General features: G+C 43.4%; 6 protein-coding genes and 1 long non-coding RNA gene across 39 annotated transcripts in view; 3 read left to right on the forward strand and 4 right to left on the reverse strand.

The window, feature by feature from the left end:
* ptprfa (protein tyrosine phosphatase receptor type Fa) overlaps window positions 1-22,214 on the reverse strand; it is a 358,380-nt gene extending 336,166 nt beyond the window's left edge. For 4 of the 15 annotated variants that reach the window (XM_076874473.1, XM_076874472.1, XM_076874470.1 and 1 more), the window contains exon 1: window positions 21,852-22,208. The gene's annotated coding sequence lies outside the window, so the exon portion shown is untranslated. Of the gene's footprint in view, window positions 1-21,851 lie in introns of all 15 variants that reach the window. The other 11 variants (XM_076874479.1, XM_076874477.1, XM_076874484.1 and 8 more) reach the window with 9 other exon arrangements.
* Window positions 22,215-36,111: 13,897 nt separating this feature from the next.
* LOC143412546 (uncharacterized) lies at window positions 36,112-37,002 on the reverse strand. Its single transcript, XR_013093060.1, has 3 exons — window positions 36,806-37,002; window positions 36,379-36,661; window positions 36,112-36,251 (listed from the first exon to the last, which is right to left on the reverse strand). It is a non-coding gene; the product is annotated as an uncharacterized LOC143412546 (long non-coding RNA).
* Window positions 37,003-104,855: 67,853 nt separating this feature from the next.
* hyi (hydroxypyruvate isomerase) lies at window positions 104,856-116,155 on the forward strand. Its single transcript, XM_004561555.2, has 8 exons — window positions 104,856-105,153; window positions 106,819-106,930; window positions 112,165-112,279; window positions 113,707-113,785; window positions 114,638-114,687; window positions 114,754-114,823; window positions 115,740-115,874; window positions 115,956-116,155. The coding sequence occupies exons 1-8, from the start codon at window positions 104,955-104,957 to the stop codon at window positions 116,012-116,014; spliced, it is 819 nt and encodes a 272-aa protein (XP_004561612.2). The 5' UTR covers window positions 104,856-104,954; the 3' UTR covers window positions 116,015-116,155.
* A 3,322-nt stretch (window positions 116,156-119,477) lies between these two features.
* On the reverse strand, window positions 119,478-235,835 carry szt2 (SZT2 subunit of KICSTOR complex). 12 transcript variants are annotated; one of them, XM_076874489.1, is made up of 74 exons: window positions 235,645-235,835; window positions 233,651-233,776; window positions 233,258-233,431; window positions 225,220-225,390; window positions 224,815-224,937; window positions 222,890-223,052; window positions 221,672-221,778; window positions 221,286-221,496; window positions 220,052-220,222; window positions 219,731-219,962; window positions 219,494-219,623; window positions 219,030-219,175; window positions 218,498-218,650; window positions 218,303-218,417; window positions 217,856-218,061; window positions 217,469-217,705; window positions 217,118-217,196; window positions 216,953-217,041; window positions 216,321-216,486; window positions 216,080-216,197; window positions 215,723-215,836; window positions 215,337-215,540; window positions 215,079-215,176; window positions 214,554-214,692; window positions 214,180-214,488; window positions 213,890-214,097; window positions 213,485-213,532; window positions 210,750-210,880; window positions 210,272-210,536; window positions 209,039-209,216; window positions 208,837-208,929; window positions 208,553-208,628; window positions 206,434-206,724; window positions 206,131-206,266; window positions 204,750-204,930; window positions 204,357-204,542; window positions 203,891-204,124; window positions 203,427-203,664; window positions 203,003-203,077; window positions 202,682-202,820; window positions 201,719-201,854; window positions 201,347-201,467; window positions 201,025-201,177; window positions 200,355-200,457; window positions 198,767-198,881; window positions 196,984-197,071; window positions 187,036-187,154; window positions 186,648-186,812; window positions 183,566-183,650; window positions 175,302-175,475; window positions 168,086-168,277; window positions 166,148-166,347; window positions 165,816-165,982; window positions 164,480-164,577; window positions 164,250-164,382; window positions 162,903-163,033; window positions 160,515-160,562; window positions 158,883-159,004; window positions 158,240-158,425; window positions 152,316-152,571; window positions 152,163-152,242; window positions 151,121-151,246; window positions 148,445-148,647; window positions 143,240-143,336; window positions 141,213-141,293; window positions 139,866-139,940; window positions 131,532-131,597; window positions 125,183-125,396; window positions 123,789-123,966; window positions 123,579-123,701; window positions 122,858-123,374; window positions 122,288-122,398; window positions 121,681-121,749; window positions 119,478-121,599 (listed from the first exon to the last, which is right to left on the reverse strand). In XM_076874489.1, exons 1-74 carry the CDS (start codon window positions 235,666-235,668, stop codon window positions 121,456-121,458), a joined length of 11,160 nt encoding a protein of 3,719 aa, XP_076730604.1. In that variant the 5' UTR covers window positions 235,669-235,835; the 3' UTR covers window positions 119,478-121,455. The 12 variants fall into 12 exon arrangements, with proteins under 12 accessions (XP_076730604.1, XP_076730602.1, XP_012777359.2 ...); XM_076874487.1 differs by having other exon boundaries at window positions 216,321-216,492; XM_012921905.3 differs by having other exon boundaries at window positions 218,303-218,420.
* A 2,013-nt stretch (window positions 235,836-237,848) lies between these two features.
* On the forward strand, window positions 237,849-242,491 carry ddx10 (DEAD (Asp-Glu-Ala-Asp) box polypeptide 10). The gene is made up of 2 exons (XM_004561565.3): window positions 237,849-239,304; window positions 240,237-242,491. The coding sequence occupies exons 1-2, from the start codon at window positions 237,955-237,957 to the stop codon at window positions 241,440-241,442; spliced, it is 2,556 nt and encodes an 851-aa protein (XP_004561622.2). The 5' UTR covers window positions 237,849-237,954; the 3' UTR covers window positions 241,443-242,491.
* Window positions 242,492-246,072: 3,581 nt separating this feature from the next.
* taf4b (TAF4B RNA polymerase II, TATA box binding protein (TBP)-associated factor) lies at window positions 246,073-261,080 on the forward strand. 6 transcript variants are annotated; one of them, XM_076874493.1, is made up of 16 exons: window positions 246,076-246,330; window positions 247,028-247,477; window positions 247,664-247,785; window positions 247,879-247,983; window positions 248,408-248,530; window positions 248,929-249,051; window positions 249,263-249,352; window positions 249,537-249,686; window positions 256,560-256,683; window positions 256,989-257,073; window positions 257,418-257,578; window positions 257,678-257,808; window positions 258,103-258,228; window positions 258,385-258,441; window positions 259,735-259,842; window positions 260,689-261,080. In XM_076874493.1, the coding sequence occupies exons 2-16, from the start codon at window positions 247,057-247,059 to the stop codon at window positions 260,812-260,814; spliced, it is 2,052 nt and encodes a 683-aa protein (XP_076730608.1). In that variant the 5' UTR covers window positions 246,076-246,330; window positions 247,028-247,056; the 3' UTR covers window positions 260,815-261,080. The 6 variants fall into 6 exon arrangements, 5 of the variants coding, with proteins under 5 accessions (XP_076730608.1, XP_076730611.1, XP_076730607.1 ...); XM_076874496.1 differs by having other exon boundaries at window positions 247,049-247,477; XM_076874492.1 differs by having other exon boundaries at window positions 246,076-246,307.
* Window positions 261,081-265,862: 4,782 nt separating this feature from the next.
* On the reverse strand, window positions 265,863-277,147 carry LOC101468115 (uncharacterized). Of its 3 annotated transcripts, none has more exons than XM_004561568.4 (5): window positions 275,433-277,147; window positions 272,019-272,215; window positions 271,253-271,397; window positions 270,086-270,391; window positions 265,863-267,571 (listed from the first exon to the last, which is right to left on the reverse strand). In XM_004561568.4, the coding sequence occupies exons 1-5, from the start codon at window positions 277,041-277,043 to the stop codon at window positions 267,416-267,418; spliced, it is 2,415 nt and encodes an 804-aa protein (XP_004561625.3). In that variant the 5' UTR covers window positions 277,044-277,147; the 3' UTR covers window positions 265,863-267,415. The 3 variants fall into 3 exon arrangements, with proteins under 3 accessions (XP_004561625.3, XP_004561624.3, XP_076730613.1); XM_004561567.4 differs by having other exon boundaries at window positions 272,019-272,233; XM_076874498.1 differs by lacking the exon at window positions 265,863-267,571 and having other exon boundaries at window positions 270,264-270,391; window positions 271,237-271,397; window positions 272,019-272,233.
* Window positions 277,148-288,358: the final 11,211 nt, after the last annotated feature.

Raw genomic sequence — 288,358 nt, forward strand, 5'->3', positions numbered from 1 at the left:
TTATATACATCTTTTCCATATGGGAGTGCTTCACTAATGAATGAGTGCCATTGCAGTGACTACATCCACCCTTACAATACAATCTATGGTTAAACAGTTTCCTTCTGTAACTCGCTCTGGGAATCTTTAGGTCCTTGAAGCAAAAGAAGAACTTTTACGGAATAATAAAATAAATTCATGTGAAAAATGGCAGCAAAGTGGCAGTGAAAATAAGTGAGAGTGAACTCTGCTGGGAGTTTCTTTTGTACTGCGATGGCTTCAGGGTGTCTGTTGTGGGGAAGCTGTCAGTTTTGCAGGAACATGGTTTTTGGCAGCAGCAGAGAGACATTTGGGCCCATTTCTGTGCAAAACTTTCAGAGCTCGATGGTTTTCTATCAGTCACGAACAGGCCCGCTACAACTGTCAGCTTCTTAAGACAATCCAACAACTGTGAGCTGCCACAGTCCTGCTTATCAGCTGCTCTACCTGCTGTCTGTACAACAGCTCTGCTTATCAGGCAGAATCACACACAAGTCAAACTTCACACTGTTTGTGTGTTTTTTAGCATGAAAAATAATGTCTGATACAGACAAGGCGACATAACTCAATGCAGGAGGTGTGGTAGAAAATAAAGGTTCACACATTAGATATTAAATGTGGGAAATAACGTGATGATAGTCAGAGTTAAGGAAATCCACAAATTATATTCAGAATAGCTCTTAGTTTAAACTAATTATTATTAGTTACTATCAGCACTTCTCTTCTTCTTCTCACGCTATGCGTTTCTTTCAAGGTGGAGCTGAGCCTTGAGTTGGAAACGACAAATATCCCATCAACCAGTGGTGAGTGCTAAAAAAGGGAAACTAAGAGCTGTTGTTATTGGCTATGATTAAACTCTGGCTCTCTTCCACAGTGTGTCTTTTGTCTTGTCTCCCTCCCCGAACCCCATCCAGTCATGGCAGATGGATGTCTCTCCCTGAGCCTGGTTCTGTAAGAGGCTTGTTCCTGTTAAAAAGGGAGCTCTTCCTTGCCACTGTTGCCAAGTGCTTGGTCACAGGAGGTCATGTGACAGCTGGGGTTTTCTCCTATATTTGTGTGGACTTTAGCTCATAATAAAAAGCACCTCGAGGCAACTGTTGTTGTGATTTGGTGCAATGTAAAAAAAATGAATTGAATGTTATGTTCAACATTTGTGGCTGATTTATAAAAGAAGTGTGTGCTCGTGTTGTAGATATTGAATGAATAGAATGAGTATGTGTATGTGGCGCCACAGCTCACCTGTTTGAGCAATCCTTGTAGCATGGGCTGGAGTGCTCCTGCAGCGTCACAGGTTTGAGTCCCGAGCTGTTTGCTGTGCATCTCCCCCTGCACGTTACTGCCTGCTGCACACTGTCCTGTTTAATCAAAAGGCCAGCTGCACTGTCGCATCTCTAATGTCGTTTGTTTTGTCTGCTTTTTGTGTTTAACAAGCATTAGCACAGCGGTGCACTGAGACAGGAACAATGCTTTTAGGCTGCATTGACTGTGACAACCTTTTGTTCCTCTTTGTTATCACACATTTTAAATGTCAACTGCTGTCCTTGACCAGATTTTTATTTACTCCAATCATAACAAAATCATTTTATCTGCAGCAGCTCAGAAGCTCAGTAATGACTGATGGTCAACTAAGTATTCATGAGGCTTGATCTTTAATCAACTACTCATGATTAAATGGCTATTTCATGCACTCGACTCCAATACAAGCCAAATGAAAGTGATCAAAGAGAACAGGATGAGACTGAAAGCTGGTTTGGGTTACTGCAATGACAAACTGATGTATGGAAAACAAACAAATGTAGAAAAGACTCGATTCTGCTGCACTGCTACAGGCTCGGCTGCTGGGGGACTCCCCATAATGAACTTCTCCTTTCTCACCTCTCGCACCATATTGGTTTATATGTATCACAATTAAATGTCATTAGCTTCTGTATACTCTCTCCCACAGTTTGTTGTTTATAGTCATTCTATGCTCAACGTTTCTATCTTCTCTCTCCATCTCTCCATCCAGTTGATGGAGATCGCTCTGCTTTCTTCTGCTGGAGGTCTCCTGTTACAAACTGAGCTCTTTCTCCTCATCTCCTCCTCATGCTCCTCACAACAGTCTTTACACATAGTACACAGTGTTTACAGTATAAGACAGGACTTCTTGTGAAATGGTGCTAAGCAGGTTTTACACAAACAAAATGTGACATTAACCTTTTGGCCGTTTTGGATGTGTGACGATCATAATGACAATGTGGGACCTAGAGAATAAATCCCATCCTGAGCAACGTCACATGACAAGACTCAGTACAAATACAAGAACATGGAAAGGTGACGAGCACTGTACTCATCAGTAACGGAGGTTTGGGCTCGGTGCCTCATGCAGCGGTAAATGCTTCTACTCTCTGATGCCCTGAACAGGATTTGTAAAACTAATCAAACAATTAATTTTCCTGTCTGTCTAGAAAACACTTCACTCCATCCAGCTCACCAAACCGCAGGGATCCTGGAAACCTGTGCAGAAATGCGGTCCTGTCCGGCAGGCTGTAGAGCAGCAGATAAACGTCGGGCTGATTACCGTCTGTGCTCCCTAATGAGTAATAAAGGAGAAAGAGAGGCTGAATTCAGACCCTGTCACCTCCCTTTATCCGGCCTGCTGTTTGTGATTCACACTGAGGTTAATCACTTTCATTAATCTACTGCCTCTCCATGGGGGAGCTGGAACGCACGCCATCAGACCTAACAGCTCCTGCAATAGAGAATATACAGGAAACACAGCGTCCCCTCATGTGACACACTGAATTATGCAACAAGTATTCAGCAGTCAAGAAAAGCTTTGATTGTACAACAGGCACCTGCTGATTGGTGAGGTGATTTTAGAGGTTTTAGTCAGTTAGCTGAGCCCTGCTTCATGCACATGCTTCAGTGTCGTTAAAAGTGTTTTACATTGTTACACTGACTCAGCACTAAGAGAAAGTACTTTTGTTGCCTAAATCTAGCAAATATTTATTAAAGTAACAATAAATGTGTCTGTACTGCAGAGTGTTTTTCTTTCAACATTTAAAATAAGATTGAGAAAAGTAAAACATAAATAAGTCTTAGACCAGCGGGCCCCGACCACAGTCCGGTTTATGCCCAACAATGTTTTCACTGATTGGCCTTTAAGGTGTCACAGATCAATACAACAAAATAAAAGAGTTAACGATAAAAAATGAAGATAAAAATCTAGAAAAACCCTGAAAATCATAAACTTCACACCCAAGCCTCAACTCTGGCAGCCCGATACCAAACAACTCCGGTCCGTGGCCCGGGGGGCGGGGGCCGCTCTCTTAGACCTCGATCAATGATACCCAAAGTGTGGGCTGGAACACTCTGCTGGTGCACAATAACTCATTTACACAAAAAGAAGATTTAATTAAAAATTTACAAGCTAGTTTAAAGTTGTGAAGAAATCAGAGTTGTGATGAACGGCCGGTCAAACTGCAGAAAATCTGAATATTGTGAAAGTGGCCACAGCAATCATTCGTTTGGGAATAGATGCAGGAGACCGACAGAGATTAAGAGGCTGCATAACTGGATGAGCATTTCAGTTAAAGCATGCTTGAATTGTATTTGGTGGACAGAAACTTCACTGCATGGAAGACTGTTGTGCTGTGGCATCGCTCAGAGCTCAGCCCTGGGGCTCGGCTCTTATTTCTGTTGGCATTGGGACAAATAACAGCATGTCGCTTATTTCCAGATGACATCCAGCTTTATTTTTTCTTAATGGTCCTGAGTTATGATGAACCATTGTGTTGCTGATGGACAATGGCTTTGGTTTTTTAACAGTTTAGTTCTAAGAAGAGCATTTCTGAATCCTGCTCCGGAAAAAGTTTCCAATCAGAACGCGTCTGTGCCCGCTGCTGCACGGGTTTTATCTTTGATCGCAGCGTGTGACACTCGTGTGAAGCAGCTCTCCAGCAGCTCCTGTTACTCACTATCATGACACCATTGTTACTGAACCTGTTGGAAAAATTCCTAACTGTACTGATGTTGATAGAACACAAATGCAGCACTTTCATAATAGCAGCACCAGCCGTGCTTCACTTAGCAGCATATGAAAAATTGCACCACTCGTTGTTTGTCTAGCAGATATAGCCTGGTGCTGGTTCAGAGATCTTCATGGCTGGAGGGGTTAACATAACTTGGTTTTGATAAAAGCTTTGAGCACCTCTACTCTTGAAAAACGTTTTGTTTTGGGGGTTTTATGGTTTGTTTTGATGCTTTTTACAGGATTGGAGATTAATATTTATTTTGATGCTGTGCTGGACAAAAAGCTGAGATAAGAGAGCAAAATGACCATTCATCCTTGTCCACGGGGTATTAAAACACACTTTTCCCTGGCAGCTCACAAACAACATCTCCTGTGTCGTAAATTCACGGCTCTTTTTGTTCTATATCTTTTCGAATTTATAGCTGAAATAAACTTGAACTGTGGCTATGAAAATGCTTATATCCCCGCTGGTAACACGGCAAACTGTTTGTTACATCGCCAGCCATAAATCAGGCAGCTGTGAGGCTGTCCTGACCCAAGTCCTTTCACATCCATTTACCACTGATAATGCCTGCTGTTCCAGTGGGCCTCCAGGGGACACAGCCAGATCCCTTCATGAATAAGCAGACCTGCTCCATCCTCCAGCTGAAGCCCTCAGCTGGGTGTCAGGAAAGAGTGCGGCGTACGAGCAAAGTGCTGACATGAAAAATGAGGGACAAAGTCTGGTTTTCATGCAGTAGAAACTGGGCCTGAGACTTAAATCATTAAAAACAAAACGCTATACACTCGCTCATCTTCTATTAAAGGAGTTTTGCTCATTGATGTCTGGAAAAACAGTTTTGTTGCCATTTATCTCGAGCTTATCACACTTCCATCGCCGAAACACGCATAAGGCGTCCGCTGGCGTAGCTGCAGATACTGAAAGCTAAAGGATAATGTTTCATTGCCTATAAGTGTAATTACTGTGACCTCCTTCTTTACTGAAGAATTAAAAACTACTAATATTACAGCTGGGGGTTAAAATTCACCCAGTCCCACAACTTTACCCCACGTGAGCCCCAACTGATCTTATTAGGCCACAACTACAAACACTTGAGTTTAAAAACTATTTTAGATGATTTTTATTTCATATTTAGTCACTTACTGCAAGGTAAGATCTGTGTGTACGGCCCACATGCAGGAGAGCATGATGGCATAAAGTGGCACGTGTTTCAAAATCGACCTCAGCCGTGCTTTTATTCACAACTTAGCTGTGTGGCCCGAGAACACCCAAAGACCTCCATATGTGAAGATGATTGTCTCTCACTATGTTGTTTCCAGAACACGGTGAGTCATAGCCAAAGGACACCTTGTGTGCATTATTGCGATGCCAGTGGCTTTGGCAAAAAGTCACTTTTTGATGCCTTACAAATGAAATCAGGCTTTTTGTCAGGGTAGATGGTTTGGCCACATCGATAGGGGGTCCCCCTCCTCTCCGGTCCTCTCACATCCACCCCTGCACTCTCTTCTCTGCACAGAGAGAGAGTTACACAGCCGAAGTCTAATCTAGTCTAGTTGTCGTTGGACGTTTGGAGAAACTGGTTGGCCGTGGAGGAGCGATGTAAAGTGATTGTAATAAATGAGAATAAATGTGTTCGCTACAATACTGAAGAATCTCTTTGCATTTGTTATGTGACAGTTAAGACTCTGAGTCAGACGTGAAATCCAAACAAACAGTTCTCTCGCTGCTCTTTCTGTGGCTTTAATAAAGCACAGACCAGTCAAACCCTTTTAATGCCTGCATCAAATGAAACACACTTTCTGGACATCAAAGAAATTCGTCATCTTAAGACGCGCTCAGTAAGTTGCAGTGTTTCTTGTTTGAAGTTATTCGAGTGATTACCAGATGAATTTCAGGCAGCGTTTCTCCAGAAACGAATACAACTGTGAAGTGAAACCTATTGGATTATATTTCCAGAAAGCAAACTGCACGCGTGCGGCTTCTTTTTTAGCATTGGGTGAACATCTTTATTAAACACACACAGTCACTACAGTCCCAATCTAGAAGCAATATCAGCACCTCCTTCATAACTGCCCACTTCAGCGCCCATCTCTGTGTGCCGTTAGGAGGAAGCACCGTAAAAACCCCATAAAAGACACTCTATACACTTGCCTTTTATAGCATTCATACTGCTGCCACTGGCTCTGCACTACATAGCCATAAATATCAATCCTTATTACATAACCAGTCACTGAGGATGGATTGTGTCCCAGTGAGTGACTGGGTAATGCTTTCCATGAAATATTGTTCATGAGGCAAAATGAAGCATCTAATGCAGCTAATAAGACCACTGCTCAAGCACTGAAGTCATTATAGTGCAGCATGATATACTACAAGTTGCAGTGCAGTGTATTTCATGTTTTTTGACTCCCCTTAAGAGGAACCGTCACGACTTCAACTTCTGGGCTTTATATTTATGTATACATATTAGCGATGGTCTGTACTAGCTGCACACACTGTTAAAAACACATTAATCATTCTCAGTCTTTAAAAAGTGTTTAATACAAATTAAGGCCAAGAACACAGTTACGTTGGAGTACCACCATTGATTAAAAACGGAGGTACTCCCAAACTTTCATCACAGGAAGGGATATTAGTCTGACAGCTTTCCCATCCATAAAAAGAGGAGAGAGACGTGAAAAAGTGATTGTGGATGAAGACAAAACCTCTAGCTGTGTTATTAGACTTCTCTCCCATTCATTTGATGTATTTAGTGCATTAAAAGAGCTCTGAAATGCTGCTGGTTATCAGCTAACACTGAATCCTGGGCCTACGAGGACTTTAAAAGCCCTCAGACAACAAGTGAAAGTCACGTGAAAGATGGAAATATCAGCCGCTCCCCTGCTGGGCAGCACACCAGCTGTTTGTAAAGCAAACCAGTGGCCATGACCCTGATCACAGAAGAAGCTGACAAGCTGCAGTTCAGCCACAGAGCGGTAATTATAGACCATGTTTATTCTGTGAAAACCGACTTGGATTAAAAAAAGTAGTAGAGAGGACTAAACACGACTGCTGCTTAAACCTGTGTCATTAAATTGATAGTTTGACGAGCTTGATGATGAAAGCAGAGGTCTTTAAGACAAAGTATTTATTAATCTCAATAAACTGTGCAGTTACAGCTGTGCAGCAGGTAATGTCTTATTGTAGTTTGGCCCACATTATAAAAAGAGCTGCAATTGCCTTCATTTAGCTCCTCCTACTTCCAGTTAATGTTAAGTTACTTACAGCACTTTGTCTTTTTTGCTAAAAATAATATTTGGCATATTGAACACAAGCTTCAGCTACATGACATCAACATAAAATCACTTCCCCAGCCTATTTCCTTTGTCTTCATCATAACCAGCAGTCATAAGCCATTCGATGTAATTATCAGTATAAGAAAAACATCTTAATCATGTGTTATTCATAGATTTTGCTTCTGACTCCTTTGAGCCATTTATAGATGGAACAACTGTGTCTTACACCATTAACTTCACTGAAAACGCTTCGTGAATATTCCTCTGGGGAACAAACAAATGGCCTGTGGGTGTCCAAAAGAGAACCTTTAGGTCTGTCTGCGAGTGTCTCGTGCTGTAAAGACAACGTTTCAGTCGAATATTTGAAAAGAGCATCCAAATCAGTCAGAGCGTAAATGGCTTTCCTCAAACCATGTAAGGGAATCAATTTCAACTGACAGCAACCAGAGAAAAACTGTGTGAAGGTTTGTTCTTACCACTGTTTCCTTATTTGACACTTTGCAGATATTTAATTTATATTTCATTTTATTTGTAAAGCTATCAATGCAGAGTCATTTTCATTTAATTAAAAATGTGCTCAAATCTAAGGCTTAAGGTCTGAAACAATATCATATATATGAAAATTGGATTTAATTTAGGAATGCAAAGGGAATGTTAAACTCCCTAAAAACACTTCTTATGTTACACTCTCTGACAGCTGGCTGCATCATAAGGACCTGCCTGGCTTCCACATTTGATTTGGAATCACAAGCAACTACCAAAACAATAAAAACCGAAAGTAAAAAATGTTGGGAGAATCCACTTTTTAATCATTTTTCATTTAGTTGCCATGAAATGTCCGAGTTAATGCTGAAAGACAAATCACTTGGAAGAAAAATCCCTATAAGCTTCACAAATTGCTCTTTTGCACAATATTATTACTAGATATATTATATATTATTATTTTTTTTGCACTAACTTGTCTTGTAGCACCTTGGTTCCTGGAGGAACGTTGTTTCGCCTCACTGTGTATTTTTAAACTGTATATGGTTGAAGTGACAATAAAGTTGAACTTGAACTTGAACAAATCCCATGTCAGATAAACCCAAGTCATTTATTATTAACGGAATATTAACTAGAAACAGAAAAATCTCACTTTTATTGTGCAATAAAAATTTAATTCCGATATCAAGGCCTCACGGTGTTACAGCAAAAATAGGAACAATGTAAATAATTCATGGTCCATTCATGTAAATTAATCTCCCTCTTGTGTTTTTACTGGGCAAAGCTTTGACTCTCTGCTAGCTGCTGGTGGCCATGTTTGCTTGTCAGAAGCATTTGTTTTCCTGCAGAGCTCGAGCTCAGAGCTTCAGCAGCAGGTCTGCGTGGCGGCTGGACTCGAGCCGGGGTTTGGAACGACTCGAGGATGCAACCACATGGCCTGGTGCAAATAACTGGCAGGCTGTTGTGACATTCATTACAAAATACTGTGTCTGCTATGTGGGACTGTGCCCAGACAAAATAAGAAACGAAATAATAACAACAGTCGTACTCATTTTAATGGAAAGCACAACTGCTCATTTTCATATTAGATATCATATCATATATAAACAACTGACGGTCCACAGTGTACGGCCCTGTTTTGTAGTACTTAGAGGCTGTTGGGGACATTTATTCACCTTCAGGTGTCTGCTGGTCACAGCCAGAAAACAGATTGAAGAGGTGTACTGCATCTCCGGGACATTTTTGGGAACTCCGATAAGCTCCGATAAAGACGATAAGCTGAGGAAAACTTCCAGAAAGTGAAAAGTGCTTAAAATATGAGTCAGTTTTACTTAGTTTAACCTTTTGCTGTTGTAAATGATTGCATCCTGCTTCACATTAAATAGACAGTTATTTACCTGTTACCATGGTGAAGATTAGTACTGAAGCTCCTGTTAGCTTTAAATCCTTTATTAGCTTCTTTCACGATCCTCCAGATAATTCATTTACTTCAGAACCAGCTGGATGTTTTTGTAAAATATGCAGTAAAATTAACTATTAAAAAGAAAGAAAAGTAAATTCTTTCAAACTCTTACCTGCCCGGTCGACCTTCTTTCTCTCTATGCTGAAAGTTGTTGTGTCTTTTGTGTGTATGTCACACAGTTGGCATTTTGTAAGGTGGATAGCTCTACCCTGAGATTTCGCCCCCTCTCTGGTCACTACAATGTCACGAACAATGACCCCAAATACACCAAAGCAGTAAAAGCGTTCAATATTTGACGTGGTTCATTTCTCAAGCAAAGAAATTGTCTGCAGGATCCTGAAGGAAACTGTACTAAAAGGATTAAAGAGTAACAATGGAGCTTCAGAGAGTCTCGAGTCATACCTCATTTCTTTGTATTAATTATTCATGGAAATGGAAAACAGTATATAAGTATACTTCTAATGAGCTTAGGCCCAGGCATGACTGATAGTGTCCCACCGTGGTGGTCGTGGTGGCTCCTGCACTGACAGTGTGTTTGGGTCATTGTCATTTTGAAAAACTCAGATATTTGACAGTGGTTTTCTGCATTCATCTCCAACACCACGAGCTGCTCTCCCATTGTGTTTTACACATGGCTGTAGACTTTCATTCTTCTAAGCAAGAGCAAGAGATGCACACCTGAAGCCATACTAATCTGGACTGACTTAACACGGCCCAACAGGTATTGAGGAAACAGGTCAAACTGATGAGACGGGGGCCACTGGAACCAGACATGGACAAGAATCAATGATATGGGATTGATCCAATGCTACGATGCCAGTTGAGCCATTGAGAGGGAGCAACACAGAAGATGCCAGATTCAGGGGTTAAACCAAAGTATGATAGGAACTATTTAGGAATTATTATACACAGACCCTCGTTTTCATTTTTACTTGCCACTACTTTCATCATATTTTCTATAAGAACACACTAAATGTAGCCTTAACTACATTTGTGCAATATAGTAGAGTTTTTCCACTGAGTTTAACCAATCACCCAAACTCACAAGCAGCCAATGATTTGATATAAATCAAAATATTTTCAAATTTGAAATGAGTTTGGATTTAAAACAGTTCAGCTGCCTCGTGATTATTGAAGGCATGAAGGTATTATCCTCCAAATGCAACTGTGGGGTAAATAATTACTCTAAAGACTGTGTTACTTTGATCCAGTGATAGCCTTGAGCTGATGATGAGTTTTACATTCAGACAGCATCTAGGGGCACATCCAGGTCACAGTTCCAACACTAGAACCTATTCATCCATAACATCCAGCAGTTTGGAGGAGAGTAGAAGGGCTTCACTAAGGAGAAAGGCACTGAGGTGATGGTTTTAATGCTTGTATCTACAGTGGGGCAAAAAAGTATTTAGTCAGCCACCGATTGTGCAAGTTCCCCCACCTAAAATGATGACAGAGGTCAGTAATTTGCACCAGAGGTACACTTCAACTGTGAGAGACAGAATGTGAAAAAAAAATCCATGAATCCACATGGTAGGATTTGTAGAGAATTTATTCGTAAATTAGGGTGGAAAATAAGTATTTGGTCACCTCAAACAAGGAAAATCTCTGGCTCTCACAGACCTGTAACGTCTTCTGTAAGAAGCTTTTCTGTCCCCCACTTGTTACCTGTATGAATGGCACCTGTTTGAACTCATCATCTGTATAAAAGACACCTGTCCACAGCCTCAAACAGTCAGACTCCAAACTCCGCCATGGCCAAGACCAAAGAGCTTTCGAAGGACACCAGGAAAAGTATTGTAGACCTGCACCAGACTGGCAAGAGTGAATCTACAATAGGCAAGCAGCTTGGTGTGAAAAAATCAACTGTGGGAGCAATCATCAGAAAATGGAAGACATACAAGACCACTGATAATCTCCCTCGATCTGGGGCTCCACGCAAGATCTCATCCCGTGGGGTCAAAATGATCATGAGAACGGTGAGCAAAGATCCCAGAACCACACGGGGGGACCTGGTGAATGACCTGCAGAGAGCTGGGACCAAAGTAACAAAGGTCACCATCAGTAACACACTACAACGGCAGGGAATCAAATCCCGCAGTGCCAGACGTGTTCCGCTGCTGAAGCCAGTGCATGTCCAGGCCCGTCTGAAGTTTGCCAGAGAGCACATGGATGATACAGCAGAGGATTGGGAGAATGTCATGTGGTCAGATGAAACCAAAGTAGAACTTTTTGGTATAAACTCAACTCGTCGTGTTTGGAGGAAGAAGAATACTGAGTTGCATCCCAAGAACACCATACCTACTGTGAAGCATGGGGGTGGAAACATCATGCTATGGGGCTGTTTTTCTGCCAAGGGGACAGGACGACTGATCCGTGTTAAGGACAGAATGAATGGGGCCATGTATCGTGAGATTTTGAGCCAAAACCTCCTTCCATCAGTGAGAACTTTGAAGATGAAACGAGGCTGGGTCTTCCAACATGACAATGATCCAAAACACACCGCCCGGGCAACAAAGGAGTGGCTCTGTAAGAAGCATTTGAAAGTCCTGGAGTGGCCTAGCCAGTCTCCAGACCTCAACCCCATAGAAAATCTGTGGCGGGAGTTGAAAGTCCGTGTTGCTCGGCGACAGCCCCAAAACATCACTGCTCTCGAGAAGATCTGCATGGAGGAATGGGCCAAAATACCAGCTACTGTGTGTGCAAACCTGGTGAAGACCTATAGTAAACGTTTGACCTCTGTTATTGCCAACAAAGGTTATGTTACAAAGTATTGAGTTGTATTTTTGTTATTGACCAAATACTTATTTTCCACCCTGATTTACCAATAAATTCTTTACAAATCCTACCATGTGGATTCATGGATTTTTTTTTCACATTCTGTCTCTCACAGTTGAAGTGTACCTCTGGTGCAAATTACTGACCTCTGTCATCATTTTAGGAGGGGGAACTTGCACAATCGGTGGCTGACTAAATACTTTTTTACCCCACTGTACTCTAAATTTCACATTATATTCCTTTCCATAATTTCAAATATCTTCCAAGAATATGTGGCATTATCCCGCAGCTCAGCTATCAGCCTCTGAAGCTTTATTAATTGATGCACTGCAGTAAAGAGCAGCTTATCATTCTGACAGCAGCACGGGCATGTGATGGAGCCATAACCGACAGACAGAGCAGATACAGCACAACTTGAAGACCAGCATGTGCACAGGAGGAGGACAGAGGGGTACCCATGGCAGGTCATAGCAGAGCTTTTTCAGATGAAGTGCCATTACTACTGCCCGTGCACACTGAAAGAGTGATAATTATTGGAGTGATAAATCTCCTGATGATTAAATGGTTAGCTATTGGTAATTTGTTTACCCAATTTTTAAGGATGGGCCTAGACACCCGACAGAAGAAGTCTTATCCTTCTTATTCTTTGGGTCACTACCCTACACTCTTCTGGCAACAAGTAATCTCCAACCCTGGAGTGGGTGCTCCACCCTTTGGCATCTGATTTAGAAGTGCTAATCCTCATAGATGCCTGCCACACAGGCACAGGCTGGAAGTCAGGCTGCATGATGAAAAAAGAAGCACCACAACGTCTGCAAAAAGCAAAGAAGTAATCCTGAGCACACTGAAGCTGCATCCCTCCAGCAAAGCTGAGAAACCTGAAAACTACAGGAGCACTAAAACTCCCCTGGAGGCGCATGGTGGCCCAGCACCTTACTAAATCATTTTCACATTTGTGACCCATCCGTAATTTCTGTGCATGAGTTTTTGCGTTAATGATACAAGTACCACCTGATGTCACCAGGATGTATGGCAGGTGATCTGAGTGTGCGTTTAAGTCACATGGCTCTCGATTTGTGAACACTCTCTCTGCGGGTTGTTCCTTCGATGACGAATACAGCGTCTGCAGCGTGCACAAAACCCACACAAGCCAAATACCCGTAGCAGAGGTCATTTTTGATACCAGAAAATATCCTGTGTCACAGTGGGCAAATCACAGGGCTGTCAGTGCTGATAGGATCTTGCTCCCAGTCTGAGCTGAAATAAAACAACAACAACTGCAGCCACTCTTTAGCTGAACAGAAAATAATAGAGTCTGAATGAAAAACCTGGCTATTGTACTGCAGTTCTATTGTGGGAATGAAAGGAGACAAACTGGACTGTGCAGTAGATGGGTCAATCAGCACAGGAACAATGCCACAGCACACAGGAGACAAGCTGAACTCGCATCCAATCATGTCCACAGGAAGCCAAACAGCCTGTTGCTATCTTATCAGTTTTCTTCTCTGCAGAGACGCAGCGTGTTTACCACAAAATGACTACTTTCAGGACTCTCAGCACGTTAAAACTGAACCCAGACACAAGACCTTAAAATTAGTTCGCAGATTAAGTTTTTAGAGCTGTGGCACCTCTAACTGTTTTTAATATTGAATATTCTGCCGTTTTCACATTAAAATTAGCACCAACAATAACATTGTGTTTTACATTAAACACACGTTTCCTTTGAAATTAAAGGTAATAAATAAAAAAGAGCTTTTCCCTGTACAGTACCTCACTAGAAGGACACTGCCAATGCCCTACTTTGCAGTTTTAGAGAAAATCATCGTGATCCACACCGAGATGTGGGTGGGTTTTTTGCCTCCCCACCACAGCTGATGAATTTCAGCTTGGTTGTTCTTGTGCTGACAAACAGGCAAACAAACTGCATTCATCACATTTCTCTGCCTCAGCTGTAGTTTGGCAGAAAACACCCATAAACAACTGGTGTATACTACAGACAGATGAGATGGGATGATAGCAGGGAGCAGCCGTCTGTGTTGTTACAAAGCTTATGATTAAGAAACATGTTTATCTTTGAAGGTGCTGCAGCAGGAAACGCAACCTGCTGTAATCTGATCTCATTCTTAAAGCAACTGTGACTCCAGACAAATAAAAACAGAGCCAAGCATCTGTTCTCTTTCATGTTCACAGGAGGAAAGAAGGAAAAACCGGTGTTTCTGCTGAGGGAAGGATGTACAGGAATCTTTTGGGTTCGGGCCCAGATAGTGGTCCCAGGAGTGAAAACGTCTTTCATGATTTCACACAGCAGGTTTTAAGACCCACACGAGGCACTGTTTTAAGACAGTACAATCTCCTGCTTTGGTCTATGACACAGTATGGTAATGAGGCAGCAGAGTGGGAGATGTGTTCTTGGAGATTTTTCAAGAAACTGTCAACAAGGAGAGCAAGTAAGATTCTCCATCTGCTTGGCCTGTTTGTCATCTCAGATTTAATCAAATTGCCTTAATTTTGTTTGGTTTTTTAATTAAAAATAAAAACAATTAAGTTAAAAAGAGTGATGTATTTGTACATTTTAAACATTTAGGTTTATGGGACTGATGCTGAGAAGCAGAGGCATCAATCCATACCAGGCAGCAGACTGTAGGAGACTCTCTGGGTCAGTTTCAGGTCAATGAGAGCTGCAGGTGGAGGCAGGATGTGCTCAGACTAGCTTAGCATAGTAAGTGGGCAATGGCTCAATCCCAAGTTGAAAAACACTCTTACAGTAAAAGTAAACCCAGATTTCACTGATGAACACGTGTTGGGGTGGTTCTTGCATTATTATAGTAATACTGGTTCACCAACATTGCAACTGACCAATGATGTCACAGCTTTGCAAAGTGAGGATAAAAGAAAAAAAAAGCCCTTTTTTAAAAAACTCTCCTAGAACAAAGTGTAAATATTGCATTTATTTTCTTGATTAATTTAATCAATATAATATCAAGTCAGTTTTTCTGTTAGCCAAATGTAGGTTTTAATAGCAATAGCTAACTTCTTGGCTAATCTTGGCTAACTGAATACTAAGACAACGTCATTGGTTCATTTATGACGATAAAGGAACAACACCAACAAGGGGCTATCAGATCGTGCAATACGACAAGTTTTCAGAAAATATATCTTTCCTCCAAGAAGTGCAAGACCAGTCAGCAGCCAATGAGAAAGAGAGGTCAGAAGAGACTGAGATCCATTACTTTGGACCCAGGACACATTAGCCTGTAGTATCTACAAAATAAACAATTTAAGTTGCAGCAATGAACATTTTCTCATTATACTTTGATTTAATTGTGTCATATGAAATGAAAAAAAGCCCTTCAGCTAAATAACTGCATGGTTGTGCCCAACCAATGTCACTGTCACCTACCATAGATAGGGATGTTTCCAGTGTTTCTACCAAGTTCATGGAAGTGACAATTTTATATGCACTTATTCACAAGGCCACTAGAGGGCACTGAACTTGGGCACCTATATCGGCAGACAGTTTAAAAAGACTTTGTGTGTGTGTGTGTGTGTGTGTGTGTGTGTGTGTGTGTGTGTGTGTGTGTGTGTGTGTGTGTGTGTGTGTGTGTGTGTGTGTGTGTGTAAATGTTTTGTATTTTGGAGAAAGATAATTGTTTTTTGATGATTGATTTTTTAATTATCAAACTTTAATCTCTAACAATTAATTAGTTAATAGATTATTTCATCTGGTAGGTTTCATGATAGCAGCTGTCATGTTGAATATCACAGATAGATAGATGAATAGAATTTGTTTAAAAAGTGTTTAAAATTCATTAAAAATAGAGTTTTAAAGTCACTGTAAAGAACTATTTGAGCACGGCCCTGGTTAGTCCTCTTGTCTCTCTAACCTGGATAAAATAGCTGTGTATACAGAACGCCAAAACATAGCAGCCCTTTCCACCCATATGTTTTCATGCTTGTTCATCCCTGAAATTACACACAATTTATCAATGTGCAGAGGATGGCTGAGTGTGAGCAGAAATGGAGGCGAGCCAGCCTACATTCAGCTGTAATACCAGCAGCTTCGGATGGAGCTGTGATCAAGACAAAGAATCCCAGCTTCTTGCTCAGATATGTGAAGTTATTTAATCCCATCTAATAAAAACACCTGGTTTTCAATCAATCTTATTTTCAAAAAGTGTGATTTGACATTATTTATTTTACATAAGTAAATTAATGTTCCATTGAAGGCTTTTTATGTCACTTTTCAACTGTATATATATTTTTTTTTTCATGTAGAGTTCTACTAAACCATGTCATGAATTAGCATTAAGAGTTATTTAGGCCTAATCTTTAATGGTCTTAGTAATTATGACTGAAGAGGAAGTGACATGACACAGTTAGAGAGCCACAAAGCCATTAACATAGGCCATGCTGCTGCCTTTTCTATTATAAACTCTGCTTCTAACATCCTTTGCCACCAGTAGAAGATCTCATTCAGAAAAAAGCTTTGAGTTGGATTTAAAGGTCGAAGACAAAAAAACATGTTTTAATTGAAAATGTTGCCTCTTTCATACATATTTGAACAAGCACTCGACCGTCTGTGAAACAGTACCTACAGCTAAAGCTATTATGATCCAATAAATGACACAGTTAAAAAAACGCTTATAACGACTTTGAACTCCTATCAGGTACCAGTCATTAGAAATTCATCAGGGAGTTAATTTACAGTGGGGCAAAAAAGTATTTAGTCAGCCACCGACTGTGCAAGTTCCCCCACTTAAAATGATGACAGAGGTCAGTAATTTGCACCAGAGGTACACTTCAACTGTGAGAGACAGAATGTGAAAAAAAAATCCATGAATTCACATGGTAGGATTTGTAAAGAATTTATTCGTAAATTAGGGTGGAAAATAAGTATTTGGTCACCTCAAACAAGGAAAATCTCTGGCTCTCACAGACCTGTAACGTCTTCTGTAAGACGCTTTTCTGTCCCCCACTCATTACCTGTATGAATGGCACATGTTTGAACTCATCATCTGTATAAAAGACACCTGTCCACAGCCTCAAACAGTCAGACTCCAAACTCCGCCATGGCCAAGACCAAAGAGCTTTCGAAGGACACCAGGAAAAGTATTGTAGACCTGCACCAGACTGGGAAGAGTGAATCTACAATAGGCAAGCAGCTTGGTGTGAAAAAATCAACTGTGGGAGCAATCATCAGAAAATGGAAGACATACAAGACCACTGATAATCTCCCTCGATCTGGGGCTCCACGCAAGATCTCATCCCGTGGGGTCAAAATGATCATGAGAACGGTGAGCAAAGATCCCAGAACCACACGGGGGGACCTGGTGAATGACCTGCAGAGAGCTGGGACCAAAGTAACAAAGGTCACCATCAGTAACACACTACAACGGCAGGGAATCAAATCCCGCAGTGCCAGACGTGTTCCGCTGCTGAAGCCAGTGCATGTCCAGGCCCGTCTGAAGTTTGCCAGAGAGCACATGGATGATACAGCAGAGGATTGGGAGAATGTCATGTGGTCAGATGAAACCAAAGTAGAACTTTTTGGTATAAACTCAACTCGTCGTGTTTGGAGGAAGAAGAATACTGAGTTGCATCCCAAGAACACCATACCTACTGTGAAGCATGGGGGTGGAAACATCATGCTATGGGGCTGTTTTTCTGCCAAGGGGACAGGACGACTGATCCGTGTTAAGGACAGAATGAATGGGGCCATGTATCGTGAGATTTTGAGCCAGAACCTCCTTCCATCAGTGAGAACTTTGAAGATGAAGCGAGGCTGGGTCTTCCAACATGACAATGATCCAAAACACACCGCCCGGGCAACAAAGGAGTGGCTCCGTAAGAAGCATTTGAAAGTCCTGGAGTGGCCTAGCCAGTCTCCAGACCTCAACCCCATAGAAAATCTGTGGCGGGAGTTGAAAGTCCGTGTTGCTCGGCGACAGCCCCAAAACATCACTGCTCTCGAGAAGATCTGCATGGAGGAATGGGCCAAAATACCAGCTACTGTGTGTGCAAACCTGGTAAAGACCTATAGTAAACGTTTGACCTCTGTTATTGCCAACAAAGGTTATGTTACAAAGTATTGAGTTGTATTTTTGTTATTGACCAAATACTTATTTTCCACCCTGATTTACCAATAAATTCTTTACAAATCCTACCATGTGGATTCATGGATTTTTTTTTCACATTCTGTCTCTCACAGTTGAAGTGTACCTCTGGTGCAAATTACTGACCTCTGTCATCATTTTAGGTGGGGGAACTTGCACAATCGGTGCCTGACTAAATACTTTTTTGCCCCACTGTATTTAAACAGTTGACCACTTGGCTATCTTTGGCACTCCAAAGGGCTCTCCTAAAATTGTAAAATAAATTCACTGAAAGAAATAATCTTCAAGTACATCTGAAGCAGCTCTCACTTTGTTCCACAAGGTTCTGCCCGTGACCAGATAAACTGATGCAAAAAGAAATCACCAAGATCTCGAAAATGTCTTCACATCCTTTGTAGGCGACTCTGAAGCTGCCAAAGAAGATACATCTACTATGAGAAAAGCACTGCATACATTTGACTTTCATGGAATTTCAGGGAAAAATCCTTTGAGGTCCAAAGAGAACAGAGGTGCTTCCAAAACTCATGAACATACAAAGACCAGGCCTTTCAGAATAATGTGCTCTGGACAGAGGAATCAAAGAGTTTCCTGACCTGACAGCAGGCATGTTTGATGAAGGCCACAGCAAAGTTTGATAGACTTCAGGGTTTTTCTTTGTAATTTAGATTTGTTTTAGCTCGTTTCCAGAGTGGGCAGTTTTCCAGAGCTTAGATTTAATTATTTTAAAATGTTCAGCTTTAGTTTCGTCTTTGAATAGTTTTCGCTGTTAGTTTTGATTTGCTCGTCAGGGGAAGCTTCCTCAGACTGGCTGTCTTGACAAATTAGACCAAATTTACAAAAACTAAATCTAAAGCAATGTAATGTCTATTTATTATTTTATTTCAGGGAGTTTTATAAATGTAACATTTCAGTTAGTTTTCAGGTTTTTTTCATATTTTTCTTTTGTTTTGTTTTCTTGTTTAATCACCTAAAAAGTTTTGTTAGTTTTAGTTAACTACAAGAAAAACTTTTTAGCAACTCTGTTAAGTACACCAGAGTGAAGCCTCAAACTGAAAAGCATCAAGACTGCCCAAAAGTTTCAACAAGATGACGTCAGCTGTTCAGAAATGATTCACTTAAGTAATCATTTTTATTAAAGGGAGATGATGCTGCAGTTAGTTTTTCCACAGCAGAATATCACATTCGACATTTTTGGTGAATAACTTAATGAAAAAGATGTGTATGATTCAAATATGACATACTTGTCTGTGTGTGTGTGTGTGTGTGTGTGTGTGTGTATGTGTGTGTGTGTGTGTGTGTGTGTGTGTGTGTGTGTGTGTGTGTGTGTGCTGCATCCAGCTGGATTTATGTTGGTTTATTTGTAACGTTGCTCATGTGGTTGATGGAACAGCTAATTCTGGTTCCAGACCTGAACTTAATCGGCTGAAGCCCTTCTTGGTTTGTGCCAAGCTATAAACACAAAGAAGTGTGACGCTGTTTCTGCCTTCGTTGCCAGACAAAGTGCAATGTGCAAACTTTTAGCCTTTTAAACCCAGTTTTTGAGGTCCAGGTGGTTTAAGTGAGTAATTATTAGCAATTCTGAAGAGTGCAAACTGAAAACCTGCAGTGCTGTGAATAGCTTTCATATGACCTTTTTTGAGGGAACAGCCATGTGACAGTTGACAGCAAGGTCCTGGAATCATTCAAAGCTACAGCTTCTGAGAAGTAGCCGCAAAAAAAAGAAGAAAAATCCATTCACCTCTTTCACAAATGGCGATAGAAAAGTTCACATGTGAAAATGTGACTGATAGAATGGAGGGAATGTTTTAATTGGTGTCTGATGCAGAAACAGCTTTAGATGGTTATTATTTGTCAGGATATGTCAGGAGAAAAACCTGCATGACATTTACTCATGTAGAGTCTAATTTCTTGTTTTGCGAAACAACATTTAAACTTTTGGGCAATGTCACTTTTCATGTAATGCATCTGTACAAGAGCACAGAGCTGCGTGTTAGCCTGAAAATGATGCTCGGTGTTTTCTAAACCAATTTTCTACACTGTAATCATTTCTAATCTGATGTTCTTCGGCCCCCTTGTGCCACCTAATTTAAGAAATCCTATAAATGCCACCGGCGTGTGCGTGTGTATATGCATGTGTGTGTAGCAGTGAAGCATTCAGCATTCAGGGCCAAGCCTCCTGCTGCTTTCACTAGGGTGAGAGGAGCAACACACAAACACGCAGACCCACAGTGCTGGCTTTCAGCTGATGCATTTATGAGCAACACACATACAAAGAATACACTCCCTCCACGTCTTCTCTCTCTGCATCTTGCTTCTGTGACTCCACCTGCTATCCAGCATCCCCGTCCTCACCCCTTTTCCCTCCATCTGTTGCACTCCTTCACTCCACCCGCCTCGCTCGGTCTCTGTTTTCCATCCAGCCTAATTAGAGCTTCGTCAAATCCAGGTGAGCTGACAGCCAATTATCACTCTGTCACACCGAGTCATGCACTCCCATCCCTCTTCTTTTGCCCTTTTTTAGCCTTGCGGGAATTTGATTTTTTGCATCAGTAGCATGAACAGGACAGTTCGCTATTCTTGTTTTAGGAAACTGCCAGAAGAATGAAGGCTGAGTATGAAGCCGTGCGAGGATAAGCAAGCGGACACGCGGGCTGCCACACAGACGCCACAACAGAGCCGAGACTGAATTTACGTGTAGAGTAGAATACAGAAAGACTTGTGCACGAACTAGGCCTGTATTATTTTCAGAAAGCCCACTCACGTAATGCTTTGGCACATTTAACCGTTTCACACTAAAATGTTCCGTTAACAAGTCCGCAGGTCGCTCTAGTCTCACACGTGCATTTATCATAATCGTGCAAAACGCATTAAACTGTACATTTTAATTAATGTCACCAAGACAAAGTCTAAACAGAAAGACTTGTGAGTCTGCAATTAATGAAACTAATAAGGTAACTTAATAATGACCGATTAATGAGGGTGCTGCACATTGCTGCAGAAATGACATCTTACACAAAAGGACAGGGAGCAGTGCCCTGACTTGCAAAGATTTTCAGTGCGCAGAACAACTGTGCCATTATATGCCTGTACGGAGAGATGCTCCCATCAAACTGCATTAAAAAAACCCTGATTCCAAAAATAACAGCGCACCATAGGGGAAAAACTACTGTGACAGTCTTCGTGACAGCGCAAATATTCCCATAAATGTGGGCAACACTTTCACAACTGTAGCAGCAATATGATCATCTAGCAGAAAAGCATAATATACAAATCATATATAATGCGTATATAATTTACAAATAAATGGTAAAAAAAAAAAAAGATGACTGTAATTCAGTATTCATACTGTACCTGCATATGACATATGATAGCTACATTTATATAATTCTCACATTTACATTAAATGATTCAATTGAGATTTTGGAGGCAGGCTTTGTTGTTTCATTTAAAGATGATTTCTATATGCTTCTTATAGATTTAAAAAACATAGTTTGGGTGTTGTTGTGCTCCCTCTGTGCAGACTGCATTGTTAGGTGTGAGTGAGAGTTGACGGACTTGTGTGAATACAAAATTCGTTCTCGCCTTCAGTGTGTCCATTCTGCAGGACGCTCCTCTCTAACAGCTGTCACCACACGGCGCTGCATTTCTTCCATTTGTGACACTTTCCACGAAAAAGCCGTTTTAAAAGGGAAAAGACCTTTAAACTCACCATATTCTAGGGTTTCCTAGACGTTTGCATTTCGGAGAAGATGTTGAAGAAATGAATGCACGGGGGTCCCGAGATTACAGACAGTTAGCGAAGAGTCTTGGAATTCCTCCAGTCCCACAACACTTGGTCTAATTCCCCGAGGTGGATAAGAAAAAGGTCCGTAAATGCACCGTGAGGAGCGTCAGGTAAATCCTCCGCTCAGCTGCCGCCGTGCGTGGAGCTTCCCCCGCCTCAGCGTTGGTTAGTGTTCCCGGTAAGCCAGCGGTCTGCTCCCTGACCGTCCGCGGTAGCCGCGCTCTGAAAGAGCAGCATCCCTAACACTTTGTCCACACACACACCCTCGGGAGGCGTCGGCTGTGTTCGGCTGTTTCCGGTAACATTATAGGCTCTTGGGTGGAGGCTGTCAAAGACGTCCTAGTTTATTTACACACTGACAGGCTCCTCTTGAATCGTATTAATCATCCCGCTCATAATGACATTTATTTCTATAGAAATTTCGTTTACACACACTTTAAAACACAAAACCAGGCTGTGTCTTTGGTTCGATTCCCGCACTGAAAACGCTGCCCCCTGACAGCTCCCCCGTCGGAGCCCATGAGCGATAAGCTACCTGCTCCAGAGGAGGTCCCGGCAGTAATTAACACCACACCATCGACCTGCTGCAGCCTGTGACAGTGCAGAGGTGCCATCTATAGAGAAAAGGATTTCCTACAGTTCTGGCACTGAAAGCGATAATGAGACATTTCACCGAGGAAACACAGCGGGACGAAAAACTGTGGTACAAACATTTATTTTGAATATTTTTACTTATTTTGTACAACTTACCTTTTTAACTTTGGCCAATTACCAGTGATACCCAAATTTAATCATGCCAAATATTTATTTTATGCAATTTATTTATTTATTATGCAAATATATTTTAAACTTCTCGGTGGCTTCGCCTCATCTAACTCTATACTTGCCTACATGTGCTATTCTACCTGCTTTTAAACCATTTAAAATTACAATTCATAGTTTTATATGTGAATTTTATAATGTTAAATTAGTATTAAACAAATGGCTGACTAAGTATTTTAGGCTTTAGTTTACTTCAGCCATATTCCATATAAAATCATACAAAAATAAAAATAGCTTCAAATACAGTCATGACTACTGCATATGTGGTCTGCACAATACTGCTTATAGTTTAGCTGCATCTTGCTGATCATTTTTGCTAACATAAGCTGATAACTTAGTACTATAACGTCTTCGCTACACACCCAGCAAACATGGTTGAAACCCTGACATCGTCTCTCTGGTCATAAATGGCTGCAGTTCAATAGCAGAGCACCGCAGACAGGCTGATGTTGCAAAGAAGGAATTCAATGCATTTGTGCTTTTTGTTTGTTTGTTTGTCTTTTTTAACTAAAATGGTCAGCACGTGGTTGCGCTGTGAGCATACATCAAGAATGAAAAGGGCAAAATAATAATACTGAAACTCTTGTTTTGCTTTGATTACGTTATGTTTTATTATGTTCTGAAATGACATTTAATTTAATGTAGTTACTTATCTAAGCTGGAAAGTTGTTTGTTTGTTTGTTTGTTTGTTTGTTTGTTTGTTTGTTTGTTTGTTTGTTTGTTTGTTTGTTTGTTTCACTCTTTGCTTCCAGCCCTGTGTACATGAGCTGCATGCTAAAAGACCTTTTGTTAAAAGAGTTGGCGTAATAAGCATATATGCTTCAGCCAATACCTTTTAATTAGCCTTGTCTCGTGCTTTCATGCTTTGTGGTAGATCTTTATGCTGTATTCACTCAGATATTTGAATACTACTCAATAAATCAATAAATAAAATATATAAGTAAAATGTCTTTACGCCACTAACAGTTTGTTACATTTCAAGTGTAATTCATTTGTGACATGGTGAACTTAAAGCATCATCTTTTGCTCCAATGTTGTGTGATTGTTGGGATTTCCTTTTACCTTAAAATATAAAGCACCTTGAGGTGACTGTTGTGAAATGGAAATATATAAATAAAATTAAACTGAACACGTCTGATTCTGATTCAGTTTATCCACAACATAAACTTAGGAATGCTGCTTTTTAACTTATGAAGCTAATTAGCTCAACGGGACAAGAGGTGGATGTAAAAGAGGTCTGGCATCAGAGTCGAGGCTTAAAGCTTTTTATTTTTTGTGTGTTTCATCTTAATCAATAAAAAGTTGGTAGAAAATATTTCTTGAACACAAACTTTAGCTTGCTAGAAAATCTAACAAGGACGTAGGTGGGAGAGATAACAAAGCAGCATCAGAAACGTTGCTGCTCTGGTTCAGCTCTCATTTTTTCTGCTCGCTGGTTAATTCTTTGCCCCAAAACCATCAAGACAAATGCTAATGTTTAGTCCAAAACAAATGGTGGTGGTCCACATTTTTTTAAACCACAGATTAAGATTTTATATGACAAAGGGCAGTGACTGTGGTGGAAACCTGGCTGCCTTATTTTTTTATTTTGTTCTAGCTGAAGGATTTTGAATCTTACAGTGAAGAAGGGAATTAGAGCTGCCTGGATCAGTATAGCTGGTTATTGTCAGCATGACTGTGGTATGAGTATATTATAGGTTCTGAATATACAACATGACGAATAGATAAAGTGACAATGTAACAGAGCCTCTGGAGCAACGAGGTTCTCCACAGATCAGCACAGAAGAAGAGAATCCAGTATCAGTGTAGCCGTAGCTAATTTAGAGAATTATCATCAACTGTGATTGGCCAGTTTCATACAAGGTGAAGAAAGACTACCTAAGATCCCGCCTCTTTCTAATTCTACACACTAGTCTCTGTAACAGTGAATATAAAACATTCAGTGTTGAGAAATCACAGCACACGCAGGAAGGAGGTGAAAGTCCTGCAAACATACAGTTGAAAATCTATCTAACCTGGGTCACACCTGGTGAAGGACCAGCAGCTTTCAGGTCCTTTGGGTCCACATGTGGTCTTACCACATCAGCATCATGACAATAGCTCTTCCTTTGTTGGGACCTGACTGGCAGGTGTCATACTCTACAGGTAAAACTGGAATTAGTGTTAATAGTGTTGCAGGCTGGACCTCTTGCATGTCATTCTTTTCTTTCACTATATTTCTTCGTCTAATGAAGGCAAATGTGGATTGAGTGTTTCATGGCTCTGCAGTGTTGTAAATGGACACGACGAGGACTGTGGCAGAAAGATGAGGATCCCTGAGAAACCCGACCTCTTTACATCTTTTATCAAAGAGTGAAACTATTGTAATTTAAACGAATCCAGAGAAAATAAAATAGCACAGTCGTGCTGATCTTCATGTCACAAAAATCCAGTTTATTTTGTACTTTGTAAAAAATGTGGGGTGTTAGCCTATTTCCCCCCACTTCTGCAATGTGCATGCCAGACAAAGTTTGAGAAGCTTTGTGTAAGATCACACTTTCATGTATGAGCACATCAGCGATGTGATAGTTAAAACAACAGGATCAAAGTGCTGCACTTCTCTCTAACTCTACATGCGCCGGTTTTGTTACCTTTCAAACATGTAGCCTTTATGCTCAGTGTCACAACTTCATATGATTTCTCTTCACTCTTGAAAGTTTATACTTTTTTTAACCACAAACCAAAAAGTCCTCCCAAAAACAGACTGATGTGTGACTTTAAGAGCTAATTCTAGGAGTTAGCGCCAGTAATTGTGTTGATTTGGGAGCAGTGAAGGGTAAAAGGGGACAGATTTTGATAGATAGCCTTGTGAAAGGAAGAAGTTTTGTCCAATCAGCCAACTTCATACCAAATCCATGTTACCAGGAGCTTATGTGTCAACCACAAAGCTGAACAGGGATTGAACCACAGTGTGAGTCAGCAGTGCGAAACACTGGCAGCACATCTTCAAGGAAAATCCTGCACAAACTGACACTTTACTGGAAGAAGTCTGATTGATCTGAAGCTAAAGTTTGTATTTTCAAGAGTTTTGTAGTCGGAAGCAGGATCGGCTGAGCGTGGGGTGGATGGGGACGGCTTTTAAATTAAGGGGAAATCTGCAGTTTAAAAAAATTTATATATTTAAATTGTGTGAATACAACGGGTAAATTCAGCAAATTGCAAATATAAACATGTGTAATGAGCTAGAGTTACACATGAATGTTCATTCTCCAGTCAGTTTAAATCAGTGTGAATCACATCAGTTTTGCAAAAGTGAAAAGTTGCATCAATCAACTCAGCGCTACAGGAGCCTTTTTGTCCATCAAGAGAAAGACTCCTCACAGCGGCGACTGAACACATTCAAGCTCATCTTACATTTGATGTTTTCTACGTTCTGCTGTGAACACAGAATTGTAAAATTTGGGGTTTTGAAATTTGGAAATTATTCCATTCTGCATCCAAATCTTTTGAAATTGTCAATGAATGACAGGACAACACGAGATAAAGATTTTTTAAATGCATTTATTTATGAAGAAGCTTTTTCCTGTGTTTCCTGTTGTGCCACATGTATTGTAGTCTTACGTTACTCAATCTTGTGTTGTAAATGGTAATAACAATAATAATTGCTTTGAAAGCATTTCAACAATATGGACATTTAAACACGCTCTGTCTCTTTCAAAGCACAGCATCACAAAGACAGAAAAGAGGAATCTGAAACGTACACACACCGGAGTGTTAATCACAAGCCACATGATTTATTGACATGAACAACAAGTGTCAGTTAAGGCCTTTAATTTTTACATTTGCATTATCAATAATGGAAACTCTCCTCCCTTGTAACCAAACCTGCCGTTGTCAGCGAGTCTTGTTGCATCTTGTTAATTCTCAGAAATAATTGAAAGAATCAGCTGTCACGCACATTTTCAGCTGAGCTACAGACAGTCAGAGGCACGTGGCACCTACCTTAGAGAGCAACGACTTTGTGTAATATTCATTGCTCTACATTTTTATTATGGTTCTGATCCACAGCACAAAAGATTGACATTGCTGCAGTAACATCACCAAGTGGTTGTTGAGGTAATGTTAGCATTCTCTGAGCATTGTCAGGACCAAATGAGCGGTGGATAAGCCTCTGCAACTACACACTCATTGACTAACAAGTTGTGATGAGCCTGCTGGCTGGTAAAAACAAAAGGTTTTTGAGGCACTTCCAGGTCGGCTTCAGATACAAAAGACGTGTCCGTCATTTCTATTCTCTTTGGAAGACAGATTTAGAAATAAAATAACGATTTGTGGCAACAGGTATGTGCAAAAGCAGAGATAGTAAAAGAGATGGATATACTGTAGCTTCTGGGTCTGAAAAGTGACGGTGATGCATAAGTATCTCAAATCTGCATTCTTTATAATATCCACCAGGGGGTGATTTGTTTGGTTACAGACTTCTGGTCCTATAGATATCCTACAAAGGGAAAAAAGCTTTTGACTTGACCTCTGTGGACACTTTGATGAGTTTATGGGCTAAGTCACTCATACTGAATAACCATTAAGACCATTTTGAAGATTGTGTTCATACTAAGTGGTTATCTAATGAAACTTACACACCAGAGTATCCGAACTTTGCTCATCCAATCCTATGTCAGAGCAGCAATGCTCATTTCAATGCTTCAAACATTACTTGAGGAACCAGTGCACGACATCACAGGAGCCACGCCCATATGTAATAATAAGTGGGGCCAAAAAAGGGCAATGTGATGCCCCGCCCACTTCCTTGTAGTCAGTTCGATCCAGTTTTGGAGAGCAATGGGCTCAAACACTAATGCAGCTCAGTTGGGCCTGGGTAAGAGCTGGCCTGTGGCTTCACTCTAGCTGAGGTCAAAGTCAGTATTCATTTCCTCTCATGTCTTTTTCACATCAAATTTTCTTGACCCTGATGGAAAATGTCAGGAGGTCAAGAAAAGCTGTAAAAGCCAATTCAAAAGGAGTCTGAAGAACCGCACTGCTCAGAGAAGGTGACTGCATTTACACTATACTGCTTAATCATGTGTGGATGGATGATGACACCAGTCTGTCATAAATGACTTCAATACGTTATCCCAGCCTTCTTACTGTGAGGATGAAAGCTGCACAAACATGGAAACCACTGTACGATTCATTCATTTCCATGGTTGCAATTTAAAAACGAAGAATATATTAAGTCAGAGCGTTTAAATGAAATGTTGTCGGCACATAGCATCTACTTTAACTACTGCATACAATCTTGAGTTTCAGTTTTCAGTGTGTCTGTAGTCAAATGAATTAATGATAATCCAAACGAGAAAGGCAACGTCCAAAAGGAGCCTCTGCTGTAAACAATGCGATCATCTACTTTTACTTTGTGATGGAGCCAGTCGTCTTTGTTTAAAACGCACCTGTTTGAACACCGTGTTGCAAAGTGGGTCTCAGAAGGAAGCAACAAGCAGATTTTAATGAGTTCACCTGTGGGTTTATAAACTGGAAACGGCACCTGTGATTGTATATTGATCTGCTTCAGTTGTCAGTGAGGCTCATTGTGAACAGTCTGATAACGTGTCACTGTGAACTGCTGGATTGTTTGTTATCTTCTAATGTTTAACAAATGATGCTCTGGTTCATCGTAACAGCGCTGAAGAATTTGTCTATTTAACCACATCCATCCACTCTTTTTACAGCACTGACTCATCCACTCGCTGCATTACTGAAACCGTTTCATTGCTACTCCTTGTTTGTTTTCATAAATGTTACTGAAGTAATTGTCTTGTGTGGACTATTTGTTACTTTCGCTGAATCAGTCGATGAAAATCCAAATCACAGTGGCAGTGAGAGTTGGATTATTGGCTGTAGACAGAAAGTTATACTGGAATAAAAACGTCCCTCTCTCTCACCACACTCGGTCCAGCGGTGAATGCTGAAAACAGGACTGATGACAGAGTCTGCAGTATCCTCCTGTAACAAAGCCTTTGTACAGCAAATTGGACTTGGTGGTTGATATTCCCACTGTGCCCTGACTGAGGCAGAGGACTCATCGATCCTCAGCAGTAACCTCACATTTCCCTGTGGCTACAGACAGAGGGGCTTAAAGTTTAAATCTCTCTTAAACAGGGAACCTCATCCCATACTTCACACGGGAGGAGTCTAGCACATTGAGTGAGAGTTCATCGGGTTATTTAGTTCTTTTCTTGTCTCTAGTACCAACAGCATGATGCTATTGATGGATATTCAACTCCAGTGATGCGATCAAGGACATTTACAGTTTACACCTTGTCAATATGTCATCTAGACTAATTACCTTTTGAGCTGTTTTCAATTCAAAGCAGACGGTATAAGTGATGGTGGATTATAGATTGCTGACCTCATCTCCAATAACTCTACTTGACATCTACTATTGAAGGAACCAGCCAGTGATGAATCCAGTCTCACTCCCGACTACTTACGCATGGACACATGGCCGGCTCCCCCTGGCGTGACATTTAGACATAAATAAAAATGTGAATGGCAAAATTTGAACCCTAATCATGACTGATAAACCTAACAAAGCAGTTTTGGTGCTCAAACCCAATGCAAGAGACAAAGTGTGCAGATTGGACACAAACACAGTCTCCTGATTAACAGTGCTGTAGTCACGGCACCCTTGTGCCTCCTTATTTTTATTTTGTTGCTCTTTCATGCAGAAGCACTAATTGTCAGTGTCCAGTATTCCTCCCATAGTGCATCAAATCAAAGGATGCCTCAGAGAAGTCAGCAGCTTCAGCAAAATGCCAAAAATTACAATGCTATTATTTTTTAAGTATATTCTTGTTGTTTTCATAGCTCACAGTCCATATACAGACACAGTCTTTACCAAGGTTGTTATCGTTAACGAAAACTAACGAAATAACGAAAACTAGAAGCGAAAAACATTTTCATTAACGGAAATAAAAATAAAAACAAAAAAAGGAAAACTAACTAAAACTGTAATGAGTGTTCACAAAACTAACTAAAATTAACTGAATTTATAGCAAAAATGTGTTTAGTTTCATTGATGTGTGCGTGTCCTACAATAGTCGAGGGTGAAGATGAAGTTTAGTTTCCAGATTTTTTCTTGCTGTGTCTCATCATGCCAGCAGGTGGCAGCACGTTAGTCGAGTCGTCTGTGTTGCTCCGTCCACGCGCAGAATCATGTCAGGAAAAGTCGGGAGAAAGCGCCAGAGTCCAATTTGGGATTACTTTGAATATGACTGTGCTTTGGATAAAGCAAGTGTCTTGTAGTGGAAAGAGACAAATTATGAGGGACATTTCTAAAGGGAAAAAATCCCACAAACCTCAAAGTGCACTTGAAAAGCTCACACAAGAAGGCTAACCTAGCTTACCTTGAGAAGGTAAGGGAGCGCACTCAAACCTCATCCCCAGAAACAGAAGCTAACCCCAGGCAAGGCAGCGTGATGCATCCCGAGACAACAGGACTGGGACATCTACACAACTGTGTGAGTCAGTTGCCTTCAAAAAGTTTATCAATTCACTTGAACCAAAATTAGGAACACCCGGTGCTGCAAGAGTTACAGTTTTTTACAGCCACTAGGACACATTTCTCAATACTTAGGTCACTTTTGCAAAACTCTTCACACAATCCTCCTAACTGACCGTCAGCTTGGCAAAGCAGTTCATTTCACATTCAAAATGCACTACAACTACCAAAACACTTCATTCAGGTCTCAAATAAACTCATTCTTCCAGAACACTAGCAAAGGTTGACAGCCGACAAACACACTTTGTCACCCACAAAACAATGACCTGAAAACACTAACAACATGTTACACAGTGTTTTCTTGTGTAAAACAAGGACACATCTCTGTTTATAATTTCAATATATGTTACTGGAATGAATCAGACATCATGCAGAATTCGTTAATATTTGTTTCTGTATTTTTATTTTTCTGCACTAAGTAATCCCAAAATACAAGAATTTGTATACACACCATCCACTGATACACATACAATAGTAATGCTAATCTACTCGGTCTTCTCCATTTGGCCACAGGTTCTCATCCACATCACATCTCATGTCATCTAGGGCAACACACCTAGGAAAGAATCTTCTGGCTGCCAGAATTGAAGGAGTTGAAAAATTGAAGGAGTAACACCTGTGCAGATGTTCATCTACAATGAGAATCAGCTGTGGCTGGTTAAACTGCATTTTTAGATTTAAAATATGTTTCAATAAAATATTGCCGTTGGATTTTGCTCTTTTTAAGTTTTGCATTGTGTTATTGTTTTGGCCATAAGTTTAACAGTTTTGAAAACAGTATGTAAGCACATGCAAAATGTCCTGTCCATACAAAGATTTTTGGCAGTTGTTGTGTCTGAGTGAGAAGATAATTCATGAAATTTGAGAGATGTAGTCATTGAATGCATTTTGTGCCAAAACAATGATAACTGGTCCTCAGTTTGGCCCACATAGACTTCTGTTGTGCTCACTGTGTGAGGAGTTTTACAAACGTGACCTAAGTATTGAGAAATGTGTCCTAGCGTCTGTAAAAAACTGTAATAGTCTCATTGGGGCCAAGATATACATTTTATAGTTGCCTGGTATCAATGGTTGTTCACCTGCCTTTATTTATTTATTTATTTATTTATTTATTTATTTATTTATTTAAAGAACCCATAGGTGGGAATGTGAGTTGTCTGTCTCTGCGTGTTAGCCCTGCGACAGACAGGCGACCTGTCCAGGGTGCAGGGTATGGTAGCTGGAATAGCAACATACCCAAGGATGAGCAGAAGAGCATGACTGATATGATGAAACTGGGATTTTGTTACACTTAATTATTGCAAACAACTAAAACTATAACTGAAACTAATCAAAGCTAAACTGAAACTAAGGATTTTCAAAAAACTAAAAACTAAACTAAACTAGCAAACAACTGGTAAAAACTAATTAAAACTGATATAAAATTGAAAATCTGAAGTCAAAACTAAATAAAAATAAAAACTAATGAAAATTGCAAAACTATTAAAACCCTGGTCTTTACACAGGGTGTAGTATACAAACGTGCTGGAGGAATTCAGGCTGCAAATACAATCCATCTACCCCACCTGTCTTTCTCATAAAGAAAGATAAAAGCAGTGTGATAGAAAAAGGAGGGGTGGGTCAAAAAAGACTAACATATTTCCTTCATGTAGTACTTTTTGACTAGTATCTGACCCATAAAGGGTCATGAAATAATATGTATTAATGCAAGACATAATCAATTGTACTGTGACATTGAAGTAGGATATAAGGACTTTATGTCCTTGTTTGCGATAAAGTATTCGAAACCAAAATAATGTCTGCAGTATTTCAGTGGCTTTATTACTTTGTGCTCATAACCACTGAGGCACATTTGCAACAATCAAGCTTACAGTTTTTTCTGAATGCTTAAACCCTAACTGTGATTCCTGTAGCACAATCTCTAAAACTATTCAGACTTATAGCAAAACCACTCACTGAGTTTGCAAAACTAAAAGCACAAAAACTGCTTTGCACTCAGTTTGCAATTTTGTAACACACACTTTGCAAAACTGTAGGCACAATTCACTGCACAACACTCAATTACCAAATTTCCAACACACTCCTAGCAAAAGTATACACATGTATGGCTATCATTAACACTAATCTGCCAACTGTCTGGCACACTTTCACATGTGAAAATTTCTTTAGATAATTAGTTCACTTTGCAATCAGCCTAAGCACTATAATACAGGTAAGCTGTGTGTGCGGAGTACAATGGAGGGAGCAGGAAGAGTGAGAAGTAGAGGAGGCAGAGGAAGAGGACGTGGAGGTGAAGAAGTAGGATGAAGAGGACGACAAGGACAAGGAGGAGCAAGAGGAAGATGAGGAGGGGGGATAGGAAGGGTAGGAAGAGTAAGAAATAGAATTGCTGATGACATCAGAGCTACAATAGTGGACCATGTAATCAACCGTGGAATGACCCTGAGGGAAGCTGGCCAACGGGTCCAGCCTAACTCGAGCCGCTACACTGTAGCAAGCACCATAAGGACATTTTGAGAATCGGTGAGTACAGTCACTTTGCACTAAGATTTGTAGCACTGCCATATGCCAATGAGAAACACAACAATACCATTGATGTAAAAATACTGAAATTGTTACTTTACAGAATTGCTAGACGAGCAGATGCTGGGGCAGAGGAAGCATGTTCACTGCAGACCAAGTAACCCATATAGTCATTATGGCGATTGCAAATAATCCTATACTTGGAAATAAACACTTGTGTTTGTTTTGATGTGTTTGAATAAACACCAGTACTTGAAGTTTGGATCCCTCTATGCTTATGGATCTATGACAGAAGTATGAGCTCACACTGACATAGCCTACCTTGTGCACAGAGAAAGCAAAAGCCAGAAGTGTTTTGTATTCATACCATCAGTGTGCAGTTGGCGCATTGTGTGCTTAGTAGATGATGGCTTGTGTTAACTGTTTGATACGGAAACACCATTTTTACGAAGGTGTGAGGAGTTAATCTAGCTGTGTTTGCTTTTGCAAGAGAACTACAATGTTTTGATTATTGGGTGACAGGTTTTCTTATTTGTGTGAAGAGTTTTGCAAAATTAGCAAATAGTTACAAAAAATGTGCTTAAGCAATCAGAAAAAACTGTAAATGTTCCCCCATCTTTTTCTCTGGTAGCAATTTTATAGGATTTGTGTGTGTGTGTGTGTGTGTGTGTGTGTGTGTGTGTGTGTGTGTGTGTGTGTGTGTGTGTGTGTGTGTGTGTGTTTCAGGCATTAAAATGTTCCTTCAAACACACACTTCACATCTGACCCAGTTATACGGTGACATTTGTTCCACAGAGGAGCTAATGAGCCTGACACTAAGCGGTGTCTCGTTTCTTTTTCAGGGCCGTTTAAGAATGTTCTGGTTTCAAAGTAAGAATATTTAACACTGCTTTATGCATTCAGTACAGCTGTCCTTTTCAGAGGACATGTGACCAAAGACGCTCCTGTCTGTAGCCTTTCTAAATGTCTTTAATTAGACTTTGGTCCACACATGCCTTCAGTGCAAGCTCTGTCCTCAGGACTGTGGTGTCCACTGAGGGCCACCCGTACCTGCTGGTTCATGCTGGATCTCTGACACGCTTATTTCACATGATTAATCACCTGCACCTGTATTAAACGACTGCCTCTTTCACTAACTTATCATTAGGACGTTACATTAGTCAGAGTTGTATCACATTAGACACACTTATGTTCCTTGTATTTGCCCCCACTGCCGTCTGCTCACTCCCACTCCACACCACCTCAGGCTCTGACTGCCTGCAGCCCAGCCTGCAGAACACACTTCCTCTAATTCTGAGTCAGTGAATAAAACTATGAACTAAGCTTCACTTATCTGCAGTTTGCATTTGGCTCCAACAGTTCATTTAAAGTTAATGATGTCAAAATTGTTACAAAAACAAAAGATGAAGATTTGAAAATTACTACTTCATGCAATTTTATGTACAATTTTGATGAATGCATTTTAGAGGCAGTATGGTTTTAACTTGACTACCTTTTTAAGAAGTCTTTTTGCGTGATTAAACTGTGGAGGACCCAGTATGCCAAAGGATAAAGAAAAACAGGTGAAAAATTAGGAACTTTAACCATAACAAGAATTATTCCATGAGTTAGGTTAGTACCAAAACACTAAAGTAAGAGCCCACTAACTACCTGGCAAAGACCGATGGACTGGACACAGGCTAATTACACGAGCTAATAAGGAACTGGTGATCTCTATCAGACACTAACAAGAGACAAAAAGAAGAGAGTAAAAACACATTCAACCATGTTTTCCTAACTTTAACCCAAAATACTGTTTTAAAAACCTTTTTTTCTTTAATTTTCACTTGTAACACCAGTTTTCCAGTTTTTTAATCCTCCCAAAGACGCCAGTTTGAGATTTTATGACTGGCACGTCTCACTTAAACATCCATGCCTCTGTGCCACAGGGCTCTGCTGCATTAAAAACATATCAGTGAGTCTCAGTGTTTTACGGGGTGTTAGGATCCTCATTATCAACAGAAACTACTTTATTTTGACTCAGTCCCACATAAAGTGTCCCACTGTTGGAAAACTCCCCAGAGCAACAAACATGGATTAATCCACGGCTAAAAACAGTCACTGTTTATTATCTCATTCTCTCTCGCTGCTGTGATGTCTGCTGCCGGAGTGAGCAGCTGTTTTAGGAAGTGACTCATTTTGTTTGAGAATTAAAACCTGCAGTTTTTAAGTTTCATTTTGAGAACCATGGGCTAAACTTTGCTCTTACGTGGGTACGAGCAAACTGTCTTAAATCTAAAGTTTAGGATTTGTTTACTCTTACTCTGCACCTCCATAACAATTATGTTCACATACAGCTAAACTTCATTCGTCTATATATTATACTTCCAGAGTTACATTACAGTTTTTCTCGATTGCTAAAACACATTTCTTGAAACTACGCCTCATATCCTCACAACAGTAAACACAAATCCATAACATCTCACTCAATTCCCCAAACATCCTATTTCCAGGTCAAAATGAAGCTCTACACCCAAAACTATTCACTCCTGCTGAAAAACCAAACTTTGCCCTCAGACATCAAACACAAGCCCTCAAAAACACACACACTACAACAGAGTTTTGCACACTGGTACAATTAATTCAAAACAATAGTTCCAAAACAATTAGGTTGCTTATGGTTCTCCCCTTCAAAACCCTTGTCACATGATAAACACAAAAGACGCAACCAATGTATGTACAGTGGCACATTGTCATTCATGTACTATACAGTACAACACACACCAGAAACATTATCCCACCTCAGCATCTTGTCTTTGGTCTGGGTCAGGCCAGAGAATCTCATCCACATCACAGGCTATATTGGCCCCAGCCAGGCAGCGGGGGTAAAATCCTCTTGCATGCCTGATCCACCCCTGTCATGCATCTACTGATATGTCTAGGCAGGCCTCTTCCATGGCCTGAAGGAGGTGAACACGGACATAAGGTTCTCGGTCATACACTTTCCACCGCCATGCCGAAAATAACTCCTCTATCGGGTTTAGAAAGGGAGAGTATGCAGGCAGAAAGATATTAGAAAACCTTGGGTTATTGGTAAACCAGTCACGAACCAGAGCAGCGCGATGGAAGCTGACGTTATCCCACACAACAACGTAGTGAGGCTGCTCTGGCTGTGCTGGTTCCCTGTAGTCCAGCTGGAACATATGTTGTCTTAAACCATCAAGAAAAGCAAGGAGAAGCATAGTGTTATAGGGTCCTAGTACGCCATGGTGGTGGAGTACCCCTCGTTGGCTGATGGCTGTGCACATAGTGACATTCCCCCCACGCTGACCAGGGACATTTACAATAGCCCGATGGCCAATTATGTTCCTCCCCCTTTTCCTTCTTTTGGTCAGGTTAAAACCTGCCTCATCCACAAAGATTATTTCATGGGGAACAGGCCGTCCTTCAATCTCAAAGATTCTCTGCAAAACACATAACACAGTAGAGTCAATCGGTACCCTGAACCACAGTTCAAGAGTGCTGAAATGGCAGCATAAACTGCCATGCTGTGATGGTACACAATACTTTATACAGTATCAAAACTCATACCTGAACATATTCCACACGTTGGTTTTTCACTCTGTCAGAGTTTCGTTCGAAAGGGACTCGGTATGCCTGTTTCATCCGGAATTGATTCTTTCGGAGGATGCGGTCAATTGTGGAGAGGCTGATGGCATTTATGCCTCGAAAAAGATGATCATCCTCAATCACTCTCCTTTGAATCTCTCGCAGGCGGATTACATTATTTGCAATTACCATGTTTACAAGTTCCCTCTCTTGCCCCTCCGACAAAAGCCTTAACCTGCCTCCACCAGGTGGTCGTCTCTGTGTCCTACAAAAATAGAAGCACTCATTACTGTAACTGTCACACATTCATTTTACAGGCAAATAATGGAAACATACTGAAACTCAAGACACATAAGTTCAGTAACTTACAAGTTACTGTACAAAGCAGTCTTACTGCAAGTACACCTACCTGTTTTCCTCCCTGAAGGTTCTGATGATGGAGGCAACAGTGAAGCGACTCAAATTTGGTTGTACTCGTTGCCCAGCCTCCCTCATAGTCATCCCATGGACAAGGACATGGTCAACTAAAGTGGCTCGAATTTCATCCGAGACTGACTGTCTTCGTGCCCTTGCTCTTCCCCTTCCTTGTCGCCGTCGTTCTCCACCTCCACCTCCTTCACCACGTCCTCCTCCTCCTCCACCTCTCCCTCCTCCTCCACCACCTTCCTGTTGTCCTAGACCACCTCCTCCTCCTCTTCCACCACGTCCTCCTCTTTCACCATGTCCTCTTCCTCCACCACGTCCTCCTCCTTCACCACCTTCCTGTTGTCCTAGACCACCTCCTCCTCCTCTTCCACCACGTCCTCCTCCTTCACCACCTTCCTGTTGTCCTAGACCACCTCCTCCTCCTCTTCCACCACGTCCTCCTCTTTCACCATGTCCTCTTCCTCCACCACGTCCTCCTCCTTCACCACGTCCTCTTTCTCCACCACGTCCTCTTCCTTTGCATCTCTTTGGATCCATTGTTTCAAACCTGAATGAGCTGACTTTGGCCCTTTTATCTATCCATCGTAGGTTCTGATTGGTGTGTGCTAAATTTTGACTCCTAGTGTTTCCACCTGGTTAATTGTGTGCTAATTGAGCTCAAGCTATGCTGACTTAAGTTAACATTATTGCATGCTAGTGCTTTCTAAAAGACTACATGGTGTAAGCACTGTAAAATGTAGGGATTTGTGTGTAGAGTTTTGCAGTAACAGTTCACCAAATTTGAGTCATGTGTCAAAGCAGGGAATAGTGTTTATAGTTCAGGGAAATGGGTGAGCTTTTTGACCAATAGCGTTACGGTTTTGAAATTTTAGTTTAGAGGCCTGGTTATAGTGTTTAAGCAATCGAGAAAAACTGTAAAAACATTTTGGTAATAAACAGATATATCCTCTGGAGATCCAGTGCGAGCTGGAGGGACTCACAGCAAGCTCAGCTAAGATGCGGAGCAGGCTCTACCCTCCCCAGCTACAGCACAGGATGGTGGGGCTGAAATCTGTCCAGGTGATAAAGAACGTCCTGGAGAGGCAACTAGTTATTGCTTTGTTACATAACAGCAGCTGTGCCTCAGGATGTAGAGCAGGTCCGTGGCTTGTTCCTGATCTCCTTGTCCAAGGTGCTGAATCCTGGTCTGATGCTTCCATTGCTGTGAGCATAAATCAGTGAGTGCGATACATCCAGTCCATATATTGTCACAAAACTCTCTTTACAACGTTTAAGAGAGTGCTGGGCCTTATATCAGCTTACAATAAAAGAAGCAAAGCGGAAACACTTTGCAAATATTATTATGGTGAATTATCAGAAACCACACATATTGTTTAAGTCAATTGAGACTATTTTAAGCTCTCCCTCTGCTCTTAGTTTTGAGCCTTCACTTGAAATGTGTCAAAGGTTTCTGCACTTCTTTATAAACAAGGTAGCCTCGGCTAGGGCGCAGATTATTTTGCCCACATCTGACCCCTCTGATCTTCCAGTTTGCTCAGCTGTCTTTCAACAGTTTGAGTCGGTTACTCTTGCTCAGCTACAGGAGGTGGTGGTTCATTTAAAGCCTGTAGGCTCACCTTATGATCCTATCCCTCCCCTTTTTCTGAAAGAAGTCTTTTCTACCTTAGGTCCAACTATTTTAACCATTTTAAATAGCAGCCTTACTTCAGGTGTGGTTCCAAAGAATTTCAAAGATGCAATTGTGCAACTACTTCTTAAGAAACCTGGGCTAGATACAAACGCTGTTGAGAATTTTAGACCAATATCTAAGCTGCCCTTTTTATCTAAAGTCTTGGAAAAAATTGTATATGACCAATTGATCTCATACTTGAATGCACAAAATGTTCAGGAGATTTTTCAATCTGGTTTTAAAGCAATGCATAGCACTGAATCAGCACTTTTAAGAATTTTTAATGATATATTTTTATCATATGATTCTGGTGAAAGTGTCATTCTTATTTTACTCGATTTAACTGCTGCATTTGACACTGTAGACCATGAAATTTTAATCTCACGTTTGGAGCAGTGTGTCGGTATAGCAGGTGTGGCTCTGAAATGGTTCAGGTCTTACTTAACAAACCGAACCTTTTCAGTTTGCTTAGGAAACTGTGAGTCCTCCCGAGCTCCGCTGTCTCACGGAGTACCACAGGGTTCCATTCTGGGCCCTATCCTGTTTTCACTTTATTTACTTCCATTGGGCTCAATTTTTAGAAAACACAGACTCTCTTTTCACTGTTATGCAGATGACTGCCAGATTTATGTTCCTCTTAAAAAGAAAGATGGGTCGTCTGTAAATCGTTTACAAACATGTCTGGAGGACGTCAAGTCGTGGTTGGCGCTAAACTTTCTTTGTTTTAATGATTCTAAAACTGAAGTAATGGTGTTCAGACCTGCCTCCACTGCTGTTCCGTGTGTTGATTTGCAATCCCTGAAATCATTCTGTAAACCAGAGATTGTTAATCTGGGTTTTAAAATGGATCCTGAGCTTAAGCTTGAAAGCCAGATCGGGTTGGTTGTAAGGTCTAGTTTCTTTCATCTGAGGCAACTGGCCAAAATTAAGCACTTTCTTACGAGACAGCAATTTGAAACAGTAATCCACGCTTTTGTAACCGTTCGGCTGGATTACTGTAATTCTCTTTATTTTGGGGTGAGTCGATCTTCTGTTTTTCGACTGCAGTTAGTCCAGAACGCTGCTGCACGCCTTTTAACTGGCACTCATAGATACGAGCATATCACCCCAGTTTTATATTCACTTCATTGGCTGCCCGTGCATTTTAGGATCCATTTTAAGATGCTTTTATTTGTTTTTAAATGTTTGTCCAATGCTGCCCCTGTGTACCTCTCTGAGCTTCTTCATCCATACATACCTTCCCGGTCCCTCAGGTCGGCAGACCAGCTCCTCCTGAGTGTGCCCAGGACTAATCGTAAGCTCAGAGGGGATCGGGCGTTTGCTGTGGCAGCACCAAAATTGTGGAATGAGTTGCCTTTACATGTTAGACAGGACCTTCCTTATCTGTTTTTAAATCACGTCTTAAAACATATTTATTTACCTTGGCTTTTAGCACAGCAGGACTTGTTGATGTCTCTTAATACGTTTCTTATTAATTATATTACTTTTAATTTTAAGATATTTTATATGTAATTTAAACTGTTTCCTCTCTGTTTTATATTTGTAGCACTTTGGTCAACATAGTTGGATGTAAAGTGCGTTATAAATAAAGATGCTATGCTATGCTACAAAACGTGTGCGTGTATCAATACATGCACACACTTTATTTGGTAGAACATATGGTTTCATATATTGGTCCATCTTGCCTCTCACCATTTAGCTCCCTGCGTTCACTCTCTCTGACACAGTGTCAAACAAGCTGCTGCTGTGGGGTAATTGGCCTAAGGGAATCATAAAGTGGGCAAAACTCAACTTCACAGAGGAAGTGGAACATGAAATTAAAAACCATTGATAACAGCACAGGAAATGTCGCACTGCTGGGTTTGTTTGGCCTACACTGTACTGAAACGACCTTTCTGAGGGATTTCTGTTCGATGTCTATTTCATGACAAGGAACAATTTGTCATGGATCTATACGCAATGAAAATGAACACTCGAAGCTGAGGTAGCTGTGGATCAGGAAGTAGACCAGGTCAACCCCCAGCTTCTCAAAGTATCCTTGGGTGAGGATCCATCTGAGTGTGAATGTTAGACAAGGTGCTGAGGCACAGAAGAAAAGCGCTGCATGACTGTGTGACTGAGGCTTGTAGGAAAAAGTGCTTTGAAAGCTCAGATGTGCTGTGTAAGCACCAGTACGTTTACTATGTTAATACTAGCTTTTGGGTTGGGTTTACCACAGCACTGAAAGACCCCTCCTGTAGTCCACCAGTGCACAAACATGCACGCTGCTGACCTACATCATCATCATCCTCTGACCCTGCTGTTGGCCCGTTGAACAAACGCTCAACAAATTGGTTTTCTTCACCAAACAGGTGAAGAGAATGAATGAAGTCAGGTATTTTAAACATCTGACCCACGGACTCAATGACTGGACTCACTTACAAACAGTTCATTTTTCTTTTTCTCCTTTAAAAAGATCATTTCATCAAGGGATCATTTCCAGTCACGAGTGCACAATAAACACACCTTTCTGTCTTTGTTTATTATTGAAACTACGCTGGTGGTAACATGACGCCGGATGCCCTTTTACTAACGCCGTGGTCATGACAGTCCGGGTTGCTAACCGAATCACTGTGGCTCATTTGTCTGAGGTGTTTTTGGGCTGACTCTGATAATCAGAGGCTTTATTATGTTTGCATTGAAACAAGTGAAGAAAGAATTTAATTGAAATGGATTTAATTGGGACTCTAATTTGTAAATAGCTAGAACAGCATCAGTGTGGGGCCGTCACTGCAATTGTCTCTGAATGTGCCTCAGCAGAAAAAAAGCAGCTCTTTTTCTAAGAAATTCTATTAATATTAAACTGATCTGTTTGACTAATCACACTCTGGCTTTAAACAGAGCCTGCTTTATGTTCATATTTGCCATTTATTTTGAGAGGAACAATAAGCCAATATTGCATGAAGAATATTGGGTTAGCTCGGTTAACAAGAATGGATGTTTCCAGAGAATATGGGCTTGGACAGAACACTGGACCAGCCATCGCTTATGAAGGAGGCCAGCCTGATTGTTCGCACCTTGGAAGCTGTCTAATCCATTTCCCCAGTCTTCCAGATTGATACTGAACGGCAGAAGAAACTACCGTCACTCTTAGCATTTCCTATTTTGTTTAATTTAGGGCTTCGCACCAAATAGCACATCGTCTTTGTACATGACAAGCACTGGAAAGTTTAGATAATACAAACTGTGGTGGATGTTGGGTAACAGTGTGGAGCGCTGTTTGTATATTTGTGAGAACTGGCTTTTCAAACTTTATTTTGAAATCTGTATTTGTTCTGAATACTAATTTTATAAATTCGATTAAAGAACCCAAACATCGTTTGTGTCCTGGGCTGTTGGATTTCAAAAAACATTTTGCTAGCATGGCAATGTGCTCCAAGAAGTAAAGTGTCCTTCTGACAGTGAAACCCAGGGTTCAACCTTGATAAGCTTGAAAGTCGGCTTCAGACTGCAGGTCCTTGGTCTCCAAACCATTTCTCAGAAGCAGCTGATCATTCTGTGTTGCAAAAAGTTGTGGTGGGTAGAGAGAGTTGAACATCAGACACAGGCAGAACACAGGGCATCTGGCCATATTTTTCAAAACCTGCAGACCAAGCACATTAAACTGTGGTTCAGACAGCTTAGGCAAAGGTGACGGATTTAAGGTAAGCTGTATTAAGTCGTGTTATTTGTCAGAGAATTGCAACCAAAATGTTTGAAGAGGGACCAGCATCACAACGAGGTCGAGTTCAGTGATTCCAATTAGCTGTGGTGAAACCTTAGCAGTAACCGTCCCCCGTGTCTGCATCCACCTGTCAGTCGCTCTCATGGAGATGGATGAGTTAGTGAGAAACCCTCTCCTGCAGAGTAGAGGTGACAACAGTACAGACTTTCTTTACTAGTACAGATACCTGGATTAAAAAATACTCCAGTAAAAGTACGGAAGCAACTTTTTTACTCAAATAAAAGTGAAAAAGTACAGACTCTGAAATGTACTCAAAGTAAAAAAGTAGCTACTTGAAGAAAAATTCTACTGACCCTTTTTGCACAAAGGGAACTGAATCTTGTGCCATATTAATATAATCATAAAATATTAGTGCACGAGAATACAAATACTATTCTAATCTAAACTGTGATTATCACCAGAGGATTTATTATGTAGGACACATACAGCACAAGAGAACTTAGAAAATAACAGTTGTCTGTAGCCTACGTTGTAGAGGGGGACTAATAGAAGCTGGAACTAATCTAAGCATCATTAAATACAAACTCATCTCTGCAACCTAAATCTGACCATGAGCACCACAGCCACTGTGCACCAGTCTAACACAGAGCTTTACTGTGAATTCACCTCATTAATGCAAGCGGACCTGTTTGTCCTGCACAAAACTCCCCATTTTGCAACATTTGAACAACACAGATTCAGTATAGTTGAGTCTGTTTCGCAGGACGTTATGCAACATGAAAATGCATAATTTGGAGCTTTGGAGCCAGCCTCACCCGGCCATTTCACTTTGCTGTCATAAGCCCCAGAGGTTGATGCTTGGTTGGGGGGTGCTTCCCTGAGGACTGATTCCATTCAAGAGAATAAGAGGGCTGCATTTTTTTCCAGTGTGAAGCCTGAATCACTCTGGGCAGGAGTGATTCAATGACAAAGCGTGTGTTCATGAGCATGTGAAGCAAACAATTTCTGAGCTCATAGATCTTTTTCTTCATCTATATTGTATTCCCTTTTATGGGCATGTTACACTTTTCTCTGTCAACACCAACACTTTATCTCATTATTTCCGGTTCAGTCTCATCAGAATCACCTGGTAAAAGCACATTTCTATCTTGATCAAAGTGCTGGCTGTCACTGGTGTTCCCTGAGCCACTCTACTAGAAGCGTAACAAAATCTCACAGGCAGTTTTTCCATTTAAAGATAACACATTCATTGTTTTTGTGCACTGGACAGGACACAAACTCCCAGCTAAATGAGTGAGTCAACAGTGTGTTTTACTGTAGAAGTGACTTCCCGCTAACACGAGCTGACGCTGAACCTTGCAGCAATCAGTGAGTAAGCGGGCTGAGAAAAACAACAGGACATCATTCCCTGACAGTGCGACAGAAGTCAGCAAATGCTCCATTGTGATGTGAGCCCACAGCCCACGGCAACTCTTAGGTGCTAATTTGAAGAGATCAGCCTTGATAATCAGGGGCTGATGTGTCCTGATACTGCCTGCTGCCACACTGCAGAAATACACTGGGACTTAGACACAGCTTTTTCATACTTAGCTTGTCACCCCCTTATTATTATTGGCCGTCACTGCTGTCCACATTTCTGTGCCACTCTGCTACATCTTTAGCTGGCAGTTTAAGATGTAGCAAATTCTAACAATCAGAATTTGCGTAAATGATTAATTTTCTCTTTCTCTCGAGTTTACAGAGGGAACCGTTCCAGCCCGTCCTCTTCTGCTGCAGACAGCACACAACAGTGACCTGGTTAATGTTTAATTACTTTAATGGCTCAGATAAGGTATCTCTTTGCAGACTGTGAAGAAGCACTGCAGAGGGGGGGCTGCTGTCCAGTGGGTACAGTATCACCAGACTTCATTTCACTGCACAACAAGCTTTTTGTGGAACCCGGTCCGACTGCTGCTGAGTTCCAGTCCAAAAACGCTTACCTGCAGGCAGAGTTTCCTACTATTAAGCAAGAGCAGTTGGCAGTGTACCTCTAATTTAAAACTTCCCACTCTTTTCAAGGGCAAAATGTGAATTTCCTTCAGTACTTCTTGGTTGATTTTTACATTGCAGCTTTTTTCTTTTCTTCCTTTCTTTCTTTATTTTGTGGGCATCGCTAAAAACGTTCCACCTGCTCCTGTCATGTTTGGTGCATCATCCAAGCAGCAACCTCTGTAACTCACAAACAAATGAAACACTGCAGTGCTGCAGTTCCTCTAATGTCCTCTTGAACGCAACTCTAAAAGCAAGTCAGTCCTCACAAATTCCAGGTTAAAATGTCCAACTTTGCAGGAAAAATAAATCAGTTTACTGTCCTGTGCACACATGCTTTTGTGTTCAGTTTCTACCTTCAGTAACTGTACAGAGATTTATTTTTATGCAACTCAGCTGATCACCTGATTGTAGCCGTGGTGATATCAGTCACTGGTTACTGAGCATCATTTACAGCTGATAATCTTGCACTTCTCTCTGACGTTTCTATAACATCTGTGATCAGCTGGCCATGACATCACCATGGGCGTAGTTGTATGCTGCTGATATTGTTTGATGTCACGATGTCAGAGTACCGTTTCCAAATTTCAAAACACAGTCCAGTTTTTCCCATCAGTGTTAAATCTTCTGAGAGGCTATTTGGGAACACGCATTATGACCTGCGGTTATTATTACTGCAGCGTCAAGGAATAAAAATACTTCACATTCCGACATCTTGAAACGTCCTCGCAGTCATCTGAGGCATGTCGGCACTGCTGCTAGATGTTTTGTTGCGTGTAATGTACGTGGGATTGAGTCAAAATAAGAGAAATGCACTCAACAGTGAAGCCTGTTGATAAGCACAGAGCTCAGGGGCACAGAGGAACACGACAGATCAGGCTTTGGATTCACACATGATTTGTTAACAGGATACATTTGTTGCTGGTAAGATCAAATTTTCTAAAGACTAAGATGAATCTCATTTTCCAATAAGCAATATAACTTTGAATCTTGGAGTGACATGATTTCCTTGTGCTGTGTGTGTGTGTGTGTGTGTGTGTGTGTGTGTGTGTGTGTGTGTGTGTGTGTGTGTGTGTGTGTGTGTGTGTGTGTGTGTGTGTTGGCACAAAGAGGTTTAAGTTTTCTGCTCAGAGACAAGAGTGCACTGAATGAAAAACTCAAACCTTTTGATGTTTGCTTTGAGTTTGAATCTCTGTCCCTTTTAACAGGAAGAAACCCGGAGGTTTCTTCCTGTTAAAAGGGAGTTTTTCCTTCCCACTGTTGCCAAAGTGCTTGCTCATAGGGGGTCATATGATTGTTGGGTTTTTCTCTGTATCTATGAAGCGCCTTGAGGTGACTTATGTTGTGATTTGGCGCTATATAAATAAAATTGAATTGAATTGGATTGAATTGTCACCAGTCAGGAAGAGCAGTTTGATATAGAAGTAGAGTAATTAATGAAATTCCCCGACAGAATTTCTAACATCTTTGTTTTGAAAGAAGCGACAAAGATTTTGATCAACATGAATTTTTGTCAGCAGCAGTGATCTTCACAGATGCTAAATGTAGGAATGGTTCCATCATTAACATATATTTGGGTCTGGGATGTAATGATGAACAATGATGAAAGTTAATTAAGAAACCAGCTACTGTCTGAGTTCCAAATCGTGCATACTGCGTGCATATTAAGTCAACTTTAGGCCTTAAAGTAACTGCTGGGGAAAAAATAGCAGCAATTAAAGTCAACTTCTTGTTCTACATGAATGAACCTGTGTGCCCCGCATGAAGCAATGTTCAAATAGTGTGCTTGGGCATGCTGCAGGCATTGCAGGCTGCACTGGGACTACTTCACATCCCTATAGTTGATGCATTAAATGCTAATTCATTCTAATTCTGTCCCACTGGAACATGCATTGTGAGGGTAAAGGCAATGTATGGAAATGATGTTTTTTCAAACTGTTACACAGATCCAAACTGCAGCAGTAAACTGGCTTCTGCAAAGACGCAATAAACCTGGTAAGTTCGAATAAACAGGGGATGTGAAACATTATTGGAATCTTAAACAAGCAGCTTGAGTTGTAAAACGAGTGTTTGCATAACCTGAAGGGAGCAGATTTCAACGTTACCTGCTTCAGTCTGTTTCATTCCATGATCTCAGTGGAAATCTGACTTTTGTATGAAAGTGGAGAAAAACAACTTGCTGATCTGATCAAGGGCAGAACACTGTGTAAAAGCACCTCTTTAAGGGCATTTCTGCATCAATCGTTTGTTCGCTCTGTCAGAAACGTGTGTGCTATTTGATTGTACCCTATTTTTAGAAATACATAAACATAGTCAACGAGTCCTGCTACTACCACCTGAGGAATATGGTGAGGAAAAGATCCGTTCTACATTTTAGTGCCATTCGGACCATCATTCATGCTTTTATTCCCTCTGGCATCAATCAGAGGGGGGAGGGGGGAGTAAAGATAATGGTACTATTTTACTCACTAATAATAATAATAATAATAATAATAATAAGGAAAAAAGAGAGAGAACTTTCTGTTTCCTTTGTATTGTTCTCCAGCTCATTCAGCCAGACCAGAAACAACTGGAGGAGTAAAACCCTGAGTCATAGACAGTAATGTACAGATCAATACCAACAGGGGAGAGAGAGGACGTGTATTAGGGCCATCATCATCTCTTCTGAATCCCTTCTTTGGCATTTGTCTGTTTATATCCATTTCTTCCCCATAACCAAAGTCTGTTATCCCACAGATATTTTCCCCTGCAATGTTTTCTAGTGTCTCCTGGGGGATCCCAAGGCAATCCCATACTAGAAGAGCCGCATAATCTCTCCAGAAAATCCTCCCCTGGGGTCTTCTCCCAGTTGGACGTGCCTGGAAGACCTCGCTCAGGGGGCATCCTGATTAGATGGCTAAACCCCTGCAGCTGCCTCCTTTCAACATGAAAGATCAGCACTCAAACCATCTCTAAGGCTTAGGCCCATCCAATGAGGGAAAGTGGTCGCTTGACTGGTAAATCTAAAGCCTCTCCTCACAACAGTCCAGCCCAACACCTTCATGCCTCCTGACACCTCATCATCATGCTCCACCTTCCCATCAACAAAGATCCTATATATATAATCCCAAGATATTTCAATGCTTTGGCTTTGGGCATCAACCCAGAGGGAGCAATCCACCACTGTGGCTTCAGACGTTTGCCTCCCAAGCCATGTCGCACGCAAACTGCTCCTTTGCATGAAATCTAGTCTTTAATGTGGTGCTGAATCCAATGGCCAGCAGACAACTATTCACCGAGCAGCATAAAATGTTTTGTACAACAAAGATTCTGCATTTATTCACTGGGCATCAGAGATATTTCTGTTTAGTGGAAGAGATAGAAAATGAGAGCAAAATACAACATAACTGTGCTCAGGTTTAACTGTGATTGCACTGAACATGATCTTTGGAGTTAAACTTCTCACATTACAGACTTATATTTAAGGAGAGACTGACGCCAGTATTAATCTCAGAAAGCATGCCACTCTGATTTATTTTATTTTACAAGTCTGTGAAAAAGTTTCTCATCAGCAGCCAATTAAATCACTTTGTGCCAATCATATAAGACATGACAGCTCAGTGAAGAATCTAAACATCACAACTACCGACAGACAAGTTTAGACCTACAGCATCATGAGACAGTGAAAGTAATAAACATGAGACATCATATTTATCCCCTTGATGATTTATCATCTTTTTAACTCTAATGGATTTGGAAAACCTCGATTACACTCAGAGATATCACAAATCATCTTTTTTTCTTTTTTGCTGTCATTGAATTTTGTTTGTTTTGTTCCACTTGTTTCTGATGGATTGTCAGTATCTTGATTGGCCTTACATGATTGTGTATGTATGTGCAGTTAACAATGAACCGGGTTAGAAAACTATAAGGAACTCTTTGTGTCAGACCAGTATGCTTGAATGAAGACGTTGGCACACGTCTGTGGATTTGCTGCACTGCACACTAATTTATGCATCTTTGCTTTTAACAAAAACCTCTTCGTGCGATATTGATTGTAATCCTCTCAGGTAGCAGAGCTGGCTCACTATAAACACAGGAAGTTCTTTGTAAATTAGATGCAAATGTGGTGCTAACTCTATCTGAAGCAGACCATATGCCACAACAAATGAACATCATATGGTAGCAGGTGCACTGAGATATTACGTGCAGATTGTCATTATGTTTACAAGAGCTGATGTTAGATGTGAAATGTTTTCCCTGCTTAATATGTAGCGAGACATGACTTATCACGTTTTAGAGTTTCTGTAGTTTGAAACTGACATTTAAATTAAATACTTTTAATCAAGTTTGTTGGATTTTAGCCAACTGGATAATAATAAGGGAATCTCAACAACATGCGCGTAGAGTTGCTGTAATCCTGCAGTTCATTGTTGACATGCACAGTTCACAGACGCACTGGAACGTACTCATAATATTAAAGAGATGAGTCAGTGCACATAGCATATATAATTTGTAAGGATTTGAGTGGTGGTGTTCAGCCATTGCTAGCAAAAAATTAACATGTCAGTGGCTGTATTTACTTACTGTAAAAGATTTGTGTAAAGTTGATGTAAAAGAACTGAAGATGAGCCGATTACACGGCAGTTGTCAGTTTTCCATCAGCAAGACAAAAGTTTTCTTTCCTCCTGGGAAAATAATTCATGAACTGGACTGGTCTCATATACTGTGAAGCTACACATGTACTGTACTCATCCACTGCTATCAATGTAACATTTACAAACACGTTCAGTATTTAAACACATAACTCAGCTTTTACAAGCATATATGTGTTTAATTATGTTAATGTACACAGCATCCTCAGGCTCTGGTTTTCTTCCTCAGATATAGATGATCCAACCAAATGTGACAGTACTAATGATTTAACCATTCCTCTTACACTTAGCACTATTTTTCCAGCTCTGACATCTAACATCAGTTTTTACTATGAAATAATCTAAAATTATAACAGCACAAAATGTGGTCAACTCAAACGATTATGAATATTCACAGCTGTAGCGTGTCACCCTCTTTTATCCACACCAATACATCTGTGTTCAAAGTCTGCTGGAGTGGCTTCTGTCCACACCAGAATGTGGCTGCTTCTCTCTATTATCTCAAGTCCAAAATACTGTGTATGGTGTCTTTTGAGATGCAGTGAGCAGGAATGTTGCATAGCTGTAATTTAACATAAACCTATCGAGAATTCTTCAGGAGTTAGTGAAGGGGTTGACAATCTGAATGTTTCTAGCATTTCCTGAGTTTCCTGGCACTCGGAATTCTCAATATAGTTAATTGTAGTTTTTTGTAGCTTTTATTCAGACATTGTTGTTGCTTATTACCGAGATGAAAAGAATCAACCAAAGGCAGTTTCATCTATACTTTCACCAGATCAAGAGTGCTGACAGTGAAAGGCAGTTTCTGATTTGACGTTTGTGCTGTAGACTATTTCAAGATACAGCACTAAATCAGAGCGGCATATTTTTATCCCCACTAACGATAAAAAGTTATGTAGTACTAACAGGGGCATGTGCCCTGACAGAAGGTACTGGGAAATTAACTAATAATAATGTTTCATGGCTTTTGTTCACAAGAAGCAATCAGGCTACCCTTGTAGTAGATTGTGGGCCAGACTTGCTGTGTTGTGTCAGTGCAAATGTTGGTATTTACAAAGAGCACAGTGACAAGATTGCGTGTAACAGGCAGGAACCTCTCAGTTATTGAAAGCATATATAATCAAGTGTACAAAATGATTTGCTAACATTTGTGCAACACAATCTATAGTTAATGACGCCAATAGTAACACAGAAAAATCTATGTATTATTTTTGAGCTTTTTATTGAAATGAAGTGACTGTAGCTTTGATTAGAAAACAACACAACCTTTGTGGATCACCTGTATACAAACGATTATTAGGGCAACATAAAGAAAAAAACATTTATTGATCATTTCAAGAAGAAAGACAAAATATGCAGATAACAGTTGTTGTTTCAAGACAAACTGCCACTGCTGCTATACCCTCTATATAAAGGGAGATGACTTAATGAAACAGACTGATAAGCCGTGATACAACATACATCCTCTTTATTGCACCAGTCTAACCATCGATAACCTTGCATCTGTCCATTACCAACCATTTCATTTTGCATAAATTCACTCTTCCATGTTTTTCTGTTTTTCAGTTTCACTAGATGCAGCTTTCTGCACCATGTTTCTGTCGTCCTTGTATTTATCACCACACTGTAAATCGTTCCTCGTTACTAAAACTGATTCTAAAGTACAATTTCACTAGCTCAGAGGGTACCGTGGCAGTTTGTCTTGAAACAACAACTGTAATGTCAAAATTTTCTTAAAATACAATTTAGACTTTATTCTCAATATTTTCACTTTATTCTCAAAATGATTAATAATATATATTTTATTTATGCTCAGTCACACCTGTATATATATATATATATATATATTAGGGGTGCAACGATACTCGTATTGATATTGAACCGTTCGATACAGTGCTTTCGGTTCGGTACGTATATGTATCGAACAATACAAAAATTTTATTTATTTTATCAACTTTTCTTCTGATGATGCTGTCTGTGTTGAGTACGGAGCCCCGTAGGGGACATGGGAGAAAAAAAATTAAGACGGCAAAAGTTTTGCGAGATCTCGCAAAAGTTGAATTCCAACAATGGCGGCAGCTACTTAGCTGTAATATTACTCTTTCTGGGTCACAAAATACACTTTTAAGATATTTTGAGGCGTGAATGTAGTTGTGTAAATGTCAGATATCTGCTCGGTTTACAAGACATCACATATTTGCAAAAGTGCTCCGACGTTTTCGGAGATGTATGAAACTTTTAGGCTGCACTGTCGAGTGCAGATCTGAGCGCAGCACAAGCTAGCAAGACAGAAGCTAAGCTCGTTGCAACATGGCAACTGCCTCAACGCTTCCCGAAATTGAACCTCCCCCACCCTCATTCAGATCTGGCCTTTGGAACTATCTTGGTTTTCATGTGACGTATGACCCTGAAGGTAAGCGAGTCATGGACTAAAGTAAAACAGTATGTTGGATGTGCCATGCAATGCTCAATTACATGGGTGGGAGCTAGTGCGTTAGCGCAGTTAGCTTGTTAAGGTGTTGACGCCGTCCAGCCCCACGCACGGGGCGAGAGATTTCCCACGTTATGGCGTTAATGTCATTTCAACAAGATTAAGGCTGACAGCACTAGTGGGAACACAACGAATATGACTGCACATTTACTCCGACATCATCCTCGTGCAAAGACAAGTGGAAGCAGACAAAAACAACAAGCACGCATGCTACAAACTTTACCCGAGTCGTTTAGACAGCCGTTAGCACAGGATTCTCCTTATGGGGACCTGATATGTTTAATATGCTGCTGAGAATATAGCCCAGAAGAAGCGTATAGTATAGCTTTTATTTTGAAAGAGCCATTTCTCTGTAATAAACTCTCTTTTCCAAAGATGAGGGATTCCTCAATCAGATTAATTTTTTTATTACTTTGTTTTTTCAGCAACATTAAATTTAAAAACTGTACTTTTGAGTTAAAATATATATTTATAATTTTAATAAATGACAAATTAAAAAAGCATGAACATTTTTTTGTATCGAAAAAATATTGAACCGTGACACCAAAGTATCGAACCGAACCGTGAATTTTGTGTATCGTTGCACCCCTAATATATACACACACATACATACGTGCAAATCTCCGTTAGCAAGTTAACGCGAATTTTAAAAAACAAATGTTAAAAAAAAAAAAAAAGGAGACAGACAACCATTCATACCTACGGGCAATTTAGAGTCACCAATTAACCAAACCCCATTACCTGCATGTCTTTGGACTGTGGGAGGGAGCTGCAGTCAAAAGACACAAACACAGGGAGACACTCCACACAGAAAGTCCCTGTCCAGATGGTGGAGTCAAACTCAGGACCTTCATGCTGTGAAGCAACAGTGCTAACCACCACACCGCTGTGCTGCCCATCTAAAAGGAACCTGTGTGACAAATGCAATTATTTTTACAAGAACAAGCACGACACAACATTCAGGCTAATATTTAGCAAAATTAGTTAAAGCTTTGCAGGAGCTTTTTAAATCATTCTGTTCTAGATTTGTGGACATTGAATGTGTCTGTTTTTCACACTAGCACTGTAAGGTAATAAATAGCAGATTAATGGTAAAATGTTTTATGCATGTTTGTTATAAGAAATCCAAACACAATAGAAGTGTACACTTCACCTAAAACCAGATTATGCATTTCTCCTCAAGGGGCCGAGCCTCAGGTTTTGTGTTCTCTGTGCTCTCCTCCACAAATATAATAAATTCTTAGTGCATAAGAACTGCAATAATCAGGAGCAGTGCAGTGTTTGTTAAATGCATGGAAAAGCTTATATTTTCCTTAGCTTAGAAAAGAAATATCAATTTATGTGTGTAAAACACAAGCAAATCTAATATATGCGTATGTGTATGTACAGTATGAATGCTATAAAGGCCCAGCGTTGAATGCCTCTCCATCCTCCCCCGGGCAGTTGTACAAATCCTAAAACAAGCCACCAGATGGTCACCCCCAGGATACAGCTACTGAGGGGATGTACACTGGGAAAAGCAGCTAATATTAGACATATTAGAGCATTTCTCAAGGTACTTCCACTGACAGATGGCATGAGAGCATCTTTGACTCACAGCACAATGTGAGTGAAATCTAACCAAGCGCAGCACTATGAAAACTCTAGCACTCTATATTTAAGGCTAAACATAGTCCGAGCCCTCTGAAAGCATTCTAGACGTAAGAGTAATTTTTCTTTCAAGATATTTTGACAGTGGGCCCAGCAGACAGCAGACTGTGCTGGTTGCTGCCAAAGTCTAACTACGAGGTCGGAGACAACGCGTTCTCATCCCAGGGTGACACACAATGCCATTTTGTCAGATGCCGCCTGCGTCTCACCATTACGCACAACGTGTCTTTACACGTGTATATCTTGACGCACTGGCTGCTGTGAGGTAACAGCCTCATTTTAGAGGGCTGAAAAGTCTTTGAAGGGTGGCGTGAGTGTCAGGCTGACCATCCAGAAGATCGTCACATCTAAAAAACAACAATCTAGGGGGGATTGCTCCATAGACCGCCAGGTGTGCTCCACACTACCACGGTCATTGGCACTACCACCAGACAACACGTGCTTTAGCTAAGACGAAACCTTGTTTTCACCCGTTTTCAATGAGACAAGGCAAAACTTCACAAAGGCATCCATCCAAAGAGCAACAGGACTTTTAGCAGCCATAAAAAATGATGTAGCACAGACAGGGGCATGTATGCTGACAGGTGTTGGGAAGTTAAGTAAGAATAATTGTTTTGTGGCTTTTGTTCACAAGAAGTAATCAAGTTACTATTAACAAAAGGGTTGTAATCAGTAACTGTAAGTAAAAACTGAGTATAAATAGGACTGCCCTGTCCTGCCTGAGCCATGGCTGATTTCTGTTGTATGTTCCAGGAGCATCCAAGCGTGACTAGTAGAGCAGCCCACCTTTTTGTTTACTGTTGTCCTGTGCAGACCACCCTGAACAGAAGACAATCTGCTCAGCGTGGAGCGCTAATCTCTGTGGAAATGCAGCTGTTAGCAGCATGCGGCACATATCGCAACCATCACAGCGTCACGGTAATCTCTGTGGGGTCACTGGCAGCAGGAAATCAAGCTTAATTCCCTTGAACTGAGTGTGGGATGCTCAGTTTGAATAGAAATGTGTGTTTCTGCAGAACAGAGGTTCAGTGTGGGAGTTAATTATACTGACTGTGTCCTGAGCTGGGACACTGCTGACCCCAGAGCTAGAACAGAAAAGCCAGGATTATGTGGAAGTTAAACACAAACGTTGGTACAGATATTTTCCTTCATAAAGGAGCCGATGAAGTTTGAGCTTTGACAGTAAAGACTTCTTTTATTAATTAAACAGAAAAATAATTCACTTAGCAGTTTCTGTGTATACTGGTTTCACTACTAACCTGCATTTATATGTGTAGAAAAACTTCAAAAGGAAATCCATCAGCTGATAATGTAGACGGTAGGTAAACATTTCACAAACTGCTCAGTTTGTTCTAATTTGTTATTTATTTATTACCTGTAAATGAATAAATGTCACTGCCTAGTTTTCAGTTGTAGCCTTTTTATAGCAGCTGTATTTGTAGCATGTGCAGTTGTATCCATGGCTCAGCTGTAGTTCAGCGTCCTCGTAATCCCACGTGGCGTTAATGTGAGTCACGGCATGACGCAACAATACAAGGACCCTGAAAATGAAGCAAGTGAATAGAGTTCAGTTATTGTTTGTTTGTTTTTGTTTTTTTACTGTTACATATTTAAATATATCAATATCTTATCATTTACTGCCCTCACTATGCGTCATATGGAGTGTACAGCCAGCACAGGTATGTTGAGCCTAACGTCAAACGTTTCACTGTGACAGGTCGTCCTCTTCCTTTGATCACTTATTCTGAACACGTGCAGTAAAGCTGGTGTGGACCAGATCACGTTCAGGGTTTCCCTGTGATAATGTCTCTGACTAGCATAGGCAGCGCTCGGCTGATTGATTTTGTGTAGAAAAGGAGTGAAATGATGTGTCAGCCACCCCTCATTATGTGAGTGCACACAGAGCTTGAAGCAGAAAGCCCGAGTTAACATAGAAACTTAATAACTATTGTTGTGATACCATTATCTCTGATGGGGTTCCAGGTTCTGTCAAGTCAGGTAAGAGATGCGATGGTGAACTTGTGCAGTGCACTTCCCTGGTCTTCTTGTTAAACGGTGGACAGACAAATAAAGACATTAATGGGTCTGTGATAATGAAATTAGACCCATTTTAAGAGAATAACTCCACACAAATTGGACACCAGTGCATATTTCATACAAACAGCTCATTAGTGATCTGTTCAGTTTGACAGGGCATTTCCTCTCCACAGCAGCACAAACCATGAGGTTAATGAAATTAATAATAATCTTTTAATTTTTTTCATCTTTCACTTTAACATGTTTAATCAGTCAACTTTAATTCAGTCCAATAAAAGTTCAATATCAGTTTTGTTCCTATTGAACCAACTGACAAGAACAGTCAGCTCAGGGTGCTGGACAGCTAACAGATGGACAGGTGAGTTACACGATGCTGCCAAAAGTATTCGCTCATCTGCCTTTCATAACTTTCATAACAACCGATTCTTAATCCAAACGGTTTAGTATAATGTCAGTCCGTCTTGTCAGGGACGGCTTTCCACAGGGTTTAGGAATGTGTTCATGGGAATGTTTGACCCTTTTCTGGAATGAACTCTCAGCACTCTTTCACGAATGTTGGTAGAAGCATTCGTCATAGGTGCTTGATTTATACACCTGCGGTCATGGAAGTGGCTGGAAAATCTGCATTCAATGATTTGGATGGATGAGTGAATACTTTTGGCAATGCAGTGTAAAAAAACATAAATACAAAAGTCCTGATCCTTAGTTTGTGCTCGCAGAGTAAGTCTGCATTTCCAGTTGGATCTTTAGGTCCTTGGCTGTAGCCCTGATGTGCTGCTGCTTTTCATTTTGATTGGAAGTCCCATCAGGATAACAGCCTAATCAGTTATTCGTCTTTCAGCCATAATTTTAACAGATTTATTTCAGTAAACTGCAACTGCCATAACAAGCATGGATTCTACAGACTGATCTACTCTCTGGAACCCAATTATAGTTCAGTCATAACTGTTTGCAGCATCCTTCATGCAGTGGAAGACTTGATGTGGTTTTGATCGTGATTAGCTGCAGTTCACCACCAGCATCCTGTTTGCCCCTTTGTGTCCCTTTGAAGTCTAATTTCTTTGACAACAGCGTCTATAAAAGTCATCAATGCAATGTTTACGCTGAATGACATGTTGAAGCAACACTGTGGGAATCTGCTTCTGACACTACAGTCGGACTGCTGCTAGCGGTCCTTATCCGTTCCCGGTAGTTACCGACCTCCCTGGTCATTACAGACCTTTTTTTCTCTACCTGCCTAATGGTAACTCTGAATATTACCCATAATGCTTTTCTTCCCTTTTTTTCCCTTTTGCTTTGTTTTTGGGGGGGGGGGGGTTGGAGCTGTTCAACCTGTTGCACAACAAACTAGCTTAATGAACTTGAACTTACAATATTTGTTTAGAAAGTGCTTTTCATAGACAAACTAATAAAAATAGGAATGTTCAAGAATTTGTACAGTGTGGAAAGCATCAGTGAGATCAGTGTGGGCCTGAGGGTCTGAGGACAGTCTTCTGTCTCATTACAGATAATATTTTATTTACTGGAAGAGGTAATACTAATACATATAACTGTATGTATTTAATGTATACATTTAAAGAGGCATATGTTTGATTTGAAATAATGTTAATTTCACTTTTGGGGGTTTTGTCTGTTACTCGCTCATGTATTAGTGGGTTTAGTTTTCACAAGCATTTTTAAACAAAGGTGAACCAAACAGGTGAAGAGCTGTGAAGTGTTAAGAGTTTCATACACAGAAGCATAAAAGTTTATTCAATAGTGAAATCAAATAGTGAAGTCCATCATTAAATATAGTAAGTTCCATGATCGGTTCAGTGGTCAGTGCTCCATAATTTTAATAACATTGCACGTTGTTCAGGTTTTTTCTTTTGTCTTTGCATCACCGGATCACATCTGTTGATATTAATTTTCCATCCACACCTCCTCACTGTGATGTTTAAGTTTCTGTGCTCAGAGTTGTTCTAGGCATTGTCAGAAATCATAAACCCTAATAGTTTAAGCTAAGTCAGGAGCTCTCTGAGAACCAGTAAAAATACATTTAGAGCCATAAATATTTGGGCAGTTACACAATTCTTGTACTTTTGCCTCTGTAGACTCCACACTGGACTTTAGATCAAACACTAAAAAGATGCAATACAAGTGCAGACTTTCATCTTTAATTCATGGGCTGTAATAATGCCTTGCATTAGCCGATTATGAACTACAGCCACTTCTTTATGTATTCCCCCAGATGACACTGTCTGTCTGACCTGTGTGTAGCCCAGCAGCAGCAGTGTGAGTTATCTGCAAGAGATTCAGGGCAGATTCATCGAGTGAGGAAAATAGTGAATAACATAGTCAATAAGGGGTAAGATGGATGCACTATTGAGGATCTTTAGCTCCTCATTAGAAACTGTGCATCTCAATTTAATAATATTTTTCATATATGAGAAACAGGTGCTAAAGATCTGCTTTACATGAGTGTCAAAGATCAGGAGTGATAGAAGACCCCTGATGCATACTGACAGCACAGTCCCCCAGAGCAACGGTTCAAAACTCCATTCAGTTTGTGGACAATGTACAAGTCAGTTAGATGCTCAGAAAATTATACCAATAAAACCAAATAAGAAAGAACGAAAGGAAGAAAGAATGCTTACATAAAGCACACAGTGATGTCTTTAAAAAACAAGCATGTCATTTCAATATGATATATGTTAAGATGTCATAATTTGGCATAATTACAATTAACGTGGCACACAGTATAGAGGGACTCTAAATGCACAAAGTCTTTGCAAAACTTTGCCATCTTCCCCTTTTGCAAGGTCATCCAGTTGGCATAACTGGACCCTTCAGCACGCTGCTTCTGGCCCCAAGCTGCATGTTGGACATCGCTGCCAGCATACAGCTTGATGCTGATTAGCATCTGCCCAGTTTTGAAACTTTAAGTGTGGTCGTGCTGATGAACAAGAAGTGTTGGAAGTATAGCTCATTCTGTATAATTTGAATGAACTTCGTGTGTGTTTGTTGTCTCGTGTTATGACGGGCAAATTCATTTGTCTTTCCTGCATTTTGTGGCAAAAATAAATTCATAGCATGAACATAATGAAGACACATAATATTTTAACTATCAATGTGGGTTAGGCTGCTGATAAAAATGTGAGTCAAGGTCACAGGACCTTTTGTATATGAGAGGCAGCAGCAGCAGTGTAATGGGGCTGAGTGTCTCTGCAGTGCTAACCCAGTATCTCCGCTGGTTGGGTCCTCTGGGAATACTGGTTTTCAAAGCTGTGAAATATAAATCTGCCAGAGCCCAAATCTGAACTACGCTTTAGTCTCAGCCACTCACGTCTGAGGCTTTCGGTGCTCTGTCTCTGCACTGCAGATGAAAGGATACCCTACTGATAATAATCTTTTTATAGTTTGAAACAAATTTGATCCTCACAACGGTGTCTCCTTGAAAGTGCATCTCCTGAGTAAATATCAGTTATCAGAGTCAAATCAGTCCTGAAAAATCTGTTATCAAGCACAACTTGCTCAAAATAATGATTCATGCAAAGTCCAACTTACTGGCAGATCACTCAGTGATTATAAACACAAAATAAACCACTGGCTTTCAGCGCTCGGCAGTTAGCAGTAATTGGGTCATCCTTTAAATCATTATTCTTCAGAGTTGGTTGAGTCGCTGCACACTGTTTTTCAAGGACCTCTCTGTATTAGGTTGCATTTATTCCATGTATGTAAAATAAAAAAGTAGCCGTGTGACGCACTGGTTAGTCAGGAACTAGCTTAAAGGTGAGCCTTTTCTCTGCCACCAGCTTTAACTTGACTGAGAAACCAAGCAACCCTAAATACTCATACAGTATCTGTAACATCCCAAGGTCGGCATGCTGTAAAGCAAACACTCTAGTTTACTGTAAATGAAACTAAAATGTATGAACTTGCATCAAATGAGACTTAACACAAGTGACTGAGTCCATAAAGTCATCATGAAAGTCTCCCTCCCAGTTAGTATTACTGTGGTAGTATACAGTATGTATGTTTATGTACATATGTTTCACTTTTCTGCATAAAATGGAAATAATGATATTTCCAGATGTCAGAAAGAAAACCACTTTCAAACTGTAGATGTCCCAGGAACAAAACTGCTTTCTGCTATCAGGCAAAACAATCACCTGTAACCATCGATTCTTCCTGATGCTACTGTGTGTGCTACATGTAGACCAGCGCTGGTCTGGACACCAAATTATCAGGTTATCAAGGAGCGTATCTGAATATGTGCCAGTCTTCAGGCTTTGTTTCAAAACACATTATCATGACTAAGTAGCTTTGAAAGTGCACTCACTTAGCTCTGATTATCAGATGTGCTGGATTAACTGTTTGGATATATGAAGATGAATTTATGGATGAATTTATCTCATTTGCAAAACACTATATATTTACCTGTATGTTGACCCAGTAATTCAGAGGGTTTTTCTTTAAAGAACTGGTGTATTTTTAAGTTCTTTTTCCTTTTCTCAAACTCTTTTCTTTTCCTTCGTCTTTTCTTCCGTTTCTCAAAAGGGGTTTTCTAACTTTGCTCAACAACTTTGTTTGTATTTACCCCAAAGCCATTGCCAGCACTACTGTCAGTGCGATTCAGAGACAGCAATCTGCCTTCCCTAGAACTTTACTTTGGAAAAGTCCTTGAACAGCAGGTAGGAGTATGTCACTGCCTATACACCATAAAGACGCCGGACGTACGGCTTCAAATGAGTGTCTAAAGTCCTGGTGGCTTCATCACATGTGCTACCAAACGGCTTCTCCCAGATTCAGTGGGAGAATCATCCGAGGCGCATGGATATGTGGGCTGCTGTTGGTTTTTAGCTTTTGCAGACACATTTTGTAAAAAGTAATTTCAAACCAAGTTGAGAGGACGGCAAAAGAGTTCAAGGACGGCAATTTGACATCGATACACAGTGAGAAAAATATTTGAAGCCTGTATTTCTCCTTGTACCTGGAACGAGAGACCAAACCCTGTTTACTGTCATTTAACCAAACCAGTAACTCACTCTGTGTTCGACCATTTAAGCCCACTTCAGACTCCCTTTGGTACGTGTTTACAAGATCCATCATTTCCACTTTCTGTTCATCCTCTGGGTCAGCACCGCTCTAATGTACTCTGGTAGCATCAGGTCACACATTCCTGATTGTATAAAGTTAAGTAGGAGCCACTCCAGGTGTGACTGAATACTGGAAACCTTCGACACTAGCTGTTATTGAACCGGATCCATGCTCAGCCACTTCCTTTTCAGCTTCTTTCGAAAACAGATTTTACTGAACTGTCTTCTTCTTAATTTTGTTGATAAGTTTGCAAACCCACTAACATAGCAGGTAAGCTAAGTACAAATAGATACACAGGTATATAAAAACCTAAATAAATAAATACTAATTTATGTGTCACACTGGAGATTTGCTTTGTGATATTATTTCCCACTTTGGCGCCTGGCAGATAGAAAGCACCGTGGAGAAACCATCCAGCTGTCACAAGTCAGGAAGCTGAGAACAAATGGTGCAAATTCATCTTTAGAGAAACGCCTGGTTTACAACCCAAAGATGAGTAGATGTGCGTTTATCTAACATAATCAGCATGAGTATTAACAAGTGCCATTGAGCCCATTAGCTTCCTGTCTGTTGTCGACCTCACTTCCATCTCTTTGTTTTGTAATTAAACTGGAGACATCAGGTTTCTCTCGTGTTGACTGAACTGGATTTCTTCTGACGCACAGAAATAATTTGTCCAATATTAATGCAATCAATACTAAAAGTGCAAAAAAGACTTTTTTAATCAGTGCTCTCCTTTTCTCACCATGACAACCAGATTTTTAAAACATTTTTAAGTGCTTGTAAATGGATGTGCTGAAAATGTCTCACTCCTCAACACTTAACAATATTAAATAATTATAAACTCATCTCAAATCTGCCTTCCACTGGAAAATTACTGCCAGCTTCTAATCCGAACACCACCTCCTGTACTGTGTGGAATCATCTGAGTTCAGATTCCACCAAAACATCCTGATTGATTAGAAGGCGACGTGTTTGCCACAGTTAGTTCAGACTATGTAAGACTGTTGCTTCTGATGATCATATCCCACAAACTGCACGAGTTCATCAAGGCTCGATTCTTAGGCCACTGATTTCCATCCTGTGCACACTGACTCTAGGTCAGGTTGGTAGCACTTTATAATACATCATCCAAGTTACACAGAGAGAAGTTGGTGAAATTATTTTTGTGCTAATGTTGGTTTTTTAAGTACATGTGAAAGTATTTAGACCAGAGAGTAAAGTTGTTGGTTAATAAGTTGCATTTATGAACTGTACAGTTGCTGTTGCACAAACACAGGTATCTGCTGAATTAGTGATAAGTAACATAGTAACATAATGGTAGTGTTTCACTCACCAGATCTGAAGCAAACATGTTTATTTCTGCTACAAAGTGGAGTATTTGGACGTAGGACTTTATATGACTCACTGTTGAGACAAGCCTCGAGTGGGCATTAGAGGAACTGCAGTCTGTGGCATTTAGTTTTGTTTCATTTTTCAGCCCCACAGGTTGATGCTTGAAGAGGAGACATGAAATTAAATTCAGCTGATGTGTCTGAAGCACGACATCTCTGCCCCCAATAACAGAAATGATTGAGATCCATTAAGTGTCCTCTGTAAACAAGGCAGATAACACAAGGTCAGTGAGGGGAACACCTTGCATGGGTGTCAACAAGGAATACAACTTCTGTTAGCGTTAATTTTTACAGATGAAGCAGATGGAAGAGGTGAGGGAGAGGTGAGCGAGAGTTGGCCGGTGGCAGCTCGAGGTTGAGGTTGTGTAAGAGAAAACAAACTACAAAGAAGCAGTGAGAGCAGCAGCAGAGTGCAGACAGGCAGGAGCTTTCATCCTGAGTGCTTTCGGTTTTAAAAAAGCTGATACAATATATACACATGGGGTAAATGGGAGATATTCCCCAACCACGGAGGTAAACCGAATCACTAATTACACCGGCGAATGATGAATTATTAATAAACCAAGTAATTGTTTCGGCAAATAAGGGTTCTCCATGAGGAGAAATATTAACAACAGATAGAGTGAGGCATATCTGCAGTGCATCTATTGCTCAAACAATGGTGCACTACCTTTATAGAGGATATATGATGGATTTAGAAATCTTAGATTGTGAATGAGCCCTTCAAGCTAAAATAATATTCAGTGAACTGTTTGACCATGCTTTAGAGAACTCCCAAAAAGATGCTTATAGGTAGACTTGGTACTCTTTTGCCACCTCATGCTTTCAGGTATTCAAACGCATTGCTTTGGTTAGTTGTGATGGCTGCTCCTGTTAGAAGGGGGCCTTACTGGCTCATAGTGCTCAGAGAATAATTGGATCATTAGCATTCTCTCTCTCGTCTGTGGGTCTTTATAGGCTTTGCATTACAATATAAATCACCTTGAAATGAACGTTGTTGGAAACTGGTGCTATAAAAGTATCATTCTAGGATAGGCACACAGTAAAAGTAAATAAAACTACAATTCTGACTTTTTCACTTAAAAGCACACTGCAAGGATGATGAAACAGGCATACTGCATGTGGCCTCGGGATTAATGAAACAACAGAGGAGCAGCAGATGCTGCCTGCAGCCCTCTCATGGTCTGGAGTGGTTACAGTTCTCTCCATGAAACTCAGCACAGCAGCAGTCTTGAGTTCCCAGGAGAGTGTCACATTAAGCAAATGTTTCTCTGGGTTCACACAGTTAGACGCAGCTCAGTGCTCTGCAAACAGGAAGGCTGAACAAGTCAATCCATTCACAGAGGGAATCCTGAAAAGTGGTACTTTAGTCCTGGTGATAAATAATAAAGGAGCGAGTCTTCAGTATCTAAGACTAACTGTAGTTTAGAGTGTCCAAACACAAGCCGAGCAGGTTTGGTTCCTAATCAGTTTTTCCTGAAGGTACTTTTTACTGTCTTAAGTAACCAATAGTGTGTTTGTGCCCAAAGCTAACTAGATACATTTTAGTGTCTTAACCTAAACAAGTAGTCTCAACCAATCCAAACTGAAAAGAAAATGAATCATATAATTTGTATTTACTCACAGTACTGGTTATTTTCACAGGGCAGCAGTGAGGTGCAGTTTGCAGGTAGGACAAAATACCAGTTGCTGTTCTTTTAATGTAAGCTTATGCTTCCCAGGCAGTGGCTGTAACGGTCGACTGAGCTTTGTCACCTAAGTAAGGGGCAGTGAGAGGAGAGGTGAGCTTGTGCTTCGCTTTTAAAGCTGCAGTAGAAACTTTGTCACTGAAAAATGGAAGAAAATGGGAACAAGGTGTATTGCACTTCAGTTTTTTGCAAACGGGAGCTTTCTGTATAATATTGGTGATGCTGAGCACGTTTCCAAGGCTACCGTCTGTCGGGCAGTCAGGAATGTTACAGTTGCACTGAAACGTCTCCTGTACTCGTCTGTGGTGTTCCCCGGTCATAGACCCACAAGATTTATCAAAGAGGGATGCCACAAAATTGCAGGTATCAGGATGAACGAAACTTAATTCATGATGTGGTGATACTTGAACTACTACTTAAAGTTTACATTTATTCCACAGCATTAATGTACAGGTACATAGTTCCCTGTAGCATTTCAAACTAACAAATTATTTCATTATAGTAATGGATGGTAATTTGTGTTCTCTGCACTGTGAAGATCATATGTGATGCTGCCAACATTATCACAAATGTGGAAGCCAACTGCTCAGCCTCTGTGAGTGGTGGTGGTGGAGGACCCCCACCTGTTTTTCGGGCCTCCGCTTTTTTTCTGTTGGCTATAACGGGTCACATTTGAGCATACAGAGTAAGCAAATATGTACTTGTAATGTGCTCAGATAATTTCAATAAGTGCTTACAGAGGGGAAATTAATGTAGCCTCTAACTGCAATTGATTTACATCGGACAAACAGACCAAGCACTATGGCTCATAATACAATTACACCTTACCTGTTTGGACTATATTTTTATATTTCATTTTTACTTGCTGCCAGGAACGTTTGGGGCCTGTTGGGTTGCACCTGCGCTCACATCACATCACAAAATAAAATGTATAAAATAAAAAATAAAATAAAATATAATAAAATAAAATAACGTGTTAAATGGGTGGAAATCCCTAGATCAATGTTTAAATTAACACTCACGCATTGACTCTGTCGGCTATGTTTTGCCGTGCATGCTCACTTTCTTTTGCAGCTGAGGCTGTGTTACTTTTTTCCGCGGAATTTGCATGTTATGGGCATATGCTGCCATCAGAATTTCGGCCTCAAGCGCTGTAAAATACATTGACCGCGCCTTCTTTCCCTCCGTCTCCATGGTGACTCGCTTAATCTGTGCTCCACTAATCAGGGCTTTATGTATCCTCGTGCGCGCGCTTAACTTGGGGTTAAAGCAACTCCGCGTTGACTGAACTAATTGTTATCAGCCTTTCTGAAACCGAATATTCCGAGTTGGACAGTTCGGGGTTACTCAACCCTGAGTATCGTTTTTCACTCTGAGTTTTCTAAACCGGCTTCCTGAAATAGGGCCCTAGTGTTATTTGTCTCTCAGAAACAGCTCATAACTTCAACTCATCCATGTCACCTAAAAGGTAAACCTGTTTCTCCATCACCTGTTCAGCTCTGATGGTTCAGTAAGGACGTCTCCTGGTTTCATCTTCATGTTTCCCTCTCACCAGATATCCAAACCGACATCATGACCAGCAGCTTTACAGCTGTGGCTCCAGCAAACATCAGCTGATACTAGAAATTAATATTAAATAAATTCTAACAACAGCTGATCAAGCTTAAACGTGCTGCTGTTGTTTAGCGCAACATCCAATGGTTTCCTGTTTCTGGCGCAAAGTGAACAATAAACAAACAAGAGAGAAAAGCCGATCAGCTGATCATTGATCAGTTTCATGATTGAATGAGAGAAGAAGAGGCAGCTGACAGTGTAAAGACAGAATAACTCCAGCTTTGTGTCTTTTTCATTCTAGCTGAAGTCCGGGACAAACTGTTCCTTTTCACCTCAACACGAAACGCGTAATAATTTCTCTGAATACGAGACGATTCCGTCTTTTACGGGACAGCTGGCAACTCTACTAACTAACCTTATGAATAAAGTTCAACATCAGTAACATCATAGCACCCACCCAGCTGTATAGAAACTCCATCATGCTAGCTAGCACACAGTACAGGCTATTGTAACTGACTGTAAAAAGTCAGCACAACGAAAATAAACTCCACTTAAACTTGGTTCATATCTGACCCAGATAGACTGCAGGTCATAACTTCTTTTTTCTTTTTTTCTTTTTTTTGTGTCCCGTTTGGATCTTTAGCATCAGAATTGTTGTCTTAAGGCCAAGAAAGATGCCAAGCGGATTTATTTTACCAAGTGGATCATCATGGCCTTGCCATATTGGTCCATTTGATTGACCTTTATTATAATTATGAATTTATTTTATTTTCAGTTGCTACAAACGGGACAAACATGACTGGGGGATAGGACAGGGAGAAAGAATGAAAGAAAGAGAGGGAGAGAAAGAAAACCAAAGGGGAGAAGAGACGGTGAGAAGGGGGGGAAGAAAGAAAGAAAAACAAACAACAAAAAAAACAAAACACCTGGGTCACCTGTATGGAGAAAAAAAACAGAAGAGAAAGCAAACAACAAAGAGCAACATAATAAAAAAAACGGCACCATCACAATAAACTAGCTAGCAGTAGATAACAGTAGATACTAAATAATAAACGATATTGTGCAGCACGAAAGATAGACAGCACACAATGTGCTTTGAGGCAGCAGCCAAGAAAGCTGTAGTCCGCGTCTGTGAATACCCGTGTGTACACCTGTGTGCATACCTGTGTGGATCAGCATGCTTGCATTCCAAAGGTTTCTCCATGTAACGATCTGCTAGAGGGTGTGGGGGGGCCACAGCCCCATCCTCCAGGGTGTGAAGCAGGTATGGAGGAGATCAAAACTCCAGACATCCAGAGGCCCCCAGAACACAAGAGACCAAGGAAGACCAACAGAGGGGCAGCCGCGCCACTGTCCCAGAAAGAGCTGAGGAGAGTCCCAGATGAGGGCTCACTCAGCAGCCGCGGAGCAGAAGCCAGGGGGAGTTGCAGTGACGCGCCCGTGAGCTCCGCCGGCAGCCAGCTGTGCCTGAGTGACCGAGCCCCAGGCCGAGAGGCCGGGGGCACCCCACCTCCGAAGTGGCCCGAGCGAGCCCCAGGCTCCAGGCCCCGATAAGCGGCCGCCAAGGAGTGAGCCGGTGTGTACCTGGACGCCCATCCCCGGACACAAAGAACCACCAACGCACCGATGTCTGAGGGAGTCCGCCACTGGCAGGGGAAGTGGTGGTGGGGGGAGATAGGCCTCCAAACCTTGGAGGGCCTGAGATGTCCCCAGAGAGGTGGCGCCTGATACCCAACCTGACATATAGACACAGACATACAGGCACACACAGATACAAACATCCATTCCCACCCTCATGCTCTCATATGCACTTACTCCACACTCAACCAACGTGGAGACAGACATAAAGAGACGCTGTACACACAATCACACTCCCCAAGCGTACTCTACAAACCGGGTCTAGGTACCCTTGCCCCTGGAGGGGGGAACTGCACCCAGACCCAGGTGGTGTTTCCCTTTTCCCTGCGGTGGGGAGAAGCAGACCACCCCGACTCCGCAGCAGCAGGGAGGCCCCACACTCCAGACCGCAGTCGGACGGCCAACTCCTCCTCCTAGCCCCCCCGCTCCAGCAGGCCGCAGAGAATGGGAGTGGGAGAAGACTCCAAACCTCCCTCCACCCGCTCATTGTAGTGTTGATGCATGTGTGTTCTAAGGTGCATTTAAAACCCAGGAGGGCTTGGAGCTACCTGCCAGAGAGCAGCAGGTAAGCGCATGGTCCCTCCTGCTAACCCTCAATGTCTACGTGTATTTAAAATTGAGAGGTGGGCAACGATGCCAGGGGTGAGGTGTACACCTTGATGGTACTTTGGATTCCGTGTATCGTGCCCACCCCCAAGATCCTATATGTATGTGTAATGAGAGTGTGAGTAATGTGAATGTCTAAGTTGTGGGATAAAATTGAGGCAGAGGCAGCCAGAAGGGGACAGAGGGGGGGGGGGGGGGGGGGGGGGGGTAGCCTCCTCTGCACCCTGGTGACATACCCCTACTCCAAGACCCTGCATGTGTGGGTGGTTGTGGTGGAGTGGGAAGAGGGAGGCAGCTGGAGATGGGGAGGGAAGGAAGGGAGGGGCAAGTGACCCCTCCCTGGGGCCAGCTCCCCCGCTGACCCCAGTAAGCACCCCCATATTCCGCGACCCGTCAGGGAAAGGGGGCCCAGGCCCATCCAGACCGGGGACCAGTGCAGCAGCGCCCCCGGCCCCACAGAGCCCGGGACAGTCCACCCAACCCCACCACAGAGAAAACTGCACCCACCCCACCATCCACTCATCTTCCAGACTACATGAGACAATAGACGCCCAGGCTGAGATCTTCCTCCACCTCTCCTGTATCTCCCCCTCCTGCAGAGAGAGTTCCTGAGGAGAGGAAAGCTCCTGCAAGATGTGACAATCTCCCCCACCAGTTGAAGAGCACCCCAGGCGGCTCGACGCACCGGCGGCACCCTGCTCCAGGGCTGGGCCCCCATGCACCCACCCGCCCACAACCCCGGCAACACACAAACCAGGACCCAAGGCCCCGAGGCCCGGCCAGGGCCCCAGCCCAGAGACGGAGCGCCCCCAGAACCTCACGCCCATCCCGGACCCACCCAGGGGCAGCCAGGCTACCAGGTCAGTAACCCACGCCCGTCAGCACAGACCCTCCCCTAGCCCCGCTGCACGCAGCCACGAGGAAACAGTCACCCGAGAGCCAAAAGAGTTATTTTTAAACATCTGCCAGCATCTGGACAACCCACCACCTTTCATTGTTTATACCGTCACAAAAACAAACAAACAAGAAAAAAACAAAAAAACATCAGCCCATAAATATGAAGAATCACCATCGGCCCACGATGGCCAGTCCAGCGATGCCAGGCCGCCACCATGTATTGTCACTTCCCCTTAATTAAAGCCGGGCGCGCGGTCCCCGCTGCGGTCTCAGATTGCAAGAGCAGCTGCAAGCCGAAGGTGTTTCGGGGTTAAATATAGGAATGGGTACAGTTTAGGTTTTATCCGATACCAGTACCAAACCGGTACTTTTGAAACGGTGCCGGTGCTTAAAGAATGGAAAAAACTTTGTCCAAAAACCTCTCATGTTCAGCTGTTTTCCACTTTTTCTTTAGTCATTTTCACTTAGTGAAACTTAAAAGAGTGTGTTTAATATATAAAGTCTTACACTCTCTTGCTCCACCACTGAAGCAGTTCATTAGGCATAAAGAAAGCTCAGACAGGACCACTCGAGCTACAATCCGAGGAGACGTGTTTATACCCCACAGACGGACAGCATTTGGGCAGAACGTCCTCTCTGTTAAGGGCGGCCATCGGTGGAACAGTCTTCCTCAGCCCATTAGAGAACGCTCGACATTCAATTTGTTTAAGGCAAAGGTTAAAAACTGGTTATGGACAAATCAAGTGTGTGATCATGTATGAGTTGTATAGTTTTAATGTTTTATTTGGGAACAGAATGGTGTGTGTATGAGTTTGGTGATGGAGTTTTTATTATGAATGAATTATGCATTTTTTATGAATTATTATGTCTATTTTTTTATGTTTAAGGACAACAGATGGAAATTAGCCTTTGGCTATAATCTGGTATGTTTACGTTCATGTAATTTTTTTTTTTTTTTTTACATTTATGTTCATTAACATGCACTGTCCTAAATAAATAATTAAAAAGAAATTTTAGCCTTTTTGTCCAGGGTGAAGGGAGCATCTGCCATCAAACAAGAAGACAGCCGCATGTAGCTATGATGGTGTTTGCTAGTTCACCTTACATGCATTAATGTAATAACGTGGTTAGCCTACTCAACGTAAATTACACACGAACAACATTAAGCTACTCACGCAGAGAAGAACGGCTGCTGCTGCATCATCATCCTCATCATTTCTGCTACACTGGCAGGGCTAGGGGCCAGGACTCTCCTCTTCGGGTTTTTGGGGGATGTTGCTAACTCCGGGTCCGATAACAGGCACCACACCCGCAGTAGATGTGCTCGGTGTGAGGTCTCGCAGCAAGCTATCAAATACGGCGCATTTCTCAGCTTTAAAAAAAAACGCTATGCGTCGCCAGGTGTTTCATCAGATTCGAGGAGTTACCTCCTTTGACAGCATCACAGTATCAGCTTAAAGCACTTGTTGCTGCTGAGTTTGCATCTTTTGCTGTGAAGTACAGCCAGACTTTTGACCACTTCGCCTTGGGCGTTTTTAATCTGTAGCTCTGCTCTAAAAGAACGTACGTACCTGGACCCGCCTACTACGCTCGCAAAGGTAAAATGATTGGCTGGAATCCAAAGTGTATCTCAGGGAAAAAATCACCGAAATAAAGCACCGAAATGTGCGCTGCTTTTCGGTCTGGTTACTACCGTTTATGTCAGAACCGGTACCTTGATACCGGTACCCATCCCTAGTTAAATAGTGGGTTCTCGCGCGCTTGCGCGGTCACGTGAACCACATTATTTTTTGTTTGGGTTTTTCTCCTATTACGAGACACTGTACGTTGTCATAAATCATAAATAAACACATATATGATTATTATGGAAAATATGGCTGGAAATAAGAAAAGTATTGTTTTGTGAAGAAAATCCCCTTGATGGATAAATGCCTAGTGGGAGGGGCAAGGGAGGCTATACCTGGGCCTGGGTGAGATGGTAACGTGGTTACATGTAGGCTGGTTCAGCCGCTTGAGCTTCGGGAATAGGTTATTTTTTATTTTTCTATTTTTTACAAGTTCCTTGTTTATTCTTTTGGTAAATAGTCCTTTGTGCACTTGGGAATAAGGTACACGCCCCAAACCCTACTGACTACGCTTCTGTTTGTTCGGGACAAGTTTACGAGAGGACCCCGTGACAAACTATCACAGCTGTCATCTATCTGATGTGTTGGTGACAGACGGCAGAGTTTAATATGAGGGTGGTCTGCATTTTAGCAGCTCATCAGTTGTGATATTTAGGAGCATTTCTCTTCCTGACAGTGATTCAGAGAATCTGCTCTGTCCTTAATAGAAATATCTGGGTCAGAATAACCTGACAGCAGAAATGCCAACAGCATCATCGTCCATAATGAACAGCAGATGATAATAAGTTACCCCTCCTCCTTATAAAGCTTTTTCATTTTAGCAACATATTCAGTATTTCTCAACTATTTTTGCAATAAATATTTGGGCGATTTTTACAGTAGTAGATTAAAATTCATAATTAACATTTCCACATGTTTCAGAAGCTTACGCTCTCATGAATCTCATGGTAACTTTGGGCTTTTAGCGATTTCTTTGACCTGCTCTGTTTCCTGGGTGGAGAGACTGTACAGCATCACATCACTGACTGATTTTAAAAAAACAAGAATTGGGTTTGAATTTATTTATTTTCTCTCGTTCATGCAGGCTCAAATATAAACATATACCCTCTCTAGCATCTGGTTAAATCTTACTTTAGTCAGACACTCTTGATAGTGTTGATACTGTTATTGTATGTTTTACACATGTTGGTATGGGATGTTGTATTTGTTTTAAATGTTATATACTTATGTGGTATGTGACTTTTGTTGCCATGATGCCAGGTCTCTCTTGGAAATGAGATTTTTAATCTCAGATTTTTACCTGGATAAATAAAGGACTAATAAAATAGTCATTAACAAGCTTCTGGCATAAGTCTTGATATTACTCTTCTTGGGAGAGTTCATTTAAACTGGTTGGTTTCCAGCACAGCGCCGTACTCAGCATTGCAGTATTTTCTAAGTGATGTCTCCCCCATGTTTTTGGTTCATTTCTCTTTCTGAAGTTTCTCACTCTGTTCCTCTCCAGTAGTTACAAGTTTGCCCCTCAACCCTGAAATTTATCACGCTGGAAAGCTTGCAAGTACTCAGAAGCAATCTTTTGTTTTGTAATCATAAACAGCTTCTGTGGCGGGGGCGTGGTTTGCTGACCTGCTGCAGAGGAGGGGTGACACAGTGAGCTCTCTGGGCGGCGGGGAGGCAACAGGTGTACGGGACTGCGTTAATGAGGGAGATGTCTTTTTGTGTTCCCACAGTGAGATGGACCAGATGATGCTGGCAGGGAGACGGGGTGGCTGCGTCCGAGGCGGGTGCCAAAAAGCCGCAGATTATTGTCAAAATAAAAAAGACGCCATGCATAACCCGTGTGTGTGTGGGTCCTGTGTCACAGCTTCCTAATGGCTAAAATCAATAGTGACATTACATATAAGTTAGTATTATATATCAAATTACCTGGTGAAGTAATTTGCCAAGCTCTGTTTCTACAGTACCATTAGCTGGGGCTGCATACGCTGAGGCTGGAGTGGAAAACAGGCAATGAGGCTCACGTACAAGCTCCACATCCTTTGAGTTTGAGCAGAAATCCAACCCAAGTACTTCACAGAAGTCATTCCACAGGCTGTTAGAGGCCACCACGAGAGCTTGGCAAGGCCTCATTTTCTTAGAATAGACTGCAACACACTCTGGCTTTGGGCAACAAAGTGATTTAATACAAAAGAGTGCTATAAAACATTTACAATAATCAAATGAGTGATTCAGCTGATGGTGAAGGTGGATCACCTGACAGGAGCCACGTTGACACGTTGTTCAGCATTACTGAACGATAGGAATGATTGAAATCTGTACACAGCAGTGAAAAACTGCGGTTCTAGTTCATTTTGCTCCATCGACCATGAAGGCCTCCTCCCCGTTGTCCCTGGGCAGAGCTGCACAGAGCCAACTGACAAGCCTTCAGCTGGATGCCCGATCTCATTTCACATGCAACGGAAAAATGGACACAGGCCTTGTTAAGAGTAATTAACTGCACGCGTGCGCCGCTCTGCATGTGGATATTAATGCAAAGTCAAATGTCAGAGGAACACAGCTCTGTGGCTTCAGAACAAACAAGCACTTATTTACTTGTTCTTGAGGAGCGTCGGGCAGTGCCAGTAGATGACATGCCCGACACGGTTCACTGGTTTGAGATTATTCTGTCAACATGGTTCTCGAGCAGCCTTGAGGGTCGCAGCTGACACGTTACTTCTGCTCTTCTCTGCCTGCTCATTAAACAGTTTTATCTATAAAGTCGCTGATGAGCTGTGCTTTATGTGGTTAGTATATTCTGCTTGTCTTCAAAACACAAGCACACAAATGCACTTGTGCTGTGCGTCTACTGTCACATATGTTGAGCTGCATCAACTCTTTTTATGTTAAAGTCAGTGTTTGCATCCAAACATCAGGTTTGGTGGTTAATGATATCAAGACTGGCGGGAAAATCCACATTAGGAATAACAAAACTGAAAATGGAAAACTGCTCTAGTTTTACCTCTAAAATTATTACTCGTCCTTATGAGACGTCAAAAAACCTTCATCAGTTTTTTGAAAGGGTAACATAGCAAAGTAAAACTGAGTCACAAAGGACAGGAGCCGATCCCAAACTGAGCGGAAGTCAAAGAGCTCTTTCAGAAGAAATGCTTGTCCTGAGATTAAAAACCTTGGTATTTTTTAAAGCTGCATTTGGTATCTGCACATCAGCTGCACATGTGAGCAGAGCAGGTAAACATTTCTGAGTCGGTGTCACGGAGATGACATGAGCAGGCAGTGTGCGACTTTAAGCACGAGCCCAAGGGAAGCTCAGAGAGGAGTCCTTGAATGTCATCAGCCTTCAGGTGGAAAGAGTCTCCTGCAAACAACGATACGGGGTGTCTGAAACGAGAGAAGAACTCACCTGGAGTCTGACAGATGATTTCTCTTGAACTTGTAGAAGTTTGATGTGGAAATAAACAAGAAGTGCTTCAACAGTCCTCTCACACTTATTTACCTTTAAAATATTTGGACTTATTACACCTCTGGTTTTGGCAAAAGCATCAGTTCTGATACTTCAACCGTAAGATCATACAAAAAGTTCCTACCATGTGAATAACATGTGCACAAACAACCCGCAGCAGGTCGAATAACACCGTAGAATAATGACATTTTAATGCCTGTTTCATTTAGGTCGGGTTTTTATCTTTTTCAGATCTGGAGATGTGTGAGCGGAGCAGGCAGGAATAAGCAAATAAAAACTGGCAGCAATAATAATGAATGCAGAGAAAATGTGGAAGGTTAAAAAAAGTTTTAAAGCCATTAATTGAAAAAGCATAAGCCAGCCAATGTGCCTGAAGCAAAAGCTGACAACGGTATATTTGGTTAACAGTTAATCAGACTTGAATAAAGCCTTTCAAAAGCAAAGTTCAGAAACATGCACACATAAAGAAGGAAATGTTGAAACTTAAAAAAGAACCTTTATTGGTGATGATAATCAAAGTTCTTCAGTTTTTTCTGTGCGTTTCTATTAAAGGTTCTCTGTCTGAGACCACCCACCCATCCCTCCATCAGTCTTCTTATCTAGCTCAGGGTTGAGGGGATGCTGCAGCCCACCAGCTGTGACGGGACGAGAGGATAGTCTATCTCAGAGCTCAGACTGCATCACTATTGTCATATTTTAATCTGAAATTACAATATGATTGATTGTGAGGTAAATTTATTTGAAGAGACACTTAAAGTTCAAACTGGTTCTTTTCACTTTCCCAGCATGTTTCAGTTTTGTGGGACTTTTCTTCCAGAATATAATTTTTGTTGGGCTTTCCTAAACTCTCCAGTCACCTTGTGTGCTGCCAACACTTTCCACCAATATTTGTTGTTTTAAGTTGTTTTCTTTTGTTTTAACTAAAGTTACCTTTTGGCTCATCATTCCTGGCTGCAATATCCTGCAACCTGCCTTTGGGGTCTCATTTTGACCTTACTATAATGGATTGGTGTGTCCGTCCCCCGTGTTCACAAATAATGAGAATTACACTGAACTGCTAGAGTTATAAATCCACTCAGGAGGGATCTTATAAAGCACTTCAGTGTCCATGATTGGTGGGTAAACTTTATAATCCAATTCTATAAACCGAACCCCGAGCAGAAACACGCAGCTGCTTCCCACAGCTCTAAAGAATAAGACTGTGTTGCACTTTAAACTTCATTGTTTTCTTCTGGATACCAATACTCAAACACTAAAAAAAACCATCTCTAAGAAACAACAGCTTCCAGTGGAAAAGCCCAAGTTTGAAGTAAAGAAGCAATTACCAGACATGACCAGGTTCTCACATGTTATCAGAGTTGAAATGAATTGGAGTCCAGTGCTGAAAAAGCATTAAAAGCTATTACACGTCTGTGGCTCAGGCACACTGTATTCCAGTCATGGCAGCCATCAGTGACCTTTTCACCCAAAATCTGCGAGCTGACAGACTCAACAGTGCAGAGCCTGCAGCTGTAAGTACTCTAAGCTGTTGTACCTCCCTCAAGAACAATAGGAAAGATTGCAGTGTAGTTATCTACTCAGTCAGTAAGGCTGGTACTGGGCAAGTCTGTCAGATACCTCAACACAATCAGGTACAATTCAGGACGTTCAGCTGAAGTTACAAAACAGCTCGTCGTTTCAGACTCATCAAAATTATTTCAAGTAAATAACAAAACAAACACAAAGGAACAGAACAGGAGCAAATCAAAGACAGACAACAAAGACAACCGTGAGCTGATCATTCATTTATAGTATAACAAAATCTGGTTTAGAAGCACATAAGTAAAGTTCTTCATAGATGAGTACAAATGTGTACAGAGACCTGTCATCAGATTGAGTAACGTGGCAGTTTCACCAGTGGATGCTTAGAATAACAGTACCTGTTATATCTTTCAAACAGCTTCCCACGACCGTCCAACTCTTTCACATTATGATTTTTACAGCAGCTTTGTTTTCGAACGCTCCAGCAGAACCTGTTCACCTCGGAAATTATTCAACCATGAATGTGCGCTTGTATATTTGAATGGTCAGTCTGCCCCTGCTGATGTCACATTCTTTTAAAAGCAGATTTCTTGTGATTTTTAATTGTTTCACAGAACAAGATGGCAACAAATACTCAAACTGAGGCTTCAGAATGGGACTAAAAATTAGCTGGTAATGCTAATGGCTATGCCCACCTTTGGTTTACAGTCTTTGTGCAGCTATCTGGCCTCTCATGGAGTAGATTCACATCTCTGGTGCGACAGCAGATAGGAAGAATATTGTTAAATATTCGTTGACATGTCTGTTAAACGTCTGATAAACATGTGCATTGGCACTCTAATTGCTCTTATGTGGCTTAAACATGGCCAACTGTATAGCATTAATGCTAAATAGTAAATGAAAGTATGCTTTTTGTAACGACTTACTGAAAACTGAGCATAACGTTAGTGTGACACTGAGCTCAGTCCCAGACATCAGCTGATTTTGGCTGATACCCTTCTGCACATCCTTCTGGCAAATCTCATCGATCTGATCTCAGCTTCTTCAGCTGCCTGTAGTTTTGCTGCCTCTGCAAGCGGCTTTGCAACTCACCTTCTTTTCAAGCTAGCCCTGCGATTTCTGCCATAATCAGCACTCTCTGCTCTCACCTTTAAGGTCAACAATCCTGTTTTGAGGTAACATAGCTTTTGTTCTGTATGTTTAAAGATTAGGAAAAAAAACTATTGTGACCAGCTGTTTTACAAAAATAATGAGCTGTTGTAAACTACATTTGGGGGGGTGTTTTTACAGATTATCAGTGGTGCCAGTTAGCCACATCAGACTAAGTCTGATATACAATTATATGAGATTTTGAGGCATTTAGTGACTATAAGTTATTTTGAAGAATCTGAAGAATATAATTTTTTCACTGACAAACATCAGATTTTTTTATTTGCAGTATACACAATAACACCACGGCTCAGATAGCTCCATAGCTATATATACTTAAAGCTCTTCTATCCATGAGGTTATGAAATTGTGAATTTTCGTGTGATGCCCCTGATTAGCCATTATGGCACGCACACTTTGCCCTTAATAGTGGTCTAATATCAGGCCTTGAACCGTTAAACCTACTACAGCAGAGCAGAGGAGATAAGACGAGAAGGGTCTGGCTGCAGCCACTGTGGAGCTCCACAGTGGCTGCAGCCAGATGCTCTTGGATAAGACCCCTAATTCCAGATAACGACACGTCTTTCATGTAGCCTGTCAATAAGTTAGTGTTTGAAGAGTATAGTAAGCAGCTATCTTCTAACAGCAGATTGTGATAAGAAGACAATTACAGAGCAAAGATGTTTTGCTTACAGGCTTAGTTCTTCAGTCTGAAAGTTAAAAGACTTTAAATCCTCAAAATAGTTAAGCTGAAAATAATTAATGAAGAAGTTCTCCTGGTCAGTGTATGTTTAGCAGGAAGGGTGCAAGAATTTCATGCAGCAATTATTACAGTATTTCAGGTTTTTTAAGCACGTTGGCGCATGTGACAGGGTGATAACAGCTGACTATTCTAATATCTGCTGTCTGTGGATGGGAGGGAGAAAAAGGACATTTTCAAGTTTAGTGCTGCAGAGATAAGCTGATAATAGCTGCAGGTGTACTGTGTGGCAGACCTTCCCAAAGTGTGGGGCCCCATTGCCCCAGGGGGGGCGCGGTATGAAAAGGGAAAAAAACAAACAAAAAACGCTTGGACACTGCTGGCACGGGCGCCCACACAAACGCAGAGCAGGAGATGAAGCATCGCTGAATATGTTTCCAAACCAACTTCATTCTAAGCCAAAGACTAGAAAATATGGTGAAGCAACTCTTCCCTTTGGTTTCACCTGCACAGGTGCTGAGGTAGGTCTCCCTGCAGGATTGGTCTTTCCTGTGTCTGGAGCAGCGCTGGGCTGTTTAGATCACGGACAAACAGGATCCCACATTCTTGATTTTTAGTTCACAAACACTTGTTGTAATGACTAACTACTCCTGACATGTTGGAGATGTTTGCTCTTTATACAGTAAAGTTACAGCTGGATACAAATAACATCAGGCTGATCCTGCCACGATTTGTCCCCGTCTAAATCAGAATCAGAATCAGAATCAGAATCAGAATACTTTATTGATCCCTGGGGGAAATTATTTTTTGTTACAGTGCTCCATTATAAACCAACATTAAGACAAGACAGACAATACGCTAACTAAGAATAGTACAATATATACATATATATACATACATACATACATAAGTCACTTATAAATAAATAGCTGGAAAAGAAACATGTGTAGTTATACCATCAAATCACAGACTAACAGGATCCCACAGCTGTTTATGTTTTTAAACCCATTTTGAACAGAGAGGCGTTTTTTGAAAAATGTATTGACATCAATGTTGAACATTATTACACAGGAAAAAACAGCTACAGTAAAATAATGACACCGTGACGCCTCTGCCTTTGTAAATGGAGGGACAGTAACTGCGTGTAAAACCTGCAGACAGTCAGATTAACAGTATTTCGTCTCTATCATTCTGCAATTCATCTCATGTAAACAATAGCGTGGCCACAGCGTGACGTGGAAAAAGGCTCATACCTTTGATGTTGTGTGACGAACTCTGTATTCCTCGTAAAATGCAAAAAACAAGTTTTAAAAATCTCCGTTTTCGGTGATTGGAAACGCCGTTTACGTAGACGAAACAGCTGCGCTTTCAAAAATACCCGTGTAGGTGCGGACGCAGCGTAAAAGAGTTAGTAGTTTCTTTTATTACCACCTGTAATTTATTGCAGATTACTTGTATTTGCTTAATTGTTTACTAAATGTTTGAGGTGTGAAATAAACCGCAATGGATGAATATGGGCGTGTGTGGTTGGAGGATGTGTGCGTGCGGGGGGGGGGTCACAGAGGAGAAGAGCCCAAATGTAGGCTGGAAATTAAAGATACATCTGTGCACTGTACAGGAGGTTGTCGAAATGTTTGGAGAAATGCGCCATTATTATTTCTCTTTTGTTTTTGTCAATTTTGAACAGAACATTTTGTGAAATGTGTTTTCACTTTTTGTTAAAGTTCTAATCGATAACCAAAGATAAACAGCTCTGCATAAATGTCAGTGCAAGAAAACAGAATTTATCCCAAACTGTAACCACCATCCCCAAGAAGTGAAATAGAGTTACAGACCGACCGAAGCACACAGACCAAGTTTGCAGCAGGCTGTCCGTCTACAAAGCCACATCATTGTAATAGATTTTTGTAGTTTCCTCTGCCACTGCGTTGCAGTTTGTCACTTTGCTGTTTTCGTTCAGTCAGCGTGATGGTCACTGTAGCTACAATGTTTTCCAGATTTCATGGCTTTAGGCTTATGAGATGCACAGAAGCAGAGTTACTGTTTGCACTGTTTATAGTAAGCAGTGCGTTTCAGCACTGGACAGCTGACAGGCTGACAGATGTTTAAAGCTGAGATTTGGACATAGTGAAGCAGGAGGTAACAGTTAGTGTGATTCCTGTAAAAAGTCATCACAGCAGCTGAGTCCAGCTCTTAAAATGAAACTTGCATTCAGCTAAAAGTTGATAAACCAACAGCGACATGGTACCCGGGATGTCCTTTAGTTTGTCTTCGTTTCTTCCTGTGCCTGTTGTGATGATTTTGTTTACCTTCTGTGTTACTTTGAAGGTTAGTTTTGTCATGTCTCACTTTAAGGTTTTGTTTTTTCTTTGCTTTTCAGTTTTAAACAGATTTTGAAGGATTTCTTAAATAATGTTTTTTTGTTTTTATGAAAGTTGGTTGTTAAGCACTGTAGTTTCAGCTGCCTCTCAGCCACTCTCTAATGTGTGTACGTAGTCCAGTCTTTGTCTTTGTCGGATTGTCTGGTTTGTGGGTCCACCTCTCAGTTAATGGGCTTCTTTTGCTTGTTTTATTCTTTGAATTTTCTGTATATTGTATTCTTTGGTCGCCCAATAACAGTTTGCTTTTCATTGTTTAACTTGCCTATGCTCTGCATTTGGGTCCTCTGATGTTTGACTGTTTTTATATGGCATATACTACAGTTTGAGTTTGACATGAGCCTTGAAACTCAATGTTAGCCACAACTAACTTAGCTAATTATAGGCCAATCTCCAACCTTCCTTTCATATCAAACATCATTGAAAGAGTAGTTGTCAAACAGCTAACAGATCATCTGCAGAGGCTTATTTGAAGAGTTTCAGTCAGGTTTCAGAGCTCATCACAGCACAGAAACAGCTTTAGTGAAGGTTACAAATGATCTTCTTATGGCCTCTGACAGTGGACTCATCTCTGTGCTTGTCCTGCTAGACCTCAGTGCAGCGTTCGATACTGTCGACCATAATATCCTATTAGAGCGATTAGAACATGCTGTAGGTATTACAGGTACTGCACTGCAGTGGTTTGTATCATATCTATCTAATAGACTCCAGTTTGTGCATGTAAATGGAGAGTCCTCTTCACACACTGAGGTTAATTATGGAGTTCCACAGGGTTCAGTGCTAGGACCAATTCTGTTTACATTATACATGCTTCCCTTAGGCAGCATCATTAGAAGACATAACATACATTTACACTGCTATGCAGATGACACCCAGCTCTATCTGTCCATGAAGACAGATAACACACACCAATGAGTTAAACTGCAGGAATGTCTTAAAGACATAAAGACCTGGATGGCCGCTAACTTTCTGCTTCTTAATTCAGATCAAACTGAGGTTATTGTACTCGGCCCTGAAAAGCTTAGAAATATGGTATCTAAGCAGATTCTTACTCTGGATGGCATTACCTTGGCCTCCAGTAACGCGGTGAGGAACCTTGGAGTCATTTTTGACCAGGACATGTCCTTCAACGCACATATTAAACAAATATGTAAGACTGCTTTCTTCCATTTGCGCAACATCTCTAAAGTTAGAAATATCCTGTCTCAGAGTGACGCTGAAAAACTAGTTCATGCATTTATTACTTCCAGGCTGGACGACTGTAATTCATTTTTATCAGGAAGTCCTAAAAACTCCCTGAAAGCCTTCAGCTAATCCAAAATGCTGCAGCAAGAGTCCTGACAGGGACTAGAAAGAGAGAGCAGATTTCTCCTGTAGTGGCTTCCTGTTAAATCCAGAATTCAAAATCCTGCTCCTCACATACAAGGTCTTAAATAATCAGGCCCCATCTTATCTCAATGACCTTGTAGTACCATATCACCCTATTAGAGCACTTGGCTCTCGCTCTGCAGGCCTACTTGTTGTTCCTAGAGTATTTAAAAGTAGAATGGGAGGCAGAGCCTTCAGTTTTCAGGCCCCTCTTCTGTGGAACCAGCTTCCAGTTTGGATTCAGGAGACAGACACTATCTCTACTTTCAAGATTAGGCTTCAAACTTTCCTTTTTGCTAAAGCATATAGTTAGGGCTGGACCAGGTGACCCTGAATCCTCCCTTAGTTATGCTGCAATAGACGTAGGCTGCCGGGGATTCCCATGATGCATTGAGTTTTTCCTTTCCAGTCACCTTTCTCACTCACTATGTGTTAACAGACCTCTCTGCATTGAATCATATCTGTTATTAACCTCTGTCTCTCTTCCACAGCATGTCTTTATCCTGTCTTCCTTCTCTTACCCCAACCAATCACAGCAGATGGCCCCGCCCCTCCCTGAGCCTGGTTCTGCCGGAGGTTTCTTCCTGTTAAAAGGGAGTTTTTCCTTCCCACTGTCGCCAAAGTGCTGCTCATAGGGGGTCATATGACTGTTGGGTTTTTCTCTGTATCTATGAAGCACCTTGAGGCGACTTATGTTGTGATTTGGTGCCATATAAATAAAAATTGAATTGAATTGAACTGTTGTTATGTTATGTTCAGCTTGGGTTCAGGACACTGGAGACATGAGACTGATAGGGCTGGGTCACATGACCTTAAGAAGTCCTTCATTTATGTTGCTATAGCTTCAATTTATCGGGAGAAATAATAAATAAATAAATACAAAAAATTGAGCGTTTATCCTTCCTTCTTTTCACTCCTCTGTAGATTTGAATGCTACTATTGTCAGTAGTAGTACATATATCAATAACCATGATTAATCAGCTTATTTCAGCCAAAGGATAAACTGCAGGCAAAGCCCAGTAAAAGTGAAATAACAGCGACTTTTAACAGTAAATCATGCAAAGCTACTCTAGTATTAGAATAAAAATAATATGGAGCAGGAATGACTAGGATATATCCCCTTCAACTAATCCTATGGCTAATATTATTCAGCCTGCAGCTGGCTGCACTTGTAAATCTGCAGCTTCTAAACTTAGTGCTTGCAAACATAGCTGCCCCTCAGAAGTTGTCCTTCTCGTATAGGTTCTGTTTTAAAGCAGCCATGTCTCTACAGCGCCTTTGTGTGGGAGTACTTAGAGCCTGTCTGCTGTTCAGGGATCAAAGGTTCGTAAGAAACTCAGACACAAAGAGAAATGTAGCTTTGCAGCTCATTCCTCAAAATCACGAAGCTTTAAGAATTGAACTGGAACTGATCTGGAAAAATGTGTGACTCAATTCTTTGCTTAAAATACAGAAAATATTCATCACTGTGCTATCAAGCACAGAGAAGACCTCGTCGCAGTATATCTTGTCTGGGATATTCGAAAAGATTAAAGTGTAAAGCACCACTTATAGTCCCTCGAGGGCGCAGAGAAGATGACACCACTGAGGGCAGCACCTTTATGACAGATACAAAAATCATCAGTACAAAACAGATGAGTTGAAGCTTTGCTTTCCAGTTCATCTGAAAGAGTGTTTGGTTTGATTTCACTCTTGTTTTTTTTTCTTTTGATGTGGTCGTTTTTTTAACCTGAGTTATTTTATTTCCATTTCACCTTCTCTTGTGTGACAGTCCTGGATTGACAGGGTCAGGTCATGAACGCACACCTCTCACTGTTCTCAAACATGTTCTGCACCACCGTCGCATGCTTCGCCGCCACTCCTGACTTCTTAATGCAGTCCCACTCTTTTTTTTTATAATTGAAGTCTTTATTTGTTTTTAACATTTCACAACACGAAAACAAACAAAACAACCAACAAACAACAACAGAAAAAATATATATATATATATATATATATAAAAAATATAATAATAATAAAAAAAATAAAATAAAAAAAAACCCTCAAATCAGTTAACTCAAATCTTTAAGTCATTCCCTTACTGAGTGCCTACACAAACAAACAGTGCAGCAAGCGTACAACATGACTAAAGATAATTGCCCTGACCAAATAAGTTCCAACCATCTCAGCCAAAAACACGTCCCCACGATTCGTCAAAACCCTCCCTATCATCATTAATCCTAGCCAAGAGTTTTTCATACGACACCATTTTCAGCATATTATCTTTCCACCTATTATATTCTGGAGGAGACGGTTCCTTCCATACACTGAGAATAACTCGAGCCGCTGCGATCACCCCCACCTTTATAACCACAAAGTCATATTTTGAAACCCCAGGTAATACTGACCGATCCCCTAATAAGCACAGTCTTGGTGACAGGGGTATCATCAAACCAATCCACCTTCCTATTTTGTCCAATACTTTTTGCCAAAAGGGATAAGCTTTCCCACATTCCCAAATAGCATGTATAAATGTCCCTGGATCTGAACTACATTTCCAGCATACATTACTGGGACTAATTCCCATTCTATAAAGTTTGGATGGAGTGAAGTACCACCTGTGTATTAATTTATACTGAGTAAATTTACCCCTGGCCTCCCTTATATACTTATCAGAGAATGACAAAATTCTGCGCCAGTCTTCTTTAGAAATTGCACAACCCAGATCCCTCTGCCATATAACCCTCAAGTTTTCACATATCTCTTTTTTTGGATTGTTAAACAGTTTGTAGAAAACCGCCGCCCTATGTGCTGTACTGGACAATTCTAAAAACTCCACCACCATATTCGAGCTTTGAGCAAATTTTCCTTTGGTAACACAATCCCTTATTTGTAAATATTTCCAAAAATTATTTTCTCTTATCAAACCGTATTTTCGGGTTATTTCAGCAAATGACATAAACACTCCCCCTGAGTAAAGATCACTTATCCTGCGTATGCCTTTGACAAGCCATTCCTTCCAGAACACAGTTTTCCACCCAATCCTTACAGCAATATTGTTCCATAGCGAGGCCCAGGCCCAAACCCGAACCTTGCGAGGGTCGTCATAAGGAAGCCCCATTCCACCCGATCAAAGGCCTTCTCAGCATCTAGCGAGAAGGCCGCAACCGGGGTTAGATTAGATTCGCTTCTGTGCATGAGATGAAGAAGTCTTCTAATGTTATCACCTGAGGACCTATTTTTAATAAAGCCAACCTGGTCACCATTAATGATATCTGGTAATATTTGATCCAGGCGGGAGGCCAAAACCTTTGTCAAAATTTTGCAATCAACGCCCAAAAGGCTTACAGGCCGGTAATTTGCTGGGTCCGACAGATCCCTATCCTTTTTAGGAATAAGGGAGATCAGTGCTTCATTAAACGTACTCGGCAAGGAACCTATCTCCAATGCCTCAAGGTAAACTTTATGCAGGACTGGGGCTAAAATATCGATATATTTCTTATAATACTCAATCGGGAAGCCATCCAAGCCTGGCGATTTCCCATTCTTCATTAATAAGATCGCAGCCCTGACCTCTTCTTCTGTTATAGGCTCATCCAGTCTCGTTTTCTGTTCCCCAGAGAGAGTAGGTAATTGTAGACCTGAAAAAAATGTCTCCACCTCCCCTTCATCAAGCGCACCAGCAGACGTATACAAATCCTGATAAAATAATTGGAAAACTGAGTTTATTTCCTTCGATGAGGTTATCACTTGGCCGTCCTTCTTAATCATAGATATATTATTCAAATTATCTTGCTGCTTCAGTTGTCTTGCCAATAGTCTTCCACTCTTTTCGCCACCTTCATAAAATTTTGTTTTGAGCCTAAATAAGGCATATTCCGCCTTTTTGTTATAAATGTCATTCAACTGGTATTTTAATTTACATATAGTCTGATATTTATAATTTGAATATTGACTCGCTAAGTCCTTCTCCAACTCCCGTATTTCTTTATCCAAGGTTTCTACCCGTTCTAGATCACTTTTCTTAACTTTTGATGCGTATGCAATCATCTTTCCTCTTATATATGCTTTAGACGCTTCCCAAACTGTGGCTACTTTGTCTGTGGAACCCATATTGATTTCGAAAAAATTTTTGAGATCCTTTGTTAACTCCTCACTAAAACTCTTGTTCTGCAACAACATCGTGTTAAGCCTCCAGCAGCCCCTCTTCGTTCTATCTGTGTTCAAGTCAATTTGCAACTCTACTGTGGCATGATCACTAATAGCAATGGCACCAATCTCACAGTCTACGACTGACTCGACCAGAGACTTTGATATTAAGGCGAAATCTATCCTCGAATATGTTTTATGACAGTTGGAGTAAAACGTGTATTCCCTTGAACTGGGATTGACTAACCTCCAAATGTCCGTTAAGCAAAGATCCTCTGTCAGTAAATGAACAGCCTCTCTGTCCCTGGGTGTAGACGTACCCCTGGGATTACTCTTATCAATTATCCCATCCATCACCTGGTTGAAATCCCCAGCCAATATCACCTGCCCCACATGATCCCCTATTATCTTGTTAATTTTGTGAAAAAAAACTGGCTCTTCCTTATTAGGTGCATAAATATTGCACAAAACTGTTCGAACCCCATTAATTAAGGCCTCCAAGCATATAATGCGTCCTTCGTCATCATTATACTTCTTCAGCAACACGAAGCTTAATTTCTTATTAACAAGGATCAATACACCATTTCGTTTACTCGAATATGAACTATGAAAAACGGAGCCCACCCAGTCTCGTTTAAATTTTTTCGCCTCTTCTTCCCCCGCAATGTGGGATTCCTGAATAAATGCTATATCTGCATTTTTAGATTTTAAGTATGTTAGAACCTTCCTCCTCTTGATTGGGTCCCCACATCCGTTTATGTTCCACGATATTATTTTAGTATACCTGTTCATCGCTTTCTAACAGAAATGGGGTAAGGCACACCTTGTGCGCTTTACAACACAACACAAATACATGCATAGGCACTCAATATTACAAAACCCATCTGGTCTTATCAAACTAGCCGTCAATAAAAACAAACAAAAAAACAAACAAACCTGAACAAAACCAACACCCTTCTTTGCATAGCAACTCTGAACAACGTTGCTAAGCGCCCCCTCCCTCCCCTCCTACCCAAGCCTAACTAACTTTAGCTTGAGACCCCAAACTGCTCGTGGTCCGTGAGACACGCTAATCATCCGACAGCAGCACCACCGCCGCAGCCCCATTGTGCCCATTGTTTGTTTGTTACCTTATTTTAAAATCCACATACACTACTCCGATCTGTTACATCATGTCCCGCATTCCTCTAAGTCGACTCCTGCAGAAATTTCTCGGCCTCTTTTCCGTCTTTGAATGCTTTCTTTTGTCCGTTCCACGTGAAAACGAGCGTTGCAGGATACATCAGCCTATGCTTCACTTGTAGCTCCCGAAGACGCCTCTTCACCGGATTGAATGCCTTCCTCTTCTCCGCCAGCTCCTTTGTAACATCTTCAAAAAAGGAAAGCTTGGAGCCTTGCCAATCGACTCCACGCCTCTCTCTGGCCACCCGAAGCACTTTCTCCCTAGCAGATGAACGTAGAAAGCGGACATGTATCACCCTGGGAGGCTCGGTAGGTTCCGGCATTGGTACCGGGGAACGGTGGGCACGTTCAATTTCAAATTCACTTCCAGAAAGCTCAAATGCTTTGGCCAGTATCTCCATCACATATTTGTCCACGTTCCCGGGTGTCTCCACACCTTCTTTGAGTCCAATGATCCGTACATTATTCCTCCTGCTACGGTTTTCAAGGTCCTCCACTCGCGACCACAACGCGTCCATCCTCTTCTGGAATTTGTCCACTTTTGCCTCGGTAAGCACGCTGGCATCTTCCATGTCTGATATACGTTGTTCCGCCTCCCCTAACCTCACTTTTATATCTTCCACCGAATCTTTCAATTCTTTAGTGGCCTCTTTAATAGTGGTGACATCTTTTGCTACGACCTGAAGAGTAGCGTTCATCTTCTTAATTTCTTCAAAAATGTCTTTTTTGCTCTCGCTCCCTATACCGTCCTCAACTACTGGAGAGGCGGCCTCAGATGCAGATGCACTTTCGGGTGGTTCCGGAGCGAGGCTAATGCTAGCTTGCTTCTTCCTCGTGGTAGCTCCCTTAAAAAAGTTTGCTTTGTTGTTACCTGCCATTTTCCAAAGACAGTAATCCTTGAAAAGCTTCAAAGTCCACAAAGGGCGTCCAATTTACGACTACAGCTGGAGTGTATGTTTCCAGATTCAGAACATTAATCAACAGGCTTTAGGAGCGCCTCTAGTGTGCGGCCATCTTCTTCGGCGGTCCCACGTGACTCCAATGCAGTCCCACTCTTGACACAAACGCATTTCTCTAGATCCATAGAGAAACAGTGCAATTTCTTCTGGCCTCCTCTGTACTGATGCTCACTAATTGTCACCTTTCCCATAGCATAACTGTGACTCATCATATGGTTTTATGCAGCTCTGCACATCACCCTTGTTCTTAAAAACTGGAACCAGTACACTTCTCTTCTCAGAAGAGTGCAGCTGCGCGTCATTTCGCGCCAGTTTGCTGCACAGTCGTTTTCTAAAGCAGAAGCTGTCGGACTCGCTGAAGCAGTGGCTGTTTTATGACATGGACATATTCCCGTCTCTTCACTTTTCTGAAACAAGCAGACACGAACATTACAGTAATATGTAAAAACTATCGGCTGCTGTTAACAGCAGCAGTAATCTACTGAAGCGCCTGACACAGAGCATAGACGAACACTTCTGAGTGATCCTTGTTCATCATCCATAACACCGCGCAACTCCCGCTAAGCAGCAAAACCTGATTTTACTTCAGCAGCACAGAAAGCGTCTGAAGGTGAGCTTAAAAATGACTGCAGGCTACACTGTGGAAGAGATGCTGCCGCTGCGTTCTGCAGAGTCTCCGTCTTTAAAAAAAATGTATTTATTATGTAAAGAGTTTAATTTCTATTGTTTGTCCACTCAAGGTTTAGAGGGATTTTAAGAAGTATTTAGTTAAATTACTTATTGAGTAATTAAGTTACTTTTCAGACACAGTAATTAGATAAGTATTTTAAATACAATATTGATTAAGTAATTAGTAATTAGTAATTAATTACTTTTTTAAAGTAATTTACCCAACACTGCTCGGTAGCATATTTCTATCTCTATCTCAGTCTGCTGCTTATCCAGCTCAATCTCTTTACCGAGCAGTACTTAGAGTCCTTTGACTTTGCCACATTTCTCTTTGCCAAACTCCTACAGTAGCTTACTCGTACTGCTGTCTGCTTTGACAGACACTATCTCTACTTTCAAGATTAGGCTTCAAACTTTCCTTTTTGCTAAAGCGTATAGTTAGGGCTGGACCAGGTGACCCTGAATCCTCCCTTAGTTATGCTGCAATAGGCTGCCGGGGATTCCCATGATGCACTGGGTGTTTCTTCTTCACTCACTATGTATTAACAGACCTCTCTGCACTGAATCATATCTGTTATTAACCTCTGTCTCTCTTCCACAGCATGTCTTTATCCTGTCTTCCTTCTCTCACCCCAACCGGTCGCAGCAGATGGCCCCGCCCCTCCCTGAGCCTGGTTCTGCCGGAGGTTTCTTCCTGTTAAAAGGGAGTTTTTCCTTCCCACTGTTGCCAAAGTGCTGCTCATAGGGGGTCATATGACTGTTGGGTTTTTCTCTGTATGTATTATTGTAGGGTCGACCTTACAATATGAAGCACCTTGAGGCGACTGTTGTTGTGATTTGTCGCTGTATAAATAAAATTGAATTGAATTGAATAACTGATTCAGAGCAGTGAAGGCAGAGCCAGTAGCAGCTTGTCTAGCATGCAAGTCTCCCATTAATCAAAGACAAGATCTTTATTCACAATACATTTGTGCAAACAGTCAGATAAAGCTGCTGGCCTCTCAGGATGTGTCAACGCAATCAGGAGAAGCTCCATATTTCAGTGAAATCAGAGGCTGCTTCCTGATACAAACTGCAGACAGTAGTAGTTTGAAGTGTGGATGCAATAGCAGCCATTAAGAAAAGCTTATGGCTCTTATCACCCTTTGAGGTGAACGGAGATGGATCGCCTTCATTTGATTTTCATTGATGCCTATGTTTAGATTTGATTGGACAAGCAGTGCTTGCCTTGCTTGTCCGCACTGATCACCACTGGGTTACTAATAAAGTTTGTGGCTAACCAGGCTTGCTTGCATTATCTAATATCCCTCTGAGGCAGAAACATTCATGTAGAAACAACAATTTTTATATACAGCATATGATTGCAAGGTCAAGAGTTTAAAGCCTATGCTGCTAGTCTAATTTCATTGAAGCTGGCTTGCTAAATTAAAACTGGCAGTAAGGAGCTGAATATAAACAACTCTGAGGCACTTGCTGAAAGTAGATGCTGTGATATTGAAATGACTGACATTTTAAGCAGGAAAAGCAGGTGGTTCAACCTGGCCATGCTGAAGACTATATGAATGTGAAACAGGGTGGTGTTAAAAGTATATACACATGCTGGCAAACACTGCATGAGTAAAAAGATTGTCAGCTCTTGAAACAAGCCTCTTGAACAGCATCCTGGGAGCTGATGATTGGGCAATTCTGCTTTCAAAGACCTTTACTGTGCAGAAAGCCACCAAATAACCTAACAGAGAAATCTGGACTCTCACGCATAAGAGCTCCTCAATTATTGGCACAAATGATGCCTTTGATCACAACAGGCAACAGTTTGCACTGCAGAGATCATCCAGGTAAAGTTGTGCTTGCTTTAAAATGGCTCCTCTGCTGTGATCCTGCTCGTTCTGAAGACACATCTGACACAAGAGCAGCGGTTTTTCACTGAGTGGTATTTTCTTTTTGGGATTTGTTATTCATATCCTCCTGAGATCCAGGGGAAAAAAGTATTTTGATTTTGATTTTTTTCAGATAAATCAAGTGTTGGGATGGCAAAAAACACATTACAAAAACAAAATTAATTTTAACTAATTTTATTTTAATTTTTTTTTTTTTTTTTTTTTTTTTTTTTTTTTTAAATGACATCAGAAACAGCAGTATGCGACATTACGTGATGGCAGAGCTTCAGTTCATCCTTTGTCATTTTTTTTTTTTTTTTTAATAAATAGGACAGGGGGAATGAATGAGAGAAAGAGGGGGAGAGAAAGAAAGAAAACCAAAGGGGAGAAGAGACGGTGAGAAGGGGGGGGAAGAGAGACAAAAAAAAAAAAAAAAAAAACAAACAAACAGAGGAGACAGCAAACAACAAAGAGCAACATAATAATAGAGAAAACAAAGCACCATCACAATAAACTAGCTAGCCATAGATATCAATATTTACTAAGTAATAAACGATATTGTGCAGCACGCAAGATAGACAGCGCACAGTGTGCTTTGAGGCAGCAGCCAAGAAAGCTTTAGTCCGCGTCTGTGAATACCCGTGTATACACCTGTGTGCATACCTGTGTGGATCAGCATGCTTGCATTCCAAAGGTTTCTCCATGTAATGATCTGCTAGGGAGTGTGGGGGGGCCACAGCCCCGTCCTCCAGGGTGTGAAGCGGGTATGGAGGAGATCAAAACTCCAGACATCCAGAGGCCCCCAGAACACAAGAGACCATGGAAGACCAACAGAGGGGCAGCCGCGCCACTGTTTTATTTTAATTTTACAACATGTGCACTTCAGTGCACAAGGGGAGTTCATTGATCACGAATGTGAAACTAACAAAATTCAAGAGCTATTTAAGAAAATTAAATGCTCCACTGAATTTTTTGTAAGCAGGATATTAAAACTTATTTATATAACAAAATCATAAAAATGTCGATCAGGGGTCAACTTAGAAGTCACTGACACTTCACTAGCTGTAAGCCATTGGTTCAGGAACAAGTGATTGCACTGGGCTTTCTATTTCACAAAAGTCAATTCATTTATGATATCTGAGGAAGTAATGTGATTTTTTTATTTGGAGACACAAAGCAACATTTGGCACTTCCCACATGTGTTTTACTGTTGCACCCAATCATTCTACAAATGAAATGCCTTGGACTGTTAACCATTTCAGGCAAGTGGAGTGAACCATATTTTGTTACACTCTCATCTGATTGGGGCTTCCTTTTCTTGATTTTTGGAGAGAACTCTTCATTACTGGTATTAATCAGGTCTTGATCACATGTTTGTACCTGGTTTCTCAGCCAAGAGGAGCTTGAACTCCAGATACTGTGAGTTCTTTTCGCACATTGAGATCATTGACAACTTTTAACAACGACGTGATCTTGTAGAAACAATCAGGTGTCATGGATTCATCTATAAATGCGACTCTTATTTTTTACTTTACTGGAAAACATTTCTGCATTTTACCCATATTTTATTTTTAACTCAAAATCAAAAATTCCAGATTCTCCTACATGTTGGTTTTGGACCAGATAGGACGACAGATTTCAGGTGGCCCTGTGTCTTTCTCTATTACATCTGCCACTGCATCTTGATAATCTTCGTGTGGCTCCTCCTCGGTTCTCACCCTCTCCTATCTGGCTCACATGACTCATCTTCTGAAGAATCTATGTTTGAATCTCCCTCAATGATTCTGTTAATAATTCTCTCTGCCTTTGTCAAAGAGTTGTCTACTAAAAAGTGAAATAAATATAAGTACAAAGTCCCGACGTGCACCAGAGTACACATTAATAAATTAGTCATTTCCTCTGTGAAACTAAATAAGCTTAATTCTTAAAAAACCCTCAAATTATTTACTAGATGTTTATTTTTGAAAATTACTCAAAATCTGATTTTAAAAAACATTTTAAATGTAAATATCATGCTTACCTTTCTTTCTTCCATAAAATATTCTTGTGGGCACGCCAGCCATTTTGAAAAGGTGGGAAAAAGACAATTGGCAAGGCCACACCCCCACACATGTGATATCATTTTAAAGGTACTGTTGTCCTCTCTAAGAAACATCAGGACTTAGAAGAGTGGCAAGTAGAGTATGAGAGGTACAAGCAAAAACTAAATGTGTACTACAGTGCACAAAAATGAATTACTGGGTCTCAGGAGGATATCCAGCAGAATACTATGTTACGCGTACTATGTTTGTTTGTAATGAAACTGAACACAGAATTGCCAGAACCAAGTGTGCTGCCATAACCTCCTGTCTGAAACGCACAGAGCAGAAATAATCAGATTTAAAGTCTGGTATAAAAATGTTCCTTTGTTGTGTCAATTTTTAACTCACCTGTTTAAATTGTATGAGGGCTTGAATATGCATAATTAAAAGTATGGCATCTTTGAATGGCAGGTGGGTGCTGTCAAAGGGTGCTCTCTGTCAGGCATCACAGGAGCTAAATGGAGTCAACATCAGAAATCATCTTACAGCTCTGTTAAAAGCTCTGTTGTAGCTAATTTCACTCTTCATAACAACTGAAACTGAGTGGAATACATTAACAGTTCAGTCTGAAATCAGTCGAATGTGACTGGCAGATAATCTCCTTCTGAGCTCTTCATGCACTACCCAAAAACTCATCTATCTCTGTACGTCTGGGCTTAAAGCTCGGCGTGTGGGCTACATTAATTCAAGTCTGCAAACTGGTTCTTTCAACCATGCTTCATGTGTTTAAATTAATACACAGTTTGCAGCCTTTCCAAGAATTCTAGCTTTGGTGAGTGAGGTTCTAGCATTTATTAGTCTCTTTCTTAGCATTAATTAGCAGGTGTCTCTGTTTGTGCGTTACACCTGTACAGTCTATGTGTATGACAAGCAAACTGGCATTAGCTGATGACTAAGTAGCTCATAATATTGGTTTGTTATTGCTTTTGGTGGATTTAAGTCCTAAACAAGATCTTGAGTTTCACCTCATGTCACACCGTCCAAATACAGCCTGTCATAAGGTTTAATATAACCTCTATGTTAATGTAGGTTCTTGATATATTTTGGTCTCCAGCGAGACAAGCACACCTCTGTTGCTAACAGAGACTGGCATAGCAAAAGGAAAGCTGACAAGACAAGCAGGAGACACCTATTTTTACCGGCTCTAATATTTAGAATCAAAGAAATAAAAGGAAAAGTCTTTACATAAAATAAGAGACTGGACGTTGACGATTGGATGTCACATGAAATCATCCTTTTCTTGCCAAACTAGTGTAGAAAGAGTTCAGGAAGAGATTGTCTGTGACACATTAGGTTCAGCTGAAGGAACAATGAATTACACTTCAGTTTTCAGACTCTTCTCTAAACTCTTTCAGTGGGGAGCAGTGCTGTCTGCACAGCTGTGATATTACATTATATTATATATTATATTCTAACATTATTGTCATTAATGATCAGACGTTAAGAAACCTAAAGGGAGCGTGTGGAGGCCCCTGGAAACGATTTTGATTTATGGGCTCCAGAAACAGCAGCACAGCCCCCGTCTTTGATTTATAGGCTGAACCAGCTGAGGACTGAGGCCCATGTTTCCAGCTGCTGTATCACACAACACTAACCAGAGCGTTTACTTTGGAACCTACGAGAAATCAATGAATACACGGCGTTTGGTAAATATTGACACACACGTGTTGTTTAAGCAGTATAAGTACTCTACAGCTGCTGTTACAATTACTTTCAACTTTAAAGTCATTAGATGAAGTGCTATAGACAAAACAGCTGTCAGTAATTATTCAGTTAACTGCCTGTAAGCTATACATGGCCGCCGGTCATAAGTTCAGTAATTTTTTGTTTAAAAACGACCGTTTAGAGAGAACAAAAAAGATGTTTGCAGACAACGGTGTTCTCGTTAGGACCTCATCAGATCTGTGATATTCTTTCACATACAGCAGTTTCTGTGCTGGGATGAGAAATAACTCCTCACTGCTGCTAACCTCAGTGTGACAGAACTTGTGTGTTAGCAGAATATTAATCCTCCTGGGTCGTGTGCTGTTAAGCCTCCAGAGGCACTCGCTGCTTCACCACTGTAACCTGCTTCTGTCAGGATATTTATTTCAGTTTGGCTTCAGCTACCCTCCTCTAACAAGTGTTTTACATGAATTTGCTGCTACATGAGGAATAAGGGAAGGTTTGCTGAAGAAAATAAAGACAGCATTTAATGCCACATTTTCTTTATCAAGGCTAAATGCTGCTCTGAAAACATTTGTCATGTTCTTATTTACATCTTGAGCTTCTTCAGAAGATGAGTGCAAAAACCGTATGTATAAATTTAAAAACTACATAGAAAGGGTGTACTAAAAAGCTAAGCCTCAAACTGCGACCTCAGTACGACAAACATCTTGTGTCTTTTAGTTTTTGTTTTTTTTTTGTTTTTGTTTTTTTTAAATGACATCAGAAACAGCAGTATGCGACATTACGTGATGGCAGAGCTTCAGTTCATCCTTTGTCATTTTTTTTTTTTTTTTTTTTTTTTTAATAAATAGGACAGGGGGAATGAATGAGAGAAAGAGGGGGAGAGAAAGAAAGAAAACCAAAGGGGAGAAGAGACGGTGAGAAGGGGGGGGAAGAGAGAGAAAAAAAAAAAAAAACTCCTGGGTCACCTGTATGGAGAAAAAAAGAAACAAACAAACAAACAAACAGAGGAGACAGCAAACAACAAAGAGCAACATAATAATAGAGAAAACAAAGCACCATCACAATAAACTAGCTAGTCATAGATATCAGTATTTACTAAATAATAAACGATATTGTGCAGCACGCAAGATAGACAGCGCACAATGTGCTTTGAGGCAGCAGCCAAGAAAGCTTTAGTCCGCGTCTGTGAATACCCATGTGTGCATACCTGTGTGGATCAGCATGCTTGCATTCCAAAGGTTTCTCCATGTAATGATCTGCTAGGGAGTGTGGGGGGGCCACAGCCCCGTCCTCCAGGGTGTGAAGCGGGTATGGAGGAGATCAAAACTCCAGACATCCAGAGGCCCCCAGAACACAAGAGACCATGGAAGACCAACAGAGGGGCAGCCGCGCCACTGTCCCAGCAAGAGCTGAGGAGAGTCCCAGATGAGGGCTCGCCCAGCAGCCGCGGAGCAGAAGTCAGGGGGAGTTGCAGTGACGCGCCCGTGAGCTCCGCCGGCCCCCAGCTGCGCCTGAGTGACCGAGCCCCAGGCCGAGAGGCCGGGGGCACCCCACCTCCAAAGGGGCCCGAGCGAGCCCCAGGCCCCAGGGTTGCTCTGCTTTCCACTTTGAAAAACACCAGAAGTGTTCAGATTCAAGCCAAATGACAGGTCGCACGTTCCCTCCTTTTAAACAGTCTCAGCTGTTTCAGTGTTTTTGGGATCTTTGTAAAAAATGATGTTCCTCTTCTTTCAAGCTTCATGAAACTACGAGGGGTTTTCCCCATTTCTCCACCATGCAATCCCACGTAAGCACACTCCCACCCGATGCTTTGCACTCAGCACAGTCACTGCAGTAGTGCCAGTCAGGTACCCGTTTAAGTCCAAAGTATCCTTTTGGTTTAATCCAACCGATGGTTCTGCTGCTCCATCACATTTGCTTAATCATGCTCCTTCGTGAGCAGTGGTTGTCTTTAGCATTAAACTCCATCACATAGGTGACAATCATTAAACACCACATCTATAATGTCATGCGCAGGTAGGTCTGTAAGCTTTTGGACAGTGAAACATTTGTTTTTTAATTTAGTTTCTTTACACCACTACAGTCGCTTTTAAAACCAAGTAATGAACACGTGATTGAAGACTTTCAGCTGGAATTTAAGGGCTTTAAGATAAGATAAGATAAGATAACCTTTATTAGTCCCACACGTGGGAAATTTGTTTTGTCACAGCAGGAAGTGGACAGTGCAAAAGTTATGAGGCAAAAATTAGAATACAATAAGAATAAATACAGTACACAGCTGTACAGAATAGAATAAAATAATATACTATATACAGTAGAATAAAATAAAATAAATATACAATAAGATAAAAATAGAATACAAATACAAATACTATATACAACTGAGTAAAAATACAACGATGACAGAAAGGATTATTGCACTTAGTATTATTGCACATGTGTGGATGTGTGTGCTTGATCAGTTAAAGTCTTTATTATGGAGTCTGACAGCAGTGGGGAGGAAAGACCTGCGAAATCTCTCCGTCCCACACCGTGGGTGCCGCAGTCTCCCACTGAAGGAGCTGCTCAGTGCTGTCACAGTCTGCTGCATGGGGTGGGAGATGTTGTCCAACAGGGATGACAGCTTAGCCGCCGTTCTCCTGTCACTCACCACCTCCACTGGGTCCAGAGGGCATCCTAGAACAGAGCTGGCCCTTCGGATCACCCTGTTCAGTCTCTTCCTGTCCCCAGCAGAGATGCTGCCGCCCCAGCAGACCACACCATAAAAGATAGCAGAAGCCACAACAGAGTCATAGAAGGTCTTCAGGAGTGGGCCCTCCACTCCAAACGACCTGAGTCTCCGCAGCAGGTACAGCCTGCTCTGCCCTTTCCTGTAGAGGGCGTCTGAGTTATGAGTCCAGTCCAGTCTGTTGTTCAGATGAACACCAAGGTACCTGTAGCTGTCCACAGCCTCAATGTCCATACCCTGGATGTTCAGTGGTTGCAGTGGAGAATGCTTGTGCCTGCGGAAGTCTACCACCAGCTCCTTGGTTTTACTGGCGTTGATCTGGAGGTAGTTCAGCTGGCACCAGTCCACAAAGTCTTGAGTCAGTCCTCTGTACTCCTTGTCGTCCCCATCAGTGATGAGGCCGACTATTGCAGAGTCATCAGAGAACTTCTGCAGGAAGCACTGGGTGGAATTGTGGGAGAAGTCTGCAGTGTAGATGGTGAAGAGGAACGGAGCCAGAACCGTTCCCTGTGGGGCCCCCGTACTGCAGACGACCCTGTCCGACACACAGCCCTGAGTCCTCACATACTGTGGTCGGTCAGTGAGGTAGTCCAGGATCCAGGTAGTGAGGTGATGGTCCACTCCAGAGTTCACCAGCTTGTCCTTTAGAACCGAGGGAAGAATGGTGTTGAAGGCACTGGAGAAATCAAAGAACATGATTCTCACAGTGCTTCCAGCGGTCTCCAGGTGAGCGAGGGAACGATGTAGGAGGTGAATGACGGCATCATCCGCTCCAATGCCAGGCTGGTAGGCAAACTGAAGTGGGTCCAGTGATGAGCTTATTAGGCGCCGAAGCTGAGCCAGGACCAACCGCTCCAGGGTCTTCATCAGGTGGGATGTCAGAGCCACCGGCCTGTAGCTGTTGAGGTCCTTGCCAAAAGTGATGGATTAACCGAATCACCTGATCCTGGGTCACACTGGGAGCTCCGCTGAACCGCTACCAGCTGCAGCGTCAACACTTGGAACCAACTGTAGCTCTTTTCTCTCCACATTTGTTATGAAATAACAAAAATAAGGTAACAGGCCTCACCTGTCCCACAAGAAAATGTGGGAAGGTCTAAAAATGACTGTAATTACCACACAGTTAAGGTGGAACTTAAGTCGATTGTAATAAAGCAGAAAGTGATGTATAGAAGAAAAATAACAAAAACAATCCCGGTGTCCAAAAAAATAAACAACTGGATCGAACTGTAAACTGTGCCTTCTGTTATTAGCAGTGTAGCGCTCAGATAGACTATCAATAAAAGGTAGACATGGCAATCATGATGTCAGCCATTGATTAGTGAAGCTCAATTCTGAAACCTCGAGCTGAGGATTTTCATCATCACCTTCTGGGTATATTGATGTTGCATGGACACGATGAGCAATGTGCAGATCTGAATATGAAACAGGCAGAAACTTCAAGCTTACAGTGCACCAACATTTCCAGTCACACTAAAAACACAGTCGACTTTACTGCATTTCTTTACCTTCAATGTGAAAGTCATTTACGAAATGGAAATCATGTTATATCCAGTAACTTGAAACTAGCAAGTGACCGAATAAATTCATCAGGGAAGTTTTTACTGAGGTCACAGGTCAAGTGAGCAGCAGGGAAACTTTCTTGTAGGCGTCTATGCAATCATACTTTGTATAACTTCCAGAGAAGTCGTCCCTGCAAAAGAAAGATTGCAGGTATAAGGATTTGCAGACCTCTGGGATCTATCTACAGTGATGTGGAGAAAAATCTAGAGGAATTAAGAGTAAGAATAAAGGTGCAGTTAATCAAACCCATTGACAGGTGTCCTTCACCTGTAGATGAAAAACGCAGCAATGTGACATGTCATCAGTTAATATTCTTACTAAATATTTTTTTGATACCTCATTAAGGATAAGGATACGCTTTATCTGTCAGTTGCAGTTGCCTGCAGCTGAGATGACAGACCCAGTCGACCATACAGACAATATACAGACTTACATTGGGGAGACAGGTCAGGCGAGGCAGCAAAAAAAGGGATAGACAGTGAAATATGTAACATATGGGGGCAAAGTCAGGAGAAAAAAAGGGTTCTGCCCATGATGACTTCCAACCAGTGAGTCATCATGAGGAGAAAACACAAAAACTCCATAGCACATAAAGAAGCACAGATATCATCACACTGTAACGCCATGAAACACAGACAAGCAACATAAGGGCGGGGGTACGCCGATGTACGCCTCCAGCTGAGCGGGTGTCTCCATCGGTTCAGCTTGAGAAAGTGTCCTGTAGCCAAGAGCCCTGTTATCATGGGTCCGAATAAGTAGATGTCTTCAATGTCTTCGATAGACAGTCTCACCAGGACACGCCACTTCTGCCACCTGTCCATCGTGTATCCAGCAAGTGACACTCGGGCTCTCCCGAACCCAGGCTTCTCGTCAAGAATAGAGTGTCAATTGCATTAAGGGACCAGTTGATCAAATCCATAGTTCTTCTTTAGTTTTAGAGAACAAGAGTGAGAAAGAGACTCTCTCAGGGTTAGAGTCAGACAAGACAAGGACATAGAAGCAGCAGCAGGGAAGATAAGGTTCAAGGTTCAAGGTTCTCTATTACTTGTCACATGCATAGTTATACAAGTATAACACACAGTGAAATGTAGCCTGACACGCTCCTCGACATGTGCAAAAATTGGGGGGGGGGGGGGGGGTGTAGAGGAAGAACATATATATATATATATATACACATATAGTATATACACTGGGTGAATGTGCAGTAGTAGCAGCAAGCAGGTGAATTCTGTACATTAATATGAATAGATATCTGACTATTTTACAGGATAGACAATATAAACATATTTAAAATTAAAGGAATTGAAATGTACATTGTGCCTTGGTTTAGTGTCTGGAAGAGTCCTGTCTCAGTCAATTATAGATGATGTGAGCGGGCGGGTGTGTGTGTTTAGGGCACGGATGGCTTGGGGATAGAAGCTCCTCTTGAGTCTCTCTGTCCTTGCCCGGAAGATGCGGAACCTTCTACCAGATTGCAGAAGTTGGAACAGTTTGTTGCCAGGATGGGACGGGTCCTTCAGTATCTGCGCTGCTCTAGTCCGGCATCTCCTGGTGTAGGTGTCCTGAAGCGGGGGGAGAGCAATCCTGCAGCAGCGTTCTGCTGTACGGATCACTCTCTGGAGAGCTTTTTGGTCCTTCACACAGCTGTTCCCAAACCACGATGTCATGTTCTGTGTGAGGATGCTCTCCACAGCGCCTGTATAGAAAATCCTGAGGATCTTTGGAGAGACCCTGAACTTCCTCAGTTGTCGTAGGTGATACAGGCGCTGCCTAGCCTTTTTGGTCTGGACCTGAATGTGTCAGGTCTGAGGAGATGTGGACACCAAGATACTTGAAGGACTGCACCCTCTCCACTGGAGCTCCATTGATGATAATGGGCTTGTAGTCTCTGTGCTGACCCCTTCTGAAGTCCACCACCAGCTCCTTGGTCTTGCTGACGTTCAGCTGGAGGTGGTTGTCCTGGCACCACGATGCCAGATTCTTCACTTCATCCATGTAGGCCGCCTCATCGTTGTTGGAGATGGCACCCAACACCACTGTGTCGTCAGCAAACTTCACAATGGTGTTGGAGCCAGATAAGGGAAGGAGAGGGTGAAAGATGCGTCCGCCTCCTCCAAGAGCCAGAAGATATATAATATATATATTACACCTGCTTTTTTTCTTTTCTTTCACAAATGAACAAGCTGATATTTGACAAGAGACACCCAGACTGGCTAATTGATGTCTGAATCCCCAAGGATCCCCAGAAGGCCCTGTCCCATCCAACTACCAGCCAATAACCTGCCTCAGTACCACATGGAAGCTCCTGTCAGGTATCATAGTGGTATCCTGTAGCCAAGAGCCCTGTTATCATGGGTCCGAATAAGTGGATGTCTTCAATGTCTTCGATAGACAGTCTCGCCAGGACACGCCACTTCTGCCACCCGTCCATCGTGTATCCAGCAAGTGTCCCTCCGGGACACTCGGGCTCTCCCGAACCCAGGCTGCTCGTCAAGAATAGAGTGTCAATTGCATTAAGGGACCAGTTGATCAAATCCATAGTTCTTCTTTAGTTTTAGAGAACAAGAGTGAGAAAGAGACTCTCTCAGGGTTAGAGTCAGACAAGACAAGGACATAGAAGCAGCAGCAGGGAAGATAAGGGAAGGAGAGGGTGAAAGATGTGTCCGCCTCCTCCAAGAGCCAGAAGATATATAATATATATATTACACCTGCTTTTTTTCTTTTCTTTCACAAATGAACAAGCTGATATTTGACAAGAGACACCCAGACTGGCTAACTGATGTCTGGAGAGTCCTGATCCCCAAGGATCCCCAGAAGGCCCTGTCCCATCCAACTACCAGCCAATAACCTGCCTCAGTACCACATGGAAGCTCCTGTCAGGTATCATAGTGGCTAAGATGAACACACACGGCTCAGTGCATAAGCGGGGCGCAGAAAGGAGTTGGCAGGAATACCAGAGGGGTGAAAAATTGGACCAATGAAGAGGCCGCTGGGAAAGCCGCAACCACCCAAGACCTGCAGAGGGTCAGGCTGAGGAGTCAGCTGAATGGATAAAACAAGATCTAGGGAATCCACACCTACGCCCTGCTGCTGATCAAGCACCCTGCTAGGATAGTAAGATGACCAAAGGAGGCTATAGAGGCCACTGACATCAAGACAGGGAAGCTCCTGACCAATCATGGAGAATTTCACCCCAAATAAAGCACCCTGAGACTTCACACTGAGCAAAACCACTGCCCAAGATGAGAAAACAAACATCCAGGAGGACATCAGGAAGATCACAGACGACCATGTGATTCATGAATACCTCAGGCAAGAGGAAGAACCATCATGCAAGGACAGGCCCCCGCATGCTATGTACCACCCGCAGATAGAAGAAGTGGCTGACATCCAGAAATCCTACCAGTGGCTGGAAAAGGTGGACTGAAAGACAGCACAGAGGCACTAATCATGGCAGCACAGGAACAGAGGAAGACGGCCATAGTGATAGATGTAGCTATACCAAGTGTTAGCAACGTGAGAAAGAAGGAATACAAGAAGCTGTACAAGTGCCAAGGGCTCAGAGAAGAGGTGCAGAAGCTGTAGAGAGTGAAGGTAAGTGTGGTCCCAGTGGTAATCGGAGCACTCGGTGCAGTGACCCCCCAGGTTATGGGAGTGGCTCCAGCAGATCCTGCAACAACATCTGAGACCTCTGTCCCGATACTGAAGAACCTCAAGCTCCCGGCACTCTGGTAGAGGGCCTGAGCTTGAAGGATAAAAGAGCGCCCACAGGGTCACCATAGCGTGATCGCTCTGTACTCACTTTTTTTGCTTCTGTTTTTTTATATTGGCTAACATGAGCAGCTGCTTTAATGTTTACAATTTTATAAATTGCTGGTGAACAGTGGGAGCATTTAGCAGCTAACAAGAAAGATATTTCCCTGAGGACCAGGCAGAGACTAAACTAGCTCTGATGAACTAGGACATGTTGATGTTTTAAAAGATTTGATTTGGCATGACTGTGATGGGGGGGAACTATGGATAAAATAAGCAGCTACAGCTCATCAGGAGCTGTGTAACAGTCTGGCAGTCGTTTGGACTCACAATATTTTTTAAGTCAGTTCAAAGCAGCTGCCTCACTTGTGTGGATTGCTGACATTTGAGAGAATATGGAGTATATGGTGTAGACCAGCGTGCTTTCACTCTTTGGTTTCTTTATTTCATGACTTGTTTGGTGTGAGGGGAAAATGATCCCTGGTGACAGCAGTGTTTACTGGAGTTGTCATTTGATGTTGAGTCCTTAAAATCAAAGCAGGTTACCATAGAGAAAAAAATCAGCAGCACAATTTGAACCATATGGGAACAAAATGTTCTAAAATTATAAATATTTAGAAAGTCTTTATTACTATTGATCTAACTAACATGATTTGCTGTGAAAATCTTCGTACTGCATGCATTCATTCATTGCCTTACAATATTTTGGAGGTGACTCATATCTGCATTCATGTTAAATTAAAGGGAGGAGTGTCAGCGCTCTCAGGGATACACCGATGAAGCACGGCCTAGGTGGATGCCAAAGTATAAATAACACATCAGCAGCTAGAGCACCATTATCAGCTGCTGTCAGAGGTGCAATAATATTGGTTTTGCATGCATTAGCCTTAGTCAGCAGGACTGTCTGCTCAGAGATAATGAATGAAGGATACCTGTAAAGGTAAGCGGGAAGCCTAAAACAGGTCAGGCCTCTGATGACAGCCAAATATGGCTGCACTGAACAGCAGGCTCAGCAGATCGAGCACCAAGAGAAGTCCTTTAAAATTATACCAAAGGCTTTGTTTGGTCAGCCCTTCCAAAATGACACAGGGTAGTGTTTTCACTAGGACGGTGTATTCTGTGTCCCAAATAAAAAAAAATTGTCTTATTTTTTGTTTTAAGAATCTATTTTACAAGTTTGGTAAGTTTCAGAAAAGCAGCATTAAGCCAATAAAATCATTTTTCATCTTTATAAATCTTGATATGAATAAATGGACCAGATTTTTGGTTGTAAGAGCGTTTCTGACTTCTGCTTTTCCTCTAATAACACATCACATTTGACTGCATGGAGATAAGGGTCATTCTCAGCTGCAAAAGGGTATGGGGTATTGTTGTCAACCTGCCAGGCGGGGAGGTGGCATGGACACTTTTAAGTTGGGATAAGAATGAGGCGACGCAGGACTGATACTATAGGAGCATCTACTAGGAGCTGAGGGGTATACAGTGGTGTGAAAAAGTGTTTGTTCCCTTTTCTAGTTTTTTGCATTTGTCACACTTACATATTTCAGATCATCAAACAAATTTGAATATTACACAAAGATAACTCAAGTAAACACAAAACGCAGTTTTTGAATCAAGAAATCTCTTGAATGGTGCCTGTCCGACAAAGTGAAGCAGACTAACAGATCTCAGAAAGCAACACATCATACCACGATCTAAAGAAACCCCTGAGGACCAAAGTCACTGACATCTATCGGCCTGGGAAGGGTTACGAAGCCATTTTAAGGCTTTGAGACTCCAATTAATCATGGAGAGAGCCATTATCCACACTGAACAGGGGTGAACCTTCCCAGGAGTGACCAGCCGACCACAATTACTCCAAATTTAGTCCAGAAGGTAACTAATTCAGATGGTCACAAAAGAACCCAGAACAACATTAAAGAACCACAGGCTTTACATGTCTTAGTCACAGTCAGAGTTTATAATTTACCAATAAAAAAGAGACTTGGCAAAAATGGCCTGCATGGCAGAGTTCAATGAGAAAATCACTGCTGACCAAAAAGGACCTCATCTCACATTTGCCAAAAACATCTGGATGATCCCCAAAACCTTTAGGACTGACAAGACAAAAGTTAAATTTTTTGGAAGGTGTGTGGCTCATTACATCTGGCGTAAAATTAACACAACATTTCACAAAAGGAATATCATAACAATAGTCAAATATGGCGGTGGTGTGATGGTCTGCAGCTGTTTTGCTGCCTCAGGACCTGGAAGACTTCCTGTGCTAAACTGAACCATGTTATTCTGCTGACTGTCCGGCAGTTTGTTTGTGACCTCAAGCTGAAGCGCACTTGGATTCTGCAGCAGGACGATGATCCGAAACACACCAAGTCTACCTCTGAATGGCTTAGCAGAAACATGTATGTGCGACTTGTATGTGGAGTGACGTAGTCAAAGCCCTGACCTGAATCTGACTGAGATGCTGGGGCATGGCCTTGGAAATGCAGTCCATGCTTGAAAACACTCCAGTGTTGCTCAATTACAACAATGAGTTAAGCAAAGATGAGTTAGACAAAATTCCTCCATGGTGCTGTAAAGACTCATTGCCAGGGCAACATCACACGATGTTTCAAAGCGGTGACAGGACCGCACAGGTGAAAGAAGACACTAATATTATGTTCAACTTAAAGGACCAGTTCTAGTCAAAACACTATACATAAGGTTAATATCTGTATCCAGTTATTTACAACTGAGATAGCAGACCATGATTGTTTCTGAGCCTTTACAGTCTATTAATATGTTTTTAATGAGAAAGTAAGCTACTGTGAATTCAAGTTAAGATAACCCTGGTTTGTGCCTATCAGTAGGTGACAGGCCACAGATAAGCACCAATTCCTCTAAAAGATACAGATCTGCAGGGTTTGGAAAACCCAGAAGGTTGATATTGTTGCTGGATATCATATCTGGATTGAGAAAAAAACATTCAGCTCAGAGCACAACAAAAACTATATTTGTAACCCCAAGGTCCACCTCTGCTTCAGAATCAAACCACAGCTAGCAGCCTGCTGGAATCCAGGATGGGAAACACAGATGTAAGCTGAGAACTTACTAAAAGAGCCTTTTCACAATGGAAAAATGTCACATATGGATGATGTGAATAGCTGTTGTTAGCTAGAAGCCCATGTAAGAGCACAAACTGGGGATAAACTGAGCTGCCAAACCTCACAATCTGAAGGTTTCCAATGATAAACATGACAGATGTTTTATAACGAACCAAAACTGCTAAATGGAAAGAAAAAAGACTGAAATAAGTCAAACAATAAAGAATCAAATGAACCAGAGCAATAATGTATGATATCAGTTTTTTGTAAGTGTGTGGTAAGTAAATTAATGTACAGTTCAGTAATAGAGTTTTATTTCAAAAACATTGTCCTGAAATACGTTTTTTTGCATTTGTGATTTGTCTTTAAATAAAACAAAAGAACAAACAAACAAGCAAAAAACGAACAAAGAAAAGAAAAGAAAGCAACAAGGAAAACATAAACATTGAGATGCTGGAGTTGAACATATTACATTAACACTGTTTTTAACTCATTATTGTTTTGGAGACAGTGTATTTTAAAACACTTAAAACTTTGGGAAAACAGTATTTTCCTACCTGAGATTACATTTATCCGCATACTTACAATCTTATTTAAAAGTCATTCTTTGCTGTACTTTTTCTTTAGTTTTTTATATTACATTTTTATTATTATTTTTGTATTATTTATACTTTAAGGTATAATTTTACAGTAAAATAAAGTAGAATAAAATGAACAAAGTAAAATAAAATAAGATTAAATAAAATTATAATCGTACTGGATTTAGAAAAACAAGCAAGGACGCACGCTGCCAATCACGTGACGATAACACCGGTCTCCTCTGACGTTCTAAGATTAACGTTTCCGGTTTATTTTTCACAATAAAGGGCTCTAATTATTTCATGAATTTTGTTCGGCCCCGAATGGTTTTATGTGGTGTAAAACAATTGAATATCAATGGTGATTTGTTTTAATTATATTTTAGCTTTACGTCAGAACATTTTCAAGGAACTGTGTTCTATATACATAAAAATTCAAATAATATTTATTTTATTTTGAAAGGTTTGCTTTCCATTTCCGGTCCAGACCGACGGAAATGTAGCTAGCTTAGCGTAGCTCCTCCCTGTCTGTTAGCACGTAGAAAGTTCAGCTGGACGGCTGAACTCGGTCGTTGGCCTCGGAAGTTTAACAGAATGGCTCCACTGAAGTTTTGTGCGAATATTTCGTGGCTGTTCACAGAGCTTCCGGACTTCAGCCAGAGAATATTAGCAGCAGCCGCGGCTGGATTTCAGGCTGTGGAGGCAGCGTGGCTGTACGATTCGGATCTACAGGAGCTTCAGAGAGTCAGAAAGGCCACAGGGGTGGAGGTCGTCCTTATCAACACCCCGCCAGGTAGACACTAGAGGGGGTCGCACCGTTACACGCAGCTGTTCATGTTAACTACCAATGCTGAAGAATGGCGTGGAGAGCAACTTCCTCCCGGGTGGGAGTGCACAACAATAAAAGAAAAAACCCACGACCTTCTTAAAACGATAAATATTAATTGTTTTTCTTTTAATGACAAATATTCTTAAATAAGCCAATTTGAAAATTAAAAATACAAATTAAATCCAATACAAAGCCAGTCAGGCCTGTGTCAGGTAGTGCTACTGCTCCACTACTACTGGCATGTTTTACAAAGCCAAAAATACTACATTTGAGCTATTCTAATGTAACTAATGCAGTTTCAGTACAGGGTGAGTACAGGACGATAGCGCTGCATTGTGTTTGTGTCACAGTTTCAGTCTGTTTGAGGATTGTTCCGCCCCTAGTCTTACCGCATCCATGCATCATCTGCTTATCCAGTTCAGGGTCACAGTTGGGCTGGAGCCTGTCCCACATGTCATTGAGGGGGAGGCAGGGTGGCCTTATAGTTGTGGCTCTCTGGCGAAACGTGTTAATGTTTCCTCTCAGCTGACTGAGAGGTGGTTAATAAAGGGAGAAACTGATCATTTAAAATAAATAAATAAAATCTGATTGAAGTGTAGACTTTAAGCTATAATTCAAGGGGTTAACAAAAGTATTGCATTTATTGTCTTCTTTCGATATGCTGGAGCAGCGGCTCTACTCCACACTATGCCTCCAGTCATCTGAGCTCTCACCCTTTCTCTAAGAATGAACCCAGCCACCATACTGTCATTTCAACTGCATGAGTTTGCGACCTTTTGGTCATTACCCAAATTCCATGAGAGTTGGGACGTAGATGGACTGTCTCAGTCTTTCAACTTGGTGCTCTCGTCACCTTGACAATTCAATACAATACCTGCAATTCTGCTGATGTTGCACCAATCTGCTGGTCCAATAAGATTTCAAAATGCTTGAACTCTCTTGCTTGAGGCAGCGTCTCTTCTCCAACACAGTGGGAGACTTCCACTGTTTTTGTGGCCTCAGACTTGTAGGACTCAGACTCTGACTCCGAGGTGCTGACTCTCCTGCATGTTGTAAGGAGCTAGTTGAGGTGACTTGGGCACTGGTTAAGATGTCTCCCAGGCACCTCCCTTTGGAGGTCTGGGAAATTTTGTGAGGTGCTCTTGTGATATTTAATGGATCGGATTACATTTTTTATTTCTCTCCGATATCCGATCCAGTAATTTAGGTCAGTATCGGACCCACACGTAATATCGGATCGGTCCATCTCTAGTGTAAACATAGTATATTGATTAGAACAAGGATATGTTGGGTAGGAATCTGCCAGCATAGACAAACAGTTTTCCCTATTTTCATGGCTCTGACAGTTTGTGAATAGTTTTGGTTTTGAAGTCCTCATTTCTTCCTCAGGGTTTTATTAAAAGTAACTGTCGTTCAAGATTATTAATCACCCAGAGCAACAAGATCATCAGTTTCACTTACGGAGGCAGAGCAATGAAGACGCATCATAAACACTAACAATGATGTCACCCACTACAGCAGGCATTCAACACACAGAAATTAAGCTTAAGAGTGGTGTGTGTGTGTGTGTGTGTGTGTGTGTGTGTGTGTGTGTGTGTGTGTGTGTGTGTGTGTGTGTGTGTGTTGCAGGAGATATAAAGGCAGGTGATCTCGGTCTTGGAGCAGTTCCTGGAAGAGAAGCAGAGTTCAGAGAGGGACTGGATCTAAGTGTGAAGTATGCCAGAGCTTTGGACTGTAAGAGGTAAATTGAAATCCATTTTTTATCCCCTAACCTCCAACCTGAGAAACAAAGAAATTGCATATATTATTAACAAGCGTGTAGTCATACGAACGCTTGCATTTGTCTTGTGCTGTGTAATAGGGCTGCATTGATTCTTCAAGTAATCAGAATAATTACAAAAGGGAAACCAAGAAGTAATGCAGTCTTATATGAAAGACATTTCATATCCACATACTCGCATACACAGAGGGCCTCCAACACTAAAGAGACGTCCCATACAGGGACGCGGACCCTAACCACGGGTCTCAGCCCGTGAAGCCCTTTCAAAGAAACGCATAGCAAGGGGAGGTGCACTTGCTCTCACCCTGTCTGCTGCTTAATAAGCCTCAATTGTAGAAAAAAAAATGCTTTTATCCAGCAGCTCCTGCAGGAATGTCGAAATGGATAACTGGGATGGTCCTGGCACCATTCCTCAAAGGCTGCCCATTTGTAAGCATATGAGGCTCCTGATTTCTGCTACCATGCTTGGGGGCAGACCCTTAGCTGTCAAATTGAACCTGTCATCATGATGAACTGAGGACATGCGGGGCCGATGTGCTCTCTCTAGAACTGGAGATACCCCTCCCTGCCTGTTTATATAAGAGACCATCCTGACTTGGATATTCTGGCTCCTCAGAATCAGACGAAAATGCTTGAGAGCTGAGAACACTGCTAGTAAGTGATCGATGTGCAGCCTGTGCTGTGGTCCAGATCCCTCTCACTGATGCGCCATCACACAGAGCTCCCCACCCCATCAGAGAAGCAGTGGTGGATACCACGTTGTGAAACAACACTGCCAGTCGGAGAGCCCTGGTGCAGCAGCCAGGGCTCTCTCCAGGGACAGAGAGCTAACATGCAAGCTGTGGTTACCGTCAGCATCCTCCAGCAAAAGCTATGTCGTCACCTCCTCTGTTTAGCAAGTTACGAGAGCCCAGTGGTCCAGATAAGATGCAAACACCCATCTCTCTGAGGGGTGCTAACGCTGCCAGTGTGTTCATGGGGAAATGCATCACCTGCCTGGCCTGGCTCACTCGCTTGCAGGCTGAGCATTTGAATAAGCATTTTTCATTGATTGTAACACAGGACCGTGTACATTAATACAGTTTGTTGGAGACACCTTGGTGGGGCACAGCAATGAAACACAGCAGGAACACTTGATTTGGTCACCTGAAAATTCAATATACCCAAACTTGGAGTTACAACCTGAGAAATTTCGTGTGCAGGGGGTTTGTGCTTCGTAGACGGTGGTAGAAAAGTGCAGTGTTGTCTGGGGCCGACAACCTAAACACAACTTAAGTGGTGCCTCTTGGACAGCAACAGAGAGGGAAAAGCAGCATTTCCCTGCCGCTGGACCCATTCTCCACTCGGTCCCAGAGATAGGAGGGCTGAGGCTTGTTGGGCCCGAGGGTTTGCTGGTGTGGAAGTCGATACGGAGGCTGTGCGCTCGCTGCAAGGTCACCCGCAGCAGCCGTGGGCGCCGCTCTCTCGCAGGTCGGCAGAGGAGTGGCAGGCCTGTGAGAGCTAGAGCTGCTTCTTCCTCAGATCAAATCCAGCCTGCATTGCTTCCAGTGATGGTCCGAATAGCCCAGCAGCAGACACTGGTTCGTCAAATACACAGCCTTGTCCCTGTCTGGGAAATCAAAGAGCGTCAGCCACAGGTACCTCTGTGCCACTCCCATCAACACCATCCCTCTGCCAAGGCAGTGCTGCATAGGGTGCAGCACTCCATACCACTACTGCATAGCGGGGCGCACGAAGGATCTAATCAGTGGCGATTATGACCTTGTTAAGGAGAAGTGCCAGCGGGCTGTCTGCAGGAACCAGCAGCCCGAGCACCACCAGGGACATCGCCTGGTACGTCTGGAGCACTGTGACGAAGCGGCAGTGCCTGAACCCGATAAATCTTGTCCAGCTGCGCGTGCTGAAGCTGCAGTGCGTGAACGGCAGAGTTGTGGGGCAACCGTCACCGTGGTTGTGAGACGGGGGCAGATAAGCAGCCAGGGACAGCTCCAGCTAAGCCAGCCTCCTCAGCACCATCCAGGTCCACAGTGACACAGGTGACAGTATTTTGCTGCATGATGCGGTCAGCTCAGAGACCAAGTCGGGAACATGGGACGCCAGTTTTTGGCCGTCATGGGCTCCGGTGGGAGGATAAGAATTACAACGTGTCCTGAGCTGGCAGAGGAGAGGGTCCGTGCACGGGAAAAAGAGACGCGTCGTTGTGGCCGGCCGACGCAGCAGTAGCGGCGCACTGCGATAGGCTCTCCTGCTCATCCCTCAACAAACCACACGTCCAGCACGTCCTCGTCTCCCTGGGGGGCGCTGGCCACCTGCGTGGTTCCGGCTCATCTCTGGTTAACCCGTCAACATATTCCATGTCGTCAGCTCAGCTAATTGCGGGGACATTGACCACATACTCCTCGTCTTTGGACTCAGAGGTTTGTTCTTCGCAGTGTGTAAACTCTGGCTCCATGTTAGACCATCATCATCTCTGCTGCTGTGGTGTTGTCAGTATTGGCGGGCTTAATAAACTTAATTAACTTAACCTTTTGTTTACTTGCTGCTCCTAAGTTGTATTACCTGTATTGCAGTTCTGTTCTCAGTGGCTCACATTTCCAGAGCCGTGTGTTAAACGAAGCAAAGAATTTGTGTCGAGAATTTTTTACGATGGAATTATTCAAATTACTCGCTGAATGTTTGCAGTCCAACTGTAAATATTGTAAATATAAAAATGGGACACTATCACCCCCCCTGCTCTCTGGGGTCAGCTGTCTCTCTCAGTGAGCTGTACTGAGTGATGCTGGTTGTTCCAGCAGTGAGTCCAGGCTCAGCACCAAAGCAGACTGTTTTACACAAATTGCTGAACTCGCTCCCGGTGGACTTCAGCTTTGTGTACAAGCTTGCCTTTATTTAGCTGGATCCATTTACATGGTTTAAATTGTTGTATCTGTGCGCTTTCTTTATAACACATTGTGAAGCACTTTGTGTGTTTTGTTCTTGAAAAGTGCGGCATAAATAAAATTAACTTACTTACAGTTGCAAGTCAACCAGGCTCAGACGTTTCTCGGGCCATGATAGTAGAGCAGCTAGAAGAAAGGCACTTTAGTAAGAGGCATGGCTGCCAGCAAGAGCCCAAACACTGTCTGCTGAACACCAGGCAACGTTTATGGCCTAGTAATACCACTCTGTAAATGTAAGTGCTCCTTCACTAAGTAAAACATTGTGCTCTCAGCAGCCGAAACACATTTACTTTAAAACACAAAGACTGCTTTCTCCACATGGTGTCCACTCATTCTGCCAAATGTTATACAAAGTATAAGAAAATCAAAGGTCATTTTCATTGTGCTGGCAGTGACACAACCGCAGCATTACTGGTACATGCTGCGGTTGCTTTGGCAGGTTCAGCCAGCAGGTGATTTACTGGTGGATGTGTTGAATTGTTTTTGCATTTTATTGCACAGCCCTCATTTCCTCGAGAGTTGTTGTCATTTGTCGCTCCGTTATGTTATCGTCTGATTAAGTCACGACACACCAGCTGGTACTTAATGAAAGTAAAGCTCAGCAATAGTTGAACTTAATTTCATTTGATATCTCTTCAGCACCGTGCACAGATGTTCTGGACACAGTCAAAGCAGTTGGTTTGTAACTTCCTGTTGATTTTCTGGTTCATCTTCAAAATTTGCATTGAAGATTTTCTGGTTACTGGAAGCTTTCAGTCACAGCTTTGCTGGTTTTTGTGACTTTTTCATAAAATGCATTAACTGCCTGATATCTTTTGGATGTGTTATAATGAAGTTAATCACACTTCTGGCATCTGAGGCTACAGATTTGCCAACATATGCTGTCTTCAGAGGCTGCAGAGATTTAGCGAACAGAAGCAGCTGTGTGCAGCAGACACCAGAGTCCACTGTGGTCGGGACCAAAGTACCACCAGGAAAAGTCAATTCAGTTCATGTAAATAGGCGTGACGTCACAGCAATCAATAACTCCGCCCGTTGGCGTTGTCCCCTGATACAATCGGAGTAATTTACAGGAAATTTCAGCGTAAGGTTCTTGATGACCGCTCTGGGACGGGCTAAGCCTCTTAATGGTGCTGTCTAATGGTGCGAGATTTTAGAGAGGTCCGCCGAGGTTCGCTGATGCTCCGTAGATGTAAAGCAGAAATTTCTACTTCATGTTGCAGTGCTCTGTTCAGTTTCCAAAGTTTTGTTTTTACCAGTTTTAGTGTTTTACGCGTTTGCAACGACAGCGTGTGTTAAATAAACGAGCAGCTGGATGAATGACTGTGGCTCCACCAGTGTGCGTTTCCTTTTTGTCTTATCCAGTTACGGGAGCGTCGCGTTTCCACTAAAGGTTAAGTGAAGACATTGTGTGTTGATCTGGACTTAAAGCGTACATCATCCCCACTGCTTTGTTCATGTAGAGGATGCTGGCTGACCTGTGACATGGCGTTATGGTTCCAGATCCTCACTGGACATCATTGCGTGTTAGACTGACCACAGTTGCAAACAAGGAGACATGTTGCCAAATGCGAGTCATAAAACAGCCCCTTGTGTCCGAGCGCCCGGCTGTTCCCTGGAACGTGCTGGAAACGTCTCTTTTCAACATCTGTCGGCTCATTTTTCTGTTTTGTTTCCGAGCAGCTGGCAACGTAAATTTGAAAAGCTTGTTTGTCTCTTAATTCTTGTAATTGCCGCCGAGTTATCTCATAATTTGAGCCAGTTTGATTAGATGGTTGATAAACCAAACAAACGCACCTTTTGGAGATCTTTGTGTGTCACTTTTGTTCTCAGGTGTGTAAAGCTGCCCTGCAGGTACAGAGTTGAACAAAGCCATGTTGATTTGGCACAGTGTGTGAAAAATACAAATCCATTTAGCTGCTGGTGTTGCTCGTGCAGACTCATTGTCACATTTCAGCAGAACGCAGGCATTGTTAATGACACCTGCTTTAACCAGACAACGTGTCTGCTGTGAAAAAGGTCGATTCAGACCAATTTGGGACAAGCTCAGCTCCCTTAACTCATTCACTGCCAATGGCATCTATAGCCGTCAATTGCAGTGAATGAGTCAATGGGTTTAACTCATTCACTGCCAATGGCTGGCAGTGAATGAGTTAATAAGTCTGGCACAAAAGCAGTCTTTATAAATGTGTTTTAAAAGCTAGAATAGAGTAATAGATGTTCCTGTGTGCCATCTTTTCTACATTTCCTTTCCAGGATTCACCTGATGGCTGGGAGAGTTCCCGTGGACTCTGACAGAGCGACGGTTGCTAAGGAAATGGAGGCGGTCTTTGTGCAGAATCTGAAATATGCCGCTGATATCCTTTCAAAGGTAAGTGACCTTCTCTGTCCAACATACCACTACTGTCACGGCAGTGCAGTCATAAATCTTTCATGAATGCATTCCCCTTTGGGCATGAAAAAGGATTTAATCCCTGCACTCGAGTAAAGGCAGAGTTTCAGAGTGCACGTGATGAGCACAGCAAAGGTAAATATATGTTTAATTGAGTGGGTTGAGCCTACGTGGAGGCGGTTTGGTGTCGTGGCTGAGAAAGAGGATCTCCACGCTAACAACTGGATCTGTTCCAGTGGTTGAAGCTGTCGCATAGAGATGAGCTAACGTGAGAGTCACTCAGTGCTCTGTAGCCGTTTGCTTCTCCACAAACTTCTGCTTGAGAGCCACGCCCACTGCGACATCAGTCAGTGACTTTCCACCTCAGCTGGCGTCCCTGTCACCGCTTCCCAGCCCTCCACTGTGTCTGACACGGCTGCTTTTCAGCGAAATACTCTGAAAACCGCATGTGCATCCACGTGGACGAGCCCCGACACTGACCTGCGACAGCGTTTGAAGCACTTCTGTATCGTTTCTAGCTGCACTGTTGCCAGATATGAACAGAGATGGAGCTGGGTGTAATGGCCTGTGGACAATGATTTTAGGCTATACCACAATAGACAGTTTATATCTTGATATTTCAAATATTTCATGCTCAATTGATCCCTTTAATACATACAGTTGCACTCGTGTGGAGCTTCTAGAAGTCATTGCAAAATAGACCTACAATAAAACATAATTGAATCCATTCCAGGGCTGGCACTGGGACACATTGGCTTTTACCAACTGTTTGCTGAAAGTAAGGCCATGATGTGAGGCTGTATATGTGCTCGTATACTGTAATTTAATAGAGACCAAAGCTGGCACACACTAAAACTCCAGTTTTATTCTTGCTGTTTCTCTGCTGAAATCCTGATTCTAGTAGTTGCAGCATTATCTGGTAAAATCAGCGTAAAAGCCAACAGCTGTGATTGTATTTGTTCCTTTGGGGGGGCGGCTGCTATAGTTTTGTGTAAAATGACTCAAAATGATGTGTTTTTGTTGAATTTTTGTTGAAACCTTTTCCACTCTGCACTTACTGAGCAGAGTAAAAGCAAAGATAGAAGCGCCTCTGACAGGACAGCAGGGTCTGTGCTCGGGGGCGATATTCTCGACTCTTCTGTGGACAGTGTGCAGGCTTTTCCCCAAACGTTTGGATTTCTCGGTAACTATTTTTGTCAACAGTCACTACTTTGGACACCTGTAGTACGTTGTGGTGAGCCAGGTCTGGGATGTTAGCTTGGGCAGCAAAATATGAGACGCCCAGAGTTTGAAACTGGCAACTAGTAACCTGAAGGTTGCTGGTTTGAGTCCCTGTTAGGTACTAAAATGTGTATAATGAATGAAAAATATGATTCAAGTTACACCAATCACACTATCGCTCTTAGGAAGGAATCACTGGACTGATTGAACCGATCAACACCAGGATTACAGACCCCAGGTATTTTCTGGACTCTCCTCATCAGGGTAAGCCCGCCCACTCTAAACACCCTTGAACTGACATCAAGAAACACGTTATGTTTACTTTTGCATATGAATGATCAAAAACCGCTGACCTGACCAAACTATGAGTTCAGCTGGAGCTTCAAGTAAGAGTTGACTGGTTGACTAGAATGATGATAATATCAGGGCTCAGTCCAGGTGTCATACTCGTGACCTTTGACCCTCTGGATATCATGTTAGATGCGAGTGTATTATATGTCCTTCATGCAGACATGCTAACACTATTTTGCTCCTGCTGCTTTGCTGTGTCTGCCTACGTCTTTTCCTGTTACCTTAGTTACCAGTTTCACTACTTTTGTTCTCCAAAGAGTCATAAAAGTCTCAGACATCAAAATGAATAATGGCAGTGGTTGCACGTGCAACCTGTAGACTTTGGTAAAGTTTTAAAGACTTTCATCAGTTTGTTTTTTCCAAATTAACTCGTGAACGTAATGATGCAAAAGCCTGTTTCCAACAGCAGCAATGAAATCTTCCATCATCGCTGAGCTGGACCAACCAAATGCAGTGGTCTGATTGGTCAGATCGGTTTATTCCGAGCCGAAAAATCGAGCTTGGTTAAAAAGTGAAATTACAGCTGCTGCATTAACAATTGGTCCAAAAACTGCACAGTTTTTATGCATCTGGTGTGTGAAGGCCTTCAGACTGTGTCATTAAAATTAGTCAACCGCTAAAGCGGTAAAATCCCAACCTAAATGTGAGCTGGTATGTTTATTCATCAGTGACCCTGAACCATGAACGGCGCGATGTTGTAATGATGACGTTCAGTATGTCGTCTCATTTCCAGCACATGTAAATGCTTCTTTTTTCTGTCTGCAGCATCTGCAATGCTGGAGAAGGTTGGAAAGCCAAATATGAAACTGCAGATGGTGGGTTCTTTCAAAATGTGTCTAAAGTGGAGACAAATAACGTAACAGCTGTCTACACTGTTTCAGGACATCTTTCACTGGCAAATAATGGATGGAAACCTCACACAAAACATTCAAAAGTATATTCCTGTCATTGGTGAGTATGCAAATGTTCATCTGGTATTAAAAACTCAAATCAGTTATAGCAGTCAAGACCTCAAATCGAATCCTTCTGGGTTAATATCTGCAGAGGCTGCCTGTCTTTCCTTCTCTTCTTTATTAATTTCTGCCGTCACTCACACTTCCTGTCTCTTCTATTCTGAAAGTGCTCGAACTCGTGGGGGTGACGGCGTGGTGGCTTGAGTTAGAGCCAGGAAATGGCCATAATGCACAAAAACTGGATGTGCAGAGGGAACTGACTTACCCTGCTGATGATATGAATCTGCTGTGGATGTGCTTTGCCTTTAAACAGCAGCTACAGAGGAAACGAGGTCCATCAGGTCGTTTGCTTCATCAGCATCAGATACTGACTGTAGGCTGCCGTAAATGACATTTTAAAACTTGAACCTTGTTATCGAGCAGCATGCTTTTTTCTTTCTCAGAGGCAGACTAAAGGTATCTGTGTCTTATCACACAAGTGGCATTAAGGATGTTAATTAAAATCACCTTGCAGACCTCATAATCTTGATATGGACACTGACCTCTGTCAGCTGCACTCAGAGAGGCTGTGTCTGCACTGGGCAGAAGTCTTTCTGTCTAGTTTAGTTCTGTGTGCAGCGCGACTGAAGTGTAGAAGTAACAAATGCACGGGCTGATTTTCAGCATCACTCTGACACATCATTGCACAGATGAAAGAGTCCTACGTGTTTCTTTCGTGTCTGTATTGAAGGACAAAAGCACTCCCAGGTCCTCCGTGTTACTGGAGATAATCCTATCCACAGTAGGTATCTGGTCAGGTGCTGACTTCTGCTCTTTATGTTGCCCAACACAAATTTGGGCAGTTTCACACATAAAACCTGGTTTTATGTTTCGTGTGAACACATCACAAGATGATAGGTTGCCACGTTTCTCAGGTCACGTCCAGATTGCTCAGGTTCCCAGCAGAAATGAGCCCGACAGCGCCGGAGAGCTCAGTTACAGCTACCTGTTCGACACACTGGAAAACATCGGCTACCAGGGTTATATCGGGTGTGAGTACAAGCCGCAAGGTGAGTGTTCGTGTGATTTAAGGAATGATTATGAAAAAGACTTAGAAAACAGCCGTAATTAACTCTCTCTTTGCACTGCAGGCTCCACAGACGAGGGTCTCGGCTGGATCAAAGAGTACTGGGCTCACAGAAAGTGCTGAGAGGAGGTGACGGAGCATAAAGCTGCCAGAGCCCGACGGACCTCCACCTGCAGCACGCGGACTTTGCACAGACTCCTGTGTCCTCCTCTCTGAATCTGTTTCCACACTGTAGAAAGAAGTGAATACACGACTTCCTCCTCATCGCTGCTGGGTTTGTGCTTCTTTCTTCATCGGTGCACTCAGTTCATTCACAGCAGTGATTCAGGATGGCAATGTTGTTCTTTAAAAGTTCAAATCATTTTTTCCATAAGTTTCTTCGTAGCATCAGGTGGAAGGAACGTAGGACGGAGCAGGCAGAGCTGCCGAAGGCTCAGAAGTAGAAAATACTGACTGTGAGAGGCAAGCTCGACATCAAAGGTGTTTCTTAAGAAAAAAATCTTAGAGTAGCAGCCTGATGGAGCAAATGATTAAGAATTCGTTTTTGAATGAAATATTTTGACTCCTGGTACGACATTTCAAACAAATAACTGCAACATAATGACATTTAATAATGAACTAATGAATGTTATATTTGAAGTTTTGGCGTCTGAGAAAATGACCTTCAGGGCTGAAAAGTTAAAGTGCTGAAGTGGGTTTTCTTTCCGAGACGTGTAGCCGAGATATTAGAAAAATAAACTTTCCTTCGATGTGAAATAGTATTTTCAGAAATGAATAAACTTTCCAGTTTGCCCCAAACTGCATTAAGGTCCTCTCATATTTACAGCTGATTAAGTGCTTTGCTACTAGAAGAAGTCCAAGTAATGAAGTGTAAACCATTTCCTGAACATTTAGCTGATGAATTTGACAAACTCAGAGTTGGGACAGATTTATATATTAAAACAAATTTCTGGTACTTTCATTAAGTTTATTGCTTAATGTAACAGAACCAGAGCGTTTATGCTGTGATGCGTTGCTCATACCGAGGCTTTGGCTCTAGCCACTTTGCTATTGTTAGCTCCTGTAAAATGTTCAGCTGTGTGAGTCATTTGAAGTGTCTGATCAGGTTTATTGTCCTGGCTACCTTCAGTTTATTTGGGCGAACTTGTTTACATTGAGGAGATCGTAAGAATAAAAGAAGGCAACTGTTTGTCCTGCTGTGAGGTTTAATGTATGAACAGACGCTCAGTCTCTGAGGTTTGCTGATACACTCCACGCTGTAATATAGAAACATACAATCATTCCTGTGGCTTGAGGCTGGTGAGTCCGCGGTGGTCGATCATCTCCGAGATGCAGAATGTGGATCTGACTCCACGGGTTTCATGTTTCGTGGTTTCTTTCAGCTCGGAGTCCTAATTACAAACGACACCAAATCATTTTCCATTCTGTCTTCTGGTTTGCTTCAGCGCGCAGCTCATTAGTGTTCATCGTCCTGACCCTCGTGGCCTGTAGACTTTACACTGAGATGATTGCGTCCACAGCAGCTTTTGTACACTTAAGAAATATTTCCACACACGGAGCCACTGGACTGGTGCACATACTGATGAACACTCAGGTAAATGAATGGTTTAACCGTCCATCTCACATTTCAGATATGTATTGATTATTAACACGTTATGTTAATAATCGATATGCCTCCACATGGACGCATTTCAGCCTCTTCGCGTCGTAACTTACGCGACGTATTTATGGCGATGGCGTCCTGTCGACTGAACGGTGAACCTGCTGCTTTGCTTTTGCACTCAAAGTTGAGAAAATGTTTTTCACGTGTCGAGCAGTCAGGTGATGCTTTGACTGGCTGCTTGTGCAGTTCAGCATCAAAACGAAGGAAGAGTTGATCGTTGCAGTGAGCAGTCACTCAGCTGTGTACATGAGCTGAATCTGTAAGAGGCAGCTACCTCGGCTCGTGCCGAGTGCTAATTGAAGCTCAGCCAGGACCGCGTGAGCGATTTGTGTTGCTATGACAATTGCATCACCAGAGACACCCACCAGTCTTTATTTACTGGCGTTACTACGGTGCTCTTCCTCAGGTGTGAGTGACACGGACGTGACACAATCCACGAGCTTGTTTCTTTTTTTCATCTTTGAGGATTTTCTGGAGACTTTTTTCCTGTTGTTCTGCTGCACGAGTAGATTTGAGAGCTTGGTTGAAGGTTCTTGAAGATGTTCTGCATCTTATCCGAGGCGGTTCCCATAAAGTTATTCTGTTTATCTGGATGTGGCGTTTTCAGTGGGAGAAACGTTTCTCACTCATCCAGGTGGCTTCTGCAGCCCCAGCTGACTGCAGGTTTCCCCTTATAAACAGGACATTTGCATACTGGAACTGTTGCATCAGGATGGGCAGCTGGCGTAAACTGTTGGCCAGAACATGCTGCTCATTGTGCAGAGAGCAAGCATCCTCTTTAAAACTCTTCCACGGTTTTCAGTGGACTGGTTATTTTTTGGTTGGATGCTGGACGGTGAGCACTGAGACCAGGACTGTGCTCATAATTGTGTGTGACATTAATGGGACTGTGACCGAGGTCATTCCCAGGGTGAAACTGTGCACGTGGACTAATACGGAGACATCCTGGGGTAAATACTCAGCTTTTGCACTGACACAGGCTTTGATAAATGAGGTGGGTGCAAGCAGACTTTCCTCAGTGTGACTTCATCTTAAAAATGGAAATGAAGTCAGAGGATCATCAATTTGACGCACTGGAGGAGATCAAATATGTACTGCAGAGTCACGTCCGAGAGAAATTATTTTTTAAATCTGCGTTTTTTCCCCTTCATTGCAGTCTCTAAACAAAAACACTAATAGTGGTGAAAAACAAATCTGTTTGATCCTGTTCTAAAGGTTGCAGAGATGCGCGTGTGAAACCTGAAAGAAGCTTTTTCTATTTCATCCCAGCTGTTGCATTTTAACCCAATGACCTCTGATACACACCCTTAGTGAACACATTTAAAAATAACACAGACATGAAAATGTGACATGGATGGCATGAGTGTCAAAACCACTCTGGATTCATTCAGTGAGACCACAAATCAGTACGTTTTATAGACATGAGCCAGAATTTGAATTGTTTTCACGCCTGACTGACTCATGCTAACGCCTTCATTAAATCTTTTACTTGCAGTGTTCCCAACTAGCTGCGCCTTTTTAAAATTATTCCCACTGACTGAACACCCGAACTATAATAAATGCTCTGACACACTGTAATAACAAACGTTTTGTGCTTTATGCCGATGATTCTGGCGTCTGCAGGATTGAAGATGCTAAAACAGGGGCGTCCGACTCCAGGCCTCGAGGGCCGGTGTCCTGCAGGTTTTAGATCTCACCCTGGGTCAGCACACGTGAATCACATGAGTTCATTAGCAGCTTCTGGAGAACTTCACGGCATGTTGAGGAGGTCATCCAGCCGTTTGAATCAGCTGTGTTGGATCATCTGAGACCTGCGGGACTCCGGCCCTCGAGGCCTGGCGTTGGACAGTCCGGCACTAAAGTTTTGTCCGGAGCTTCTGTCACGACACGAAGCTGCACAGTGAAGAACAGTTCAGCACACTCTTACTCTGTAACTTGTTTATTTAACTTTACATACTGTATAAAGTGTTCTGTATATACACAATATACACGACACAGGTAGTGCAGGTTTTATTTTACAGGGCTGTCAGCTTACAGTTCACATTTTGCATGATGAATAATCCAGTGTTTAACATTCAGTCCTCTTCAGTTGGTGAAGCTCAGACCTGTTTGGTTCCCTCCCAGAACGGGTGCGACTCCTACAGGAGCCACACTGGACACGGAGCCTTCCTGTTGTGATGTAACAGTCCTGTGCCAGGCTGAGGTATGACTACCAGCCACACTGTGTGAGAGTACACACCACCACCCCAACATGCTTTGGAAACACTCGGCGCTGATGACATGTGGCATGTTATTACGCAAATCACCAAAGTTAATATGACCAATTTTCCTGCTTATGAAAGGCAATTTTTGTCACATTTCTCCAAACTGACTCAGGCACTTTCGCTGCATAACACCAGCAGTGTGTTTCCACACATCTCCTGCCAGAGCGACAACGGCGTCACTTCACAGGTTTGGGAATGAAAAAAGGGAGAAAATAATAAACAGAGAAAGGCACTTGAGGGCAACAGACATGGCAGTGGGGTTCAAGTGGAAACAGGTTTGACGCATTTGAACATAAAAGCCTTCCCACTCTGCGCACCGGCATCTGGGCTGTCTCTTCTTGTTTTAACACTGATGTGGCGTGAAGCTAAATACTGTCAGAAGGCACGAGATCCAAACCGACGCTGAGACATTAGTGAAGATGTGGAGCTTCAAATTTGTGCAGAATGCATGTAAGTGCTGCCTTCTGACCACTGACTCAGGCTCAATGATGTCAAACAGCCGCTGCACGCTCACGATGTTTCTGTCCGTACATCGACGGCGTCCTCGCCGTGTCATATCCATCAGAATGTGTTAAAGAGCACCTTCCAGGTCGTCCACCCGTTCTACCTTTGTGCCTTTGAGCACCGAATGCTCCGAGTTGTTTCCAGATTGACAGATGGAGCTGCAGCAGCTTGTGGTGGTGAAGGTATGTCCTTACTCTCAGCTATGACACCAGCTTTGGTTGGTGACCAAAAGCATCCCATCAAAGCAGCAGAGCTCTTGCGTCTGTGATGACGAGGTTCAGGTCGTCTCCTCTTCGGTGATGTTTTCTGGGCACGTCCAACCAGGAGGAGACCCCGTTGCAGACCCGGGACACAGCTGAGCTGTTCGGGAACGTCTCATTATCCTCACTTCCTGGAAGAACTGGAGGCAGCAAGGCATCATCAGTTTGTGGTGCCATGCTTACCAGTACATTTTTAGGGAGGTGGAAATACGTGAAACTGGTTCTGGATTTGGCACGACGTTGGTGGAGGTTAAAGGTTAAAGATATGAGCCCTGAAAAGCTGCAGATCATCTCACCTACTCAGCTCAGACCGCCCCAAGTATTTGGACTGAGTAGGACTCAGTTTGATATATGCTACATATTAAATTATCAAACACTGCAAATGACCTCAAGTTCCTCGAGGAACCAGGAGCCAGTGATGCTGCTTTGGCCAAATCTTCATCCTCAGCCCCTTTTTGAATCTGTTCCAGGATGTGAGATATTTGCTGACATGTCTCACCTGCTACAAAGATCTAAAACATCACTTTTTAAACAGGATTTTGTACGTTGTGATTTAAAGGGACACCATAAGTGCATACAGCCTGCAGTTCTCTTTATCTGGATGTTGATCGCCCGTCTGACTCTTGACAATAGTGGTAAGGAAGGTGCTTTTGCTGTGGCGTGGTCACGGTGCTGTTTGAAGGCTCGTACAGTAACTGCGAGGGAACCCATCGTAGTGTCTGCTCAACTTTATGATCCTCAACATTTAAAACTGTTTCTTGCACATGAGTCCAGTATGTCGCTGCTCCCACTCAGTGAGCTCAGCGTTATGCAGAAAGCTTCTCTTCTCATTTCCATTTGTCTCGTGTTAAAGACACGACTCGGGTCCGGGTGCTATAGCAGTCCGGTCCACAGATTGTAGCACGCGGTGTTAATTACAGACTCCAGGTGATGATACATGGACACCAGCTGAGGAGGGGGGCTGCTGCCGGCCTGCGGCTGCAACGGCAGCGGCTCCCGAAACACGACCTTTAAACTCTGCGGGAGGAAGATGAAATCTGAGAACTTTGCATGACTTTATTATAAGAAAAAATAAGTCAGACGTGTATAAGAACTCACAGTTTTTCCAGCTTGGTTGTCCAGAAATACCAGAACGAAGCAGTCGGTGAACTTTTGGTTCAGAACAGCCTGAAGTACAAAGACACGAGTGGACGTTAGCTGGAACGAGGTGAACGGGTGTGTGCAACACAAACGTCACCGTTTTAAAGTCTGTCTCCACAGATACAGAAGAAATATGTGTTACTGCAGTTCATGTGTTGGAGCTCTCACTCTGAGCTCGATGCTCCATCCTCTCGCCTGTAAGTCACTCGAGGTCTCTTTTACACTCTGACTCGACTGATCTAACAATCGAGTCTGAACGCGAGTGAGACTAATCAGTGTCGCATTACGTGTTGCAGGTGTTTCTAGCTCGAGTCTGCTAAATGGTCCCATTTGTGTCCAGAGAAATGCTACTAGAGACTAACGGAGCTGTGCTTAGAGATGACGTTTGGGGTCGTGTTTCCAATATTTTTTAAAGGGATCTCGATGAACCTGAGCATTAAAGGGAACGCCTTCATTTGGTTGTTGGCTGGTAACGTTTTGCTGCCCGTTTGTGAAGCCACAGCAGAGGGAAACTCATGGATACAGGGGCCTGTGGGTTTGCCACTTTGAACTCTTTTTTTCTCACCAGATACTGGATGCCGTTGTCGTCGAAGTGTCTGCAGCTCTGAGGGAAGCGACTGAGCAGGACCTTGATGAGACTCTGGTACCAGGCTGGACCCATGGTCAGGAAACAGTCCTGCAGCAACACGTTCACACTACAGTTACAACACTGACCATCAGAAACTTTCACTGGGTTTCACCTGCAAAGTCAAATATTCAAGCTGCAGATGTATCATTTAAAAGCTCCTCCTTTAACTAACAAAATCCTGAAGCCTCCTGATGTGTTAGGAACATTTACCTCCCATTCACAGCTCCTGCTAACATGTATGTGCGAGCTGATGTTTGATCTGCAGGTCACCTGCAGCTGGCTGAGGTCACAGCGAGAGCCTGATCACCTCCAAATGTTTCTCATACTGTGGGAGCACCGATGCTTAGCTGTGTGCTGGTGTTGCTTTGCGTTTCAAATGACAGGGTGTCGAGCTGCTGGCGGTTCATTTGTGTCGAGCTGTGGTCTTAGTAATCAAGGTGTTTGGTATTGCTGATGTTTGATGGTCATAACTGAATCTTGATTTTAAGGCTAAAATTAGAGTCTCACCAGCTGCGGGTCGATTTCCCCCACTGATCGGCTCTGCACAGCCTCCAGCAGCTCCTCCAGCTCGCTGAACGACAACTTGGCCAGCTTCAGTTTATCCAGGGCCACATGCTCGCCGTGGAACAGCCTCCTCCACAGGTTGTCCCTGCGGCAGTGACCCATGGCCTGCTCCACGCTGATCTGGATCTGTCTGCGGGCAGACGCCACCTCGTTGTTGAGAAGAGGGAACAGAGGGGAGGCGTAGAGGAGCCCCTGAGCCTCTGGTCCACCGCCTGTCAGAGGGTAAAACTCGTTGCCATCACTTGGAGCCAAGGGTGCTGAAGCTTCAGACGAACCCTCCTCCCAGAGGTCCTGCTCAGAACCACGTGACCCAGAAGCCTCTGCTCGATCCTGGGAGAGCCGTCCCCCCAGCTCTCCGGGATCACGGTGGATTTGAGGAAGCTTCTTAAAGCGGCGCATGTCTGCAGTGAGGCGTGGGAATAGCTCCCGCTGACTGGTCATGATCACGTAGAAGCGTAGCCTATGAAAGGGGACGAGATGAGACTCAGCAAAAGTTTATCCAGTGCCTTCAGTGATGTACTGTTAACACATTTGTTTGGCCCGTGAAACGTCCACCAGTCCTCTTTATGTTGTGTCAGGACATGTCAGATAAAACAAACATGGTGTCAAGCCCAGATATGAGTAACTATCACACAGCCTCTGTGCTGCAGTCTGTAGATCTTACCTGAGCAGATGCCTCTCCCCGTCTGACTGCTCCTCAAACGGAGCAGCGTTGTGACACACCACCAGGGAAACATCGAAGTCATCGTGGTGGGGCAGACCGTCCAGATCCTTGTAGGAGCCCGAACTAAAGCAAGAGGAGCCAACAAAGGTAAAGTTAAGCCGCAGATATGAGGAGAGAAGGTTTATTCTGAGGTCAGAGCTGTTTCTCCACCTGTTCCACAGAGCCACCAGGGCATACTCGTGAAGGTCAGGCATCGCCTTCTTGTTGTCAGTGGCGACCGCAGCCTTCGACATGCGGAGCGGCTTCATGCCATACGTGCTGGCGTGGTCGGTGATGTAGTTGTAGAGCTGGTGAGCCGTTATCATCCCCGTGGAGATGGAGAAGCTCCCTGATTTACACAAGAATGACAGACGCTCAGAAGGACAAACACAGTTGTTCCTGTGCACACACAGAGCCCGAGAAGCTCTGATGGAAAAACAAATATCTGCTCATCGATCCAGAACGGCTCAGAGAGCGCTGCTGGTGACGCCCGAACGGAGGCGGGACACAGAGGGACTGAACTCGTCTTTCAGTGAAACAATTTCAAATATTTACTCTGAATATCATTTCAGTTGGTTTGCACTGACCACCAGAGGGAGCTGGAGAAGACGCTAAACATGAACACAAATTCACCTGAGTAGACTTCCAGTACTCGTGCTAGCAGAGGTTAGCGAATAAACTCTGTGCTAAATCAACCACAGGGGTGGGGGTGGGGGGGTAAGAGGTGAGCTAAAGTTGTTTATTTCAGAACAAAAAAAAAAAAATTCATGAACCATCACTGTGGATGATTCAGATTTACCTGTTTAGCTACAGGAGTTTAACCCAAACTTTGTTTGGAGTTTGGAATTTAATCCAGACCACTTCCTCCCAAAGGTCTCGGTGCACTTATTTTTTTCTGCACGTCTGCATAGTTTAAGCCAAGACAGCAGAGTTTGTTTTTTAAAATGACCACAACTTCCATAAACGTGCTGCGAATAACTTCAGTGAAGTCACAGCACACGGACACATTTTCAGATGCAAGTCTTTGTTAAATGAAGCTGGTGGAAAGACTTCATCTCATGTATCAGGGACCATTAGGTAAAAGGGGGAAGTTGAAAGCCGGAGGCAAAGAATACAAATTAAAGTTATAACCTTGCACTTTTTAAGGTTGGATAAACCTAATCGCACCATAAAAATGGGGAATGCCATTCGCACTTTAGTGAGGACGTGCAGCTATATGGTGGATATAACTGGATCCTTAGTTTGTATTTCCCATCAGAACCAGTGTGTGTTTGTGTGGGCACTGACCCACAGTCCAAATGCTTCTAATCACATGATGATTTTTGGGCCTATTTTTCATTTGTCAGTTTGTTTTTTTCTGGTCTTTGTTTCTGGTGAATTCGAGTTTTGTTCCCTTTAGTAAATGCTCTGTACACCGTTCACTGTGTTGCCATCTTTTGTTTACTTTCACTGGCTGCTCTGGCGGCTGCTGTAAATGTTGAAAAGCTAGAAATCATGGCAGAATCAAAAAAACATTATCATCATCATCACATGGGATTCGATGCAGTCAGCAACACCAGAATCACCTTGAAAGACGTGGTTGCGGCCGAACTTGGGGATGTCCGGGTGATGGGAGATGAAGTCGTCCAGGAAGTCGGTGAGCTGGTAGCCTTGCCGTAGCGTCATGTGGCAGCCGACCAGGTACTGGTGAACCACTCGCAGGTGGAAGTCGTAGCTGAAGGAGTGAACGTGCATGGTGTCCCTGACTTTATCACACTCCTCAGTAAAGAGCATGGAGAGCTGCAACAGAAGGTTGTGAGACGGTCATCACCAGGACAGCGTGACTCACTGACACAGACGGGAAAAGAAGGAGGTACTCTAACTCCAAACTCAGTCAGTCTGAATACCTCTGCAAAACTGATCTGGCAGACAGCGCTAACTCTGAATGTCTATCTGTGCGATCAGCCATGTATGAAACTGTTTTGCATCTGAAGGGGAAGGACCTGCTGTTCCAGCCACTCCAACAGAGACTGCTTTGTACAGCACACCTTAAGGCCCTGCTGCACTGTGACTCCCATCGCTCCTTACTGAGAAGCTTTTGTAAGCAACTTTGATATCAATCAGATTCATAATAATATCCTTTTTAATTAAATCCAACATCAAAAGGGAGCTGACAAAAGCAATAATTGCAAATGCAAATGGCTGCAGTGAGAGGCTGTGCTGTGCAGTTAATTACAGCACAATAAGAGTTTACAAGGAGCTCTAATTGCTACTCCTGCTTTTACTTTGATCTGGACCATTTGCCTGGAACGTGCACAAAAGCAGCTTCATTATATCAAAGAGCCAAGAAAAGACTGCACAGCGTTCTGTAGCTACAGACTTTCATCTCTTCGCCGTCTGGAACCTTTTCCTGCCTCGACACTTGTCCAGAAACTGGCAAAAGGGCAGAAGACTTTCATCAGCACCCTCACCGCAGAGATAAGAATGAGGAAGAATATTCTTTTCCACACAGGAATGAAAAGATGAATATTAACTTTTCTCTCCCCAGCGGTGTTCCTGCAGTCTGGCAGACAAATTAAGTGTGACCTCCTGGCCTGTTATCTATGGAGCCTGGAAGCCAATGGGACTGCGCGGCTCTCCTCAGTTCATAGGTAGTTCCTGTGTGTGTGTGTCCTCCTTGCTATCACGCTAACATTTATTATTTCCTAACCTGTAATCCCAAATGGTTCATGTTCTAGTTAATTAAACACTCCGTGTAACTTTGACAAGAACAAATTGCCAGTTTGAGTCGTGGGGCTGCAGCTCGTCTCCTGTCAGCGGCACTCGGTGGAAGTGAAATTAATGACAGCGGCTGCATTGACGGGAGAAGCTGCAATCAGCGAGGTCATACAAGAAGAAGAAAAAGAAGAGAATACAAAGCAAGCTGATTGAAAGAAAGACAAGCAGAGCGACGAGAGGAAAGCTCTCAGCCTGTGACATCCATCGATGCGTCCCTGTGAGGCTCTGCATTTTCACTCCTGGAAAAAAGACTCACATTTCTGCAGTGGTACTATCACAATGCAGTGATCTGAAACCCAACAGGAGTAACAGCAGTTATCCAGCTGTGATGTGTGTATTACAACTGCAAATATACACTCACAGCCACTTTACCAGGTACACCTTTCCCCCTTCAGCACTGCCGTAGTGCTTTGTGGCACAGATTTGACAAGGTGCTGGCACCATTCCTCGTGGTTCACACTGACATGATAGTGTCACACGCATGCTGTAGATTTGAAGTCTCCTGTTACATCACATCCTAAAGGTGCTGTGTGGGATCAACACTTTGAACCTTTGATTACAGCAGAATCAGGTTCAAGAATCCAGTTTCAGATCATGAGAGTTTCCTGACGTGTCATGCTCTCCAGCTGGAAGACGGGTACATGGAGGAGATTCATCAGAGCAGATAAGCTTCCAAACTGTCCACTATTGGCGAGGCTGTGGAAATCGTAAGCCGTGGTCTCCTGGTTTTACCTGCACGCAGCAGCACTCTGTGTGGTCTTCTGCTGCTGTAGAGCTTCTCACTTGGTGTTTTCAGGGATGCTGTTCTGCATACCTTGGTTTTAATGAGCAATTGACCGAGTTATTGTTGGCTTCCCATCAGCTAACAGGAGCTTGGCCAATCTCCTCTGACCACTGGCATTTACTGGACCATCCTCTGTAAAGCCTACAAGTGTCTGTGTTGAAAAATCGCACATTCATCACTTAAATAACATTTGCTGATGCTCGGATTGAACTTCGGGTCTTCTTGACTATGCCTACATGTCTACATGCATTGAGTTGCTGCCATGTGATTGGCCCATTAGTATTTGCAGTGTTGGTGTCTCTAATAAAGTGGCTGGTGAGTGTCTGATTCTCTGCTTATGTATTTAGTACCTGATTTTCTTAACCGTAACACCCTGAGGATATGTTAGTGTGAGTGTTGCAGTACGTTTGCTTTCTCTGGCTGCTTGGTCAGGTTTAGGCACAGAATAATTACATACATTACTAATAATTCAGAAGACCCTTATGAAGAGAACATCGAGGGAACAGTTTACCCTGCCCGGGATAGGGTTACCGGGGCCCCGCCCTGGAGCCAGGCCTGGGGAGGGTACCCGAGGGCGAGCGTATGGTGGCCGGGCCTTAGTCCATGGGGCCCGGCCGGGCACAGCCCGAAGAGGAGACATGAGCCCATCCTCCCGCAGGCCCACCACCCGCAGGAGGCGCCATAGGGGTCGGGTGCATTGTGTGCCGGGTGGCGGCCAGGAGGGGAGGCCCTGGCGGACTGATCCCCGGCTGCCAAGACTGGCCATAAGGACATGGAATGTCACCTCTCTGGTGGGGAAGGAGCCTGAGTTAGTGCGTGAGGTTGAGAGGTACCGGCTAGATATAGTCGGGCTCACCTCTACGCATGGCTTGGGCTCTGGAACCAGTCTCCTGGAGAGGGGCTGGACTCTGTCTCAGTCTGGAGTTGCCCATGGTGAGAGGCAACAGGCTGGGGTGGGTATTCTAATATCCCCTCGGCTTGCTGCCGGTACGTTGGGGTTTTTCCCGGTGGATGAGAGGGTTTGTTCCCTGCTCCTTAGGGTCGGGGAACGGGCCTGACTGTCATCTGCGCTTATGCGCCGAGTGGCAGTTCAGAGTACCCAGCCTTCTTAGAGTCCCTGGGTGGGGTGCTGGAAGGTGGTCCTGCTGGGAGACTTCAATGCTCACGTGGGTAACGACATCGAGACCTGGAGGGGCGTGATTGGGAGGAATGGCCTCCCTGATCTGACCCCAAGCGGTGTTTTGTTATTGGACTTCTGTGCAAATCACAGTTTGGCCATAACGAACACCTTGTTCGAACATAAGAGTTTGTCCATAAGTGCACGTGGCACCAGGACGCTCTAGGCCATAGGTTGATGATCGATTTTGTAATCGTATCACCAGACCTGCAACCATATGTTCTGGACACTCGGGTAAAGAGAGGGGCTGAGCTGTCAACTGATCACCACCTGGTGGTGAGTTGGATCAAGTGGCGGGGGAGGACGCTGGACAGACCCGGTGCACCTAAACGCATAGTGAGGGTGTGCTGGGAACGTCTAGCAGAGGCCCCAGTCCGCGAGATCTTCAACGCACACCTCCGGCAGAGCTTCAACAGCATTCTGAGGGAGACTGGGGACATTGAGTCCGAATGGACCATGTTCAGCGTCTCCATTGCTGAAGCTGCTGCATTGAGCTGCGGCCGCAAAGTGGTTGGTGCCTGCCGTGGTGGTAATCCCCGAACCAAATGGTGGACACCAGAGGTGAAGGGAGCCACCAGGCTGAAGAAGGAGTCCTACCAGGCTTGGTTAGCCTGTGGGACTCCGGAGGCAGCCGACAGGTATTTACAGGCCAAGCGGAATGCGGCTCGGGCAGTGGCTGAAGCAAAAACTCGGGTGTGGGAGGAGTTCGGAGAGGGCATGGAAAAAGACTTTCGGACTGCCTCGAAGAGATTCTGGCAAACCGTCAGGATGGGAAAGAGGTGCTCTACCTGCACTGTGTATAGTGCTGGCGGAGCGCTGCTGACGTCGACTGAGAAAATTGTCAGGCAGTGGAAGGAATACTTCGAGGACCTCCTTAATCCCACTGACACGTCTTCCGAGGAGGAAGCAGAGTCTGGGGATGAGGGGAATGACCCGCCAATTTCCGGGGGCGAGGTCACTGAGGCAGTTAAACAACTCCTTGGTGGCAGAGCCCCTGGTGTTGATGAGGTCCGCCCCGAGTTCCTGAAGGCTCTGGACGGTGTAGGGCTGTCCTGGTTGACACGCCTCTACAATGTTGCGTGGAGATCAGGGGCAGTACTCCTGGACTGGCAAACTGGGGTGGTGGTCCCCATCTTTAAGAAGGGAGACCGGAGGGTGTGTTCCAAATACAAGGGGATCACACTCCTCAGCCTCCCTGGGAAAGTCTATGCCAGGGTGCTGGAAAGGAGAGTTCGTCCGCTAGTTGAACCTCGGATACAGGGGGAACAATGTGGTTTTCGTCCTGGTCGCGGAACACTGGACCAGCTCTTTATCCTCTCAAGGATACTCAAGGGCGCATGGGAGTTTGCCCAACCAGTCTACATGTGTTTTATGGACTTGGAGAAGGCATTCGACCGTGTCCCTCGGGGTGTCCTGTGGGAGGTGTTGCGGGAGTATGGGGTGTCTGGCCCATTGCTACGGGCCATTCGATCCCTATACAACCGTTGCAAGAGCTTGGTTTGCATTGCCGGCAATAAGTCGGATTTGTTCCTGGTGGGTGATGGGCTTCACCGGTTCTGTTCATAATTTTTATGGACAGGATTTCTAGGCGCAGCCAAGTGGCGGAGGGCTTTCGCTTTGGTGGCCTCAGAATCTCATCTCTGATTTTTGCGGATGATGTGGTTCTGTTGGCTTCATCGGTTCCTGCCCCAAGTGGAGGAGTTCAAGTATCTCGGGTTCTTGTTTGCGAGTGATGGGAGAAGGGAGCCGGAGATCGACAGACGGATTGGGGCTGCAGCTGCAGTAATGCGGACGCTGCACCGGTCCGTCGTGGTGAAGAGGGAGCTGAGTGTAAAAGCTCTCAATTTACCAGTCGATTCCGGCATGTCCCACCGGGAGGAGGCCCCGGGGCAGACCCAGGACACGCTGGAGAGATTATCTCTCGGCTGGCCTGGGAACGCCTTGGTGTTCCCCCGGATAAGCCGGAGGAGGTGGCTGGGGAGAGGGAGGTTTGGGCCTCTCTGCTCAGGCTGCTGCCCCCGCGACCCGGCCTCGGATAAAGCGGATGAAGATGGATGGATGGATACTAATAATTATCAAATACTCAAACTTAAGACAGATCATTTCAAAATCTAAAAAAATCTTTTTCAGCTCACGATAACCTAATAATCACAATCTGGATGACCACACAAGCTTGTAAAGTTTGTGCACTTTCAGTGATTTATTTTCATCCTTTGACCTTTTTCTCCTATAAACTTTTTTTTAATGATTGTTTTAAAATCTAGAATATAATATTTAAACAAACTCCTTGTGGCCGCACCCTCACAGCCTGCACTTTGCAACCTACCATTATACTGTTAATTAATACTCGACTCAAGCTCATTTAGCTTTACATTACAAAGAAAATATATCAAAATAGTCTGAAAATATTAGAAGAAAAATCAATGAAATGAGTCATTGATGGCATGATTCAATTGTAGCTACCATCACGCTGCTAAACATGCAGCATTTAAGCAGAAGTGGCCCAATAACTGAGCCTTGGGGAACAACATATACTTACTCAGACATACAGTTATAAACACCCAGTGGTCACTAACAATTTAAATGAATTAATAGTTCTGTATAAATTCTGTATAATAGAAATTATACAGAATTTTCCAGTATTGTATCTGTAGCAGCGGAGCAGCAGAAGCAGCAGTTTACATTCTGTGTAATTCAAAGACTGAACCTTCACACATGAACACAGACCCTAGCTCCAATCACCACCTGGCTGCTAAAGAAGAGGAAGAAGAGGAAGGGCAAAAGAAAAACATGGTTGCATAAAAAATTAGCTCCAACACCCAAAACACCAAACCAACAACCACAGAGAAGACAGCCTGTTGAAAACAGAAAAGGAAAAGAAAATCATAGAGGTGCTTGGCCCTCACCTGATCCTCAACACAATCAGGTATAAATGCATCATTTTTATTGCATAACTTAAGTCTGAGTCCCTGCCTTAAGCTAAAGATGCGTTTTTACAGTCAAGCTGTAGTTTGCAGCAACAGTAGCTCCCACAGTGCACTTGATTTAACATTAAACCCAATCATTCCCACAGAGACAGGCAGGTAAACTTGAAAGGAAAGAGACCAGGACTGATGAGAGCAAGCATAGAGTGGCGAAGAGGGGTGGAGCCTGATTGTAGTGAGACACCCCTCCCTTGAGAATGGCTGGGACATACCGCACAGTCAGATACTGGTGTGGCATCTGGAAACGGCTTGCAACGAGGTTTGGTGAGGAGGCTGCCCTGATGGAGAGATGACATGAGGTGGGACTAGGCAGACACAGAGACACAGACAGATGGATGGAAAGGAAGACTGAAGATGTGCTAAGAGATCAAATAAAACCATTTCAGACTACAAATATCCACATTACATACACACTCTAGAACTGTGGACTTGGATGTGTTTATTGTTTTTAGTGTGACACTAACCAGCTAAACACTCAGCTAATCTGACTAGCTGATAGTCACAGTAATATGCATCTTGGTTAGTAGGAAACTACTTGTGGATAATACGACTTCAGTAAAGCATCATAAGACTGATATATCCATCGATCAGCCCCAACATTAAAACCACCATCCTGTGGTTAAGCTGCACATCCTTCTGTTGGCCTCAGGATCAGGTTAGTTCCCACAGATGCACCGTCAGACTGGGATAGGCGTGTTAGGAGGCCAGCTCAACGACCTGGGCTTGGACTTATAATAATCACATGATATGTGGTTCTAATGTTGGGCTGATCCATAGCTGTTAGCAAACTTTACGCTTCATTCATTAAGTTGGTGTCACTTCACTAACAAGCTGCCTGCTATTTCTCAGTATTTACCAGAACACTGTCAAAGCAGTAACACATTAAGTTTAATGCACGCTGCTGTAAACCCCAAATACTAATGCAACTAATTTGTGTTTATTTATAAAGACATTTTATACTGACAGCACTAACAAGTGCTAACGAATGAATTACCACAGTCCTCGTCCTGAACACCGTCTGAAACTTTGCATGTGTGCTGGGCAATTAAATTCACTGATGATCAGAGGAACACGAGAAACAATATTTGAACAAATTAAAGTAGAAAAAAATCTGCATCTTAAAATGGAAAAGATCCCACAGTATTTTCACATTTAGGAAAAACACGGGGAAGAGTTCGTTTCTGCATGCAGCCTATTATGATGGCGTATTGAAACACTGTTCCAGACGCATTTTTCACCTCTTAGATCTGAATAAAAAGACTGAAACTATTTACTCTGATATTATTGTCTCAGGCACAGATCAAGCCCACCTTCCAATCAAATCTTTTTGCTTATGAGGGACATCCAATGAGGAGAAAGATGGGAGGTTTTGTCAGACAGATGATGAACTGAGGGGTTGCACTGATATTATTGATATTAACAAGGCTTATTCTGCAAATCATGCAAAGCTACTGTAACAGAGCCAAAGGACAAAGGCTGGAAATAAACGGGTCCCCTTTAATGTGGCCAGCATGAACATTCATTCTTTTTATATCTGTGTGTTTCTCACATGTCAACAAGTCTCCTGTTTAAAGTGTTTCAGCAACATCGTCATTTAAATGTAAATCATATTCTAAACTGTTTAAAATTATCTATTAATTAAGAAGCAATTCATTGCTTTTGTGTATAATGTTTGGGCCAATGTGAAGAGCCACTTCAGAACGTGCTCTCACCTGTAAATACTGACTGCAGTTATGACTCCCTCTCTAACACAGGGAACACATCTCTGGGCTTTACAGAGATAATTCATTTTAAACATAAAACACATTGTTTACGCTTAATTTACTCAATGTCAAGCTTTTTGTTGAGGATTTATGGACATCTTTAATTCACAATAGCTGCAGCGAATGCACCTTTCTTCCTTTCTCAACACTTAAACCCTTTGGCCTCCCCACTGTGCTTAGAGGCACAGGCTCTTTCAACACAGTCAACCTCTCACATCACTTTGTAGACATCCTGACAACACCACCGGGAGGGAAACAAACAGCATGACATCTTTCAAAACATCTTTCTCTGCCTTCGTCACATCAAAGTGCACCGACCCCCTAATCTGAAAATGGATCAGTCACAAGTGGGAGAGATGTTCACCTAATATAGAAGCAGAACAAGGACCGAAGCTGCTGGCACTCGGGATAAGAGCTGAATCTTCAAGGTCGGAAATTCTTCAAAAATCCATAAACAGAAGTGAAAAAGCACCTCTGCTCATGCACAGAACAAACAATCGCAGCTTTGTGCACAAGGGAACACCATGAAGTTGTACTTTGGTACTTCCTGTGAGCCATCCTAAAGTAGAAATGGCATTTATACAAGATAGAGGACATTTCATTTAAGAAGTCTATATAAACAAAGTTTAGCAGAACTAATGGCGATTAGCTTATGTTGTCTTTTTTTATTGAATATTGCTGCGTCTAACTTGGCTTTAAAATTCATGCCTAAGCTACGAGGCAGATTAATGCAGGTCTCATTATTTCCCTTCATGTTTACACGTCCTGTTACTCGATATAAAAACTGATGGTTTGATTCATGACTCCACCCAGAAGTATTCTTGTAGGATTTTCATTTATTTATTTTTTTATCTCTGGTTGGCGCTGCACACCATGCCAGGCACCACCCCAGTGTGCGGTTTAAGCTGCAGCTGCTCTAAAACAGCACTATTGCTCATTAAAATCCTTTTTGACATATTTCTGTAATAGTTAGTCCACCACTATGTGCAAGTTCTTTCATCTAAATGATCATTTTTCACCAAAAAACAGAAAAAAAATAGTGAAGTATATTATGATCTTTATAAGACGCCAAATTACAGATAAATACTTGATTAAATAACCATAAAGAAGTCCAGTGTGCCAGTTGTTATCTGCCTTAAAAAATAACATAATTGTTTGGTTTTAAACTTTGATAAATTTCTAAAATATTTGCATTTTTTGATTTTATCACAGTGTTTGTTATTATGTAATAAATGCATTCGTATGCAGCTAACAGCTCTTTGGAAATCCATTTTTGGAACAAACCCCGCATGTTGCACAGATTCAGCTGCAGTAACAGCTGTACAAGTGTAAGGCAAGTTTATTTACAGCAAGGTGATTCAAAGCGCTTTACAGAGACATTAAAAAACAAAAACAAATAAAAAGCATGAAAAAAATGTAAGTTTTGAAATTTAAGCTTAAAAGTGTGGATTTTGTGTTTTATTCAAATGCAGCTGAGAACAGGTGAGTCTTCAACCTGGATTTAAATAAACTGAGTGTTTCAGCTGATCTGAGGCTTTCTGGGAGTTTGTTCCAGATATAAGGAGCATAAAAGCTGAATGCAGCTTCTCCGTGTCTGGTTCTGACTCTGGGAACTGATAAAAGACCGGATCCAGATGACCTGAGGGATCTGGATGGTTCATACTGGGTCAGGAGGTCACTGATGTATTTTGGTCCTAAACCATTCAGAGCTTTATAGGCCAGCATCAGAACTTTAAAGTCTATCCTCTGACGGACAGGCAGCCAGTGTAAAGACCTCAGAGCTGGACTGATGTGGTCCACTTTTTTGGTCTTAGTGAGGACTCGAGCAGCAGAGTTCTGAATGAGCTGTAGTTGTCTGACTGATTTTTTTAGGTAGACCTGTAAAGATGCTGTTACAGTAATCAAGCCTACTAAAGATGAATGCATGGACTAGTTTTTCCAGGTCCTGTTGAGACATCAGATCTTTTATCCTAATATATTCTTGAGGTGATAGTAAGCTGACTTTGTTATTGTCTTAATGTGTTTTTCTAAGTTTAGGTCTGCATCCATCACTACACCCAAATTTCTCGCCTGGTTTGTGGTTTTTAGATGTATAGATTGAAGTTCTCTGGTGACCTGTAATCGTTTTTCTTTGGCGCCAAAGACTATTACCTCAGTTTTGTTTTTGTTTAGCTGGAGAAAATTGTGGCACAACCAGTCATTGATTTCCTCAATGCATTTACCAAGAGCCTGTACAGGGCCTCGGTCTCCTGGTGACATTGTGATATATATTTGTGTGTCATCTGCACAGCTGTTTATGTGATATGTCAAACAAACAACGCTGATTCATCCTTTGAGTTTAGTAACTTTTGTATGTTTGAATGATTTATAGTGAAGCTGCCAAAAACAACAACTAATGATGAGAGGATCAAAAGGCTGTTTGATCATCCTTTTGTTCCTAAAACTTGGAAAAGGTTCCACCTGAATTATTTCCAAAGTACTTTTGTTGTTACTTTGACTCTGGTTTCTTCAGGCTGTGTTGTAAGCATATTATTTTATGCATCAGACAATAATACATTTGATAAATAATGCATCTTTAGATTAAACCACGTGGAGTATGCTCTAACAGACGAGGTGAAATGAGATGGGAAGTGCAACATGGCTGATAGTAAAATACTGTCAGGGGGCCGAGCTGCAGGCTAAAGCCACACATTGTCAGAAACAGTCCACCAATGTTGAATTTGCTTTAACATATTTGGCGTCCAGATTGATGGCAGCAACTGTCACTCGTGCATGATCGGAGGAGACCTCACAGAGAGGAGAACTTGGACTTATTTCTCCCTTCAGCTAAACATCAGCAACTGTTAGAAACAGCGGGTCTGAAACTGGAGGCAAATTTAAATAAAAATAGAAATAAATAAAAACCAGCTGACTGTTTGCAGAACTAAACAGCTCTGCAAACAGTTGAATTAACGCCCACTTAGATTGAAATGGGCTTTTAAAAAGTTCCACTTCACTTTGTCGCTAAAAGCAGGCAGGCCATGTGTGCCTGTTCTAAAATACTTTTCCTCCTTGCAGTAATACATGTTCGGGATGCACAGCATGAAACAGCACGGAGCGGCAGACCCAATGAAATCTGAAAAGTGACACAGTGTGAAAAACACCCTGGATGGTGAAAGTACTGGAGCAAAGTGATTTTCTTTCCAGATGAACAGTCGCTGCTGGACAGCGTCAGGATTTCATCTTCACAGGCAGTTACTCAAAACATGTGAACTCAAAACAGAAAATATACACACCTATGGATGGAAACAACAAACAGCTGTTAGCTTTTATGTGCAGATCAAGAAAATGCGGATATATTTTTAAAAATCATTTGTGATTGAATCCTGTTTCAGAATTTTACAGCCGCTCTGTCTGTTCATAAATAAAATACATTTAAAACGAAGACAAGACTAAAGCTCGGGACTTGTAAGACACGAATGCTGTTATTAGGTCCGATTCTTTATCGATCGCCTCAATATTTCCAGATTCATGTTTCATTATCTGAGTCTCAACAGAAAGAAAAAAAGCTTCATTGTTGCTGCTTCTCCGACACCAGCTTGATGCCATTTTTATGCAAATATCAGAACATAACATGCCAGCACTGATAAAAGGAGTCGATAAGCTTGGAGGTGCACGAGTCTGCAGAACTGGAACATTTGGAGCAGTTTCTTGTTTCCTCCCTCTGTGGCTGAGAAGTTTAGTTTAGTTTCACGAGCCTAAAGGTGGGTTAGGCGAGTCCAGGAACATGTTTCTCATTTCACTGTGCTCCATGATGCTGTCCCTGCAGCTGAGACTGCCTGTGGTTGTCCTGTGACAGCACAGACAGCAGGATAAACGCAGGACAGCGGCACCATTTTTACTTAACACTACAACACAAATTTGTCCACTCAACTCAATTTAAAGTTGAGAGACTGCTGCTTACACAGGAAATAGTGGGACTTCCACAGAGAGTCTAAAACCACCAAAACAAAAGAACTGGTAGTTGACTTCAGAAGGAGGAAGTCCGAGCTGCAGCCTGTCAGCATCAACGGGGAGTGCGTGGAAAGGGTCTCCAGTTTCAAGTTTCTGGGTGTGCACATAGACACAGACCTCCAATGGAGCTCTAACACCTCTGCGGTCTTAAAGAAGGCCCAACAGCGTCTCCACTTTCTGAGAATCCTCAGAAAAATGGACCTGAAGAAGGAGCTGCTGACCGTCTTCTACCGCTGCTCCATTGAAAGTGTGCTGACATATTGCATCGGTGTGTGGTTCTCCAGCTGCACCACAGCACACAGAAAGGCACTCCAGAGGGTCATCAACATGGCCCAAAAAATCATTGGACATCCTCTTCCCTCCCTGAAGGACCTGTACAGCACTCGCTGTCTCAAGAGGGCACGCAGCATCCTACGGGACTGCACACACCCAGGACACCGGGTGTTTAAGCTGCTGCCGTCTGGCAGGAGGTTCAGGCTGCTGAGGTCCCGAACAAATAGACTCAAGGACAGCTTTTACAACAGGGCAACAGCCCTGATCAATGTAAATAGCTGACCTGACTGGATACCTCCCTGGACTTTTTAGGGGGAGGTAACAATGTTTAAAACGATAACAATAATATTTATATTTATAACAAGGTGCAATAATAATTAATGTGCAATAATAACAGTGTGCAACACACATACACTTATTCTTCTTTTTTATACTAAGTTAATATACTGTGTTGTGTTGTTTGTTACGTTGTGATGTGTCATATCGTGTCGTGTTGTGTTATATGTAGTGCCGACGTAGGACAGTTTTTCCAATTTCATTGTACTACTGTACTATGTATGACTGTGCAATGACAATAAAGAGTTATCTTATCTTATCTTAAAACAACCAGACTGATTGGTCAGAAGTGCTCGACAGGATCACTTCCTGAACTGGCTGATGTCCTTGCTACTGTACTGTGTTTTGAATAAATGCCACTTTCACTGACCTGTTGCTCTTTTTGCTGACATTCTACTTTGGTTCTTGTGTCCACACATCCTCTGGAGGAAGCTTGTGTCGTGCTTTTTCGCAGACTCGCATTATTTTGCTCGTGGCCGTAGGCAAAGGTGTGATGCTGACTGCCATACAAATCTACAGTTCTGCCTTCATACTCTGTCTTTACCACAGGGTACGGTTCTACTCTACTCTACTATGTGAAGGCCTTGAAATACTACATCTCCTTCACAGGTGCAGCAACCTTCTGAGTGGGCTCTACCTGCTTCCAGCTGATGGCTGAATGATGCAGCAGTCCTCCACCCAGCCTGCAGACAGACATTATTGCCTACATGCTGTAGTTGTTTACTGTCACCAAGAGAAACGTGCCCCCTGCAGTCTCCCGTGTGAGCTTCTCCTGCTGTAGGTTTTTTAAATCTTAGGTGTTTTTGTTGTACTGCTGCACTGACACTCATTTTTTGTTCCAGCACATTTCCCATGAAACCAGCATTGAATCTACACACGTCATCATCCACATCAGGCTACATACTGTTGGGTCATTGGAAGCCAGCATGCCTGCATTTGTTACTTACCGCCATGATTAAGCTCTGCATACACAGATACCTACTACTGCCACAAATCCTGTACCATAAAAGGGATTGGAAATTTAGCACTTTCAAGTCTGAGGCCTCAGACTTGAAAGTGCTAAATTTCCAATCCTAGGATCCTCCCACTTAGAGGTCAATGAAACCAAGATAAGCAGGTCATCTGCTAAAAGCTAGCATAGATAGATGCTCTTCAACCTGCAGCTTCTGTCCATGAAAGCTATGAAGAGAAGTGATGTCAGAGAGCAGCTTTGGCTCCAACAACGAGTGTTTGAATAGCTGTAGCCTGTTTGGTCACTGCAGTGTAGTTTCTCATAGATGGTTACGGCCGACACTTTTAAGTTGCGCCACCTTATGATGACAAATTTACCCTAGTTGGACCTGACATGACTAGTACATGTGAATTAACAGTGGAGGTTATTCTGTCTCAGCCAGAGGATTATTTTCAAATCTGTATCTGCTTCTTATTTATTAATAAGTGTGTTTCTGCTCACGGTGGATAAACAGACAAAGGGTGGAAATTACATCGGACGAGAAGTAAAGAAATGGGCGAACACGCTGTAAACCAGACTGAACAGCTACTGTTGACCACGTGGCTCTTAAACTGCATCAGAGCAATAATAATATTCAACTGCAGCACGAACAGAAGAGGCAAAATAACACTAAACTACAGTAAAGCTAGCATAAAAGCTACGTGTGGTTCACCTCTTCCCATCATGCTGTCAGGAACTGGCTGCTTCAAATGATTATTTTATCTTATTTTTTATTTTGCTTTACTGCTAACAGCTGGGAAAATGTAGTCAGAGTGATAAAGTCTACATGTCGACTCACGTGAGGCACTAATGGTGTGAAGGGCTTCAAAAAATGTGGTTTTTAAACAACTCAGACTACAAGGAATTTATTCAGCATTTATATTGAAAGAGTTTAGGTGTTTTAAAAACGGCTTTAATTTCAAGTATATCAGTTCCTACAAAAACTGATTTAAACAAAGATTTAAGGATTTAAATTTGACTGAGCCCATGATCATAAAGAGCCCAGCAGCCCAACACCAGTCAGAACCCCAAACCTACATGATGCACACAGATCGGCACTCCTGCCCTCCCACTGTGATCATTTGTGTTCTGGTTTGTGTTTCCTTTTCGCTCTTTTATGTTCTTGTTGAGGACACGGAGCTCAGTGTTGTGTGTCCACACAGCAGTGCAGATCAGTGTCAAGCATTTACCTGCGAGTTGACGGTCTGGCCCATGGGAATACGGGAACACTCCAGTGCATACTGCTTCACACAAAAGTAACAGCCCTGGTGGAGTGACACAAAGACCACAAGGTTACTCAACACCAGAGTAAAATAATCCGTAAGACTGCACACAGGGAGTCAATGTGCTGTTTTTCAGGAGAGCTGAAGGCTTGTATGTGGAAAAAATCTATCCTCACCATCACAACAAACAATATGTCGAAAGGTCAAAACGTTTCACGTGTAGCTAAGGATGAGCAAACGGCAAAAACAAACACATAGTGCCAGGATATCAGACCACACACACAGCACGGGGCCAAACGCACAGCGCTGCGACGACAACATCACAGCAGTGATTACCCACTCCTCCCACTCTCAGTAATAGGTTTTGGCAAACACTGTGGCTTATTTCACTCGTCTCACACCAGTTGTGTTCTGTCTCGTTGTACGTTAAGTGTGGGACACAGTAAACAAAAAGGTTGCCATAACAACCTGGGAGGAAGACCTTAGCTGAACACGACTGAAGGCCTAAAGAAAGATGCTAGTGTGGGAAACACCAGTTACTCAGTGGGACTCACGATGCAGGCTGATACTGATTCACTCTGAGTGTTTGCAGTGGCAGCGCTGCTGACACTGAGACACTGACCACAGGTACAAATGCTTTACTGGGGATGCTCGAGAGCACTCTGGCAGCACAGCGTTTCACTGTCTGACACACTCCTATGATACAGAAGTACCTGACACCAACTGCCTGCTGTAGACGCACTGCAAACAAAAAGTTCCTCCAAGCATTATTTCCCTTTCACTACTGTAAGAGTTTGGGGCTTTAAGCAGGTCATTACTGTTGAGTGCTACCAGTAGGATGTGGCTGTTGGTCAGTGTGTCGCGCTCTCCTTCGCAGGAATTTGACAGCAAGGTGAAAAGTGACACCAAGCTCAGCGTTTTTATCTGAAGTTGAACACTTTTCGACTTGCTCAGCACCTCTTCTCTTCTCACTGCTGCCTTTTTTAGCATCTTTCAACACTGCAGCAGAACCAACACGACCAGAAACAAAGTGTTAGAAATGCTGGCGTTCAGACCGGATCTCTCCAGGATGAACAGAATAACTGTGAACTTTGGAAACGATCCCCATCAGCGTCACATGGACCTCGTCTGAACAGCCAGTTGGCCGCTGATCGCTGTGACCCATCATCCCTTTAACTATTTAACTTTTAACCATCACATTAGATTTTTAATCATTATCTAAACTAAACTGTTCGCCTGTCTCAAAGAACTGAAAGAATCATACTACTATGATTTTAGCACATACAGTGTATTAGTGAGGACAGCGCTTCTCACCTGAAAAGCCAGTTCCATCAACACGATTCCTCCTGGCAGCGCCCTCTGCAGGTGATATGCGGTGGTCCCAGACGCCGCAGTCTGAAGGTCACAACAGTCACAGTTTGTAACTGTAACATTTTAAATGCGCACCACCTTTATGTGTAGCATAGTACTACTCCAGCACCCTCATCAACACTAATGTTATAATGGTAGATATTCTTTATTGTAACACAATATTGTTTCTAAAGCAACAAACTGTTCCCGCTGTGTGGACTGACTGCTGTGCAGGTTTGGAAAGCAAAGGGAAGGACTGATATCAAAGCGAGGGCTGTCATCTCAGCCTAATGGGATTTAGGTCTTATTTATGCACATATGTGGTGTGGACCTCCATCTGTGCACAGAGGCTTTCATGGTCTCCGAAACACCAGGGCGCATCCAAACAAAGCATTCAGTGGAGGGGGGGCAGCACCAAACGTAGCTATGCTACCGAGCTCCTCGAAGCTGACGAACATGATTATTGTGCTCTTGCTTCCCACAGGTTTGAAGCCATCTGCCCGTCTCTCCGCTGTTTCACAGAAGGCTCATCTAACCTGTAGAGACGTCCGTCAGGTTCATGCTGCCCCAGTGGAGCCAACGTGCTTGCTGCAAGAAGCATGCGATGTCACAGGAGGCACACCTTCACTCCGCATTATGTTTTTGTTTGACAAAAACCCACCGGTGTTGGATTCGATCATTATCCAGTCAGACGTCCCTGCCGTGGATTAGCTCAGACATAAACAAAGCAAATAAACTTTCATGGCCTGATGTTGTGACATCACTCACAAGGAGACACTTAAAGGTCTTAATTTCTAATCTAAAAGCAAAGTTTTGTTTTAGCATCTCTGTAAATCTGCAGACATGGAGGGGGGCGACGAGTCAATAAATATGCAAATGAGTCCAAAGCTCTGTGTTGGACAGCATCACGGCACAGATTTGAAACTCCTGACTGATGCAGTGAGTGAAGGTCAGGTTGATCTTTGTGTGGCTGCAAAGCCAACAAACCGTGCAGGTAACTTTCTAACTGCAGCACGTGAAAGGTCCAGTGCATAAGAGCAATTCAGACCTCAGCTTTGTAAATAAGAGACAGATGATCAGGCCTGTGGCTGATATTGTAAAATCTACCACTGCGAATCTTTTTCATTTCTCTTTTTACGTAGCTGGCTGTGGTTTTCATGTTCAAATAGCAACGACATAGAAGGTGACGTCATTAAAAGCTGGGATTTTCCGCCTGCTGTTGCAGGATCACAAGTGATGAAACTGAATTTTGTGATTTCTCACTGTGGCCTGTTTCAGGATGCAGGTGTGCATGTTAGTCTCACCCAGCAGGTAAACAGGTTTATATTTGCCCAATAAGACGTTACTGTGTCTGATTATGTGCAGCTGCTGGTGCCTAAACAGTGTGATTATTTACAATAAATACACACAATGAAAGGACAACATTTAAACCTGCGTCACATTTTGTTTCCTACTTTAAATCAGGCTGATGTTCCGTTAAATCGAGGAGAGCGTCCATATTTGCCAGGTGCTGAAGTTGTGCCACAGAGGAACTTTTTACACGCCATAACTCATTAAAGTTAGCAGCAATGAAAAGGTTACCACTGCCTGAGTACAAACAAAACAGCTTCTAGACCCCCTGAAGCAGCGCTGCAGTCTTTTTCCATTGTTGCATCATTACACACATGTTTACACCGTCTTTGGGAACTCGCATCTGTTTTTTAAAAATACAGAAAGATCTAAAACTGTCAACTTCTCAGCGTGCATGAGTACATGAGTCTTCCTCGAGTTTGCCTCACCACAGCTCAAACCATGGCTGTGGCAGCTCTTCAGTCAAATCTGATAAAAAAAAGTTTAAATCAGATGTAGAGGAAATACCCGTCTCTGGAGATGCTGGAGACTTTAGTTTTACTGACACATTAGAAATTCACTGGACCCGTTTTCCCACAGCACAGTCTGACTTTATCCCCAAGTTTTGTGAATAAAAGAGCATTTTCAAGGTGAACACTAACCTTAGGGCTGTCCTCGCTCTTCTGCTTCACATAAGAAAAAGACATCCTGCCTTCTGATGACATAGAGTTCAACATGGCAGCACGAGCGCGGGCGATGCTGCAGGACAGGGGGTGGGGGTGGAGTGGGGGACAGGGGTCAGTAAAGATCTGCTTAAACTATAAAAAACCCAACAAAGGCTCATAGAGAGCCAGCAGCAAATATCCAAGCAGGAAGACAATTCAGTGCGAGTCACACACAGACTGAGAAAGTGACAGCAGGCAGGACGCTCAGGCTTCCTGCCTCAGTGGATGGAGGTCAAAGGTCAGAGGAGAATCAAAACATATGCGATTAGATGACTAATAGACAAGTATGACACACGACAGTGCGAGAGAAGACTGGAGGTTAATGATTCCTGATTGTCTTACATTTTACACACTAAAGGGAGAGAAAAAAAACACCCGTTTACTAATTAAACAGTTTATGAAACTTGTTTATTCTTATCTAATAAACATAAATATGGACTTACACATGAAAGCCTTTATTTTAACTGCTGCCATTAGACATGCCCCAGTTTAGATGCAATCACTCACACGACACTTAAACATGTGCCCAACCCTGGACATTACATTTCTTTCATTACCATTTAATACTCGTACAGCTGCTTTTGTTCCATATTTCTTCATATTCTCTTATATATTTTCTATATTGTGTATTTTGTTGTACAGTTATTTTATTTTTAACTTTAATTTTTATATTTTACTTTATTCTTTCCTAGTTAAATTTACCCTTTATTTTCATATTTATTTCCTATCCTATTCATAGTCGTTTATTTTAGGTCACGAGCAGTTGTTGTGGGGGATTCAGAGATTCTTTTATTGCTACCATATAATCTGCCTTATGAAGAATGTATTAATAACATGTTTCACAGTATCATTTATCAGTAATATTTCCTGCAGGGTTTATATTGCATTGAATATGTCTGTCATCACATTGACCTTTCTATTTTTACAGGTTGAGTTCATTTTATACACAATGCATAAATGTGCTTGGTTAGAGTTGATGTTCCATTCTAGAAGGTTTTAAGCTTCACTGGTGAGAGTGTCCAGATGATACATGCTGAGGGGAGATGAGAACATAGCAGGTTAATTGCATGCACGCTTACGATACACATATTAATCTAGTAGCAGGTTTGAGTGAAAGCCTAAGTGTCTTCTGCTTCAGTTTGAGACTGGCTGCTAAAGTACTCTACTTAGTGATTAATGAGGAGGGTCCATTATTAGCTCTCAGAAAAGCTAAGACCTGAAGTTATTACCTTAAAAGGCAAGTAATGTAGAAAGGAGAAGTTATATGTCGGTGTAAGGTTATATGTACGTGATGAACCCTTGTCTGTACGAGTTGAACTTTTGCCCGTCTGTCACCATGTATTTTTGAACTGTATTGACGTAGGTGTGATATTTTGTCCTATAAAACCAGAACCCAGTGTATTCTTGTCAGAGCAAAACAATCCGTATGCTGACGGTTATGGAACGCCAGGACTGCCATAATGAATTAATTAAATACACCATTAAATAATTAATTAAATGTGGCAATAATTAATTAAAATTGGAATTAATTAATTAAATATATAGTTATGACACATTTAATTAATTAATTATGTATTTCACATTTTAATTATTGACACATTTAATTAATTATTGACACATTTAATTAATTATTTATGTATTTCACATTTTAATTAATTGACACATTTAATTAATTAATTATGTATTTCACATTTTAATTATTGACACATTTAATTAATTATTGACACATTTAATTAATTAATTATGTATTTCACATTTTAATTATTGACACATTTAATTAATTATTGACACATTTAATTAATTATTTATGTATTTCACATTTTAATTAATTATTGACACATTTAATTAATTATTTATGTATTTCACATTTTAATTAATTATTGACACATTTCATTAATTATTGACACATGTAATTAATTATTTAATGATATATTTATTTATTTCATTTTGGCAGTCCTGACGCCTGGCTCTCGTCATGAAATAATTTTATCTGTCAGCCTCACCCATCAAACTCAGGGGGCGGGGTTAACGCTGATCGAGTCAAAACCATTGCTTTGGCCTGGTGGCCATTGTTTCTAGCACACAACAACCGGCATGTGGAAGCTAACAGAACTGAGCTTTGAAAAACCCTGTGTGTGTGTCACCAAATACCGTTTTAATATTTTTTTAGCCGAGAATGTAGTGGTTTAATCTTCATGTGTCTGGTCGGTTTGTCAAGATACAGCCTCTTTGCAAAAGTGTTTCGATGATTTCGGAGATGTCTGCCCAGTCTCACGGCAAAGCGTGGGATAGACCCGCTCGCCTCGCAAGCAATCCCACCGACAAAGCGCAGGCCCCGGTACACAGCTGTAGTAACCCCCGCTGACTTCTTTTACTGAGGTTATATTTATCGATGTTTTATTTCCTGATGTTCTTATGTGTCCTACGTGTTTCAGTCTGAATTATAACTAACATTAAAAACATGTTTAAGGAGGAGAGAGAGCAAATAAATCTGTTTAACATCTGATCTTTGGGTTTTTGTTCAGTAATCAGCGTCATCTGTGTATAAACGCATAAAAGAGATAACGTTGGTGTTTCCGTCATGTAGTAACTGCTGGCTTTAACTGTACAAAGGTTGTTCGACACTATGAAACACATACAGACTTCATGATGTTCGGCTAATATTTTTATTGTGAATATTAATCATGCTGACCTCGCTCTGTACACCACGCAGCGAGGTCAGCATATCCACGATATCCTCAGCTCCATGAGTTAACACAAAGTTTCCCAGCTGACTATCTAACTGCCAACTATTCCAGAGACGTGAAAATATACAGCATAAAGAAAAGTGTAAGAGACTCAGCAGCAGATTAGAATAACAGTTATACATTTAATAAATCACCAAATGAATCCAAGAAACGAGCAAACCTGTTCCGACAATTTGAGTTTGTATTCCCTCAGCTGCAGACTCGCTGCTGTTTAAATGTTTGAAAAGGAAGATTAGATATAAAAAACGTCAAACATAGACTCAGTCTGCCTTCACATTTGATATGAGGCCAGCACGTATAGTGGCCTCAGCAGGCTATTACTGAAATACACGTACTATATCATAAACTATGATATAAACAGGGAGGTCCTATTAACATGTTTAGTTTTAAAGGACACCTTCCTGCCTTTAGTCTCATTCATGAGCAGTATTAGTTTTCTTCTAACATCCAGAAGTCTGCACGATGTGTTTCATAGTTTGTAACAAGCCTTTGACAGGTAAACATAACATGACCGAAAAAGCAAAAAAAAAGAGAGAGAGAGTTGACATAAGAAGAGAAAATTCTCTCAATTATGGAGACAGACAAATGGTTCATTTATGTTTGATGTGTGTTTATTCCTCCCTAAATATCGTCGGTGAAGTTCGCCATGCACGTCAGATTTTCCTGCGCATTTTTATACCTCTGCCAACAGAGAGAGAGAAAAAAATCACATTCTAACAGACAGCTGGTGCTTAGAATACAGTTGAATAACTATTAAAAAACAGATGATATTTAGATGATAGTTCAGTCTAACACATGTGCCAGTGAACCATTAAACGTCTGTGAAACTATGCAGTTATGAAACGTAACTTTAACCTCAGCCAAACCGATTTGCTCAGTTGTAAATAAAACAGCGAAGTAAACGTGACCCGACAGACAGAACCTGAGTGAATGAAGTCCAGCGTTTAACCACTGAGAGCTAAAACTCAGCTGAGGTTTGAAAGCTGTGTGCTGGTGATTGGACATCAGCCGCTGATGAAGCTGTTCGTCTATAAAGTGCTCTGTAAGGAAACGAGCTCCAGCAGCTCTGCGCTCGGGGAAAATACTATATTTACTTATCTTGTGCAGAAAAATGCGCTGACATTGCGTTATATCGAGTACCGGCTGCCCAGTTAAACTGTGACTATCACCAGGTAACTAGGCGTGTTTCTTGAATTAGCAGCAGGTGTTAAACAGCTGACAGATGAGGAGGAGGATGCATGCAGGTAAACTGAGGGTCTGTTGAGCTGATCGCTGGTTTCGTGAGAAAAATGTCAGCTCGTTCTTTATGTTACAGAAGCACAGAGACACAAGACCAGGCGGAAAGAGACGATCGTTCGGTGAAAATGAGAATCTGCGAATGCAACATGTGGAACACGGAGAGTGGAATATGTAAACAAACCGGTTAATGTACCCCCTCGGTGCACTCTGCATGCTAACTGTTAGCAGAGCTAGTGAAATCTCTGAAAACATCTGAGCACTTTTGCAAGCATGTTCTATGTTGACAACCTGACCAGACATACGGCGCGACATTCGCGGCTAAAACACTGTTAAAAGTGTAGCATGGTGACAGAAAAACTACACCACCACCATTGCTGCCTGTGATTTGATCTGCATTCTGGGATAACTGGCTGCCCCAAGTCTACACAAGCAATCGATTTTCTAGGATCGACCTGTTTTGACTTACTTTGCACGGCAACCAATCAAATGTTAGAGAAGCTGCATGGGCAGCGTTAACCCCGCCCCCTGAGTTTGATGGGTGAGGCTGACAGATAAAATTATTTCATGACGAGAGCCAGGCGTCAGGACTGCCAAAATGAAATAAATAAATATATCATTAAATAATTAATTAAATGTGTCAATAATTAATTAAATGTGTCAATAATTAATTAAAATGTGAAATACATAAATAATTAATTAAATGTGTCAATAATTAATTAATTACATGTGTCATAACTATTTATTTAATTAATTAATTCCAATTTTAATTAATTATTGCCACATTTAATTAATTATTTAATGGTGTATTTAATTAATTCATTATGGCAGTCCTGGCGTTCCATAGACGGTTGGTTGTTCTCCTGTGATAATAAAACTCATCGTTTGATTGCACTTTTCCGGAGCCTCCATCGTTTGTTGTCTGGTCTAAAGCTGATCGATCTCGCAACATTGTCTAAGCACTTCACTGTGTATGTGACAAATACAATTTGAATTTAAATGGGGGCATTAAAGAGAAATCTCTGAGAACAAGCAGCCCGGATTCAACGTAAAGTTCTGATTAACACGTCTGAGCTCATGGAGGGGGACGCACAGGTGCTGAAAGGGTTGAGGGTACATTAGAAGGAAGCAACAGCTGAAAAGCACACATCCAACACACCTGCGAGCTGGAGACTGAGGCCGGACCTGCACCAAAATGAAGCCCATGCTCTGCAGGTATTGGACATACTGCTGAAGGAAGGTGCTGGAAATTTCAAGCAGCCAGGACTCTTCCTTCAGTCGGCCGGGCAGCATGTCAGCTGAGTCTGTGCTGTAGCTGCGGTCCCGACCTGATGCCGTGGAATCACTGGAGCGATGCCTTTTCTGACACACACAATTTCAGAAGAATTTATAGTACAGTGCACATGGCCTGAATACATATCAAAGAAATGAACCATGTTTGAATACAAAATTCTAAAAGATGACTGAAAATCACAACTTTCATTTTGAGCCTGATGAAACAAAGAAGCCATACGTCTGAGGCGTGGAAGAATAATCCAGATCAATGCACCACTAATGGAAAGAGCATTTGAACTTTGATGAAGGCCTGTTTAACTTGAAAAGAGCGACATGTGCAGAGTTAGAGCACACAGGCAGAAAGACAGGGGGCTGCTGTCAGCTCTGACAGGAAGCAGGAGCACCGGGGCTCACATGTGGAAATACACGTCACAAACTGATCCACATCCCAGAATCTGTCTGAAGCCTGTCGACCACAAAGTGCTCCATACATACAACATGTTCCTGTACTGAAAATGACCAAAGTGACTCCGATTGTGAGATTTTTCAGATGAAAGAAGCTGGAATCCTACAAAACTTCCTCCTGAGGTTTGAAAGGAACTTCCAGGGAATAAATTTACAACACTAACATAAAACATGCTGGAGTGCTGTGTAAATCAATACTCCTTTCACAACAGAACACAGAAAACATATCAAATGTTGAGACATTTTACTCTTTCATGAAAAACCATTTCTCGTTTTGCAGCTGAGCTCATGTTGAGGAAGTCAGGTGTCCACAGCCCCCTCCTCATCTGTCAGCATGACAACAACACGAGGCTGGTGGGGTAAACCAGCCGGAGGAGCATTTTGCAGCTAACTGGGTTCCTTTAATACAGGTGAGTAAGATGTAGAGAGGCACAGAAGGTGATCTTCAACTAAGCAAAGCTCATTTAAAATGAACTGAGGCAAAATGGAAAACTGTTTTGTGATCAGATGAAGCAAAATTTGAAATTCTTGTTCCTCTGGACTAACGAGGAGAGGGACCATCTGCTAGTTATCAGTTCAGAAGGTGCTGGAACTGGTGGCTTGCACTTCTGCAAAGGTACCGTCAATGCTGGAAAGCATATGCAGGTTTTAGAGCAACACACGCGCCCAAGCAAACACTTAGTATGCTGAACTGAAGTGTCTGCAGACCTTTCGTCAACTGAACACATTTGGTGGGTAATGAAACAGGATGTACAGCTCAGCAGCCTGAACGCCACATCGAACACTGCACAGATGATACTGTCGTTGTTAAAGACTTAAGCAAATCTAGTCACACACTTTGGGGCCAGACTGAGATACTTTAGGAAACATCAGGCTCTGAAATAAATTCCTCTAAAACCTTCATTGTGTTGTTAAATAACAATAAAAAGGCTTTAAATACTTACAATTAACTAACTTCATCAGTCACTATCTATTCCCTCTTTGACCATAATAGAAAAACTAGTCTTCTGGGAAGGGGTTGATATGTAAACTATATCACTTATTAGCAGACGAGTCCTCTGAGTCTTCTGTAAAAACACTGCAGAGGACTAACACGACGATATTCCCAGGAAGAGTGGAGGAAGGCATCCAAGGCTCATTCAAAAACACATTCAACGCATGTTTTAGGCTACTGCAAAAATAATTGGTTGACATGAAACTACGGAGCACCAGAGCAAAGAATAGCTTCATTTATGCTTTAATGTGGAAATAATTAGCAGTGTGTTCGAATAAATGCATTCTGGGAAGCAGTAGGAGTTTGCATTCAGGATCTCGTCTCAGTGAAAATATCTTCTGGCCCTTAAAGGTTTATATCCAACAAATGACTAACAGGACTAATATGAAAGCATGTTTTCTCCTCAGCTAAAGGGTTACCCGCTCACTCGTTTGGAGTATTTGAGGCCTTTTCATAGAAAGAACAAACTGGATCTCAGTGTTGGAAATACTTGATGATATGAATAGCCTTTTGTGATATGATGCTCTCAGATGTCTTATCTGTGCACAATAAATGGATTAAACGGAGAGTTGCCCATCCTCACTCAGCCCTTTTCTGGTCTTTACAGATGTATAATGCTGTGCGTAGGGAAAGTTAAAAAAAAGGGACCAAAATAAACAACAGCATTTGTTTCCAAAAGTCCAGCAACTGGTGTCCTCAGCTCCAAGTCTATTTATGGACTGTTGTTAAAAGAAGGGGCGATGCTACACTGTTTACACGTCGCCCTGCTCCAGTTTTGTAAACATTTTTCCTGCCGTTGAATTGAAAATGACTCTTCTGGACCAAAATGATCCATTTTCTCAGTCTAAATATTTGATGTGTTTTCTGTGTCGTCGTTAAAGCAAATCCTTTTGTAAAAGAACATCTCAAATCAAGCATGAATGTAAAACAGAGGATTCCTAACCTGGAGTCACTGCGTTTACCATGAAGTAAGAGAGGAACATTAAACACAGGATCAGAAATTGAAGACTGTATTTATATTCGGTCTTCATATGAATAAAATGTCTAAAGTGAAAAATGAATCTGCCAGTAACTTTGCCTTTAGTTGCATGGAAAACAAACCTTTTCTAGAGGCTGAATAATCTGTTCCTCTTGGATCTGCTTGCGGAAGACGGGGTCAAAGAGCAGAGGGGTGGCACAGTAGTGGACCAGTCGGGACGACTGCTTCAGAGTCTCCAAATCTGTCCCCTGCAGAGACAGCCAAGGTAACTCTTACTGAAATGGTAAAAGTATGAAACTGCAAGTGGGATGACATAAAAGACCACAGCAACATCAAAGATGACACCAGGCTGAACGTTTAGCAGCAGATCAGCATTCAAACTACAGCCAACAGGTAATTTAGCTTGTTTATTGCACTGGACATGGGTCCTGGCCCCGACAGACTCAGCTCAGGCTGCAGACCTCCTGCTGGATGTGCTTCAGTAAGAGCACCATGTGGGCGACTGCTGAAATATCAAATTTGTAAATTTAATGCCACCGTGTAACCTCTCGAGATGTCACGGTGTCAGATAGAAACCTTTTTAATTAGCTCGGATATTCCCCACTTTGAAACAAGGCGATGCAAAATGATTTCCCCGAGGAGTGAGCTGTAACTGAAGCCCCTCAAAGACATGAAGCAGTGAGACGCTGTTCCCCCGGGTTAGTCGAGTGCAATTAGCTCCATCTGAGATTATGCTGCTTGCACAGTGGAAGAATTTACTGGTCAAATACAATTTGCTGTTTATGTTTTAAATATCCATCATCATTATGAACTTAAAGGTGCATTTTGTGATTCCCCTTTATGAACGTTAACTAAAACTATCACCACCAGGGGGCAGGCTTTTCAGAAAGTATAACGACACGTGTGCTGCTTTTCTTTTAACTTTCTTTTGTTTTGCATTCCTCACACTCCACAGGCTCCATTATAAGAACAGCTGTCTTTAAGGCTACATTTACTTACGTTGACCCTGCTGAGCCGCTGCTTTCAGGAAGCGTGGGAATTCTTTCAATTGAGCAACTGGTTCAGGAGTTATGGGAATTACAGATGTTTAATAAAAACATTGCAGGTGCCTGTGTGACCCCAGCGACCGGCTCTAAAGGGTTAAACACTGTTGAAAATACTTACTGAAATGGGCATGTTGGACTGTGCTGACCTCTGCTGCCAGGTCACGAACAGGTTCTCTATCTTCATCTGCTTCTCTAATTCTGTAAGAATAAAAACAAAGCCATTAATTTTTCAAACTGACATCATGTTTAATGTACAGGTCAAACTATTCACCTCTCCGCTCAGCAGCTTTGATCTCCAACAGCTGGCTGCCATGTCGAGCCACCACATCTCCGTCCATCAAAGGCCGAATGGTGCAGACGTCCCTCAGAGCTTCATCAAAGGGAAGCAACTCTGAGGGAAAGTGGAGGGGAGCAAGACTTCGACCAGAGTTTCCCAGTCTGCCCTGCTCTTTACTGGGCAGAGGAGGGACTGCGCTACGCAGCAATGCATCAGGCTCCATGGAGGGACCGAGGAATGGGTTGGGATCCTGATCAAGATAGAGAATAAATCAAATACCTCGACAATTAATGACGCCATCACCTCACTTAGCAGCTAAATACCTCCTGAGTAACCTCAGGAAACCACTCTTATTACATAGTTGTCGAGTGAATCGCAGTTTCCTGTCTGGCCAAGCAGGCTTTCACCGGGCTACTGTTAGCAAATGCTAGCTTATATCTGAGCCAAGCACAGCACAGCAGCTTTTAAAGTCACCACTAAAACACTGTCTGAAGCCACAGGTTGGCGTTTCTGTATGAGAAGCTTGTGTTGGAGGGTTTGATGTTTGTGGTGGTGACTGCTGGGTGTCATCGCTCAGACAGTGCTGCTCACAGCAGAAGAGAAGTCTGGGCCCAAGTCCTTCACAAGAAGTCATTTCACAAGCAGCAAGAGGGAACTCAATAATCTGGAAAGGTCTTGTTTTTGTATGGTCCGTTAAAACTCATCTTAAAAGAGTTTAATACGTGAAATCTTAGTCTGTGTTCATCAGGTGATTAATTCTGCCTTAACCTGAGGATGCTCAAGCCTTGGACACCACAGACAGGAAGCACATTTGCATTCTTCTATCACATGACGCAGCGACGTGCTGCAGTCACCGCGCTGCATATTAGTTTTGTCTGTTCTTCTCTTTTTGCTGTTGACAGGAGCTTTTGGGTGAGTTTGCTCAGCGGAGCAGCTCAGGGCCCAGATGCCCCTCGTGTGGCAGTGCTGGCTGCACCATGCCCACAGGCTGGGGGGTCAAACCGTGCACTGGTGCTCCCTCTGCTTCTCATCAGGACCTTGACAGATGAAGTTCTGTTCAGGCAAATTTTCTGCTGCTCTGACTCTGCCTTCTGTCCGCACTCATTAGTAATGCCGTGATGAAGAGCGAGGCCATCGGAGGGAAAGGAAAAGTTTGCTTCTTTCTATTCTTTGCGCTTGTTTTGTTGTTGGCCACAGGGAGAAGACTGAAAGGGCATTTGGTGTCATTCTCGGCTGCAAAACGGGGTCTAATAAGTCCCTTCGTCCGTCTGTTTTGCTCACACTGTGCATGACATTTTGCTGGATTTTACTGAACTTTCATTCAAACTAAAACAGCATTACATGATTTATTTAAACAACACCATGGTCAGCTTGACATGGTGGGGAAGGGTGGCACTCTTTGCTCTCGGTATACTTCTCCATACTGGAAAAGTACTGTATGCTGATTATCCAACCAGTGATCTCCGATCTGAGCCAGAAGAGCCGAACAGTCACCAAAGACCTCGTCCCTTAGTGTGTTCTACAGACGCATCTACTCCAGGAGTTTTCCTCCAATCGAACGATCCCAAAATACTCGCTCCCCACTGTAGCTGGGCCTTTGGCTAGTCTGCGTGGACAGCGCTTTGGCTCAGATTAGGACTCTTCCTCACATCTACCACCACCAGCAGGGGGCCTGTTCACAGAGGTTTTTGTTTTACAGTTTACAGATGTCCCCTAAACGAAACAATTCAAAAGTTCTTGTTCTGAAAAGAAGACATGAAAAACATGGCTGTGCAACATGAGGTGGCAGCTTTTTAAATAATCACTCCTTCAATAATATGAGAGGGTTTCTGAATCCATTCGTCACAAGGTTAGACCAGCGGTCCCCAACCCCCGGGCCGTGGACCGGCACTGGTCGTTTGGTACCGGGCCGCGAGAGTTGAGGCTCGGGTTTTATTTTATGTTGCTGTATTTATCCGCCACACCTTAAAGGCCGGTCTGTGAAAATACCGTCTGACATTAAACCGGTTGGGGACCGCCGGATTAGACCATATTTAAATAAAAGTTTTTGACTGTGCCTCGTTTTTCATGTCTCTTCAAATCCTTTTTCATGTTTATACAGTAGTCTTGCACATCTGTGAGGTTCACATCTGTAAACAAACTAAACTTGATAAACTGCAGTGTCCTCACATCACTGTTTTCTCACTCACTATGTGTTAACAGACCTCTCTGCATTGAATCATATCTGTTATTAACCTCTGTCTCTCTTCCACAGCATGTCTTTATCCTGTCTTCCTTCTCTCACCCCAACCAATCACAGCAGATGGCCCCGCCCCTCCCTGAGCCTGGTTCTGTCTGAGGTTTCTTCCTGTTAAAAGGGAGTTTTTCCTTCCCACTGTCGCCAAAGTGCTGCTCATAGGGGGTCATATGATTGTTGGGTTTTTCTCTCTGTATCTATGAAGCGCCTTGAGGCGACTTATGTTGTGATTTGGCGCTATATAAATAAAATTGAATTGAATCACAGGTTACAAATCAATGTTCCATCTACGCCAATGCTGCACGATGCAAGCTAGTTTTAATCGATTTTTGAAAAGCTCTGTGGCTTGATGGCTTTATCATTTGCATGATGTCTCTTGTATTTTAGCAGCAGTCGCTGATGCCGTCACTCTGCTTTCTCTGCCTACATTTTTCCAGATGTTCCAACACAGAAGCCTTTTTAGTCGCCCAATTCTCAAGCCATCTGTAGTACACTATCACGTATGACACCCCCTTCATCTCACCAGGAAAAACGATTGTAAAATCAATCAGTAGCTGTAGAAGTGGAGCCTTCTTGCACTGCTGTCCTCAGAGCAGCGAAGCTGATGTGACAGCTGATGTGTGAGAGTGGGAGGGAAGATGGGATGTAAAAGATGCTTTGCAAACAGTTATTAAACAGGCGGCACAGCAGACTACAGAAACCTACAACCCAAAGCCCTCTGTGTGAGAGAGGATCATAAATAATCGAGGAGGATGAATGGAAACTGACAGAGGCTAAATTGCACTGAGGTGGTTAAGTCCTCCATTTTGGAAAACAAGGCCGCTGATGTGACAGGGTTATATTTCCAGGATATGATCCGGACAACATAAGAAGACAGCAGATAGAGAAGGGTAATAATCAAGGAGAATAAAAATGCTTAGTCGTGTGGCTGAAAAATCTTGTTTTGGTTTCTGCTGCCAACACCATCAACTGCATATTGATCCAAAACTCCATATTTAATAAAGGGTGTCCAGCAGTTTTTGCTGAGACACGCAAAACAGAAAACAAAGCTGAATCGAGCCACAGCGAGCTTTGATGAAGCTGCAAGTGGCATAAATATGGAAGAGGCTTCAGTGACAGTCTTTGCCTGCCAATATTTACACAGGATGTCAAGCGACTGAACTGAAAACAGTTTGCACACTGCAGCATCTCCCAAATATTGAATATTTTACACGAGATAAGTGTAGTAGGGGCGACTAGTAGCAGACCAAAGTTAAAAAACACCTCTTTTATCTAAAAAGCCAAACTTTACAGTGATCGTACAGAAAATGCTGCAGGAGGACAAACGGAGCAAAGCAGAAATGGTTCTGATGCAAAAGCAAGAAATGCTCATTTAAAAATGACACTCACACTCAGATAAATCCCAAACCTCTCGGGCTAATTACGTACATGCTAAGAGGTGGTTATAGTCCCACGGCTACAACTGTCATAGCCTGACATTAGCATTTTGTGTGCATGTTGCAAAAATGATAAACGATGCTTATTTACTGTAATAAGCCGCGACGATTTCAGCTTTTTGTAAGAGGAACCACAGAGATGCAGCCCTGCAGCTCTCTATACAACTATTGTATCATAGTACAAGATGAAAACACATTACTGTGACACATCGTCACTGAAACTCATAAATAGCACGAGGACCACTAACAGGCTGGATCAAGTAATGACATCACCATCCATGTGGGAGTCACACAAATTCGTCCTCGGGACACAACAGCTGCATGAAGTGTGCTCCGGGAGCTGCTGCCTCCTGTGACAGCGCGAGTGCAGATGCTAGCCTCCCAGGCTGATTCCACCTGAGCTAGCATCCTGTTCTCCTCACCAGCTCCCCACCAGATGCAGCAGAAACAGAAGGTGCAGCCGTGCTTTTTAGAGGCAAGTCTGAGGTCTAAGGGGGAGCCTGAAAATGCTGCCGAGGTTTTTCTGATGTCATTTTTTATATTGCTGTTATAAAAAGAAAGAAGGCTGTGATTATTCTCCCAGAACAATCATTGTGGCAGGACCACGTCTGACATGTTAAGCAGCGTTAATCGTCCTGCTTTTATATGAAAAACACCCCTGTGCAGATCATATTCCACAGTTGCACAATAACTGAGCGGCACAGCCTGTCATTGCAGAACTCAGTTAACACAGCGTGTCATTACAGGAAGCACGCGGTGACTGCCACAGTGCTGATGCCACATAACAACCTCTGCAGTGAGTTTGACACTGGTCATTTGCTGTCACCACATGTGAACACATGATGGCCGATCGTAGTCAGCTGCCTCCTTTCTTTCTCTAATGCAGGACAAGCACAGCACTGACTGTGAGAGCTGCTGGTGACTCAGCAGCTGCTGAAATACCATGAATAAAAAATACGCCCTGGGTTCCAAATCAAATACTCGAATACTACTTTCAGTCCATACTGCAGCTTCTCTCATAAAGTCAGTATTACTGGAGCTGGAACTGATTCCTCTGTCAGAGCACTGTACCTTCAACTTTGACTGCTTTGACTGCCTTGCATACATATATGAATATATATGTATGTGTGCATACATATATTCATATATGTATGTGTGCATACATATATTCATATATGTATGCACACATACATATATGAATATATGTATGTGTGCATACATATATATTCATATATGTATGTGTGCATACATATATATTCATATATGTATGCACACATACATATATGAATATATATGTATGCACACATACATAGAGATCAATGCATTTTTGATACAAATCTGTTGATATGCTTTTTGGCCATTAAGCACTGACTTCATTTGTGTGTGTATGTATGTATGTATGTATATACACACACACACACACACACACACACACACACACACACACAAATGACGTTAGAATAAAGTATGCGATATTGAACCCAAAAGAAAACTCCAGGGCTAAAAAATGAAGTCGGTGCTTAACGGCCAAAAAGCACATCAACAGATTTGTATCAAAAATGCGTTGATCTCTATTTTTAAGAATCGAAAGCTTTGACTGACAGGTGAGGGCAGACTAAGCTGCTAGACACCTGCTGGGGTAACTGGACCGTAAACGACATTTTGCTGGATTTTGTAGGAAGTGTGCAACTGTACAGTTTAACAGTTTGATGCTGCGCTCCAGTCATGCAGTGCAATCTACCCAGCAAAGCATGTTGGGGTGGCACAGACAACAACAGGACTGTTTGGGCACCTGTAAATATCAGAGGAGACTGAAGTATCCTCAGAGACGGACTTTGCTAACGTGTATGTAAACAAAACAGTCACCAAAAAGTATTTTACATTGTTTATACACAGAAAAAAACAATGTAGTAAGCTTTCATTTGTGGGTCTGACTGCCAAGTCTGATTACCTGATTACTTATAAGACGACAACTTGCTCATAACCTAAAACCTAAGACACAGTGAGGCTGTCCTGCTTTTAAAACGGGCATTCAGCAACCAGTTAAGGCCATCTTTGAGGTACAGTTTATGTACTAAATGGTGCTTCAGTGCTTAAACCCTCTGTGTGCTCTCTCTGACTCAGCTCTCACTGAGTACAGACATCACAAAACGTCCCTCACAAATAACTAACAATGAAGTGATCCCATGATGCTTTTCTTCCTGTACTGCTGTTGGCCTGCTTACAATACACCAGAGTGTTTTCACCTGCTTGGAGTCTATTTCATGGATGGGAGCATCGGAAAAGCAGTAGTGATGGAAGAGACCCATCTTCTGATTGAACAGGCAGTGGACGACGTGAGCCCTCGCATTCTGCCACTTCACCAGACGCACCAGCTCGCGATTCAGAGAGGCGCCCAGATCCACGGACCAGTTGTAGCTGTACAGCGTCACCTGAAGAACCAACGGTGAAGTATTACAATCATGTTTTAAAGAGCACACTTGTACTTAGAAACATAATCCCACAGCTTAATTATGAAGCACAATGAGGATATGTGTGCTACCTTTTTGAAAAGATATCAGAGAAATTTGCTTTACAGAGAAATGACAGCATTTGGCTTCAAAAACACGCTAATAAAGGTAAAAAACCCAGAGGATTAAAGATCTTTGGGCTAGTAACCTGGCTACCACGTAGGCTTATATGTCACACATTTTCATTATTGTGGGCAGCTTATACACATGCGCTGTCAGAGCACCATCTTTATTTGCTCAAGCACCCACTGACAAAAATACATCTAAGGACAAGTTCATGTATTTGAAAGCCATTACAAATAGGACCCTTTGGGATCTTGTTCTCTGCCCGGCCTGAGGGATATACAGAGTGTACAGAGGCCTCCGTATCCCAAATCACCTCTTTGTCCAGGATGCTGATAAAGAGGAACCTCTGGCGAGGAGCCATTCCCACCCCAGCCTGGCTCGGACCGACCGAATCGCTCTGCTCCAGAGCATCGAAGCGCTGGAAGCCTTTATGAGCTGGACAGAAAAGACAGAAAGTCAGTGCAACAGCAAAGCAATACGAGTCCAAGCTGCCCAGCAGGCTGTGCTATGTCCTTCAACAAAGAGTCCCAGCTGACTCTGATCACAATCTTTACTGAACTGTCAGATGAACATAACTGAGTTTTAAATACAAACGTACTGGGCAGCTGCTTCGCAGGTTTTTCACTTCCTGGGAGGTTTTGGGGTTTCTGAGGTTTGACTGACGAGAGCGAAAGCTTTACTGTGATGCTGCTTCTGAAATCACAGCGTTCGATGGACCACAAAAACAGTGTTGGCTTGATTATCAGGAGTGAAGAAACGTGGTTATTTTTTAAAACCGATGTAAACCTGTTTGCGAGCGGCGGTCGTGATATCCCCGCAGAAAGGAAGCAGAGAATGATGAAGTAATATCATTACCACAGAAAGGTCAAACAGCATTTCAGCTTCAAGATGATTTAAGGTGCGCTTAAACAAAACGTATTGGTGCTGCAGCTTTATAAAAGCTCATGAGTGCAGCCACACAGCTTGTACGCTATTCTCTCAATGTGTGCGTTTAATTCTCCTCATCAGTGTGAGACACAACGTCACGGGGCTGCTTTTACTTCACTTTGGTTTGTGGCAGGTTTAGTTATTTATTTGTTACCTCAAAGTATAAATTAGTAATATTCAGCCCCAAACTATGAAGCTATGGAGAAACTATTCAAGAAGAGAACTGCTAACATCATGAAGCCATGTAGTGTAATAAGAACCGGACATGGGTTCCAGTGCAGGGGACTAACTGCAGAAATAAGTCTGATTGTAAAGAAGTCAAAAGTAAAAATACATTTATTTTCTAAATTGTGATCGAGCTGTTAGCCAATGAGCATCGAGTATCCCGCGGCTTTCACAGTCGTAGCTCGAGGATGAACAAGAGGACGTCACATGAATAGATCCATGTTTTCTATACAGTCCACATTAAAAACTTTGCTATCACAGCATAACAATTAGTCTGATTAACTGATGTGTTTTAAAGTGGCGAGGCGACATAGTTAGCATTCGTGGTTATCGTTTTATGATGGCTCCGTTCTGTAGCTTTGTTACAGGGTGATCGATACAATTAAAAACACGACTGAAGTTAATGCAACTCCAGTCGTCTTTTATTTATAATGTAAAACAAATTTCATAAATCCAACTAAGTTTGAGACCCATTAAAAATGAATTTAAGACATTTTAATGCCTTAAATTCAGATCATGGATCTTAAAAAACTGCAGGTCTTAAAGAACCAGTAAAAGTTCAGTTTAACTGAAGAGGCGAACACACTAACATCTTTTTATCACACTGACTCTCTAAGACTTTCATGTCAACATGTGAAGTATTCTGCTGTTCTCTGTGAAAGCTCGCTTACATATATTTCAGCTGTTGAGAATATAGAAAAACAAACAAACAAACCAATATATTGACAAAACGCAGCCATAAAGAAAATCCCATTACCATGAAAGTTGTTGGTAAGCTGAGGAGCAAACTTACGTGTGAACCTATTTAGCACTGGGCTGTTTTCCTCATCTGAACTGTCTTCTGTGGGTAAACAGAGGAGGTACAAACAGCAAGGCAGCGTGGACAGTGAAACACAGCTCGACACAAACCGATGTAAGCAAAACAAAAATAAGACAGATGTTAGAGAGCAGCGAGCACGGACAGAGAAACACAGAATCAAAGAGCAGCGGCGGCGGCGGCGGCGGCGAGGACAGAGCACGTTCAAAGCTTCAACAGGAAACACGTGGAGCGTCTCCTCCACACTACTCATGGTGTTAAAACAAGTGTTAGCAACATGCTGCAGACAGGTCTATGCCAGCCTAATATACCGAACAGCTTTACCTCAAGAATATCCTCACTAGACTAGCAGTGTGTGATTAGCTGCTGCGACACAAAAGCAACAGAAATGAGGCCGAACTTTATTTTGCAGCAGTCGAATAAATGAGAAAAAACTAGAAACAGAAGCTCTGCACGAGACAAAAGCAGACTTCACTCACTGGACACCTGAAAGGACTCATATGTTGTGCCATAAGATATAAACTACACTACAGTTAGACATTAATATCTCAAATTAAACTGTATTTATGTTTTATAGCCATCATGTTTGTTGACTTTGTTATATGTAAATTATAGTTTTATTCATGTTGATTCTTTTTAGTTTTTGGTAATTATTTACTATAGTTTATAATGTAGCATTTTATTCAACTATATGATGTTTAATCAACTTTTCAGAGGTTTCTTTTTTGTTTGTGTCATTTTGTTGTGTTTCCATCCTCTGCTGCTTATAGTGGAAATGTTTGACATAATGTTCGGTGCAACCAAACACAGCTTTCATTTACCGAGTCAACCACAAACTCCTCACCCAGCAGGCATCCAGGTCAGATGTCTAAACAACCTCGATATCAAACAGCTGCTGGTCTTTACCCCATGGCCAAGTTACTCACCCCACTCTGAGGGTGAGACAGACACACACCCTTCATTTCCACTACTTGTGTTTTCTATGGTAGCCTCACCCATGAGTAGGACCGTAGACAGACCAGGAAGCTGAGAGCATTGATTCCACACTCGGCTCTTTCTCACCAGGATGGACGGTCTGACTATACGTTAGTCTCCCACTCCACTCATGAACAAGACGTTAACATGAACTTAAATTCCTCCACACTCGGAGCGCACGTTCCTTCCTGTTCCACCGTAGAACCACAACACTGGACTTGGGGCTAATCCTCATTGATGTGCTGAACTCTGAGCGCGCTTGTATTTAACGTCCTTTTATTCCACCTTCTGTTTGGTTTCAGTTTGCTTTGTCTCATCGTCGGCTTCTCAGTCGTCTGTGAAGCTCTTTGAACTGCACTTACTTGCATGAGACGAACTACAGACTGAAATGTGATTGATTACAATAATGAGGAAACAAAAGAACATCACAGGATAATGTGTTTATTGGACTTCTATTTTACTTTATTATGGGGTCATCTGTTGCTCATTAGAAGCAACGAATGACTCGACCAGCAACAACACTTTACATGGACTTGTTTTTATGTGATGCTTTTTCTCTCTCATTGTCTTTATAAGCCTGTTTATTGTTTTCAATTATTCTTGATCATTTCTCATTAAATGCTTTTATTCTGTTGTTGACATTTATTCTGTGTTTTGCATTGTGCAGTCTTGTTGCAGCTCGTTCTCACCGTTACCTTCATCTTGTTTTGTTTGGCCTTGATTCTGCTCATCTGTCAACTGACTGTTTGGTAATTAAGCAGGAGGGAGACAAAGTAATTAACTTTTATTCTAAAAACTCTGGTACTTTGTAGATGATAAAATATAAATCTAACAATGTGTCATTTGAACATATCGCCATCCAATAATATAATGTGGTGGTCGCCGTCACTGGGTTTAAAGCTGGGGTCAGCGGGAGTTTGCATGTTCTCCGTGTGCCTGTGTGGCTCTCCGTGAACAAAGACACGTATGTTAGGTTAACTGGTGTTTCTAAATTGGTTGTAGGTGTGAATGAATGTGTGAACGTCTCTCTATGCAAGTATGGTGGCCTGTCCACAGTGCGCCCCACCTCGCACCTAAAGGTCAGCTGGGGTCGGCTTTGGAAAACTGATGGATGACACCGATGTACTCGTACTTGAACGGCTGTTCAATTCCAAACATGGACTCTTACAGAAAGACTCATCACTTACTACATCTATATCAGGGCTGCACAAATCTATGAACGGCATTCATTTCTAATCAAATATTCTGATTTCCTGATGAATTGGAGAAAAAGGAAACAACCATAACAGGCTGTTTAAAACACACTGGAGCTGAGGTAGTGATGCATAGCCTGTGCAGAGGGTAAGGTAGTAAGGGGCTAATGTGAACGGCTGGTATTGCAGCGGTTACCTTGCTCTGTGCTGTAGTGCCACTGATGGAAGTTGCGGCCGATGAGAATGAAGCTCCTCACAGCGTCCGGTGGTTGGCTGAGGTTCTGGCCAAGAGGGAGCGGCACAAAATGGTCTCCAGATGTGGGGCAGCTGCAAAAAGTATAATACAGGTGCAATATTATAGAGCTGAACGACTTTAATGGCAGTGTGCAGTCAGAGGGCGCCCACCAGGTATGGTATATATCCTGTTAACAGTTTCCAAAAATATGCCTTTCTACTCTCTGAGCTCTCAAAGTGCTTCATGCAACATGTCTTAATGTTTCAGTCCCATTCATAGAAGCACTGCTTTCTATGGCTAAGTGCATTGGATGCATTCCAGTGGATGAAGCTGAGAGAAACCTGGGGTCAGTATCTTGTGCACAGACATTTGGCATGTAGACTGGAGCAGCCAGGCATCGAATCACCAACCTTCTGATTAGTGGATGACCTGCTCGGCCCCCTGAGCTCAGTCTAAGTGTTTCTGAGTGTGACCCGAAGCTGCAGCTGTTTGCTCAAAATCCTCAGTTTAACATTTTTTTCTATTTTTGAAACGTCACCAACGCGACCTGCTCGTCAAACCTTTAGTTTGTGAGGGGCAGCCAATCACAATAAATGCTGCAGTAAAGGGAGAGAAATAAAAGGCCTCATGGCTGACAGAGGATGAACTGGGGGTGGTAACCCAAAAACAGCGCCTAACTTCTATAAGGTAAAACTGTGTGTCTATAGTCGTGTTCATTGATTATATGTCTGAGAAGTCTAAAGGAGAACTGATTTTCGAGTGCGATCACAACAGTGACTCGGTATCTGTGTGGCAACAATCAGGAACGAAGAAGTTGTCTGGCTCCAGAGAGCGCACACTTCTTATTCACAGTGTTTTCTAACGAGCAGGCTGCTAAGAAGTCTGCGAGAACAATTTGTTCGCTTTCAGGGGTCTGCACTGAAAGAGATGACAGCAAGTTGGACTTATAACCAATAAAAGTCATTCAAATTTCAGCTGAAGAGTCAAAATGACTCAAAGCATGAGGAGGCTGAAAGTAGCTGGAATGCCATTTGATGAAGTGCAGACAGCAGTTGGAAGATCAGCTGCAGAGATGAAAGTGAATGAAAGCTGTGGAAATGTCATTTGCATTGGAAGCAACAATCGACATTTGAGCTGAAGCTGAAGAGTCTCAGCTGAGGTGTTTTTGAATGTCAGAGCACAACAACAGCTTTCATGCACCTCGGCAACAAAAAATATCACAACTCAGTGTTACTTTTTATTGCTCTCAACATCAGGAAGGTAAGAGTGATGATCGATTACCAAGAAAAACACGATGTAAAAACTCACCTCGTCTTTCGAAATGTCTTCACTGTTGTGTCGGCGGCCAGCGAACTGACCAAACTGACAATCTCTGCCAAGATGGAAGGCAGCAGGAAGTGTGAGGCCGTTTTAGTGGTACACTGCTGAATGGAGGGGCAACCTGAGAGTAACACAGAGTGTGAGAGCTCGCAGAATATAAACCCCCAACTTCTCAAATAAGTTTTCAGATTCTGGATGAATGTAGAGATAAAACTTACCAAGTTTGGCCATGAAAGTTATCCACGGCTGGCAGATATCTTGGTAAATGGGGTCCAGAGTGCCTGCATCTCCCTCCTCAAACTGAGACAGCTGCCTCCTGCACAGCCACAAACCCCCCACACTTCATTAAACCACATTTCTATGGGACTCACAGCAGAGAGAAAACCTGTTTTGGTGGTTTAAAGGCTTGTTGCCTGCCATCAGTGATGCAGTGGTGGTCAGGCAAGATTTCTGCTTTCTCAGCTCCATATCTAAGACAGAAATGACAATACTACCATACATGGTAAAATATTTAATCTTTAAATATGAAATGGACAGTACTGGCACTGTGACTCCACCCACTCAAGCATCATGCTGTCTTAGCCTTTTCTGAAACCAGGCATCGTGATCGCGCTGGAAGACATCTGACTATGAAACCAAGGACACCGCACACTAACCAGCTAACAGCCTGTCAGTCACAGCAACTTGCTAACCAGTCTTGCAAGTATTAGCTGGTGTCTTTCATCTGTAAATACAGTCACTGGTGAGTCCAAAAGGCAACCACAGCAGCAGCCAATGATCTAACAGGCATCAAAATGCCAATGAAGCTAAATGGTGACGATGCAGCAGCTGTGTGCATCTATGTACAGTCTGAGACTGAAGAGCCACCAGCAAGACTGTGCAGCAGCTTACACCTATCAGCTTTCTCCATACATAGTGCAGACCCACCTGCTAGGACCGGGCGTCCACATATGTGGACTTCACATTTTGGGTTGTCTAGACCACAATTATTCACCACTGTTCTATCGAGATATAGAACGAATGTCCTCATATGTGGATCTCATTTTTCTCAGACACTACATCAGGTAAAAAGATCATTCTTTGCTTTTACATCCAATCAGCCTAAACAGCAAAGAGAAATTAAAAACGCCATGAAGGAGTTCGTGTCTTAGGAGGTTAAATTTGGCACCAAAGACCGTGACCATCTTCTAAACCATACCAGAATGATTTCAGCTCTTCTTGCTTTCCTCTCGATATAAAGTTTTAATGCGCTTTAGACAAGCGGCTCTCAAAGCATTAATGTCCAAGTGTTAACCCAAGGGGCCAATATATGATTGAGGGCCACACAGGAAAAATGCTGCATATATGATGTGTCAGGTAGCTTTCATTAGTAATAATTGGTCTTTTCCTGCGATATCACACTCTTACATGAAGTAGAAGGAGGAACTGCACAGCCCACGCTGTGTCCGTATTCTCTCCAAGGACTGCATAAGGGTTCAACTTTGTATGATTTCTAGCTCCCTGATGCAGTTAGTGTTCAGTATAATAACTCAAAGTGGCTTCAGTGAGTCCCACCTCTGGGTCTGCTCTAGCTCCACAGCCACCGTCTTGTCCTGGCTCCACTGCTGCTTTACATTCTCCGTCTTGTGTCTGCGGCGCGCTGCTCGGCCCTCCTCGCCTTTCTCCTGCACAATGTCGTCTGTCGTCTTGGGGCTCCCGAGCTCGGCCGAGTCTGGCTTACTCTGATGGAGGGAAAGAAACATGCTTACTTTCATACGTGTCTGTGACGACACGTCTGATCTGTCGAAACTAGACGAACAGTCAATAAGCACTGGGAACTGTGCAAAAAAGGAACGATTGTTTTTTAAATGATCACAAAATGCTGACGTAGAAAGCCAGTAACTGACCAGTATGTCCCAGAAGCTGCGGCGAGTGCTTTTGCCAGTAGGCGTGGTGGACTCGGGTGTGCTACTTCCTGTCGTGGGGGCGCCTCCTACAGCTTGGATTAAGCTGATCGGAGATGGACTGGTTTTAAAAACCCTTGAGCCACTGCGCTGCCTGGGGCTGTCCTTCACTTCTCTCGCCTCAGCCAAAGGAATCAGCAGCCCTGAAGAACATTTCACAATCAAACTTCAATTAAAGTCTTAAACGTTTCCCAAGGATGGCTGCAGTGAGATCCTCCATGCTGTTCTGCTTTCTGCCACCGGGTGTCACGAACGCCCGCATCCAAATATCCCACACGCTTCTAGATTATTCGTTTAGTCTGTGAGGCAAATAAGCCTGATAATAGAGTGCTTTCATGACCAATTACATGAGGGTCAAACATAACATGGGAGGGAGCTTTACTACATTCAAACAGGAAAAGGAAATCAGTCTGTCGTACCAACGTGTTAAAACTTTACCTTTCCACAAAGGCCCTGCAGCTTCAGTGTGTGCTGCTGCGTCTCCTCCATGTCATCCTCTGATGTTGGGTTAACCAAAAACAGATTCCATGCTTGTGGGGTATCTGACAAATTCCAAAGTGTGGGGTAATCTGGAGTCCTTTGTGACCCATCGGTCTAAGTCTGCTTGTGCTGATATTATCAGCTCAGAGGACAACTTGCCAATTTTCACCATCACCATCATTAAACCTCTGATCTGTGTCATGATATCAGTGTGGAAGGCCACAAACAGATGAAGCAGCATGAATATTGGATTAATCCGGCCAAACGGGCCATTATGCAGCAGCAGGTAAACCATCTCACTGAATATGTACAAAGGCCAGCAGTACACTCCATGTTGGTAACAAACAGAAAATCTGTCAGCAAACAGAATTCTTCGCCTCGCTCTGAGGACGGCATTGATAATGTAGGCTCAGCTAAATTTGTGGCTTTGTAGTTAAAAGGTTAGCAGGACGTCCCTTTGATACCAGAGAGCAGTCCTGGAGGGACAGCTGCATCCATTTTTGAGACCTACTCAAACACCATTTGGGTTGTGTAATTATCCGCTGAGTTGTACCAGCTCAAGATTCAAGCATTAAACTAAAAAACTGAAAAACAAATGATGGGGGGAAAAAAAACCCATGGCATAGTCGCCTACTACTCCGAAAGAGACTCGCGTTTAGGAACAGGACTGTCTGCGGGTCAAGAAAGCACAAATATAGAGTACACCTACACCTGGCTGTAGCACCGCTGCTTCTCTGTCGCCATCTTACAATGCTGTGATTGCAGCCAGCCCCCAACTCTCTGTGAACGCCACTCATGGCCACTGATCAATGATCATGACAGTTCAATGATAATGAAACTGACCTCACAACCCACTGTTAGTCAGTGGTGCTACTTTCAGTCATTATGTGAATGTACTGACTCTAAGTTTGTGGAAACCTGAAGGATGAGAAGGCGACGTCCAGATGAACAGAATCAACCTTCTGGTTCATCTGCTTGTAGTTTTGTCTTGCAGTGAACGTTTGTTATTTGATTTGCTAAAGACAAAAACATTGTAACAACATGAAACTGCTGCTGACTACAGCTTTCATGTAACACCGTGCACCGCACAGCAACAATGTGTCAAAATCATTTTAGAAAAATAAACCTCTTTGGCTATTTTGGCTACATTTGCATATTTGAGGTAAACAGCGACCGTTTCAGACCCATTATCAAACTTTTAGGACGTAGACAGAGCCAATTATCTCTGCTGCTCCTCGAACATAAGCCATGACATCAGTGTTTTTGTTGACACAGTGTCAGAAGTGTGGTGAATGATATTACACTGTAAAGCATTGTTTTTATTGGACTGCTTGGTACAATCTGATTGCAAATAGGTGCAGACACAACAGACCCAGCATACAGATGCAGTAATGAGCTCACCTTTTGCCTCTTCTTTCTGAGCTTTCGTTGCTGGGCAGAGGACCCTGACACAAAGAGGGTTTGGCAATACTCTCAGCTCCATGACAACATCACACAGTGCGTGGCGCAGTGCCCCCTGCAGTTTGTCACTCAGCTGTAAGGGGCTAATGTTGCCTTGCTCCCAGATGTCGAAGCGGACATACAGCTGTGGTTCTGTTAGAAGCAAAACAGACAAATAAGTGAAAAAAGGGAAAAAAGCAATAAAAAGGAACATTTTGTTGACTCACACCACAACACACACATCCCACAGAGCCAGAAAGATATCTGACATCAATCTGTGATATTTTGTTGAGCATAACATCTCATGGATGGATGGACGGACGGATGGATGGGTGGATGGGTGGGTGCATGGATGGATGGGTGGATGGGTGGGTGGGTGGGTGCATGGATGGATGGATGGATGGATGGATGGATGGGTGGGTGGATGGGTGGGTGGGTGCATGGATGGGTGGACGGACGGACGGACGGACGGGTGGGTGCATGGATGGGTGCATGGATGGGTGGATGGGTGGGTGGGTGGGTGCATGGATGGATGGATGGATGGATGGATGGGTGGGTGGATGGGTGGGTGGGTGCATGGATGGGTGGACGGACGGACGGACGGACGGGTGGGTGCATGGATGGATGGATGGGTGGGTGGATGGGTGCATGGATGGACGGGTGCATGGATGCATGGATGGATGGATGGACGGACAGACGGACGGATGGGTGGGTGCATGGGTGCATGGATGGATGGACGGGTGGATGGGTGGGTGCATGGGTGCATGGATGGGTGGACGGACGGACGGGTGGGTGCATGGATGGATGGATGGATGGATGGGTGGGTGCATGGATGGATGGATGGATGGATGGGTGGGTGCATGGATGGATGGATGGATGGATGGGTGGGTGCATGGATGGATGGATGGATGGATGGATGGGTGGGTGGGTGGGTGGGTGAGTGCATGGATGGATGGGTGGGTGCATGGATGGATGGATGGATGGATGGATGGATGGGTGGGTGGGTGGGTGGATGGATGGATGGGTGGACGGACGGACGGGTGGGTGCATGGATGGATGGATGGATGGATGGGTGGGTGCATGGATGGATGGATGGATGGATGGATGGATGGGTGGGTGGGTGGGTGAGTGCATGGATGGACGGGTGCATGGACGGACGGACGGACGGACGGACGGACGGATGGGTGGGTGGGTGCATGGATGGACGGGTGCATGGATGGATGGATGGACGGACGGATGGATGGATGGATGGGTGGGTGCATGGATGGATGGATGGGTGGATGCATGGATGGATGGACGGACGGACGGATGGATGGATGGATGGGTGCATGGATGGATGGATGGATGGGTGGGTGCATGGATGGATGGATGGATGGATGGGTGGGTGCATGGATGGGCGGGTGCATGGATGCATGGACGGACGGACGGGTGGATGGATGGGTGCATGGATGGACGGGTGCATGGACGGACGGGTGCATGGACGGACGGATGGATGGACGGACGGATGGATGGGTGCATGGATGCATGGACGGACGGACGGACGGACGGACGGGTGGATGGATGGGTGCATGGATGGACGGGTGCATGGATGGACGGGTGCATGGATGGACGGGTGCATGGACGGACGGGTGGATGGATGGGTGGCAAAATGAAACTGAGATATCATTATTTTCCCTTTAAGGGCCACAGCCTCATGGCAGCATTTAATGCTGTCATCAGCGGACGTTGTGTTACAAGTATGTAAAACAACTGATAATGAGGCTGCTCTTAATGCCTGTGCTGTGTGTCCTTTAGCTTAACCCCTGTATCAAAGGTGTCTGTATCCACTGTGATATCACCCACTGGTTTGCAAAGCCTAAGACTGAGCCCTTTCATTGGCTTGGCCTCATGTCACCCATGCATGAAAAGCACAGGGCAGGTCTGACTGTGACACTGAGGGATCATCAACCACAGGACAGGCCCGCCATAAAGCATACTTTTCTTTCTAAAGGTTAATCAGGTCCAATATATTTAATATAAACATTTTTAATAGATCCTAAAATAATCAGAAAGTATTTACTGAGGTCATCGAGTTAGCCAGCAATAAGGTTGTTTTCCTATTCATTTCTAATCATGTGCAGTCGGACTTTTTATCCCCCAGTTCTGCATTGGCTTCAACTGTAGTTGAAGCCAATGCAGAACTGGCTTCAGTAAAATTCAGTAGCTGTAGGATGTAAATGGTGAATGGACCGGTTCTTATACGGCACTCTCTACTCTATTGAAGCCCTCAAAGCACTCTATACATCATTCACCCATTCACATTCATTTATTCAAGCACTGTCCGTCTAACATTCACACACATTCATACTCTGATATCAAAGAGCATTTTGGGATTATTGTTAGTAAACTGTAAATTTATTACATCCAGGGATCGAACCATCAACCTTTCAATGAGTGGATGAGCTGCTCTGCTGCAGAGAAGTCATAACAACAAACATCTTTGTTGTTAAGTGACATCAAATGTTACGGCCAATGAAAAGGAAGCACTGCAGACACCAGCTGTCCCATCGTTCATGCTTTTTGATATGTGATCACCTGTGATGTGGACAAACATCCAAAACTATGAGTTTTCCTCCAGCACACAGTTTCAGGGTCTCATAATGATACCAAAATAACAAAAGAAAACCTTTTTAGTCACTATCCAGGGCCCTATTTCAGGAAGCCGGTTTAGTGCAAAGACCTGACTGTAGGAAGTGTCAGACATGGCGTGTCCCTTCCTTGAAGAGCCAGTAGATGTTGAAGCCCAAATTCTCCGCAGAGCTCTCCGCCGGGAGAGAGTGATTAGAGCGCGTTTGGACATTTTATCATTTCCTGATGATTTCCTGTGTGAACGTTACCGTTTTTCAGCACAATCTATAATTTATTTGAATAACATCCTCAGGCCTAATATTGCTCATGTGACACATCGCGGACATGCTCTCAGTTCTGTACATATTATTTGTATTGCACTTTGGTTTTTTGCAAATGGGAGCTTTCTGTTTTTACTGTCTTAAGTAACCAATAGTGTGTTTGTGCCCAAAGCTAACTAGATACATTTTAGTGTCTTAACCTAAACAAGTAGTCTCAACCAATCCAAACTGAAAAGAAAATGAATCATATAATTTGTATTTACTCACAGTACTGGTTATTTTCACAGGGCAGCAGTGAGGTGCAGTTTGCAGGTAGGACAAAATACCAGTTGCTGTTCTTTTAATGTAAGCTTATGCTTCCCAGGCAGTGGCTGTAACGGTCGACTGAGCTTTGTCACCTAAGTAAGGGGCAGTGAGAGGAGAGGTGAGCTTGTGCTTCACTTTTAAAGCTGCAGTAGAAACTTTGTCACTGAAAAATGGAAGAAAATGGGAACAAGGTGTATTGCACTTCAGTTTTTTGCAAACGGGAGCTTTCTGTATAATATTGGTGATGCTGAGCACGTTTCCAAGGCTACCGTCTGTCGGGCAGTCAGGAATGTTACAGTTGCACTGAAACGTCTCCTGTACTCGTCTGTGGTGTTCCCCGGTCATAGACCCACAAGATTTATCAAAGAGGGATGCCACAAAATTGCAGGTATCAGGATGAACGAAACTTAATTCATGATGTGGTGATACTTGAACTACTACTTAAATTTTACATTTATTCTCACGGTTCCCAGGCGTGATTGGCTGTATAGATGGCACTCACATTCCAATCATTGCTCCTTCAGTAAATGAAGGAGACTATGTGAACAGGAAGTCTTTCCACAGCATTAATGTACAGGTACATAGTTCCCTGTAGCATTTCAAACTAACAGATTATTTCAATATAGTAATGGATGCTAATTTGTGTTCTCTGCACTGTGAAGATCATATGTGATGCTGCCAACATTATCACAAATGTGGAAGCCAACTGCTCAGCCTCTGTGAGTGGTGGTGGTGGAGGACCCCCACCTGTTTTTTCTGTTGGCTATAACGGGTCACATTTGAGCATACAGAGTAAGCAAATATGTACTTGTAATGTGCTCAGATAATTTCAATAAGTGCTTACAGAGGGGAAATTAATGTAGCCTCTAACTGTAATTGATTTACATGGGACAAACAGACCAAGCACTATGGCTCATAATACAATTACACCTTACCTGTTTGGACTATATTTTTATATTTCATTTTTACTTGCTGCCAGGAACGTTTGGGGCCTGTTGGGTTGCACCTGCGCTCACATCACATCACAAAATCAAATGTATGAAATAACAAATAAAATAAAATATAATAAAATAAGGTGTTAAATGGGTGGAAATCCCTCGATCAATGTTTAAATTAACACTCACGCATTGACTCTGTCGGCCATGTTTTGCCATGCATGCTCCCTTTCTTTTGCAGCTGAGGCTGTGTTACTTTTTTTCCGCAAAATTTGCATGTTATCGCCCACCCCAGTGACATCACGCTCCAAAGCCCTATACTGCCATCAGAATTTCGGCCTCAAGCGCTGTAAGATACATTGACCGCGCCTTCTTTCCCTCCGTCTCCATGGTGACTCGCTTAATCTGTGCTCCACTAATCAGGGCTTTATGTATCCTCGTGCGTGCGCTTAACTTGGGGTTAATGCAACTCCACGTTGATTGAACTAATTGTTATCAGCCTTTCTGAAACCGAATATTCCGAGTTGGACAGTTCGGGGTTACTCAACCCTGAGTATCGTTTTTCACTCTGAGTTTTCTAAACCGGCTTCCTGAAATAGGGCCCAGATATCTAAATACTTCATTTACATGCACAAGCTACTTATATGGAGAGACTTCAGTTTGAAATGGTAACACCTGCATCTCATGCATGAGGTGTTTACTGGAGTGACAAAACTGTAAAGCCTGTTTAGATGTTTTGCGTAGACACCAAGCCCCTCGTCTCTCAGTAATTTCCACGAGGCTTCTGTCATTTTAAATCTTAGGGGTTCCTACACAGAAAGGGTTGCTCCTTATAATCCAGGTAGAGATAAAAGTACCAACACTTAAGCTTTCAGAAGTAATCAGCACACGTTTCTTAGAGATGTGGTCTTAATATCAGGTCAGCTGTGGCACCATGTCGGACTCAGATAAGGGTCATTAATCATCTGCACCATGGTGTCATTTCTCTCACAAGGATCATGATTAAACTGTCTGTGATATATCGATGTTAAAACCAGCTCATGGTAGCGCACAGTTTAAATTACATTGCATTAACGATTAGCTAACACATCCCTCTCTGTCACTTCTACACATCTATTCAACCTAATTGCAGAAGGTGATGAAGAATAAAAAGCACCTGCTCAGAGGGACGATGGCCCGTTATGTTCAGATGCTTGTTAGGGACACATCATGTGAACTCTGTGGCCTCTGTTCACTGCTTCACACACACTTCATATTTCAGCAGAATTCACTGAACATGTCATGAAACTATATAGAAACCATGTAATGTGAAGGTTATACTACACAGTTAAACCTATTTTTAATGCCTAAAACAGCTTGGTTATTATTTCCCCCATATTTCACCAATCCCAGCAGCAGAGTGTGACTAACACTTTATATAACAACAAGCCCCAAATATGAGATTTCGTTTTGATTTATGGCCGTGTGCTGCAGTGTCACACTGACAAATTTAGCTTCCGTAAGTGGCTCCGTAATAGACTCGTATTCATTAACCGGCAGATTTACTTGTTCCGATTTAGGGGCATTTCATATTTGGACACTAAATTTAACGGCTGGACTGTTAACCCCAGCACAGTTTGATGTTTATGTTTGCAATTAATCCATTTTAAAATGAGTGGCGTTTACATGCCTCCTGGGACGTGCTGTAACCTTGTTGCATAAACAAATCCAGCAGTGAAACGATTCTCCAGAGGGTGAAGAATAATGTGAAAACCAATGAGCCCAGTCTCTGCTGGAAACATTAGTTTGGCATTGTAAAAGTGGGCTGCACTGATTTTCACATGCTAAATTCAAGTCGTGCTTAATCTACGCAGACTATGAAAACATCTGGAGACCAGGTCATTACCTCAGTTTGGGCTTGGACATCTGGATCTCAGTGATACCTAATATTAAAATATGCTCTGGAGCAGATGAAGAGAAAGATCACCCAGAGCCACATCTTCTGTCTCAAGCTGCATCAACATAAACTCAGCACACCTTTAAGAGAGTTGTGCATTGCTACAAACCTCTCATCACCTCCTTTAATAATGTCAGACTGAAAGAGGCTCTAGTCTACATCCTGCACATCAAAGTGGCTCCCTGTCAATATCAAGCTTCACCTGAGATACAAATTTGTTTACAGTCTGCAGCTCTGCTGATATTTTATTGAAAACCCAGCAGCCAATCAAAGCTCAGATAACACAGACGCTTATTGAACTGTAGAAATACAAAGGCCTGTGATCTCGAGTCACTGTGTGTGGACAGCTTCTGCAAAGACACAGTTCAGGTTCACCAGAAAGGCAGCTTCACAATATGGAGATTTTTAGAACTGCAGCAAATGAAAAATAAAAGTGCAGCTATGACAGTGACAGCTGCATCAGCTGTTTACAGGCTGCATCAGCTGTTTACAGGCTGCATCAGCTGTTTACAGGCTGCATCAGCTGTTTACAGGCTGCATCAGCTGTTTACAGGCTGCATCAGCTGTTTACAGGCTGCATCAGCTGTTTACAGGCTGCAAATCTGCAGCTTGTGAGTCGTCACGTACATGCGCGGCTGCAGGTTACATTCAACAGATACTTTACATCACTGAAAGTTTCAAAAAGGAGCAAAGTAACTGAATATTTATACATTTCTTTTCCCTCTCTCCTCGGGGCATTTCACTCGGTGGTCAATTTAAGCTTTTATAGGAGCAATAAAATTCATTTCTGAGGAACACAAGCAGGCATTTTTTCATTTTCATTGTAAATCAGTTCGTCTTCCTCAGAGGCCAAACCAGCACTGTTGTGTTGATGAATTCTTGTTTCCAGCATCTCTTCAATAAAGCTTATTTATGGACCCACCGAGCACCAAACACCACTCACAGCCGTTTCCTGCTGCACGAATCTTGTCGACCTGTCATCAACATTGCTGCTAATATTTTTATTAAAATGGCAAATTCTTTCCTTCTGATAAACACGTGTTTCCTTTGTTCTGCTGTGACTAAAATATCGATACAACATTTACAAATGACTGCGATTTCTTTTTGATTACCTGAGCCGCTAATGATGGACTCCACTTTGACGACAGCGGTCAGCTCATTAAAGCGATCCGGGTGCAGGGGGACGGAGCAGTTCTCGGACTTCTGCAGGGCGGCACCGCCCTGAGCTGGAACTTGAAGGGGCCGACCGTGGGCATCGACAAAGGAGAGGGCGATGCAGGCGATACCTGAAAGAGCAGGGAACGTGTTCAAACGACCAACTTCAAATCACCAAAGTCTGGGTCGCTCATTAGTTTTCAATTCATAGTCTCCTCATTTCATGTTTATTTGAAATTTCCCAGCAACTTTGAGGTTTTCAGGCCTCATTATTGATCATCTCATACTTCCTGACGCATCACAGTTGTGCACAAGCTTCATCAGAAGTATAGCTGCCACCACATGTCTGAGGATGTTATACTAGTTATCAAAGAAAGCTCCTGAGCTAACACACAGCTACATAACCACCACGTATGTACACTTTATAAATTCATCAAAGTGCTGGGAGTGAGCTGAACCCATACAAGCTGACACTCCCTGAGAAATACTGTGAAGCTTAAGGAAGGATGAGTGAGGGCATCCGCGGCTGCGTTCTTTCTACCACGGTGTTTAGTAAATGAAAACTTACGCAATCACATGTAGCAGTAATTATTCCAAGGCAGTAAGAAGAAACCAAACTCACATGTGTTGTTAGATCAAGCAGGTTATTCAAGTATTGGCCCGTTTTTGTCTGTGAGCGTGTTTCCGTGTTAGTGGCCTATGTTGGGTCAACACGAGGGTCAAAGTCAACAAAGACGACAACAAAGCTCACGCTACTAAACTAAGACGGCAACAACTGAAACCCTCGCGCAGCAGTACAGGTACCAGCCGAGCCGTCACTGCGAATCTCCAACTAAGCTCCTTTAAACTGCAAGCTACTCTGCAGCCCTACCTCCACCCTCCACCTCCGCCTTATTTAATATCATGTCTGCTGCCACCTGTGCCCGCTCTGTTCTGTACTGGGAGATACTGGACCCTGCTCAGAGAAATAGGCAAGTCCCCATGGGCGAGATGACTCTTATTTTTTAAACAATTTAAATTGCTAATTTTACTGCTTATCAAAGTGAATCTGCATCTCATATTTGACTATTCATTGCAATGTGCATGCAGCCGAGCATGCTGCATTAGCCAGTTACTGATATAAGCTTCCTGTAACTGGCTCTTCATGATGGTGAGCGAACGATCAAGCTGGGAAATGAGGCCTGTGTGTCTAATGGGCAGCCACAGAGTGACTTCAGGGTCCATTCTCAGGGCACATGGCCGTCCTCTGCACAGTCTATCAACACTGACACTGGTTGGTGAGCTTGACACAACAAATAAAAACGAAATCATAAAATGCTCCCCAGGACGAGACAAAAGTAAAATCCCATAAACCCATATTTCCTTCACAGCAGAACACAGAAAACATTTACATATTTACACTGAATTTGTTTTCTTCTGATTTAACAGCAGAAGTTCACCAGTGTGCAAAAAAACTGCAAAATGTTGTGCAACAAATTTAGAATAATGTTTTTCAAAAGAATAAAAATGGGCCGTATCATGCAATAATGAAGCTCAATGTGAACACGAGGCAGAAAAATGATCCAAAAGACAGACTGAGGCCAAGTGGAAAAATGCTGTGAGGTCAAACAAATCCAAATTTGAAATTCTTTATGCGCAACATGCACACTGGATCCTCTGGCCTGCAGAGGAGAAAGACCACTGGGCGTGTTTTCAGCGCTCAGATGAAAGCCTGCTGCTGGTGCGACGGGAGTGCATCAGTGCCCAGGGATCAGGCGCCATTAAAGGGCACAGTTAGAGACCGTGCTTAGAGCAGCGTACGCTGCCTTACATATGACACTTCTTCAGGGAAGGACTTGCACATTTCAACATGATAATGTTAAACCCCACACTGCATCTATTATATAGTAGCATAGCTTCATAATACAAAAGTCTGAACTGGCCCGCAGTGAAATTAAGTGAAAGGGACGACAGAAACACAGGACTGTCGAGCATCTAGAATCCTCCATCAGACATTCCTCCCACAAAAATCCAGCAACCAGCGTCCTCAGACATTTACGGGAACTATACATGTGTTTAACTAAAGCGGTCCTGACTGACTAACAGTTCTATAAAAGCTGGGAAGCTTAATGAGCATGACCCTGTTACAACTTTTTCATTTCTCAACATTTTAAAATGGTTTTTTTGTTCTGTTGTGGAAAAAAATGGTTTATGAAATTTGCAAATAGTTTCATTTCTGTTTACATTTTACACAGTGTCATACTTAAAGTGTATGTTCTTATATTTCAGGTCCATTTCATTGTGGTTGTGTTGAACTCTTACTAATGTCCGTAAGCAGAAGAGACCCTGGGAACACCGCATTTCATGCACCCTGCAAGTCCATGCCAAATCTTAAGCCAACTAAAAGATGGATGCAGCTAACAATAATAATAATAACAACAACAACAACAACAACGATGTATATGCTGATGGAAGCCTAACAAAGGCCGAACACAGTGTTAGGGCACTACAAAGAAAATAAATAAAAGGCCACGAGCAGCAGCAGCAGCGCAGGCTTCAGTCGACACAACCAGCAGGAGTGAAACGGGCAGGTACCTTTAAACTGAGAAGGTGGGAAGAGATGCTGAACCAGCTCCAACATGGTACCTGGGTCAACATTAAAAGGACCCAGAGAACAGAGAGTATTAGGGATGCAAAACCAATAACATTTTATTTTTATCCAATTTAACACCAGGAAACTCCAAGAGGGGGTGGCAGTTGTTGGGCACCACACTAGTAAAGCCGACCCACTGGCGGGATTTTGCTTGCAGTAATATTTGCAAGCAAAACATGATTAGCCAGCTAGCTGCAACTTCACTGTCTGCTGATGTTTCGGTGATAAACTCATTTATACATAGCCAGATCAGCCCAGGGAGTCATCCAGCCTTATTCTCAGTATCTGGCTTCATGAGACAGTTTTCTGTGTTTGTAGGCACACTAGCATTAGCCAACATTAGCTTAAAGAAAGAGGGTTGTGAGTCAGATTTGATCCACCAAACCAAAACAGCCTGCCATGTTGTTTAATGCCCAACCCAGCAGCCAGCTGTCTAACCATAGCTTGCTTATGTCATTACCAATAAAACTCGTTGCTTTGTTGTGTTTGTGTGTTGGAGTTTGTGCTGGTTACTGCATTTCTAAGCTACCATTAACTATCGTTGCTTAGTCCTGATGCTGGGAGCAAAACAGTCTCCTGGGTGCTTAAAAAGAGGGGAGCTACATGTTTTTAGGTTCGTGGATATGCTTCTCATCCAAGAGGCTTCTGCAGTTCTCAAACTGTTACCAAGCCACAGGTATAGATCCCCTGGTGGGGCTGACCCCTTGTACGGGGGCCGGATGTTCGTACACCTACTGTTAATAATATACACATGAGCCACGGTGTGATAGAAGGTGAGCATCACTGGGGCCAAAGTGTGAAGACATCGCCCCATTTCCACCCTCATGTGAGCTGTCGAGGTCAACTCAGGCCAGGAGTGAGCGTGGGGTTTAAAGAGGATCTGGAGGCTGCATTGTAGGTGCCTCATAGCTGACAGTTGAACTGAATAAGCCTCTTGGATGAGAGGCAGAAGCTTTTCACAAACCTACTGAAGTCCAGCTGCCGTCTATTTAAGCATTTAAGAGGACTGAGAACCGACAAAGACACGAGCAAAGGAGAGGCACTCAGGCAAGACACTCGGGAGTGGGAATTGTGTGGATTTGAGAAAATCCAAGAGCTTCTCTCGGAGGCAACCAACAGAGTCATTTGTGGGTATAGTTTAGTTTTTAAAGTATTGACACGAGCACCTGTTTAAACTGCAGTTTAAATATATATATAAGTTTTATCTAATGTATGTTTAAAGCCCTGCTGAGTGTGACCTCTCACAGACATTTGAACTTTAACTTCATTTACATTTCATTACAGGTAAACTCAGTGTGTTGAACACATATGAAAAAGCATAAAAAGCTGTGCAGTTGACAGCTCCGTGTCAGCTGAGCCCTACACGCCTTACTAGATACATACAGTGCTTCATCTGATACTTTTAGGGAGCAGTGGCAGGTTGGATGTTACTGATGATGTTTGGCAAGAGTGCATTAAGAATACATATTGTAGTTCTGTAAATGCTAGACATAGTCTGAGCCAATTTAAGGTATTTTTTTCTCCCACTAAAGTGGAAAAAATATACAAGAACGTTTCAGCCCTCTGTCTTAAGTGTTCAAGTGGTCGAGGAACTTTACCTCACCGTTTCTTTCAATGCCAAAAACTAACTTTTTTGGAATCATCTGTTTGATTTTCTGACCAAAGCCTTTGGCAGGGAGGTCCCATGTTCCCCTTTGCAGCATTGTTCGGGGTGTCTGACCCGGGATGGGCAAGGGACAAGACAGAGACGCAGGTTGTGTCAATGACCACACTTGTGGCAAGAAAGCTGGAAGTCTGATAAACCTCCCACCTTCGAAATGTGGTTAAGAGAATTTGGAAATGTACTCCACCTGGAGAAAATCAGGTTTACCTTGTCTAACCGAGAGAGAGTGTTTTATAAGATTTGGCAACCAGTCATTAGCCTGATGGATAAATTTAAGTGAAATGTGCTCTGTCTTAACATTTATGTGTGCTGCATTACCACCTCGTTGACTTGCCGTCCACCTTCTATTGTGTTCTTTGGAAGGTGATTGTTGTATACGGCTCAATTATAAAATCAATAAAAATATATTGAAAAAAGAAGAAGCTGTGCAGGCTTTCACTGCACTGAGAGGTGAAATAAAACAAAGCAACAGCACCTGTGAAGTCTAAGCCTGTGTGAAGAAAAAGGTTTTCAGTTTGTTTGTAACTGAGCAGGTTAGCAGGCAGCTTGTTTCCAAGAACAGGACTCAGCACGCGAGTTTTACTGCTGCGTCAAATCTACGCCGTAAATTACACCCCAACCAAAACCCTACTTAACCCTACGCTGCAACCTCCCACGTAACCTGACGTGCACTTCCTGAGAAATGTAACCACAAATCGGTCGATGCAAACCAAAATGACCTGACTGGAAGTTAGAAAAAGGTCTTTATAAGATGCTTGCTGACATAATTTACATGTTAACAGGACTTCTTAATAAGGTATTATTGTTGATTTAGAATATGAAGGCAGAGTTAGTTGTTAAACACAATAAATAAATAATAAAGTATCATCACTATTAAGCATAAGAATCTATTTAGAGTCTTAATGGGTCTATAACATGTAATAAACCCTTGTGTGATATCTGATGCCACATTTGCATATTATTAACAGCTAGTGTGTGTTAATAAGCGCTTTATAAGGATGTTATCTATTAACAAGTGTTGATAAGGCCCGTGACATTTAAGTGCAAATAAAATCTGAAGCTACAACAGAAGCTGTTACCTCACAGCTAGTTTGGAAGCCGATCCTAATTTAGTCAGCTGGGATTCAGACGATAAACGACTGAGCAGCAAAGAGTCATCAGAGAACATTTCATTAATTAGCAGTCAGGCAACACAGGTGAGAGTCAGGGTATCTCTCACTTTGCAACTTTTCGAGCTGTCTGACACTCGGGAGTTATTTCACACAGTGAGTGGGGGCTTGGATATCATCATATAACTTGAGGACCTCGTTCCACAGCTGCTAAGACTAATGAGATTCAGTCAGAGCTTTCCTGCATAGCAATTAAAAAGTAGTTAGACGGCAAGTGGAGCGAATGTAGGAGCGAGGGACAAACTCTTCACATCAGCCTTGATGTTTAGATTCGACAGGCGCGCAGAGGTCAGTTTGAAAGAGACTCGAGGAGGCCATCTCCAGAGCTCCGCTGCTCTGCAGCTGGAAGCAGCGCTGTGTCTGTTCACTGGAAAGTTACTTGGTACCAAAACAAAACAAATAAATCTTGGCTTTTTTATTTTTAAAGAAGCTGATATGCCAGGAGAAGTTGTTGCTGATCTTGGTTTGATACTGATCCAATATTTGGTGCAAAACTCTACAAAACCAAAAACCACACCTGATGTAAATTTGGCCACTTTCCCCTTCCAGGCCGTCTCCTTGGCCACCTCTTCATTTGATGTGCTTTTGCTTTTTAATACTTGCAACCAAAGGTCTGATTATATACAATATCTTTGTTATTGGTTAATACAGGAAGTGTACTTTGGGCGGCACAATGATTCTACAAATGAAAATGAAGCAGTGTAATTAACAGCCAAACGTTGAGTTGTATTGACAATGGCAGGGAACGTGTCACAGAAACAGTAATTATACATAAGCGCTTCAATTCAGTAAACTCATCATTTACATTGATAATTAGCTGCCCTTTGGTTGGAGAGTTATACATTCGCTTTCTCGCAGTGAACTAGCTAACCTTTCAGTTACAAAGCAGCAGCACTCCCCTTTAACTGGCTTCAAATGCCAGTAGATGACATTAGCATATTGATAAACAAGAAAGTATTGCAATGTGAAATGGAACTGATCAGTTCTGCAGGAGAAAGCATGACAGCAAAGTGGAAAAACTTTGCAGAACTTCAGCTCGATTTGAATGAAGGAGCACAGCTAAATGAGGCACCGTTGACATGAAGCAAACCAATTTCTACACAAGTGTGAAATTACATGCATGAGTGCATAAAGCACACTGTACAAGCTGCTAGCTCAAGGTTTGTGCAGCTCACAACAATCCACATAACGAGCAGGACAGCTGAGAAGCTTTCCTGCAACAGGCAGGTCACCGCTGGTTAAAGAGCAAGTTAGGCTCCCAGCTTAATGCACGTGCACGCACACACACACACACAGACACACACAAACACAAGTTTCAGGTGCATGTTAAGGAGGGGGGAAAGAGAGCCGCCTCAGGAAAACAAATGTGCTGATTCTCATCACAGAAATTAAGAGTGTGCAGCAAAGGGAGGACGAGTGTGATGGTCTCTGTTATGCCAGACAGGGAAATGTCTCCTGAATTTAATGTGGGAGTTATAAATAGGACAAAAAACAGAGAATGTCAGCGAATTTGACGATATCACACTGACTCCACATCTGCAGCTTAACAAAGGAAACGGAGCCAAGAGCTGAGGTTACAGCAAAGTTTCCAAGTCATTATTTGTTCACAGTAAACAAGGAGAACTTGTCAGTGCTGTAAAGCAGTTTATGAAAATGGATCCGTGTTTAAAGAGGCCATTTTCTGCTTCCTCTCACATATATGTGGTCACGGCAGTGGATGCCCACTTAAGGCCTAAGGTTTCGAATAATGAGGACAGAGGACTGAAAGGTCACCCTGTGAGCCGAAGCTCAGGCTTCACATTGTTTTCAACACTTTTTAGTTTCATACTGCTTTTTCTACTCTGAGCGTCCACAAGTGCAAACATGCAACGTGCAGGCATCTGAGGTAGGAAGCTGTGTACACGCCCACCTGCAGTTCAAAGCTTCTTGTTTTGAGGGACAGCCAATCAGAAGAAAAGGTGGCCTGCACCTTCAGTTAGACACAAAACCTTTTTTACTTCAGTGGACGAAACCAACTCTAACCTTAGTGTCACAGGTTCCACCAAACCCCGTACGAGGACAGAGACGTGTCACGTAATGCCAAAGGTGACGCACTGCACTGAAGATCTGCTTAAAAACTGAGAAACGTATCAGCCCACAGCTGGGTTCAGCTTTCAGCTGGGAGAAGCTACGTGTCTGAACACTAATGGGGCCATAATGTTGTCTGATCAGAGAATAAAGGTTTTTAAACCTTATTTTGAGGCAAAGCTGCAACATTTCTTGTCTCTGTGACAAATGAAACTGAGTCTATGCTTCTCCTCTTTTTTGTTCAGGCGCTCAGTCTCACATCACCTGACATCCTTTTGGTGTTGCCGAGATGGCTGCCAGGTACTGAGACTTAGTCCTGGCTACCAGGAATGAACATCAGCAGTGCTCAGTAAGTATACAGACTCCAGGTACTTACAGGTTTCCAGCAGGTGCAACCAGCACCACAGCAGCAATAACCTACATGTAGACTCCTGCATCACTATCAGAGAGACAGGCTGTGGCAAACAGCCTCAATAAGAGACACCGCCGGCTCTGGTCATGTGTCAAAGCTGGATTTTCCTGAACACAGTAGTGCAGCCCACCTGGATAAGGTTAGGCTATCGGTATTCACAGGTGACAGGTTTGAGGTTACTGTGCTGTTGACTGTCTTTGTAGGATTACCTTTCCCTCAAACACAGAGTAACTGAGGCCTGGTGGCACTGACATGCTGGGCTGGGAGAATGTGATTACCTTTGCCTCCCGTCCCCTGGCCTCCGGGCTTATTGTAGAGGTAGATATCACCGTCAGCCGTGTCACTGCTCAAATGAAAGTAGTGCTGCAGACAGAACAGGAGAGCAAATCAGTCCCTGGAAGCTCAAACCACACAAGTCAGCATTTATTTCATACACCACAATGAGACTTGTCAAAATGATTTTAGTGTCTGCCTCAGTTGTGCAGAGCCTCCCATATCTAGGATTTATTCATTTTTAATCCCGATCACTTTAAACAGTGCTGTTTGTAGTGCACTCGCATGTCGGCCTGTCATCTATCAATGCAGGCAGGCCTTCCTCAGTTTGCAGGGAGCACGGACCTATTTTTTACAAGTCAACAAATCTTTCAAAGTATTCGGAGGACACAAAAAAGTCTGTTTACTCAGGTGTTTAATCAAGCAGCAGTAGTTTCTTGGATTATGTTAAACTGTCAGAAACGATCTCATGGTGAGTGATTAGAGAGCTGCTGAATGAGTAACCACACAATCTGCTGACTTTTCTCTTTTCTTAAGAACAAAACAAATCCTGTAAATTAAACACACAGTGTGGAGATAAGACCTGAACAGGTACACACTACAGGAAGCTGGGTTACACCGATCAGATGCTCAGGTAACCAGTAACAGTGCCTGCTTCTTATTCTTACTGGGAGGCAGCTGGTGTCCTGCAGTGGACCAGTGGACACTTGTTTATCGCTCGTGTATCTTTATGTGTTGTGAGCCTGTTTAGCTGCTTCCTTGGACACGTGTCTCTTATGAAATACATTTTTGATCTCAGTGAGATTTACCAGTAAAATAAAGGCTAATCTATTCAAACAGAACGATCTTAGTAGACATGCTAGGACATATTTACATTACCCTTTTATTTATTTTATCAAAGCGGGTTTCTTTCACTAGAATGTCTGGTGGTCCCTTTCTATTCTTCATGTCTGTGGTTCACGTCACAGCCTCCTCGAGGCCCACAGGGATAAACTGCAGAGCTTTTCAGGCAACTTCCAGAATTTCAAACCTGACTTTAGTCTACATACGTAGAAAACAGGAAATACTTTGTATCAACAGGTAACTTCACATCTGAGCAGACAAGTATCACATGTGGAGTTCCCCAAGGTTCCATCTTGGGACCCCTTCTGTTTAACATCTACATGCTCCCACTGGCACAGATTATAAAGAACAACAAAATAAACTATCACAGCTATGCAGATGACACACAAATATATATCACAATGTCACCAGGAGACCGAGGCCCTGTACAGGCTCTTGGTAAATGCATTGAGGAAATCAATGACTGGTTGTGCCACAATTTTCTCCAGCTAAACAAAAACAAAACTGAGGTAACAGTCTTTGGCGCCAAAGAAAAACGATTACAGGTCACCAGAGAACTTCAATCTATACATCTAAAAACCACAAACCAGGCGAGAAATTTGGGTGTAGTGATGGATGCAGACCTAAACTTCAAGAATATATCAAGGATAAAAGATCTGATGTCTCAACAGGACCTGGAAAAACTAGTCCATGCATTCATCTTTAGTAGGCTTGATTACTGTAACAGCATCTTTACAGGTCTACCTAAAAAATCAGTCAGACAACTACAGCTCATTCAGAACTCTGCTGCTCGAGTCCTCACTAAGACCAAAAAAGTGGACCACATCAGTCCAGCTCTGAGGTCTTTACACTGGCTGCCTGTCCGTCAGAGGATAGACTTTAAAGTTCTGATGCTGGCCTATAAAGCTCTGAATGGTTTAGGACCAAAATACATCAATGACCTCCTGACCCAGTATGAACCATCCAGATCCCTCAGGTCATCTGGATCCGGTCTTTTATCAGTTCCCAGAGTCAGAACCAGACACGGAGAAGCTGCATTCAGCTTTTATGCTCCTTATATCTGGAACAAACTCCCAGAAAGCCTCAGATCAGCTGAAACACTCAGTTTATTTAAATCCAGGTTGAAGACTCACCTGTTCTCAGCTGCATTTGAATAAAGCACCAAATCCACACTTTTAAGCTTAAATTTCAAAACTTACATTTAACTACTGATTTTATCTACTGTTCTGATTTTATCTGTTTTGATTTTATATACTGTTGTTTGTTTGTTTGTTAATTAGTTAGTTAGTTTATTTGCTTGTTTTATTCAATTTTAAATCATGCTTTTTATTTGTTCTTGTTTCTAATGTCTCTGTAAAGCACTTTGAATCACCTTGTTGTTGAATTGTGCTGTACAAATAAACTTGCCTTGCCTTGCCTTTAGTTCCTGACAGTTTCTTCAAGTTTTCTGTGTTGCCTCCAAATTCCTGTGAACTGTCTTTAACCTGCACATCCACAGCAATGTGTTGGGGTCCCTTTTAATTATCTGAGAACTAACACTGTTTGCTGTGGGAGGTAACTGGACTAATGGCCCATACAAGAGCATTCAAGTAGTTTATTCATCTGTAACTTGATACCAAATATTAACATAATAATCTATTTTACACACAGTCTATAATTATTAGTAAAGAAAACACTGTAATAAGTCCCAATGTTCAATAAGCCTAAAGAACCAATAAACAGAGATACAAACAAGCAGACCGAGTGAACGATAAAGTAACAACAAGCTTTCTGATCCGACTGCTTTTTTCACGCCATCAGACTTTATTGTAACAATGTCACAGTGTTGCCTGAACTCAGCCTTTCATTTGGGGTGTAAACAGTTATTGAAAGTGACAGAACTGCCAAGAGCCAGAACTACAAAGACGATCACTTGCACAGCCGACACTTTGACGTGTCAGAGGACTCGCGTTTTAATGAAGGCTCAACTCCACTTAAAGGGTGTTCTGTTTTTGTGCATACTGGTGCACCGTCACAGCTCACATAGAAATGTAATGACAGGCAGCCATCATTAAAGGTCTTTTGTAATTACTCTCCACCACAGGCTGGCGTTTTATCACAGAGTGTCACTGTGGTTGGAAACCTTTGGAAACAAACGAGATTTCTTTCTGCTCACCTGACTAACACCATGCTGATTCCAGGTATTATTAAAGATTTATAGACTAATATTAAAGTGAACGCATGAGGGGAAATGTTAGGTTGTACCTTGAAGTGATGTGCTGTGTTCATGTCCGTGTACTTGGGCACGTGCAGGAAGATGAGGAGGTTCTGTTTGAGGTAGTGAGCCACAGCGGACAGCCAGGGCAGACAGTACTGGGGGAGGCTGAAGGTCATCACCTCAGTGGCTGGAGATCCTGACGGCTGGATGAACTGACCAGACAACATTTGGTGAAGGCTTTTATCTGAAGCAATTTTCAGTAGTCTGAGTGCAAACAAGTGCTTTCTGCATTCCCCAGGGTGGATACAACCCAGACGCAGGACAGAGTTTACTCATTTCACTGTACAAGTCGCTGCACACAGAACTACAGAAGAACACCACACACACAGAAACACAAAAGCAACGTTCCCCTAAAAAGTGAAAATCATAATGTACCTCCACATCAGCTGGCGTCAGCTTGCAGTTCCTGACAAGCATGACAGTGATGATGTCCAAGGTGGTTTCATCCAGGCGCTTACGCAGCACCTTCACCAGCTCGTCTGTGATCTCTGGACCTGAACAAACGGTGATAAAAGAGCCCTGTGTCACCCTCACCTCTTCTGCCAGTGCATTAGAAACGGGACAGAAAGTTAGCGATTAAAGTCTTCAGAGGATCGAGTGCATGAGGCAAACTGCTCCCCTGTGACAAAGTCAAATAATCCAAAGGTTCTGCCTACAAAGGGACCGTCCAAGTGGTTTAAGACTGTCCTTGTTTGTGAAGTTCAGAAACTTTCAAGCTGTGCGAGATGTTTAGAAAGTCTCCAGCTATGTGATATTGATCTCTAATAACATGCCAACGTCACGTCTATAGCCCGATGTTTTTGTGTTCACCATCCTGTGATGGAAGCACATGACTGCACCACCCTGCAGACACTGGTTCTGCCACAGGATGGTTGTCTCACTAATATTGTATGAACCTAGAAACCCAGTATAAAGTAAGGATACAGCACCTTGCTTGGATCTGGCTGTATAGAAACAAATGAGAAAAGAAAGAAGAAATCGAAAACAAGGGGAAAAAATATCAGTCTTTGCTTAAAGATGCTAAGATGGGCCCGTTGCTGATGTGAGTGAGACGCCTTGGATCGATGGGGAGTGGACTGCCTGTGGTGCCAAGGGCAAAACCAAAGTATGGGGAAGCAGCTTTCACATATAATGCAGCATAAAAAACATGATAGTTTCAGGAACGTCTCGAAAACGAATTTTCAAATCCAGACGGAAACATTTTTATTCTTGTTTGCTTCTGCTGAGCATTTCAAGGGAACCTCGTCTTTGTTTCTCAAAGACATATTTATACTTTCCAAGGTGAATGTTGATATTGAACATGGCCTTGGTTTCAAATAACAAGGTCAGGTTATCCACAATCAATCCCTGTGGTTGCTCTAAACACAGAGGCATTTTTTCTACTTCCGGCTCTGTATGATGTCACAGAGAGGGGACATTCCTAATATGGTCATCTCTGGCGCACAGCTTAAACATACGTTAACCTCAATATTGGAAACTATTACCATGATACTACTGTGGCACTCTATATAAGAAAAAACATGTAAAGGAGTAATGTTGGGTCTGCTTTAATAAAGCAGCTCTTCTGCTGACAAAAGAAAACTAATCACACAAACACATGGAGGAGACTTTAATACAGCCATCCAGTGATACTGCAGAATAAAGATCATTTCAGACTATGATGAGTGGAAGAAGCAGAGGAGGATTTTAATGAGTTATGCTTTGAGAAACCATGAAGTGAGGCCAGCGTGTCTGCCTGAGACAGATTCCCAGTGCAACAGCCCCATCAACATGTCCGCAGGAGGAACAGCACCGGGCAGCAGAAACTCTTCACACCCAAACGTCTCGACTTTCTATTTTTAACATGAGTTAGCTGAAGGAAGACGTGTTTAAAGCACACACACACACTTAGTGGGATTATTCACAGTGTGATGAAACTAAGGTGCACACAGTAGTTGGGTTTGTGTTGTGTGCAGGGCTGAAAAACATTTCTCTCTAAATTGAGTCCAATTTGGGAGTCACACCCCTCGACTACAAAACCCTTGTTCCCCAAAAGATGTGTAAACAAGGTAGGTGACAACTGCCTTCTCTGTCAGCGCCCCAAGTCACACTCAGTGAGAGAAGAGGAGCAGTGAAGGGTGTTAGCAAAACTGTCTGCAGGTTTCCACCCCTCACCACTGTGTGTGCAGCGGAGCAGCATCAGCCACCGGCTTGTTGCACTGAGGGGCGCCACACAGTGCAACAAGCCTTCATTTATGTTTCCTGGTAAATGGACCTGAGCACTCAAAGCCCTTCATAATGCTACGCAGCACTAAAAAGCCTCCTCAGAAACTGAGAACTGCTTTGTGCAAAATCTGCGCCTGACAATGGTCACAGATAACAGCGCATTACATCTTAGGCTGCAGGAAACATGAACATCTATAAAAAACATTTGACCCAACTATCCTTAAGAAATCAAAGTTCATATGTGGAAATGTTGCCACATGTATGTCACAGCCCATTATTAACACCAGGATAACCTAACTAACTGCTGCAGGTTAAGTTGTTGCTGCATTGCTGCCATTAATTGAAACAATGCATCAATGCAGTCACCATGTTTTTCAGTAGCTTACTAATGCATGGACATCTACGGAGTTTGAGGGCTCTACACCACTCAAAACACTAGAAGCTGCCCTCCAGCAGACATGCCATTCACAAGATTGGCAGAACCCTCAAAGTCACTAAGATCTGAACACCAATGGCATCAATTTGAAGCTCCTACGTTGCCTCGTTCCCAGTTATTCACAAACTTAGATGTTCATGCTGCTGACCCCCCCCCCACCCCCACCCCCCACAGTGGGGTGACAACAATATCCCATCAGCTGAGGTACGGAAGAGGATTAGGGCCACTGGAAACAATAATAATCTGAGATTAAAGTCAGAATTCTGACTTCAGGAAAAGGAGAAAAAAAAAAAGACGTGCCCACTTTTTTTTTCCAGTGGCCCTAATCCTCTTCCGTACTGAGGGGTAAAAATATGAATTTTCAAGTTATATTTATGACCAATGTTCCCACTAAGCTGCGCACGTGCGCAATTGTGCACTGCTGGCTCGGTCTCTGCGCACAGAAAATCTGCATTGCGCACAAAAAAAACAAACAAAAAAAACAAATCTAACCTGAATTGAAATTAAAATGAAAACTTTAACGATTCAGTTTTGCAGTGTGAGTCAGTGACTGGCTGCTCCCGTATGGGATCAGAACGATGCCACCTTATCCCAAAGTCCAGCCAATGATGCGATTCACATTCGTATATACGCAGCTAATCAACGTGGCTGACAGGCTGTGACAGCGTCCTTATGTGCCGGTGTTTTAGCAAAGCGGCTGATGTGGAGTGAAGCCACGTTAATGACAACGTGTCCAACCATTGGAGATGTGAGCAGGACAGACGAACAACTGACGGACAAAGTGTGGACTTTATACCAGTTTTTAAATTGTGTTGATCGGCCACGTAAAACCAGAGTTATGATAAAATATCTGCAATGTTTGTTTTTCTTCCTGAATACTGTCGTTGTTTATATTTACTGCAGGAGAAACGGTAAAAACGGCGTTTTATAAGGAAAACGCTCGAAAGCCTGTGAGCAAAGACAAAAACACCCCCAGCCTTTCCTATTGGTGGAAAAATTACCATGTGGACCAATCAAAAAACGATATGGCAACATGACCTTTAGTTGTTTAGGGAGGGGGAAGTTTTAGGAGTGACGGCGTGTTTGAGATGTGAGAGATTTGTGACGTTTAGCACAAATCTTGTGTAGTCAGTGTGTAGTCAGTGTGTAGTCAGTGTGTAGTGAGAGTGTAGTGAGAGTGTAGTCAGTGTGTAGTCAGTGTGTAGTGAGAGTGTAGTCAGTGTGTAGTCAGTGTGTAGTCAGTGTGTAGTGAGAGTGTAGTGAGAGTGTAGTTAGTGTGTAGTCAGTGTGTAGTCAGTGTGTAGTGAGAGTGTAGTCAGTGTGTAGTCAGTGTGTAGTGAGAGTGTAGTCAGTGTGTAGTCAGTGTGTAGTCAGTGTGTAGTGAGAGTGTAGTTAGTGTGTAGTGAGAGTGTAGTCAGTGTGTAGTGAGAGTGTAGTCAGTGTGTAGTCAGTGTGTAGTGAGAGTGTAGTCAGTGTGTAGTGAGAGTGTAGTCAGTGTGTAGTCAGCGTGTAGTGAGAGTGTAGTCAGTGTGTAGTCAGTGTGTAGTCAGTGTGTAGTGAGAGTGTAGTCAGTGTGTAGTGAGAGTGTAGTTAGTGTGTAGTGAGAGTGTAGTCAGTGTGTAGTGAGAGTGTAGTTAGTGTGTAGTGAGAGTGTAGTCAGTGTGTAGTCAGTGTGTAGTCAGTGTGTAGTGAGAGTGTAGTGAGAGTGTAGTTAGTGTGTAGTCAGTGTGTAGTCAGTGTGTAGTGAGAGTGTAGTCAGTGTGTAGTCAGTGTGTAGTGAGAGTGTAGTTAGTGTGTAGTCAGTGTGTAGTCAGTGTGTAGTGAGAGTGTAGTTAGTGTGTAGTGAGAGTGTAGTCAGTGTGTAGTGAGAGTGTAGTCAGTGTGTAGTCAGCGTGTAGTGAGAGTGTAGTCAGTGTGTAGTCAGTGTGTAGTCAGTGTGTAGTGAGAGTGTAGTTAGTGTGTAGTGAGAGTGTAGTCAGTGTGTAGTGAGAGTGTAGTCAGTGTGTAGTCAGTGTGTAGTGAGAGTGTAGTCAGTGTGTAGTTAGTGTGTAGTCAGTGTGTAGTCAGTGTGTAGTGAGAGTGTAGTTAGTGTGTAGTCAGTGTGTAGTGAGAGTGTAGTTAGTGTGTAGTCAGTGTGTAGTCAGCGTGTAGTGAGAGTGTAGTCAGTGTGTAGTCAGTGTGTAGTCAGTGTGTAGTGAGAGTGTAGTCAGTGTGTAGTGAGAGTGTAGTTAGTGTGTAGTGAGAGTGTAGTTAGTGTGTAGTGAGAGTGTAGTCAGTGTGTAGTCAGTGTGTAGTGAGAGTGTAGTCAGTGTGTAGTGAGAGTGTAGTGAGCGTGTAGTCAGTGTGTAGTGAGAGTGTAGTCAGTGTGTAGTGAGAGTGTAGTCAGTGTGTAGTTAGTGTGTAGTGAGCGTGTAGTCAGTGTGTAGTGAGAGTGTAGTCAGTGTGTAGTGAGAGTGTAGTCAGTGTGTAGTGAGAGTGTAGTCAGCGTGTAGTCAGTGTGTAGTGAGAGTGTAGTCAGTGTGTAGTGAGAGTGTAGTCAGTGTGTAGTGAGAGTGTAGTCAGCGTGTAGTCAGTGTGTAGTGAGAGTGTAGTCAGTGTGTAGTGAGAGTGTAGTCAGCGTGTAGTGAGAGTGTAGTCAGCGTGTAGTCAGTGTGTAGTGAGAGTGTAGTCAGTGTGTAGTCAGCGTGTAGTGAGTGTAGTCAGCGTGTAGTCAGCGTGTAGTCAGCGTGTAGTGAGAGTGTAGTCAGTGTGTAGTCAGTGTGTAGTGAGAGTGTAGTCAGTGTGTAGTCAGTGTGTAGTGAGAGTGTAGTCAGTGTGTAGTGAGAGTGTAGTCAGTGTGTAGTGAGAGTGTAGTCAGCGTGTAGTCAGTGTGTAGTGAGAGTGTAGTCAGTGTGTAGTGAGAGTGTAGTCAGCGTGTAGTGAGAGTGTAGTCAGCGTGTAGTCAGTGTGTAGTGAGAGTGTAGTCAGTGTGTAGTCAGCGTGTAGTGAGTGTAGTCAGCGTGTAGTCAGCGTGTAGTCAGCGTGTAGTGAGAGTGTAGTCAGTGTGTAGTCAGTGTGTAGTGAGAGTGTAGTCAGTGTGTAGTCAGTGTGTAGTGAGAGTGTAGTCAGTGTGTAGTGAGAGTGTAGTCAGCGTGTAGTCAGTGTGTAGTGAGAGTGTAGTCAGTGTGTAGTGAGAGTGTAGTCAGTGTGTAGTGAGAGTGTAGTCAGCGTGTAGTCAGTGTGTAGTGAGAGTGTAGTCAGTGTGTAGTCAGCGTGTAGTCAGCGTGTAGTCAGCGTGTAGTCAGCGTGTAGTGAGAGTGTAGTCAGTGTGTAGTCAGCGTGTAGTGAGAGTGTAGTCAGTGTGTAGTCAGCGTGTAGTGAGAGTGTAGTCAGTGTGTAGTGAGAGTGTAGTCAGTGTGTAGTCAGCGTGTAGTGAGTGTAGTCAGCGTGTAGTCAGCGTGTAGTCAGCGTGTAGTTAGAGTGTAGTCAGTGTGTAGTGAGTGTAGTCAGTGTGTAGTGAGTGTAGTCAGTGTGTAGTGAGAGTGTAGTGAGCGTGTAGTCAGTGTGTAGTGAGAGTGTAGTCAGTGTGTAGTCAGTGTGTAGTCAGTGTGTAGTCAGTGTGTAGTGAGAGTGTAGTGAGAGTGTAGTGAGAGTGTAGTTAGTGTGTAGTCAGTGTGTAGTCAGTGTGTAGTGAGAGTGTAGTCAGTGTGTAGTCAGTGTGTAGTGAGAGTGTAGTTAGTGTGTAGTCAGTGTGTAGTCAGTGTGTAGTGAGAGTGTAGTTAGTGTGTAGTGAGAGTGTAGTCAGTGTGTAGTGAGAGTGTAGTCAGTGTGTAGTCAGCGTGTAGTGAGAGTGTAGTCAGTGTGTAGTCAGTGTGTAGTCAGTGTGTAGTGAGAGTGTAGTTAGTGTGTAGTGAGAGTGTAGTCAGTGTGTAGTCAGTGTGTAGTGAGAGTGTAGTCAGTGTGTAGTTAGTGTGTAGTGAGAGTGTAGTCAGTGTGTAGTGAGAGTGTAGTTAGTGTGTAGTCAGTGTGTAGTCAGTGTGTAGTGAGAGTGTAGTTAGTGTGTAGTCAGTGTGTAGTCAGCGTGTAGTGAGAGTGTAGTCAGTGTGTAGTCAGTGTGTAGTCAGTGTGTAGTGAGAGTGTAGTCAGTGTGTAGTGAGAGTGTAGTGAGAGTGTAGTCAGTGTGTAGTCAGTGTGTAGTCAGTGTGTAGTGAGAGTGTAGTCAGTGTGTAGTGAGAGTGTAGTTAGTGTGTAGTGAGAGTGTAGTCAGTGTGTAGTGAGAGTGTAGTCAGTGTGTAGTGAGAGTGTAGTTAGTGTGTAGTGAGAGTGTAGTCAGTGTGTAGTCAGTGTGTAGTGAGAGTGTAGTCAGTGTGTAGTGAGAGTGTAGTCAGCGTGTAGTGAGAGTGTAGTCAGTGTGTAGTCAGTGTGTAGTCAGTGTGTAGTGAGAGTGTAGTCAGTGTGTAGTGAGAGTGTAGTTAGTGTGTAGTGAGAGTGTAGTCAGTGTGTAGTGAGAGTGTAGTGAGCGTGTAGTCAGTGTGTAGTGAGAGTGTAGTCAGTGTGTAGTGAGAGTGTAGTCAGTGTGTAGTGAGAGTGTAGTGAGCGTGTAGTCAGTGTGTAGTGAGAGTGTAGTCAGTGTGTAGTGAGAGTGTAGTCAGTGTGTAGTCAGTGTGTAGTGAGAGTGTAGTCAGTGTGTAGTGAGAGTGTAGTGAGCGTGTAGTCAGTGTGTAGTGAGAGTGTAGTCAGTGTGTAGTGAGAGTGTAGTCAGTGTGTAGTTAGTGTGTAGTGAGCGTGTAGTCAGTGTGTAGTGAGAGTGTAGTCAGTGTGTAGTGAGAGTGTAGTCAGTGTGTAGTGAGAGTGTAGTCAGCGTGTAGTCAGTGTGTAGTGAGAGTGTAGTCAGTGTGTAGTGAGAGTGTAGTCAGTGTGTAGTGAGAGTGTAGTCAGCGTGTAGTCAGTGTGTAGTGAGAGTGTAGTCAGTGTGTAGTGAGAGTGTAGTCAGTGTGTAGTCAGCGTGTAGTGAGTGTAGTCAGCGTGTAGTCAGCGTGTAGTCAGCGTGTAGTGAGAGTGTAGTCAGTGTGTAGTCAGTGTGTAGTGAGAGTGTAGTCAGTGTGTAGTCAGCGTGTAGTGAGTGTAGTCAGCGTGTAGTCAGCGTGTAGTCAGCGTGTAGTTAGCGTGTAGTTAGAGTGTAGTCAGTGTGTAGTGAGTGTAGTCAGTGTGTAGTGAGAGTGTAGTGAGCGTGTAGTCAGTGTGTAGTGAGAGTGTAGTCAGTGTGTAGTCAGTGTGTAGTGAGTGTAGTCAGTGTGTAGTGAGTGTGTAGTCAGTGTGTAGTGAGTGTAGTCAGTGTGTAGTCAGCGTGTAGTCAGTGTGTAGTCAGCGTGTAGTCAGCGTGTAGTCAGCGTGTAGTTAGCGTGTAGTGAGTGTGTAGTGAGTGTAGTCAGCGTGTAGTCAGCGTGTAGTGAGAGTGTAGTCAGTGTGTAGTCAGCGTGTAGTGAGTGTAGTCAGCGTGTAGTCAGCGTGTAGTCAGCGTGTAGTCAGCGTGTAGTCAGCGTGTAGTCAGCGTGTAGTTAGCGTGTAGTTAGCGTGTAGTTAGTGTGTAGTCAGTGTGTAGTTAGTGTGTAGTCAGTGTGTAGTTAGTGTGTAGTGTAGTCAGTAGTGTTGTGTGTGTCAGAACAATGAGGCGCCTGCTGAGTGTTACAGGTGTTACAGCAGTGACACATCTGCTGCTGTCAGGCCTGCAGGTATCAGGCTGATGTTCTCCTTCATCTCATAGTGGACAGAAATTATTTTTGGAGCGGCACAAATAATCTGTGTGGCATCAGATTTGATGCAGAACAGCTGATTGTTCTGTAAATAGTTTGAAATGTTTGTTTAAAAAAGCCTTGGCTGCATTTTTAGGTAAACAGCTGCAAAAACACTTGTTTGCATAACTCAGTTACTTTTTTGAAGAAGTAACTATATAATTAACTGCCCAACATTGGTCATTATTTACTGTATTTTACAGACAGAGTTACAGACTCTCTAACAGACCACAGACTCACAATACAAGTCAGAGCTTTATAAATATATAAGAAGTTAAAGTTATTTTTCCTTCCAATAGTGTTAACATGCTGCACAGGTCATCAACAAGATCTTCTTTAAATTTCATTGTAAGTGGGCTGAAGCAGTTAATTAAAAGTAGTCTAACATAAACGCTGTAATTTGATTATTTTAATAACCATGTAACTTGGATGCTGGCGTGACCACAGTGCTCACGTCTGCTGTTGCTCACAGTGGTCCAAGTGTCGGCTCAGGGAGTTTGTGTGTTCGCTCAGACACGTGAAACATTAGAGGGAACATTGTTTATGACACAGGGTATGTGGTGTACCCTTATGTTATCTTATGTTTACAACATAGTTGCATAAAATATATATATTTAGAAATACCATTACAAATGCATCCTTACGTTCTGCTTAAAGATGAGGTTCGAGCTGAACCCACATGACAAAGAGTCCTTTGGGCCTTTTGGCAAGATACTAAACCCCAAATTGCTCCTGATGCAACCGTCAGAGTGTGATGGGTGTGTGCACGCATCAGGTAAAAAGCACCTAAAGTGGACAAAATAAAGCACCGAGTGTTTGTGTGTGTGTGTCTTGTTGTAAGGAAGTGCTTTCAGTTCTCAGCAAAGACGAAAAGTATAGAAAAGAGAAAATAGAAATACCGTCCGTTTACCATTTCACGAGTCTGGATGCAGCATCTGTGTCTATAGTGTGAGAAGCAGCGATCTGCAGGTCAGGCTTTAAGTCACCAATTTGTAATTTAATTGGTGTAAAAGCTGAATTGGCTTTGACATCAGCTGCTTTGATTCTGTGGTTTGCTTTTCCCCTCATACTTTTCAAGTAATGGTTATTTAAATATTGTCCCACTAAAACCAGTGCAGGAGTTGTGTTCACCATCAGGAGGTGATTGTGTTTCAGTGCTTTAGTCTTTAAGACAAACATGAAGATGAGCAGATTAAGCTGCTGCCTTTTAATGACATTATTCTACAGGAGGTGATATTGTGCTGGGCTTGCTTCTTCACAAATATTACAATGAAATGTTTGACAATGAACCACAAAGGCTGCAGCAAAGGACCCTATTACTACTGCAGGCAGCCTTTGAACCATATGCATTCTCCATCACATGGATGATTTCTGCTTTTTTTATGCATTAAAAACCTTCGGTGAAAACTACTTTAGATTTGCATCGAGCATATTCTCTGTCCGGTGGACATCTGATCATTTTAGACCAATCTAGCACATGAGCGCTTTTATTTCTCACCTGGAAAATATGAAAATCTCAGCTACTCATAGTGACATCACTCCCAAATTGGCTTCATTATCGTGGCCAAATCAGAAAATCAAAGAAAAACAGAATTTGTTTGGCTTGCTAGCGAGGTAGAGCAATTTGTACATTACGATCAATACAGCACAATACTTTTCCTTACTATAAAACAGCACATTAGTGGATAGAGCCTGTGATGTGAAGAACTGTACAGATTAAAAGTTTCACAGTTTTACTGATGTTTACGTTCATTGCCGCCTTTTTACTTTATTAACTCGTGTTGGTGGAGCTGCTCCAACTTTCTGAGCTGAGAGGGCGTTTCCGCCTGGGAAAATAATTCTGACTTCATTTGGAACGCACTATTACAACTTGGAAATGATTCTCAAGCCCTGATGTTTCCCAGTTCTCACCTGCACTTCCCACTCCATGCACCAGCAGCAGGATGTGCTTATCTACTTGTCCAACTGGCCGAGAGCCCTCCAAAGAAGACCTGGAGCCCTGAAAGACACATCAAAGATTTGGCAACAGTACTCTGATTTCAAACCTCAATGCAGATTACACCGGTATCCTTTAATTTGTGTGTGACAGAGCATCTCTGTGGGAGGTATATGTACATGGACTTGGCATCAAATGTGCTCATGCCTCCTGCCAATGTACCAAAACCCTCCCCCGTGCTTAATCTGGTAAACAGTGTGCATGTTCATATTATGATAGACATCTGTTTGCTCTCTCTGCTTGTGCTGACAAATATTCAGTCCTTCATACTTCGCTTCACGTTGTCCTTTCTGCCCGTTCCATGGGCACAGGATCCTCTGGAAATATGCTGAGAGGAAGATGAGATTTACTTCTGCTGCTTAATGTAAGTGCTTTCCAAAACTGTCCATCAGCCGTTCCGTGAGTGAATCTGAGGGAACGCAGCTGAAAGCGTCTTGCTTTCCTGCCTTATCGACTGCACCCAGTGACTGACAGGCTCGGGTATAATCTCCCTTTCAGAACATCAGATAAGGTGCACAGAACCACCGGACCTGGAATTACAGTCACTGAACTAAAACTTGCCTGAATTCTCTGACCTTTGACTACAGGAAACTTCCAGAAGACTTAAAATCCCTGTTTTATTAATCCAATTAAGCAGCAAACCTTCATGTGCACACTGTGGTTTATTATCGGGAGGAAGTCCTTGAAGCATTTCACAGAAGAGTGGGAAATTAAAGGAAGATACTGGTCTCCACCAGAGCTACCCTTCAGCCTCCCAGTAGATACAACTATGGTATCAATTTCAAAAGCCTATCTCACCTTCTTCTCAACTGCATTTTGATGAAACTCGAACCCTGACCACTGAGATTCAAACTCATCCGAGATTTTCAGTAGATGCACCTATGGTCCAGCTTTAGTGGTCTGACAAGTGAAACTTTTACTCTAAGAGCAGATCTTAGTCCGAGAGTAGACTTAATCCATGTCTGGGAAACTAAGCCTGTGGCCCTCAGAGAGAACAAATTCCAGCGAGATCATCTTAATGGCATAATTGCTGTTTTAACATAAGTCCACCAACCAACAGAAACACATGATAAAATGACACGTTGATAAGATTAAAGGAATAGTGCTGCAGATAAACTGTGAAAAAAGGGGTTCAAATCAAGCTGAACAGTCTCATACGTTTGATCCGTCCCAGCCTGGCACATACTCTGCCTCTCTCCTTCTGCAGCTCAGGTTCATGCCTGTGGGCAGGTTTGGCACACCTGTGCTTTACCACCTCATCACCCTGCAGTATTTAAGGACCAGCTCATACACCGACTCTGCCAGAACGTTACAGTCGTCAAAGCAATTTAGGCTCAAATTATGCTCCCAGTCAATTATCGGAGATTTTCCTTGTTCAGTAAATTTCCCCCCGTGTGGCCGCCAGCAAACTGTCAGCCTCATTTCTGGATCCTTGCCTCTCTTGATACTTACCTGTCTGCCCACTCTCCACCCATGCCTGCACCTCTCAAACCGACTAAGACTCTGAACAAAAACCTTATCGTCATCTTTGAGTTTTATATACACAAAAACTCTAAATGTTTCAGAATGTAGACGTTTGTGTGGAACCTGCATCTAACTTTGCCTATCCTGGCTTACATCATCACACAGTCCCCACATCTCACAGTGAAATGATCTGTTACTGGTTGCAGTCAGTGGTGAACAGACTTGGTCACTTACTACAGAGTCCTCGGACATCGAAGGCTCTTGACTCCTGGCGAGCCCGATGCAGCGAGGCACGTGGAGGTTCCCGTCCATGTCGGAGTACTTCCCTGTTAGTGATGTTTCACAGAGTCTGGAAAGAGCACGAGGAGGTAAGTTGATGTTTTTCTGGATGAGCTGGTAATAATCATGTATTTAAGAAGAGAGAACCATCTCTGCCCGCACCATTACGACAAATGTCACACAATTTGTTGCTGCTTCTCAGGCTATTCTATCTGAAACTCACTCTCAGTGATGTTAAAGAAATGCTGCATATCTGAAACACATTAGAGGTAAATTACAATACTTACTTTCTGCTTTGCCTGTGCAGAGAAACGTCGATGTGCTGCCACTTTGAGTGTAGATAGACTGCTCTAATCACTCACGCTCCAATCAATACGTACGCTTGAATCCTCATCACAAATTCATGTCGGAGCAAAGATGCTGCTGAGGTGTAACATTACATACGTCTCGCCGCTGTTTTTATCGTCACTACATCACCTCAATAATCTATATAAATACACACATTCACACACAGACTGATTTACATGAAACTCCGTATTCTGTTGTTTGTTTCCTGTTTTATTCTCAAACAAGGGATTTTAGCGCTTTTCCTGCAGAACAACACACAATGAAACAGCTGATACGATCATCAGCTGATCACCTGTGTGCAGCAGCAGCACATGCTTCGTGCTTTCCCTCTGCACCACATCCAGAGACGTCCTGAATAACAACTGAAATGGAACCATCGTGACCGTCTCAGCTATTTCTCCAGTGACAAACCCTTCAAACCAAAGACCGTCTGCTGCAGGTGCGTTCTAAGGAGAGCGATTGCTGAGGATGTGCGACTTAAATAAACAAAGAAACTAAATAGAAAAGATTCGATGCTAATGTTGGGATGACACACTGCTGGTTTGTAAAGAACAATGACTGCATGCCTGTCAGGCCGATTTATAACATTTGACGACGGTTCTTATGCAAATAAAATATTTTCTTTTCCAAATACATCAAAAACCCACATTTCAATGCCGTGGACTCCACCTTATGAATCAAACAAACACGCACACAAAGTGTTGTGTTCAACTCCAGCAAACCTTTAGTTAAACACAACACAGTAAGTTAACTGACTGTGTTTCACTGTGAAGTGAACGGGAACTGCGTCAGCAAGCATGAGAGGAAACGCTGGCTCCAGCCTCAGAGTGAACACTGCGATTTGGAAGCTCCTCCATCTGGCACAAACATCACAAAATTGTTTCCTTGCGATGTCCTGTTTGACAGCAGTTCAATTACCAGGAAGTCGGATTTCTCCTCCACCACACTGCTGTTGTAAGAACATCTGTGGGTGGATTTTTGCTTCCAGCAAACGAGATGGAAAAAGTCAAGGAGAGCCGTGTCACAACAATCTTCACAAAGCTCTCGCAATATAGAGGAAAGTTTATACTGGGAACTTATACTGGGAAGTTTATACTGGGAGCTTTCTTTAAGCATCGGGGGCGAAATGCTGAAAAATACTTTGGGGACAAAACTGGACCCACTGGAGAAGAAAAGAAGTAACAGAGAGTCAAACCTGAGGTAGAAGACTGATTTAGTGGAACGCTCCTGGTAGACAAACATGTTCTTCCTGTTGACCACGCAGAAGGCATTCAACACAGAGCGCAGGGCCTGGATCGCTGCGACAGGAAGACAGAAACATCCACGTTTACAGAACAAATCCACTGATTTAGGAACATCATCTTCGCTGGATTGAAACAGAGAAAGATTCTAATAAGCACATAATTGATGTAAATATGAGAACTGCACATCAAGTACACACTCAGTACAACCAGTCCCAACTGCAGCCCACTGCAACAACCAGCGTCCAACAGGACGTTACAGCAGTCGCTGCTGTGACTCGAGTCACTGCTCAGTCACAAGCACTTATTTCTTCAGCTCTCTGTATCAAAGATTAGTCCAGGCCTCAGTATCATACTGGAATTGAAAAAGTTGGATCATAACCTGAGCGAAAATATGGCAGTGAGCCATGAAAAAGAGTCCACATGTTCCCAGTTAAAGCTAATTAAAACGCATGGACTCATAGCTACGGGTGCACATTTAATAACAGAATTACAAATCCTGTTTTTGCTTTGGAGCCATTTAAATCCTACACAGCGACTCCTCGGAGTAAGAAGAGATTTATCATACACTGAACTGAAATGACTGCACGCGTTTAAAGCCGAGCACCCGGACGTTCCTCTCACCTCTGGCCACTCCCATGTTGGGTCCCATCTTGAGGCGGGGGTGAATGTGGATGATTGTGCGCCAAACCACATCGCAGGCAAAGTGCCCTGGGATAAACTGCATGGTAGCAGCCAGATAATCTCTGGCCTGGTAGCTCTCCTCTGTGCTGTAGTCTGTGGTTAGAGAAATACCAATATTTACAACTTTATTTGCAGAGGACTAACTGCAGAGTGCAACATGACAGAAGACTGCAAATGTCTTATAGGCTCTGAAACCCTTTGTGAGGAATCCCAGCGTTAATATAAAACACTGTAAAACTACCTGCAGCTTGTTCTCACTCACCATCAGCGGTGTTGAGCCTCTGCCTGCAGTGAGGCTCACTCTTCCAGATGTCTTCCTCACTCTCAGCCACCAGCAGCTTGTTACACAGATGGCTGTCGTGCAGGTCCTGGAGCAGCATACGCTACAAAAGCACAGAGTGTGCAAACACCGAGCAGTAGACTGAAAATGCAAGTTTCAATCCTCTTAAATGTCTGAAAATGATCCAGCAATTAACCTCCTAGGACCTGCGTCCACATATGTGGACGTCACATTTTGGGTTATTTAGACTAAAATACTCAATTTTGCTCTACAAGGGCCTGATGTCCACTTACGAGGACATTATGCTGCTACAAACAATGAAAGAGACGCAGCTTGGGGTGCTGAGGTAACTACCTGATTCACAACTCTGCACATTTCTCCAATCTTCCTGACCACCATTTGATGCAGCTGTAAGCATTCAGGCAACTCCTGCTCTTCCTCCTTCTTCTCCAGCTCCTCGGTGCCGACCTCTTTTCCCTCACTGAAGCATCTGTAACGACACAACACACCCAAAGGATGAACAGCCGTGATCAAAGTTATGAAAGTAAGCTCAGACTTGTTTTTAGTGCCTCTAGTGTCAGAAAGGAAAAACGTTTGACTAAAAGAAAAATGAAAAATAAGAAAGAGTCAAAGGAAAACAACATTTGTATTTGATAGACTTTCCCTCATAAAGATAACATCTGGCGACCTCCTGAGAATCTGGCGTTTCTGACAAAACATAGTTATATTTAAAAGTCAGGATTTAATGAATAATATCGCTTTATTCAAGCTACTCACCTCCCACTTCCACCTGCACTTTCAACTGGACCACGGCCAATCAGAGAGGTCCCGCCCCTGACTATCTCTGATTGGTTCAGTCCACGATAGGGACAAAATGTGTGTCTGTTGTTGACCACAGGGAAGGTTGCAGATTTTTTTTTTTGCTACCTGAACAGTTGGTCGCACAGGTGCAACCAAATATTTTTTTTTAGTCGCACCACTGAAAAATTTGCTCGCATTTGCAACCAAATTGGTGGCACTCTAGAGCCCTGGTTGTGACGTTCCCCAGAGGCCTGGTAATGAACTCATCATGTGATTCAGGTGTGCTGACCCGGGGTGAGATCTAAAACCTGCAGGACACCGGCCCTCGAGGCCTGGAGTCCGACACCCTGCTTTAAACGGTTCTGATTTTTCATGTCTATAAAAATAAAAACGGGTCCTTAAACAGGGGCTTCTTTGAAAACTTGTTACAGTTGCTTCAATTAAAACCTGTATAGTTGTTTTTAGGTCACTTGTTACTAAATGAATGAAAAATGGGAATCACTAAATGACTCTGACCTGGAGTGGGAGTACACCGTCACTCTGTCCTGGTGGATCTTAACAATGAGCCAGAAGTCTGGCATAAGCCGGGCCTGGCACTCCTGTTCATCCAGGGTGGAGCTCTCACACTCAGAGTCGCTGCTGCCACCATCATAACCTGTCAACACAGCATTACGTCTGTATTTAACATGTTTCCACCATTCTTCTGAAGACGCATTGACATGAACCGTCTATAACATAAGAATTAAGACTCTGTAAAGCAGACACTTTGAACCTTTCAGGTGTTTCTATGACTCTCCCCCACAGGGAGCCTCTCACTCAGCTTTGTGCAGCACTTACCCTGCATGTCTGAGTCCAGGCTGCCTTGGCTGGAGACGACACTCTGGACTCGACTCGGCCTGAGTTTGCCGCCACCTGAGGAGAGAAAACAAGAAGTGATAGAGGAGCGCGTCTCTGTTCTACGCAGGTTAAACTACAGAGCTGAAACCCGAACGGTGCACCACGCTGAAAGAATCGGTTACTGTTACAATATCTTCACATTTTACTTTTACACGGACTTTATTTTTTTAATACTTGTATTTATTAAGATTTATTATGCATTATATTTATCTTTTTATATGAAGTTTCTTTTTTTACTGACCAACTTCTGGAATGAATAAAGTACAAATGTAAGGTGTGTCATCATCACTGGACATGATGATGACACACGTGCAACAAAACAGTGAAACAAGCAAACCTAAACAGGTATGAATGTGAAACTCACTGTGAGAGGCCGACTGCACGGACTCAGCCAGGCTGACACTCGAGGGTGTCTTTGGGGGTGAGCTGGCCTCTGTGCAGCTCTCTGCCTGCAGCTGGGGGGTACTGGGCTGACCTCTGTCCCCAACCATGCTAACAGAGTCATCTGCTTCAGGCTTCAAGGCTGCAACTGATTCACCAGCGTCCGGAGTCGTGTCACTGAGAGCATCAGCAGCAACACTGACTGGCTTCCTGTCCTCACTCTGCACAGAGTTCAAGTAAAAGTTAGAGTCATTCTGTCTGATAAACTCCTGCAGATAAACTCTACCAACTATACGTCTTAAAATTTAACCTGATTTATTTCCGATCATGGATTTATGCTGATGTCAATAACAACATAAAAACAAACTGAATGCACAGCTGGACAGATGAAGGCTGATCTGATGTATTTTCCCTCCTCTGCACATCACAGTCACTGATGTATCTAACCTCACTGTCGGCCTGAGCTTCTGCTTCGCTCTCGAGCGTCGTGGTCTCCGCCTGAGCTGCAGCACTGCAGGATATGGTGGCGGCAGCAGGCTGTTGTGGGGGGGATGCAGTGCTCTCAGACAGCCTCTCGGTCTCTCGGATCCTCTGAGGGTGCAGTCTGCTCAGAGACATATAGTAGAAGCCGGCCTGTTCTCCATTTAACACATAGCCAGAGAAAGACATCCTACGAAACTCCTGCAAGATAAACAAACGTTGTACTTTATATTCATACGTCCATCTATACAGAAGTAACAAACCTCTGTGCATGCCTGTGAATCAGCCTGTAGGCACATATGCAAGAACAAAATTAAAGATTCATTAATGAACTCCTATCATGTTCTCATACAAATATGTGCAGACATGTTTTTGTAGAACATTCCTGGAGAAACTTTGTGTCTCAAGTTTAAATCCTGTTTGTTCTTCTTGCCTCTTTGAATTTTTCCAGCGACTGTTCAGGCCCAAAGACAAACTGAAGCGGGACTTCCTCACAGTGACAGTGCAGTCGACCGCTGGAGCGTAAAACGTGCTCCGCCACTTTCTGCAGCGTGGCCGGGCCGATGACCCGAGAGTGACGCAGAGCAGAGACGATCTCATCCTCCAGCAGCCAGCGGATCTGAATCACACGAGAGAAACCAGGATAAGAGCAGCACTGCTAGTGTGTGTGTGTGTGTGTGTGTGTGCAGGAACAGCAGGAAGCACAGATATCTGTTCAGTGAATCTTTCACAAAGACTATTAGAAATGCTCTTGTGAAGTGTACGAACGCTGCACGCTTCAGTAATGTGGAAAAGCTGCCCACCTGTCACGTGTGGGAGGACTCACCTCGTCCATTGTGGCCAGGATTGCCAACTTGTGGGGAAGTGGGAGTTTGGATAAGGGGTCACCAGAGATGCCGTTGACACCTCCTCCCCTCAGACTGTCCAGCACGGCCATCAGCTCCTCGTCAGAGCGATAGGAGGAGGGCTGCCCTGGTGAACGATTCATGCTGCTCTCTGAGGTGTACCTACACACGGAGACAGCTGACGTGAACATCATGGAGTCCACACTCAGACTGACTCAAAGACACAGTGCGTGCATGGGTCTCCTGCCAACAGCTTCACTCTGGTGCTGCTGCTAATCATCACTTCCAATCCCGTCAATTTAATCTAAAATAAGCAATAACTACTGAACATGAAGACAAAAATTACAATTGATTATTTTAGGTTTACACGATGATAGAAACAATAATAACTTGGTAGCAGGAAATTAGCAGTCTTTGAATGAAAAATGACTGAAATAAGATATTTTCTGTGGATAAAATAATCAATTAATTCAACTTAAAAAAATGAAATAAATAAAAGGAAACAGCACGTGTTTAATTGTAGTAAAATGAATGGAGTGATATTTCAGATGTGCTGGTGTAGTCATCAGTGAAATACCGACACAGCCACAACTGTTGCTTTGCTTTTCTAAGGCTTGTTGGAGTCCATCTACCAACTGTCTGTGAGATCCAGACTGATGCTGCAGTGTTTTCTTAGATGTGCATTATGGATGATTATATACAGGCAGATAGAGGTCCAGGGTCCTGAGTGGGGTGTGTCTAAAATGAAGCTCCGCCTCCATCTCACAGAGCTGTTTTTTACTTTCAAAGCTTGTGATTTGCTAAAATGCTCTCATTGAGTTTCATCTGCCTGACATTTATTCATCTCTTCATCTGGCTGCGACTATCACAGGTTGAGAGGCGGTGTACACCTTGGACAGGTCACCAGCAGAGCTAACGAGCACTAGGACTGGGTAACATAAACGCTGACAAACTGTGGTCCAGTTTGTCGTGTTTCTCTTTCAAAGGTGTTCCTGGTTCATCTGTGCTGGAGCCACTTTAATTCAGAGAGCAGTGCAGAAAGATCCTTTGTTCTCTGAAAGGGTCTGTTTTTGGTTCATGTTCAGCTTTCCTTTCATTCTGTTTGCTTTTTGTGGTCAAATCCAGGAAAGTGAGTAACGTCCTGCCCAAAGAGGCATCAATAACTCTTTAAAGGCCATTTGAGAAATTCACTGCAGAATAAGCAACGTCACCAGTTTCTGTCTTTATTTCTGCTCTGTGTCACCGCTTTTAAAAAGTGTGATTTCATTAAAATCCTACCAACGCTCCTACAAAGGATCTTTACTGCAATCGATCAGGATGTAAAATTGAGATAAAAAAACAAATTTGGATTTTGCACACGACCTGTTATGATGGAAGTCCGCCATGGCTTCGATCTCCAGAGGCAGCGTCAGAACAAAAATATCCAGCGTGACCGAGAGTTCGTTCAGATCTACAGACTGCACCGCCTCAGCATTCTCCAGGCAGGAAATGACCTCACCTGCAAACACAACTGTGAAGTAAGCTCGGGAACAAAATTAACAGTGTGAAGAAGAAGCTCTTTGTCCAAAGTGGTGATTTATAGAAGCAAAAGAGTAACACAGCTTCAGATATGCTTCCTTGCACAGAAAGAAGCCACTTAGGTGGAAAGCAGTCAGCTGTACTCACCCAGGCACGTGGGCAGCGTCTGCATGGGCACGGAGCCATGGCAGCTCTTCATGTTGACAGAGCAGGTGATGTGAACAAACAGTGGTGGCATGTCCAGCTGTGGGGCCTCGTTCTCCAGCAGGGACTCTCCCTCCAGGATGCTGAACGAGTCCTGGTCCTGGTTCACAGTGTTGGAGTCAGACAGGGACTGGTCCTCACCCTCTCCCTGGGAGCTGCTGCCTGGGTGCTCCTCATACTCCACCACCAGATCTGTGTCGCTCTCCGTCATTATGCAGGAAGACGGCACATTTTCTGCAAGTGTAGCAAGACAACTTTAAAGTAGTCCTAAGAATCATAAACTCTGCAAACTCTTTTTGTTGTTTCACGTCTTTGGTTAAATAAGGTTTTAGGAAAGACTTTATTTTACTTTCAGGCTTTTTATTGACCCGCAGGGACCACGTGGATCCTGCCTGTTATGCATTGTTGTGCATATGTGGGCTACATGCCGACTACGGGAAAAGTGACCCCTGTCTTGACGTTGTTCTCTCGATAACGCAGGACTGCATTGGGCGTTCCAGGAAATAAAGGACTCCACATGAACGTCTGGAATCCCTGAAGGTTACTCACTGAGTTATAACTTATGTGTTTGTGTCAGTGTCTAACAGTAAAGGCATATAACTGTATATGAATACACAGACGAGTATCAGACACCTGTACAGAGATCATTTACTGCTACAATATAACCTGCATTATTAACATTGTATTAGTAATATATCCCACAGCACTGATGTTGCATTAGAGATGCTTATTAAAGTTATTGCCACCATGTTAACCTTTTTTTACAGGTGCAGCTATAATTATTTTATACACATTGCATGTTTGTGCTCATTCAGAGTTGATGCTCAGTCTCTTAAAGAAGGTTTTAAGCTTTGTGAAGCGCTATGTCCTCACAATCTATAGTGTAGGTGACTTGGAGCACAGAAGGATAAACAGCGCACACGCTTACAAACACATAATCCTGCCAGGCCAAAAGCCCGAAATTCATTTAGCTTCTAACTGCATTTCAGTTTGCTTGGTAACAGATGACAGAAGACAAGTTAAGAAAAGGACAAGCCCTCAGGGACCGTCTAGGCTGGAAATTTACTGCCATGTATGGAAGCTGTTATAGAAAGAGGAACTTCTGTGTCTGTTTTTAGCCATCTAACATGTACCATTTACTGCAATCGATGTATTTGATCTGCAATCGACGTGAGAAGGGGCGTTAACCCTGATGTTATAAAAGCATTTTCAAGTGTGTTCTTAGCAGGAGACGTGTGCTGATGTGATGCTGCAGACTTCTTCTCCTGTGTGCGTTGGACCTCTGCTGTTTGTTTCATTGCTCCACATTTATTGAAGTCGGGACACCTCAAAAGGAGGCGATGTGTCTCGCGTTTCTAAAGCATGAAACAGAAGTCGCTGAAATAACGACGGCTGATTAAAAACTAACTGATGAAGCACTAACTGGATATTAAATGTGAAATGAGCCGTACTAAAATGATCAGTTTAACTGGGCTCGGCCTCAGAGTCTTCCTCATCTTCACCCTGCTTTGAGTTCTTCTACACCTTTCTCCCAGACGCTGAAGTCACCATAACGATTGCTTTCCATTATAAAAAGCCACTTGTGTAACGCTCACGAGCAGGCAGGTGCTGTTATTGACTGGAGAGAAATATCTGAAATTTAGTGCTCAGAGCACAGGATGGACGACTGCTGAAAATTCACTCGTTTTATTTTCCCTTTCTATCAGTCTCACATTTTATCTTTTGTAGCCTCCTCCAACAACAACAGCCCTTTTGTTGAGTCACGTTTTCACAGTAATTTCGATGATTCCACTATCAGCCTTTTGGCTACAGGTTATCAACAGCTACAGGAGGAAGAAAAGAAACAACAAACACAAAAAAGCTACGATACTCCTGCACAGAAGCTTCAGGGAAGCTTAGCAGTATAACAACTTGTGCTTAATGAAGGACGAAACATGAAAGGTCCTCCACCTTTAACATTTGTTACTGCTGAACACTGAACAACTGAATGTGTGACCACAGTGCTGACGGGAGACTAACAACAAACCCAAACTAAAGGCAAACGTTTCAGAACGGCCTTTACCGTCTTCAGTGGCGGGCTCAGCTTCTGACAGCAGCTCTTCACTCGCCCGTCTTTTCATCTCGCCGTCCTCCGACTCCTGTGAAGGAAAATCAGAGCAGCAAGGTTCATGCTCAGATATAGAGATACAGACTCACCTCTCTTCGGTTTGCTTCTCTGAAATAAACAGTTTTTAGTTTCCCCCCAACATCTGATTTGTCCAAATCCTTGATGACATCCATCCCTCTTTATAACATCTAACCTGCTATGTGACGCATGATATTGTAGCAAATTTACAGCAAACTCACCTCTTTCTTGGATGAAGGTGGAGAGTAGTAGAAGTAGTGTGGGTTGGAGGGAACACTTTTGAAATACTGAGAAAGGATCTCCATGAATTTATCCTGACAACAGTTTAAAATTGAAATGATAATTATTTAAAGCCGTTAGCTTTCTGGTCCAAGAATCAGCTTTAAGGAACTGAAGAGTACGGGATCCCCCTTCAGACACTACCTGTATTATTTTGTGCAGATCTGGATACACGTCACACGCGGGTTGTGTCTGCAGCAGCGTCAGAGGGAATTCTGCTATCGCTCCTTTCTTGGGCTCTTCCTTGATCGGTGGAGATGTAGGAGCAGAGGAATCAGGAACTCCTCTGGATTCAGCCTCACTGGTGTCCTCCACTTCAGTACTGCAGCCAGAAATACCACACAATTAATAACTGTGTCAGTTAACATGAATCTTATTGCAGACTGACCTTAAAACAGTCGTTATAAAAGTGCTTTGGAAGGGAAAAGCCAACACACTGACAGCAAACTTATGAACTGGAACGTGTTAACAGATGTGATTCATCAAAGGACAATTAGCAACATGGTGTGGTGGTTTGTTGCTTTATTTGAATGATGACTGGTGAAAGGGAAACATGCATTTATCACGTCTCAAACAGCTCTGGCATCCTGGAGGTCTCAGAGCGCCACATTATTCCAACAGAGCAGCCCACTGTGGGAGCACAGGCCCACCGGTGGCAGACTGCATTTAGGAAACAGACACCATCTATACTTCTTACATTACAAACATTTTCATGAAGCTAAATGACACTAAAACTCTGCTTAGTTGTATCATAGTTTTGTGCTGTGTTCGTTCTTTCGGCTCCTGTCAGAGATCTCATCCTGGTAAACTGAAGCTCTTCTTCCGCACGCTCGCTTGCTTGCAGGGGCTGGTCTGGAGGTCTAATGTTATAGTTTTTACTGCAGTTTACTAAGTCTTTCCCTGACCATGTAAAGCACAGTGAGAAGACGAGTGCTTAGAAGTGTGACTACAAGAAACAAAGATTTGTTTATAATAGAACTAAACCCTCTTTTTACAGAAAAGTGGAGAATAAATAAAGTTCATTAATATAACAAACGAATCAAAGTATGTTTGAGTCACACCAACATCAGCACATGTGAAGAAAACCCTGACGTAGGCCTCTGTGGATGTGAATTCACCAGCTCAGACAGCACCACCTGCTGGACAGTTTAAATCATTACCAAATGACTAAACTGTATGCTGATGGTTTGCATGCCACTAGCCCCAGATAAACAGATCCACAGACAGATGGGCAGAAACGTGGGTTACCCCCTATGCTGAGATGTTTTATGTAAAGCAAAATATAAGAAGGTGATAAGCTGTAACTTAACTTTGTTAAATAGAAGCAACTCGTTTCTCAAAGACTGGCATGTGTCTGATTCTGATGATTGGCTTCACCTGCATGAAGAGGCCACTTTATCATCGAGTTGCTCCCCCTCAGCTTCACCAAGGATAAACGTGGCAGGGCTTCTTGAAGCTTTCAGAGGCCCTCCTCCCCATCCTGGAGTCTTGCCGTGTTCCCTGAAGACCCTGATGTGTCCACATAGCGTCTGCAGGAAGGAGGTGATGTCGATCTCCTGCAGCGATTCTTCACAGTAGTCCATCGCCATCAGGACGTCCTGGGAGCTGATGTTGTAGGACTGCTGCAGGCTGCGGTATACACCTGACAAGAACATGGACGCGTGACCAAACGACGCTCGGACGAGTTTCAGTCACTGTATTTTAACACCTGTGAAATCATGGACGACTGTGACATGTTGCACTGCTGTGATGGACCTTAGATCCTCATTTGTGTGTGTGTTTTGGTGGAGTAAGGATTTTTCTTTTTGACTACTCAGTTAAGCTTGAAGCATTCGTGTTGGTGGACACAGATCACCTTTGACGTAGCTCTGGTGGTAATGCTCCTGCAGCATGCTGCAGTAGTTGGCCAGCTCCTTGTGTTTGTGAGGCTGAGACAGGAGGTCGGTCCAAGGAGACTGACTGCTGCGATCCTGAGATAGAGACCTGCTGGGGAACAACAGCACAGAAAAGACACTGAGAAGAGGAACCCGGGTCTGACAGGATGATGAAGGATCAGTTGAACCCACAGGGATAGATTACGTTAGTACATAAAACCTCAATTTCACACATGTAGAAAACAGTGCTGGTTAAAATACAGACAGTTCCACTGCACCTAGTTTTGCATAAGCACTTACATGAACCCATATCTGCACCACAGTACAAGCCCAGTCACAAGGCCGAGAGACCAGTCGATGAAACCCTCACAAGCCAAAATCCTTCTGACCGACTGCTAAATGACCGACATGCATTTCCCAAAGCAAATAAATTTGAATGTTTCCATGTTAACCAGTGGTTGTTGACTGGTCTCTATGCTTATGTGACTGGGACTGGGGATTAAGCATCATCGAAGGAGCCAATAAGCCTGTGAGGGACAGCTGAACCTCCACAGCAAGCATCTGAAGCGCTGAATTAGGGGAGGAGCAAACATGATTTATCAGGTCAAAGTCAGGGAGAGACGAGTCATTTAACAATATTTCTATTTTTAACCTAAGTGTAGAAATTATTTGTGTGTGTTTATAGGTTTGTAGTTTAAACTTAAAATAAGACACAAACATCTAAACAACAGTCTTAATTCAGTATTGACACCCAGAGTTAACTGTTAGTTAAGCACAGGAAGTCTTTTATTGTTTCCCAGTTAACCCATTCTAAGTATTAGGATAGACTCCAGTATGCTTCTGTTTATAAACATCAGCATAACTTTACATGTTTACAAATATGTCATGGCCCCATGCTGTCAGTTTAAGCATCACCAGTCTCTGCATTCCCGCTACATCAGTGGTTGGCAAACTGTGGTACACGTACCACTGGTGGTACTTTGGCTCCATCTAGTGGTACGTGGGAAGTCTCCAGATTAAATGATATCTGGCACGTTCTGGTTCAAACGTACAGCTCTGCTGTCACTTCCAACATAAATGAAGACAGAAAACTAAACAGCAGTGACGTTTGTAGGGTTACTGAAGTTGGGCTAGCTGCTATATAATGATGTGCTACGTGATCGCTAGCGACACAGCTATGTTAGCATAAACACAGTGAAGCTGAAGGATGAAGCTAACTTTCTTCCACTGGATAAAAGTTAACGTGAGGGTTCCTGATGGTTAGAGACAAATGTAATGGCATGGCAGGATGCTGTAAAAGGACCAAACTTCAGCAGGAGAACAACTGAGATAATCCATCCACAATATGAGGTTAGTCATTAACATACTGCTGCTGGGCTGCAGCTACATCGTAAGGGTTTAAACACTGAGCTGTAAAATGAACAGTGATGATTAAAACCGAGAGAGGCCGACAGTGATCACTGACTGTTTTTATGGGCTTGTTGAGATTAGAACAAGGTACAAAGTATTAAAACATGTTAAAAACACAACAGCCTTAATAAACACGGAGCAGTTTGTTCAGACGTCATCACTTAACGATTGGCTATCCCACCTGCTGTTTTAATGCAGCACAGTTGTTATTATTATGACGTGTCACATCCTGTTCATGACAGTTAAAATAAATAACATTCATATAAGAAATAAAACTGTCTCGTGTAAACTGCATGTTGTGTTAAATAGGCTGATCTGCACTGTTCAGAGTGCAGTGTCTGTGTGACACTCTTATATAGAATAACAGGTATCAATAATCATCCCTGACAAATATCCTGCCGACCCAACAGAGTTTGGCTTCAAATATCACTACAATCCACATTCAGTGTTTCTGAGGTGTACCAGTAAATACTGCCAACTATTTTAAACTATTGCTGTCAGCTTCAAGCATGCAGTGAGTGCTGTTTCACACAGAAAACTGAATTATTGCATTACTCAGTCGCACCAGCACAAATAATGTAAACAGAAAGTTTGATCTGTCCACATCATCTCTTTGAATTAAAACTATAGTTCATGTGTAATCCTTGGCTCATCAGCAGTGAGGCTGGTTCTCCACTAAAACAAATTACAAAGCTGAAGAGCAGCAGATAAAACTGCAGCCTGTGATAGTATCAGTGTTAATACATATAAATACAGCGAGGCCAGCATCCCGCTGAGACTTTCATAATTCATGTTCGTGGATAAAAACCTTGTATATAAAACATGGATGTAGATCCCAGGTTTAAATATCAGTCTAAACTGGAAGTGTCTTAAACCTGCAGTCCTTCCCCCATCCCACAGGAAGTGTCTGAGGCAATTTTGATTTACAACCTCAAAAAAAAAAAAAAACACGTCTTGGTATTTATGATACCAAACATCATTTTTATGTCTTATTCAGTAGGACAGGACAGCAGGCATGAAGGCAAGGCCACAGTTTTAAGAGACTTCAACAATGTCAGAGCTCCAAATAAGCAACAGAAGAAGAAATGTGACCCTTTGATGAGTGTCTGTGGTTTTCTCTGATGTTTGCAGCAACAGGAGGAAGCACAGACAGGCCCGGGGAGTAGATGCTTTTACCAGCCTAGTTTTAGGAAAGCCACACTGTCCCGCTCTACAAGCGCATCCCCAAGTTGCCAGAAGTGTCCAGAGAAAGCTGAGCAGCCCCTCAGCAGACAGAAGGAGAGCAGACAGACAGACAGTGTGCTACCTGAACTTCATCTGCTGACACATCTCCCAGGACTCTGCATCTCGGGCTCTATTCTCCCCCGTGAAGACAACCAGAGACACACATGTTAACATCTCCACTGCAACAATCCAAGGCTCGCAGTGCGTCACACAATCATGACAAAGCCTAATTACAACACAGCTCCTCTTCGTCTAGTACTTCTAAGACTGGGTTAGATGATCCATATTCAGTATTTGGTGACGGTTTTTGTGTTCCAGGCAATAACAGTGTCATTATTATGAGATAGCCAAGGTTACAAAGAGACCCAAATATATACAATAATTCTATAAGACCTTCTTATCATTTTATAATTGTAACTGGCAACACAACTGTAAAACCTTCCTTGTCTTTCAGGATTTCAATGCTTGCTTGTTTTTCCCTCAGTACCTGAAGAAGACGTCCCTGGGTTGGCGGCTGGAGTTTGGGTGAACCAGCTGCTCTTTCAGATTCTCCAGTGAACAGTTGTAGACGTAAACTGGACACTTCAGCTGGCTGCTGTCACCAGTGCTCTGCTGGGAAAGCTGTCTGCTGAGGCTGATATGGAAGTCTGACTTGTGTGGCTCAGAGAAGTGGACTCCTTCTTTTTCTGCAGCATCTGGAAACATCAGAAAAACGTAAATCTTTGTGCAAAATGTTTGAACAATTCAAACCCTGCAGACGTGCGGTTTTAGGCTCACCTGAGCCCGGCATCCAACTCTCCATCTCTGAGCCTCTGCTGTCCCAGCTGTTCTGCTCCAGGGTCTGGGAGTCAGCAGCTCCAGTCTGGCCATCAGATGGAGATGAGAGCACAGGGGACCTGGCGGTGCTGGAGCTCAGTCGCCGACTAGAGCGCAGGCTGAGTCCAGACTCGGACCCTTCAAAGCCACCAGTGGATCCAGACAAAGAGTCAGCCTGAGATTTGTTGCTGGGGGTCAAAGCGTCGTCCTCCTGTGTGCTCACATTACTCCGAGGCTCGGTCTCTCCTGAAGCCATCAACATCAGAACATCTGCAACATAACAAACATCATGAGAGCGCGCTAGAAGCACCACAGCCAACAAACTCCAGACTCACCTGTGAAGGTAGCAGGAAGGAAGGTGAGGATTAGATGCTGGGAGCTGATGCACTTGGCATAACATCTCCACTGTGGCGCAGAGCAGCTGCTCTCCAACAACAGGGGCTCTTCATCCACAAGGTCTGCATTGCTGAAACTCTGCCAAACACAACAGACATTTGTCACGAATACAGGAAAGACCAACGAGGGACCTGAAGCAGCTCCCACTGCAGATTTCCAGTGTGGTTGTGGCCTCATTACCCGCAGAAACAGTCAGAGAGCTCAAAAGGACTATTTCAATTTATTAGAGAAATGTTTGCATTCCTATCCCATGATTGACTTTAGTACGTTTAACTAGAAACAGCAGACTGAAAGAAAACACTACAAGTATCACAGACGTGTGTGGCCTAAAGGCACCAACGGCTGTAAGGATTCAAACATTTTCAAAGGCTTCAACAGATCATCACTAGCTGCATTATAACAACATAAATAAAAAACACTTAAAAGTGACACAGGTTTGGTTTTGTGCCAATGTTGGAGATCACCTGTAAAGTGCTGGTTGACCCCATCACCTCTCTGCTGCTGCCGGCCGTGTAGAATGACGTCACCGTGTCCTGTTTCTCTGGAGGCTTGACGCACTCCTCTAAAGAAACCGAGACGACAGAGAAACTGATAAAACAGAGAACAAAACACTCATATTTTGTTACTCTCCTATCATTCTTTTCCAATTATAATGGGATCATCTACCTCCAGGAGATACTCTGGCTAGATTCACGTCCACTTGGACACAGACTCGTACAGACCTTTAATAACCGGCAGGGAGAAAGGAGCGACGTGGCCGTCTCGTTCCCGCTCCAAGATGTGATGCATGAAGGCGACGTGGTCCCCGTCAGCTAACGGGATCTCTCTGTCACTCAGCTCATTCTCCAGGCTGGTGTGGAAGAGGCTGAGCAGGAGCTCATTGGGCAGGCAGTGGGAGCTGTTCATCTGCTCCTCACTCCCCGTCGCTGAGCACAAAAAGGGAAACGCGCTCAAATCGATTTATTATATTTATTTATTATCATTTCTAAGCGTATAGATGCATGTTGTAGGACACAGATGGAAGTGAGATGCATTAAGATCAGCGAGCCCTCATATACAGTACGCTACTCTGTCTAAAGCAGGTTGACGTAAAACGTGCTGTACATACCTGTGCTGAATGTGACGAAAAACAGCTCAACCTGCTGGCATTTTGGGAGCAGCTTAATGAGGTCAAACTGGAAAGGGACCATGTGGATGCTCTCCTCAGAGACCAGATGTTCTCCTGCACGCACACATAATGGAAAATCATCACATTTTCAAACAAGCAAAAACCGGAGAATCGCATCCGCTGAGCCATCAAGGCTTTAATGTATTCAGCCTTAGTTTAATGTTTGACTAGAATGAGCTCAACAAACGTCTAACAACGGCAGACTGAGTGCTAACACTTCAGCGAGGCACGACTCTTGCAGGCGTTTCTGTGATGTGAGACGTTTTGCTAACGCTGATTAAAAGCTACGTTTGTTACCTTGTGCATCCTTGAGTCCAGCTGGCAGAGAGCAGACCTGATCCTTATTCTGACACAGCTGACTCAGATATTCAAAGGTCATCATGGTGGACATGCAGGCCAAGTCCCTCGGGAAGATCTGCAACACAACAGGGATGCGTAAACCAAACCTGCTGCTTTTGACGAGCAAAGCTTCACGTACACAAACGGAGCAAACTGAGCTCTAGTTTGAGAGCAGCTTGTATCAGCCAGCTTTTCGTACTGCTCGAGGGAGCTCCTGGTACTTAAGGCCCTGAAAGGAGCGGTGCTGATCCGTGCAGTTCACCGTGCCGCACTGCGGTTCCACCCAGCATTCGGTCACGAGGTTCAGCTCCGTGTCCAGGTCGACTGCCTCCACCTCGGTGTCATTGTCGTCGTCGGTGGAGAAGCTAGAACTCCACGAAAGACAAAACAAAATGCTGAAAATTGAAGAGTTCAGCTGAGCTGCACAAACATTTTGAACTGTGTTAAAGGGCTTCGTGTTAGATTAACACTTTGCAGACATCGACACAGCATCAGGGTATCTCAGATTAAATGACAACGACACGCTGCTGGCGGAAGATAAACATGTCAGTCACACAGCTTCTTCCTCATCACTGTCGATACCACACGCTGACCAGCTGCAGCTTTGCAATAAACATGAATAAATCAGTCAAACTGAGCCTGGATGTAAAATGCTGCATTATGTACATGTTACTGTTTTTTGTTATTTGTAGCTTTAATAAACAGGTGAAGTAAACGTAGACTTTGATCACGCTGAACTCAAACCAAGTGACAAACATTCCTGTTGCTTTTAATAAAAGCTGCGTCCTAACAGCGTGTCCTGGTCTAAACTATGGGTACTGCCAGGCTTACCTGTCCTTCGTTGAGGTAGAGTGAGGGGGAAACAGGATATACTGAACAATACAAGAGTGACTCTCTCTGTCCACGTCTCCTGAGGTTCCCTGAAGACACAAATAAAACCAAATCAGGATCACAGAGAATCACTTTGGGAGAGCAGTTTGTCCTGCTGTTCTTTACCTTCATTGGCAGCTCGATCACCAGGTTTATAATGCCCTCGCCACTGGCAGCAAAGTTGAAGCCTTCTGACAGGCGAATCCTGCAGACATCAGGACAATTTTAAGGTTTTGCATCTCAAAGAGAAGAAATTTGTAAAGAGAGACACGGCACTTAAAGAATCCTGAATTTAGATCAGAATCATCTTTGTTTGTTCCAGTTTGATTTATGGGAGAGCTGCATAACCACAGAGTAGATACCATCAAAACCACGGTGAAAAACTGCTGCTCAAATGCGTGCATTTTTTCCTCTGGCTCATTTATATTCGTAGCTGTGGTATTTTTAAATAGATCACATTTAATAGTTTGAACTTACTCCGAGAGCACGGACAGGATATGGGCAACAGCCTGCATGGCTACAGCCGGTCCCTGGCTGCTCTGCACGGCCCACACCCAACGCTGGTGCAGGAAGTAACGTGACAGAGAGGCCAGCGTCGAGGAGGCTGTGCGGTTTGCTGCCACGCTGAGGGGTGCAGCGGTGTTGGAGGGCAGTGGGAAGGTCTCCATGTTGAAGATGAAGGGAGTCCTGAAGTCTAGAGGAAGCTTGTCATACCTGCACAGGATCAGCAGTTAGTCTCCATTCAGTTGCTGTTGGTAGCAACAGCAAACTGTGTAACCAGTACTTTTAAGTGGTTATGCATTTATTTATTTATTATTAGATTACATGACCTTCCTCTGGTGGCCTACTATGACATGGACCGACCTGATTAGCAGCTTTTCCAGAGGCTTACTGACCACCACCACACAGGGTCTGTCAGAGAGCGCAGGCTTGGGAGCAGGGATGGAGGGAGACTTGGATGGAGACGGGTGGCCCACAGCCTTCCTCTTGGTTTTGGGTGTTGCCTCTTTGTTCTGAACACGATGAGGGAAGCGAAGCTTGAGGATCTGCTCTCGCAGCTCATCCACAATCTGATTTTAGAAAACAAAGCACAACACGAGTCTCACAGAGAGTTACAAGTGGGGCAGTTTGTTCCCCGAGCATACATGTGTCCTATAACCTCCTTTCATGTTTTTACAAAACTGCTCATAAAAGAAACGGAGAACCACATTTTATAAAAACAGTGCACGAAAAATACAATACTGTCATCTACTAACAGCTATGGATCATAACACTGATATTGTATTGGCCCCATGTTTTTTGACTGAGTACCTTGTTCCTAATGTGGGCCGGTGTGCCGATGGGGAAACCCAGACGCAGGACCATGCAGGGGGTCTTTGAGATGACACGCACCAAGTAGAAGGAGGTGGGAGGCTGATCAGAAGAGCTGCTGAGAAAAAACAAAGAGCGTTGAGGCAGAAGCAGTGAGTCTTAAACATCATCAGCCAACACCACCTGTCGTCTCACCTGTATATGAGTTTTACATACGAGTAACCCTCCACCAGCACGAAGCTGCTGCAGTCCCTCAGCAGTGACGTGAGGGCCGAGTGGGAGATGCGACACTGGATGGTGCTGTAGCGCCCGTTGTTCCCAGGTGTGTGCAGATGTTTGGGGACAGGCCTGCAAAGGTCAAAGTATTGTGGTAGCAATGAAAGACTGGCAAAGAAAAACAAGCTGATATAAACAAATATGGCTGATAAAAAGAATACAAGAGCTTCATTATTCTTAATGCAAGCTCAATCATCCAGGTAAGGAAATCTCAGTGGTTGTTGATCAGTGGTCATGAGGATTTGCATAATTAAGATGAAGGAACTGCCCTCCCAGCCCATTGTTCCCTCAGTGGGCTGGTTTCAGTCACTGTGCAAATGTGCTGTTTATAAGATTGAAACCTGCAGTCAGCTGAGACTGAAGACGTCACCTGATGATGACGAAACGTTTCTCCCACAAAACGCTACGTCCAGATAAACAGAATCAACTTTTGGAGATTCATTATTCTTACATATCATGCTCAAGGATGATGACAATGCGATGCATGTGTAGCCATCTCTGCCAGAAGTTGGCGTCCATGGAGAGGATGGGCTTCCAGTATGATGCAAACTGGGACTGAGAGGAATCTTTGGATCCACTGTGCTGCAGAGACAAGACCTGGAGGAGGAGGAGAGACACGACAGCGTTAAGAGACAAACAGATAAACAGAGCTGGTCTCTACAAACACTACATGTTAGTAGGTCCCACACAGCGGGAACAATAAGAACGATTTGTGAATATTTAGGTCCATTCTGGTGTCTTGCTTCATAAATCTGCAGGATTTAGGAGCATTCGGGATGAAAGTTTCCCAAGAAAAAATGCAACTACGCAAAAGCAACACTTTGTGACACACAGAGTTTTTAAACCTTGCACCAACACAGATCATAAGAGTTGGTAAGTTCCCAACATAGTGTGAAGTATAGCAACAAGGCTGACCGGAGTGGTGGAGCCAGGAGGGATGTAGAACAGGGGAACTCCATTTTTGGTGCTCTCAGGAATCATGTAGTTCTCAGGCATCGAGTTAAACGACTGCAGGTGCACCAACATCTGATCAGTTTGGTTGATGCTGGAAAGGACAAACAGCACATGGATTTTCATATCAATATGGCTACATGATGGTGGGATCGCACAGAGTCTCTAACTGGAAACCAGATTCCAGTCCTCATGTCGTACCTCTGCAGTGTGTTCCAGAAGCGCCGGATGACAGAGGTGCGGTACTGGCTGGTGATGGGTTTCCTCTGGGTGCAGCTGATGTCGTGCAAGATGTCGTAGCTCCCCTCCATCGTCACCTCCACTCTGGTGGTTCTCTTGGAGGGGTCCAGTGGCCAGGAGGCAGCCGCGAGATACTCAATGTGCATGTTGTGTTTCCATAAGAGCACGAGCTTCACCTCCAGCTGAGTCCCACCTAATGTCACCAGCAGCTTCAGTCTCAACACAAACATTCAGTTTTCCTGACTTGGTGTGAGATGTTAGTAAAGACACACAGCCGTTTACCTTTAGTGAGGCTGATGTCAGTGATGGTGTAGCCCTCTCTCAGTCTCACAGACAGCACGCTGATTAGATGAGCATGCACCTCCTTCTCCGTGTGCTTCTTCCTCCTCATGACCAGAGCAGGGTTTCCACTGGCCGACACCAGGTGCTCGTTGAACAGCTTGTGCTGGGAAACTACAAAAAACAGAAGCAGTTAGTATGTGTCATGATGATTAGAACCATCACTATCGTCTTCATCACTAACAATAAAGAGATTATGGCCTACAAACGCTAATAAGCTGACAATGAAGAGCAAGAGGACTAGCGATAAATGCAGCAGTGTTTGAACTCCTCGGACATTTTTGTAATTCTATGTATTCCTTCATATGACCTGAAATATAACTGGTTTTTCATATAATGTAGCTAAAGAGATCCCAGGTAAGTAACTGTTAACAATCTATGGAACTAAGAGAATTCAACATATCTTGTATTTGTGATACGCTTAAGATTAATATTATAATTCAGCAGCTGCTTTTCTGTAAAAACTGACAGTAAAATGTAAAAAAGGCTTGGTGTAAATCAGCGCTCCTCAACCTTTTTTGCTCCACAGACGGTTTCATGTCAGACAATATTTTTAAGGTGTCGCGGATAAATACAACAAAATAAAATGATGCGAACGAGACAAAAACTGTGGTGTTTTGTAAATATAAGAATAAATATTAATTCACTGTGTAACTTTATTAGCAGCGTCCTCCTGAAACGCACCAACAACATGAGAGTAACATCCTCCTCTCTGCCCCTTAATGCTCTCTGGTCACTATGGTAACGTGTAAATATTTCTTTCAAAATAAGACACAACTACAACACAGGAAAGACCCAGGGAACCAGAGCTAACGATAAAAACCCTGAAAACCATAAACTTCACACCGGAGCCTCAAGTCTCGCAGCCCGGTACCAAACGACTCACGCACCGGTACCGGTCGTTTGGTACCAGTGGTGTCAACCAGAGTGCTGTCCTGTGAGGCCTGATGGGGGAACGCTCATATATTCATGTAAAATGAGTCATTAAGACTGAGGATTCAAAAAAACGTTAACAATAAAAAACACAGCTTTTGTGTTTCAAAACAAAGAATAAATATTTAGATTCTGCACCGTTTTAAAAACTGTCAGAGCTCATTTGTGTTGCATCCTGTCACTGAACCAGTGCTCACAGGACTGATGAAAAAACTAGCATCAGACTTGTACATCGTTGTCTCACCACAGAAATACTCTGAGTTCATGGACTCGGGGCTCTTGAGGAAGGAGTATGTTAGAAATGCTTTGTGGTAGGCATTCATCTCCTCGCTGTTTAGGTCCACTTCAGGACAGCTGGGCAGGTAGGAGCCAAAAGTGGCTAATGAGATGAACTTCATCAGCTCGACGTTGGGGATATAGCCAAAGCTGCAGTCGTAGGAGTACGCCCCGCCAACCTGTGCATGCAAAAACAGGACTCAGAGACGAGCAGCTGGAGAATCCCCTAAATATCTTTAAATAATAATCATCATCACTTCTATTGTGGAAAACGATTGTTGTGACTGCTTTAGATAACAGTTCTTGCACACAAAAATGTATATTCAGAATACAGAGTTAGATTCTTGTCTTTACTTGTACAAAGGAGCAGGAGATGGTTCCACTCCGGAGCTGGTTCAGCAGGGTTTCACACATGGCCACATCAGGAACACTCGTGACCCCGTCCGTGATTATAATGATGCCTTTGACAGAAAGACAAGTAAAGAAAGGAGTCGGTGTTCCAAGTTTATTCTTCTTTGTAAAGCACTGGCAACTTTATATCCATCGCTCCAGGATCGTCACATAAATGACTGTCATGCGGTACAAAACCATTCATTAAAAACCTTTAAAAGTTACAGGAAGCTTATGTGTGTTTTATGCGACTGCATTTACTTGTTCATCAATGAAACTTAACGTTAAAAAACAAATGCACGCAGAGTTTCAACCTCTCTATTTTTATTTCTCTCATAAGTACACCTGTCATTTTACAGAAGAGAAACTGAGTGCATCAGTGATTTAACCTGTCTGAGAGTGTGCACTCTTCCTCCATCAATCATGTCATAAACTCAATAAAAACAACAGTTTCTTGGCTTGCAGAATAAAGGAAGCCATGACAAAGTCCCAGATGTGTGACTTCAGTGGTTCACATCAGATCAATAAGTTGACCCATACAGCAGGAAAACAACATCAGTAATATCTGATGGAGTACTGTGTGCTTTCAGATGTTAACGGTTATTTCTGAGGAAACAATCATCCAGGTAAGAAGATCCCAAAAGGCTGATACTCTTCATCAGCGTTTTCACGTCTTCAGTCTCAGCTGACTGCAGGTTTCAATCTTATAAACAGGACATTTGCATAATGACTGAAACCAGCCCACTGAAGGAACAATGGGCTGGGAGGTCACCTTCATCATAATTATGCAAATCCTCATCACCACTGATCAATGTCCATGAGTCCCATTCACAGAGAGGTGGGGAACGGCTGCAATCACAGCATGTAAGATGGAGACAGATGCACCCTCTGCTTCAGAGGTGGTCGTTCCCTTTTCACAGAAATGTGCTGTTTATAAGGTTGAAACCTGCAGTCAGCTGAGATTAGTGACGAAACTCCTCCCCCACTGAAAACGTCCAGATGAACAGAATCAACCTTTTGGGCTCTGAGGAAACAGTTCTCTTGATCTGTGGATGTCAAGTGCAAAATCATCTGCATAAAAACAGATTTGTTCTTAGAAGAGACGTTTTTTAAATAAGGCACGACAACGAAAGAGAAACTGCTAAATAACACCTCTGATACTTGAAGTGTAACTTCACCAACCTGCACTGGAGTTGGGAGGCAGCAGCTGAAGGGCCAGGATGCCCTGGCGTACCATGCTGACCAGCCCCATTTCAGCTGACACCATGGAAACACTTTGCGTCCGGTGGGGGTGCTCGTCCAAGCCGCTGCTCTGGTCACTTGAGTTCTGTGACGGCTCCACGCACTAAGAAGCAAAGGAAATATAAATGTGTTAGGACACATTTAAAAGGCAGGATTTAATGCCACACTCATTCTTTATAAAGCAGCATTAAACTGTGACACGCTTTGATGTAGACTCACAAGCTGCCCCCAGGTGGAGGAGCTTTTAGTTCACTTTGCTGAGGGCAGTTACAACATGTGCTTTCATAGGTGGACAAGGTGACGCACTGAATGCAGTGCAAAGTCTGCCCCTGTTTGTTTTCTAGCAAATAACAGTGAATAATGTCAGCAGGGAATTGTGTTTGTTAACATATCAGGATATCAGCTACTCGCTCCCCTGGGATCATCAGCCGTGTGATGAGAGACGATATTTTACTGACCTGCATAATCAGTCGACCCACAAAAAGACTCAGACATAGCTGTTTAAAGTCTGGCCCTTCTTCCCAAAATGAACCATTCAATAAAGATCTTTGACAGAAGATCTTTTTCTTAAAAACAATGACCTGCTACAAACAGGGGTCACAAGTAGAGATGGGTACCGGTGTCCGGTCCCATGATGGCACCGGTTCTGACATAAACAGTAGTAACCAGACCGAAAAGCAGCGCACATTTCGGTGCTTTATTTTCACTTCTAGCCAATCATTTTACGTTTCCGAGGACAGTAGGCGGGTCCAGGTACGTACGTTCTTTTAGAGCAGAGCTACAGATTAAAAATGCCCAAGGCGAAGCGGTCAAAGTCCGGCTGTACTTCACAGCAAAATATGCAAACTCAGCAGCAACAAGTGCTTTAAGCTGATACTGTGATACTGTCAAAGGAGGTAACACCTCGAATCTGATGACACACCTGGCGACGCATAGCGTTTTTTTAAAAGCCGAGAAATGCGCCGTATTTGATAGCTTGCTGCGAGACCTCACACCGAGCACATCTACTGCGGGTGTGGTGCCTGTTATCGGACCCGGAGTCCTGGCCCCGCCCTGCCAGTGTAGCAGAAATGATGAGGATGATGATGCAGCAGCAGCCGTTCTTCTCTGCGTGAGTAGCTTCATGTTGTTCGTGTGTAATTTACGTTGAGTAGGCTAACCACGTTATTACATTAATGCATGTAAGGTGAACTAGCAAACATCATCATAGCTACATGCGGCTGTCTTCTTGTTTGATGGCAGATGCTCCCTTCACCCTGGACAAAAAGGCTAAAATGACCAAAGAAAAAGTGGGAAACAGCTGAACATGAGAGGTTTTTGGACAAAGTTTGTGTTTTTTCCATTGTTTAAGCACTGCTTCCAGCCAAGAGTGATACCATATATGCCCCATAGCTGCAGAAAAGGCTAACATTGTTATCTTTTTACAAAAAAAACAGCTGAACATGAGAGGTTTTTGAACCAATTTTGTGTTCTCCATTCTTTAAGCACCGGCACCGTTTCAAAAGTACCGGTTTGGCACCGGTATCGGATAAAACCTAAACGATACCCATCCCTAGTCACAAGTGAATCCCATGGGCGTAACAAACCTGCCGCAGTTGGCTAAAGTATCACACCCATGCTGTTTTTGGTAACCATGGATACAACAGGTGCTTGTGGTTGGAAGCCAATCGTGGAGAGGATGTTCGGGGTCAAACTGAAGAGCGATGCTAATCTAGTCTGATAAAGTAGGATGTTGTTTTATTTTTGCTTGTAAGGCACGGTGGAGCTTTACAGGGTGCTGGTGAGAGCTTTTACACTTGCAGTGTTTCTCTAATAGTTACAGCATTCTTGCTAGCACAGTGTCATTTCTGCTAGTGTGCACTTGCCTGTTCGTGCTGCTGATGCAGGACTTCTGCGATGCTACTCTCCAACGCTCTGAGCTGCTGGTAGATGTGATGCAAGAACTCATCCAGGTCTGTTTTATCAAGCTGGCATCCTTGGACCAAAACCTGCAGGGAACAAAAGATTAAAGACCGTCAGAGAACTGCACAAACATCTACAGCAGCCTAACATCTCCCACAGAAACTAACCCAACGTGTGCTTTGGTGGCTGAAATGTAGTCAAACATAGTAAAGACAGAGATTAAAGTAAGCGTGAAGCACTCCACACCAATGTGGGCTGGGCAATAAACACGTGCTGGAGAGAGAAACTCTGCTTTTCTTGGCGTTAAGTTACTCTCGAAGACATTTGTTTCATTCATTTTTATGACTAAAGTAAATTACAGTCATTACCTGATGTGAAGGGAGGCCAATGATGGAGGAATATGCAAGGATGGTGATGAAGATCTTAGGCTTGAAAAATCGATCTGTTCCAGGGACTCTGAATGGTTGAACCAGACCAGCCAGACACCTGGACAAGGCGTGGAAGACCTCATCAAAGATCATCTCGCCTGTGCTGTCATCCTGCAGGACACAAAACCAACGTGTAACACAGAGACACCAAATGATCTGGCATATTGTACACCAGAGGCAGGGCTCAGTGTGAGCTGTTTCCCTCAGTCTATGACATTCATACCTGCCCAGTTTAGGCAGAGGTTTTATATTGAACTGAACACATGTTCTTTACATGCATCAATGAAGCCACTGTGAGAGCCCAGGTCTACGTCAAAAAAACGTTAAACTTGAATTAAAGTCTGTTACTAGTGGAGCTGACTCAACCAGTGGTGCTCTGTGCACAGAAGCTCTGCTGTGCAGACTGAAGAGCCGGTCTGATGGATTTTCACCACACTGAGAATAACAGTTCCCTTTCAGTCGATTCACTCGGTACAACACATAAGTATGGGATATCACGCCCTCGCGTGTCCTGGCTGAAGAAACCTTTATTCACGCCTTTACGGCAGATGACGTGTGATGACACGCGCAAGGCCCCGCCCGCACATATAGCCGCTGCCATCACCGTCATCCCTCAGTTCTTACGCTCTTCACCTCGCTGAGAACACCTCTGCTGAGTTGGGCTAGCTAGCTACTGCTAGTTAGCTCCGTTGTCTGCCAACTTGAACCTAGCTTAACTGCCCCTGTTGGTGTTAGCCTCCACCGCCCAGCTGGTGCGTAGGCTGCCCGCGGAGCGCTATTTTCAAGTTTTTCTTGTGCAGCGTTTCGCTTTGCGTTTTGGGAATGGACTCCAAACCGAAGCGAGCAAAGCAGAAATCTTCTGTTCGCCCCTGTCCTCAGGGATGTGGTTTCTCTTTGCACGACAGCGACCAGCACGATGCCTGCCCTGTCTGCCTGGGGATCGTCCACGCTAGGAGAGCGTTGACGGAGCCCGAAGCTTGTGCGTTTTGTCGCCAGCTCCGACGCTCGACCCTGGAAAGACGGGTGACGTTTGTGGAAAGAGTGCTGGGACGCTCGGCTGTCGCACGGCATGACCCTCTTCTTTCCGAGTCTGGAGCCCCGGCTTCGTCCGAGTCCGAAGACGAAAATTTTCAGGTCGATGTCCCCGCGATTAGCTGGGCTGACCACATGGAATACGTTGACGGGTTAGCCGATGACGGACCGGAACCATGCAGGAGCGCTGACGGGCTTCAGCCTGGGTTGAAGCCCGCCAGCGCTCCCCAGGAAGACGATGACGTGCTGGACATCGGCCTGGACATCCATGGTTTGTCGGAGGATGAGCAGGAGAGCTCATTGTCGACCCAATATGCCGCCGCTGCTGCGCCGGTCGGCCACGATGACACCTCTCTTTTCTCCCTGTTTCGCCGTGCCGCTGAGAAGCTGCAGGTGGACTGGCCCTCTCCTCCACCAGCTCGGAAGCCGTCGCGGTTTGCGGGTTTTTTCCTTCCACCGGAGCCCGCAACGGCCAAAAACTGCCTCCCCATGTTCCCAGACTTTCTCTGCGAGCTAACAGCGTCATGGGACAAACCTCTGTCTACCCGCGTCACTGTGCCCGGCTATGGACAGTACATGGAATTGGACGGCGCCGAGGGAGCTGGTTTAGCTAACCCACCCCCTATGGAGCCGTCTCTGGCTGCTTATCTGGCCCCGTCCCATAACCATGGTGTCGGTGGCCCCGCAACTCTGCCGTCCAAGCACTGCAGATTCTCGGCCTCGCAGCTGGAGAAGATTTATCGGGCTCAGGCCGGCACCGCTCGAGCCATGAGCTCCGTCACCATGCTCCAGACGTACCAAGCAATGTGCCTGGCGGAGCTTGGATCGCTGGTTCCGGAGGACAGCCCGCTGTCACCTCTTCTTAACGAGGTTAGAGTCACCACGGATTACATCCTCCGTGCGTCTCGCTGTGCAGCGCTCTCCCTGGGCAGAGGGATGGCTTCGACAGTGGTGGCGCAGAGGCACCTGTGGCTGACCCTCTCCGACGTCCCTGATAGAGACAGAGCTGTGTATCTGGACGCACCAGTGTCTGCGGCTGGGTTATTCGGACATTCACTTGAAGCCATTCAGGCTAGATTCGATCTGAGGAAGAAGCAGACGGAAGCTCTGCGCGACATCATCCCCAGACGCCAGCCCCAGCCCAAGCCCACTGCTAGCTCTCACAGGCCCGCCGCTCCTCTGACAGCTGGCAAGAGACCGGCGCCCACTGCTGGAGTGGGAGGGCCGCCGGCGAGAGCACGTACTCCGGCCCGAGCTCCACGCCAGTCGGCCTGGGGCAAAGGCCCTCCCCCGGGCCCCCGACGGGACCCGACGCCCAGGAGGAAGAAGCCTCAGCCCTCCTAGCTGTGATTGCGAGTGGGGAAGGGATCCGGCAGCAGGGAGACGCTGCTCTTACCCCTCTGTTGCCGCACAAGAGGTGCCGCTTAAGTTCTGTTCAGGTTGTCAGCCCCAGAAGGCGCTGCACTTCCCTATCGCGGTCTCCCAAGCACATAACCCCTGCACACGGTTCAGATGTGTTGAATGTTCAAGCGACCACATCGAGTGTTCCCGCTGTTTTTCATTGTTATGCCCCGGAAAAGGTGCACCCAACAAAATGTATAAATGTACATGTTCCCCATGTTGCAATCAATAAAGAGTGTGGTTTACTCTCAAACAATCTCAAATGCTCAACCTGCAGGCGAAATGAGCCAGGTCAGGCAGGGGATGCAGTCCCCTGCAGACACACTGGGGGGCGACGGCGCCCCGCCGTCAGTGCTGCAGGCCAGCCGGCTGGCTGCTCACTTCCCTCAGTGGCGCGCTTGCGCCCCCTCTCCGTGGGTGCTGCAAACCGTTGCCATGGGTTACCGGTTGCAGTTCCGGGTCAAGCCGCCTCGTTTCCAAAGAGTCGTGAACACCATTGTCAACCCCGAGGCAGCCTTGGTACTCAGAGAGGAAATACAGGCGCTATTACAGAAGAGAGCAATACGGGTGGTCCCCGCTTCGGAGACGGACAAAGGTTGGTACAGCCGTTATTTTGTCATTCCGAAGAAAGGGGGAGGGCTTCGTCCCATCCTCGACCTGCGAGTCTTGAACACGTACCTGCGAACGTACAGGTTCAAGATGCTAACACTCAGAAAGCTCCTGAGTGCAGTCGGCCCGGGAGATTGGTTTGCGACAATCGATCTAACAGATGCTTATTTTCATGTCGCTATACACCCGAAACACAGGCAGTTTCTGAGGTTTGCATTCGAGGGCGTAGCCTACGAATACCTAGTGCTGCCGTTCGGGCTGTCGCTCGCTCCCCGCACCTTTACGAAATGTGCCGAGGCAGCGCTAGCGCCCCTCAGGAAGAGGGGCATCCGCATCTTGGCCTACCTGGACGACTGGGCTCTCGTGGCTTGCTCCAGAGAACAGGCGGAGACGCAGCTGTCGCGGGTTCTGTCACACATTCAGACACTGGGGTTCTCTGTGAACTTTCAGAAGAGCTCGCTAATCCCAGGTCAACAGATCGCTTTTCTCGGTCTGGAAATATGCTCTCTTTCCAGCCACGCACGGTTGTCAGAGCACAGAGTGGCCGCGTTTCATCGCTGCCTCGCTCAATTTCAGCTGGGACGCAGACTGCGTTTCCAGACGATATTGCGCTTGTTGGGCATGATGGCATCTATGATCGCCGTAGTGCCGCTTGGGCTGTTGAAAATGAGAGCGTTTCAACGCTGGACTCTCTCTCACCGTTTGTGTGCTTCGCGTCACCTCCGGAGGAGGCTGCCGGTAACTGCGTCTTGCATGCTAGCTCTCCGTCCTTGGAGGGAGCCCGGGCTACTGCACCAGGGCTCTCGGATTGGGAGGGTGTTGTTTCGCAAGGTGGTGTCCACAGATGCTTCCCTAAGTGGGTGGGGAGCGCTGTGCGAGGGTGCGTCAGTGAGGGGGATCTGGTCCGCGGCTCAGCGCCAGCTGCACATCAACCACTTAGAGCTGTTAGCAGTGTTCTTAGCTCTAAAGCGTTTCCGTCCAGTCCTGCAGGGCCAGCATGTCTTAGTCAGGACGGACAATTCAACAGTGGTGTCTTATATAAACAGGCAGGGAGGAACACGCTCTCTTCCCCTGTTGCAGCTGTCTCGCTCTCTGCTGTTATGGTGCAGTGTTCATTTTCTGACTCTAAGAGCCACCCATGTCCCGGGCCACCTGAACCTGGGGCCGGACCTTCTCTCCAGGGGGGGTCCTCTGGTGAGAGAATGGAGGTTACACCCTTCAATAGTGGCTCAGATTTGGGATCTATTTGGCGAGGCGCAAATAGATCTTTTTGCTTCCAGGGTGAATGCTCACTGCCCCCTGTACTTCTCCATAATCGACCACGATGCACCCTTGGGCTTGGACGCGCTAGCGCACCAATGGCCAGACGTGCTCCTGTATGCATTTCCCCCAGTGGAAATGATATCTCCAATTCTGGAGAGGGTGCGTCGGCATTCCCTCTCTCTGATCCTGGTGGCCCCTTGGTGGCCCGCGAAGTCGTGGTATGCAGAAATAATCAGCCTGCTTGCAGCAAGTCCTTGGCAGCTTCCTCTCCGCAGGGATCTCCTCTCTCAGGCGGGGGGGGAAGTGTTTCATCCGCGCCCGGATCTGTGGCACCTTCATGCTTACCTGCTGAGAGGTTAAACTTGGTTGCTAAGGGTCTGCCACCTAGTGTGGTAGCGACGATTCAGAGCGCCAGGGCCTCGTCTACTAGAGGCTTGTACGCTTACAAATGGCGAGCCTTCGAGCGATGGTGCCAGGGCCGCCACACTCTCCCATTTCAGTGCTCTATTGTGGATGTTTTGACATTCCTGCAGGAGCTGTTGGATAAAGGCCTTTCGTTTTCGACGATCAAGGTTTATTTAGCGGCTATATCTGCTTGTCATATCGGTTTTGACGGGGTGACACCAGGTGCGCATCCCCTCGCCGTGCGTTTTCTGAAAGGGGTTCGCCGGCTGAGGCCCGTGCTTAAGTCCAGTGTCCCTGCTTGGGACTTGTCTTTGGTGCTGGAGGCCCTTTGTGGCCCTCCGTTTGAACCCGTTGAGTCGGTAGATATGAAACTTCTTTCGTATAAGACCGCATTACTTCTCGCTTTGGCCTCGGCGAAGCGAGTGGGGGACCTTCATGCGCTGTCTGTGCATCCTGCCTGCACACAGTTTTCTCCTGATGGCCGCAAGGTCGTATTGCGTCCGAATGCCGCCTATCTTCCCAAGGTCATGCCTGCATCTTATAGTTCGATGGAGTTTGAGTTGCTGAGCTTTTGCTCCCCTCCTTTTGAATCTGAGGAGCAGAGGAGGGTGCATTCTCTTTGTCCGGTGCGTGCGCTACGCACCTACATTGAGCGCACTCGGGATGTGCGTTTGTGTGACCAGTTGTTTGTCTGCTTCGCTAATCCGAATAGAGGTAGAGCTCTGTCCAGACAGAGGCTGTCCCACTGGATTGTAGAAGCTATCTCGCTGGCATACAGCGCCGGAGGTTTTGCGTTGCCCCACGGGGTGGGAGCTCATTCCACCAGGGGGATGGCGTCCTCATGGGCTCTTTTTAGAGGGGTGCCTGTGGCTGATATTTGTGCAGCGGCTAATTGGGCGTCGCCGCACACTTTTGTGCGGTTTTATCGGTTGGACGTTACAGCCCCTTCGGTGGCTCATGCTGTCCTTTCTGCTGGGTCTACCACTCACTAAGGATGTGGTGGTCCCGTTCCGGTTCGGTGGCTGCTCTGCGGGGCGTGTATATAGGTCCCATACTTATGTGTTGTACCGAGTGAATCGACTGAAAGGGAACGAATAGTTATGTCTATAACTTCTGTTCCCTGAAGGAGAGGAACGAGGTACAACACAGGGTGGCCCCACTGAGCAGTTGGCTCGGTGAAGAGCGGCTATCGAACTGAGGGATGACGGTGATGGCAGCGGCTATATGTGCGGGCGGGGCCTTGCGCGTGTCATCACACGTCATCTGCCGTAAAGGCGTGAATAAAGGTTTCTTCAGCCAGGACACGCGAGGGCGTGATATCCCATACTTATGTGTTGTACCTCGTTCCTCTCCTTCAGGGATCAGAAGTTATAGACATAACTATTCGTTTTAACATTAACATCAGGCTGATGTGGAAGTTCAGGATGAGGCTTTGCAGGAAGGCCTTATCTTAACTGTTTTTTAAAGGCAACATGTGAGTGACATCACTGTGATGACTTCACTGTGATGACATCACTGTGATGACTTCACTGTGATGACTTCACTGTGATGACTTCACTGTGATGACATCACTGTGATGACATCACTGTGATGACTTCACTGTGATGACTTCACTGTGATGACTTCACTGTGATGTCACTCACATGTTAGATGACATTGTGCTGTGAAGACTGGAACATCTGTGTTGGCACTACTTTAGCAAACTGCTGACGTAACAAACAGCACTGATGTAACTGTGAAACAAAGAAACATGGCACTCATACAACTTCAGTCACAAGCCACGCCCACACTAAAGCAAACCCTCCTTTATTCAGCTTTCTGACTCTAGAAGATCCATCCATCTACTTACTTACTCACTTGCTTATCCAGCTGAGAGTAGTGGATGTTGGAGGCTATCCTAGCTGTCATGACCCTGCACAGGTTGCCAGTCTGTCACAGGACTAACATATAGAGACAGACCACCAGTCACACTTACATTCAACCCATTTAATTTAACCCTACGCATGTCTTTGGACTGTTGGATGAAGCCACAATCCCCAAAGAGAACACACACGGCCCCTAAAGCTTCTTCTAGCTGCTCTTAATCAGCAGGGTTCACCACAGCAGACAGGTCTGCAACTTTGATTTGACAAACTGTTATGTTGGACGTCAACATGGGAATAGGGACCTTTAACATTAGGTGAATTTATAAACTACATAAATTTATGAAAAATCTCTTACTGAGGTTGTAATTTAAAGGAATTAATACTTTTTGCAACCCGAGGTTCCAATTTGAAGTCGTGCAGGTTTAAGGCACTTAAAAATAAGTTCTTATTTTACACCATATAAGGATATCTCTTATCTGTAGGTAACTGCTTAACAGTTTTCCAGATATGGGCTTCATGCTAACAAAGAAGCAAATAAGTCCATCCGTTGTCCATATGTTACCAGACATGCTGAGAGAAGCGGACCTGAAACCTCTGAACTGCATGAGCTCCTTCTCTTATGCAACGATATGGTTCAACAGTGCAGCGTGTGCATTTACAGAATACTCTGTGCTGTCTCATATAAAAAGGGTCAAATGTGAAGACTGAGGAACACATTCAGCAGCACAACAACAGTCTCAGTTCTGTGCTTTCAGACTTTAATTCTATCCTTGTGATTGCACTTGGTAAGAGTTCATTGGATCACCATGCAGTGCTGCTTCACATGCATGGATGGCCATGCATCCAGTTTTCTGTGAGAGGTTTCAGTACGGAGTAGCAACATCCCACTGAGCAACAGCTCGAGCACGATTCACATTCAACCAACTAAAAGTGAACAATCTAAATCTTAATGAGGTGCTTCGTCTGCGAGTCAGAGCAGCAAATGATTGTGAGCTCAGAAGGCAGAGCGGGTCATCTGCAGTATCCTTGAGCAACATACTGAACCCCAGGTTGTCCCCAATGTTAAATAAAGAGGCAGCTGGAGTAAGAAAAAGCACTTTAAGTGATCAAATATTTACCATTTGCAAAATTCATTCACAAAATTTAAATTTTTTTGCTCTTCTAACAGCGTCTGAATAAATTAAAAGCCTTCTTGACTACAAATGGAAACACACTGAGACACTCAGGAGCCAGAAAGAGACGTGATGTACTTGATATAAGACAAGCAGACAAATGGATTGTCCACTATGAATAATTTACACAGCAAATAATCATAACAAACTTAAATATTACATCTATTCTTGCACTAAGCACTTTTTAATATTGTTTGAACTCATTCAGGAGACAGTGCATTTAAGACTTACCACAATCCCTGTGGAGGGACTCAGGTCCAGCTCGATGATGAAGCGGTACCTCCGGGCCAGGAAGGTGGCCCGGGTGGAAGGCATCAGTATGCATGGGTGTGAAGTTGGGGAGATATCTGGCTGCCATCCTTTAGGTAAGATGCTAAGCAGGTCCAGTTCATTTTCAGAGTGCAGCTACAACAGGAAGTGGGAGGAAATATGATTTGCAGTAGCTTTTAGAGACCAATCAGAACAGCAGTTACAATGTTAAAATAGCTCTCCATTTTTCCTTTAATTTGTCACAGTGCAGCCACCATCTAATCATCGGTGGCATATACAAGGATAATAATAGAAGGGTGCCAATCTTGATCTTGGTGCTGCTGGGCCATCATGAGGACAGGAGAGGAAACTCACCACTTCAGGCTTTGAAGCCGGACAGATGATTTGGTTAAGTTTACTAAGAAACCACGCCAGTCGCACATTCCTAGAGATCCGGTAGTCCTCTTTCATGAGCAGGTAGATGTGGTCAGCCTCCTCCACCTTAACAACAACATGCACAATCATAAATGTGGGATGTTCACACATCTGTATGAGCGAGAGAGGGTTTGAGGATGCCCAACCCCACTGGATGGCAGCATTATTCAGGAATAATAAAGACCATATTTTCTAATATAAGCATGTCCATGTAGAACAGATCTATGTGATCTATTCTATTTAAACTAGCAAGAGTGGCTATAAAGGTAATATGAAAGTATTTACCAATATCACAGTTCAGGAGAGCAGTAGGGTCACAACTTTCACTCCATGTTTCAGAGGTCCCAGCGCAGAAACTCCAGAGCAACAGATTTCAAATCGAAACTAAAAACTCACCTTTTCAGTTTTAGCTTTAATTGTTAACAGGTGTGATTCTGTGAACAGCACCGACTCTCATTTTTAACTAGATTTTAATTTTGCATTTAATTTGATATGTCATTTTTCCTATTTGCTTTGCTGGCTGTTGTGCATCATTTTCATCAGTTTTGTTGTGCTTCAATGTACCGTAAAATCTTTAGTATTATCATTTAAATAATCCAAATAAAAGCTTCACCAAGTTTGAAATCATTACCTTTGTTTAAAACACCATCTGGCTGATACCACGTTTTGTGCTGATGTTCTTTTGTTCTGCTTCAGGTTTTTATTACACCACAATTCAACATTTTGCCAATGCTAAACTGATGTAACAGCTAAACATAGGCCAGAGTAAGTGTGAGCTTTTTTGCTGACTGGCAGTCAGCAGGGTCCATATCTAAGAATAACAATGTTAGCCTACATATTTGTGCATCATTACACATAGTTATAGATTACAACACTCAGCAGTATATTGATCAACATTAGCTGTAGCTTCCACATTACTTATATACAAATAAAATAAGAAGTAATTATAATTCAACAGCATCGTCTTCAGTCACACCAGTCCTCTGCATATCCTCCTTCACTACGTCAATGAATCATCTCTGGTTTTCCTCCTGCCTGGCAGCTGCATCTTCAACATCCTTCCACATGCACTCTCCCTCCTCTGCACCATCTCAGCTCTGCCTCATTAACTTTACTCCAAACCACTCATGAGCTGTCCCTGTGTCCATTCTGTGTCCATTCTGGTCGCTCCCAACAAAAATCTTCAGTAGCATCTTCAGCTCTGCCACCTCCAGGTCGGCCTCACGTCTTTCTGTCAGTGCATAATAGCAGGTCTAACTAACATCTTAGGAATCTTCCCTTTATCTCTTGCTGCTATCCATCTGTCAAAAATCACCCGTGACACTCGTCCCCACCCGCTGCACTCTGCCTGCAGGCTCTTCTCCACCTTTCCTCCTGCAGAGTCCAACAGTACAAATGTACAGCTTGCCTTTAAATAACATATAATAGTCAATCTTTTAGCTAGCTGGTATTTTGAGATACTGGACTTTCATGTTAAAATTTCACTTCATAAAACTGCATTTGTATTTATTGTAAATACATAATGTGGGCTAAATGTTTTTAGCTGTTTCCTAACGAACACACGCGGAGCGTTAACCCTTTTGCCTATTTTAATGCTGAAGGAAAGTTTTATTTGGCTCTGTAATCTGCAGGCACGTATCGCCGAGTTGCTAACAGGCCAGAAACTCAGCAAAATTAACTTAAACCTTCTGACTAATGTGACTCGTGTTTACTTCCAGTTTGTCAGTTGCTGCTAGCTTCCTGTAGTCGTGTAGCTGTGCAGCTATCACAAGTTTCTCCTCGTCTGCAGACGTCACGTAACAGCTCTGCCTCTCTGTTGTGGATTATTTAAATTCATGCTTCACTTTAAAAGGGACTTTAACGACTTCTGGGTGTTAAGAGCACGAAGTTAAAATGTGGCATGTTTTACTAACCAGTGCTACCCTGACTGTTACCTCATTGTCCGGTCTCTCTGCCATGCCGTGTTTAGCATAAGAGCTGCAGGGTGTCGGCGAGGCTCGGCCGACGGATATCCACTCTGTGTTGTGCAAAGTGGTCTGTATTAGTACTTGTTTATCATCTGTCTTCTCTTCTGATCAGGTGCTTGTAGAGCGGTACCAGCGTCGACATGTTCTTCTTCGTCTTCTTGTTTTCGCGCAGTTGACGTCCAAACTCTGCGGTCTTACCGCCACCTGCTGGGCTGTAGCGGGACCTACAGGTGACCGGGTCGAAACGATAGTGTCGATGCTGGTGTTGGTATCGGATCAATACTAGAAAGAGTGATAAGATTTATACATATAAATATTTACATGTGTTAAATGAATTATTTTTTAGAAATTAAAAAAATAAACATCAAACATGCACTGTGACATATGATGTTTTTTTGACTCTCAGGTCTATGCTGTTTGTAGCCTGTAGCACCTTTATAAGACTTCTGTCTTATAAAGGTGCTACAGGCTACAAACACAAAGTCCTTTAAAGACAGGCACATTTACATTGCAGGTCTTCATAGAAGTTTGAAAATACATAAAAAGCTCACAAACTGTTCTCCACAACATGAGCTGCCTTTATAAGTTCAAAGTACCACTATCTGTACTGGTATCAGCAATACTGGCCCTGCTTGGTATCAGAGTGATACCAAATAAAATCTGCAGTATGGCACAGCACTAATGGGGCATTTTACAAACTTTATAAACGAGGACTATCTCCAGCAATAACATCATTCTTAGATTTTCTCTGACACAGAATTGATTTTCATGATTTTAATAAAGAAATTATAGCGGAACTGTTACTGCTGCCATATTTTGCCTGTGGCATGCTCTTTATGAATAATTGGAGGTAGATAAGATGGCTGTGAAAGCTGAATAAAAAGCAGTTGATACTTATATGTTTTTGATATGTTTTTTGAAGGAGTTTTTGAAATGTGAATAGAGAAGCAGACTGTTAGTGCTCGTTAGGTCTGTTGTATATCATGTCTGTTGAAAACAAATGATGGATTGAAGACAATATTTTCTGCTTCTCGCACTCTTTGAGTTGTTTTTTCCACTCTAGCTGTGAACATTGAACATTATCCCAGATCCCACAGGGCAAGTGGCAGAATACACCCTGTACAGGTTGCCAGTCTGCCACAGGGCTAAACCACAGAGTCACTGTGATGCACTCAGGTGAGGTCCTGCTGTGAAGACTCAGAGTTTTGATGCTACTTCAGTGACACAAACACTGACATAATAAGTTCATGTAATTGTGACACCAAGAACCACTGCACACCCATACAACAGCAACTACGGTCCCAAGGCAGACCTACCCTACACCATACCCTGCTTTATTAAACATTTTGATTTTAAATTGGGCTATCTTTCTGTCCATCCACTTTCTTCCACTTGTCCAGTTCAGGGTAGCTGGTGGGCTGAAGGGTAACAAGATATCATAGAGTGAGAGAGAAGGTAAACCCTGGAAAGGCTGCCAACTGTCATGGGTCTTAAACATAGAGATATACTACCATTCAAGACTATAGAGTCAATCACGCATATCTGTGGGAGGACCTAGGAAAATATGTGGAAAACACGCAAACTCCATGTGTTGTGCTACAAACAATATTTCTATAGCGAAAGGTGAGGACCTGGTCAAATGCGAAGGTTAGGGGATTTTTTTAGACATATAGTGGGAATTCTGATTTGCAGCAGTCAAATCACTGAAATATATGTTAACCCAAAAAGTTGAATTATATTCTGAAGGAATTTGGTGTCGAGGATGTTAAATAATAAGGAGAAAGTATGTTTCCACCTCCTAAACCCCTAAAGTGAAAGAAGATTCAAAAGAAGCAGCGAAATGAGATTTACACAACTCAACATCGTGGTTTAATTTGGATGTGAATACGTGAGTCCTCTGTGAGAATGACAACCACAACTGTTGTTTTTACACGTTTTCTGAAGGATGGCTGAAGCTGGCCAAGGCAGCTGCCACCTTTGACGGTAAAAATATTCAACACTGCGGAATTATGCTGACCTTTGCACCCACTTCTGTCTTTGTTATTCGCCCGTTGTCTTTACACAGCGCTGTGAATACATTTAAATACATAAATAAATATTTTGCAGTTCTGCCTGTCAAATGAAGTTCAGGGCAAAGCTTCCCCATGTTAAAGATTTGAGTCGCGGGATGACTACGTCATTCAACACGCGACGGCGAGCAGGCTTCTCCATGCTGTTTATCTAGAGTCCAGCGTGTGTGTTTTTGACTCGATCTTGCTGCGATTCTCGTCTTTAGTCATGGAGAAAAAAGGCCCAAATCCTGTTGGGAAAAAACCGAAACCCCAAAAGATGAAAGCGAGCGTCGACCCCGTCAGAAACTTCGAGAAATGGAAGAAAAAGTACAACCGGACCAAAGCACGAGTGAAGCAAGAGAGGGCGCAGAAGAAGAAGCCCGAGTGGCAGGTAGAACGAGAGTACATCGATAAGCTGGTGAGCAGGTATGGAGAAATCAACCTCAAGGAGGTTGTCAAGTTCTCCGACTTCCCCATTTCTAAGAAGACCTTGCTGGGCCTGCAGGAGGCTCAGTATCGGCAGCCTACGGAGATCCAGCGGCAGACCATCGGCTTCGCTCTGCAGGGGAAAGATGTTCTCGGTGCGGCTAAAACTGGCTCCGGTAAGACTTTAGCCTTTCTCATACCGGTCCTGGAGTGTCTCTACCGCCAGCAATGGAGCTCCATGGACGGCCTCGGTGCTCTCATCATCTCTCCCACCCGAGAGCTCGCCTACCAGACCTTTGAAGTCCTGCGCAAGGTGGGCAGGAACCACGAGTTTTCTGCAGGGCTCATCATCGGCGGAAAAGACCTGAAAAGCGAGTGTGAGAGGATTCACCGTACCAACATTGTCATCTGCACCCCGGGCCGACTCCTCCAGCACATGGATGAAACGGCCACCTTCCACGCGTCCGACCTCCACATGCTGGTCCTGGATGAGGCAGACCGCATTCTGGACATGGGCTTTGCAGATACGCTCAATGCCATCGTGGAGAATCTCCCCAAGTCCCGGCAGACTCTGCTGTTTTCTGCCACGCAAACCAAATCAGTCAAAGACCTGGGCCGGCTCAGTCTCAAAGATCCGGAGTATGTGTGGGTGCACGAAAAAGCCAAGTTCAGCACGCCAGCCACGCTGGAGCAGAACTACATCGTGTGTGAGCTCCACCAGAAGGTCAACATGCTCTACTCATTCATTAGGAGCCACCTAAAGAAGAAGATCATAGTCTTCTTCGCCTGCTGCAAGGAGGTGCAGTACCTGTTCCGAGCTTTCTGCCGTCTCCGGCCAGGCATGCCCATCCTGGCGCTGCATGGAAAACAGCAGCAAATGAAGAGGGTGGAGGTGTACAACGACTTCCTCAAGAAGCAAAACGCTGTGCTTTTTGCCACCGACATAGCTGCCAGAGGCCTGGACTTCCCTGCCGTCCACTGGGTGCTGCAGTTTGACTGTCCAGAGGACGCCGACACATACATCCACAGGGTGGGCCGGACGGCCAGGTACAAGGAGGGTGGAGAGGCCCTGCTGCTGCTGCTGCCCTCGGAGGAGAAAGGCATGGTGAAGCAGCTGGAGGAGAAGAAAGTTCCCATCAACAAGATACAAGTGAGACATCATCTACCCATTACACACACACACACACACACACACACTGTTCAGTAGGTTTATGTAAAACAGTAAAATAACTGTTTGATGTTTTTACTCCATTTAGAAGGAGATATTTCAAACCCTCGGTACAGTACTTTGCATTACTCCCCAGGAATTAAGATAAGATAGAACTTTATTAATCCCTCGGGTGGGTTCCTCTGGGAAATTCGACTTCCAAAAAAAAGCACAGCAACGACCGAAGTTACAGTTACAGAATTGTTATATATATATATATATATATATATATATATATATATATATATATATATATACACACACACACATATATAAATACAGAGACAAATATAAATAAAATATACAAAGGGGATAAATAGGAATAAAAAATAAAAATACAAGTGAATTGCACATTTCAAGTATTGAGTCTATTGCACTGTTGACTATTTACAAAAAGTATTGCATAAGGTATTGTACAGTGAGGTGAAGAGCTTAGTAGTGTAGGCACTACACGTTAGTATAACACTGTTAATATCTGCACAAACTGCCGTCCTAACGAGGTGTGCACACGTCAAATAACTTTTTAAGTATCACTACAAATCTGACAGAAAAGTTGGTGAAAAGACTCACAGTGGTGACAGCAACTCAAATTTAGGAACAAGTACAGGCAGATATAATATGATTATGCTAAACCCAATACTGCTGATACAGCTTAATGTGGTACTTATATTTCAAATATTGCAAAATAAAAAACCTTTATGTCCGCACATCTCGTCACCCAGAGCTGTACTAGTCTTAGAAACCTCCTCAGAATATATTTATTATAGTTCATTTATTTAATATACATTTATATGTGGTTTCAAACAGGCAGATTTAAGTGTAGTCACAAAACATTACATAAGATCTGATTAACTTAATTGTTTGGCTACTTCCAGGTGAACCCAGACAAACTGCAGAACGTGCAGCAGAAGCTGGAGGCCTTCCTCGCTCAGGAGAAGGAGCAGAAGGAGCGAGCCCAGAGGTGTTTTGTTTCCTACCTGCGCTCGGTGTACCTCATGAAGAACAAAGAGGTGTTTGATGCCTTTAAGATCAAGCTTCACGAGTACGCTTTGTCCCTCGGCCTCGCTGTGGCCCCAAGGGTTCGGTTCCTAAGTAAAGCTCAGGCACAGAAAGTAGAGAAAGAAGTGCAGGAGGAGGAGTCTGAGGAAGAAGAAGAGCTGAGGAGATTTAAGGCCCAGCTGAAAGGAGAGGTTTCTCGTGAGGAGCGGCAAAACTCGGAGTCAGACGAGTCCAGTGAGGATGAGGACGGTGGTGATGAAGGAGGTTTGGATACGTCCAAGACATTAACCCCGAGTGCAGGTGACGCTGATGACGATGATGATGATGATCTACGAGACTTGGACCTGCTGACAGTCAAACGAAAGGATGTCTTTAATCTGACGGAGGATCAGCAGAGTCCAGAGGATCCTGAAAATGACCCAGAAAAGAAAACTGAGAAAGAGACAAAGTACAAAGAAGCTAAAAAGATCCTCAAGAGAAAGTTTCAGGTAAACACCAAAGTGACTTTCAATGAAGAAGGTGAGGCTGTGCAGCTTTGGCCACCAGTCCAGCAAGCAGTGACTGCTGAGGATGAGGGGGAGCAAGAAGAGGAGGACGTTTCGGGAATCAATGTGGAAAAGGCTCGGGAGAGGCTGAAGCGGGAAGATCAAGAGTTTGATAAGCAGGAGTACAGCCGCAAGGTGAAAGCCAAACACCGAGAGAAGCGGCTGAAGGAGAGGGCTGCCAGGAAGGAGGCAAGCAAGCGGGACCAGGACGAGGAGGACGAGGTCGTGGCCTACCTGGCCAATGACAGCGAAGACGAGTTTGACCCCAGTGCCCTGCCAGATCCCGACAAAGTGCACTCGTCGTCTTCTTCGTCGTCAGAGGATGAGGAGGACGAGATGGAAATGGGGTCGTCTAAACGGCAGCACAGCGAGGAAGAGGAAGAGGAGGAGGACAGCGAAGAGGAGGATGAGAAGCATACAGCAGGAAAGAGGAGGAAAGTGAGCGATGAAGATGATGAGCACACAGCTCTGGACACTGGTCTCTCTTTGGCAGAGGATGAGGAGTTAGTCTTACAGTTGCTGGGTGGGCGAAGGTAGATGACCCAAAGAGAACAGAACGGTTCCGTCAGTTCTAATGAGGAGTACTCAAGCTGTTGCAGCAGCTTCAATCTGACCAGTGTTTTACTCTGCAGTGCAAACGTGCAGGTGACTGTTCAGTCCAGAGGCTTCGAATCAGAAACTGCCATCAAACGTTATCAGGACTGATCCCATTGGGTGTGAAAGAAACACTGCTAAATGTTGCCCCGTCCTGATTGGCTTACACAAGAACAGAGTCATAGCAAAGAGACGAGCCAAACATGCTCCTAGAGTGAAGCACCAGTCAGTCATGTTAGAGCACATTAGCAAAAAATAAAAGCTCACTTTGAGGCAGAAGTTGTGACCCAGCTGTTCAAAACAGAAGAAAGATGGCGGTGTGCCATTAATGTGTAACTTTCTCTGTAAAACAGTCAATTCCAGTTTGTAATGCAGACTTTCAGACTTTAAACACGAGCTCGGGGTTGGTCAGTCTCAATAAAGCTTGAGACAGCAACATTACTGAAGGTCCTGCAGAGGGACAATGAGTGCATCTTTATTTTACATGTATTATGTTTAAACTGTTGTGGATTTGAAATCAGTTCTACTTTTCCCCAAGTGGCTAAAATGGCCATTAGGCTGCTGAGGTTAAGACTAGGTCATTGTGTTATTGCACTCATAGTGGGATAAAACCGTTTCTGGAAGGTAGTCTGTGACTTTTCAACTGAAAACCAAACAGGAAGTTGTTTTCTGATGCCCACATTAGTATCTGAGGGGTGATCATTTTCAATCACTGTCCACTGTTAAATGTGAACAGGTTAGCTCCACGATGCCAGAGCTGCTGATGAGGACAAGCGGTGCCTGGTTGGCATCCATGGGGAGCTGTGTTTCTCCAAAAGGACTAAACAGCTTAGTTAATGCACCGATGTTCCCTGTGGCTCCCTGGCTCACCCCTGGAATCGTGGCCTCTTCTTCTTCTTCTTGATCCATGAATATAATTTCATGTCTGAGAGTCACAACTTTGACTTGTCTGATTATTGAGTTATGCTATTAAAATATTTGTAATCATTGAAGTTTTCTTGTCATTGGTTTGAACTTTAAGGACTTTAGGGGTAAATTTCCAGGAATTTCAAGTGAATTCTAGTGACCTGGATGGATCAGCCTGCTCTAAAGTCAGCTGAAGTGCTTCTCTCGGTGTGTGCCTGTTTTTCACAAACATGTACTTCTGTGAAAAATTAAGAATGTCAGGATTACAGTCAGATTGATTTACATTGAGATTTCCCACTTATTTTGCTCCACAGATGCGACGCTACACCCTGCATGTCCAACATGTGTCCAGCAGGTGGAGCTAAAGTGACCCAGTAGCTGCTCATCTCAGTGATCGGCAGCTCCTTGGTTATGCACGTGTTTGGGCTGTTATGTGTTGAGAATGAGGCCGGGTGATGCAGAGCAAGAACAAAAGAGACTTAATTGGAAAAGTGCAAATGTAGATTTAAAACAAATTAGCTTTGTTCCACTACATTTCCCCGTACAAAGCAATTCATGCAATAGACTCAAAAATCCTTTCAGATTCTTATTCAAATATGAAGCAATCGTCTTTTATTTTATTCTATCAACATGCAATAATTTGGTTGACTGCTCTAAAATAACATCTGAATTTCTACATGTTTAAACACTTGACAATGTATTTAACTCATATGTACCTATTATGGAGAATCATACATGTCATATTTAATCGTAATTATTGAGTCTTTAATGTTGCAGCTGGGGGTGATTTTAATTATATTTATGATGCTTAACCTATATTTTAACAGTTTGAGTGATTAATGTTGTACGCTAAATGAAACAGCACAAACTATTGTTTAAGGAGCCTTTACTGAGTTTACAGAGTAATATTTAGCTGACAGTTTATGCTGAAGGTGAAGAAACAGAGGAGGACGGGCCAGCCTGTGTTGGAAATAAAACCTTAGAACTGTTAACAACTTATATTTATTTATCTTATAAACCTAAATGTTTTTAGTTTACTGTGAGTGGATGTTAATTTAGACATTAGCAATATTCACCTAGTTGTCTTCTCCTTACCATGTGTGAAAGTAAAAGGAGCTCCTGGAGCAAACCGAAGGGAAAGGTTAGGGAAGTATAATCAAGGTCTTGTTACCCCCAGTCTCGGGCCTTTCCAAACACACACCTGAGGACAAAAGGAAGCCAGCTGCTTTCAGAAGGGTTGGTATGTGTAAAAGTTTCTGAACAAATTTGTGGATTAATTTTATTTCTTTGTTAACCTGAAACTATCCCCTTTGAAAATGACAATCCATGTTCTCACCCAATGACATCAGAATAGAATAGAATAGCCTTTATTGTCATTGTACAGAGTACAATGAAATTGGAGTGCCACTCCCTTGGTGCAAGTTTCAATAATAAATATAAATGTCCATCCATCCATTCGCTTCCGCTTATCCTTTTTCAGGGTCGCGGGGGGCGCTGGAGCCTATCCCAGCTGTCATAGGGCGAGAGGCAGGGTACACCCTGGACAGGTCGCCAGTCTGTCGCAGGGCTAACACACAGGGACAAACAACCATTCGCACTCACATTCACACCTAGTGGCAATTTGGATTATCCAATTAACCTATCCCCACAAGCTGCATGTCTTTGGACGGTGGGAGGAAGCCGGAGTACCCGGAGGGAACCCACACAAACACGGGGAGAACATGCAAACTCCACACAGAAAGACCCCGGCCTGATGGTGGAATTGAACTCAGGACCTTCTTGCTGTGCGGCAACAGTGCTAACCACCGTGCCACCGTGCTGCCTAAATATAAATGTAAAATATAAAAAGTACAAAAAAAACAATCGTAAGTACTCAAACATGTATGTACAGGATAGCAGCATTAATATAATGACAGTATGAATAGCAGCATCAGTGAGTTACTACAACCATACATCTAGATCGCTGAGGTCTGCTGAATACATTTACATTTTATTCAAATACTGCCAAATCACAACTTTAGTTGCATTGATGCACTTTATACTGTAAGGTAGTGATGGCCCGCTTGAAGCTGACGCTCCGGTGCTTCAGAAGCACTGTGTCGAAGCTTGATTTGTTTGGCCAGAGTCACGTGATCAGTGACGTCCGAAGCTTCATTTAGAGCCTAACTGCTTCGGTGTCTGATTCCCTGGTTTATAAGCAGGTGAATCATTCGCGTTTTGATGGTGACAAATAGCGAACCAGTGATCATTCCACTGGGAGATTTGGAGGCAGCGAGGAAGAGAGGAGGTTCTGTTGTGTGGGAGAATTTTGAGTTGATTTTGGTCGATCGGGTGGGTTTTCCAGCTTTGTGTTCTGGCCCTTTGATTTTGTTTGTGCGTGTTTATTATATCTGAAAACAGGAAAAGGGAAAAATGTCAATAATCTGCTTCCATAATATAAATATCATTAAATAACTTTAGAAAAACTTCCACTTGATTCTTTACATGTAATGTTGTAAAAATATATATTTTATTGTTTAATTAATCTGAAAATGTTAGTCTGCCAAATGTGCAGCAGTTGAATGTATTTATTCTCTTTAGCTGATAGTTTGTGTGGTAGACTGTATAACTGCATCTCTACCAGTTTCTCTGCACTCCAGCCTCCTCTGGGCCATGTGAAGGGATTTTCCTTAAGGCAGGAGAAATTATCTCCACGAAAAGGAACAGGTTCGGCCATCGCACAGTGGAATACATTTTCTTTTTAAATAAAAATGAAAAAGGGTTACCTTAAATGCATATTTTTAATTTGCAAGTTCATAAGCATTTTCTCTTCCCAGTTCACAATCAGTTCTAACCCCCAGGTCAAAAATATGTCTGGGAAAATTTCCCTAATGTAATATTATTTATAAATATACCTGTCTAGCGGTTAATTGCATAAGTGCATGGAGGCAGGACCTCAGAGCAGAAGCCTACTCCATAATGTGTTGTACATTATTATATGTATTTATTATATGTAATGTGGTATTTTTCAATTATTCTATTTACCAACATCAAGAAGTCACAAGCAAAGGAAGACCACACAACGGTGCATGTTTAAACAAGGAGAGTTTATTAAACAAATAAACCACATTTTTTAACCCCCCCAAAATACACGTTCAAAGCAACACAACGGCGGCCCAATATCAGACAGAATTCCACTCTGTCGAGTGGGCAATCATTATGAAGCAGTTGGTTTTATTTTGTGGATTCAAGCTGCTCTTCATATTTTTGGCCTCCAGATGTCACCAGAGAGGACTGTGTTGAAAAGCTTCGAGTAATGAAATACTTTAAAATTATATTTTGGGGATAAAATTTAGAAGATCGACCCCTAATTACCTGTTTCTTTTATGGAGAAGGAGGGCAAGTGCTCTAAATACTGCACGGCCCTAAATCTACATAAAACAGAAACCAAAGAGTACATCTATTTTACCTTTAAAGTGAAATTCAGAATAGATCGATAAGAAATAACTCGCGGTGATTTATTAATAAAGTTCGGGCTGGGTCATCTTAGCTGCAGCCCTTGAATGCAGCATAGGACAGCCCGTGAACGTCACACCGTTCTCGGAGCTACCACACGTGAGCTCGTGCGCCAGGCCTCGTTCCTCCAACGTTTATGTCACGAGTGTCCAACTCGTCCTCGAGAGCTGCTGTCCTGCAGCTTTTAGATGCATCTTTACTCCAACACAGCGTTAATCTAATGGTTAGATGACCTCTTTAGCATGAAACCGAGTTTGGCAGAAGCCTGGTAACAAGCCATTCATTTGGTTCAGCTGTGTCGGAACAAGGATGCATGTAAAAGCTGCAGGACAGCAGCTCTCAGAAATGGAATTGGACCCTTTGGTTTATGTGACTGAACCTCGGTGTGTGGGAGATTTAGCACACAGGTAACGCTTTGTCTCACTGTTAGGTAAGCATGACTTGGATGGGGAAACGTGTAGGACCAAATAAACCTTTTCCCGCTTTAAACCTTTAGCGCAGCCTGTATGTGAGCCCGGCAGGAAACGGGGTTTACCCTCGGATGCTCCTGGTGTTTAACACATGCATACATTTTAAAAACGAAACCGTTCTACATGTAGCTGTCCTGAATTTATTATAGCTGAAAATGATAAAATCGTCTTGTAATTATTAGCATTACATTTTGCCACAGCCGCCATTTTCACCGGTTGGCTCCCAGTTTCGCTTGATTGGATTCAGAAATCTTTCACCAAAACTGGCCGAAATGATCTTGGATTCAGGCCCAAGGAGTCTTAATTTTCCGAAGCATACATGGGTCAGATCCAGCTGAAATAGAAATTCACAGAAATGTCCTAAAACCTGGAATAAACGAGTACTTTCGCACTTCCGGTGTCCTTCTTTTCGTGTTAATTGTTTTTCGAGTGGGGGGGTTGGTTGTGTCTCAGGTAAGATCTGTGGTTAACATGAGCCGGTTTCATATTTGTTTGCAAATACATGAAACTTTAGCTACTTCATGTCGAGACAGGTGTTTGCTAACAGGTTGAGATATTAGACACACTTTGGCACGATGCGGGTGACATTGAGTCTAGCAAACCACGGCGCGTTTGAAAAACTCCTTTGTTGTATTTAACTATGCTTTTGCTTTGCAGCTGAACCCTTCTTTCGTTCAGCTGCAGTCATGGCCACAAACAACGTGGTTACTGAAGCTAACAGGCTGGAACCCCAGGCAGCACCCGGGGATGGAGACGCTTCTGTTCAAGTCAGGATACAAGTCGCTGTCACAGCTGCAAGCATGTCACAGAGTGACTCTGTCTCAGCCCCGCCTAAAGTCGTCCCGAGTGGCCAGCCTTCAACCTGTGCAGTGTCAGGGCCTCGCACCTCACCTCCTGTTGTGGTGGTTGCAAATGCAGGCGTGAGTGCAGGTAACCAACAGACAACGAAACAGCCTCAGAACCAGGTGGCCTCCGTGAAACAGGTTACAACCACAGGAAGGACGGTGTTGATAACTGTTCCCAGATCAGCAACTGCACAGCCAGTCACTCCTCGACTGCCACAGGCCACCTCCCCACATCTCCCAGCCAATATCCAGATACCTCCAGGTGAGCTGCACAACCCGCTGACTGTAGTCTACACTGTAATCCCATTACAGATCCTCCTTTATTATATTCCAAAACCTTGTTGGACATGTGCTGTCTATAATTTGCTAATAAACACTTCAGTTAGACGTGTCACCTGCAAGGATAATTCATCAGTTTATTGTAGTGTTTGGGCCACATTTATGGCAGGTATGATGCTGATCCGCAGTGACAGTGGGCAGCTGATGCTAGTATCTCAGCAGGCTTTGGTTCAGGCTCAGCAGGGACAAAGACTTATCAGTGGTCAACCCACCAGGATACTTGCACCGCAGGTGGGTGCATGTGCGTGGCTGCTTTTCTATGTTATTTAATAATGACAGATGTGTGATTGCACCTGTGATGTCAGCTGCATGTCTGCTGTTCAGGTGTGTGCAGCAGCTGAAAGTAAAAGGAATGAGAATGTAACAGTGATCAAGATGACGCCTACTTCCAGTTTCCAGCAAGCAGCACCAGTCCAGAAGACTGCTGTGGTAAAATTACAGGAGTCTGTTTGCAGCTCAGTCACTGATTGCATGTTATGCAGTGTATGACTGTGTGCACCTCTGACAGTTAGTTTGTTCTTTTAGGTATAGAAAGAAAATCCAAAAAATCGATGCAATAATTACACGACTGATGGACACATTTGTTTTCATTTGAAGTATAAAAAATGTCATTTAGTGACGGTGCTTGAACTTTGTGTTAATAACAATACGTCATCTTTAATCAGTAACACTAATGAAAACAGAATGATGCTGGAAAGTTGCAGTTTGATAGGATCCCGAGTTGAGTAAAAGCAGAGCTCTCCAATGAAACATAAAAAATAATGAGCAACAAACACCAGAGAGGCTCCTGCTGCTGTGATGCTGGCTTTTCTTTGCTGTTCCTGGTTTTAGTTTTTGGTGACTTTGTGTTCAGGTCATTGGTGTTGCCCCCAAACCAGCTCTTGTCCACACGGTGAACGTGATGTCTGAGCGAGGCAGCCATGCTGGCACTCAGGCAGCAGGCGCTAAAAAGGAATCAGCGCCCACGTTTAGCAAGGTGAGTGCGACCAGGCCCAGCTCCCACCTGCACACTCAGCTTGACCTGGCTCAGCAAGAAGCCATCAAATGAGTTTTTATTTAGATTTTTACTGATACTGTTTATAAAATCCAAGGATTTGTTGTACTGTCAAAGAGGAAATCTTTTCACACAGTTTCCAGTTCAGACTAATTTTTGTAATCTTATACTGGTGTAGCTGCTGAGTTCTTCCTCTTTAAACCAACTTTGTCAGGGACAGCCAGTCAGAACAGAGTTTGAGTTAGGAGTGCAGGAATCCATATGAGGGATATCCTCTCACGAAACACACGACAAAAAGCAGCCACAAATTGAGTTTTTAGAGTAGATGATAACAGCTGAGATAACAGATGAGATGTGATTACTAAATATTTCACCAACAGGAGACGCTGGAAAGTGTGAAGAAGTGCAAGAACTTCTTGGTAACGCTGATCAAGCTGGCCTCCAGTGACTCCAGATCTGTGAACGTGGCTAACAATGTCCAAGCGCTGGTCAGGAGTCTGCTGGTACATCTCTGAAGACACTTTGTTTCTCCTGTTGTTTTTAACCTTGTTTACAAAAAGTATTGTTACTAGGCAGACTGAAAGAGGCTTGTTGGTAAGAGTTAATAAGTTGTTGTATTCTTGTGCTACACGTTTGTAATTTTTAATTCTTATCATGAAGTTCATTATTAAATTACCAGCTTATTTATTTATTGATGAATTTTTTTACCTGCAGGAAGGAAAACTGGAAGCAGAAGCGTTTACGGAGCAGCTCTATGACACGTTGAAGTCGACTCCACAACCCTGCTTGGTGCCTTTTCTCAAGGTATTGAGAAGTAAAGCCTGTTGCTTCCTCATCTCCAGATGTCTGTGATTGATTTAAAAATAAAAACCTTTTTGCATTTGTGTAGACTGCGTTACACTTTGCTGAAAGGATGTGAATCACATTGATCATAGCTAGACTGTTACATATTTAGCTGATGACATTTCTGTTTCCTCATTGCCACCAGAAAAGTCTTCCTGCGGTGCGTTGCCTTACTGCAGACCCCCAGTTATTCATCCAGAAAGCTTCAGCTTCCACACCCCCTCCCTCAACACCGTCCTCCAGCATAAAGCAGTCCAACACTGAGATAGGAAAAACCCTCCAGAACAGGCAGCAGGTAACCAGATGCAATATTTTATGGGGGGGAATTTGACATTAATTGTACCAAACATAAACCATGTCTGATCTGTGATCTTATTCATGGATGTTGACGTGATTAAAGGCATTGCTGAGCAGCACTGTTGTATTTGCAGCATCCATGGAGCTTCACAGTTTAACAAAAGTGAAATTCACTGACTTGAAATGCAAAAAGAAAAATCCAGCTGTGCAGTCGGCACAAGAATATATAGTCAAAACAGAAATCAGAGATGGTATACTGAGGAGGAATCGTGCTGTTTTAAATGCATTAAAATGTGGACCTGACTTTGGTCGTCTTGTATTTGCAGGACTGACAGTAAAAATATTTCTTCTTAGGAACATCCTCATGTTACATTAAGCATCCCACAGCTTTTCACGTTGCTGTGAAAGTGGATTAACATTAATGAGGTGTGTGTGTGTGTGTGTGTGTGTGTGTGTGTGTGTGTGTGTGTGTGTGTGTGTGTGTGTGTGTGTGTGTGTGTGTGTGTGTGTGTGTGTGTGTGTGTGTGTGTGTGTGTGTGTGTGTGTGCGTGCGTGCGTGCGTGCTCGTGCTCCAATTACCTGATTACACTGAAGAACTTAACATGATGCAACCTGAAGTAAGACATTTGAAATTATTCCACCTTTGTTTTATTGATTTCAGCCATGACACACACAGTTAGCAACAGCAAAGTCGATTTTGATTTCAGAACAATGTATGTCCATTATACCCTCCAACACCCCCCAATCCTGGATTCTTGCTCTTCCAGGTCCACACTAAACAAGACACGGCAGAGATCCAGTCTCCACACATAAAAATATCTCAAGCCACATCACCCAGTCACACACCCACACACACAAAAGAAAGTGAGTAACAAGCATAACCAAAAAAACCAGAAACTTCATAATGTCGCCTCGCTCAGTTCACTTCAGTCTCAGGAAGTAAAGTAATAGTGTCCACCAGTAAGAGAAATGATTTCCAGGTTTTGTTAAATTTCCTAATTGAACCTTTTAGAGAGAATCTAAGTTTTTCTAACTTTAAGTTAAAGAGTACGTCCCTCACCCAATGGTCATGAGTTGGGGATGGGGAAGCTTCCACTTCAACAGAATAAGCCTCCGAGCCAGTAAAGTGGTAAAGGCTAAGGCCTTTTTAAGGGGGCCAGATTACTGTAAACTGGGGGGGATGCCAAACATTGCGGAGAGTGGGTTAGGAGGGACAGTCCTCCAAAATGCACTCGGTTTAGAACAAGACCAAAACACGTGGATATGGTTGGCAGGTGATCTGCTACAGACATCAGTAATGGTTGGATAGATCTTAGATAATTTTGTGTTTGTATAATGTGCTTTACAGACCACCTTGCACTGAATCAAAGCATGACGGGCACAAATTGAGGATGAGTGAATGAGTTTCAAAGCAGAATCCCACTGCTGTTCTGGCAGCTCTTCCTCCCATCTCAGCTTAGTAGGAGAAATTGGTTTGGGGACCAAAGCATCTAGTATTTTATACAAGGCTGGTATCAGTCTGTTTTGATGAGGGTTCGTCTGCAGGATCATATCCAGATTTGTTTCTGGAGGCCGATTGGAGAAAGTGAGGGAACTGCTTTTTTACAAAATCTAGCCTGAAGATAACAAAAAAGTTGGAATCAGGCAGGTTGTATTTAGACGATAGGTCAGCAAAAGATAGAAAGGTGTCCTGACTGTACAAGTCCTTAACAGCCCTGTCATTTATCTTTCCAACTGCTAAAGGCCGCATCAGTGTTTGAAGGTGCAAAATTGCAATTCTTTAGTAAAGGTGTTAGCAAAGACGGCCCACGTAGCCCAACGTATTTTCTGAACTGTCGCCAAATAGTTACCGTTTCCTTAACTATTGGATTCTCCCCAACAAGGGTCGGAGAGAAAGGGAGTGGTGAGCTGAGTATTGATGATGATGAGTAACGGCAGATAATAAGTAACAGTAACTTAACCCAGAGAATAAAGTCAGCCCCCAAGCCAAAGCTATCCATCACCTCGTAGAGGAAGCTCCACTCGACGCGGTCGAAAGCTTTCTCTGAGTCATGAGATACCACAACCTCTGGAATTGAATTGCACGATGTCTGGATAATATTCAAGAGGCGTCTTGAATAATGATATGAGTGCCTGCCGGCCGTGAACCCCGTCTGATCGAAGGAGATGATTTGTGGCAGAACACGTTGTAGCCAAAGTGCGAAAATTTAGAAAGTATTTTAAAATCAATATTTAAAAGAGGAATTGGTCCATAACTGCTGCACAACAGAGGATCCTTGTCTTTTCTCAAGATTAAACAAATAGTAGCTTCGGACAAAGTCTTGGGTAATTGACATTTTGAAAAGGCTTCATTATACATATCTTTCAACAACGGTGCCATAAGATCAGCATTGGCTTCATAGTATTCTGCAGAGTAGCCGTCAGGGCCCGGCAATTTACCCGTGTTTGAGGATTTAATGGCTTCTTGCACCTCTGCTACAGTAATTGGTCCCCCTAATCCCTTCGTCAGATCTCTATCTATTCTTGGAAAATGTATATTTTGGAGAGTTTCTTCTGATAGAGGTGGAGAGCTTGAAGTGTACAGATCGAAATAGAAACAAACAAATACTTCATTAATTCCCTCTGGGTCCGATATTATGTCGGAGCCAGACGTTTCCCTGCCTTATCACCGGATTCAAAAAAGCGTTGCTTTGTCTTAATTAATTGAACCATAGCTGTTGCGGTGGTGGTTAAATTGAGACTGGCTTGAAGTTTCACACGTTCTGTATAGAGGTTAGGATCTGGGTTCGATGCATATCTGCCATCTAGATCTTTGATCTTATTCAATACACTGGGCGTGTAAGAAAGCTGAAACAAAGCTATAAGCTGGCCTCTCATGTAGGCTTTCGACGTTTCTCTTTTTTTTTTTTTTTTTTTTTTTTGCCTGTCCCATTTGGTTCTTTAGCCGTCAGAATTGTTGTCTGAAGACCAACAAGGATACCCAATGGATTTACTTTGCCAAATGGATCATCGTGGCATTGCCGTATTGTTCCATTTGGTCGATCTTTGTTTTTATTATTTATTATATTTTATTTTCAGATGTTACAGACGGGACAGACATGAGTGAGGGATAGGAAAGGGAGAAAGAAAGAGGAAGGAAAGGAAAAACAGAAGGGGAGAGGGACAGTGAGAAAGGGGGGGAGAAAAAAAAATAAAAATCTCCTGGATCACCTGTTGAGAGAAGAATAGAAAACAAGCAGAAAAAAAACAAAGCAACATACTAAACACAACACCATCGCATTAATCTAGCTAAGTGTAAACAGCAGTAAATACTAAATATTCAATGTTGTTGTGCAGCACGCAGGACAGATGTGCTTCGAAGTAGCAGCCAAGAAAGGTGTAATTTGGGTCTACGAGCAGTGAACACCCGTGTGCATACCTGTGTGGATCAGCGCGCTTGCATTCCAAAGGTTTCTCCATGTAACGATCTGCTAGGGAGTGTGGGGGGGCCACAGCCCCGTCCTCCAGGGCATGAAGCAGGTATGGAGGAGATCAAAACTCCAGACATCCAGAGGCCCCCAGAACACAAGAGACCAAGGAAGACCAACAGAGGGGCAGCCGCGCCACTGTCCCGGAAAGAGCTGAGGAGAGTCCCAGATGAGGGCTCACTCAGCAGCCGCGGAGCAGAAGCCAGGGGGGGTTGCAGTGACGCGCCCGTGAGCTCCGCCGGCCCCCAGCTGTGCCTGAGTGACCGAGCCCCAGGCCCAGAGGCCGGGGGCAGCCCACCTCCAAAGTGGCCCGAGCGAGCCCCAGGCTCCAGGCCCCGATAAGCGGCCGCCAAGGAGTGAGCCGGTGTGTACCTGGACGCCCATCCCCGGACACAAAGAACCACCAACGCACCGACACCTGAGGGAGTCCGCCACTGGCAGGGGAAGTGGTGGTGGGCGGAGATAGGCCTCCAAACCTTGGAGGGCCTAAGATGTCCCCAGAGAGGTGGCGCCTGACACCCAACCTGACATATAGACACAGACATACAGGCACACACAGATACAGACATCCATTCCCACCCTCATGCTCTCATATGCACTTACTCCACACTCAACCAACGTGGAGACAGACATAAAGAGACGCTGTACACACAATCACACTCCCCAAGCGTACTCTACAAACCGGGTCTAGGTACCCTTGCCCCTGGAGGGGGAACTGCACCCAGACCCAGGTGGTGTTACCCTTTTCCCTGCGGTGGGGAGAGGCAGACCGCCCCGACTCCGTAGCAGCAGGGAGGCCCCAGACCGCAGTCGGACGGCCAACTCCTCCTCCTAGCCCTCCCGCTCCAGCAGGCCGCAGAGAATGGGGGTGGGAGAAGACTCCAAACCTCCCTCCACCCGCTCATTGTAGTGTTGATGCATGTGTGTTCTAAGGTGCATTTAAAACCCAGGAGGGCATGGAGCTACCTGCCGTTTCTCATAGTACACCTCTCGACACTTCAGTGGAATCATTCAATTCAAGGAAACGTGAAAGCTGTGATCTGAAACATTTTGTGTAGTCATCCCTTATCAACAGGCTAGAGTTGAATCTCCAGTGTTTAATGGGTCGAGACGGGGTCGCTAATAACGCATCAAAAGAAACTGGTGAGTGATCTGAAATGGGGATAGCACGATACTCCCAGTGGCTAATTTTACAGAGAAACCTAATATTGATAAGGAAAAGTCTATGCGTGTATATGTGTGGTGGGGATGAGAGAAACGGGAAAATGCCTTTGTCTTAGGATTCGCATGTCGCCATGGATCCACAGCTGAGTTTTGACAGATTCTGGGGTTTCAGCAGATTTACTCAGGGAACAGACCTTAGTTGACGATCTATCCAGCAGAGCGTCCTGAACCAAGTTAAACTCACCTCCAGTAATGAGATGATAGTTTTCCAAGTTTGGGAGTGAAGAGAAAAGTTTAGCTATAAAAGATTCATCGTCCCAGTCGGCCCGTACACGCTGCCAGTAACACAAGTGAGCCCTGCGAGTTTCCTGACACAAATCTGGGTCCGCAATAACTTTATGTTGCTCAAACAGAATATTATTACGAATAAGTATGGCTGTCCCTCTAGCCTTGCCGTTAAATTTGGAGTGATATATAAGTCCCGATCCAGTTTCTCTTGAGTCGCCTCACTTCTTTGTTGCAGAGACGCGCCTCTTGAAGAAAAACCACATCTCCTTTCAACTGCTGTAAATGCGCCATGACTTTGTTAGTTTTGGTTGCATTTCCTGCACCCCTCACATCCCAGGAGACGATTCTAAGACCACTGATTGTGTTCAACATACCTTACTGTAGTCAGACGGGTCTATGATTTGTTGACTTGGCTAAGTTGACAGTGGCCGAGGGAAGACTGCTGTCTGTACTTGAGGTAATAGACTGTGAACAGGAAGGAAAAAGAACAAAACACCGGACTAGGGATGGGTATCGTTTAGGTTTTATCCGATACCGGTGCCAAACCGGTATTTTTGAAACGGTGCCGGTGCTCAAACGGTGCTCAAACCGGTGCTTAAAGAATGGAGAACACAAAATTGGTCCAAAAACCTCTCATGTTCAGCTGGTTTTTTGTAAAAAGATAACAATGTTAGCCTTTTCTGCAGCTATGGGGCATATATGGTATCACTCTTGGCTGGAAGCAGTGCTTAAACAATGGAAAAAACATAAACTTTGTCCAAAAACCTCTCATGTTTAGCTGTTTTCCACTTTTTCTTTAGTCATTTTATCCTTTTTGGCCAGGGTGAAGGGAGTATCTGCCATCAAACAAGAAGACAGCCGCATGTAGCTATGATGATGTTTGCTAGTTCACCTTACATGCATTAATGTAATAACGTGGTTAGCCTACTCAACGTAAATTACACACGAACAACATTAAGCTACTCACGCAGAGAAGAACGGCTGCTGCTGCATCATCATCCTCATCATTTCTGCTACACTGGCAGGGCTAGGGGCCAGGACTCTCCTCTTCGGGTTTTTGGGGGATGTTGCTCCGGGTCCGATAACAGGCACCACACCCGCAGTAGATGTGTGAGGTCTCGCAGCAAGCTATCAAATACGGCGCATTTCTCGGCTTTTAAAAAAAAACGCTATGCGTCGCCAGGTGTTTCATCAGATTTGAGGTGTTACCTCCTTTGACAGTATCACAGTATCAGCTTAAAGCACTTGTTGCTGCTGAGTTTGCATCTTTTGCTGTGAAGTACAGCCAGACTTTGACCGCTTCGCCTTGGGCGTTTTTAATCTGTAGCTCTGCTCTAAAAGAACCTACGTACCTGGACCCGCCTACTATCCTCGGAAACGTAAAATGATTGGCTAGAATCCAAAGTGTATCACAGCTCAGGAAAAAAAAGCACCGAAATGTGCGCTGCTTTTCGGTCTGGTTACTACCGTTTATGTCAGAACCGGTGCCGTCATGGCACCGGATACCGGTACCCATCCCTACACCGGACAATACAAATACACATGGAACGACATAAACTGGACCTGGAAACCCCTGAAAACAAAACTTGCAAGTGTCCACTGCACAGCAGGGTGTAAACGTTCCCCTGCAAAGACTTCGCCATCACCACTCTATCTTCCCTGTGGCGGCTAAGGTCTCACTATGAAAATACACCTTGTCCTTGTTCTACTAGAAAAATTGAGAACCAGGTTGTATCTTACTATACAAAAACACACAAAAGAAAAACACACAAAAAATCAGAGGTGTTGTTGTCCAACATTTGAAATTATAGTTAAGATATTAAGAGCCTTTTTTATTATATTTATACAAATGTGTATGAGATATTTAGATGGCATAGAAACTTACAGCTGGAGTCATTTTTATGATCATAGTGTTGGATTTATGATGATGACCTTTTCTTTTTAAAATGCAGGTTTTCCAGCCTCGAGGAGTGGCTCTGAGACCTGGCCTGACGACATTAGTCCAGTCCAGAAATTGCATATCTAAGAAACCCACCACTCGGCCCATAGTGGGATACTCGGGAAAAAACTTCTCAGGTAAACTTTGTTAAAATTTAGATTTGGAGCCACGTCGAGGTGAACACAGAACTGATCAATCAGCTCATTTTTGTTCCTCTAGTTGTTTATTTCATTGTGAGGGTGTTGTTTTGTTTTTTTAATAATTGTACACAGTCAGGGTGCTTCAGTGTGTCCTCACAATGTTTCAGGAGACCTAAATGTGTTTTTTAGGCTTTAGAAATTCAAAAGTGTAGTGGAATTACATGTACAGACCGTATGACACCAAGAGACGCTTGCATGACCCTGGCGTGCTCTCACTCTTTATGCATTTTGCTGTTTTATAGGAGGTTTTTCGGTAAAGCAGCCCTTCCCTCGTGAGCCACCTAATTCTACCAAATTTGCATTCAGAGACAGTTCAGGATCTTACAAGTAAGATATAAAGTTCACACATTTGAGACTTTAATAGGAATTTTGTGGTGGTTGGAATCGGTGCGCTATGGGGTGGATGAAAGGAAGTGTGTAAAAGCAGCCCTACATCCAGCTGTTTGTCCTTCAAAGTGGAGCTGTGCTGGTTCACACAGCTCGCACCCTTCATATGCACAATCCGCCGTCACAGAGAGGGGGTGTCTTCATCTGTGGCAGGTGGTTGTGTGACATCTGAGATCCAACAGTCACCTAATGTTGCATGATGAGAGAATATTAAGCAGCAGTCTAACTGCAGCAGCAACATTTAATCACAAACGTCCTCAGCACAAATGTGTGTTGTGTCCCAGAGAAGATGATGATATTAATGACGTCACCTCCATGGCTGGAGTCAACCTGAGAGAGGAGAACGCACAGATCTTGACCAGCACGGTTGGTGCTGTGGTGCAGTCGTGTCAGGATCAGCTGTTCCTGTCCACTCACCCGGTGCTCAGCAGAATCCTTCACACAGGTACAAGATCCACACTGAGACACATGTTTATTACAGACACTGTCTCAGACTAGTCTCTGAGACTCCCAGGATGTGATATTGTCATGCACCCTCTGTTAGGACAGGCTCTGGGAGTAACCGATGTTGGTCCAGATGTGGTTGCTTTGGTTTCTCATGCTACTCAGGAGTTTCTTCGTGGGCTGCTGGAGAAACTCACTGTAATGGCAGAACACCGCAAGACAGCCCTGAAGGTAAAGATGTAAAACACAGGCATGAATAAGACCCGAGCAGGGATGCATCTACTAACGCCACGAGGTGTTAATACATGCATCAGCCGCTCATCTGAAAAACCCAGCTGAGGTAATGTCCATCTAGTTTACTGTGGCATTCCTGGTGCTTGGCACTTGTTAAGATGTTGTTAACAAGATGTTATTTTGAAGCACTATCATATACTTTATATGGAGACATGGCCTGCAAAGGACCGTGAACCTGTGGCAAACTAATGCAACATGTGGTCCCTTTGTGTTAAATTTGTCTTTCAACAGCAGAACTCGTGGCACACGCAAGTCAGTGACGTTCGTTCTCAGCTTCGCTTCCTGGAGGAAATTGAGACCTTGCAGAAGAAGAAGAGAGATGAGGAGGAGAGGGAGAGATTGCTGCGTTTTGCCAGAGTAGGTGAAGCCAGAATAAGGCTGCACTCTTATCAAACCGAGAATTTTACAACTCTAACACGATTAGTGTTTTTAGATTCAATGTGTCTTTGAAAACAACTACTGAGAAGAGTTTGTGCATTAAATCCTGGATTACATGTCTGGTTGTGATCACAGAGTCGCTCTCACACTGAAGATCCAGAGTATCAGCAGCTCAAGCAAAAAGCCAAAGAGGTGCGTTTCCTTCTCTAAAACCTCCACAGGAGTCATTCTTCCACCTGCCCCCGTTTATGTTGGTGTTTGTGAGCTCTGTTTACTCTGGGAGGCAGAAACTGTTGTTCTGACTGCAGGTTGGAACTGTGAAGAAAGAACATGTATATAACATGAACATTGCCACTATAAGTCCAAATTTAAAGGCTTGATTGTTTTTTGAGCCACATGTGACCACTTTTCAGATAAAAGTCAACTTAAAATTATCAGGAGGGTGTCAGGTAACACTACTGGTTAGTACGCATCATCCATAGACTGTTTGACTTCACAGAGGGAGGGATTGTAAACCTTAACTGAACAATGCTACATGTGGGCTGAATACAGATCAGCTGAAAGGGAAGGACAGGCGAAGTAACAGCAGTAAGAGTGGCCGAGGTGACCTGCTGTTCCCGTCCCACAGACTAGCAGTGCATCATCACGGAGATGAAGTCTAGAAGACTCGAGCAGGCCTGTGTCAGTCGAAGTAGCCACACCTCTGTTAATTCTGAAGCCTTGATAAGATTTAGTCTGTCAGTTGTAGTGAAGGAGAGATGCAGCCCACAGTCATTCATGTTCCAGGCCATAAGCTTCTCTATTCTGCTGGAAATCTGGGTCATTGTGGGAACGGCAGTTCGTATTTTATCGCTGGCTTCATTTCAGCATCAGGAAGTCAAACTCTGTAAGTCCCTGCTACTTTTCATGCTAATTGTTCGTTTAATAATACGATGGTGTGTGTGATGTTTTTGGCTGGCAGGAGACGGAGTAGTGTGAGGAAGATGAAAGGCAGCGGTAGCACTGCGGCTATTTAAGGAGGCGGAAACGCCACACATGGCGTGTTTAGCTGTAGCTGTGTAGCTCGCAGCCATCACGCCCCCAGAGGCTTCTCCACAGCAACACAATCTGTTCATTTACATGCCCTCCCACCCCCACACACACACTCAACCTCTGCACTGCACACAAGCTAGCACTTTGCCAAGTCTGTACCTACACAAGTACTGAGAGTATGAGTAGGTACAAACTGAAAGGATTCCCACTGGTGAATATCGTGCCTTTAGTGACACGCACTTAACAAAGTTGGTGTGGATTTGATTAACAAATCTTTGCCATAATTTGTCATATATATTTAGCTACAGCTGCCTCATCAAGCAAAGTGCATTTGCCTCTAAACCCTGGCTTATATATTGCATGTATAAAACAATGACAGTGTGTCCACGTATGCATACAGAAAATATGTGTGAAAACATAAATGTTTACGAATTCGTTGTCTTCTCTTTTCAGTTGCAACAAATAGAGGAAGCTCAGCTGCAGCAGAGGGAGGCCAACCTCGCTGCTCTGGCTGCCATTGGCCCTCGCAGGAAGAGACCCCTGGATCAGGCCGACAGCCAGGTGGGTGCACAAAGTTTTGTTTTCTATTCTTTTGTGGTCTGAATGGATCATTTCAGAAACATCTTTTCTAATTTGATATCTGTGAATGTTTAACCTGCTGCTGTAAAACTGCTGCCCTCCTCAGCTGATGAAGACACAGCAAATCTAGAACCTGCTGCAGTTAGCCTGTATAAGACTGTTAGTTTAGCTCATTGAGTCTTTAATTCTTTGTGTGTTTAAGTCGCAGCGCTTCAGGCTGTAGGTTTATAGATGGGGACGCTCTGTTAGCTGCACACTCTACCCGCTGCCTTTGAACTCCATTACCCAGAGGAAAAGACTGCGTGCCGCCTCTGTTTCCTCTCGCTGCTGCAGGCCTTCCTCCACGTCTGTAGTGATGGAGAGAGCGCCATCTTTGCACAGATGTTCTTTTTCAATATCGAGTTAGTGCTCAGATCACACATCAGTTATGTTATCAGTAACCAGAAGAAGCCTTTCCCCTTCATTTTAAAATGTTTTAGACATGGTTTGAAATGAGACTGATTTAAGTGTGATCGCGGAGAATATTTGAAACCTAAAGCAACATATTAGCTACCTAACAGGAAAGATGCTGTTTTAAAACCTGCCAATGAGATTATTTTTATTATGTCAGGATAATTACGAGCATAAAACTGAACGAGGGAGACGTCCTCTCCGTACTCTTGCTGGTGGATGGATCATCACCTCTGGGCTGCTTTGTTTTAAGAGATCAGATTAAATTAAATCTGTAGCAGCCAAGCGAGCTGAAGAGCAGGAGCATGTGTTTATGTCGCAACACAACCAGCAGGTTCATGCAGGGAGGGTAACACAGAAACTGTGTCTGTGTGTCAGGTGTGTGTGCTGCCCAGACCAGGTGTTCACAGAGTGACCCGGCTGATCCTGAAGGATCTGCTGGTGTGTATGGAGGAGGAACCCTTTCTGCGTCACTCTCTCACCCTCTACAAAGCCATGCTTTGATCAGCTGATTGTCTTCCTGCAGTTGATCTAAAATAATTTGTTGGAGTCCTCGTTTTGTGATATTCTGTTTTGCTTTTTGTCACGGTCGGGTTCAGCTGCATTTGAATCGCAGTCAGTTTTGGTTTTGCTGTTGTTCTGTTGGAAAAACTAAATGTGAAAGTGAGCACAGCTGTGTGTCCGTGAGCTGTGTGGAAAAAGTAAAGTGACTGTGGTTTCCTGCTGGATTGTTGGGTTTTTTCCACGATTAAAAACATGTTGAAATTGCACATCTCACTGTGTCTTTGTTTCTTACCTACAGTTGCAGATTCTTTCCTCTGCGACAGAAGACTGTAGTGCAAAGGAAGTTTTGTTGCTTAACCAGGAAACTGTAGTTTTACCTCTGAGTTTTTAGGGTCATGAAGGTTCAAAAAAATAATAAATCGGAGTCTCAGGCTGACTCTGGACCCCGGAGTCAGTAGCTTGAAGCAGCCCAACTAAATATTCACTTGCACTTATTAAGGAAAGAAATTAAGGACATTCTTCACTTCTTACTTTTTTCTCTTCTTCGCTGCAAGTTGTGAGACCATGACATGATTTTTCTCATAGTTTGTAAAATATACGATCTACTGCCAGGATACCTGTCCATGAACCTGGCTAAACCAGAGGTGTGGACTCGAGTCACATGACTTGGACTCGAGTCATTAATTTTATGACTTTAGACTTGACTTGAAAAAATGTTCTAAGACTTGTGACTTGACTTGGACTTTTACACCAATGACTTGGGACTTGAATTGGACTTGAACCGGTTTACTTGAAAAGACTTGATATTTTACCCCAAATATAAAATTTAACATGCATATTATATAGAGATTGAAAATGTGACGTCATTCACGGGTAGAACCGCAAAGGATTCTGGGAACTCGTGGCAAGCGGTACTAGCGCACGCAGGCTTTCAATTAAAATCAGTTATACAGCGATAAAAAGAAACACAAAAATGTCAAGAAGCTGTTGTATTATTAACTGCAATAGCCGGTCGCACGACAGCCACGGGAAGCCGACGGGTAAAGAGATCGGTTGTTATCGGATTACGTCGTGGAAGAGAAATTGTTCGAGCCATGTTTCCGAAGTAACAAAGACGCGACTGGATTGCAGCCATTCAAAGACCAATTATAACGTCCCAGAACACTCCAGCTCACAGGTTAGTCTGCTCCAAGCATTTACACGAAGGTCAGTCTGCTGTTGTAGTTAATGCGTCATTTTCATAACATAATTGGTGATATAGGTTACAAGCAAGTCTGGCGCTGAACAGAAATTGTCGCGCTATGCTCCTTTGTTTATTGTGCATAAATAGTGAATTGTCCTGACACAATATTGCGTTTCGCTTCTGTTATTATGGTACATTGACAAAAACATATACTTTTATTCACAGGATGAAACAGGTTTTTTGTATCACTAATTGCCCAGTACGATTACAGCATACAGTATTATTGTCACTGCTACATTTCTGTGATGCTACCAGAAATTATTTCCACTGCTAATTAATTACCGTTGAGCTCAAAGGTTATATTAATAAACGGTTAACGAATGTGTATTTATGACGACAATTTGTGAGACTGGTAAACTTATGATACGTACGATGGGCTTTACTTTCTACACGGTGCATTTCAAGGTCCTGCACCCATCCGTCGGTAAACTGTACCTGGGCTTGTTGCAGTGACCTGAAGTTACTAAACTTCATGAGTGTATGCACTCACTCCAAGAACCGTATGATTATAAATATGCATATAAATATGCTACAATGAGATAGCTGACTTCATCTAACTAGCAAATGTTTTCCAGGCTACGTTGGTGATGCAGTTTTTTTGTTTTTTTTTTTTTAAATGATATTTTAAAAAAATATCATTTATTTATGTATGATATTTTTGTCATGCGATTTTAAAGCTGGTCCTACAACCGCATCCAAGAACAACATGCAGCTTATCTCAGAACTGTCGGTGAAAATTATTCTTGGAGCTAGGTTTAATTGAGCTGCATTTTAAAGAGGTGCAATTTCACAATTTGTGTATATTTTCTAAGTTCACTATTTTGTCATGTGTTGAGAAAAACAGATTTTAAAATTACATGGTCTAATATTTACATTTAGCATATAACTGCAACATGCTTTTTTTCGTGGTTTTTTTTTTTTTTTAAGACTCGAAAGGACTTGAAATTCAAAATTTCAGACTTGTGACTTTACTTGGACTTTTACACCAGTGACTTGAGACTCGACTCTGACTTGCCTGACATTACTTGAGACTTGACTTGAGACTTGAGGATAAAGACTTGAGACTTACTTGAGACTTGCAAAACAATGACTTGGTCCCACCTCTGGGCTAAACTGGGAAACCCTGAGTTGAGTAGGTGATCAGCTGTGTGACTGCTTGATGTGAGGGTAAGTGTAGCTGGTCAGTGCTACAATTACTTAAAGACTTGATTTGTAATATGGGCTGTTGGCACGATGCTGTCAGTCGGATAGCTCATTGCTGTAATTAAGCGTAGCTGAACTCAGTGATGCGGTGCAGTTCTGGCCTGTCGCTTGCATCCACACCAACAGCCAGGGAACAATCTTAAATAACCTTAGCAAGATGTTTTCAGGTAGCATGAAGAAGCACCAGCCCGCTGGAAGCGCCCACAAACCTGACATTTCTAGTCTTACAAAACTTCAGAAAATTAAGTCAGATGCCAAAAATCTGAGCTTTCCTGCGATTGGCTCCTAATGACTTTGTATGCTCAGTCACTGAATACAACTTTAAGTTTTTGTCAAACAGAATCTCCATTAGACTCAGAAATAGGGCTGCCACGATTAGTCGACTAGTCACGATTACGTCGACTATCAAAATCGTCGACGACTGATTTAATAGTCGACGCGTCGTTTGAAACTTTGTACGATCACAAAAGACGCAGGAATAAGTAGCAGGATTTAAGAGTGTAATAACGGACTGAAACAGAAGATGGCAGCATTGCATGTACAAGGATGTCAGCTACCGTTAAACCCCGAAGAAGAAGAAGAAGAAGCAGCTGTGTCCCAGAATTCATAGCGCGGCCCAGCGCAGTTTCCAACAATGGCGGCAGCTAGTTAGTTTTAATATTACTCTTATTATTCTTTCTGGGTCACAAAATAAACGTTTAACATATTTTCAGGCAAGAATGTAGCTGTGCAAACCTCAAATATCTGCTCAGTTTATCAGGACACCACATATTTTCAAAAGCGCTCCGACGTTTTCGGAGACGTCTGTTACCCACTAGCTCGTTAGCGAGCCGGGGGCTAGGCTTACTAGCGCCGTGAGAACACCGGACTCCCCGCAAATCGTTTTCAAACCCACCGCCGTCTTTCGCTACTCAGGTTAAATATATATGAGTCACTTAGATAACTTAAAATGTTATTGTTTGGCTTTTTTTTTTAGTATTTTATTTGTTCCTGAGTAAATCGGTTTGGCTGAGATTAAAGTTATAGTTTTTACACAGCTGAATAAACGTCAAGCAGACAGCTGATTATCAGAAGTGTGAGATGCTGGAGAATTTACTCCGGTGTCCTGTTATATTTTAGATAGCAAGGAGTTTATTAAACTTCACCGAAACAATCTGAAAACTTCATTAAAATTTAATAAACTATCATCTTGTCTTTATTTTTAGTTAGCACAGACCTTAAACACTTAAAGCTGTAAGCTAATGATAGTTATATAAGAGCAGATGCTGCTGGTGCAATAAGCTGTACGTTTTACGTCTAATGGATGATGATCTGATTAGTCGACTAATCGCAAAAATAATCGGTGACTAGTCGACTATCAAAATAATCGTTTGTGGCAGCCCTACTCAGAAACACACTACGTAACGTTCATTAGCTAATGACTTGTCAATATTTAACTGCAGCCTCCGCAGTAAGACAACAATAGACTCTATAAAAGATGAATTTTACCACACGAGTGTCACCGTGGCCACGGTCGACTCGTCTCCATTATGACGCTAACGAGACCATAACTGAGAAAGTGAACAAAGTGGTGCAACAAATAGGTCTGTAAGATTAAAAAGACCATAAACTCCATCACAAAAGCATTGACTGAGATTAATGGATCAAGCAGCGGGGCTATTTTCACGTACAGCTGATCCCAGCACTGATCCTGCTGCTTGTTGCACTGCAGAGTCCAGTTCAGTGCTTACAGGTGTTTGTACATGAGCCCAGAGTGAAGGACAATGTTCTCTGGTTCACATAAACCTGGAATCACATCTCGGATCATCAGCAGCCTAACAGCAGGGATTTCTTTGCTCTTTGTTGGCGTCGAGTCTTTTAGTTTTCCTTCTGACACCTCTTATATGGTAAATGGCCTGTATTTATATAGCGCTTTACTAGTCCCTGAGGACCCCAAGGCGCTTTACATATCCAGTCATCCTTCACACGCACATCCACACACTGGTGATGGCAGCTACATTGTAGCCACAGCCACCCTGGGGCGCACTGACAGAGGCGAGGCTGCCGGACACTGGCGCCACCGGGCCCTCTGACCACCACCAGTAGGCAACGGGTGAAGTGTCTTGCCCAAGGACACAACGACCGAGACTGTCCGAGCCGGGGCTCGAACCGGCAACCTTCCGAATACAAGGCGAACTCCCAACTCTTGAGCCACGATCGCCCCGCTCTTACTCCATTTTAGATCTATGCTGTGACTAACAAGAAAAGACAAGTAGGGTTATAAACATGTCTGATGGATGAAGAATGACATATTTAAATCCCACTGCTTTGTTTTTATATATCTGTTTCAACGTTTTCTCTCAGTAATATTAGTTGAAGGCCAACATGTGGCACACGAGGCAGCTGTGCCCATGACCACAGATCAACACTGCAGTCGATTATGGAGACGCAGTGATTATAGCTGTGGACGCATGTTTAAGGATGTCATTTACACACACGCAGTGTTGGTTCGGTTAAATGTAAAACTGCAAACTCTGGTTTAGCTGAACTTAGCATCCCAACATCAGACGCTGTTAGAGTTAAAGCACAGCAGGTAATAAAGAGTAACATGAAATGTGGCAAATGTCTTTTATTGAACCAGGTCCTCTCGAGCATTTTGTGGTTTCTTACATAATTGTTTGGCGTGAAGCCTCCCTGCACTCCGGTGTCATCAATGAAGTGCCAGAAAGCAGCATCAAACCAGTTTTCCTAATATTTTTACATGATTAGCTCAACGTTTGGAAAATGTGCTCCTTTGTTTTCTTGTTGTGATCTGATTGATGGCTACTCGTGTTAGTTAACCGTTTGCACAGCGGCAGGAGATTTCTATTTATCGTTTGTTCACCTTTGTACATGAATATGAGGTCGATCTGTCCTCTTAATGTCAGACAAGCACATTTTCCAAATGTCTGAGCTGTTCAAAGTGCACGATGCCACTAACAAATGAAGAATCAAAGTTTTGCCTTCAAAATAAAATTCATGACAGATTTGTGCATTTAGCCTTTTAAAGAGTCTCAGTTCTTCATTCATAAAATGATCTTACAGGTAATTATGCAAAACAAAAGATGACGTGAATATACAATGTGGGACTGATTCGCTGTCCCTTAAAACACGTTTGAAAAACCAAATACAAAATGCATTCATTTCTTTTTTGTAGATTCTTGTAAGTTCTCAAAGCATGAGGAGAAAAATTGTGCTTCTACAGTAAAAACGTTGCATGCCATAAATGAAATTAAGGCTTAAAAATATAACTGAGAAGCTCGGTTTGTTACACGTTTTTGTGTTTTTGCCGTACCAAAAATAAACCTGTCACGCTTGCATCAGGTAAAAGTAACTGATGGTCTTCGCAAGTATTAAATATGAATGTAAAGGTTCATGCAGGCAAGGCTCATGCCTTCATATTTACACTGTTCAATGCAACTGTTGAAAGCACAGAAACCAGCATCAGCTGTGAAAACCTGTTTCTGACGATCTGTGGGCCACTGCCTCACATCTGAAATGCAAATGTTTGTGTACAGATTTGATGTGAGGCCCACATGGTTACATATGTGTGCATTAAAGGAGAAAATGAGAATTGGTTACATATAACGCACGCGTGTGCGGGACTACAGAACTGATGCTTTCATCCAATCTAAGCTCGAGAAGAGCAGACAGGAAGACCTGAGGCTGTCACTGCTGCCAAAGACGCATTCACAAAGCGCAGAGTTAAAGGTCTGAATACCTTTAAAGACGAGAATCGAGTTCTTGATTTCCAACAAATCTAAAAAAAAACAACTCTTGCGTGTTTTTATTTCATCACAAATTATTAAAAACATTTATTCTTTGAAAAAGCTTTATTTACTGTAATGGCTGGATTTCACTCTGGTAGCGTGACACAGACTGACAGTTAATGTGGACAATTTTGGGAATCACAGGAAAGAAAACATATCTTGCATCAATGTGATGAAATAAATTGGTGAAAGGATGGCCGTGTTGTCTTTTAATTCAGGTGCTACCTTACGTTCACGTTTGAAGATTAGACCACGTTTTGCACGTCCCGCTTTGTTTCACTGTTCTGCTGCAGTGAGGGAGTCTGTGTCATGTGACAAACTGTCCACGCACTTGCACAGAACAGATGTGCAATCAGGTCTTCTGAATTTAATGCAGGAGTTCCTGTTTTATTGCTTTGAGGATCAGGGGGCGTCTGCCTTGGATCTCCCGTCGCAGGACGTATTCACTAAACAGGGAGGAATCCACTCCGCCGCCACACGACCCTGTGATAAAGAAACCTTTCTGCTGTAGCCGTTCCAGCACCTGCAGTCAGACACAAACCAAATAACAGCAACAAAGAATGAGGCATAACGAGAAGATCCAGAGCAAAACATTTAGACGTGATCTCTGTCTCGCTGGAGTCAGGAATACTGAAGGAAGGTGGGACTTGTTCAGCATTTGATGGCGTTTCCACCCGGTTGTTCGCTACAAGAGTTGAACCTGTGAAGTGCATGCATTAAAAACACTCATTTTCACCATCATGCATACCAATAACTTTATCACACCTTTACCAAATACTCCCTGGTATCAATACTTACGCACCAGAGCACATAATAACCACCCCAATACACAAAGGCATTTAAACAGTTTAGAAATAGACTCTGAAATTGAAGCCTCTGCAGTAAAGTATGGTTTAAGAGGCAGTGTAAGCTGCCTTCAACTCATCTGACCTGATTTCCTTGGGCAGCTCGTTAGATATTGTAGATATAGTCAGTATTTAATCAAAGCATCAAGTCTCTATGTGGAAAAGTAGGTAAAAGGGGATAAATAGCCCACTGGGTTACAGATGCTTGCTACCACAGAAAGACACATTCCTGTGGAAGAAACCTGCAGGCTGGGGTGAAGTTCAGCTATTAATTAGTGCTTCAACCCTAATTATGATAATCACAGTAACTTACTGTAGATATCAGAACACACTAGTAGTGTTAACAGTACAGCTCTACAGGGGTTTGAATAATATCTAATAAACTCAGTTCGTGTAAATGGGGAGTCTTCTTCACACACTAAGGCTAATATGGCGCTCCACAGGGCTGTGTGCTGGAGCCACTGTGCTTTACACAATGGTAAATCCAGAATCCAATCTTTCCTGTGGTACCAACTCCCAGTTTGGATTTACTCTCTATGTGTTTATAACCAACACTGCATTTAATTATTAGCTGTTTTTAAACTCTGGCTCTCTTCAGTACAGTTTCTGGAGATGGCTGCCCCTCCCTGAGCCTGGTTGTTCCACAGAAGTTCATCCTGCCAGTGTCACCAAGCGCTTGCTCATACGGGGTCATCTGATTGTTAGGGTTTTTGCTCTATTATTGTTAGGCCTTTACCAGACCACGTGAAGTACCTCAATCCAACTGTTTTCAGGTCAGTCATGATGGCTAACTTTACTTTATAAACCTCCCGTAAACACTTAATTTCTGAGCTCTGTTTTTGTTCTTTCCCCTGACTTATTATGAAATGGTCAAATCATTGCATTTTCATTAGAAAGAGTGTTTGACACAAACCAGATGTTTTTGTGTTCAGTAAGTATGACAACAAAGGAAAGCAAGCAGCGAATCTGTGTCTTTCTGATTTACGGTTATTCTCTGCACTTCTTTTGTGTTTGCGTTTAAATGTGTTGCTAACAACATGTGAGCCTCAGGACCCAGGGTCACTCTCCATCTCAAGAAACCCATCAGCCTATCTGGCCTGAAACACAAACACTTCAGAAGTAGTCCATTAGTTCCCCTCTCTGAGCGTTTCCTCCTGAGGTGAACGCGGTGACATTATCTCAGTTTGCCCTCTGGAGGCTTCTGCTCTCTGTGCTGCTGGTCTGTCTTACTGAGATCTCCCCCGGGAGACAAAGGCAGACCTTCAGGTGATGAAATGTGTCACCCGCCTCAACACAGCGCTGTTACAAACCGACTGTCAGCATTCAGAGTATGCTAACATCACATAAAAACACATCAGGCTTTGATGGATGGTGGAAGGGTGGCATCTGCCAAAGACGGAGCTGACAGATAACAGGCGACGGCACATTTTAGAGTCCCAGATATCATCTTGACTCCTTTAGTTAAGCTGCAGCTTGAGACGGTGCATTGAACACAGCTATCACAGCGGCGGCTGTTTAGCTTGACTCTCTCACACTGGGTGTCTGGACGGTGAACTTCTAAATTCCAGGTCCCGTGTAACACGTCCATCTTTATGAAGGATGGACAGAAGCAACAGTCCAGACGCTGTGGTGTATAAACAACCTATGACAGGATGAATATAAGCTTTCATGTTGATTACGTCAAATTATGACCTTCCATCCGACATTGCAGCAGAAATCAAGGCTCATCAGAGCAGGCGATGTTTTTCAGTCTCCCATTGTCTAAAGTAGGTGAGCTGTACCACCAGTTTCCTGTTTTTAGCTGACAGCAGCAGCTGTGGGCTCTTGCTGCTGTAGCCCATCCGCTTCGAGGTCTGACATGTTGTGCATTCAGAAACACTCTCCTGCACACTTTGGTTGTAACAAGCTGTTATTCGAGTCCCTGTTTTCTTCCTGTCAGCTGTGGTCTGGTATTAACGAGGCATTTTGGCTCAAAAACTGGATATTTTTGACTTTTCCAACCATTCCATGTAAGATGAGCAGTTTCTGGAACACTCTGAGCTGCCCGTCTGCCACCAACAACCACGATACTCTGTGAACTTCTGCAGGCTGTCTTGACTGTGTCTACATACTTAAATGCTTTGAGTTGCTCACTCCAGCATCTGACATGTTGAGAGAATATAAACCAGTGTGGCTCAGAGGATGTTATGTACCTGAACTGAGGTGAGGTGGCAGTAGCCGTTGAGCGGGAAGCGGAGCACGTGTGTGGGGTCCTGGTTCCAGCTGGCGTTCATAGAACTGTAGACGATATCAGTCACCTCAGGGAAAATCTCCTCCATCAGCGCCCGGGATGCACTCACACTGATCCTCTCACCGAGCTCCGGCGTCACGCGGACCACGACGCACTCGCAGTCTCGAGAAACGTCCCGGCGCTCCTGCTCAGCCCTCCAGCGCTCCAGCTCGGTCTTTAGAGGTGCCAGCTGGAAGAAAGTAGCCTCTTCGTAGAGCAGGGAGTACTCCTGCAAACACACACACAGCAGAAACAAGAAAACACTCTCAGAAGCATAAGTGCAGACTTACACAGGCCAAAAGAACACGCACAATGCACACAAATACACACACATGCAGATGAGTACACAACACCCACCAAAAAATGCAGAAAGCTCCACGTTTTCTTGCAAAAAACAAAGTTTAAAAAATGCATTAACACATATAAACGCTCGTTCAGTACTTTAGTACTAAAGGTGTACTAAAGCCTTGGTAGCAGCTGCTCTGCTGCTAACACCCTAACCGAAGGAAGACTCTCGTTTTCATTTATTCTATAAACAAATCACATACAAAACCTTCTGATTCATTTGAAAGCTGCTACAAGCCAATGAAGAAGTTTGCACACGCTGGCTGCAGGCAGTTTCTGTTTGGGCTGTCATAATTGTGATGAAGAATTAATGAAGAGAATGAATGTGTCTTTGGCACGGACTTGCTGCCTGTTTCTCGCCTGAAGTCTCACAATGTTGATAACAGGTAATTTCCCTGATGCAAACATTAAGCCACTGCTACTATAAATCCTTCCATGCATTAATCAGTTTTGAGATCTGGGGTCATTTTGCTGCCATAACATGTTGCCTTCCTAGAGTAATGGAACAAATACTCATTTATTTTACTGCAGTTTATCTATTGGTCATTTTTATGATGTTTGAGAGAATATGACAGAAAATACAGAAAAGGGCAACAGAGTCACTCAAAGAAGTCTCAGTACTGTAAGCGACAGGCTCGTGTGAGACTCTGACAGGGGTTCAAGTCTTTCTTTTGACATTTGTTTCCCTGCTTTAGGTCACGCAGCAGCAGCGGTGAACTGTGGAAGTACCTGATCAGGCACTCACTTTGAAGTCATCAGGCAGGAGGAGCTTGGAGGTTCGCAGGAAGTTGAGTATGTAGCGGAACATGTCCCCGTCCCGATCGATGAAGTAGTGCTGCTTTAGACTGTCCAACACGATGGGCTCTGTGCCGTCGAACAGACGCCCGATTCTGCCCAAAGAGAAGGAAACAGGTTTCTACACTCAGCTGTGGCTAAATTTAAATGTACATGTTGCAGCTAAACCATTTCCTAGCTCACTGAAGGGTAAATGCTAAGTTAATTTTAAAAAGTAGGTTCAAAGATGATCAAGTTTATTGTAACAGTGTACAGTGATCGAGATTATGAGGCTTTTTTAATCAAATCTTCGCTGTTTGATGAGTTGAGATATCTGCATTTTCCTTAATGTGTGGACAGCAGGCCACCTTTTCCCCATGAAGCAGGAAGTAGATCACCGCTGCCTGTTAAACTATTCACAGATTTAAACTTTCTGAACAAATAACTGAAAAGCAAACTCTTTCTATATTTTGCAGAGAAGCCATTAAAACCAACTCAATATACTAAAATTCTGTTTCCTGAATCATAGGAAAAATATCCATTTGTATTGAAATGTGATAATTAAGGTAGCAGATATTCAAAATAATCAGTAATGTTGAACTAATTTGTTGATTAAGAGCTTTTGATATTGAGGTGTTGAGGTGGATTACAGCCTTAGCTTTACTCATACGTCCACCAGCCATCCTGTGTATTTTAATGGGGGGAATGTACTTTAAAAGCTTGGATGTGTGCCTCACCTTGACTCGGGGTACCTGGTGAGTGTGGGCAGGCTGCTGGTGTACATGTGTCCTCCTACATCAATGTGGACTGGTGCGTTGGTTTTGGTGAGCTGAGCTGGTGCTGGGATTCCCGTGGTACACGGGGGAGACATCGGAGACCAAGAAGCCAGCTTCTGACTCGACATGCTGCTGCAGCTGCCGCTGCTACGTCTGTCCTGGGACACAAATACACGCTGCAGTGATGGTGGTGCCAGTATATGAAAAAAAGACCAAACATAACCATGAATATCTCCACATCCATGGACATAGGTTATCTTTACAGTTAATACATTGGAACATATTTATCACCAAGTCATGGAACTGCTATGTGTCTGTTTAAACAACAATTTAGCAACAAGGCAGCAACAAGGCAGCCTGCTATCAGTTTGGATCAAGTTTTCGTTTACGTGCAATCTGTGATAAATCAAAATGATTGAGGAGAGGCAGGAAATATAGCAAAGAGGGGAGATTTGTCCCCTTCAGCATACTCATTTTCATCGCCGCCCACGAGTTATGTATTAACTTGCGACCGCTTGCAGAGCAAATGTAACTGATTGCAACATGTTGGCAATCTGTGTTTATAAATTATGCAGCAATTATTTGCAAACCTCTCTCTGCCACCGAGCTGGACAGGCTGGAGACAACAAGGCGAACTGCACAACCACCTCTGCAACCCAAAGTGCAGCACCCTCAACCTTTATGTGAACAGCTGGTTGCTGCAGGTTAAACTAGAGAAATCTCTGCGTGTTGTCATGAAGTCATGCTCCATAATAAATGCATCTATCTGCAGCTCCTGAAAGATGTTTTGCGCTTGAAGCCAAACTGGGTCTCGTCGATGTTTGTATAAAAACCTGCAAGCAGGCTGGCAAACCTGACCTGAACAGTTTTACAGAGGAGCTGGTTGCTTAGAACAGTTCCTGCCAGGCAGACTCGGGACTGTCAGGTAAAGCCAGGAGCCTGACAGGAAGCTAAGAAGCACAAGGACATCCTGTCAGGCTCACAGATACGGCTCGGTCAGAGCTATTCCTGACTGCCTTGTAGGCTACGTTATAGTGCCAGGTGTCTGGCACGAAACAAATCATTAAGCTCTGAAAGAAACAATTGGCAGCCTGGTAGGAGGCCAGTGGCTGACAGGCTGGGAACACACGTCCTCTGGGCTTTCACTCTGCTCTTCTAGACTGATCCGCCGTTTCCTTTCATTCTGTTCCAACGGCTCCTTTCAAACCTGTTCTGCTCCAAACGATGGTGTTCATGTCAGTTCAACTACACTGAACACTAAATGTGAATGGTCTGCAGTGAGGATATGCCCTGAACATTTGCTGTTACTGGCTACATAAGCTGTAGCACTGTGCCAGTTTATATGTTATGATAATATGGAGCAATTCTACAATAAGGGCTACAGATGAATATGTAAGGGATTAACTTGCTAAGTAATCAACGACCGGCACTGCTAAAGAAAACAGCAGTGTAAGAGTGTAAGCAGCGGTTTAAGCAGAGATAAGCAGACCTTCCTCTTCCTGCCAGTGCTTCCAGCTCTCTGAAGAGGACACTGAGGTGTTTCCAAGCCAGACAGTAGACAAACTCTTCTCTGGCTTGTTCTGGGGCTTTCCCAGGGTCTCCTTACAGAAGAGCATACAGGAACCACCTCATCTAGACGGCATCCAAGAGGCATCTTAGATAAATCCCCAAAACACCTCAGCTGGTAGTTTTTAATGTGGAGGACGAGTCTCTCTACTCCGAGCTCCTCCTGAATGACTCGGTGCCGTTAAAGGATTTCTGCTGTGACCTTTCACATTCCTGCCTCGTCTCCCTTGACCTTAATTTTATAACCTCAGAGAGCGCAAACAGTTCAACTGTCTAATTCATAATTTTAACATTTTGCTTAATTCTTTGCTTGTATGTACATATGACATATGATCAAATTACATATGAATAAATATCAGAGTAAGCACCATGAAGGGCAAACAAACAGCTGAGACACCGGCCTCACACGATGTATAGCAGGTACAGATGATCACATCTATATAATCCATGTGTGTGCGTGCGTGTGCGTGCGTGTGTGTGCGTGCGTGTGTGTGCGTGTGTGTGTGCGTGTGTGTGTGTGTTGTGACTGCCCAACAAGCAGTCTGTACCCTGCAGCTATGGCACTAATGCATGGTGGATAAATTCATCAGCAGGTATAGTTACCCTTGGCAACAGAGGGACACTCCCAAAGACAAATCACTGCTTCTCCTCACATGATTGGGCCACATGGACAACACAGTTTCCTACAGGGTGAGATTCTGTAATTCTGCATTATGTTTACGTCAGAGCAACTTAAGTAACAAAAATATAAAAATGTACAATCAGATCATTTTTTATCCACTTACTACTGATTTAAAAACAAACAAATGCATGTACATCTGGGGGAACTGAACTGAAGAAGCTTTTTGGGTGAGAGGAGAAACATCTTCAAGCAACTTAAACGAGTCCAGACGCTTTTCTTTCCAAGCTCCTTAGACTACGATGACCTGCATGACTGAGAACCTTCACAGACAAATGCATGTACATATTTCTGTGCAGCCCTTAGTGATAAACATTTGTGACTACAAAGTAATGATTTTCCCTCGTACCAAGCACTAGAGCTGATGTTGTGCAAATGGTTTTATATGTTTGTAATTCAGAATAAAGGGTGCACAAACTCTGGTACAGGACTTTAAGCTAAATTCTACTTTCATTATTTCACTGAAAAACTGAGCACGTGTAATGTTTTGGTATCCAATTACAACCTAGATCTAAAGAACTGAACGCTTAATTAGGCTTCCAGGTTAGTGTTTGTAGGTCTTTATGTGCATCGATTTTCACACTGTGGCACCACTGAAGTAAACTACATGATTACAGATGTTTTATGTCATGTTCAAGATTATACGACGTGAAAATAACACAAAAGTGATGAATTGCTTTGTAAATGAAGGGTGCAATGGTTTGGCATCTGTATTTTGTTTTTATTTATTTCTCTGTATTTATTAGGCTGATCTGATCCCAGATGTCCCTGTAACAGGAAGTTCACCCTGATACTGATGTACTTCTTAAAGGCATCACGTTGTATTTGCCCGAGAAGAGAAATAAAGTCAGAGTGCTTACTAAGGTAGCCAACTCGAATAGGTATGCTTTTCCTGAGCGTCTGTTTATTTTAATTTTACTTTAAGCCCCTAATAAAGCAGTTCAAATAAAGTTTTTCATAGATTACAGCCCACCTTAAACACCTACTAGTTTAATATTTTATTGCGCTCTTAACTAACTCTCCTCCTAAAGATGGGCGTCACATCGGTACGGGACTGACTGGCTGTCGGGTTTAACACGGGAGGCTTGAAGCTCCAACAGATGAAAACGGACCAACATGTTCCGGGTTACCTCTGTGGGCACAGGGGACCGGGCGCCGGACTGTGCGAGACGGGACTCCGTGGCTGTGGCAGGCACCGACTCTCTCTCATTCGGCTCCGCGGGCGACTCGGCGCGCGTCCCGGGGCGCACACAGCGCTTCTTGGCAGAGGGAGCTCCCGGGTCGTCCTCGTTGCTCTCCCTCCTCGCTGCTGCTGCTGCTGCTGCTGATGTAGGCGATGTGTTCGACGTCTCTGCTTCTGTGCTTTGCTGCTGATTCAGATCCGCAGCGTCGCTGACCCTGCGCAGGTACGGGATCACGAGCTGGAGGTGGGACTGCGCGTGACCATTGACCGTTTCCGAGGCAACGTAAAGCGTCGTCGAGGGCTTGAAGCCCGCGGCCCCCACGATGCTGTTGAGGGTTGCTATGGAGACGGCACCGATGCAGTGGTTGGTGTAGGTTTTCGAGAGCTTGGCAGCGCGCGACAACATCTGCATTCTCGTGCCCAACAGGTTCTTCCCGATGGCTTTGTTCTCGTACCACGTCACGTCGCTCGCGCAGCAGTGGTCCCGGGGCCGCTGGAAGAACGCCCTGCACAGCGGGTTCCGTTTGGACACGTACCGGACGAAGCTGGCGTACGGACACTGCTCCGTGCCCGTCTCGTACATGCGCGGCAGCGTGTCCTCGTCTGCGTCCGGGCGCTTCTTGGTCCAGGCGGCGGAGCGGGACTTGTGATAGGGTCCGAGAGCTTTAAAATACACAAACTTTCTTCCGTCCTCGTCCACGGCCAGGCCGAACGAGTCCTCCTCCAGCTCCCGCTGGTTCTCTCTTCCCCTGGTGCAGAAATACATGCAGGTCTCAAACCAGACTTTGTTCAGAAGCCCAAACGGGGTGTCGGTGTTGAACACAGAGGACTCGTACAGTTTCCGCAGGTCCGAGCGCGTGATGGCTTGTTTCTGCACCACCGGACCGGCACCCTGCTCCTCCAGCCTCCGTATGACCGCGGCCAGGGTCAGGTTGGCGCTGCGCAGCTCTGGGTCCTTGGTGAGGTCCAAGGTGCGGCAGTAGGGCGGCTCGTTCAAGTACCGATTGAGAGAGCTCCGGATGCTGATGAGGGAGGACTTGCTGTACAGTTGTCCACTTTTGGAGCGCGCCTCGGCGTAAAAGGAGCGCAGCACAGCGCAGAGCGCATCCTTGTCCAGAGTTTCAAAGTCTGGACTTTGGGCTTTCTCGCTGAGGTACTCCCTGAAGATCCTCACGGCGTACCTGGTGGCCAGGCGGGTGTTCTCGCTCAGCTTGTTTCGCTCTGACCGCTGAAGTTCTCCCTCCGGGTGAGACTCGCGCCCGGAGGGGATGCTGCTGCCGAGTGGGTCCGCCTCCCCCTCCTCCCTTCGGTCCATACTCCGCATAACGACCGCTTGTGTCTGCGCGGCGGAACCGCTGGAGTCCAGCACTGTGCTCCCTGACTCCCACTCCACTCCATCTCTGTCGGACTCCTCGTCCTCCTCCTCCCCGGTGATCTGGACCTCCTGAATCTCATCTTCATCTTCCTCCTCCTCCTCCTCCTCCTCCTCATCCCTGCTCCTCTCGGGGCAGCTCATCTGCTCCTGCTCCGTGTCTCCGCTGCCAGGCATTCTCGCCATATTGCGGTCTGTGAAGCAGTCCTCCGGCAGCGCGCATGCGCTATATTGGACCGCAGCGCTGAAAGCCTTTTGTGTTTAAGTGACCTTCAGCCGTGCACGCGTTTTTTAAGGTACGGGGAGCGAGCGCAGCGGGAGGGTAAATTTGGAGGCGCGCTCCCTGCCAGAAAGGCTGCAGTATTGGACTGAATATTGGACCAGCAGCACGAGCACTGATGAGGAAAATGGCAAGACTGCAGTAGTGCCACCGCCAGTATCCAAATATCTTTTTACTTTAGAAGCAGTTTGATACTTAACCGGAAAATTAACGGAAGGCAGCCAAGAATGAAAGAAAAGCAACAATAAATATCACGCAGCTTGTTTTAGTTACGTACACGCGTGGATAGCTTAGGTGCTCGTGTGTTTGCTGCACCAGTCACAGAGTCCAGTTGGTGCCTTATAAAAAGAAAGTAAGGTCGTGATACAAGCACGTGAAACAAGCAAAAATGCACATGATGTAGTCCAGTGGAGTTAACAAGAAACCCAGAACTGCAGCTCAGTGAAAATTCAATATCATTTGTGTATTTTTATTGTTGCAATGTAGAGAACATCCAGGTATATCTGTGACATGAAAGGTCAGAGTCTCTTTCTTGCTTTGGACCACCAATGCACGCAACATTAAGGCAGGAAGGGGCGATGCACGCAGATGGGTGTCAAAATATTCAATCAGAGGTAATCACAATTTAGAAAACGTGGCACATGACTCACGTGGGGAAAGTGGACATCAGCAGTAGTTGGAAAAGCCCATGTTGTTTATGTTTTGTATTTTAGGGAACTTGCACCCCTAAAGTTTATCATTTCAACTACAGAAGCCTTGCATTGTAATATAATGGGGTTGCCTAAGCTTATCATTTCAACTGCTGAAAAATAAAATGACTGTTACTGTGATTGTAATAAAGTAGCATCAACACAAGGGATAGGAAGCAGTACAGACAGGAGAACGGAGCAGCAAATTTATCAACAACAATACAGAGACCCATCTTTAAGCCACAGAAACTGTAGAACTGAGCTAATAAATCAAACTGATCTGAGCATTTCTTGAATATGTGCACTGGGATTTTTGTGCTTTTTGCATGAACAACATTGGTAATTGTTGAGGGACATTCGGATCTAAAAGAGAAGCACCTGGACCTTTGGGCCTTTCATTCATATCATTATGTTCAGTGGTTGCAAACTGTATGGATTACAGGCTGTGTTGCTGCTACTGTTAAAGTCATGTTCATATTTTAAAACGATGTTGATCGAACACAGACTGAAAGAAAAATCCTGTTTGTGAAACCTCAAGGTGAGCTTAGAAACTCTGGACATATGCTTCAGAAACTGAGGGACGCTGCGTGCTCAGTGTGGTAGTGACGTGACAAACGTGTATAAAATTGACAAAATAAACATGTATTCAAAATGACTTGAAAATATTGAGGCCATAAACTCATCAGGAAAGTGTTTATTGAGGTCACAAATGAAGTGAGCAGTAGGATCATTTTCTCATACTTTTATACAATTTGACTCTTTTGTTGGGTGAAGGCATGTCATGGTTGTGGCTGTGTGCAGGCAGGATGAGGACCCAAACGCAGCGCTCACGGAGGCAGGATTGAACTCAAAACACAGCTTTATTGCTGGACAGAAAAACCATACAAACTAAACCGGAAACTATAACATATTGCACAGAGAAACACACGGCCATGAATGCGGGAGAACACGACACAGAACTGAGGGAGACGCAGACATAAATACACAGAGGGTTAACGAGGGAAGTGGGAGCACACGGGGAACACAGCTGACACAGATAATCATAACAAGACACGGCAGGAGTAACGCAACACTGACGGGAGACTGTCAAAGTAAAACAGGAAGTACACAGAGGTTCAGACAGGAGGAGAGAGAGAGAGCACAGACATAATGGGCTGGGGAACACATGGAATAAAACTCAAGGAGAGACGAGGGCTCACAGATACACAGAGGGTAATCAAATAAGGAGCATCTTAACAGAACCCAGGAACCACGGCATAAATAAAGAACAAAATACAAAACACACGAAAACTAAGAATACTGGGCCAACGTGACGCAGGACCATGACAAGGCAACCCCATTATATTACAATGCAAGGCGTCTGTAGTTTTTTTTAAATGAGAGTTACCTCCTCCTCTTCCTCACAGTTAGAAGAATTGATGCACTGCATGCATGCACAACTCTACAACATATTGTCCTTTAATGTGATGGCGGCCTGTTTCAGCAAATCAGCCGACACAGGTGCTGAGGTGAGGATATATTCTTAAACCTAACCAACAGCCAAACCAACACAGAGGCTGAAAATAAAAGTAAAATATAAAAATACAAGTAGCGGTCCCTGAAATCTGTCTTCTGGGTAAAAGTGGTGGTTTTTCGCTGTCTGTGTGTTAATGCAGCTCTTTTACATTTCTTATTGTTGCAACATGTTAACGTACATTTTATAAATTAAGCCATTAAGTGCATTAAATGTCAGTACCAAGAGCCAGAGGTAACCTTGAAGTCCCCCAACCTAAAAGGAAGTATTGTACTGAATTAATGCATTTGCACTTTAACATGTCCCACTTATCATTATGAACCATTTGACCCAAAAGGATTTAGGTGAAATTGCTTTAGTTTGCAGTCATAGTAACCCTACCACACACCTACCATCGCTCTGCTTGTTTATTTGCATTTTTTCTGGGCTCGTTGATGGAAGAATGCAGCATTGATCTTTTCGTCTCAGACTCCCTTTCTGATGCACAGTTATGTTAGCAGTTATTTTAGCAGCTTCTTAATATAGCATCCCATCATGCTCTATGCCTGCTCCGAGCTAAGAGCACTGGTTCCTCCCCTGGGCAAACATGACCTTGATATACAGTCTGCACCCCATGTACTGCTCTCATTACTGTTGGGATTACATCAAATTATTATCTCATATTAAACTACAGAGCTTGCTGCTCCTGTGGCGGCGATCATAAAATATTCTTTAGAGTGTAATCGAAAAAACAAAACTTTGAATTCATTCAAATTCCCATGAAAATGTGTGTCAACAATATTACAAAACACAACTGCACATCGACCACGCAAACAAAGCGCTTCATTTTTAATCAACAAATCATTGTAAAGTCCACTCACTGTGAACTCCAGTGAGTGGACTTTACAGTGTATAATTCAACTTAATCGTGCGGTGTGTGGGATTACCATAAACCACACAACTCACACAAGCTACCGTTGAAATAACTGTTTCCCTACAACTACTCACAACATCACAGTCTTTGAAATGAAGAGACAGCTCATTTAGCAGGATAAATCATGTTGTCCCTGACTGATTGGCAAGTGGTTGCTGGCTGTCACCAGGTGATATCAGTTGCAAAGAGGCTGATGTGGTTGCTGCAGTTGCCTGTTATTTGGATGAAAGCCTCCAACTTGTCTGCAAACACTTGCCATTTGCTCTTCAATCGGTAATGAAACTCGTGTGACATAAACCGCAAACTGAGAACACTGGCCTTCTACGTAAATGTTGTTCTGTAACCAACACATTTCAAAAGACGCTGTTTTTACTTTAAGGCCAAACACTCTGTGCTTCTGGTTTGGGTCGTACTTCTTACACTTCCACTGGATAAATACAAAAACCTGCTAATGATCTGATCAGTTCCAAAGAGATTTTGGGTGCCGCACTGTATATTTATCTTTGCAACCAATTTCAAGCTAGCAACTGCTGGCAATCTCCAGCAACCACTCTCCAAAAGTGTGCACACTTTTCCCCATCGTCAGGTGGTCACTGAGCAGTCTCTAGGTTTGTTTAATTTGGGGTTTAGCAATTGATTTCCCAGCTAATGCCACAAACCGTTTAGGAACTGGTCTCTAGGCCTAAATAATCAGCTCCCTAATCGTCAGCCTTTTAAATTCAGCAGTTAGCATTCTTGCATTTGGAAATAGATTGTGTATCAATAATAATGACAATCTTTAATGACAATTATTTTTTTTAGTGAAGTGCTAATGCTACTAATGCTAGCTAGTTATAAACTTTACACAAACTCATTCTTGTCTGTTAGTTGATAATTATTGTTAATCAGATACTTATTGTTATTAAGTAACAAATTAAAAGAACAAACAAAAAAGCAGATATATCAGATTCCTATTATTATATTATACAAGTTAAATTGAGTAAATATAAAATGTGCTTTTGAAATGATGATTTAATGTATTAAGTGAAGAAAGCTAAAACGTACATGAGTAGAACAGTAGTGGCCCTCTCTTGTTAACTCAACTGTGATCACATTTTGTTGGAAAGCCAAGTTTAGTTTCAGTAGCCACACTCAGGCCACTGCCAGACCCGTTACTGTCTGTCAGACAAAGTAAAGATGCCTAAATAGGTTTAATAAACCAACAAATCTCATCAGGACCCAAAGAAACTCAAGAAACAGTCATTGAGATATTTCGGTCTGGAGAGGATTTCATTTAGAATGAGGCTTCAACAACGCATCCAGGAAGTCACAAAAAGAAGCCAGAAATGATCTCATGAGCTGCAGCCCTCACTCTCTTCAGTTATGATCAGTGTTCATGATTCAACAACAAGAAAGACGATCAGCATCCACTAAAGTGTTCCAAGGAGAAAACCCTGCTGGACACAAAGAGCACAAAGGCTCGTCTCACAAATGCAAAAAACATCTTGATGATCCCCAAGACTTTTGGGGACTAATGAGACAACAGCAACAAGTTTACATCGGGCATAAAATGAAAGCAGCACTTCATAAAAAGAACATCATACCAGCAGTGAGACATGTGGCAGTGTGATGGCCTGTTTGACTTCTTCAGGACCTGAACGATTTGACATAATTGATGGAACTACGAAATCTCTGTACCAGAAAATCCAGAAGGAAAATATTCAGCTGCTAATATTCAGCTGGGTGAACTGATGCTCAAGTGCACTTGAGTGATGCAGCAAGGCCATGTCCTAAAACATACCAGCAAGTCCTCTGATTGGCTCAACAAGCAAACTTAAGGTTTTAGGATGGCCTAGTCTCGAATCCAATTTAGATGATTTAGCATGACCTTAAACTTGGAAACCCACAGCATCTGCTGAATTAACACAAAGGAGGTCTGGAAGACTCACTGGCAGTTAATGCCATCAAAGGTGGCTCAACCAGTTACTGGGTTTAGGGGGCAATTCCTTTTAGGGCAGTGTAGGTTTTAATCGCTTTCATTTAAAAACGTCTTTTCTGTATTTACTCAGGTTATCTTGTTTAATATTAAAATTTGCTTGATTATCTGAAACATGTCAGTGGGACAAATATTCAAAAGGAGCAAATACTTTTTCACAGCACTTTAAAACACCCCAATTTATTATTGTGAAAACATAATTAAATTTTGATTAAATATTGCAAGAAATATCGCAGAGGTCTTTATTGTTTTACTTTGCATATTCTGCATAATTCAGTAATTTTATTATAGTAGGGACAAAAAGTCATGTAACAGCTGCAAGTGGAGCGGATTGGTGTGTTTTACATCTCTGTGCCCAGGGGCCCACTGTCTCATTATCTCGCCCTGTGCTAAAGCAGTTGGATATAAAACAGATGCTTAATTCCAAGATGTAGACGGGTGGGGGCTTCATGTAGGAAAAGAAATGTCTGTTGTAAACATGGTTGTGTAAATGCAGCTAACAATAAATGCGCCTGTCCATGCACACCACAGTGAAACGACTGCGTGCCAGCGTCGCTGCAAAGCAGAAATCATTTCACCTGTTTTATCCATTATGTGATATATAGGCAATGTTTTTAAACAGCTCTAAAGAAGCGTCAGCCTCTACTGCTGCGGCAGTGGCATTTGTCAGTGTGTTTGTGCTCTGGGGCATGTCACCAGGAAGCCGGAGACACTTCACAGGCATGAGGCGCCCCCGCATTTTAATTCTTGTTAGGCAAGCCCACTTTAGACCTTGCTACTCAATTAGCAATTAGCCAGCCTTTTAAGTGGAGACCTTTGCTGTGGTGTGTGATTCTGGCCTGATTTGTATGCAGTTTGTGCAGACGCTGATAAGAGCACCCGCAGTACATGCGCAGGTTTTTTTTAATGTAATTTTGTGATGATTTGCATGCCAGGACTGCTGCAGGGAGAGGGGAAATAACATGGCCCGTCTTCAAAGGGAGATCTGTGCACCAAGCACAGCAAAATGTGTAGGACTGCGCTTTTTTTGTCCAGGCAGGTAATTTGCTCCCTGACTAATCTGCAGAGATAGGGAGAAGTTCAGAAAAAGCACTTACACAAAGAGCAAGCTGTAGCTCCGAGGCTTGTCAAACACCTGAAGAAATTAACACCGAGGTGTAATAGCTGGAACAGACAAGCATCAGCACAAACCTCCGAGGTAATGAGAGGATGTGTGTGAACATGTCTGCCTTTACCAGTATACACACAGCAGTGTATTGATGTATATATGAGAGCGCATATGTGCCCGGAGATAATTAATTTGTGGTGCGATACGAGACACAAGACTGTTTCTGTTTGTTTGTGTTGGATGAGGAAGCAGAGTGTAGGTGGAGGTTGGATGGAGCTAAAACTGAAGTAGAAACTGCGCTACAAGTTTTTTTTATTTCTTTATTCAGTTTATATATTTCTACATTAATCAGGTGGTTCAGTTTAAGTCTCCCTCTGGTCAGTGATTGGTCAAAATGTTTTACTAACTAGCAACTGCATAACAACGCTTCTGACCTCTTTAATGTTCAAGTCTGATCTTTTTTTTTTTTTTTTTTTTTTTTTCTTTTCTTTCCTAAATGACATCAGAAACAGCAGTATGCGACATTACGTGATGGCAGAGCTTCAGTTCATCCTTTGTCATTTTTTTTTTTTTTTTTTTTTTTTTTTTTTTTTATAAATAGGACAGGGGGAATGAATGAGAGAAAGAAGGAAAACCAAAGGGGAGAAGAGACGGTGAGAGGGGGGGGGAAGAGAGAGAAAAAAAAAAAAAAAGAACTCCTGGGTCACCTGTATGGAGAAAAAAAACAAACAAAAAAAACAAACAGAGGAGACAGCAAACAACAAAGAGCAACATAATAATAGAGAAAACAAAGCACCATCACAATAAACTAGCTAGTCATAGATATCAGTATTTACTAAATAATAAACGATATTGTGCAGCACGCAAGATAGACAGCGCACAGTGTGCTTTGAGGCAGCAGCCAAGAAAGCTTTAGTCCGCGTCTGTGAATACCCATGTGTGCATACCTGTGTGGATCAGCATGCTTGCATTCCAAAGGTTTCTCCATGTAATGATCTGCTAGGGAGTGTGGGGGGGCCACAGCCCCGTCCTCCAGGGCATGAAGCAGGTATGGAGGAGATCAAAACTCCAGACATCCAGAGGCCCCCAGAACACAAGAGACCATGGAAGACCAACAGAGGGGCAGCCGCGCCACTGTTCCAGAAAGAGCTGAGGAGAGTCCCAGATGAGGGCTCGCCCAGCAGCCGCGGAGCAGAAGTCAGGGGGAGTTGCAGTGACGCGCCCGTGAGCTCCGCCGGCCCCCAGCTGTGCCTGAGTGACCGAGCCCCAGGCCGAGAGGCCGGGGGCACCCCACCTCCAAAGGGGCCCGAGCGAGCCCCAGGCCCCAGGCCCCGACAAGCGGCCGCCAAGGAGTGAGCCGGTGTGTACCCGGACGCCCACCCCCAGACACAAAGAACCACCAACACACCGACACCTGAGGGAGTCCGCCACCGGCAGGGGAAGTGGTGGTGGGTGGAGATAGGCCTCCAAACCTTGGAGGGCCTGAGGTGTCCCCAGAGAGGTGGCGTCTGATACCCAACCTGACATATAGACACAGACATACAGGCACCCACAGACACAAACATCCATTCCCACCCTCATGCTCTCATATGCACTCACTCCACACTCAACCAACGTGGAGACAGACATAAAGAGACGCTGTACACACGATCACACTCCCCAAGCGTACTCTACAAACCGGGTCTAGGTACCCTTGCACCTGGAGGGGGGAATTGCACCCAGACCCAGGTGGTGTTACCCTTTTCCCTGCGGTGGGGAGAGGCAGACCGCCCCGACTCCGCAGCAGCAGGAAGGCTCCACACTCCAGACCGCAGTCGGACGGCCAACTCCTCCCACTAGCCCTCCCGCTCCAGCAGGCCGCAGAGAATGGGAGTGGGAGAAGACTCCAAACCTCCCTCCACCCGCTCATTGTAGTGTTGATGCATGTGTGTTCTAAGGTGCAATTAAAACCCAGGAGGGCATGGAGCTACCTGCCAGAGAGCAGCAGGTAAGCGCATGGTCCCTCCTGCTAGCCCTCAATGACTAAGTGTATTTAACATTGAGAGGTGGGCAACGACGTCAGGGGTGAGGTGTACACCCTGATGGTAATTTGGACTCCGTGATTGTGCCCACCCCCAAGATCCTATATGTATGTGTAATGAGAGTGTGAATAATGTGAATGTCTAAGTTGTGGGATAAAATTGAGGCAGAGGCAGCCAGAAGGGGACGGGGGGGGGGGGGGGGGGGGGGGGGGGGTAGCCTCCTCTGCACCCTGGTGACATACCCCCACTCCAAGGCCCTGCATGTGTGGGTGGTTGTGGAGGAGCGGGAAGAGGGAGGCAGCTGGAGATGGGGAGGGAAGGAAGGGAGGGGCAGGTAACCCCTCCCTGGGGCCAGCTCCCCCGCTGACCCCAGTAGGCACTCCCACCCTCCGCGACCCGCCAGGGAAGGGGGGCCCAGGCCCATCAGACCGGGGCCCAGTGCAGTAGCGCCCTCCGGCTCCACAGAGCCCTGGACAGTCCACCCAACCCCACCACAGAGAAAACTGCACCCACCCCACCATCCACACATCTTCCAGACTACATAAGACGGTAAACGCCCAGGCTGAGATCTTCCTCCACCTCTCCTGTATCTCCCCCTCCTGCAGAGAGTTCCTGAAGAGAAGAAAGCTCCTGCAAGATGTGACCATCCCCCCCCACCAGTTGAAGAGCCCCCCAGGCGGCTCGATGCACCGGCGGCACCCTGCTCCAGGGCCGGGCCCCCATGCACCCACCCGCCCACAACCCCGGCAGCACACCAACCAGGACCCAAGGCCCCGAGGCCCGGCCAGGGCCCCAGCCCAGAGACGGAGCGCCCCCAGAACCTCACGCCCATCCCGGACCCACCCAGGGGCAGCCAGGTTGCCAGGTCAGTAACCCACGTCCGTCAGCACAGACCCTCCCCTAGCCCCGCTGCACGCAGCCGCGAGGAAACAGTCACCTGAGAGCCAACAGAGCCCCCAACCGGACGTGACCGCTACCCCAGGTTGAGCCCCCCAAGGAAGATGCCTTCCGGGAACCCCCCGACGCCCTAAGCCTGTCCCTACCCCCTCACCAATCACAACAGTGAAGGCGGGACCAAACTATGACCCCCCACCCCCACTAGGTGATGGAGCTGATAAAAGGGGCCCAGAGCAATTGATCTGATGTGGTGGCAGAGGCTGTATCAAGACTAATGTAATCTAATAGATAATTTCTATATTGGTTAGAATTAAGATTATTTTTATTTTTCCAGTTCATGAGGACTGTTTTCTTGGCTATGCATAGGGCAGTGAAGATCATATGGGCTATATTCTTTTCTGAAGTGACATTATCTAAGCTGCCCAACAAACACACTAAGGGGGAAGTTGGAATGTTACATTTCAGACACTTCGATAAGTCTTCACATATCTCGCGCCAAAACTTTTGCACTGGTGGACAGAACCAAAGAGCGTGGATGTAATTGTCTGGTGTATTGCCTTGACAGTGTGAGCAGTTGTTGGAAGATGTAAAGCCCATCTTGAACATCCGATGACCTGTATAGTGCACTCTATGAAGTATTTTGTATTGTATTAATTGCAGACTGGGATTTTTAATTAATTTAAAAGTTTTTAAGCAAATCTGAGACCAGAAGTTTTGGTCTAGGTTGACTGATAAATCTGCTTCCCACTTTGCAGTAGGAAGGGATATTGATTCATCTAATTTAGAAAGTGTTCTGTATATTTTAGATAATAATTTGGGGGATTTAAGAGTAAGAAAATGTGCCGCACTTAGTGGTGTTTGTAATTCAACTTGACTGAGGTTAAATTTCTTTTTTACTATGGATTTAATTTGTTGATATTCTAAAAACCTTGTCTTGTTGATCCCATATTGTTCAACTAGTCTGTCAAATGGAATAAATTCTGTTCCCTCTAATATATGTTCTAAGTATTTAATTCCTTTACAACTCCATTCTGGGAAATTAATCATATTATTGTTTTGTAATATGTCAGGGTTATTCCAGATAGGTGTACGTTTGCATGGGATTAATGAAGACTCCGTTATTTTTAGAAACTCCCACCATGCTGTCAGAGAGAAGCTGATGTTGATACTTTTAAAGCATTCATGTCTTTTGATGTTTGAGCTAATAAATGGTAGGTCTGAAATCTCTAGATCCTTGCATAGTGCCTGTTCAACATCTAGCCAGGGCTCAACTAAGAAGGTATGTTTTAACCATTCTGAGATGAACTGAAGCCTGTTGGCTAAGAAGTATTGGTGAAAATTAGGCAGATCTAATCCTCCTCTATCCTTGGTTCTTTGTAGCGTTTTTAAGCTAATACGCGGGGATTTATCTTTCCAAAGGAATTTGGAAATATATGAATCCAGAGATCTGAACCAATCTTGTGATGGTTTGTTAGGGATCATCAAAAATAAGTAATTTATTTTTGGCAAGATCATCATTTTTATAGTGGCGACCCTTCCCATGAGTGATATGGGTAAAGATTTCCATCTAGTCAGATCGCCTTCTACTTTCTTTAGAAGTGGGATGTGGTTTAGTTTAGTTAAGTCTGAAAGCTTAGGAGAGACATTAATACCTAAATATTTAATATTTCCGGATTGCAGTGGGGCAGAGGAAGAATTATGGAAGGAGCAGTTAATGGGGAGAACTGTAGATTTTGGCCAATTAATTGAATAATCTGAAACTCTTGAAAACCAGTTTATTAAAGTAATTACCTCAGAGAGGTTGGTTTGTGTGTTTTGCAGAAAAAGCAACACATCATCCGCATAGAGACTGATTTTATGTTCTATGTTCTTACATTTTATGCCCTTAATTGTTGTAGCCTGTCTAAATGCTGCTACTAGAGGTTCGATAAAAATTGCAAAAAGTGAAGGGGAGAGTCTGATCTTTATCTTATGAATATTTTTTGTAAATACGAGTTAGAACTTTAGAAAAATGTTTAAAACTTTTCCAAATGAACTCAAAGCCATAAGCAGAAAGCAAAGAAACTGTTACTTATTATGTTTATGTTCTTATGTCAGTGTTGTTA

The sequence above is a fragment of the Maylandia zebra genome, linkage group LG15 (genome assembly GCF_041146795.1).
Source record: "Maylandia zebra isolate NMK-2024a linkage group LG15, Mzebra_GT3a, whole genome shotgun sequence".
Lineage (NCBI taxonomy): Eukaryota > Metazoa > Chordata > Actinopteri > Cichliformes > Cichlidae > Maylandia > Maylandia zebra.

Excerpts from the sequence above, each read along its gene's own strand:
- hyi (XM_004561555.2), top strand. The coding sequence starts at position 104,955 with ATGGCTCCACTGAAGTTTTGTGCGAATATTTCGTGGCTGTTCACAGAG. Across the intron at positions 112,280-113,706 it reads CCGCTGATATCCTTTCAAAG|GAAGGAATCACTGGACTGAT; the intron begins GTAAGTGACCTT and ends TATCGCTCTTAG. Across the intron at positions 115,875-115,955 it reads GTGTGAGTACAAGCCGCAAG|GCTCCACAGACGAGGGTCTC; the intron begins GTGAGTGTTCGT and ends TTTGCACTGCAG.
- ddx10 (XM_004561565.3), top strand. The coding sequence starts at position 237,955 with ATGGAGAAAAAAGGCCCAAATCCTGTTGGGAAAAAACCGAAACCCCAA. Across the intron at positions 239,305-240,236 it reads TTCCCATCAACAAGATACAA|GTGAACCCAGACAAACTGCA; the intron begins GTGAGACATCAT and ends GGCTACTTCCAG.
- taf4b (XM_076874493.1), top strand. The coding sequence starts at position 247,057 with ATGGCCACAAACAACGTGGTTACTGAAGCTAACAGGCTGGAACCCCAG. Across the intron at positions 248,531-248,928 it reads CAGCGCCCACGTTTAGCAAG|GAGACGCTGGAAAGTGTGAA; the intron begins GTGAGTGCGACC and ends TTTCACCAACAG. Across the intron at positions 249,052-249,262 it reads CGCTGGTCAGGAGTCTGCTG|GAAGGAAAACTGGAAGCAGA; the intron begins GTACATCTCTGA and ends TTTTACCTGCAG.
- LOC101468115 (XM_004561567.4), bottom strand. The coding sequence starts at position 277,043 with ATGGCGAGAATGCCTGGCAGCGGAGACACGGAGCAGGAGCAGATGAGC. Across the intron at positions 270,392-271,252 it reads TCCTGCCTGATGACTTCAAA|GAGTACTCCCTGCTCTACGA; the intron begins GTGAGTGCCTGA and ends GTGTGTTTGCAG. Across the intron at positions 267,572-270,085 it reads GCCACCTCACCTCAGTTCAG|GTGCTGGAACGGCTACAGCA; the intron begins GTACATAACATC and ends GTCTGACTGCAG.
- szt2 (XM_076874485.1), bottom strand. The coding sequence starts at position 235,668 with ATGGCAGAGAGACCGGACAATGAG. Across the intron at positions 143,337-148,444 it reads CCTCAGTCTCCAGCTCGCAG|CATCGCCCGCGCTCGTGCTG; the intron begins GTGTGTTGGATG and ends CCTGTCCTGCAG. Across the intron at positions 131,598-139,865 it reads GCCAGACCGTCAACTCGCAG|GGCAGCCTCCTCACCAAACC; the intron begins GTAAATGCTTGA and ends TCTCTCCATCAG.